The 261,498-nt window shown below is 43.7% G+C and overlaps 4 protein-coding genes across 13 annotated transcripts; 3 read left to right on the top strand and 1 right to left on the bottom strand.

Annotated features, from left to right (window-relative positions):
* Positions 1 to 22,778: 22,778 nt before the first annotated feature.
* ACE2 (angiotensin converting enzyme 2) lies at positions 22,779 to 64,629 on the top strand. 3 transcript variants are annotated; one of them, XM_058712788.1, is made up of 20 exons: positions 22,779 to 22,996; positions 23,895 to 24,183; positions 30,076 to 30,234; positions 33,995 to 34,088; positions 34,523 to 34,666; positions 36,854 to 36,966; positions 38,592 to 38,697; positions 41,170 to 41,267; positions 43,986 to 44,155; positions 46,497 to 46,723; positions 49,067 to 49,211; positions 51,343 to 51,441; positions 52,146 to 52,268; positions 52,662 to 52,834; positions 54,298 to 54,356; positions 58,510 to 58,610; positions 59,841 to 59,957; positions 61,752 to 61,946; positions 63,687 to 63,816; positions 64,166 to 64,629. In XM_058712788.1, exons 2-19 carry the CDS (start codon positions 23,998 to 24,000, stop codon positions 63,793 to 63,795), a joined length of 2,418 nt encoding a protein of 805 aa, XP_058568771.1. In that variant the 5' UTR covers positions 22,779 to 22,996; positions 23,895 to 23,997; the 3' UTR covers positions 63,796 to 63,816; positions 64,166 to 64,629. The 3 variants fall into 3 exon arrangements, with proteins under 3 accessions (XP_058568771.1, XP_058568770.1, XP_058568772.1); XM_058712787.1 differs by having other exon boundaries at positions 22,780 to 22,996; positions 63,687 to 64,629; XM_058712789.1 differs by lacking the exon at positions 23,895 to 24,183 and having other exon boundaries at positions 22,780 to 22,996; positions 63,687 to 64,629.
* A 2,168-nt stretch (positions 64,630 to 66,797) lies between these two features.
* Positions 66,798 to 119,558, bottom strand: BMX (BMX non-receptor tyrosine kinase). Of its 4 annotated transcripts, none has more exons than XM_058713449.1 (19): positions 119,405 to 119,557; positions 113,548 to 113,694; positions 112,598 to 112,702; positions 110,370 to 110,451; positions 105,517 to 105,636; positions 103,167 to 103,231; positions 99,577 to 99,752; positions 96,620 to 96,691; positions 95,903 to 95,956; positions 91,995 to 92,049; positions 90,439 to 90,518; positions 87,864 to 87,991; positions 84,663 to 84,737; positions 83,483 to 83,654; positions 80,036 to 80,252; positions 79,110 to 79,174; positions 74,047 to 74,165; positions 70,861 to 71,018; positions 66,798 to 67,264 (listed from the first exon to the last, which is right to left on the bottom strand). In XM_058713449.1, the coding sequence occupies exons 1-19, from the start codon at positions 119,405 to 119,407 to the stop codon at positions 67,190 to 67,192; spliced, it is 1,968 nt and encodes a 655-aa protein (XP_058569432.1). In that variant the 5' UTR covers positions 119,408 to 119,557; the 3' UTR covers positions 66,798 to 67,189. The 4 variants fall into 4 exon arrangements, with proteins under 4 accessions (XP_058569432.1, XP_058569433.1, XP_058569434.1 ...); XM_058713450.1 differs by having other exon boundaries at positions 96,620 to 96,688; XM_058713451.1 differs by lacking the exon at positions 119,405 to 119,557 and adding an exon at positions 114,538 to 115,331.
* A 3,380-nt stretch (positions 119,559 to 122,938) lies between these two features.
* On the top strand, positions 122,939 to 220,918 carry PIR (pirin). 4 transcript variants are annotated; one of them, XM_058713461.1, is made up of 10 exons: positions 122,939 to 123,088; positions 124,381 to 124,509; positions 131,104 to 131,196; positions 146,984 to 147,067; positions 150,318 to 150,524; positions 177,724 to 177,808; positions 194,071 to 194,115; positions 201,294 to 201,376; positions 208,200 to 208,266; positions 220,601 to 220,918. In XM_058713461.1, exons 2-10 carry the CDS (start codon positions 124,414 to 124,416, stop codon positions 220,711 to 220,713), a joined length of 873 nt encoding a protein of 290 aa, XP_058569444.1. In that variant the 5' UTR covers positions 122,939 to 123,088; positions 124,381 to 124,413; the 3' UTR covers positions 220,714 to 220,918. The 4 variants fall into 4 exon arrangements, with proteins under 4 accessions (XP_058569444.1, XP_058569445.1, XP_058569443.1 ...); XM_058713459.1 differs by lacking the exon at positions 122,939 to 123,088 and adding an exon at positions 123,435 to 124,073; XM_058713462.1 differs by lacking the exons at positions 122,939 to 123,088; positions 208,200 to 208,266 and adding an exon at positions 123,427 to 124,073.
* A 102-nt stretch (positions 220,919 to 221,020) lies between these two features.
* VEGFD (vascular endothelial growth factor D) lies at positions 221,021 to 256,680 on the top strand. 2 transcript variants are annotated; one of them, XM_058713458.1, is made up of 8 exons: positions 221,021 to 221,425; positions 221,656 to 221,841; positions 239,805 to 240,015; positions 244,877 to 245,067; positions 248,432 to 248,580; positions 250,014 to 250,114; positions 255,199 to 255,394; positions 255,992 to 256,680. In XM_058713458.1, the coding sequence occupies exons 2-8, from the start codon at positions 221,752 to 221,754 to the stop codon at positions 256,116 to 256,118; spliced, it is 1,065 nt and encodes a 354-aa protein (XP_058569441.1). In that variant the 5' UTR covers positions 221,021 to 221,425; positions 221,656 to 221,751; the 3' UTR covers positions 256,119 to 256,680. The 2 variants fall into 2 exon arrangements, with proteins under 2 accessions (XP_058569441.1, XP_058569440.1); XM_058713457.1 differs by having other exon boundaries at positions 221,022 to 221,841.
* The last annotated feature ends 4,818 nt before the right edge of the window (positions 256,681 to 261,498 follow it).

Here is a 261,498-nt window from a genome sequence, read left to right as displayed (position 1 = left end):
AATCCTTCAAGGAGCTTAGGAGCTGAGGTTGTCCCTGATTCAGATAAGGTGGCTGGGCCTTTGTATCTCCACATTAGCCAGTCATGGCCATGGGTGCTCTCTGGGAGAGGATCTGCTGTTGGGAAAGGCAATTCCCCGTGGCTGGGGGCAATTCCCATTGAAGGGATCAGCTATGAGCCTTCAAAAGCCAATGTTTCCAGAAGCTGGGGATGGGAAGGTGAGCCTTGAAGAGAGGGCCTGGTGAACCCCCAGAATATCCACCACACCCTCTCCAGTCCATTGGCTGTAATGTAGCTTGAATTAATCCCCAAAATGCAAAACTGATCCTGTTGGTTCCTGACATAGATGCTTTTAAATGGCTTTTTATTATCCTTAGGATAAAGCCAGACTCTTTATTATTTATTTTTATTTATTTTTAAGTGTATTTATTTATTTTGAGAGAGAGAGAGAGAGAGGGAGAGAATCCTAAGGAGGCTTTACCCTGTCAGCACAGAGCCCAATGAGGGACTCAAAGCCATGAAATGTGAGACTATGACCAGAGCCGAAGTCATATGCTTACTTGACTGAGCCACCCAGGCGCCCCAAAGCCAGATTCTTTAAACACAGGACCTTCTGTGGTTTGACCTCCACCTTCCTCTCATCTCTTACCCTGGTCTTCTTTCTGTCTCTCTAACTCTCTCATCCAATCATAGCAAATCTCTCACTTCCAGGACTTTGAACAAGCTGTTCTCTCTACACTGTTCCCTGTCTCTCAGCCACTCTTCTAGCTTGTCCTTAGCCTTTCTGTCACTTAAACATCTTACTCCTCCTGGAGGTCTTTGCTGGACCCCCAAGCTATATGCTCCTAGATTGCCCAGATGATTATACTTATCTTGTTGTTCTACAGTTACGTTATATTTAAATGTGTTTTTGTGGAGAAAGGAGACCATAAAGGCAAGAGTACCCTAGGGCCAACAAAAGTCCTAATATAGCCTTGTCCCCATGAACATTTTCATAACCCTCTTCACTTTCCTCCCACTTCTAACCAGATAGAATTAACCACTGCTCTGTAACCTTACCATAGCTATGTATCTTTTTAATTAAAATCGTTATAATATTTTACTTTATTTGTTTTTACATACCTGTATCTTCACACTAAATATAATGTTCTTGGAGGCAGTGTTCAAATCACCTAGCATAGTTCCTTGTCTTCCTCTTTCCTTTATTCTACAGTGGTGAGCAAAATCGAACACAATCCCTATCCTCATGGAGCTGAAAGTCTCCATAGTCAGAGCTCAATCAACATGTGCTACTAAATAAGTAACCGAGGGGTGCCTGGGTGGCTCAGTTGGTTAAGCGTCCGACTTCAGCTCGGGTTTGTGAGCTCACGGTGTGTGAGCTCACGTGATCTCATGGTTTGTGAGCTCGAGCCCCGCATTGGACTCTGTGCTGACAGCTCAGAGCCTGGAGCCTGCTTCATATTCTGTGTCTCCCTCTCTCTGCCCCTCCTCCACTCGCACTCTGTCTCTCTATCTCAAAAATAAATAAAAACATCCAAAAAAAAAGCTAAATAAGTAAATGAGATGGTGGCTCTTGCAAGCTCATCATCTCCTTTCTGAGAACAAAGGCTGCCCCTCTGCCTGTACATGGAGGAGTTTGAATTTGTGGGTGTGAGATTTTTGATTTGGACACGATTTTGACTTGGGAACCATATGCTCTTTAATATTATTAGGCCTTCCTCATTTTTAGTAGAGGAAGATTTGCTCTCTCAGTTGACAATATATGATTTACTAAAGAACCATTTTCTGTCTTACATTTTCTTGAGCTCCATTCTCCAGAATAGGGTAGCTTTGCATATAGAATTGGTGAAACGTCATCAGAATTCAGTGTGCACTAGCAAACATAATCCAAGACATGTATTCTCAAGATGGTGGAAATTGGTCTTAGTGGGAAGAACAAAAAGTTTAGATGTTACAATGGTTTATAGTCCTCCAAAGGACCACTGCACATAAACAGATAAAAAGTGTATCTATAGTATTAACATTTTCTGGATAAGCTATTAGGAAAAGATGTCTAAAAAGTCTCAGTAATGGGGAAAAAACAGACTGAGAAACACTGATCTCAGATAGGCTTCTTATTTTGAAGGCATGGGATGAACCAGTTTGATCACTAGATCATTTTCTTCACTGTCGGTTTATTCTGATGCTGAGGGGATTTATTCCACTTGCAAAGGTCTGCTCCACTAAATATCCTTGTTGGGGAAGTTTTCTATGCTAGCAGAAATGTGCTATAAACTTGACAGTCAATATAACAGCAAAATGGGGTTTATGTCTTCTGCCTACTGCCTTTGACAAACACTCTGGGTAATTAGAGAGCAGTCAGTCATCAACCACACCTTTCATTTTTAATTTAATGATCCTGTAATGTGTCACAAGGGAGCACATTGTGAGGTGATATGTACTGGAAATAAAATGGTGTAAAGCAAGTGGAAATACAGCTGTCATTCTACTCTCCAAGTCCTTAACAAAAACTGCGATGAAACTGGAAAGACAGAAGCGTCTGAAATCCAGGTCACTTAAAGAAAAAATGAGGTGGGGTGGTGATATCTGGATTTGTTTCATAGAAGAAATGTAAATGCAGGTAACTTTTGTGGGTTTTTTTTTTTTTTTTGGTGTGGTTTCACCTTCCATGTTTTCCACAAGGACTAACCAATACAAAGATGACTATATTAAAGAATGCAGCGAGTTCTTGCACTTCGGACGATCCATGATCAGATTCGAGATGTGAATGTCACCAATTGAAATATGCACATTTATCATTCCTGAATAAGGAATAAAGAATGAGAGAGAACCCAGCTTGAAAACCAAAAAAGAGTAAAAAATGCTTCAGAGCCCAAATTCCCAGTCCTTATTTCAAATTCATGGGGCCCCTTTATATAATATTTTATTTCCCATTTTACATCCTGTTTTCCTTCATAAAGAAATACTGCATATCTAGTTAACTCGATTACATAAACAAATGCATGGAAGATTTCCCCCCTTCTTTCCTACTATCTTTCCTTTGCTCCTTCCTTCCTTTCTGCCTCAAGAGTTTATTGAATGTCCACTCTATGTAAGATATCATGCTAGGTTCAGGAAATGTAAACAGAGGAATAATATTTTAGAAGGGACCCATTCATTATTTATGACAAGATTAAGTTTGTTACCAAGAATACCATTCTATTTTAGGGAATGTGGGGTTGAATGAATGAATGAATGAATGAACAGATGATTTCTAGCTGTTATTTACTGGGTTATTTTGCTTTTTATTTTTATAGCATTGTTTGAAAAAGAATTTTACATCAGTTATGGGTACAGATTAAGAACCAATTTATAAAGCACAGCATTAACCTCTTTCTTAGAGCACCGTGGTGGCAGTAGCAGGGTACAAATTGTTGGTGCCAGTCTACTGGGCAGTAGGGGAGAGCTTTGCCAATAATGAAATGACAACTGTGTCCCTAGATGTAATTTTTCCAGAGTTACTCCTTGATGTCATTTATATTTTTTGAAAATTAGTTATTATATGACAATAATATGGATGTGGGGTGTTGGATGAAGGGAGATATTTAATCAGATCCAAAGAGAGTGATCCTAGTTTTTTTCCGAGTGTCTGATGTCTTTTGACCCAGTCTTAAAGTAGGTTCCCAGAAAAACAGGACGAGATCACATCCAAGACCATTGAAAAGGGTGGAACATGAGCTCCTGGGCATGGCATAGAACAAATGTGAACACTAACCTCCATGGGCAGGCAGGCCTAGAAGTGCCACTGTCAGGTGCCTTGGTATAGTGAACAAGTGGCCCTTATTTGGAAAATTTAGCAGAAGTCCAATTGGGACTAATGTCTTAGTCAATCCCTGGACTCCATTTGTCATCCTAAACCATTAATTCATAGCCCACCATAATTAGTAAACAATGAAGTATTGTGGCAGCATTTAGTTTGTATCAAGGTTGCATTTGAAAACTTATAAGGTTGAATCGGATAAACTTCCTGCTATGCAATCATTTTTTAAAAATATTTTATTTATTTTTAAGGCAGAGAGAGACAGAGCATGAGTGGGGATGGGGCAGAGAGAGAGGGAGACACAGAATTGGAAGCAGGCTCCAGGCTCTGAGCTGTGAGCACAGAGCCCGACGTGGGGCTCGAACTCACAAACCGTGAGATCATGACCCGAGCAGAAGTCAGACGCTCAACCAATTGAGCCACCCAGGCGCCCCTATGCAATCATTTTTGATCTACAAAAATGGCAATTTCCTATGGCCCAAGCTATTAGTTTTCTAGTCAGTTCCTTGGAATTTAGGAAAGATGTTCCCCATATAAATATGTCATACATGGTAGGACAGCCTTCAGGGCAGCTCACAGGAGCATATTAACCCATGACATAGCTTAAATATTGTACATTTATTATATAAAATATTAGAAGACAAACTGTTATAAATGCTAGCAATGTAATGAAAACAGGTGATTTCATAAGAACTAGCTGTGATTGTATTGTATTGTCAGTGTTTGAGGAAAAGCAGGTGTTTCTCCCAGTTTTTAGATTTTAATTTAAATTTTAGTTAGTTAACATATGGTGCAATATTGGTTTCCAGAGTAGAATTCAGTGATTCATCACTTACAGACATCACCCAATGCTCATCACAAGTGCCTTCCTTAATACCCATCACCCATCTAGCCCATCCCCCACCCACCTCCCTCCATCAACCCTCAGTTTGTTCTCTATCATTAAGAGTCTCCTGTGGTATGTTTCCCTCTCTTCTCTTCCTCCCCCCTTCCCATATGTTCATCTGTTTTGTTTCTTAAATTCCACATATGAGTGAAATCATATGGTATTTGTCTTTCTTTAACTTATTTAACGTAGCATAATAACTCCATCCATGTTGTTGCAAATGGCAAGATTTCATTCTTTTTGATGTATACACACACACACACACACACACACACACACACACACCACATCTTCTTTATTCATCAGCCAATGGACATTTGGGCTCTCTCATAGTTTGGCCATTGTTGATAATGCTGTAAACATTGGTGTGCATGTACCCCTTAAAATATGTATTTTTATATACATTGGGTAAATACCTAATAGTTAAATTGCTAGATCATAGGGTAGTTCTATTTCAGTTTTTTGAGGAACCTCCACACTGTTTTCCAGAGTGGCTGCACCAGTCTGCATTCCACCAATAGCATTAGAAGGTTCCATTTCTCTGCATCCTTAGCAACACCTGTTATTTCTTGTGTTATTAATGTTAGCCATTCTGACAGGTGTGAGGTGGTGTCTCATCATGGTTTTGATTTGTATTTCCCTGATGATGAGTGATGTTGAGCATCTTTTCATGTGTCTGTTACCCATCTGGATGTCTTCTTCGGAAAAGTGTCTATTCATGTCTTCTGCCCATTTCTTAACTGGGTTATTTGTTTTTTGGGTGTTGAGTTTGATAAGCTCTTTATAGATTTTGGATATTAACCCTTTATCAGATATGTCATTTGCAAATATCTTCTCCTATTGTATAGGCTGACTTTTAGTTTTGTTGATTACTTCCTTTGCCATGCAGAAACTTTTTATTTTGATAAAGTCCCAATAGTTTCTCATGTTTGCTTTTGTTTCCCTTGCCTTTGGCAACGCGTCTAGTAAGAAGTTGCTCTGGCCGAGATCAGAGAGGTTGCTGCCTGTGTTCTTCTCTAGGATTTTGATGGTTTCCTGTCTCACATTTAGGTCTTTCATCCATTTTGAATGTGTTTTTGGATACGGTGTAAGAAAGTGGTCCAGTTTCATTCTTCTGAATGTCACTGTCCAGTTTTCCCAGCACCATTTGTTGAAGAGACTATCTTTTTTCCATTGGATATTCTTCCCTGCTTTGACCATATAGTTCTGGGCCTGAGGAAAAGCAAGTTTTAATGGAAGAATAAGAAAGTACATGGAACTAGTACAGACAATTCATAGAGACTCTGAAGATCTTTAAAGGACATTGATCCTGGCTCACTAAACATTAGGTCTATATTCACTGCCTTAGCTTTACCACCATCCACTTGTTTCCCAATTCTTTGCATTCTGGCATCCATTCCCATAACCTGGAGGAAACTGTTCCCTCAAAGGTCACTGGTGAATTTCCAGTTATCAAGGTCACAGCTTCCTGGTCCTCACCCTCCTGAATCTCTTGGATGCATTTTACAGTGTAGGGCACCCTGCCCTCTCTGCCACACTCTTTCTTCTTGACTTCCCTGTGATATGGTCTCATCCTTTTATTCCTCCTCCTCTCTCTCTGGCTGTTCTGAAGGTAGCCAGAGAAGTTGAGAGAGAGGGAAATAAGCAGGTAAAAAATGGAATGATTTTGTATAGTGTAGTTGAGCTCCTAGTAGTGAAAGAAGGAAGAGAATTCAATCTTGTGCATAATGAAGTTGATGGAGAAAATGCTTGGGTTTAATGGTTCTCTCTGCTGACCACCAATAGATTGGTTTGCTATCTAGAAAAGCCTTGGAGTAAGGGGGAAAGGTGTGCAAGTAGTCATTGTATATTAATGATTAGTTGCTTCACATAGTGGCAGAGAGCACGAAGGCTAGAGGAATACATAACCACAGTCCCTTATCTGCAACTCCCAAATCCCAAGCCCCCTAAAAACCATTTGGCAGCAATACCTGACCTGAACAGATACAGTGCTCTTTATGACCTTTATTTATGGTATTTAATAATGTTGGATGTGGAAATATTCAAGTGTTTGGCGATTAGATGCTGCCTCAGATCCCAATGAGAGTAGTTTAGTATTGGTGTATGCACAGTATTACCCGTACTGCCTGGGATCTAATCCTGACACCACCATTAACTAACTGCGTGGCCCTAGGTGTGCAGGGATTCGTAAGAGTGGAGAGAAGGCAATCCAGTGAAATAAGTTGTCTCCATTTAGTGTAAATAGACTAGTTTTAAAAAGGAACTAATACCTGCCCTATCTGTCCAAAAGGTTATTGGGAGAACAGAATGAGATAAATAATAAAACCCGGCAAAACGAATAAAGAAAATGTGCTCTGTGAATGAAGTTTTTATTTATTAAAATTGATATTGAGACTCCTCAGCTTGAGGCCAGAAAGAGGAATAAAAGGGTTTAAGGGAAATATTTTGCCCTATGAACATATATTTATATTTACAATGGCTGAATATCAGAAATAGATAACCCACCCATCCAAAAAAACACACCACACATACATCTGATAGGGAGACAGCTGGTTGGAATATAGATCAAGGATGTGTTTGAATTTTCAACACAAAAAAAATTAAAAAAAAAAACCTGCAGAAACTCTGCTAGTGTACAGTTGCCCCTGGAACAACACAGCTTTGAACTGCGTGGGTCCATTTATATATGGATTTTTTACAGTACAAGATTGTAAGTGTATTTTCTCTTAGAAAGAAAGAAAGAAAGAAAGAAGGAAAGAAAGAAAGAAAGAAAGAAAATTTGCACCCTTTCAAGAGAGGGTGCAAATGAACGAAGGGTAGAGGGAGAGAGAGGAAGAGAGAGAGAGAGAGAAGAGAGAGAGAAGCGGGGCTCACCTGGGGCTCATGTTTAACCCAAAGTGGGGCTTGAGTTCACCCGATGTGGGGCTTAAACTCACGAACTGTGAAATCACGACCTGAGCCGAAATCAGATGCTCAACTACTGAGCCACCCACATGCCCTCTTATGATTTTCTTAATAACCTTTTCTTTTTTCTAGCTCAGTTTACTGTAAGAATATAGTATATAATACATATAACATGCAAAATATGTGTGAATTGACTGTTTATCTTATTGGTAAGGCTTCCAATCAACAGCAGACTATTAGTAAAGGTTTTGGAGAGTCAAAAGTTATACCTGGATTTTCTACTACACAGGAAGCTGGTGCCTTTAACCCCCAAATTGTTCAAAGGTCAACTGTAATTGCAAAGAAAATGCTTCCAAGTACACATTACTTCTAGCCCCAACCTATACCTTCATTTTCCCCCAGAGGATATAATTCCATACAATCCCTGAAGACAGAAAAAGACAGAAATGTAGAGAAACTTGTGTAACTCAGCTAACTATCCCAATATTAAGTTCAACTCAGTTAGGTAATGATCCTGTTTTTAAATGATTACTCTATATTTTTATTCTTTTACTCTATGACTATCATTGACCCAGTTGACACTTATTGAATCAACTGGATTTCCAATCAATTCAGTTAAAAAATTCCATCTCACTGGATGGATAGGCTGTTTTGTTGAAATAACTACTCAGCCTGGTAGAACTTTGTGCACCTGGTCAAATTCTAATGATACTTAGACTCTTTTACATGGAGGATTGGTGCCTGTGATTTGTCTACCGGGTATGTAGATATGAGTCACTCATCCAATTTTTTCATTGCTCGGGGCTGTTATAAGCAAAGCAAAGGTCCTTGGGCCACAAGCCAGCCATGGAACAATTCATTCATATGATAAGCTTTTGGGGTCTTATTTAGCATAATTCCAGGTAGTCTAATCTGCTCTTTGAAGAGCTAAAGAAAATTTATTTATTTTATTTTTTTTTTTTAGAGCTAAAGAAAATTTAAATCAATGAACATAAGAACTAAAATCTGCTTGCTCAGAAGTGACACAGGTTTGCCAATGTTAGTATCTGCCGTCATTCCAAGAGTGACCGAGGCTGTTATTAGATTCCCATCACATATTATAGTATTCGCTTGCTAGATTATCATCTGCTTAACTATAAAGGGTAAGACGAAGGTTCATTTCGGTAGTACAATGACTGCAGAGGCCTCAGGTCACAGTTTCAAATGTAGTGCTTTGACACAGCACATTCCAATAGAGCGGCAAATAAAATGCCATTTACAAAACCTCCCCAAGGATTATACTGGAGTCCTTTGAAGGAATGAGGGTGTTTTGGGGGCTAGAAACCAGTGTACTTGGAAGTTTTTCTCAGAGTTGCATAGTTCTTTCTTTGTGCAGAGAATCCAAATAGATGCCTTACATATCTCTATATTCCCTCTCACTACCTCCCTGCCAGATCTGTATTTCTCTCCAGAGACATAGGTTATCTTACTTCTAAGATTTGGTCATTGTGTATATGAATACTTATCCATATTGTAAAATATTTTCCCTAAGTAAATTTTTCTTTTCTTTTCTTTTCTTTTCTTTGTGAATACAAGTTGAGTTTTTTCAATATCACTTCTTATAAGGAATGTAAAAGTTTTTTTCACAGGATTCATTTTATTAACTAATTTTTACTACTTTTCATTACTCACTCAATAACAAGTGTTACTAATCCTACTTCACAAAGGAAGAAATGGAGGCTAAGTGAATTTAAATATATTGCCCCAAATCATACAGCAATTTAAAATGTTCATATGTTATTAGAGGATTTCTAGCAACTGATTCTTTGAGTTTCCATATTTTTATTATTGTTCTACTTTTTGTGTATTTATAAGGCACTTTGTCATCAACTCATCTTCCTGGAATAATTTGAATGGGTCATCTACGCCATGCTAGGTGTGTACTCGATGGAGGACGAGAACTGGGATTGGGGTGCCTGAAACCCCATGACTGAATAACATGCAGGGTGGTTGCCAGGATTATTTTTGGTCCAAACCGAATACTGTACCATGGGCAGTGGCATAGAGAGAAATCAAAATCTTAAATAGATTGGATGCATTTCATAACTAGAAAATTTTAAAGATGAGGTTAATATTTCTGCTTCAGCATTTATATAGTACTTTGGACAATGGTTGGCCATTCCTGTGTTATACTTGATTTAGGTCATTTGCTATTTATGCTTTGTTTGTGGGTAATGCAGGGCACATTTTAGAGGCTCTGGTAAAACTACAACCGGAATTGCAACTTTCCTTATTCTGTACCGAGTCGGATTTAAATGGAGGAAGGAAACCATGACATAGCCCATTAAAACAGAATCTCAGACCCCATCATTCCCTTACTCAAACCCCTCTGTGCCTACCCATCTCTTTCAGGGTAGAACCCCAAATCTCTAAGTGGTAATAGGGCCCTACATAATCTGCCCTCAACCTCTGCAAGCCCCCTACTACTTTTTTATTATAACAGTGTCATACATAAAGAAAGTTGGAAGAATAGTACAATGAAAACCCATCTATCTACCACCTGGATCTAACCATTCAAAATGGAAATTATAAGGAGCCAGGAAAGATGGGGTCCTGAGAGGGTTGGAAATGAAAGGAGAGAACCAATCAAATCAGGTTGTTAGAGATGTAATGGAGGGAAGACTAGGCTGCCTATTAAACCCATTTCCTTATACAGTGAGTGGGAGTTGGGGTGGGGGCTGGGAAGAGGCCACAGTTGGGCTGTGGTTGGGATTCGTTCCCAGAACAGTATTTGGTTTTGTTTGTTTTCCACATTTATGGAGATATGATTGACACATCACTTTGTGTAAGCGTAAGGTGTACAGTGTAATAATTTGGTTTATGCATACTTTGCAAAGTGGTTACCATGCTAAGGTTAGTTAACACATCCATCACTTCACGGAGTTAGTTTTTCTTTTTGCGGTGAGAATTTATAAAGCCTACTCTCTTAGCCAATGTTCAAATATACAGTACAGTATGGATAACTCTGGTCACCATACTGTACATTACATTCTCAGAACTAATACCACATCTTTTTTATCCATTCATCCAGTGACACTTAGGTTGTCTCCATATCCTGTCTATTGTGAATGATGCTGCAATGAACATGGGAGTGGTGATATCTCTTTGAGATCCTATTCTCATTTTCTTTGGATATATACCCAGAAATGGGATTGCTGGATCATATGGTAGTTCTATTTTCTTTTTTTTAATTTTAATTAAGTTTAATTTTTTAATTTTAATTTTTAAATTTTAAGTTTAATTTATTTTGAGAGAGAGAGAGAGAGAGAGAGAGAGAGAGAGAGAGAGAAAACACAAGTGGGGGAGGGTCAGAGAGGAGAGACAAAATCCCAAGCAGGCTCTGCACCATCAGCACAGAGCCTGATGCAGGCCTCGGATCCACGAACCATGAGATCATGACCTGAGCCGAGATCAAGAGTCAGACACCTAACCAACTGTGCCACCCAGGTGCCCTGGTAGTTCTATTTTCAACTTTTTTGAGGGACCTCCATATTGATTTCCATGGTGGCTTTACCAGTTTTCATTCCCAGAAACAGTGAACAAGGGTTCTCTTTTCTCTACATCCTCACCAACATGTGTTATCTCTTGTCTTTTTTATCATAGCCATTCTGACAGGTATGAGGTGATATCTCATTGTGGTTTTGATTTGCATCTTATGATGAGTGATGTTGAGCAGTTTGCACGTATTGTACCTATTGGCCATTTGTATGTCTTCTTCTTTAGAAAATGTCTTTTAAAAGATATTGGTATGTTTTGTTTCCATTTTCATTTGTTTCAAGATATTTTTTGATTTCCCCATTTGATTTCTTCTTTGACTTACTGGTTCTTCAGTAGTGTGTTGCTTAATTTCCACATCTTTGTCAATTTTCCAGCTTTTCTTCTGTTATTTATTTCTAGTTTCATACCATTGTGGTTGGAAAAGATATTTGGTATAATTTCAACCTTATAAAATTTGCAAAGGCTTATTTTGGGACCTGTCATATCATCTATTCCAGAGAATATTTCATGTGTGCTTGAGAAGAATGTGTATTCTGCTTCTGTTGGATGGGATGTTCTATATATGTCTATTATCCATTTGACCCAAAGTATGGTTCAATTCAATGTGTTTTTTGGTTGATTTTCTGTCAGAGGATCCATCTATTGTTGAAATTGGGGGGGCATTAAACCCCCCTACTTTATTATATTGTTACCTATTTCTTCCTTCAGATCTGTATTTGCTTAAAATACTCAGGTGCTCCAATGTTGGATGCATATGTATTTATAATTGTCATGTCTTATTGATGAATTGATCTCTTTACCATTATATAATGACCTTCTTAGTCTCTCATTACCACTTTTTTGGCTTAAAGTCTATTTTGTCTCATATAAGTATAGCTACCCATGGTCTCTTGGTTTTCATTTGCAAGAATTATCTTGTCCATCCCTTTATTTTGAACCTATATGTGTCCTTAAAGCTGAAGTGAAGTGTGTGTAGCAGATAGTCGGATCTTGGTTTTTAGCCACTCTGTCTTTTGATTAGAGAATTTAATCTATTGACACTTAGAGTAATTATCGATAGGTTAAGGAATTTCTAATGCCATCTTGTTTATTGTTTTCTGGCTGTTTTGTATTCCCCTTTTCCTTTCTTTCCCTTTTACTGCCTTCCTTTATGAATTGATGATTTTCCATAGTGGTATGCTTTGATTCCCTTCTTTTTACCTTTTGTGAATCTACTGTAGGTATTTGCTTTGTGGTTACCATGAGGATTACATAAAACATCTTACATGCTGATAACAACTTAACTTCAGATTTAAAAAAAAAATGTTTATTTATGAGGAACCTCCACACTGTTTTCCAGAGAGGCTGCACCAGTTTGCATTCCCACCAACAGTGCAAGAGGGTTCCCATTTCTCCACAACCTCACCACCACCTATAGTCTCCTGATTCGTTCATTTTATCCCCTCTGACCAGCGTGAGGTGGTTTCTCAGTGTGGTTTTGATTTGTATTTCCCTAATGAGGAGTGATGTTGAGCATCTTTTCAAGTGTCTGTTGGCCATCTGGATGTCTTCTTTAGAAAAGTGTCCATTCATGTCTTCTGCCCATTTCTTCACTGGATTATTTGTTTTTTGAGTGTGGAGTTTGGTGAGTTCTTTATAGATTTTGGATACTAGTCCTTTATCTGATATGTCATTTGCAAGTATCTTTTCCCATTCAGTCGGTTGCCTTTTAGTTTTGTTGATTGTTTCCTTTGCAGTGCAGAAGCTTTTTATCTTGATGAGGTCTCAATAGTTCATTTTTGCTTTTAATTCCCTTGCCTTTGAGGATGTGTCGAGTAAGAAATTGCTGCAGCTGGGGCACCTGGGTGGCGCAGTCGGTTAAGCGTCCGACTTCAGCCAGGTCACGATCTCGCGGTCTGTGAGTTCGAGCCCCGCGTCAGGCTCTGGGCTGATGGCTCGGAGCCTGGAGCCTGTTTCCGATTCTGTGTCTCCCTCTCTCTCTGCCCCTCCCCCGTTCATGCTCTGTCTCTCTCTGTCCCAAAAATAAATAAAAAACGTTGGAAAAAAAAAAAAAAGAAATTGCTGCAGCTGAGGTCAGAGAGGTTTTTTCCTGCTTTGTCCTCCAGGGTTTTGATGGTTTCCTGTCTCACATTCAGGTCCTTCATCCATTTTGAGCTTATTTTTGTGAATGGTGTAAGAAAGTGGTCTAGTTTCATTCTTCTGCATGTTGCTGTCCAGTTCTCCCAGCACCATTTGTTAAAGAGACTGTCTTTTCTCCAGTGTGGAGGTTCCTCAAAAAATTAAAAACAGATCTACCCTATGACCCAGCAATAGCACTGCTAGGAATTTACCCAAGGGATACAGGAGTGCTGATGCATACAGGCACTTGTACCCCAATGTTTATGGCAGCACTTTCAACAACAGCCATATTATGGAAAGAGCCTAAATGTCCATCAACTGACGAATGGATAAAGAAGATGTGGTTTACATGTACAATGGAATACTGCTTGGCAATGAGAAAGAATGAAATCTGGCCATTTGTAGCAACGTGGATGGAACTGGAGAGTATTATGCTAAGTGAAATAAGTCAGGCAGAGAAAGACAGATGCCATATGTTTTCACTCATATGTGGATCCTGAGAAATTTAACAGAAGACCATGGGGGCGGGGAAGGGGGGAAAAAGTTACAGAGAGGGAAGGAGGCAGACCATAAGAGACTCTTAAATACTGAGAACAAACTGAGGGTTGATGGGGGTGGGGGAGAGGGGAAACTGGGTGATGAGCATTGAGGAGGGCACCTGTTGGGATGAGCACTGGGTGTTGTATGGAAACCAGTTTGACAATAAATTGTATTTAATATAAAAAATGTTATTTTTGAGAGAGAGAGAGAGAGAGAGAGAGAGAGAGAGAGAGCAGGGAAGAGTCAGAGAGAAAGGGAGACAGAATCTGAAGCAGGCTCCAAGCTCTGAGTTGTCAGCACAGAGCCCAATGTGGGGCTTGAACTCACGAACCACAAGATCATGACCTGAGCCGAAGTCAGATGCTTAACTGACTGAGCCACCCAGGTGCCCCATTAGCTTCAACTGCATACAGAAACTCTACCCTTTTGCTCTCCCCATTCTATGTTTTTGATGTCTGAATTTGCATCTTGTTATATTATGTGTCCATTAGTGAATTATTGTAACTGTAGCCATTTTTAATATTTTTGTCCTTTAACCTTTATACTAGCTAAGGTTAAGTGGTTAACATCCCACCATATTACAGTATTTGAGTATTCTACATCTGGCTATATACTTGCTTTTACCTGTATGCTGTCTATTTTTGTATGTTTTCATGTGACTAATCCGATTCCTTACATTTTGGCTTCAAGAACTCTTCTCAACACTTTCTGTAAGGCAGGTCTAGGGCAGATGAGCTCCCTCAGCTTTGGTTTCTTAGGGAAGGTCTTTATCTCACCTTCATTACTGAAGGACAACCTTGTTGAGGAAACCATTTATGTTTCAGCACTTTGAATACATCATCTCATTCTCTCCTGACCTGCAAGGTTTCTGGTGAGAAATACGCTTATAGCCTTATGGGGATTCCCTTGTATGAGAGAATTGTTTTTTTCTCTTGCTATTTTGAAAATTCCCCTTTGTCTTTGATTTTGGACAGTTTTATTATAATGTGGCTTGGAGAAGATCATTTTAGACTGAAATGTTGGGGTGACCTATTAGCTTCAGGAACTTGGATGTCTAAATCTGTCTCCAGGTTTGGGAGTTTCTCAGCCATTATTTCTTTAAATAAGCTTTCTACCTCTTTCTCTCCCTCTTCTCCTTCTGGGACTCCAATGATGCATCGTTTTTTCTCTCACTGGTATTCCATAAGTCCTGTCGGCTTTATTTATTCCTTTTCATTTTTTTCCCCCAGAACAGCATTTTACTGGAGCTCTGGTGAGCCATGTCCTCTCCCTCAGTCAAGGCCACGTTTAAACCTTCCTCAGCCTATGAAACCTTCCAGAGATGTAGATTACCCAACACTCTTCAGTGGTCTGTGTCAGTGTTTACAACTGTCAAATGATTCTCCCTTAGGACTAAACATGAGCTTTTGACATGTTCTTTCAGTCAATTTCTTCCCATTCTTTTAGGTAGAGAGGGAACTGTCTGGATAATATGTCCTACATGTTGACATCGACAAACTTCAAGGCAGAAGTATGACATCATTTTGATCTGTTTTTAAAAATCATAATTATTTTCTTCAACAGTCTTACTAGTTCTTTTGAGCTTTTACCACATCCATGGGAAGAGTCAGGAATCAAAATAAAAAACACACTGACAGGTTAAACCCCCCGTTCTCTTATGGGGTGACATGGAGCTAGTTACTAATCTTGCTGAGGATTTGAAAAGTAACAACTTCCACAAGGGTGGTGGCAAACACTCAGCAATGTGATAGACATTGGTGCCCTGCACACACAGTAAATACCTTACGTGTTAGTTCTCGCCCCTGTGATGTTCAAATCAGAGCTAAGTATTTGGACTGATATTTTCTATCTTATTTATTCTTGCTTTCTCCTATTTGCTATGGAGACCAGTGCATATATGCACGTATATATACATCTAAACAGGATTAGATACTTTGTGCTTTCATCGCTACTTACTATTCTGCTTGGCCCTGATTGAGATGTGGGGAGGTGCAACCATGTACACACGTTAGTTCTTGAGAGAATGACGTTCATGGCATTATCTAGATCAGGGTCCCTTGACCTTGGCGCTTGACATCTGGGGCCAAATAATTCTTGTTTGTGAGGAGATGTCTTGTGCACTGTGCAATGTTTAGCAGCATCCCTGACCTCTACCCACCCTCCCCAAGTGGTGACAATCAAAAATATCTCCAGACATTGCCAGTTGTCTCCTAGGAGGCAAAAATCACTCTGTTTGAGACCCACTGCTTTATATCACCGATAAAGATTCACTTTGAAAAGAACAAAATTACTGCCGTGCCATCTGAAGTTGTCATCTGTGAATCTATTGTCTCTAATTATTCTCTATCCCCGAATATACTCATCCTACTGAGAAAAACCCAGCTTTTTGCCAAGATAGCCTGAGCACCCATGGTCTCCTCTTAGTCATGAAGGAGTCATGAAGATCAATGCTGTATAAGAGTGCAGGGAGAAATGTTTGTAACTAATGCAAGTCTGATATCATCCTGGGGCCGTTTTTTTGAGCAGTCCAGCCGGACCTTTTATGCTTCTTCATACCTTGACTGTCCCTCTTTTCCAAGCCTGTGATAAGAACTCTTTCAAAAGCCCTTTCTGATCACAGAGTTTGATCTTGAAACCAGACTGCTGAGGTTCGAATCCCAGTTCCCATTGCTTTTGAGCTTTGTGATCTTAATTCCATGCCTCAGTTTCCTCATCTAGGAAATGAGAATGCTGCAATTACTTACCTCATAGGGTTGTTGTGAGGATTAAATGAGGGAGCACATGTAAAGCAATTAAACTCTGAGTGGCACATAATAAGCACTCAGCAAAGTTTAGATATTAGTATTGTTACTATTATTAGTATCAATGATTACCTATGATTCAGAGTATCATCTCCTTCGGAAAGCATACCTGATGCCTCCTTGGGCCCACTCTGACCTCCTGTTTCTCTGAGATCATGAAAAGTTTTATAATCTTACAAATTAGAGTTTATTCACATCATCTTTTATCTGTGTCATCTGAGTAAAATTTCTCAACAATGCAGAGTGTACGAGACAGAACTTATATGCTCTACGTGATTTTCATTCTCTCATTCATCTCTTTTATTGAAGAAATAGTTAACACTGTTGTGGGGGGGGGTCTATACCCCTGGAAAAGTTGGGGTAGTGGTTTGGATAGATATCTTTGCTGTCCCATCAGGACTTTCTCCTCTTATCCACTCTTATCTGGTTATATCATATATAGTCATATCACATATATATCATATCATATCATATCATATCATATCATATCATATATAATTATCTCATGTATAGTCAGTGGGTAGGGGAGAAATGTGATATTGATACTGAGGTGGAAACTCCTTCCAGACCAAGACATCATTCAGGAAGATTTTGCAAGCTCTGTCTTGTGTGCCTGAAATTCATAAGAACCCAAATTCATGGTTGGAATGAAATATCTATGGAAAATGTCCCCAGAAATAGCCCCTTCTGCAGTAGATGGACGAAGCACTATGTATATTACCTATGTGAAAGACATTCCCTCCTACTTCCGTAAGGCAGAGCCAAGTTTAGTTGGATGTCTACCATTCTCCAACACAAATCAGATGCAAATGTTGACTAGCCTAAGCCAATTATCCTAGTCCCCTGGGGGTGGAGTCGGTAAGGAGCCCTACTAATGGCCCAGATCAGACAAATCCCTTAGAAGATGAGGAGGGAAGGGAACATTGTCTCCAAGGTGAGTCTGCTAGGCCTCAAGAAGACAACAACTATTGGACGTTTCTAGCTGGATTAGAAAACGTGACTTTTATACTCAATCGGGAGACTGAGGTAGAGCCCAAAAGGGATGTAGGTCTATTCTAAGATATTTAGAGCCAATTAGGAAGTATTAGCCAGAGTGTAAAAGTCCTCAGTCACTCTCAGACTCTAGCTGAGAGGCAGGAGCTAACTCCAGAAGGAGTCTTCTATGGTTTGAATGCGCATCGCTCAGCCTTGACCTGGCCTGGGTCTAAACCACTTAACTTCGACCCTCTCTCGTGTCAGCTGCCTTCTCTGAACCTGCACCTTACTTCAACTCAACCACCCTGTGCTCCTGAGATGTGTCTCCTTTGCTAGGAACCAGTGAGAAAATGTGATGCCCTGGCCAAGTTCCTGAAATTCCCTTTTATCATTTCTTTGTTCAGTACACAGATGGTTCCTTTGGGGTTGGGGGAGGGGTTGTTTCAAGTAACTTTTCCCCTTATTTATCCATCCTTTTTCCCTCCTGAGACCTGAAATAAGTAATGCTTTCCAGCACACTGGGTTTCTGAAGTAAAATCTTTTCTTTTGGTCTTAACTGAAAAGACACATTTGACTAACCATCTCTAGAGGATAACATTCAAGTTTATATCTTCATCCCTGACCTCTCTGTCAAACTGAAGACTTGTATATCTAGTAGTCTTCTCAACATCTTCACTTGAATTTCTATTAGATATCACAAACTTGACTGGACTCCCAGGCTTCCTTCCAAACTGTTTTACCCGCAACCTTCCCCATGTCAGTTGATGTCACCCTTCTTCTCCCAGTTGCACAATCCCCAAACCCTGGAGTGATCCTTGACTATCTTTCTTTAACAGCCTACACCCAATTCGTCAGCAAATCCTGTTCGCTTTACTTTCAAAATGTATTCAAATTCCAGCTGCCTTCTCATGAACTCTGTTACTGCCACCAACCCACCATCATATCTCACCTGGATTATTGCAATAACTTTCTCAGTGGTCTCTCTCTGTCTGTATCTCACCCCTGTGCATTCTCTTCTCCACACGGCAGCCAGGGCTGCTTCTTCTCAAATGAAGGTGAGATCATGTGACCTCTGTTCCAACTCTGCCGTGGATTCCCATCTCGCTGAGGATAAAGGCTCACGTTTGGAGCCTAAGGCCCTAGATGTAAGTTTACACCAGTAAACTCTAGCTCTAGTACTGCCTGCTGTTCTGTTCAGTCTGGGTGTAGAAATAAATTTGGGCGACAGGACAGGCACCATAGAATTATAAATTCAGACCTGTAATAATTAGTACAACTCTCCTGGAATCCACAGCTTGTCCTCACAAATTTGAACTCTGTCTGTTGAAAATATTTGTCAATTTTGTTCATGGAGATTATCTTTGCTCTATCTGTAGGATAAGGGACTGCTATGCAACTAGAAATGTAAACAGGAAAAAGCTTTAGCTTTTCCTTTGGGCTCAAAAGTCAACTTGTTATTTATTTTCTGCAAAGTACTTATAAGTCCACTTCGATAAGTATGTGGTCGAAACCATTTGGGCCAGATGCAAGTCATTTTTGGCCATGTGGAGTTTTAAATGTCCCTATGCTTTATGTTCCTGATATCCTTCCTTATTTCTGTTGGAAGCATTACTCTATCAATTTTAAGACAAGAAATTGCGCAAAACATCTTTTTTTCCCCCCTCCGAAATTGACCAAATTTTGCTCTCAGCTTGGGGAACCGGAAGAAGCTTCTGCCATAGCTATTTGGCAACCTCACCATTTGTGACTCAGTTGGAAGTGTATAAAAGGTAGAGCAGTAAGGGAAATATGGATCTCAAAGTCTATGCACTTTGCTCCAGCAGGGTGAAGACACGCCCTCAGGTCTGAGCCTATGAAGAAGGGGCTTTCTGATTGAATTCCACGGTTATCTGGTTTCCATTTAGCTTTTAGCAGACAGCAGATCAGAAACAGGGAGGAGATTTGTAGTGGGCAGGGCTACTAGAAGTAGATTCTTCAAGAAGTGACAGCTAATTCAGAACCTGCAGAGACAGCACAGTTAATAGCAATAAAGCTGTTCGGAACCATTAATGTAAAGCCCTAAAGACATTGTCACGTTATAGCCTAGTCAGTAAACAATATTCAAGGTGATGACACTGAGTCATCTGGGAAAAAAAAAAAGACACATAAAATAATGCTTAAGGCAACATCCTAACGAGGATGGAATATATGTTAGAAACAAATTCTATCTTCAACGGTTTAAAAATGCACAACTGGTATAATCAACGCAGTACATTTTCATTTTGCTTATGTGGGCCTACTCATTCTTAGAATATGATGGGTTTCCTATAGATAAAACTTGGACTATGGACAATTCTCCCATTTCCCTTACTTCTCAAAGTGACCAAATTATCACACAACCCCTCTCATTTGGGGTGGCTTTTATTACTAGGTTCCCAGAATTCTTTTCTGTGTTCTCATGTATTAACTCATACAATACTTACGATTTCCTATGAGATGCATATAATATTATCATTGGCTTTGAAATAAGGAAACGAGGTGTGGGGAGACTATGGCCTGTTTAAAGTCACACAGCTAACAAGTGGCAAAGTGAATCCATTATGCTACCTGTCTTCTCCTCTGTGTCTGAACTGTGCTTCAAATTATATTATTTTAGACCATCTACTCTTTTGTTTGTTTTTCTCCGGATCCTCTCCTGTGACTCTCTAAACTTGTGTTCCTCCGCAATGACCTTGATTCTCTAAATTATTTTGCATCTAATACTTCTATTCACAAAGTCTTAAATAGTCTAAGATGAATTTTCCTTTTCTTGGGCAGTCAAATTGGATTTACAGCTCCTATTAGGTTTTTATTCAACCAGGTTGTCTGGGCTGCTGCGGTAGTCCCCTGGCTGGTCTCCCTGCTTCCAACCTTACCCCTTTGGTGTCTCTTCTCTACTCAGTAATGAGAGTGAATCACTTCTCTGCCTGAAGCCCTCCAATGTCTTCCCACGTTACTCAGAATAAAAGCCAAAGTTCTACAATCATGTGTCCAGCCCTCCTGGTGGGGCCCTGAGCTTCCTCTCCATCTTCACCTCCTTCCACTTTCCTGTATGCATTGGGCTCCAGACACAAAGGTCTCCGATGTTCTTGAGACCCGCCTACACCCTTTGCACCTGCTGCCCCTCCCCTTGGGACAGTCTTTCCCGAATATCCACGTGGCTTTCATCCGTTCCTTCAGGTCTTTGCTCAGAGATCACCCTCTCAGCTCCACCCCAAGGGATTGGGCTCACCACCCTCCTTTCCTGCTTGTTGTAAAGTCATACCATTTATCATCAGCTATTTGTTTCTTCGCTCTACCGCACATCATATAAGATGATATCCACAGGAACTTTTCCTGTCTTATTCATTAGTATATATCCAGTAACTAATTGTTGAATCAAGATTCTTATCGTTTTGGACATGAACCGTCATTAATCAAGGACTGCTCAACCAGAGTCACGTGGTTGTTTGGGGGGACATTAAAATCTAGTTGTATAACCTTACATTTTGTTAAATCCCTTATCGCAATAGAAGATACATTGTATGTTTGTATTTTCTTTTACTATTATATTGTTTTAGCAGAAAGGAAATGAGGCAGTTAGCATGTGACTTGTTCTTCACGAATCCCTAGATAATGTATTTAGGACCAGAGATCTATATATTTTCCAAGAGGAAACCGTAGCCTAAAAGTCACATTTTATAGTTTTGTCAGGTGCCAAGATCAAACTCTTCCCTCTACCACTTAGGAAATTCACACTCCAACCCTTTTTGAAAAGTAGAACAGGTTTCCTACATGTCCAGTTTTCTTAATTTTTCTGGTTCTCTGTTCTGTCTCAAAGGCAATCCATTCCTTTGGGCCCATTGCCTTTCTGGGTCCCATCCCCTGGGTCTTTAGTGGAGTCCTTCCATTCTCAGTGTGGGTTTGGGGAGAACACTGCTGGGTAGTCGGCAGAACAGCAGCAGCATCTCATTGGAGGGGAGCACAAATTCTCAGAATGCAGTCTCTGCCTGCAGCTGGCCATGACGAGCTAGTTCTACAGAATTATTGTGGCAAGCCTTCTATTTCGGACTTTTCAAAGTTTCTTGGCTTCCAGGGTGTTCTTGCCTCAGTGTGATCTCAGTCTCCTTGTCCGTCTATTTTTAGCTCTCAGATTCCATATCCTGCTTTCTCCATTTCAGTTCGATCACGTTAATCTTATTTTCTGCCTCAGTGAATTGAAGTTGGACGGCTTCCTTTTTTTTTTCCTAAAGCTAACAGCTTCATTCAGGAAGTGACCTGAGTGGAGTTTTGTTTCAGCTTTTATTAAAGTAACATTCCAACTCTTTGTTCAAAGCCTCACGTGCTGCTCCCCTTTCTCGGAACTGGTTTTTCTCCTAATGCCTGTATGAAGTGAGTGGATCTCAGCTTCCTCGAATGTGGGAAGTGCCGTGATGAAACTTCACTGATTTCTCCCCTACTTTCATTTAACATTTATCATAATTGCTTAAATTTGTCAACTAACTTATTTCTTAGAAGGATCACGTGTTTTGATTTACATTAAGGATAGGAAGAATCTACCTCTTTTTTTTTAATGTTTCTTTATTAATTTCGAAAGAGAGAGAGTGGGGAAGGACAGAGAGAGAGAGAGAGAGAGAGAGAGAGAGAGAGAGAGGGAGGGAGAGAATCTCAAGCAGGCTCTGCTTGGGGGCAAGCCCGCATGGGGCTTGATCTCATAAATTCTTCAGATCGTGACCTGAGCCGAAATCAAGATTCAGACACTTAACTGACTGAGCCACCCAGGCGCCTTGAATCCACCTCTTTTTGATGTGGCAAAACGAAATCTGTCGTCTTCACGGAAAGTGGAAAGGGGTCTGTACTCTAGAATCAAATGGCATTCCTGGCTGAATGAGGTGTGGTAATTTATTTAAGTTCTCTGAGCCTCAGTTTCATAATCTGTGCAACATCGATAAAAATTATTCACCTCTAGATTTGTTGTAACGCTTCAATGAACTATTATAATGCAAAGCACTTTGAGCAGTTACTTATAATTATTTTTCCCTGTCCTATAATAATACGTACAACTTTGGAATAAGGAAAAGTAGTGAATACTTTTTTTTAAAGGCTTGGTTACTGCCAGGTCACCTGGACCTGGAAGACTTGTTTTTCTGGGTGAAGAAATATTTTCCCTGCGTGAAGGTTTCATAATCACAGTCGAGCCGGCCCAGGAGCCCTGCCATTTACAGTGGCTCCTCTATTTATCTCTGACATACCCGCTCTCTGGGAATGAGGACATTGATCCAGCTCTGGAGATTCTACAGGATAACCACTGGAGTCCCTCTGGATTCTCTGTTGCCATGATCCCATGGTTTTGGATGACCACGGACAGGGACACTCTTTGAATTTCATACCATGCAGAGTCATTTTTATTTCCCTGGGTCCTTGACTGACTTTAGAACAGGTAAGTGAAAGGGGAGGAGGCATACAGTGAAGTCAGCCATACAATAGGTGGTTAACATGGTCATCTGAGAGATAGAAAGTGAGCCGGATCAGGAATGTTAACCTGCGGAGTGGAGGGTAGTCTTATACTTTTATTTTTATTTTTTAAAGGGTTATTTATCTTTGAGAGAGAGTGCGTGTGAGCGAGGAAGGGGCAGAGAGAGGGGGAGACAGCAGATCCAAAGCCGGCTCTGTGCTGACAGCAGCGAGCCCGATGTGGGGCTCTAACTCACGAGTTGGGAGATCATGACCTGAGCCAAAGTTGGGTGCTCAACCAACTGAGCCACCCAGATGCCCCTAGTCTCGTACTTTTAAAAATGGCCATGGAAATTAAAATTAAAATCAGAAAAAAAAAAAGAATTCCAAAAAGACAAGGGCAAAGTAGTTTATTTAGGAAGGGAAAATGTTACCCTAGTAGAGACTTTCTGTGAATAGAGCTTGACATGAAAAGAAAGGAGAGATAACTGACTTTTAATGGAATTGTCTGGAAAACATATAAGTACCAACAACCCCCCGTGATCCCTAATTCTAGCCTTCTTTGGTCCCTGTAAAATTATAACACCTTCAGTGTATCTTTAACAGCTTTTTAGGAACATATTAACCAAATGTTCAAGTTCTGATCTGGCCATAAAATACTAGGAGGGCTATGATTCTCTAGGATTAATGAATAACATTTGTTTATTTGATTTACTTTAAAAAAATCATTCTAAAATCTGTTTACATATCTGTCCTCTTCAGGATGAACTTTATATTGGTTCAGCAGACTGTTTACTGTTTCTTCTTCTTCTTCTTCTTCTTCTTCTTCTTCTTCTTCTTCTTCTTCTTTTCTTTTTTTTTTTTTTTTCATCTTCCCTGCTCAGTGCCCAACCCAAGTTCAAAGGCTGATGAGCAAGAAAAACTCATGAAGAGGTTTTACTCTAGGGAAAGTTGTTCAGTGGATGGGATCTTGGTGCATAGGGAAAGATGTCAGGCTCTTTCTGGCTCCTTCTCAGCTTTGCTGCTTTAACTGCTGCTCAATCCACCACTGAAGAACTGGCCAAGACATTTTTGGAGAAGTTTAACCATGAAGCCGAAGAGCTGTCTTATCAAAGTTCACTTGCTTCCTGGAATTATAACACCAATATCACAGACGAGAATGTCCAAAAAATGGTGAGTTCTCATGGCTACATAGGGGTGTTTGCTGCTTCTTAAAGATTAGATTACTGCCCATGCAACTGAAAAGGGAAATCAAAGAAATGCTCTGAGTTGTGAAGTTGGATGTTTGCCTCGATCTTTTGGATTCTGGAGTCCCAGATGCCTAAACTTAAATGACCTTGGGGCTCATTTGAAAACGGTTACAAAATAATTCACTGGTCTCGGTCCAGATTCTTGGAAACCAGTGAACATGCTTTATGAAGCTGCTACCATAATTCTCATCATAATCAGGGTTTCAAAGCATTTCATGGAAATGCCATAAGTTATTGAGTTAATAATTTTCCCAAGCCTACAGTGTCAACAGGAATATCTAAAGACTCTCTAAAATGATAGATTAACTGCAAAATGCAAGTGGAGGCTTAGTGAAAAAGCTAGCTAGTAATTAAACTAACCATGGGTCCAGAAGCTGGAATTGGGAATTCCTTCCTTCATTGTCGTGGAGCTCTGAGGGACTTCCAAAGGTCACAGAATCCATCCAGAGCCCTCCCAGAAAAACCATAACTAAACCAATTCTGACAAATCTCAGAATGCTCTGGGAAAGCAAGATGCTTTGACAAGTGCAAGGACTCAGGAATTTCTTCTCTCACAGGTCCCGAAGCAGTATCCTTACACGTCTTTCCTAGAAGTCAAGTGACATTATTTGAGAAAAGATTTTGTGACACTTAAAAAATAAAAGATTTTCTGACACTTGTATAGCGATACATTCCTTCAAAAATGTAGTTCAGAAGCTTATTTTTTTTTTTCAAATGGTTAGTAGGTCGCATGTTTAAATTACTGCCATTCATGGGACAGATGAAACCCGAGACCTACTGCCTCATTTGAAATTCCCAAAGAGAAGCTTTTTCATTTTTCTAAAGCTCAAAGAAATCCTGGAGATTTTGACAGCCTGATGTGGTCATAGGAGATCATCTGTTTCTTGGCTCATATTTTGGTCTTACCTCTCTTCATCTCTTTATTGTTGCTCTGGCCTCACTTTTTATTTGATCTCTGTTGGAGGTGACTATAGTGTACTGTTCGTTTGTTTTCATGCCCCGCTGAATGGGCCCGTAGGTGCTGGTGAAGGTGTTACTTACCAGCATCGTGCCTAAGAGCTCCGGATCCGGACTGGCGAGGTTCAGATCCTGGCTCCACCACTTTCCAGCTGGGTGAGCTTAAGCTGCTGAATTAACCTCTCTGCGCCTTCATTATCTCACCTGTGAAAAAGAACGTCCCACTCATATCTGCCTTGTAGGGTCGTTGTGAAGCCTTAGTTCATACCCCAAACCACCAGAATAGGGCTCGATGCCCATGAGCTTGGGAGAACGACACGATATTGTTGCTACGAGTGCGGGAGTTGTACTTGCCGAAGAGACATGTAACAGTCCTGCTGAGTGCCCTTTGCTGAGAAGCCATGTTCCAGAATGAGATGTAGCGATGTTTGTCGAAATCATGTCTGGATCACTGAGTGTTATTACTTTTGAATTGCAGCTGTTGATTAGAGCAAAAGCCAGAGAGGAGAGGGCATAAATCACCAAGTGTGGCCAAACCGCAGAAAGCATGGACCTTTTAAAGGAAAGTGAAAATATTAAAATGCAGAGAGGAAGCAGGTGGCCACCAGCTACATGCAGGGAGGGCAGTCTGGTGGTGAGGAATGGCTTCTGCTTCTGCGCGTGTGCCGGGTAACTGGCTAAAAGAGCAGTGAATATATTTTGGCTAACTCCTTCGGTTTAGAGCAGTTTTGTGGGTGTTTCAGACTTAGTGATAGGACCTAGGGAATAAGGTACGGGTTTTGTCCTTTCCTTTTACTCTAGAGAGCTTTTAACGACAGCTTTATTGAAATACAATTTATGCACCATAAAATCCACCAATTGAAAGTACACGATTCGATGCTTTTTAGTATATTTACAGAACTATACAACTTTCGCCAGCATCTAACTGCAGAACATTTTCGTCTCTCCAGCAAGAAACCACATGTCCGTTAGTCATCGCCCTTCCTCCCAGCCCCCAGCCCCAGGCAACCACTAATCTACTTTCTGTCTCTAAAGATTTGCCTCCTTTGAACATTTCATATCAATGGACTCGTAGGAAATGTGGTCTCTCGTGTCTGGCTGCTTTCACTTCGCATGTTGTGGCACGTAGCGTTCCTTCCTTCCTTTCTGTTGCCAAATAGTATTCCATGGTATGATTTTTCTTTACTTTTCATCATAAAAATGTTCAAACATGTATAAAAGAAGAGAGACTGGTCTATTGAATCTCCTCGTACCCATCACCTGATTTTACAAATTATTAACACTTTGGCCAATCTTGTTTTATTTTTCTACCCAACCCCTCATTTATTGGATTATTTTGAAAGAAATCCAAAACATGATCTGGTTGGATGCATAAATATTTCACCTTGTAGCTCTCAAAGTAAGAATTTTTAAAAGAACCTCAATAACACTACCAACCGCTTGATGAGAACTCCTCGGTTTTGTCAAATATCTATCAGTATTCAAATGCACCCTACCATCTCATTTTTTTAAAAATTTCAGCTCTTTTGTGTGAATCAAGGTCTAACCGGGTCCTCTCCTTCCAATCATTTTGAAGGATGTTCTTTAGTTCTCTTTTAGTCTACAGAATTCCTCCCTCACTTTTTTAACAATTTATTTGCTGAAGAATTAAATTTCTGGTTCTATAGAAATTCCCACTATTCTGGATTTGCCGATCATGCCCTGTAAATGTTGCTTAACATGCTCTTTTGTCCCCTATATTTCCTGTAAATGTCTAGATCTAGGGCAGAGGTCAGAACACTTTTTCTGAAAAAGGCCAGATAGTAAATATTTCAGGCTTTGTGGGCCCCATGGCCTCTGTTCAACTCTGCCACTGTAGTGCAAAAGCAGCCATAGATGACACAAAAATGAGCGTGACTATGTTCCAATAAAACTTTATTTACAAGAATAGATGGTGGGCAGAGTCCTGATCTAGAGACTTGATCAGACTCAGGTTTCACCTGTGGGTTATTTAATAGGTGTGGAAATGGGATTTCCACTACTAGCATGGTACAGGAATATTGAGCCAAGAAATTAACAAAAAGCTAGTTTAGGTCCCTAGAGCTCTGGAAAAAAAGACTAGCTTGGGAAGGAACAGTATGTCCTTAGTGGGCAAAATTCAAGGCAACATCATGCATTTTTTTGTCTTACGATTTAAAGTATGACACTTACAGTATGGTAGTGATAAATAGAACAGATATCTTCAAAGTTCCTATATCAGTATAATTTAAAAAATGTTCTGAGACCGAGCCCTTTTGGGGATCGTGAGTTGTTTCCAGAAGAAATTGAGAATAATATTATTCCTATAATTTGGTATCAAAGTTTTACCAGAAATTTTGCTTGACAGTAAATCATCCTGGATTGGGTGAAGAAGGGTAGAGGTTTCGAGGTAGCTGGTGGGTTGCGTAGATGAGTCTGTACCAGAGACCAAACTCTTCTTTCCATAGTCCACTCCTTCCCACTCATGCGTGTTACAGACAAGACTAGAATGTGTTGAATACAATCAATGGTCACTGGTTAAGAGCGTTAGCTTTGGAGGTAAACATCTGGGTTAACACTCTGGTTCTTTTAATTACTAGCTGCGTGTCCTAGGGAAAGCTACTTCCCAGCTCTGTGCCTCAGTTTCCTCATTTGTGAAGTAGAGATAATCACAACTACCTCAAAAGATTGTTTGTGAAGATTAATTGGGAAGTGGTTCCTGAGGGGTTGTGTGTACTCAATAAAGAGAGAAATCATTTCCCGTTTTTACTGCCACTATTCTACTCATCTCTTTCTTGTCTGAGCCGTTGTTATGTCCACACACCATTTCCATCACGTCACAAGCCTGCTTGGAGCCCCTGAGTGATTCCCTAGTATTCAAAGAATAAAAGTAAAATTCCTTGCCTGGAAAACCCAATCATGCCTGAAGTCCCGCGTTGGGATTGTTACTAATTATCTATTGTGTTAAAAATGACCATAAGCTTAGCAATTTAAAACACTACACATTTATTATCCCACAGCTTCTGTGGGTCAGGAATCCAGGCATTTTCTAGTTGCATCTTCCGTTTCTGAGCCTTATGAAGTTGTAATCGAGGTCCTGGCTAGCGCTATGGTCTCATCTGAGGCCTGACGGGATGAATCCACTTCGAAGCTAATGTGGTTAGTGGTAAGCATTCAGATCCTTGTGTGCTGCTGGACTGAGGACCTTAGTTTCTTGCATGATATCACCCAGAGCCCATCCTCCATTCCTCGACGTGTGGCCCTTTCCACAGGGTGGCTCACAACATGGCATCTCGCTGCATCAGAGTCAGCAAGGGAGACAGAGTTTTAGCAAGATAAAAATTATAATCTTATATAACATAAATATGTACATCCTGTCACCTTTGGTATATGCTGCTGGTTAGATGTGAATCATGGGTTCTGCTCACACTCAAGGTGGAGGCGATCACTCAAGTGTGTACCACCCAGACAGAGGGATCATGGGAGCCATCTTAGCGTTTCTCTACCACAGGATCCAGGACCCAGATGCTGTCAGTTGATTGCTATATTCACTATTTATATCTCTCAGCCCCTTTATGCACATATGAATAACGGAGACACAATGATTTTCTATCTCATGAGATTAAGAAGATCAAATGAGGTGAATTATTCTGCAAAGTACTCTACATCCATCCAACTCCTACCTACTTTAAGGTCTTCTCCATGAGAGCTTGGCCAAATCTAGTTGCCTGCATGAGTCTTTCTTTTCCTATAGCAGAAACTGCTTGGCCCACTCAAAGCTTATACTTTATCATATGCTCTTATATTTCATTAATGAAACATTCACGCTGCATACCTTATCTGTCTGATAACACTGTAAGCAACTTAAGGGCAAAGAGTTTTTTTCTATAAATTATAAAATAGCTAACTTTTTTGAATGTTTAGGATGTACCAGATACTGTGATAAACTTTTTGTTATTTGTCAATTCTTCTCATCGTTACAACAACCCTTTGAGGTAAGTCCTATTATTACTCACGTTTTACAGATAAGGTGACTGGCTCAGAGAAGGTAAGTAATTTGCCTAAAGTTGCACGGCTAGTCACAGGTGTCTGACTCCAAGAATGGAGTTCTTACTTGTCTCATAGGCTACCTCTTTTATACAGTCTGGAGAAGTACAATGTACAAAGTAATTGCTTATTTCAGTCTGTGATAGATGGAAATGAATTTGTACATTGAGAAAAGACTGTGCTAGAAGAGTCTGGAGAAGTCCACTTGCCTATACTGATGTTCAAGATGGGGGCCAAGTGAGTCCTGGCATCATCACCTGCTCGTTGGTTTCTTTGACTGTTAGAAAATCGCCATGGCTACCAAAGGGCCATGTTCTGGGCTACCTTCTTGGGGGAACATAATTTAAGATCAGAATCTCTGGTAAGTCATGGCACTGTGGGGCTTACTGCAAACTGATTCTCATTTCTTGCGGTTCCCAGTGTCATGAGGGGCTGTATTCCCATTAAGTTTGTTCTGAGCTTTACTGGGCTCTCCCCTTAGAGCATTCATCCTCGAATCCTGGATCAGCTCACCCACGTCACAGTGCTAAGGCCATAAATTCCAGGGCCCCACGATGTGAATTATCTGTGAGAATGCACTTCCAGTTCTGGGGACAGGACCCTGGGGAAAACTAGGCACTGGGCCAGAAAGAGAGAGTGACCAAGAATGGCCTGCTAACTCATAACCTAAGCTTTGACCTTCAGCAAAGTAGAGAACTAAAACTACTCAGGAAATATTAGATGTTCCACCAGATGTTTTTTTGGACAGTATCTCCTGTTTTATCCGTTCAAGCGGTGCCATTCTGACTTCAACTTTATTTTTTTGTCATTTCAGAATGAGGCCGGGGCCAAATGGTCTGCCTTTTATGAAGAACAGTCCAAGCTTGCCGAAACTTACCCGCTAGCAGAAATTCACAATACCACCGTCAAACGTCAATTGCAGGCCCTTCAGCAGAGTGGGTCATCAGTGCTCTCAGCAGACAAGAGCCAACGAGTATGTGAACATTCTAGCGCTGACCTCAAGAGTTGAAATATTGGGGAAACATTAAATGTTAATATCCCCATGGCTGCTTCCTTTATCTGCAGAGATAGTAATGCTGACATTAGAGAGAGCTCTGTGCCTAGGTAGGGTGACCACATAATTTGTCATCCAAACTGGAATCCTTCTGCAAGTGAAAGAAGACACTGGTAATAATTATGTTAGGACACAAAGTCAAACTGGTGTGGTCTGGGCCCTGTGTTGTATATGGGCACCCTATACCGAAGTCACCTCCCTGAGGACCAGGTGGCCTGAAGAATATACTTAGTCTATGTCATTCATTCTCAACTAGGGGTGCCCCCCAGTGACATTTGATGATGTCTGGAAACATTTTTGGTTGTCATAAGTGGGGAAGGGGCAGGGATGCCGCTAAACATTCCACAATGCATGAGACAGACCCCAATGACAAAGAATAATTTGGTCCACAACATTAATAGTGCCAAGCTTGAGAAGTCCTGTATGTGGTCCAATTCTTTCCCCTTTTTCATTCTTAACTCTTTTCTACGTCTTTAACGAGTGGCTAAGAACCTCAGCTCAAACTGCTTTAGGGGTGGGTGAGCCATCTCTTTCCAAGACATCCATTCCATCTGTGGGCCCCTTTAATTGATAGAGATACTCCCTCCATTGAGCATTAAGTGCTTTACCACCATTTTGTTCTGCCTTCTGGATCCAAATTGCTCTTTCCTACAAAGGTTTTTAAATAAATGAAGGCAGCTATTTTTTTAAACTAGTTGACCCCTGTTTTTAAAGTTTATTTATTTATTTTGAGAGAGAGCGAGAGAGAGCACGAGCATAGGAAGGGCAAAAAGAGAGAAGAGAGAGAGAATCCCAAGCAGGCTCTACGTTGTCAGGGGGGAGCCTGACACAGGGCCAGAACTTACTAACTGCGAGATGATGACCTGAGCTGAAACCAAGAGTTGGACACTTAGCTGATGGAGCTACCCAGGCGCCCCAAGTCCTTTTTGTTTTTTGAACCTAAGATATCATCTTTCGCTCCGTCAGTTTTCGTCTCTACGATAGTTTCAAGTTTCCTAACCAGTCCTAATTGCTGTCTTCATTTTCGGTAACCTTGAACTAGACATGGCACTCTGCGTTGGTTCTGATGCATGAAGGTGATCAGGAATAGGACATTGTACACCCTTTGCCCTACATCTATGAAGACAGTCTAGGACTGTATTAGGTTTTTGTTTGTTTGGTTTGTTTGTTTTTTGACAACCAAATCCCATGTTGGCTCATATCAGCATCACTGTCCAGGAAGTTTCCAAGTCTCTTCCACCAATGTTGCTCTAAAATGATAGCTTTCAAAATTCTATTCTTAAGTAGGTAGTTTGCTCAAATTCAAGAAAGCCTGTATTCACCCTATTAAAATAACATCTCTCATCCCATCTCTCTAGCCTAGGAGTCAGCACACTTTATTCTGTAAAAGGAAAGATAGTAAATATTTTAGGTTTTGTGGGCCATCTAGTCTCTGTCACAATGAGTCAACTCTGCTGTTGTGTCAGAAAATCAGCCATAGCTAATACATAAGCAAATGAGTGTGGCTGTGTTCTGCTAAAACTTTACAAAAACAGGCAGCAGACAGCATTTGGTCTGCAGATCATAGTTTACAGACCCCTGATCTAACCTACTGAAATATTTTTATCTAAAATATTTGGCTATTTAACATCAAAGTCTTCTTTCTCAGTTGCTTGTCCTCTGGAATTCTGTGTTGTAATCTACATCTATAAAAAGAAAAAATTCACGATAAGGACAAAGATAAAACCATGTGACACATATCTTCCTACAAGTTGATATTTATTATTCCACATTCTTTGGATCCAATTATCCAACTAGCTATTAATCCACTTTATCTTATCCATTCCGTGCTTCCCATCTTTTTCTCAAAGACACCATGTGAAACTTGGCCCATTGGTCTTTGAGAGTCTAGACAGCCTGATCTATCCTGGGTGGAACGTGGACACTATATTTTTATAAGATTCTGGGTAGTTCTAATGTGCAGCCCAAACTGAAAAACACAGAAATGCATGTAAAATATTGAACTGTTTGGGAAGAGAGGAGACTCAAGAATGCATGAATACAATGGAGAGGGAGGAGGGGAGATTGAAAAAGCAGGTACACAAAGAGACCATGAGGAGTTTTGTGCCATGGTAAGGAATTTGGATTGATGCCTTTGGACTATGGGATCTTATTGAAGTTTTAATCATGGGATCTATTTCATGTTTTAGGATAATGACTTTTGTGGCAGAGTGAAAGAATAATGGAAGGGGGAAATAGGAGAAGAGAAACAGAGCCTTTCATGTGGTGCTTCTTAAATCAAATGTAGGGGAGAACCAGTTCCTTCTTTCCTCTCCTATCTTTCCTTTCCTTTCCTTTCCTTTCCTTTCCTTTCCTTTCCTTTCCTTTCCTTCCTGCTTTTCTTCCTCCCTCTCTCCCTCCTTTTCTCCCTCTCTTCTTCCCTTTCTTCTTTTATTACCAATCTATTACAGATCAGTACTTGGCTAAATCCATTGACATGCTGAGATGTCATGGAAATATCAAATGGTTTTTTAAAGTTTATAAACATTCATTCTCTTTTTTTAAAAAAAATATTCTCTTGATTCCTGTACTTGTCACAGAATAGAAACAAAGAATTTGCTGTTTTGTACTGGTCCATGAACCATACTTTGAGTAGCACTGCTTAACTCTATTACCTTTACTCTCCTTTACCTACAAGATAAAGTTAGGGGCGCCTGGGTGGCGCAGTCGGTTAAGCGTCCGACTTCAGCCAGGTCACGATCTCGCGGTCCGTGAGTTCGAGCCCCGCGTCAGGCTCTGGGCTGATGGCTCGGAGCCTGGAGCCTGTTTCCGATTCTGTGTCTCCCTCTCTCTCTGCCCCTCCCCCGTTCATGCTCTGTCTCTCTCTGTCCCAAAAATAAATTAAAAAAAAAAAAACGTTGAAGAAAAAAGATAAAGTTAAAACTCTTTGGTGTGGCATAGATGGCCGACCCCTCGTGACAAAGCCCCTGCTTACCTCTCCAGTGTCACTACTCCAGTTTCCTTCAACGTGTCATCACTTCTGGAAAATTGCTGCTCTTCCCCAACCTCCATCCATCTTTTAGGCTCTGCCTTCTATTCCCTTTTTCTACTTGACCAATTCCTACTTCTCTTCCAAGTCATGGCACTGATGTCCCTTCCTCTTTGAAGCCATTCCTGAATCTCCAAGTTCTTCATTTATCCACCTCCTGCCAGACTGCCACATCACTTTTTCATGACAGTTCTACCACTTGTCCCTCGATTATGTAATTATTGATTTCATGGCTGCCTCCTCGTCCCATGGCCGTGGGGTTCCTTGAGGATCCACGGCTTGTTCATGTCAGAGTTATCAGAGTGTCGGACAAAGTAGATGTTCAGTGAATGTGTTCTCGGTGAATGCTGAATGAACAGCAAATGCACTTCTCTGTGTACCTGGGAAACATCCTTGGGATTTTGGTGGATCCATTTATTTCAGTCATTCCACATATATTTATTATGTATTTCTAAGGCTCTGTGCCAGTTGATAGTGGGGGAAATTTAACAGAGATATTCCTACCCTACATAAAGGAGGGTGCTTGGCAAAGATGGGAATTGCTGTATTTTGAGGCACAAAAAATCACATGGTTAAAAGGACATCCTTACCTTAGCGTTCTATATAGCACATCTCCCACATTGAACATTGTTTATTATGCTTAATTTGCAGTTGAACACAATCTTAAATGCAATGAGCACGATCTACAGTACTGGAAAAGCTTGTAACCCAAATAATCCACAGGAGTGCTTATTACTTGAACCAGGTAGGCTATTAATTTTGAGCAGTCATTATGAAATTTAAGTTTTTACTCTAAGTTTTAAAACTGAGATTGACACTGGATGATGAAACTGTGCCTTTCAAGTGGATAATCCAAAGATGATAAGATTCCAAATAGGTGTTTCAGTACATAGGTGAACTGTTAACTTATCACAAAACTTCATTGTAAACTCTGTCACATTCTAAGTAATTTAACTAAGTAGTTAAATGATTTCAACGGTTTATTTTTTCTGCAGAAATATTTTGGAACTATAACAAGGATGAAGAAATCGAGAAATCATGAGATTTCACTTAATAACTTTATGGCCTCGATGCCTGCCAGCCTTACTTTTAATTTTATAAAGTTCATACAATTGTTTACAAATAAAAATTTTACAAATGCATGGTTTTTTTTCCCTATTGGGTGCTTTGCAATGACAGGCTTGGATGACATAATGGAAAACAGCAAAGACTACAATGAGAGGCTCTGGGCTTGGGAAGGCTGGAGGGCTGAGGTCGGCAAGCAGCTGAGGCCATTATATGAAGAGTATGTGGCCCTGAAAAATGAGATGGCAAGAGCAAACAGTAAGTTCGCTGGTCTATAGAGATCCTGATGCTCTCTGTGGGGGCCGTGGGCTATTTCTCATGAATTACCAAGCCTGCCCTTTGACAGAAGTGGTATCCATAAATTAGTGATCATCTCCTGAACAAATTCAGGTGATGTGTCTCAAAGAAGAAACTACAAGGGGATAAGGAAAGATGCGCTGACATTCTACAGTTTAAGGAGCTCAGCAATGAGGCTGAACGACAGGACGTCAAACAAATCAGTCGTCTGGGAAGGTATCAGGAACCCAAGCCTTCCTGAGGTAGCCTGGGGATTGAGTAGGGATTCTATTGCTCTGACAGGATGGGAGACAGAGACGCTGTCTCTCACCTAAACTCCTATCTGGCTACAGTTGATTCTTAAAGGTCATTTGTGTGTTTAACTCAGGGTGGTGTCCCAGAAAGAAAAAAAAAATCAGATTAATTTAGGCTGGAAACCCATTATGTTCTGCAGTTGTAATTATAACTCAAATCATGTGGTCATAAAAATCTTAACATGGGGCTTAAATTTCCATATCTCCTAACTTATTCTCCTGCCTGAATAATGAGCTGAAGCTATGGCATTACGAGTAACTTTATGCTTTGGTGATTCACTGCCTCCTGGGGTTGAGTAAGGAAGAATTTTTTTCATCTGTTGTTTCTCAGTGCCTTTCACTGCCACTTAAACTTGTATTCTTAAGCCACAGGCAAGCTGGGACAGCAGCTCATCACCATATCTTTCCATCCAAATATTTCTCTCTCTCCTCTTCCTGATCATCCATTGCCAATGTGCATGTGAAAATAAGAATTTTTGAAATACATTTGCAAACTGTATTGGCTAATATCCTAATGCAAGCCTGTGTTTCCAGATGACGAGATACTACATGATGCACGCAGAGATGTTCTGTGTATACAGATAATCTGCAAACAAACACAGGCCCGCTGTGGCAATGTCTAAGATGAGTTGATTTACATTTGAAAATAGAAGGCCCTGAACAAGAAGAGAATTTAAAAACTCAAATCCAGTCACATGTTTTATTTTATTTTATTTTTTTCAATATATGAAGTTTATTGTCAAATTGGTTTCCATGCAACACCCAGTGCTCATCCCAAAAGGTGCCCTCCTCAATACCCATCCCCCACCCTCCCCTCCCTCCCACCCCCCATCAACCCTCAGTTTGTTCTCAGTTTTTAACAGTCTCTTATGCTTTGGCTCTCTCCCACTCTAACCTCTTTTTTTTTTTTTCCTTCCCTTCCCCCATGGGTTTCTGTTAAGTTTCTCAGGATCCACATAAGAGTGAAACCATATGGTATCTGTCTTTCTCTGTATGGCTTATTTCACTTAGCATTACACTCTCCAGTTCCATCCACGTTGCTACAAAGGGCCATATTTCGTTCTTTCTCATTGCCATGTAGTACTCCATTGTGTATATAAACCACAATTTCTTTATCCATTCATCAGTTGATGGACATTGAGGCTCTTTCCATCATTTGGCTATTGTTGAGAGTGCTGCTATAAACATTGGGGTACAAGAGATCCTGTGCATCAGTACTCCTGTGTCCCTTGGGTAAATTCCTAGCAGTGCTATTGCTGGGTCATAGGGTAGGTCTATTTTTAATTTTCTGAGGAACCTCCACACTGCTTTCCGGAGCGGCTGCACCAATTTGCATTCCCACCAACAGTGCAAGAGGTTCCCGTTTCTCCACATCCTCTCCAGCATCTATAGTCTCCTGATTTCTTCATTTTGGCCACTCTGTCCAGTCACATGTTTTAAAGCCAAAGATAGAAACTGAAGTATGGAGACAGTAGAGACCAAGGGTTAGAAGACTCGGTGGGTGCTTTTGCCTCTTCCCAGTCGTGTGACGCTGGACAAACGATTCCACCGTCCAGGAACAGGGTGCTAATCTGCATGGTGGGGATTTTAATAATGTCAATCTTGCAGAGTTTCTGTGCTTCTTAGAGGAGATGATGCATTGAAGAGAGAGCAAAGAGAGAGCAGAGAGCAAGCGCTTGACAGACACCAGCTAGTGTTAGTATTCATTTCATCCCTTTGAGTTGACATTTAGGAGGACAATAAAAATGTGACAGATCTTTGGATTTTTTAACCTCCCACCAAGGCTGATCTATGTATACCGTGCTTTATCTCCTTCTTTCCCTTATGTTCTCTTCCTTCTCCTTTTAAAAAACAGATTATGAGGACTATGGAGATTATTGGAGAGGAGATTATGAAGAGGAGTGGACAGATGGCTATAACTATAGCCGCAGCCAGTTGATTAAAGATGTGGAACATACCTTCACACAGGTAACCAAGGAAGCATACACAGAGACAGATGTAGGGCAGTGCGCGGGAAGAAGGGACGATGACCAAAGGCATTCTGGCTTGTTCCTAATGCACTAGTTAGCCATTCCCAGGCCTCAGAGTTATGGAATATTAGAGCTTGAAAAGATTTGAAAGAGTAATAGGACAGGCCCCATAGATGAGCAGAGTTACTCTGCTTTCCTCTCCTTTTCAGCCACTGAGTGGCCCAGCAATTACCAATAGCAAGGTTATAAGAAGGAGAGATTATCGGATGGAATGGTCTTCGTGAACTACCTGGGACCCACCCTGTCTTACTTTGTTAGCAGCTGTAGGCTTTGCTTCCTTCCTCAGGACAATTGATAGTATTGTTTCCTTACCTTTGACTGAGGGAGCCTTTATATGGAAGGCAGAGTATCTCATGGACACTTCTCAATGTCTCCCTCTTCCTTCCTTTTGCCCCCCACCCCTCCCCCTTACCCCTGTGCCTTCAAACTTCTTATGCAAACCTACTGTGTCATAGCCATCGTTAGGCAAAGCAATCAAAAATGGAAGTTGGGGCAACAACTCCTCAGAAAAGAAATGGGCAAAAGATTTGAGCAAGTACATCCTCAAGGAGATTATATAAATGACAGATAAGCAAGTAAAAAGTTATTAGGGAAATGCAAATTAAAACCATGTTTAAAAACCACCACACACCCATCGGAATGGCTACGGTTAAAAAAGACAGGCTTAGCAGGTGCTGGTGTGGGTGTGGAGACGCTGCTGATAGAAATGCAGAATGGTGCAGCGGCTGCAGAAAGTGGTTTGGCAGTTCTTAAGAAGTTGAACACACACTTACCATCCGACTAAGGTGTTCCACTCTTAGGTATCTATATGAGAGAAATGAAAATATAGATCCATACGAAGATTCATACATGAACGTTCATAGAAGCATCATTCACAGTAGCCCCAAACTGGAGACAACCTAGTTGTCCTTCAGCTGCCAAATTGTATCCAAGAGATACTAAATGAAGCAAACTCTGACGTAATCATACAGTGACATGCTACTCAGTAATAAAAAGAATGAACTACTGATACACGCTGTAACATGGATGAACCTAAAAATCATGCTGAGTGAAAGAAGCCAGATGCAAAAGATTACATATCACATGACTTCATCTATATGAAATTTCCAGAACAGACAAAACTATAGAGACAGAAATCAGTTCAGTGATTACCCCCTGGGGCTGGGGACGGGAGTGGAATTGACTGCACATAGGCACAAGAAAACGTTTTGGGGTAATGGAAATATTCTAAAACTGGGTAACAGTGATGTTGTCCAACAGCATAAATGTACTAAAACTCATGAAACTGCACATTTAAAAGTAGGTGAACTTTGTGGGATGTAAACGATACTTCAACTTAAAAACAAAGGAAGTAGGTAACATATTAAAAATGAATATTTCTTTGCATCTGGTTTCATTTTGGGACCTGTATTCCTCCAGATGTGTTTGTTGGTTTATGCAGTGAAGTTAGTCATCATCCGTATCTGGGAAGACATGTCTGAAGAGATTCCTATTTTTGGTGGTAGGGATTGGAAATTGGAAAAGGCTACTCTTGGTCTTAAACTTTCTTCCTGGGCTTTTCAGATTAAGCCACTGTACCAACATCTTCATGCTTACGTGAGGGCAAAGTTGATGGATTCCTACCCTTCCCGTATCAGCCCAACTGGATGCCTCCCTGCCCATTTGCTTGGTAAGAAACTCCAGGAACTCTTTGTGTACTTTGTTCTTTGTTATTTCCACCACTAAAGTTGTTTTTTGGAATGAGGCCCAACATAAAACTTTTGGGAAATGTTGCGAATGAAGTTAGTAGCATTGTAGAAATCACATTTTGACAGCACTTTATTCAACATAATTATATAACATAAATTGTTCTTTATTGCATCACTTTATTTTACACATGAACGAAAATTATGTTGGCCACGACTCAAAGGATAAAGGGATTATTTAACATAACTAGAGAGAGAATTTCAAGTTCAAATGAGAGTGGAAATGGGGAAAATAAGTTTTTCAATTTAAGTTGATTGGCTAAGCTCTTGAGGTAGAATTTGAGATTTTAGTATTATGTTGTCAGAGGAAAGAAGCTTGGTAGGCTGTGGTTGGCCAGGGGTGAAAGAAAGGCTTTTGAAAATTAAGGTATAGCTTGAGTGAAAGCTTCGTAAGTTTATTCTAAACTGCACCAATTACTTTTGCTGCAAAGTACGTGGTTTGGAATCATATGGGTTATGAATGAAGTCTTTGCCATGAAGAAAGATGCCTAACTTAGGAAGAGACTCAATCTTCCAAGAACTTTCTATCCTGCCACAGAGGTTTCATAGACCATGAAAGACCTGGGGCCTTTTATTGAACCTCCTAATTCCCTTCCATAGAGTAGCCATCCTTCCTTCCCCTCTACCACTCCCTAGAAGCCAAGGCCAAATAAAATATTTGTGCTTGAAAAGTTCATGTCATGGATACATAGCATTCCTACCAAGCTAAGTTTCTGCTAGCTAATTCTTCTCAACAGCCTTTAAAGCTCTCTCTTAGCAGGAGAGAATATGGACAAAGGACCTGTGGAGACTTTTTATTCTAAGGCAATATATAAATGCTCTCTACAATGTCTTTGGTAGGCATCCTTCAGTAATTCAGTTTCTGCCTAAACCTATCTAGTGTGATGTGACTCTTCTTTCCAAGGTAGACTAATCTAGTGCTATGTGGCACCAATTATAAGCAAGTTCTGCCTTATGTGGGACTGAATCAACACCCCTCTAATGTCTTCCATTCATTACATCTAATTCCATGATATGAGGTTATCCAGAATGTGTTCATTCTTCTTCTACAAGATGGCCTTCTGGATATTTTAAACAACCATCATAAAAGGCACAGCATAGTACCTGGCACAAGAGTATGTAATCAATATATTTTAGTGATATTATTGTTACCATCATCTGCTTCTTTCCAGTTAAATATCCTATAGAGATTTTTAGCCATTCTTTAAAACTCAATTTTCTAATTGTTCTCCCTGGGACAAGCTGTCCTTTGTTGATATCTCTCTTTAAATATCATGCTCAGAACTGAACAGTTACTCCAGATGAGGTTTGGCCAGTATTGAGTAAATATGGTATCATGACTTCCTTTGTTCTAGACACTATAATTCTGTTTATTTATCTTGAGATCACATTTGTGTTTTGGAAGCCATGTTATACTGTTTGTTGGGTCTCTTTTGGTCTTTTACATGTTGATTATGTCTCAGCCTGAAGTCACATATTACATATTTTTATAGTGGATACATTTTCCTTTAAGATTTAAGCATTGAACCTTACATTTATTTCTACTGAATTTTATTGCTTAAAACATGAGTTCATTGAAATATTCTTCATGTTGTTATATTGCCCCATTACTTTGTTGCCAGCATTCTGGTCTTGCTGTTAGATTGACTTTTTCTTTTTTTTTTAATGTTTATTTACTTTTGAGGGATAGAGAGAGAGAGAGAGAGAGAGAGGCAAAGAGAGAGAGGGACAGAGGATCTGAAGCAGGCTTTGCACTACTACCCATGAACTGCAAGATTACGACCTGAGCCAAAGTCAGATGCTCAACTGACTGAGCCACCCAGGTGCCCTTAGATTGATTTTTTTCCAGATCCATCTTGCCTTTTAGGGTCTCTGGCCTTGGGATCCAATTTAACATTTGTTTGTGGTGTTTGAAAAATTACCCAATTAAATGTATTACTGTAGTATAGTGATAAAGGTAGAACTTTGTTACTAGTTCGTAGAGTTTCCTGAATGATGATCCTACATGATCTCTCTTGAGTCCGATATTAGGAATTACTAGTGGTTTAATTTGCAATATTTTGTCCCATAGATGGTGGATATTATCTTTTTCTAATCTATAGTAGCTTTGATGTTCCATACATTTAATACATTGTGCCCTTGAATTGTAATTCGAAATGGGAGAAATAGGGATAATTTCCTGTCATTTTATCCTTTTAGAGGAGATAGAAAAAAGAAGGGAGTGTTGAAAATTTTAAATAGGAGTACGGAAAAAGAGGTAAATGAAGAGAAACTAGATGAAATCTAGAATACTATATGGCCTGTTTGCCAATCCTAAGTTATGCACTGTGTAAAATCAGGTCTATACTTCTGCTGTCTTTGCTATGTATTAACAAAACTTTTTTTTTAAAAAATAGGCGATATGTGGGGTCGATTTTGGACAAATCTGTACCCTTTGACAGTCCCCTTTGGACAGAAACCAAACATAGATGTTACTGATGCAATGGTGAATCAGGTAGGAAGAAGAGGCCTTAAAAACCAAATCCAAATCCTCAACTTCATTTCTTTTTCTGCCATTTTTCTCTTCTTGTCTTTTGCATGTGAAATCATGTAAATAAAAAAATTTTGGGGCGCCTGGGTGGCGCAGTCGGTTAAGCGTCCGACTTCAGCCAGGTCACGATCTCGCGGTCCGTGAGTTCGAGCCCCGCGTCAGGCTCTGGGCTGATGGCTCAGAGCCTGGAGCCTGTTTCCGATTCTGTGTCTCCCTCTCTCTCTGCCCCTCCCCCGTTCATGCTCTGTCTCTCTGTCCCAAAAATAAATTAAAAACGTTGAAAAAAAAATTAAAAAAAAAAAAAAATTTTAAGCTAACTTAAATATATTTCTTATGTAGCTTCATGGAAAAGTAATTTACAGTGCCAATGACGTCAAATACCTTGAATGATAAATACGGTATTGATCTTGCTGAGAGGTATTAAAAATGGAGACGACCTGGGTTTTCCATTAAGCAGTAAGATGTGGAATTATCAACTGGTTGGCATTACTCTTTCTAGAGTTAGTCACTGCTAAGTAATCAGTCCGTAATCTCCACGAATAGAAAAAATGGTATGATGAGAAGATTTTCGCATATTTAAAAAATCATTATTGTTAGAAATATTACAAGAGTCTTTAAAATAATTTTTATTTTATTTTTTTTTTTTAAATTTTTTTTTTTCAACGTTTTTTATTTATTTTTGGGACAGAGAGAGACAGAGCATGAACGGGGGAGGGGCAGAGAGAGAGGGAGGCACAGAAGCGGAAACAGGCTCCAGGCTCTGAGCCATCAGCCCAGAGCCTGACGCGGGGCTCGAACTCACGGACCGCGAGATCGTGACCTGGCTGAAGTCGGACGCTTAACCGACTGCGCCACCCAGGCGCCCCTAAAATAATTTTTAAATTACTTTTTTGTTACCATCTTGGCAGAATTGTTTAAGTTCTCTGTGTTTCCTGCCATTGGTGAAGTCATATTATAATGATATTTTTCTTTATTCAGCCAATAGTCTACCTTTTGGGGAAAGAATTTATGATCATACTCCCATTGGCTGTCTAAAATTTCTTCAGAGAGTTGCACCATAATTTCCTTTACTATTTACACATTGCCAGATTTTCCTTTGTAAACAGTTTCAAATCTGTAAGCAACCGTGCAGCAAACATTTTCACATACACAACATGATCCTGGGAAAAAGCCACGACAAAGTAAGAACGCGAAGCGGCAAGGCCTCCCATCTCCTGCAGCTGTGCTAGGTCCGTTTTGCAGTTGAACAACAGCACAGGCTCATCTTTATGTAGCTCTTTAGCCCATCTACGGGGTTTGTACACCCACCATCTCTCCTAAGGTCATCTTTACAACAAACCTATGAGACTATCAGGACAGGTATTTTGATAGATCCATGTTGCAGGCGAGGAAACTGAGGCCTGGGGAAATGACTGGCTCAAAGTCACAAAGACAATCAGTGGCAACTAAGGCTTGAACTCAAAACTCCTAATATTTCCAGTTCCATTTTCCATTCTCTCATTGTTCATTTAACAGACGCTAACTGTGCTTACTAGTCTACACTGTTTTAGTATACGTACATCCATTCTGCTTAAGAATGCCGTACCTGTTAATACCAATATTGCCTTTAAAGGTCAATAGTGAAAAACATCCGTAGTGTCACATCCTGTTTAAATCCCCAAGGCTGATAGAAGAGAAAAACCAGACTTGACTGGTCTTTGAGATCAGAGGAAGTTTTCTGTGTCACCAAAAGCAATTCAGGAATTATCCGCCAGTTACACAAACTTTGTTTGCCTGATATGGGCCTTATCTCCAAAGAAGTCCTGGTCAGTTCCCAGAAGAGTTTACTGGATGGCAGACGCTTACTGTTGCCCCTCTCCATTTCCAGAACATTCTGAAAGTTCAGATTCCCATACAAGCTGTGCAGCAAGGCCCGGCTACTTATTGGCTACTTGGTCGCATGCAGGCCTTTTTGGTTCCAAAAGTCCATGACTCCGTGTGCATCTGTTTGTGTCCTCCACTGAGCCCAACACTAGGCCCTCACTCCTTGAAGGAGCTCAGTCAATGATTGTTGGCTTTAGTTGAATAGATTTCTTAGCAAAGAGAAGGTCATTGTTGTTTGTTTATGCTTGGAATATAAAGAATAAAGACAAAAAATATCACACATAATATATAATATTTGTATTTAAATTTAATATTTGTATTTTCACATTAATATCACTTTAGATCAGTGGTTTATATATTCTACTTTTTCCCTAAGATTAACTTATAAAAAATCAGTAAAAATTCTTTATAAATTGAATTTATTTAGGTTTTCCATCCCATGAAGACATCATTATTTATTCAACCATTCTGGTGGTGGTTTCCACCATTTTCTTTATTAAAAATCATTTTCCATGTTGTATACCTTAAATTTACACAATGTTATGTGTCATACATATTTCAACTTTAAAAAACAATAAACAAAAAACCCATTTTAAATGTCATTCTTTGACCTAATTTCTGATAATTTCCTAGGTTAGTTTCCTAGAGACAGGATTACTGAGACAGGGTATAAACACTTTGAAAGCTTGACGTGTCCATACATGTTGCCAAATTGCCTTCCAGAAAGGCTATGCCTCTGTACATAGCCAAAAGAAAGAATGCTGTTATTTTAATGCTAGAATTAAATGCTGTTCTTTTTTTTTTTTTTTTCCTTTCCAGAGCTGGGATGCAAGGAGGATATTCAAGGAAGCTGAGAAATTCTTTGTGTCTGTTGGCCTTCCCAACATGACTCAAGGATTCTGGGAAAACTCCATGCTAACCGAGCCAGGCGACAGCCAGAAAGTGGTCTGCCACCCCACAGCTTGGGACCTAGGGAAGGGTGACTTCAGGTAGTGAGGACGATCTGTACACAGCTGATACTAAACTGGGAGATGGTGGAGGCAGGGATGACGACGATTCTGGATTTCTTCTCTGCTTGTCTGAGCACAGAAGAGATGTGTGAACTCTCCTTAAACGAGGGCTCAGAAGTCCATGAGAACACATCTGGACTTTTCCAAGGAAAAGGGGATTGTCAGCAGGCCCTAACTTGAGCTTTAGACAGTTTGCCTCACTTGAAATAATATGCACCCGTTAGAGTTGCATGGTCGTGAGTATGGTGTTGTCCCCGTTAGAAAGATTCGGTGCCAAGATTTACGGAAGATGGACGTGTGAATCAGGCATTATTCCTCCCCTCCACGTTTCCCTCTTGTGAGCGAGACAGGACAGGTGAATCAATACGCCGGGATAAAAGAGAGAAAGGCTCTGGGTGATGTGGCAGAATGTGCCATTGGAGCACGGGCACTCGAATCTGAGCTGTGTCACTTAGTGACGAGGCGGCCTTGGGCAAGGCATTCAACCTTCTTGGGTTTCAGTCTCCTTATCTATAAAGTGGAATGGTAACGCCCAGGTAGCAGGTTGGCGAGTGTCTTAGGCTGGGTTCCCCAGCTTGAGATGAAGGTTCTTGTCCGGGTGCTTCACCGAAGGACAGCCATGAGGCAAAGGGGAGTGAGGGAAGCAGGGGGGAGGGGGAAAGAGTTAAGTAAGGATGTGGTCTCTGCTGGACACTTGGCCTCAGCCTGATCCCACGGGGCTCTCCGCACCCTGATTTGTACCGCGGTCGGTCACTCGTTGAGAAAAGAGGACTGGCCTTTTGTACCCCCACATTAGTCAGTCACTGGCTGAGGACTCCCCCGGAGCGTGGGAAGACCTCGTCTCCTGGCTGAGGCACCTCTCATTCAGCCAAAGGCAGCGCAGGAGGAAGCAGCTGCTGGCTTTTCGCAGATATGACTCAGGCAAAACGGGAGATGGGTGGGTCTGCCTGGTCGAGCTGGTCCGGGAGGGCCCCAGCGGCATCCCCCAGAGTCAGGTTTGGCAAGGCTTTTCTATAAAGGGTCACGTGGTAAATAGTGTAGGCTCTGCAGGTCTCTGTTGCGACTACTTGGTTCTGCCCTTGTGGCATCAAAGCAGCCATAGATAACACATAAACAAACGGCCGTGGCTGTGTTCCAGTAAAGCCTTATTTATCAAACCGGTTTACTGACTCCAGGACTAGAGTGAGGCTTAAAAATGCCTGAGTATATGCGCGTTTCCCAGCACACGCTCTTAGGTACTGAAGACGTTAGGTATATAGCAGCTATTCTCACGGTTGTTTCACAAGAGAATAGAGGAAAAGCCGGGTTAGAAAAGCAGGTCACAGTGGGCTGTATTAAGGAGTTTGGGTTTATTCTTGACCAGTGGGGGGGGGGACTTAAAGGGTATTTATCAGGAGGCTGACATGGTCAGAGTGGTAAGAAAATTAATTTGGGAACCTACGGAAGCATGCCCCCTGCATCCCCCCGAATGAGACTGCTCTTGCCGAGTTGGGCAGCACCACTACCTAATTGCCAGATGCAGTCCTGATTTCACTGGGCCGCTGCAGCCATAGGCAATGTCTACAGGTTGTGTTTGAAATGCTGTTCTACGTTGGCTTCTGCACTGTCATCCGGAAGGGGACTCCCCGCTCTGTCTTCTCTGAATCAGCTTCCTCTCTCTGCTCTGTATGCACAGGGACCTCCTAGGGCTTGGTTTTTGGCCCTCTTTCCTTGCCGTTCTATACCTGCTTCATGGGCCATTCCATTATGCCCTGTCTTATGTGCTAATAACTCCCAGTTATCAGTTTCCAGCCCCTTCTCCTACTCTTTCTCTATCTTGGCTCTACCAAACTGCTTGCGGTGCCCTGAATGCTACGCTCTTTTCTCAAGGCTTTCTCACTGAGCACTTCCAGGAGTATCAACCTCTTGTCCCTCCCTGCCGTTTGTCTACCTGGCAAACTTCTGCATGTTAATCAAGGTCCAGGTTGCTCACTGCATCCTCAGTTATGACCTTCTTGGTGCTTCTAGGAGACCATGCCTGCATTCACTTATTGCTATGCCCAAGGCTATGCCTTGCTTAGAGTATTTGCCTGAGAGTTTTTGTACCAGAAGTCTCCGCTTATCTTTCTATTAGTCTGTGAGCAACAGGATTCAGCCCTGCTCATGACTTTATATTAAACACCTTGTTCAGTTTCTAGGACACCAGAGGTAGGTCCTCAAGGCTCATTGGTGAACAAACCTTGGAAGGATGAACCATGCTACCCAAATCCTCTACTGCTCTACTGTGCTGATTAAATTAAATTCATTGAGATTCATTTTAATCTTGCCCATTTTTGTGCAGGATCAAGATGTGCACAAAGGTGACGATGGATGACTTCCTGACAGCCCATCACGAGATGGGACACATCCAGTATGACATGGCGTATGCCGTGCAACCCTTCCTGCTAAGAAATGGAGCTAATGAGGGGTTCCACGAAGCTGTCGGGGAGATCATGTCACTTTCTGTGGCTACACCCAACCATCTGAAAACCATTGGTCTTCTGTCACCTGGTTTTTCTGAAGACAGTGGTATGGACAGTCTTTTCATGGCTTGTTTCGGGGATTCCTTTGTCTGATGTAGGCAAAGGTATTTATTATCGTATGTGACATATGTTTAGTTTTTGCCACATGAAGTATATGATATATATGGGTAACTGGGAATTGCTACTGGTAAAAACATTTTTTAAAGTGTATGTCACAATAAGCCAGCTTGTGGTTTTAGATCTTTGAGAACGGCATAAGGGAGGTAACTGAATAAATGGTCTTGGGACTCTAAGAAGCATCTAACAGGGGGAAAAAAGATGCTAAAACAGGCCCACAGAACTGAAATGGCTTAGCCAAGGTCACACAACTTATTAGTGTCAGAGTTCTGACTAGATCCCTCTGCTTCTAGGTAAATACTTCTCAAAATGTGAGAGCTGGAACATTCTGAAAACCATTTTGCAGAGGCAGCAAACTGAAGACAAGAGAGGGAAAGTAACTAGCCCAAGGTCAAAAAGCAATATAGTGGAACCAGAACCAGAGCCCTAATCTAAAGCTTTTCCCATAATACTCTACAAAACAGAGTGTGACCTGAAATTTGAGAGCTCTTAGAGAACAGGTGGTGGCATATCGAGATTGGGGGGACTGAAAAGTTTTGTTTCTCTAGCTGAGCATGAATCTGTCCCTGCAACATCCTCTCAGATCCACGCTATCCTTTGACATCTTTGCCCAAGGCAGCCTGTTTCTCTATGGATGGGTGGGACTTGATGGCACATGACGAATGTTCGTGAGATCCAGATTCTCCAGTAAAGATGCCAGGGCTTTCGATCCTTCCTCGTAAAAGGAGGATACTTAGAGCCAAATACATTCTCTTCTGTAGATTTCTCTGCCCTCATGTTAGCTATTTGGTTCACAACATCAGCTCCACTGGCTGGAACGTTTGGTCAGTGAGGTCAAGGTCCTGAGCTCCATCCTTGTGGGGGCAATTCACTGTGCCTTGGTTTCTGGCTCCAGACTTTGGTGATCTCATGAGGGCTTGGGCGGTCAGTGTAAAGCCATCATCGTGTCTGAAAAAATTACTGTAAGCACCGACCCAGTGGGTAATAGACAAGTAGCAGCATCCTCCCATGAGGGGAGGAAGTTCACGGCAACCACACCTGTTGCCTAATTTTAAAATAGAATTAGTAAGTCAATTAACAGGCAATTATTTGTTTTTATCATTTTTAAAATATTCTCTGACAGCAGGCGAAGACGACTGAATCACTAAGATTTGTACTAGATACAGTTAAGCCACTGGCTTGAAAAACTCTTCCTTCCTTTGGCTCTGCCCCTGATCTGCGAATGATGTTAAATAAATTCCTTCATTACTTTTCTCCCTCCGTCCTTCTCTTTTTCTCACCTCCTTTCTTCTTCCAAAAATATTTACTGAGTATACCATGTGCAAGGCATTTTTCTCAACACTAGAGATACAGCGGTGTGCCAAGTAGATACTATCCCCCTGCTTGCATTTCACTGAGCTTCATTTGTACACTAGGGACGAGCTCTACTGCTTTTTTTACATCACTGAATAAAGGATAAATGAGATCACATAATTTGTGAAAGCATTTTGAACTGAGGTAAAGAAGATGTCAGTGCATTTAATGTGTACTGTACTTCTGATTATCGAGTGGATAGTTTCTTCTAGGGAGGTTCTTTTTTGTTTGCTTTTTTCTCCCCTGGTTTACTGGCTTTTGGCCACATCTGTTTAATATTTGTTTATTTAACAAAGACTCAGAGAGGGTATCATGTAGGAGACACTAGGCTAGGGATACAGTCTTGAATGAGACATTAACAGTCACTGCCTTCATGGAGCTTAGATGACAGTAGATGAAATAGCCCTACTTAGCTCTGATAAGAGGTATTTAAGGGAGGCAATTGACACTAATGAAAAAATGAGGATTACAGGTTGCTTGCGGATTCTTCTTACCTGTTCTGTCCAAGTCTTCACCCTCTTCCAAGTCCCTTAGCTGAGAAAATGAATGTAGGGGCCCCTGGGTGGCTCAGTCAGTTAAGCGTCTGACCTTGGCTCAGGTCATGATCTCACAGTTTATGGGTTCGAGCCTTGTATTGGGCTCTGTGCCGACAGCTCAGAGCCTGGAGCCTGCTTCGGATTCTGTGTCTCCCTCTCTCTCTCTGCCTCTCCCCCACTTACTCTCTCTCTCTCTCTGTCAAAACTAAACATTAAAAAAAGAAAGTGAATATACACATATTATCATGTCCACTGTCAATATTTCTCACATCATCCTTACTGTAAGTATATCTTGAGGAATAATATCTTGAGACTGGGAAATTAACACAAAACACCACTGTCGTCCTCATGTTAATATTTATCCTTTTCCATTTTACTTTCAGAAACAGAAATAAACTTCCTACTCAAACAAGCACTTACAATTGTTGGAACGCTACCGTTTACTTATATGTTAGAAAAGTGGAGGTGGATGGTCTTTAAGGGTGAAATTCCCAAGGAGCAGTGGATGCAAAAGTGGTGGGAGATGAAGTAAGTCAATGAATATGGAATCGTAAGATGGTTTCTCATGAGTTTGCCACTTATCTAAAAGCATTTGACTGGTCTGTATACACACACACACACACACACACACATACTGCCTCCTTTTTATTTTTTATTTTTAAATGTTTATTATTTTTGAGAGAGAGAGCGTGAGTGAGTGGGGAGGGGCAGAGAGAGGGGCAGGGGGACAGAGGATCCGAAGTGGGCTCTGCGCTGACAGCAGCCAGCCCAATGAGGGGCTCAAACTCACAAAATGTGAGATTAATACCTGAGCCAAAGTTGGACGTTCAACCAACTGAGCCACCCAGGAGCCCCTCCTTTTTATTTTTTAAGTCACCATTTGGGTGCTTTCTCCTCAGATAACATTTCCTTGGCTCTGCCCTCCCCCAAGCAGGATCAGGTGACACAACTTCTCATCCTGTATCTTCTTAAGTGCTGGGTCACCCATTAAACTGTGCTATTTTAGGCAAAGCACTGGAGATCCAATGCTGATCATTTCACATGTTCTCCTTGACTTCAGAGAACTTTTTTTTACTCTATAGAGGGATGTGGAAAATGAAACCATGGCAACATGGGTGTAGGGGGATCCATGAGCATCCAAGGCAAGATCCAGAGGCCAATCTGGTGGGTCAGATGGGGAGAGGCATCCAAGTTGAGCTTTGAAAAGGAGGCGAGAGTTAACCAGGTGTGTGTGGAAGGAACAGAGAGAATTCCAGGCCAGCAAGAGCCTGGCACTTTTGGGCAACAGATAGTGGTCCCTTTTCAATAGTTTTAGCACTACATTCTTCATCACTGTAGCCCAAGTCCCTTGCACAGTGCCTGGGACACACAGGTATGAGCTAATGGGTTTGGGATGAAAGAATGACAAAAGAGGACAGATGCCAAGGAAGGAAGGAAGCAAGCAAGGAAGAAGGAAGGAAGGGAAAGAGTCTTCTCCCCAGTCTCTATTAGTCAGACTCCTGTCCATTATTTTGCTTTGTTTTCTTTGTCTTTAAAACAATATTTTAAAGCAATCTCTACTCCCAATGTGGGGCTCAAACTCATGACCCCAAAGTCAAGAGTCAGATGCTGTACCAACTGAGCCATCCAGATGCCCCCTTATTTTTCCTTCTTGCGGTGAAGATCTACCTATACAACACTCAGTCCCATACCCGTAAGATTCAGTCAGTGGCACTCTTCTGCCAAGATTCTCTGTGAACATAAATCCTACTTGGGAGGAAAGGAGGCAGCAGTGATAATAACTGTTTCTAGCATTTGGGTGTTACCGAAATTGTGTCTGTAATCATCCCACAATCAAAAAGGACAAATGTATTAAGATTAAATAATGCCAAACACATGGTTTCCCTACCTTTTTCCTGATTGAATTGCTTTTGATCCCTCTTAAAGGTTTATTTTGAAAGATAAATGGAACCAGAACCTTAAACTCCTTCATTATGCATTAATTACTCCACTAATTCAACAAATATACACGCACTTTTTCCTTAGCATTAGGCACCGTGTTTGACACTGGAGCCAGAATAGATAACTGAGACAGCCCCGCGCTCTAGGAGCTCAAGTCTCTAGGGCAACAAGGAGCTGTATGTGAATAATGATAAAACAGAGAGTGAAATGTCAAAGGAGCACAGCTAGGGAAGGCTAAGGGAGCTGGAGGGGGCTCACTGTGCTGGCAGGTGGGTGTGATCAGGAGCAGGCGTTCGAGCTAGAAGAAGAGGGGGCGTTCGAGCTAGAAGAAGAGGGGGCGTTCGAGCTAGCCTTGAAGAATAACTAAGATGTCAATTTTACAAAATTCTGTTTCCCAAGGACACATAAAATGTGGTGCCAAAGAGGGATTATTAAGACTTTCGCTGTACATTTTCGGCCATGCAATGCACTTTACTAAATTGGTGTTTTGAAGATGCAGATCTTTTCCAATGGTATACCCTGGATGGATGGATTAAAAAAAAGGAAGAAATAACCACATAAGGGCTTTATTCTGTAATTTTTTAGATTGTTTCCGTTTCACCTGACAACAAATTCCAGTATAAATACTACTGGCTGCTGAAATCACACTGACTGCATCCAACTGTACCTTCTCGTGATGAGTGACCCACGGCTAATCTATCTGTTTTTTACCCCAAAGGCGAGAGATAGTCGGGGTGGTGGAGCCTGTGCCCCATGATGAAACATACTGTGATCCTGCATCTCTGTTCCATGTTGCTAATGATTACTCATTCATCAGGTAAATGACAGTTTTCTTCTGACTGTTTAACTTCCAGGGTTTGTGGACAGCTGTGCTAATGGCAAAGAAACAGGGACCTCTGAAGTATGACTCTTTCTACCTACCTTCCCCCTAGAACCTCAAAACAGATCATCAATTTCAATTCAATTTAATGCAATATGATTTATTGGGTCCAATAAAACTTGTGTGAGATCTTTTCTCCACCATGAAGGAATTTATAGTATCCTTGGGGAAAATAAAATTATCTTTGTCTGTCTTCTTGTTGCTGGCAGTGTTCAGGGTGATTGCAATAGAGTATTTTTAATGTGAAGTCTAAAAACCTATGTTCTTCACCTATAAGCCCCAGATCTTGAATTTGCTGAACGTCAGTTTCTTCATTTGGAAGGTGGAAATAATATTATTGACTTGCCATAAGGATTGCTTGGCATTATTTATATGAAAGGGCCATCAATATGTAAAACACGATACAAATGTGAGCTGACATTTAACAAAATAATACTGCCTTTTAAATCAGCTGATACCTAAATACAGGTAGGTTATGATGAGTCTGTAGGGCTCATATTTGAGTCTTTCTGGAGAAAGAGGTTGGACCAGTATCTCTTTGGTTAATAGAGCCTCAGAATTTAAATATATGCCCTGATCTATGAATCTAGCGAAGGGACTAAACACAGGACTGCTCTCTTGTGTCTTTGTCTACTTTACAGATACTACACAAGGACCATTTATCAATTCCAGTTTCAAGAAGCCCTTTGTCGAATAGCTAAACATGAAGGTCCCCTGCACAAATGTGATATCTCAAATTCCAGTGAAGCCGGGAAGAAGCTGCTGTAAGAAATACTGCAAAATGCTCCCCAATATTACTCACTTTCATGCCTATATTTGAATTTGATTTCCTTGTTCTAAAAAGAAAATGTTTGGCCTCAAAATGTCCTCATCCACAAATTAAATGTTTCTTTTATGGTCACACAGGAACCTAGGCCTTGTGATGGTTGGACAGTCTACCTCCTCTCTCCACATCATACCTCCAGAGCCCCCTTTGTATTAATTGGAAGGAAAGACATTGAAGGATGAATACATCCGTTAACCCACCTTATTTTCTTACCAGCCAGGAGCAAACTTGGCCAAGCCAAAGAGGAGAAATGATAGATCATAGTGTAAATATGTGTACATCTGAAATCCCTCTAAAATCCCTGAGCCCACCCTCTTCTTTTTTCATGTAGCCAAATGCTGACCCTTGGAAAATCAAAGCCCTGGACCTTAGCATTGGAACATGTTGTAGGAGAAAAGAATATGAATGTAACACCACTGCTCAAGTACTTTGAGCCCTTGTTTACCTGGCTGAAAGAGCAGAACAGGAATTCTTTTGTGGGATGGAACACTGACTGGCGTCCATGTGAGTACATCGAGTTGACGCATTGCAAATGACTCCCTTTCTGCTTCCCCTAGTCTCCTCTGGCCCATCTCATGGGGCTACGACACAGCTGAGTATGTCTTCCCTCTGTGTAGACCCTGCTTCTGACCGTGCTGTGGTGGCAGCTGCCATTTTATTGGGGAGGAAACACATTTGTTCAGCACCTACTATGTATGTGGCATGATGAAAACTACACACGCCGTGCACACACACACACACACACACACACACACACATTTTCTCTCTTTCTCTTTTTTTATACTATTCTTCCTTTCTGATCTTATACTCTAATAAATTTTGCCTCCTGCTCATTTTGTGTCCACTGTTCATTCTTCGAAGCAGCGAGACAATGATCCTGGGTATTGTAAAAAATCCTGCAGCAGCAAGATGGGCTAGGTCTTGGGAATAGTTTTTCCACTGGAAAGTTACTTCTCTCTCTTTCTCTTTCAAGTCTGCTTCATTAGCCCCATATTTAAAATAAAAGAGTATGACTGTCCCCAACCCACTGCAGTTGAATCCTGCTCTTAAAAGGCAAATATTTTTAAAATCAATTTTAATGTTATTATCTCTTCTTTCTGGCAGTTACTTTCATATTTCTGAACCTTTTGTTTATATTATTTCTTCACTGGTCAGTTTTAGATGTGCCCTTCTGCCTGCTCTTCACCCCCCTTCCTCATTTTCCCAGTAAAAGTTTTAATAATGGTTTCACAAGAAACTCTCAGTATTTGTATCATAACGCCCGAAGAACCAAGTAATACGCTATTTTAAATCCTGTCTTAGGTGACTTTTTGTTTGTCCTGGAGGTTCTACCGCCTTATTTGCTTCATGTCTAATTTGCTATCAACGTTGCATTTCTCTTTTCCAGGGAGTCCAACATGCCCGTTCTGTTCAGTCCCATTGGTTCCCTCAAGACTCTCCTCTCAGAGTCCTACGTTCTTCTCTCTCAGTCGGGACCACGGTTTCACCCCGAGTCATCCGTCTTTTCGCTGCTTTCGTGGGTTGAATCCACTGCTTCCTGGATTCCATGTCTTCTTTCTTGGATCTCCTCTTGTTGGGCTGCAGCAAGAGCTTCCAAGTGACTTTCTAAGCAAGAGCACATGGGCTGGGACGATCCGCTGTGCCCCAACGTGGCTTTAACCGTGTCTCCGCTTCCATTGCCCTTGTTTTCAGTCTGATCTCTTGTTCCCACCCCTGAGCCTCTCCGGGATTCTCTGGGACTTTGTGGCTCTGTACTGCCTCTGCGTACACATTAGGCCCTGGCTTCCTGACCCTTGAGAAAGCACTTAACACTCCTCCATGACTTCTCATTTTCCAAAAGTGTATTTACACCTGTTAAAAAAATTCCCTTACTGTCACTTTAGTGGAATCTTGGGAGGGGAAGGAAATAAATGCACGTGGTCAGTCTGTCATCTGTAACCAACTGTCTATGATTTCGCTTTAATCAGATGCTGACCAAAGCATTAAAGTGAGGATAAGCCTAAAATCAGCTCTTGGAGACCAAGCAGTGAGTATTCTGGACAGTGTGTCCATTACTTCTTAACGGACTCCTTTAAATGGGGCCAATAAGTCCCTTCCCTGTGGTCTAAAAGAAGACAGGCCACATGTTTCTCTTAAAAACTATAAGCTCCAGTTTCTGGATTTCGGCTCTCGGTGTTGTTTTTTGTTTTTGTTGTTGTTTTAGTAACACAGTCCTTATTGGATTGATCATGTCTACTTTTTCCTGGTTATTTTCAAGGTGTTATGAAGATCAATGAGAAAACATCCAATCTTAAATATCAAATGTCCACCCTCTTAATTCACTCTTATCACCATTACTTGTATTTGAGGAAGAGGACAAGGTTATATTTTAAGAGATTGTTTTTAGAAGTAGTGTACATAGTTTTGCTTTGTTCTGTTTTAGTTAATCATCCATATTCTGGAAGCTTGTTAATAATGCAGAATCTGGGGCACCTGGGTGGCTCAGTTGGTTAAGCGTCCGACTCTTGATTTCAGTTCAGGTCATGATCTCACAGGTCAGGCCCTGTGCTGACAGTGTGGAGACTCCTTGGGGTTCTCTCTCTCCGCCCCTCCCTGCTCCCGCACTCTGCCTCTCTCTCCCTCTCCCTCTGCCACTCCCCTGCTCATGCGTGCGCTCTCTCTCTTTCTCTCTCAAAATAAGTAAATAAACATTTTTTAAAAATGCAGAATCTTAGGCTCAAACCCTGGACCTTCTTAATCCAAATCTGCATTTTCACAAGCCCCCACATGGTTTGTATACATAAGACTGGGACGCACTGATTTATAACACAGTTTCTCAAACCCGGCTGCACACTGGAGTCATACAGGATGTTCAAAAAATATTAAAGCTCGAGTCCCACTCCCAGAGACTCTGACTTAATGGTTCTGGGGCGTAGCATCAAGGGGTGGACATCAAGCATTTTAAAAGCCCCCGAAGTGATTCTAATTACAGCCAAAGTTGAGAACAAGTGATGCAGAGCTGCATTTGGGGACAAGCGAGATGTTTCACGGAAAGCCAAATTACTTATGCCTGCGCGCACATTCCTTTCAGCGGCTCTTGCTCGGCTGAGCACCTGTCTCAGAGCCAGTCTGAGGAAGCGGTGGCTTTGACTGGGAAAAAGGAGAGGAGAGGGTAGTCCCAGGTGGATGGGGAGCACGGGAGGCCGTGCAGGATGAGGGGATGGCCGGGGACTGCTGGATGGAGCAGTCCAGGGCGCTGTAGAAAACTGTGACTTGCATTGGACATATCTCATAGAGATTGCATTTCTACCCCCCTTACTTTGCCTGACAAATTAAATACTGCCCAAGGCTCCCCGGTAGTTGCAGGGTAATTTTCATGGATAAACAAGACATCTAAATACAAATAACATAGGAGTAAAAAATCAATCTTTAAGAAAGAATCAAAATAGAGGTGCACCACTTCCCAAACTTTAAATGTTCAAATTCCTATTCCTTAGCCATTGTTGACTATCAATGGGATTATTTCTCTGTCACCTTTTTAGTAGCTCTTCCTTGGCCTAATACATTTTGATTACTTATCTTTTTAATATGTTTGGTTTTTTAAAAAAATTTTTTGAGAGAAAGAGGGTGTAATTGAGCAAGGGGCAGGGGGGGCAGAGGGAGAGAAGTGGGGCTCACCTGAAGCAGGGCTCCAGCTCACCCAAAGTGGGGCTTGAGCTCACAAACCACGAGATCATGACCTAAGCCGAAGTCAGATGCTTAACCGACTGAGCCACCCAGGCACCCTAATAACTTGAAAGGATCCAGGAAATCAGAATCCTTTTCAGTTACCGTATCTTCTTGGCGTTTTTCCCCATGTTCTCTTTCCATGCAGTGAGGGATTGGTAAATGATCTTCAGAGGGGTTGATGGTGTGATGTTCTGAGGCCGGTTCACTGAGAACCAGGCTGCTTTGATGAACCCAGCCTCACACTTGAGCACACCTGCATATCAGGGCCGGAATATCAGCCCAGTTCAAGTGGCTGCAAGGACAAGTCCAACTGGATCCTTGGCATTGAGAACTCAGCCTTTAATTTTTTTTTAATATGGAAATAGTAACCAGAATACTAATTATTCTGTACCGCTATAATAATGCTGATAACATCATCATTACTTTCTTTTAATGTCTATTTACGTTTGAGGGAGAGACACACACAGTGAGAGCAGGGGAGGGGCAGAGAGAGAGGGAGACACACAATCTGAGGCAGGCTCCAGGCCCTGAGCCATGGGCACAGAGCCTGATGCGGGGCTCGAACTCACACACCATGAGATCATGACCTGAGCTGAAGTCAGACGCTTAACCGACCGAACCACCCAGGCGCCCCACATTATTATTACTATTAAAGCAGCTTTTCTACCTGAGTGGTATGAAGCTGAAGTTAATGTAACAGTTCTTTTGTGAAAGTTGTCATTGTTTTTTTCTAAAAGGGAAGGAAAAGAGGCAAAATTTGTGCCATTCATTGATCTCTACTGCCAGCTACTGGAGGAAAGAGTGAATGCTTTTTTTTTTTCTTTTTCTCAGCAAATTTTCGTGGACTATGTAAATACACCAGCTCTTTGTTTGGCAGTGAAAAACAAGAACAAATTACCTTGTGTGCAAGAGTAATTTTTTTCCTTTAAATTTCAAGTTTCTTTTTCTTTTATACTTGTGCATATCCGAGAACTTACTATAAAAATAGTAAAAGCTCTGCATATTTTCCGGCAATACGTGGGCATTTTTTCTTTTTCCTTTTTTAAAGTGTTTATTTATTTATTTTGAGAGAGGGAGGGAGGAAGAGAGAGAGAGAGAGAGAGAGAGAGAGAGAGAGAGAGAGAGAGAATCCCAGGCAGACTCCATGCTTCACAGAGCCCAACACAGGGTTTGATCCCACGAACCCTGGGATCATGACCTGAGCCAAAATCAAGATTTGGACGCTTAACCAACTGAGCCACCCAGGTGCCCAACATTTTTTCTCTTTTAAATTTATTTTTTTATTTCTTTAAAAAAACTCTAAAAAATTTTTAAGTTTATTTATTTTGAGAGAGCACGAGGAGGGGAGGGGCAGAGAGAGAGGGAGGGAGAGAGAATCCCAAGCAGGCTCGGCAGCTGTTAGCGTAGATCATGGGTTGGGGCTGGGCCCACGAACCACGCGATCATGACCTGAGCTGAAGTTAAGAGTCAGACGCTTAACCGACTGTGCCATCCAGGCGCCCCAAATTTATTTTTTTTTTTTAATTTTTTTTTTCAACGGTTTTTATTTATTTTTGGGACAGAGAGAGACAGAGCATGAACGGGGAAGGGGCAGAGAGAGAGGGAGACACACAGAATTGGAAACAGGCTCCAGGCTCCGAGCCATCAGCCCAGAGCCCGACGCGGGGCTCGAACTCACAGACCGCGAGATCGTGACCTGGCTGAAGTCGGACGCTTAACCGACTGCGCCACCCAGGCGCCCCCCCAAATTTATTTTTTATTTCAGGTATAATTAACATACAGTGTTATATTAGTTTCAGGTGTACAATACATGGATCTTTATCAAAGCCCACAACTCTCATGACTCCCATCTATAAACCTGCCCTCAGGATGTTTATTTCAGCTTCTATCAAACTGAAGTAAAAGGATCCATGAACGTAGTCCTTGAAGCACGCGGGCACCAGACCAGCAACATTAGCAGAACCTGGGAGCTTGTTAGAGATGCAAATTCGTGGGTCTCCTCCCAGACTTTCTGAAGTAGAAACCCAGAGGGCAGGGCCCACTATTCGGTGGTTTAAGTAGTTTTCAGTGGTTTCACAAGCCTTCTAGGTGGTGCCGGTGCGCACACAAGTTCGAGGTCACTGGCTTAATGAATAGCAAGATTCTCTGGAGTGGTAGAAAATTTAAAAATAATGCTTTTGGGGGTGCCTGGGTGGCTTAGTCGTTTAAGCGTCTGACTTGGCTCGGTTCATGATCTCGCGGTTCGTGAGGTCGAGCCCCGCATCGGGCTCTGTGCTGACAGCTCAGAGCCTGGATGGAGCCTGCTTTGGATTCTGTGTCTCCCTCTCTCTCCTCTCCTCCCCCACTCACGTTCTGTCTCTCAAAAATAAATAAACATTTAAAAAAATCTTAAAAATAATGCTTCTGGAATGTCAAGTTTTGAATGTATCCTATGATCCCTACTGAGCAGTGTTTTTCTTTTGAATTTGCAGTATGAATGGAATGACAATGAAATGTACTTGTTCCGGTCATCTGTTGCATACGCCATGAGAGAATATTTTTCCAAAGTCAAAAACCAGACGATTCCTTTTGTGTGAGTTGATTTGCTGTGCTCTCAAGTTATTACAGTACTTGTCTTTCTCTTGGGTCTGAGAAGATATTATGCTTAAACCTTCATTCAAGTAAAATTAATAACTAACAACTTTGCAACTTCTCCGATATCCTGGAATTTGGGCCACTCTATTCAGGGATGATTGTGACTTACTTGACTTACAGATCGCAAGTGCACTGTTCTCTTTCCTCCTCCCCTCCCTTGCTCTCTCCACCTTTCCTTTCCCTTTCCGTTCACCAAATGGTCCCTCCACCCTCAGCACTGAAAGAAAGGTGGACATCTCTACTTTCATTGAACTTGGATTCTAATGCTTATGTTTTCTGTGTGTGTTAAACAATCAGCAAAACATGTAAGTGAAATATAGCACACTTAGACGGTGACAAGCTCCAGGGAGAAAACTACAACACACCGGGGGCTAGGGAGTGCTGGTGTGTGTGTGTGTCTAGAGTTCAGCTTTACCTGCAATGGTCAGAAAAGGCCTGGTTACTAATTGAGCGAACACCTACGGCAAAGAGAGCACCTGCGATGCAGACAATGGTGAAAATAGCGGGTGGAAAGATTCTGAGGAACGAATATCCTCGTCTGTTGAAGGAACAGCAAGGAGGCCAGTGGGGCTGGGGCAGTGAGCTAATAGAAGACCAGTCAAAGGTGCGGCCAGGGCAGGAGCGGGCACAGGGAAAGGGAGAAGAAAGTTCACGTAGGCCTCATAGGCCATTCCAAGGACTTTGGCTTTTTTCTGAGTGAGAAGGGCTCAGAGCCACAAGATCTGCCTTAGGCTTTGCCGGGATCACCATGGCAGCCGGGGGGGGTGGTGCACAGTCTTGTCATGCTGTACTATAAAGCCCAGTCCTTCCCCCCAGCGGTTTGTGTAGTGGGAGAGGTTTTGCTGCGAGGAGCAGGCCAGAGGACACGGACACACCGCCTCCGTTCACGGTGCTGAGCCATCGCTGTTCACCACGGTGTCTATCACAGGCCCAGGTTGCCCGTCCGTCCAGACTGGCTCACCTGCCGTTTTTCAGCTTGAACGTTTTCTATCATTGAAAGAAAATTCAGCTCAGGGATGGTGTCAGAATAGTGCCTAGACTGTGTCGTCACAACTTATGTCATGGAGTTCATGTGCTTTGGGCAGTGTTCACCAGCAGGAGAAGCCCCCATTGTCTGTATTGTGTCCTCTGGGCCACAAGGGAAGATGTTTCTTTTGTTTCTCCGCAGGGAGGATAACGTGTGGGTGAGCAATTTGAAACCAAGGATCTCCTTCAACTTCTTTGTCACTGCATCAAAAAATGTGTCTGACGTCATTCCTAGAAGTGAAGTCGAAGAGGCCATCAGGTGACTTTACTTGCCGACAAACTACCTGAGGGCGAGGGGCTAACAAGTGTGAGCACAACAATAGCGAGTGGGTTAGTGTGCTCTTACTGTGTGCCAGGCACTGCTCTGACTCATGTTGAGCTTCAAATCTTGGGGGTTAATTCCAGAAGGATCGCACAGCTAGGGACTTCTCTTGATGGGGGCCCTTTAGCAGCATTTGCGTGTAACTAGTTTATTTGGGAGGTGACCTCCGGAAGCTCTGAGAAAGAAGCATGCACAGGTAACAGAGCAGGGAAGGAAAAGAATAAATGACATGTTATTGAGCAAGTGGCCACTGTGGGCAGCTCGAGCTCCATTCTGCTGGGGAATTCTGGGAGACCGAGCAGAGTGTACACCTGAATCGTCCCACCAGCGCTGGGGGTATTTATTTACCACCTTCCCCCGGTCGTTGGTTGAGAGAATTGCTTACAGGTGACATGACTCTCCAGCATTTCTGGCCTGCGGGCCGGGCAGCACGTTGTGGCCTGAGAATGCTCTCGGGCAAAGGCCGCAGGTACTGGCTGAAGAAAGTCTGGCCTGCATGCATGGAACATGGTGAAGTGCAGAAGGGACACAGACACATATTGCCATCACTTGCTATAGGGACTTGGATGAAGGAATCATTTAAGTAAGCCGAGTCTGAAAGAAGGTAGGCAAGGATAAGATTCCCTAGGCATCGGTTAGCCTCCACACTAGGAGACGGACTTGCTATGGGCGCTGAGCGTCTAGAAGGAACGATATGCCCCATGTGCCTCATCTGTGTCACTAAAAAAAGGCTAAGGTACCTACTTCCGTGGGGGAGCTCGCTAGGTGGCCCCCTTGAGCTGCTGCTCATCTTTGGAAGCAACTCCAAGACCTGCTGGGCAGAGTGTGCCTGGAAAATCTGGCCTAGCTGGGGTGTACGGCCCAACCACGCCCAGAGACTTCACGGCCTGCCTCCGAATGACTTGTTTCTGTCTTGGGGAAAAGTGCCAGCTGAGGTCATCCTGAGAGCCCAGCCCTCCTTGTGAGCTGTAGGGGACCTCAAATTTCCTAATTCCAGAATGACTTGAGACACTTTCAGGCTGAGGTTGCCAGGGGTTACACGGCTCATTCTGCTTTGACCGCTCTCCCTCTCACCTCCTGACCTGCACTGCACCCAAGGGTAGGAGGACGGGCTGCCAGACACTTTGGTTTTCAATCCAGAAAATTCTCAAGTTCACTAGTTTTGGTTTTTAAAATAATTCTTCATCCTTTTTTGCTCTATGAAACTTAGCCATATCCCATCCCAGTGCTGGAGAAATTGGCGAAGGCCCCTTTCCTGTGTTCCTCCCCTGCCTCCAAAGTTCAACACCTTTAATTTGGAAAACACAACAGTCGAGACTTGGGTATAGGACCCGACTGATTTGTAGAAGAGATGCGCCCAATTGTCCTTTTCCATTATTTGATATAAAGTCGTCGTAGACATACTCTGACAGAAGGGAAATTCTCGCCAAATATGTTGACTCTGCTTTTACAACACAGCAGTAACAAATCAACAAATGCCAGCCAGTTGCACGTTTCCACACTCACAACCCAAGGAAGCTGTTGCCAGACCTAATGTAGGCTGCAAGATAGGAAAGGTGCATGATTGTCAGATCTCTTATCTGTCGTTGGACCCGGTTATCTGCTTTGATTTCATCACTCTTCTAGGTGTACATTCTTAGGGTAAGCCTATCAAATCCTTTCAGGAAAAATGATATAAGAAGTAAACAATTGCAATTTTGTTTTGCCTAAGTGTTTTGCTTTTGGGAATAGGATGTCCCGGAGCCGTATCAATGATGCTTTCCGCCTGGATGACAACAGCCTGGAGTTTCTGGGTATTCAGCCAACTCTGTCACCCCCTTACCAGCCACCTGTCACCATATGGCTGATTGTTTTTGGGGTCGTGATGGGTGTGGTAGTGGTTGGTATTGTCCTGCTCATCGTCTCCGGGATCAGAAATCGAAGGAAGTAAGTGACCTTTCCTAGACTTACCTATCTTAAAACAGAAAGGTTTAGGGAAAACTAACGGGAAAATGTGCAGTAAGTGGTAGGTTGTACAAGCCAATTGCTTATTTGGACCATTTTGCGCCTAAATATTCTGATGCATCCCCTAGAAATTTACCAGATTTCATCACCACTTGGCCTTCCTAGCAAGCACCGGCATGCAGGTGGTGTTCATTCTGGGGTTTCCTAGCATGGCCTGGTAAACTCCATCCTGGTCACAGCCTCGTCTCCTTACTGCCAAGAGGCCCTGCAGACTCAGCGGGGCTGGGCAGGCTCAGGGAATTATTCTCTCTCATAGTCTTCCTTGGTCTAGAAGTGACCTCAGAGACTGACTCAGTGATGGTTTGAATGGTGAAATCATTCAAGAATGAGCTGTGAGATGTGCTTCAAACTCCCACCCTTTAATCCCTTAGTCCATGGGCCACGCACCTTCTAATTTGTTCCTGAGTTGAAGATCCAAGTTCATTGAGGATTCAAACTGTTAAAGACCCAATTTATAGTCTTGTTCTGCCACTAGATGTTTTTTTCTGATGTTGAGAAATCACTTCCGTTGGGCTTATGTAATTAAGGTTAATAATACTTTATAGCACCTAACAAAACTCTGTGCACACTTCAGGCTGCTGACACATGCTCATGACAGAATTTTTACATGCATTGGTCTGTTTTGCTCAATTCTTCTCTGTAGAGAATTTAGTTCCCTAAAATAGCTTCAGTTAAAAAAAATTAAGCATCAAATAGAATACATTCATGTGGTTAGAATTTTAAAAATACGGAAGGATACACAGAATCTTCCTGTCACCTTTTGCCTTCAAGTTCCCTTCCCAAAGCCAACGACAATTATCGGTTTCTAGGAGACCTGCTGTGGGAAGAATCTGCATTTTTAGTAAGACCTCCCCCTAGGTGATTTGTATGCACGTTATGGTTTGAGAAGCATTCTTTGCATGTGAGATGCTATTCCAAAGTTAATTCATTAAATCAAGTATTTGGGGACCCTCCTTCATGCCATGTGCTGTGTTACTAGAAGGTATCCTGAAAAATAGGACTGGTTACCCTGCTCAGTACTCTTCATGCATTAATATTCTCAGCAAATGTAGGACGTAAATATGTAATTATCTAATTATCTTCATGTACATATCAAACTGGGATTCAGAGAGACCAAGTAATTCAAATCTACACGGTTAGTCAGTAACACATTAGGATATACACCCAGTTTCCAAAGCTGTTTGTTGGGCCACAGAGCTGCCCTCCGATTTGGAAGTTGATAATTTAGTAGGGAAGCCATTTAAAATGAGGCAATTGGCTAAACAACCACTTTGTAAAAATAATAATAATGGTTTCTATTTGTTGAGGACTGTATGCCAGGTACTGTGGGCGCTGTGCTAGCCCTACTTTGTTGACTTGCCTGCTTGCCATCATTTTCTAAGTAGGCAAACTGAGGTACGGAGGCTCATTCTCTGTGACTCCAGAGCACGAACCCTCAGTGGTCTCCCACGCTCTGCCAGCCATCATGCCAACCGATCGTGGGGCAAAGGGAATGAATCTAATGCTCTCTAGGTGTTCACAGCCCGTCAGGAGGGGACTGATTCACCAATGAGCCATTCGATGTTGAAGTGTCAAAGATGCCTGGGTGCAGTGGGGTCCAAGGGAGGCGGTGTCATTCCAACATCACTATACTAAGGTGACTGACTACACTTTATTTAACAGTAACAATCAAGCAAGAAGTGAAGAAAATCCTTACGCCTCCGTGGACTTGAGTAAAGGAGAAAATAATCCAGGATTCCAACATGCTGATGATGTTCAGACTTCATTTTAGGAAAATCTATTTCCTCTTGAGGTGATTTCATTGTATGTAAATGTTAATTTTACGGCACTGACAATATGAGATTATAAAGATGTCATTAAATATCAAAACCATGGCTCTGTTCAGGAAAGGTTGTCCCAAGGAGACAGGCCTGAAGAGAGAGCATCTTCTCTTGCTTTCAGTATTTATTTCTGCCTCAGGATTTGACTTCTGTTTATATTTGAGAGTAAGAGAAAAAAGGGGTCTTTGGCCTCGGTGGCTGTTTGGGGGTAATGGATGTGGGAATGTCTGTTGCACGGCTGGAATTTCTGCACGGGGGGTGCTGTACGGGGGGAAGCAAGTGTTGGGGCCTTGTATGGAATCTGGATGGATCGCTTTTCAGGATAGTGTCCGCGAACTGGCAGAGCGGCAGGGATCCAGAACGGCACACACTGCTCACTTTATTTCAAGTATAAAGGCTGACACGCTCTTTTCACGTTAACTTAATCTAAGTACTGTAGTGATTTGTCCACAGTGATGATTGGACTGGATCACGTGTTCTTCGGGTTGCCATGTCTAAAGAAGAGAAGAATCCGGCTGTTTACACATGTTGCCTTCTCACTTCCAAGAGGCTTGCTCATCTCCCTGACAACAGAAAACTAGCCCCAGGGGCCTCCAGGAACCCCCCCCCCCCCAGAGCACACCTGATAGAAACTCACTTCTGTCGTTCTTGTGGAGTGACTAGACATCTCAGGTGAATGTCACCCTCTGAAGTGGGTACCCAACGTCTTCAATCTTACATTCACCCAGTGTCTGAGTGGTACTGAGCACAAAGCAGACAATCAATAAATACTTACTAGATCCACACTCCTGTAGTCTGACGTGTCCATATGTGCTGGGGCTTCTGTGGATTTGGTCTGCTTCTCATTTCCATGGACAAAGTTGCTGTCTGACTCCCTGGGAAGCCTTGACCTCTCAAATGTCTCGGGATGTGTCCCAGTTTCTTAAATTGCTTTATTGTACAAACCAGCTATCAGATCGGTCTAGAAAGAGGCATGTTAAGATGGTTTACACCATCAGGTTAGGAACCAAGCCTACCACTCCTTTTCTTTATCTCAGAGCCCAGCCCCATTCTGAGCACACCATCCTCTACATACCTGAAGACTGATTCAAAAGAGATTAAAATATCCAAACTCTACCCATCACCTCACTGCCTGTGGTGGCCGGCATAATGTTAGAGTAACTTTTTATTTAACAAATTCTATGGAGATAACGGTTAGAGTGCGTCAGTGAGCCAAGTCAAGGGGGGATGACCTTTTCTTCACTTCCAAGAGCATGTAGGCAGTCCCCTGGTTTAAAACACCAACAGTAAATGCTAGCTATCACCACTAAACACGGTTAAATAGCATTTTCAAGATGATGTATGTTTTCTGGGGTATGAGTATTCTTCCTCTACTTGGCCCCTTCTAGCATCACTGGGGTTATTTTCTTATAAACCTCTACTGGTATCTCCATATCTTGCTTCCCTTGGTTTTTGGACCCAGGCTTCTGAGCAAGGCTTTGGCTCTTTTCATGGTAGATGGTTCTGTATTGTTTGAATTTTTGCAATAAGCATATATTACTTTTGTTATAAAAAAGATTGTTTTTAAAAACCCAAACACATAAACATAAGGAGAAGAAAGGAAAACAGCCCTCAAGAGGGCCCGTTGAGGAACATGGATGGTGTTACTTGTTCCTTCTTTTCCCTTGAGCAGGAAAGAATCTGTCACTCGGTACCTGCTAAAGAAATGTTCGCTGAATGTATAAATGCCCTAGTGGTTATTTTTAAAGTTCCATCTCATTATAAATTGAGATTTGTGCACCTCTGTGAAATAATAGAAAGCGGCTATCAAAAGTCGATTCTTCTGAAAATACAGGAAGCAGTATTTACATGCGAAGAGACAACCAAGAGGGATCATTAGAAGGAGCTGGGAGGTGATGGAGTCAGTGGGATGAGAAAGAATATGAGTGTCTCTTAAGGGAGATGGTTAATCTACATCTGGAGAATAGTAGCAGGGTTTAATTAGGGTGTCTTTTCATCGTAATTGTGCCTCCACATAACCCTCCTTGACGTTACAGAAAAGACAGTGACATAGTTCAAGAGAGATGAAAACCTATGGGTTCAGCAGGAAGCCTTGAAGGAGGGGAGTCCCAGGAATAGTTTTATTTATTTATCTGTTTATTTATTTTGAGAGACAGAGAGAGAGCAAGTGGGCGAGGGGGCAGAGAAAGAGGTAGACAGAATCCCAAGCAGGCTCCATGCTGTCAGTGAAGAGCCCGATGCAGGGCTTGAACTCACGAACCATGAGATCATGACCTGAGCCGAAATCAAGAGTCGGACGCTTAACTGACTGAGCCAACCAGGCGCCCCCCCTTCCCTCCATCCAGAATAGTTTTAAAGCAGAAGTACCTTTTGGCAATTGCCATGAGAAACTGAAATAGTATTTCTGTTCCTTTGTGTCAAGATAGGAGACTGAAATAGACATTTCAGTTACCAAACTAGCCAGAAGCCCCAGAGCCCCAAATCCAAGGATTTAAAATTATTAGAAGGCAACATTTACTTCTAGAAATGAGACCATGGTTACAGGGAATCAAAATCGATAAGGATTAAGGTTAAGGAAAAAGGCATCATATTTACCTTAGCACCTTTTAAAATTTGCTCTTCGTGGAAATGCATTTAATGTATTCTTGAATATATTATTTTAGTTTTATATTTGCATGGCATATATACATGACACAAGGAATCAGTGATCTAATCTGGAAATCAGAGGAGGGTTGGGTCACTTGGGTTGAATTATGGACCACCTAATGATGCCCCACTGCACAGGAACGTCCGCAAGGTTGTTAACAATACAAATTCTTAGGCTGCTCTCAGAGTTGCTCTACCAGAATCCCTGCGGTAGTTCCTAAGGAATCTGTGTTTTAATAAACCGTTCATTTGATTCTCAGACATGCTAAAGTTTGACAGCATTGAAACATGAAGGCAAATGTCCACATTTTGGTACTCATTAGTAACATTTAATTATGACAGTGACAATATAAGGAAAAGAACAAATATCCAACAAAGAATTTGTCAATTCTGTTCCATCTTTACACATGGTCCGCACTGTCTATATCACGATCAGAAAATGTGCTTCGGCTATAGTCTGGGAAGTGTAATATTAAGATCAGCATACACAAAATTACTAATTTGACCTAAATTTCAAGGAAATCTTTTGTTTTTTTTTTTACCTTGTTCATTTCTACATAATATAACAAACAGCATGCAGAAGACTATTAAGAAGAACTAGCTAAATTCCATTGTCTGTGCCTTGCTACTTTCCTTAAAAAGAATGAAGATGTTGGCCAGCGTTTACATTCATTCTCATGAGATCTCCCGATTTCTTCTTCAAGGCTTGTCTTTTTCCCGCAGTGGTTCAATGGAAGATAGGAGTTGCTGAAATGTGGGGCGCTTTTCTGGAAGCTAAATAAAAGAAAACCCCAATGGCTTAGTTTATAAAAGTTATGATTAAAAATAAAATATATAAGGGGCGCCTAAGTGGCTCAGTCAGTTAAGTGTCCGACTCTTGATATCAGCTCAGGTCATGATCTCACAGTTCGTGAGATCGAGCCCGGCATTGGCCCTGCATGGACAGCATGGGGCCTGCTTGGGATTCTGTCTGTCTCTCTGTCTCTCTCAAAATAAGTAAATAAACATTAATATATATAAGATATGAATATCTCAGTCCTAAAGCTAGTGACTTTTTTAAGTGTTTATTTTATTATTTTTGAGAGAGAGAAAGAGACCGAACGTGAGCGGGGGAGGGGCAGAGAGTGAGAGGGAGACACAGAATCTGAAACAGGCTCCAGACTGTGCTGACAGCTCAGAGCCCGATGCGGGGCTCGAAGTCACAAATGTGAGATCATGACCTGAGCCGAAGTCAGACACTTAATCGACTAAGCCACCCAGGCACCCTGTAAAGCTAGTGACTTTTTAATTGTGGAAACGCTATGGACATTTCTCCTAAAGACAAAATAACTAGAGCCCTAAGAATTGAAAAAGAAACAGTAAAAATATCTTCATTTGCATAAGATACAATTGTATGCCTGGAAAAGCCAAGAGAATCAATCATCGAACCAACTCAAATGAAAGGAATTCAGGAGAGCAGTATGTAAAATTAACATACAAAATCAATCGCCTTCACGTACAAAGACAGGAACCAGTCAGAAGACACAATGGAAGAAACACTCCACTTATAACAGCAACAACACCAAAATAAAATACAGACAAAAATGTACCCCCCCAAATGAGGAAAACTTTAAACACTGCTGAAAAACACAAATGTGGACCTGAGCACATAGAAAAATGTTGCTTGCTCTCGAGGAGGACAAATCGGTATCACGGAGATGTCAAATTTCCCTAGTTAAAAATATAAACTGAATACCATCTCCTCCAAAATATGAACAAGCGTGTTTCAAGCTGGACAAATTCATTCTCTAGTTCATAGAGTTTTAAAGTGTGGAAAAAGAACACCTGAAACTAATGTAGCTAGTGTGCGGTAGCTACACTGGAATTAAAGTTAAAAAAATTAAAAAAATTAAACGAAATTTAAAAGCTATGCAAAAATAGCTAGGAAAGGTATTTAAAAAGATCAGCAACGACAGCGTGGTAGCCTACCTAGGAGTAAAACATATTATAAAGTCTCTATAATTAAAACAATGTGGTGGTAGCACATCAATAGAGACCGGAGAACAGAAGAGAAAGTCCCCAAATAACCCCAAATACATACAGAGATTTCCTATGTTAGGGGATATTTGGACACGATTAGATGGTCTTATCCCTGGGATGACACGGTCCTGTAATAAATGGTGTGCAGCAAGCAGGTGGTCATTTTGAAAACAAGATCTTTGCAGCCATACTTTATACCATACACTGTAACAAACACCAACTAGATCAGAGATCCAAATGTAAAAAAATGAAACCACAAAATACTAGAGGAAAATCTGAGTGAATGCCATTATGACCAGGGTGTGGGGAAACCTATGTAACTTTAACTCAGTTTCCAGAAGCAAGAAAAGCAAATACTGATACAATTAACTATATTTAAAGAAAAAAAAGTTTGCATGACAAAACCACCATAAATTAAATCAAAAGGTAAGTGACAGAGTGGGAGAAAACATTTACAACTATCACAGATGAAGTACTCATCTCTTTCATTTATAAAGGGGTCTTTAAAATCAAGATGAGGGAAACTAAAAGCTTAACAGAACAAAGGGAAAAGATAGGACATAATTCTCAGAAAGATATACCAATGCCCTTAAAAATGTACCTCCCTTGTAATGAAAGATGTACATCTATAAGCTGCACTATATGCCATTTCTCCTCTATCAGATTGGCAGATCCAGAATGGTCTGTGTTGGTGAAATGGTGGGGAAATAGACACATGGATAGAGGGGTAACACCTGCGGAGGGAATTTGCTCCTTTTTTTGTAAGAAAGAAAGGGAAACACACACACACACACACGTACATTCTCATTTTTGTGCAAAGAAATATGGAGAAGATAAATTGGAATCTAATGAAAATTGTGAACCTTCTTCTAAAAATTGTGAAATAAAGCATGTAAAAAGTTGGGGACCAAAATGCACAAAGCGATCACCATATGTAGAACGTGCAACTGGAAAGTGTCTGGGTGCAAACCCCTCTCCACGGACTCTGCCACAATTTATACTTTCACGGACCAACTGGGAGAAGAAGGCATTTCAGTCCTTCTCAGGGCTCCCTGTCCATCCGATGGTGTGGCCAATTCCCAGGAGCTAGAGTGGGAAGGGCCAGACAGGTTCGGGGCTTCAATTCAAAAACCCCGTCTGCTAACTCTATTCTGACCCCACCTGATCCTCTCATGCTGCCTGAGGCTCTCAACACCAAAAACACCACCTTGGGGCTGAGGGGTGGGACAGCTTCATCGCAAGTGCCATAGGGTGGAAAATCAGGAAGCGCCCACATCCCAGGAGAGAATGTTAGGCTAAGTGAGAAAATATTAGTACGTGATACTGACAGCAACTCTTCCCATGTGGGACTCTAGGCTCCAACACAAGAAATGAGGAAATCTGTGCAATTTATTCCTAGCACCAAGTATAGTGCTTGGTGCACAGGGGTTCTGTGAATACACAACAGAACAGACACTGTTCTAAGGACTTCACAATATTAACTCGTTCAATCCACACAATAATCCTAGGTGTTAAGTGCTATTTTATAGTGAAGCACAGAGATGGTAGGAGGCTTATACAAGGTCACACAGCTAGTATTCAACCAGACATTCCGACTCCAGAGTCCACATGCTTGACCATGATACCAATCTGCCTTTTACCAGTGAATAGATGAATAAATGAATGGATGAATACACGAATGCAGCATTTGCTCCCTCTGCCAATAGGCAGTTCCAGATAATGGCTACAAACTATTTTTAGATTACCATTCTTAGAAGTCCCCTATTATTATGCACTCTCAAAAGTCTTCACTGGCTCTCCATTGCCTATAAAAAGCAAAACTCACACTCCTCCCTGTTGTTCAGTCTGCAGGATCTGACTCCGACCTATTCTTCTAACTAACTCCCAGCCCTTCCAACACGGTGTAGCCAAGCATGCCATGTCCTTCTGGCCGCCTCTCTCCGTGAGGAGAGACCCCATGGTGTTGTGGTTAAGAACAGGGACTCTGACGCTAACCGGCCTGCTTCTTACTAGCTAGGTGACCTCGAGCAAGTCACTTAACCTCTCTGGGTCTCTGTTTCCGCTTCCCTTAGTTTTGGACGTGGTAGTGCTTACTTCATAGCGTGTTGGCTGATTAATAAATGAGTTAATATTTACGAACAGTGCTGGATAGAAGTTGTTAAATCGTTGGCACCTGCATTGCTACGTTCCTCGTTTTAAATTACAAACACTTGTGGAAAGGGCCCCGGGGCCATTGCACCTGCTCTGCGGCAGGTGTTCTCCCTCAAAAATGCCTTGCCCGGTTGGTGTCCCAGGCCGCCGCTCGGGGTGCACCTGACACGCCTTCCTTCTCCCCCACGTGGTGCACTTGCCTCGTGCCAGCAGCTGTACATGATCTGGTAGATGGTGTCCGACGCCAGTTGGGGACGGTAGAGTCTGTGGCCCTGGGAGACCTTCACAACCACCTGGGAGTTGTCATACAAGTCGTAGGGCTGCTTCCCCAGGCTGAACACTTCCCACATCAGGATCCCTGCATCGCACGAAGGGCGACCAGCGGACAAAAAGGAAAGAGGGCCGATGTCAGAAGGTACAGTTTGCCGAACGGGCCTCACACACCGGGTCAGGAGGGCCACAGGTCAGAGCGAGGGATCCCTGGGAAACGGGACAGGGTATGGAGGGTGGGACTGTGCCATCACTTCTGGAGCCCAAGGTGCCTTCTCCGGGTTCCCTGACACCCAGGCGCCTGTTCTTGCCGGTAAATGGGTCAATGGCAAGGGCAGCTGCAGCGGGAGTTACTCGGGCCAGGATTCTGGGACCGCTTCAGGGAGGCGGCTGGGGCCTCCTTGTCCCCTCCTCACCGTGACAACACCCCTCTCCCTGCCCGCTCCAACCAGAAGGAGCGATCGAAGTCCCCACCCTCTCTCTCTGCCTTGGCCAAGTTGTGTGCGACGGTTTCATTGCGCAAATTACCTTCCCGTGGAAATTCGCAGGTAAACTCAGGGACAAAATTCCTCCTTTTTGCCTTGATGGTTCCTAAGATTTTGGGGGTCAGGTGTCCTTTTAAGAATCTGATAAAAACCATTGGTTCTCTCTTGGGAAGGTGAGCGCACAGCATTCTTTTCAACGTTTTTTTTTTTTTTTTTAATTTATTTTTGGGACAGAGAGAGACAGAGCATGAACGGGGGAGGGGCAGAGAGAGAGGGAGACACAGAATCGGAAACAGGCTCCAGGCTCCCAGCCATCGGCCCAGAGCCTGACGCGGGGCTCGAACTCACGGACCGCGAGATCGTGACCTGGCTGAAGTCGGAGGCTTAACCGACTGCGCCACCCAGGCGCCCCAGCATTCTTGTGTTCAGTTTCTGGGTGTCCACATTGTACTGAAGCCCATCCAAGGGCATTGCAGACCCCAGATTAAAACACCGGCTTCTGGTCATGGTGGTTGAGGGTGGCGTTTGGGTCCGTTAGATGTGGCCTGTGGGGCTCAATTCTGCCGTTTATAGGCCAGGCAAGTTTCTTAACCATTCTCAGATCAGGTTCCCTGTCTATAATATGTGGGTATTTGTACATCACAGAGTTGCTGTAAGCATGACATAGGATAAAAAATGCAGAGCACAGGGGCACCTGGGTGGCTCAGTTGGTTGGGCGTCCGACTTCGGCTCAGGTCATGATCTGAGTTCAAGCCCCGCTTCGGGCTCTGTGCTGACAGCTCGGAGCCTGGATCCTGCTTCATATTCTGTGTCTCCCTCTCTCTCTGACCCTCCCCCGCTCAAGCTCTGTCTCTCTCTGTCTCAAAAATAAACAAAAACATTCAAAAAAATTTTTTTTAAATAAGTAAATGCAGAGCACATAGAGTGCACCAGGATGCTTTAAATGCTCCCTGAATGGTGGCCAGGGTGCTGTCGCCCCGATCAAACCAGAGAATTTCAGCAGCCAGCCAGCTTCAAAACCTTGGCAAGCCCGAAATACAGAAGAAGGAAGAAAATTATTCTAGAACCGTAACCACAGTACTAACTTCAAAGTTTCTTTCACTTTTAGGGCTATGGATTTTATGTAGAATGTTTACAATAAGGCGATGTCACAAGTTGCCGTGGCTGTTATTTTTTTTAACTAACCTTCTAACACAACCATCCAAAGGTGTACTGCTCTTGACAGTTCTGTCTTTGGGAGGCTAGTCACTTATACCGTTGCTTCAAATATCTGTGGGACCCCTTCTTTGGGAATTGCTTTCAGAGGCCCTGGTTCATTTTGAATATCCTCACTGGGGGCAAATTACTTAAGAAGGGATTTAGTTTTGGGAAACAGCCAGAAAATATCTGGAGCCAACTTGTATTGCCCAGGGTGAATCATCAGCTGTAATTACTGAGTAAGGATACCGATTTTTAAAAGCATCTTTCATAAGGCATATTGACACAAAGAGATTGAAACTAATTTTTACAAGGTAGTCAGCCCCAAAGGATATCAAGTATTCACCAAAACACTATCTTTGTGGTTTTTCTTTTTTCTGTGTACATTGGATTACTTTTTTTAAGTGAACGATACTACTTTTACAAAAGTAATAGTTATTTTAAAAATTTGTGGCACATGGAAAAATAAATGGCTAACGAAATTTTCTGTTATTCATGCAGTCTTTTGGATGTCATATAAAAAGTCAGATTATGCCTATGGACTGAGCCAGACATGAAACAGGGCTCAGTTGCATTTAATACACCCATAAATAACTTTATGATCGTTTGGATTATTTATCCTGGATCCATCTGACAATGATTGTAAACAGGCCTGACACTCCCAACAAGGCGGAAAGATACCAGAAAATCTACCAAATCACAACTTAAGAACTGTTTCAGTTTTCTAATTACCTTTACTAAATTTCAGTATAGATCTTTTACTAAAATAAGGGTCAGCAAATCTTTTCTGTCAAGGGTCACAGAGCAAGTACAAACCCAGAGACAATACGGGAACGGATGGGCGTGGCTTGCTCCGGTGAAAGTCCATCTACGGAAACAGGCCGCCAGATTTGGTCCTGGGCCGTGGTTTGCTGACCCTCGATCTAAGGATGAATTTTAACGAGGACCCTAGTTGAAATTAGCAAAGGCCAAAGAAAGCACCGAGTCATGTTTGGTGTTTGCCCCCGCGCATGCCCAAAGAGTAGGCGGATGCAGTAGGGAACGGCCGGCATGGCCGCTTTCACGCGGAAAGTCGATGGCTACATTTCAAGCCCTTCCACGTTTTGGACTCCATGCAAACCTGGTTTTAGTTTTCAATGGCTCCTCTTTAAGAACTGTTAGAAATCATCAGTGGAAGAGCTTTTATCTCCTATGATTTGATACAAAGGTGCTAGCGGGATGGAGATTTTTCTACGATACGGGGCAGACATCCTGACCCCGGCCCAAGGAGAAAGGTCTCGATCACCTTCGATCTCTTGCTTATCTCAGGTCGTACAGGTAATTTCGCAAGTGCTGGGGCTTTTTGCTAAAAATGGATGTTGCTGCGCTTGCGGTTTCCTGTTGTGGAAGCCAGTTTACGAAATGGGGCTGGGGCCTGTGTGGCCACATTCTTACCGAAGGCCCACACGTCTGACTTGCTGCTGTACTTGAAGTAGTGGAACACCTCTGGGGCTGACCACTTGACCGGAAATTTTGTTCCTACGGAACTGACGTACTGGTCGTCCAGAACATACCTGTGGGGGAGGCGGGGGGGGGGGGGGGGGAATCAACACAGACCTTAAGTCGCTGGGCTGTGCAAAATGAGCAGACCCCTGTTGGCCGCCATGGCCTCTGGGACAGTACAGGCTGATTAAGGTCACAGAGCCCCCACAGTCTCAGCGGAATGCCTCGGTTCTCTAGTTCTTTTGCTTCCTTCCAATGTGTAGCATAGCTAAAGGCTGCTTATGACTTGGAAGCTTTAAAAAATTATATCTAACTTTGCAGATACCAACATCGGCATGCAAAACATTTGGTCAGTATAGAAAAACACAAAAACGTAAACGTTAAGTTACTCAGAATCTCACCCCGAAGATATTGTAAATCTACCATTCAAGATACATTTTTGCTTATACTTTCCAATCTTTTGTTCTATATATCATTTGAACAAAATTGGCTTTCTGTTGTACTGAGGTTTGCTTTTTCCTTCAACGGCATATCAAGAATATTTTCCCCACGTGGTCACATTTTCTTCTGGGGCATCGTGTTTGATGACTGAATAGTATTGCCTCTATGGATTAACGTTGTATGGTTTAGCCTTGTAAGTTGCTTCTAATCTCCTGTGATAAACAATGATGGATGATAATCTATGGAGATATCGAGACCATAAAAATATATATTCAAGGGTATGCGCTATATAATAGTGATAAAAATAGAAGCATCCTCAACGTCCACACGTCGAAAAGCAATTAAATATCATATGGTCCAGGGTCGCCTGGGGGGCTTAGTCGGTTAAGCATCTGACTCTTGATTTCAGGTCAGGTCATGATCTCACAGATCGTGAGTTTGAGCCCTGTATCTGAACTGAAGCATGAAGCCTACTTGGGATTCCCTCTCTATCCCTCTCTCTCTACCCCTCCCCCACTCATTCTCTCTCTCTCTCTCTCTCTCTCTCTCTCTCTCTCACACACACACACACACACACACACACAAAATAAATAAATTTTAAAAATATGGTATGATACATTAATTCAGTAAGACAGTATACAGCCATTTAAACAACAAGATATCGGGATGAGCACTGGGTGTTGTATGTAAGCCAATTTGACAATACACTATATGAAAAAAACAAAACAAAAAACACGAGATAGTTCTATATTTACCAAAAAATAAAAAAAGTGAAAAATGCCCATGGAAAATGGGGCCGTGCAAAAGCAGGTATATATAATGTAACTCCGTTAAAAAACTTTTAATTCCACTGTAGTTAACATGCAGTGTTACATTAGTTTGAGGTGTACAATATAGTGATTTAACAATTCCATGTATTACTCAGGGCTCCTCCAGATAAGCGTACTCTTAATCCCCTTCACCTATTTCAGTACTGTTGTGGGAACAAACAATAAATGCACATATTTATGCACGTGACCGGGTATACGTAGGATTAGTTATGGAAGGGCATCTACCAAATGTGTTGGCCGTAGTTACTCCTAGTGCTGAAAATGAGGTGAAGGGGTGGGGGACAGATTCTACTTCTCCCTTTTGCCACTGTTGCCCTACTTCTTACAATAAGCATATATTATTTATATAACTAATAGAGGGGAGCCCTCTATGTTTGCCTAGAAAAAAGCAAATGAATAATGACTCTTAACAAAAAAGGAAAAGAAAAATTATGGGAGCTGAAATTTTGGATATACTTTACGGGAAAACTGTACACATCAAAGGTGTGTTAGAGATGTGTATTGTAATTTAAAATGTCAGGAAAAGCTGGTTTTGAAAATCATTCTTGGAAATATTAATGATGTTAATGTTTATATCACGTTAGTAATATATTTAACATATGAGTATATTAGTAGACTAGAATAGAGATATTAATAGTAGTAACAAATAACACTTTCATAGGATTACACAAAACACCTTCCATACTTCTTTCCTCAGGCCCCCTCAGCTTCTCTAGACACCACAAGACATCCAGAAACTGCTGGCACTGGGTTCCACCTGTGGCTTAGACCTTCCTTCGGATCATGAGGACCAAGGTAAGGCACAGGCTTCTGAGCTAGAAAGAACTTGACGGTATATTCCCCGGATGCTGCCATAACGGCCAATACTCCCGCCTTGAGAACAAGGTGGGGATCAGTCCCCCTGTCCTGGGAGCTTCTCCTCACCCGATGAGGCTGCGAGCTCAGAGAGCTACACATTTGGGGTATCGGTGTAGGAGACTCAGCGTGTGGGTGGTTGGAGTGTTGGTAAGGAGTACACAGCCCAAGGGACACCTTGACAATGTTGAGGGTCCCAGAAAAGGAGCACTTCCTAATATTGAATTGTGGAGAAGACTTAAAAGCAGATCCTCCTGGGGCACCTGGCTGGCTCAGTTGGTAGAGCATGTGACTCTTGATCTTGGGTTCGTGAGTTTGAGCCTCACATTATGGGTAGAGATGACTAAAAAAAAAAAAAAGACAACTTTAAAACAAAACTCAGATGGTCCTATGGTGTTTTAGGGCTATGTTTTGCTAAATATAAAGCTAGCCTTGGTGAACTCTGCAGACCTCCTTGAAATTGTATTCCTCCTCAGAATTATGTGAGTTTATGTCGAATTGACACAACTTTATTTTTTTTTTTTTTTTTTTTTTTATTTTTGGACAGAGAGAGACAGAGCATGAACGGGGGAGGGGCAGAGAGAGAGGGAGACACAGAATCGGAAACAGGCTCCAGGCTCGGAGCCATCAGCCCAGAGCCTGACGCGGGGCTCGAACTCACGGACCGCGAGATCGTGACCTGGCTGAAGTCGGACGCTTAACCGACTGCGCCACCCAGGCGCCCCTTGACACAACTTTATAGCTGCATTTTGTCTCAGTTTTGAAATCTACTTGCTCTCGGGACTAAGATGACCATTTTGAGGGCAGGTACTATCCCATTTATGTCAGTATCTCCTACAAGGCCTTGGCATTTAGCAGGCACTCAATAAACGCTTGCTGAATGGAAAGGCCAACATGTACATATTCGTTTCCTATGTAAACCCATGAAACTGGCTCTGAGGCTCACATAGTCTGAAGATTCAGAATAAAGAAAATGGAAGACTCTTTTAAACTGCTATCATAAGGTAATTAATTCCCAAATGAACTCATGGCACTTCCTCAACATAAAAAACTTCTGCACAGGGAAGGAAACAACAAAATGGAAAGGCAACCTATGGAATGGGAGAAGGTATTTGCAAATGACATATCAGATAAAGGGTTAGAATCCAAAATCTATAAAGAACTTATCAAACTTGACATCAAAAACTAATAATAATCCAGTTTTAAAAAATGGGCAGAAGACACGAATAGACATTTTCCAAAGAAGATACCCAGATGGCTAACAGACACATGAAAAGATGCCCAACATCACTTATCGTCAGGGAAATACAAATCAAAACTACAACGAGATATCACCCCACACCAGTCAGAAAGGGTAAAATTAACACAGGAAACAGTGGGTATTGGCAAAGATGCAGAGAAAGGGAAACCCTCTTGCACCTTTGGTAGGAATTCAAACTGGTGTAGCCACGGTGGAAAAAAGTATGGATGTTCCTCGAGAAGTTAAAAAAAAAATAGAACTACCCTATGACCCAGTCAGTGATTGCACTGCTAGGTATTTACCCAAAGGATACAAAAATGATGATTCGAAGGGGCTCAGGCACCCTGATGTTTCTAGCAACACTGTCAACAATAGCCAAACTGTGGAAAGAGCCCAAATGGCCATCAATTGATGAATGGATACAGAGGATGTGGTATATATACACAATGGAATGTTACGCGGCCGTGAAAAAGAATGAAATCTTGCCACTTGCCACGACAGGGATGGAACTAGAGGGTATCATGTTAAGCGAAGTAAGTCAGACAAAGACAAGCACCATATGATTTCACTCATATGTGGAATTTAAAAAACAAATAGATGAACATATGGGAAGGAAAAAAAAAGAGGGAAGCAAACCATAAGAGACTCCTAACTACAGAAAACAAACAGGGTTTTTGGGGGGAGGTGGGTGGGGGCATGGGCTAAATGGGTGATGGGGATTAAGGAGGGCACTTGTGATGAGCACGGGTTTTGTATGTAAGTGATGAATCACCAAATTCTACACCTGAAACCAATTTTACCACATATGTTAAATAGAATTTAAATAGAAACTTGAAGAAAAAAAAGTAATTTATCTGAATCATAAAGCGGTGATAGAATGCCAACCAAGAGAATCTCAGAGTCTACTTTCGTGCCTTACTTGATAATACAGAAAATTTAATGACACGCCAACAAAAATTTTCCTGGTGTTAATGCTATGCCTGTTTGTGTTTTTTAAAATTTTTTAAATGTTTATTTATTTTTGAGAGGGAGATAGAGTGTGAGCAGAGGAGGGGCAGAGAGACAGGGAGACACAGAATCTGAAGCAGGCTCTAGGCTCCGAGCTGTCAGCACAGAGCCCGACGTGGGCCTTGAACTCATGAACCTCGAGATCATGACCTGAGCTGAAGGTAGATGCTTAACCGACTGAGCCACCCAGGCGCCCCTATGCTATGCCAATTTGAATGAATATTAAGAGAAAATCAGAAAGGCCTAAAGGAGCTTTGATTGAGTTAAAAAATATAATATATACATAATATATACACGTATACATGTATATACATCCCAATAATCTGGCTATACCATGTTATATTAGAATATTTAGGACCTTTCATGGAATATTTTTAGAAGTTAAAAAATATTTATCAGAGTTTTGAAAGAATGAAAAGGGACTTTGGGTAATTTCTGAAGAACAACTATATCTTCCTAGTGAAGAAATGAGGTGAGACATGTTTCATAGGTGGTCAGAGGCAGTATGGGGAAGAGATCCAGGTTTCTAACCCCCCAATTCAGAGCACGTTCCATTTCACCACAATGCCTTCAATTCTGATGGCATTTAGGTGTGAATGGAGACCCCTCTTTCATTGCTTGCCCCTTTGGAACTGGCTTACCTCGTCATCCCAAAGTCAGACACTTTCACGGAGAGATCACTGTCAACCAAGCAGTTCCGAGCCGCCTTTGGAGAAAACACAAAATTACCAAATAGTTAAAGTGGCCAAGAATCTCCCGACATCAGGATCCAACACTTTCCTTCTCTTTGGCAGAGTTCTCACCCAATCTAAGATTGCCTATCAAAACCCCAAATGTTGAGACGCTGTCTTTGTGTCCTTGGCAATTTTTCACAATGAAAACGTGCGCCCCTAAGTATTTTCACGCAAGCAGCCATCCTTTTCAAACGGCATGAAAGGTATCGCACGTCAAACACAGAACCACAGCTCGTCCGCGAGAAGGGAAAAATTATTTCTAGGGGTTCCTTCTCCACCACAGGGGTACCATGCATCAACAGGCGCTTTGAAGGCGTAGATGCTGTACCGGCCTAGTGTGCGTGGCGGGTTTGCTGTTCAGAGCAAGCGGAGCTCTAAAGATAAATACCAGTGCCTACCAAGCAAAACGTCCCCCAACCCACCCTGACCCAAAGACACACACAGATTTCACTTCCTTCTGGTTTTGTATTTCTCAGTTATGGTCTTAATTGACTGCTTTGGCCCTGAGCCCTCCCGGGAGTAAAGGTCAACTTGGATTTAATTGGTTCAGAGAAACACGAAATTGACCAAACTCTTTCCTTTGTATCCATCTTCCTCCACACCACCACACAGCTACATAAATCCTGATGGCTTCTTTTAGTCTTTCTGTACTGCAAATATTTTATTTAGAAATTGTGGCTTTTATTACAAAAGCGTCATGTGCTTGAGCAAGTCACAGGTGAGCCAAGTGAACGTGAGGATGCCCTCCTTGTCACCCTTCCCAATGGCCCCATCACTGGAGGCGGGGACCGTGGATTGCTTTCTTTCTCTGAGCGTCCAGTGGCTCTGCTTACCAAGTCCCTGTGTATGAACTGGTGGCTCTCCAAGAAGGCCATGCCTTCACACACATCATAGCACATTTCTAAGAGCTGAGAGGTTTCAAGTCCTTTTCCGTGACTCTTCAGGTAATTAAGCAGGCAGCCATTAGTTATATATTCAGTCACTATGTATATAGGGTATCGCTTTGAACACACTCCGTAGAATTTCACCAGCTTGGGGTGGCTGAGTTTCCTGGAAACAACAGATTTTCAAAAGTTCAGTACTGAATTTCCACACTCCATGTTGCAGATGTCCTGAAAAAGAATCCCTCTCAGGTTTTTGTTTGTTTTAATGTCTCCCCTTCTACTTGAACAGAGAAAGAGAGGGAAACGTTTTGGATTTTGTTCTGGGAGCATTAGCCTTTGAAGGCAAGGAAAAAAGCCGCCTCCTGTTGGATCTTGACAACCCCAACAGCAGTTTAGCGGTTGTGGGAGCTGTGCTCGCCTTTCTTACAGAGAATCAGGGAAGCAATGGCCTGCTGTGCCAGATATCCCATTTGGTCTCCTGGCATCTGGAGACTTCCATGGCTGATTTGGAGAAAGCTCCACACTGTAACGGCCATCGCTTCCAGTTCAAAGCATCTAACTAAGTTTTGAAGTCCAAACCTTTCATTCTAAAAAAAAATTATAGCAGAACATGAAGGGTGTAGGAGAAAGGAAAATAGTTGCCATGTTAGGGAAGTGCGATTAGGCATGATTTTTTCTTTCTTTTTCAAAAAAATCCATTTTATATTCTCATTACATTATCTTTCAATAGTCAATTTAGAAAATAGTAACTACATGACATAGCCCTTCTGGCAGGTCATGACAGATGGATAACCTGCTGTTACGGTGTTCATCCCCTTGTCCATGTAATTGATCAGTTTGCAGGCTGATTCCTTAATGTTCACATGTGTAAAGTAAATCTAATGTCGATTTTAGAATTTTTAAGTAAATAAGCATTTATTAAGTAGTTATTTTCTTCCTTCTTTTTTTATGTTTATTTATTTTTGAGAGACAGAGAGTGAGCGGGGGGAGGGACAGAGAGACAGGGAGACACAGAATCCGAAGCAGGCTCCAGGCTCTGAGCTGTCAGCACAGAGCCCGACACGGGGCCCGAACCCACGAACCGTGAGGTCATGACCTGAGCCAAAGTCAGACGCCTAACCGACTGAGCCACCCAGGCGCCCCTATTTTCTTCCTTCTTAGCATAACTATAGGGACATGCCTTTGGAGGTTATTCAAGGTCATGAGCTCGGATATGCCTCTTTCAGCTATTTTAGACAATGGCATGGAACCCGGTATTGCTTCCTTCAAACAGAAGGCTAGTGGTGGGACACAAGTCCATCGCCCAATAAAAGCTGTTCCTGGAGCAAATTCAGTCACTGACCATGGGGCACGTGATGGGAACACCATGTCAACTGATACTGCCCACATGACAGGCCTCAATTTGACCATCACATCTGGGATATAACATTTTCCCTTTAGGATACAGTTTGATTTCTTTCTTTATGACCAGGTGATTTGTCGATGGCTTTTTATGATTCTGTGTGATGACCAGCCATCTAATTGCAAAAAAAATGTGTTTAAGTGGATACCATGACACAGGGTTTACACCACGAGCCTAGGGGAGTTTCTGCTAGATTTTTCTTTGCTACAAAAGGAGGACACTGAGGGCCTCCTCCCCAGTTTTGAGGGTATAACTGCCAAAAGCAGGACAGGCTACATAATTTGTAGGGACCAGTACAAAACGAAAATGCAGGGACCCTTACTTAAGAATGATTAAGAATTTCAAGATGGTGACCTCACAGCAGGAAGCCAAGCGCAGAGCCCTTCTAAGTGGGCCCCCCCACCCCAGGCTGTGCAGGCTGCATGCCCGTGAAGCCAGCCCTGGGCAGAGGCTTGTGTGCACATACTATTTCTGCTTCCAAACCATCCTGCATTTGTGGTCAAAGTGGTTGTTCTGACTCTCCTGGTGCCTTTGGTCTTCATGAAAGAATGACTAAGGAAATGGACTCTGGAATGTCTGCCTGGGTTTGCATCTCTGCTTTGCCACTTTGACCAGCTTTGGTGACCTTGGGCCCATTATTTAACATTTCTGTGCGTCAGTTTCCTAGAAAACAAAGACAACAACGGTACATCCGTCCTAGGCTTCTTACGAGGATTGAATACATTAAGATTTATAAAGTGCTCAAGGAAATGCCTGTAAATACCATGCAAGTGTTGAAGTAAAAAAAATTAAAAGTGTTATTACTCTGCAGCAGGCCAGGATTTGTGATTTTGACTATCTTTGACCAAAATCCTGCTGTGACATTGTTTGTGTTGATCCATTCCCTAAAGGCAGGATGACCAGCTGTCCCACTTTGCCTGGGACTAAGGGGTTTCCTGGATCACAGGGCTTTCAGGGCTAAAGGAGGAAAGTCTCGGGCAAACCCGGATGGTTGGTTCCTTTTCAAAGTCTGGTTCGCCATGTTTACAAGAAGAGGTAGAATCATTAAAATAATTCTTTGTATTTACATTGATGAGAGAGAGAGAAGGGAGGAAGGGAGGGAGAGAGAGACAGAGAGAAAGCGAGCTTAGAAAGAAAAAAAAAAACCCCACATCTGCATTGTGGGCTGTTTTGGGAGCCAAGGCCCATTAGGAAGGTATCTTCATTTACCAGATGAGGAAAGAAGGAGGGCGAGAAAGCAGTTTTGTCAAACTGTACTGAAGGTACCAGAAAGGAAAAGGATATTGCCCGTAGGGCATTAGTTTTCAGTATTGCTTTAGCTCTGGCCACTAGAGGCTCCTACCCTTGGGCTTGTGCTTTACAGGGCCCCATTCTGTTCCTCATCCCACCATGCACCTCCCCAAAGGACAAGGAAGCTCAGAACCCATGCTTCCCTTTTTCTCGATCACCCTTGGGGTACCAAGACTCTGGAATCCCCCATCCACATAGTCCTGAGGCCTCTTCCAGGACCTGTGTAGACTCTTCCTGGGCCAGTCATGCTAAGAGTGAACCATGCTATTGGTGTGCCTTACCCCTAACCAAGATCATTTGCTGATGGATAGTTGTTTGTGGGAGACACAGAGGGAGCCCGGATGTACTGAATGCTATGTCTACACCTAAGTACTGAGTACAGTGCAGGACAGAGCTGGGGGTGGGAGGAGAAAGGAGAGGGGTAGAGTTGGGAGCAGTGGTATGGGCCAGAGGCCAGTTTCTCTAAAGAGTCTTGAGAATTCTAAACTTGAATATGGCCTCTCAGATTGTTATGAAGGTATACTTGTCAGAGGAGCGTAGAACCGATTTCATTTAAAGGTGCGTCAGCTTGATTTATAACTTCTAAATATACCTATGATGTGTGGAGTCTTGCTCGAGGCCTTGCAAATGTTAGGGACAGACCTGTTAGCATGAATGTCCTCCCATGGTAAGGGCCAAACTGCCATTCCTCAGAAGAAACTTACATCATGGTCTGGGCCTCCTGGAAGAATTCATCTTCTGACATGGAGCCCTCCTTGATCATCTTAATGGCAACGTCATACTGTCCCTTCCATTTGCCCAGGTGGACCACTCCAAACTGACCACTTCCTAGTTCCTTCAGGAGGGCAATCTCTTCTCTTTTCAGTTCCCATATTCCTAGTAAGGCAAGACAGACACTCTTTAGGATGAAAGTAGAAGGCTTTGGGGCTGACAGCTTCCCAAGTGGTTTCTTCTCCAACGAGTTTCACATTGGCAACATAGAACAGTAAGACTTTTTAAGTTGATCACTTAAAAAAAAAACAAAAAACAAAAAACCAAAAAAACAAAACCCGGGGCGCCTGGGTGGCGCAGTCGGTTAAGCGTCCGACTTCAGCCAGGTCACGATCTCGCGGTCTGTGAGTTCGAGCCCCGCGTCAGGCTCTGGGCTGATGGCTCGGAGCCTGGAGCCTGTTTCCGATTCTGTGTCTCCCTCTCTCTCTGCCCCTCCCCCGTTCATGCTCTGTCTCTCTCTGTCCCAAAAATAAATAAAAAATGTTGAAAAAAAAAATTAAAAAAAAAAAAAACCCTTAGAGGTGTGGTCTTATGACCTATGAGACCACACGATAATGCCACCAGGACAATACTGTTCATGAAGCAGCTACAGTTATTGACAAAAAGGCTTAGAACACTTTGCCAACTGGAGGCATCTTGGAAACACCCAGTGTCAAAACGTGCTCGATGCTCTTAGCTTGGTAAAAAATATCCTTACATTCTCTTAAACGGCAAACTAAACTGTGATGTGGGTGGATGTCCTTATCCTTAAATACACAAGGTTGAACACTGGCTCCCCTGAACGGGCCCAGAATCCCGGAAGAAGAAAGGACAGGCGATGGGGTTCTAGAGGCTGGTGATTGGGTCTAATAACAGGACAACTTTGACAGTCTTTTTGGTAAGGCTGAGGAGATTACAGAGTTAGTTTCAGAGTACAGAAAAGTTGTGGGGTTTTTGTTTTTGGTTTTTTTCTGGAAAATGGTCAAACATATTAGAACTGAAGCCCTCCCTGGCACAACCTGAACACAGACCTCCTTCTGGCCTTCCTTCTTTTCTTTTTAGTAAATACATATATACTTTTTTAACCAGAAATGGTAGGAAATGGAGTTTAAGAGCTCAAGTGTGTGTCCATACCACTTCCCAAGGACACGGAGATGGGAACCTTGTTGGCCTTGGTCGACACAGGGTGGCGGAGTCGTGTGATCATGCCTGCAATGGAATCAGCACCGTATCATCACATCACATCACATCACATCACATCACATCACATCACATCACACCAGTTCACACCTCTGCTTGTGCTCTCTCCAGAGTAGCTGGAAAAGCACAGAGTTCAGGATGTCATGATGGAGAGGGAGGATCCATTCTGACCGTATTCATCCTGCGTTGGGTTGATTTGCTTGACTTGACTAAGTAGCTCAATGTAAAAGCAAAAATTAAAAGAGTAAAACAACTTTAGGTAATTTTTAAAAATCCCATAGAGTTGGTTCCTTGATGGGATCTTCCATTTAAAAAAATTTCCCATTTTTACTCTGCTTTTTATAGTCCTATATTTAAATACCTGTACACGTGGCACATGCATTTGGTTTACAAACTCCAAACAGTACAGAAGGGCACAAAATAAAAAGCAAACCACTTGATTTTTAAAAATGGAACCTATTACTAAGTTGCATTAAATGGTCAAGTCATTTTAATGGCTTACATCAAGCAATGATAAAGCTGGGTTAAAGTAATCACAGTATTTATAGTGTTTTGAAAGAACTCATTCAAAAAAATGTTTCTTGCTTAAACGTGTGATATTTTCCAAGTCCTGGGAGCTGTCACGGATGTCCTTTTCCTCTCCTTCCTTTTTCTACATATTTATTTACTTTTTATATGTGTGTGTGGTCTCCGAATGTTTTAAGTCCCAAACCTTTAATCGGCAAAAAGATGAGCGCACTCCTGCAAAATATGTACATACAACGGCTGCTGTGTTGACACATGATGTGATTCACTAAATACACTCACGATAGAAAACTTAAGAGAATGAGATTCTTAGAAATAGCTAAAGAAACATTTTAATGTTTTCTTTCTATACCCTGTGGAGTTTCTTGCGCATCTTCTGGAGTGAAATCGTTCTACTTGGAGATGTCTGTTCATACAATACCTTTTCCAAAGGGCACTTTCTAGGTGTTAGAGGTTAAATATACAGTCGAGGAAACTGGGACAAAGGAAAAATACAAGAGCCAAAATCAAAGCCAGGAGTAAGGCTAGGTCACCTACACGCATGTAATCTAGTCAGACTTGCACACATTTGACGCTGAGCCCACAGCTTATTTTTACTCACTGATGGAAGTACATCCAGTCACTGCCCATAAGTGGCACTAGTCGAGAAAAGACAGTTAGAGGAGACTTCCTTTGTTTTTAGTTTCTTCTTTGCTAAGCTTATTGAGATGTTGTCGGCATATGTAACTTTAAGGTATGCAACATGATGATCTGACGTGTGTATATACTGTGAAACGATTACCCCTCGGGGTGAGTTAACACTGCCACTAGAAGGGATTTCTATACATATACTCGCTGGTCGCTTAGCCAAAATCTAAAAAGTAATAGTACCCAGTGTTGGCGAGGATGAAGGAAATTACGGTTGGTGGAAGTGTACATCTCTGAAAAGCATTGGAAAATGTCTAAATTTTGAATGTTCTTAACCATTATCTTAGACATCTCACTTCTAGGGAATTTGGCTACAGAAACACTAATACAGATACACAGAGCTATGTGTACAGGACTGTGCATTGAAACCACCAATTATAACGTGAAAATACTGTATGTATCAACATAGGTTTAGGTGAATAAATTATGGAGTGATTCTACAATAGAATCCTATGAGTGGTTAAATAGAACAAAGTGAGCTATATGCATGTGGATGGAAAGACCACTAAGACGTGTAGAGTAAAGAAAGCAAACTGATTGGGGCGCCTGGGTGGCTCAGTCGGTTAAGCATCTGACTTCGGCTCAGGTCATGATCTCACAGTTTGTGAGTTCCAGCCCCACGTCGGGCTCTGTGCTGACAGCTCGGAGCCTGGAGCCTGCTTTGGATTCTGTGTCTCCCTCTCTCTTTCTCCCCTCCTCTGCTCATTCTCTCTCTCTCTCTCTCTCTCTCTCTCTCTCTCTCAAAAAAAAAAAAACAAAAAAAAAACATTTTTTTTTTTCCTGGGTGGTTCAGTTGGTTAGGTGTCCACCTTCAGCTCAGGTCATGATCTCATGGTTCGTGGGTTCAAGCTCCGTGTCAGGCTCTGTGCTGACAGCTCAGAGCCTGGAGCCTGCTTTGGATTCTGTGTCTCCCTCTTTCTCTGCCCCTCCTCCACTCATGCTCGTGCACACTCTCTCTCAAAAATAAAATTGAAACATTAAAAATTTTTTTTAAAAAGCAAGCTGAAAAGTAGTTTGTGTGGAATGATCTCACCTTTGTAAAATATAATGTGTATACATATACATATATAATTTATTTATATATGTAATAAATAATAGGGGCACCTGGGTGGCTCAGTTGGTTAAACATCCGACTTCGGTTCAGGTCACGGTCTCACAGTTCGTGAGTTTGAGCCCCTCATCAGGCTCTTTGCTGACAACTCAGAGTCCGGAGCCTGCTTCAGATTCTGTGTCTCCCTGTCTCTCTGCCTCTCCCCTGCTTGCACTCTGTCTCTCTCTCAAAAACCAACGTTAAAAAAATGTTATAATAAATGATAAGTGTTAGTATCAGCATAGAAAAAAATTCTGTCAGAATAGACAACAACTTGTCCATGGAGGTTCTCGCTCCAATGTAAATATTTTTATAATGTTTGAAGTTTGTAATCAACTTATTCCTATAAGCAGAACAAGACTGCAAATATTTTTGTAAAGAGAATCTCTAACTACTTTTTTTTAATGTTATTCATTTCTGAGAGAGGGAGAGAGAGCAAGCAGAGGAGGGGCAAAGACAAAGGGAGACACAGAATCCCAAGCAGCCTCTGCACTGTCAGCACAGAGCCCAGTCTCATGAACCATGAGATTCTTACCTGAGCAGAGATCAAGCATCAGATACTTAACCAACTGAGCCACCCAGGCGCCCCAAGGATCTCTACTTCTCAGTCACTCAACTCACACAACTTCATTTTTCTGGCATTTTAGAGTGTATGATGTGATATTCCAGGAAACATAGGCTAAAAATCACAGCAGGCATATGGCTTGAGAGCATTTTTGTTCCTCCTTTTCGTGGTTCCCGATATGATTAAGAATGTTAGGAGGATCCATAGTACCCAAGAAAATTGGTATTTATCAACAAGGACCCGTAAAAGAACAACTGAAATAAATTACCTGCCGAATTGTGTTGATGATAGTGAATAAGCTTTGGAATGGAATCAAAACAGTAGTTTTCTGCCAGGTACAGTTTGTTCTCGGCATTTGTGTGCACATGGTAATGCTTGACAGTTCCTTTTTTATCACTGGTAGGGAAGAAAGAATGTTAGAATGTTTTTCATTCTCGATTGAAGCCTGATTAAATCAGGGTTAAATAATTACTTCAGATGGCATTCACAAACTTTGGAGAGGGAAGTCAGAGGGGAAGTCTCAGTCTTGACATCTCTTGGTTTTCTAGAGCCATCCATGACAATCGGTAATTATGCAAGAGAGCTCCTCTCTCAACTCAGTGCATCTTTTGTGCCATAGAGAATCCGTGTACTATAAAATTCCAACTTTCGGCACTGTTCCTCCCTTAGGAAGTCTAAGACTGGAAGCTTCCTTTGATGATTGAGAGCCCTGCAGGGTTTCAGGATCATTATTCTGAACACCAATTCTCTTTGAGGATAATAATGAAGATTAAAATGTGAGAGACAAGGGTGGTTAGGCTGAGGGTGCTCTCATCCAGGCCTGGGCGGGAGGCTCTTTGGGAATGGAACATGCAAGATGAAATGGTGGGGGTGCCTTTACTTCCTCATATGAACTTGTACCTTTGCCACATAAAACACGTTTTTCCTTTCACTCTACCTTTGGAACACAGTGGTGAGTTGAGGCACGCTGATTTAGGCTAATCGGGAATAATATGTCCGTCTTGGGTTTTAGAGTATGGCCTAGCAGTCAAGAGTTGGGCTTTTCGTCCAGTTCTCCTGCTCGCTAGATACCTCATCTGGTTGTTATAAAGATTGGTTGTTATAAAGATTTTATATAAGGCAATTTGCACTATGCTTGGTCATAAGAAACTGCTGATAAATTGTTGTTGCTGTAGTGCCAGCCTAGTCAAAATTGCACCCGTAAAAAGGAAAAACGGTGGTTTGTTGTTGCAAATGGCCACTTTGCTCTTGGTCTCAGCGTGAAATTCATTCAAGCCCATTTATGATGTTTCGTAAACGAAGGCTTCCATATTCACTAATTGGGATTATTTCCATTTGAGTCCTCATCTGTCTGCTGTGTCTTCTACCTGGCCACCTTCAGAAATAAATCTGGGGTCAAGGATCTTGACTAGGAGGACTCCTGATGTGAGGTTCGGCTGAAACTGCAGGGCCGGCGGGTCAAGAGCTCTTAATACTCAGTGAACCAAATCTTTTCCCAGTTCCTACTGGGCTGGCTTTGGCCAGCCTCTAGGTGTGCAGCTTCCTCCATGAGATGGACCCAGGATGGCCTCCTGCATTGGAAAATGCTGTGTGACTGCTTAGGGTACATTCTGGCCTCTCAATTTGGAGATGCATACTCCATTAAAAAATGTATCAAAATAAAATTACCTCTTAATCCCTTAGCTATTACCCACAAAACCCCATGTAGGTACCAAGGGTAGGTACGGTATGTGGAGACAGCCCCAAGGGAAAGGGTGATGTGATCCAACCATCAAAAGAAATATTTTTATTAGGAATAGTTTTTCAAGCGATCCTAATCTAGATTCGGCCAGATTCTTATCTCCGAACACTGGGGTTCTCAATGTAGACACAGGCGTATAGTCAAAAGAACACGAACTCTGCTGTCGAAGGCCTGACTTCAAGTGGGTCACGTATGAATTTTGTGGTGCGTCTTCATGAGTGCTCTTGGAACCTCAGACCTCTCATCTGTAAAATGGCACAAAACCAGCTTTCCCCAGTGCTTCACAGGATGATTAGAAGGAACAAAAGAGCTAGCAGCCGATGGGAAAGTGGCCTGTGAATCTCTGGCAGGGGATCCCGATGTGGGTGGCGGTGACTATGGGTGCCTTATATGCTCCTTCACGAGAACAACAACTGTGATGGTAACTGCCACTCGTTTATTAAGTGCTTACTCTGTGCCAGGCACTGCTGTGCTCCAATACGTGAATTAACTTCCTTCATCCAGAGAACTTAATAGTCAGTGTTATTTTTTTCCTTTTCAAACAGGGAAGCTGAGGCACGGAGGTTAAGAAACTTGCTCGGTGTCATACAGCCTTGACATGATAGAGTCAGGAGTTGGCCCCCGAGGTGCGGCTTCAAAGCAGAACTCGTAACCATGCAAAGAGGACAGCACCCCAGAAGGAAACTGTCCCGGGAACACAGATACACCGATTCAACTTTCTGCCAGCTTTGCCCCCCCACTGGGAAGACTTACTGAAGACCAGACGCTGGGGTCGGTTTCTCAGGTCAGCAGGTGGCTGGGGCCGAGAGTGTTCACAGGCTCCATTGCTGTTTTTCTCTCTTAGGCTTAGGGCCAAGTCGAGGGGAGTAACCCAAGATTCCTTTACCAAGCGTTGACTGGCGTTGTTCTAGAGAACAACCTCTCAAAGTGGGGGTGCGGGGGGTGAGACAGGCAATGACAAATGGTCGCATTCAATAGAAATACTTTGATCCAAAACTCCAGGGTTTAAAGGCGGTGTCTCATCCCAAAACGTGACTAAATGGCCAGCGTATTCAAAGGACATACACAAAAGATAAAAGAAATAAATCCCTGTTGTACTTACTTCATAGCCTTGCTAAATAAGGACACTGTGTACATTCCCACCTGGCGGGAATTTCTAACCATAAATGCGCCTTCTTTTCCCTGCAAAGGAAGCAAAGTGTGGAAGGAACAGAGAACATTTTTGTTATTCTTGAAAACTATAGGTGGTAGGAAGATCGATCTTTTAGGTCCGTGTTAAAGGTCACTGACGGTATAGGTCATCCAACAGCTGGCGCAGAGGGGCCCCACAGCTGACCTTTCGTCCTCTCACTTGGCTCTGAGACCTACCCTGTGTGCTCTGACTCTCCCTCTCCTCTTAGTTTCTAACCCCCACTGGTAATTTTCTCTCTCTCTCTCTTTTTAATGTTTATTTATTTTTGAGAGAGAGAGAGGGAGAGAAAGATAGAGTGCGAGCAGGGGAGGGGCAGAGAGAGAAGGAGACAGAATCTGAAGCAGGCTCCAGGCTCCGAGCTGGCAGCACAGAGCCCGACGCGGGGCTTGAACTCGTGGACTGCGAGATCATGACCTGAGCCGAAGTCGGATGGTTAACTGCCTGAGCCACCCAGGTGCCCCAGTTTTCTCCATCACAGCCTGACGTTTCAATCTTTCAGAAATAAAATTTAAAACCACATATCACCGTATCATGCCCTTAGAAGGTATTAGAAAACCAGAGATGCAGAACAAATCGTTTGTTAAAGCCCCATGCTCCACTGGTCTTTCTTAATGACTTGTGCTAATTCTAAGCAGATCCGGATTCAGAAAGAGCAGATAATAGCCTGTGAATGTGACAGGATCCCGAGTTAGGCGGTGAGGCCACCACATTCTCGCTAGTCCCCCTCAGAGACATCATTGGTGTGCTTTATTAGGTTGAACTGTATCAAGGCGTCATTTGTGCAGGGCAAGAGTTTGCTCCTGGTGATTTCATGCCTTGAGTAACAAAACCAGGGAGATTTATTCCCTATTACATCTGTTGTACTCTGGTTTAGGTGCTAATGAGCAGGGTCGGCGTTGGGCCAGCCGGTTGCAGAGATGGCCCCCCAGTAAATCATGCCCCCGACTGTGGCCCTGTGTACCCCCTCCCGCAGGGAGGCTGGGGCCGGGCCACGTGACCTGCTCTGGCTAGCAGGGCATTCGCAAGCGTGCCCAAAGCACAAACTCAGCAAGTGCTTGTGGTGAACTACGGGGCCCTCCTCTCCTGCCACCTCCTTGAGGTCACCATGCTGTGAGGAAGCCCACATTAGCCACGCGGAGCAGGACTGTGGCACCCCGTTGACCGCCCCCTCCCCGTCCATCCACCGGCTACATGCGGGTAGCTGAGCGGCCCCAAGCCAGACCTGCCTCAGGACTGCGGGCCTCACGGAAGGCTGAGAAATGGCCAATCTGGTTTCAAACCACCGATACTGGAAGCAGAGGAAGCGGCTAAATGGCAAGGGCCCGGTACCCCAGGGGGCGGACCTCATGATGACGTGACTGTATGGTTAGCCCCTCGCTTTCTATGAGAAGCGGGCTTCCCCCCCCCCCCCCCCGGGCCCAGCGGGAGAGAGTCTTAGAGGCTACTGTAAAAACTCGACTGTTTACCTTTTGTCTCAGTAACTGCTCAGACTGTGACCTGGAGATGTTACCTGCAAACCAGCTGCAACGAGAAAGAATTGCGTATTTGAGAGTCAGTGGTTTTTGACTGCATCGCTGATGACCCCACCTTCTGGCGGGTCAAAGGAGGTGTCGGCCTCCCTCGGGGACTTCCCAACGTGACTGCTCCAGAGAATCACCTGAGGAGCTTTTCAAAAATACAGATTCCGGAGTCTCCACCACCTAACGATGCTTGTGGGGTGGGGCCCGCATGTCTGTATTTTCACACGGGCTGGCGCTGACGAACCGTTGGCCTCCTAGCTGGTCCCTAAGTTCTGTGTTTCGCTGTTTTGAGCGAGAGCCAGAGATTAGACCGATGAAGAATATCCCACTGGGAAAGCTGGGGTTGCCAAAGATGAAAGTTCCTGTCTTTGAACTGTATGTTTTTCTTTTACATTTTTAAAAATATTTATTTATTTTGAGAGAGAGAGCGAGAGAGAGCACACAACTGAGTGGAGGAGGGGCAGAGAGAGAGGAGACAGAGAATCCCAAGCAGGCTCTGCGCTGTCAGTGCAGAGTCCAACATGGGGCTCGATCCCGGGAACCGTGAGGTCGTGATCTGGGCCGAAACGAAGAGTCAGATGCTTAACCAACTGAGCTACGCAGGCAGCCCCTCAACCCTATATTTTTCTTGTAATAATCTGATAGAGGCACCCTTTATAGCATCCACTTTCAAAGCAAATGCTTTTCTCACAAATCTTTTTTATTTGCAGGATAGCAATACATAAGCCCCTGTGGTTATATTAAGACAGTAAGAGTTATAGCCACCCGAGAAAAAGATGATGTGGGATAGCCGGGTGTAATCTTTAAATACTGCCTGTTTCACTGAGTTAGCCAAGAGCATCACGTCTTACTTTGTGTGGAGAGCTCAACAGTCCACAGAGTTGTTTCTCACGTGGGATCAATGATGTCTGTAGTCTTTTGGCCTTGGCAACAATGTCATACTAAGGAAGCGACCAGGGTGTGAGGTGGGAGGGGGCATGGGTTTGGGGCTCACAAGGACCCTCTGGCTAGAAGATAATACCCGAGGAGGGAAGAAATACCTGAGGGTGAGGGTGTGCTGTGGGGGGCAGGGGACGGAAGTGTCAGCTGGTGGGCAGGCTAATGAAGTGGCAAGAGCCATCAGCCAGCTTGGAGTTCTGGGTTCTAGACGTAACTTCCTAATAAGTAGTTGTACGGCTTTGGACAAGCCACTTAGCCTTTCTTGACCTTGGAATTACCCATTTGTAAGATCAGGACGAGGGTTGAATTTGAGAAGTTTAAAAGTCTCTTCTGAAAAACAAGGCTCTTCTAATTCTACCTTTATAGATACTATATAATTAAAACTTGAGATATTAACCGATCATTTTATTACTCAATATTTTAAGCTAATCATAGCTAACCAAGAGACTCCTCAGGGAACATGACTGAGGATACATCCCCATGGGAGATAGAAGACAGAGATGGTCAGGAAGAAGGAGAGAAGCCTGGAGAAGCAAGGTAACATTGTGAATAAGCCCCTCCCCCCCATACGCGCATGTACACTCTGCCTGTGTCGTCATTTTGGTGGGGTCTGACTCTGTTTTTAAAAAAGATTTCAGTATGTCAGTGTCAGAGCAGCAGAGGCTTAGGCCTTGCCCTGAGGTGTGATATTCCATTTAAACCTCAGTGACTCAGCCTTCAGTAGAACAGAATAAAATTGCTCATGAAGTTCTGGCCACAAAACAAATGCTTCAGGGCCACTGATAGAGGGAGAAGCTGGGGGCACCAAGCACAGTGCAAGGGGCTGAGCCCCAGATCACACAGCCCTCTGGATCTGATTTCCCTGCGGCGTGTCTTTGACTTTGAAGAGGGCAGGTCTTTCCTGATGGATTCCCCAATGCACACCTCTCATGCACCATTTGAATTTAGAAATGATGCAGATAGAGACTCTGTTTATGGTCAGATCAGGACTTTCCAAAGCAAAGGAAGACTTCCAATTCATCGAAATGCTAACGACTAAAACCCACAATTAGAAGGTCACTCCCTTTGGTTGTCATCTGTCAAAGTGCTATTATCTTTGTATATTTTTTTTGTTGTTGTTTGTTTGTTTTTCAACTGACTAAGAAAGCCAGGGGCCCCCCGGGTCTCTTTTTTTTTATTTAATTTTTTTTAATTTACATCCAAATTAGTTAGCATATAGTGCAACAATGATTTCAGGAGTAGATTCCTTAATGCCGCTTACCCGTTTAGCCCATCCCCCCCCACAACCCCTCCAGTAACCCTCAGTTTGTTCTCCATGAGTCTCTTCTGTTTTGTCCCCCTTCCTGTTTTTATATTATTTTTATTTCCCTTCCCTTATGTTCATCTGTTTTGTCTCTTAAAGTCCTCATATGAGTGAAGTCCTAGGATTTTTGTCTTTCTCTGACTAATTTCACTTAGCATAATGCCCTCCAGTTCCATCCACATAGTTGCAAATGGCAAGGTTTCATTCTTTTTGATCACTGAGTAATATTCCATTGTGTATATATACCACATCTTCTTTATCCATTCATCCATCGATGGACATTTGGGCTCTTTCCATACTTTGGCTATTGCTGATAGTGCTGCTAGAAACATGGGGGTGCATGTGTCCCTTCGAAACAGCACCCCTGTATCCCATGGATACATGCCTAGTAGTGCCATTGCTGGGTCGTAGGGTAGTTCTATTTTTAATTTTTTGAGGAACCTCCCTACTGTTTTCCAAAGTGGCTGCACCAGCTTGCATTCCCATCTTTGGATAATTTTTGTGCTGGTGTTTCTCACTTAGTTTGAATTGTTCCATCAGAGGCTTTCCTGAGGGTGGATGTCGGGGAAGAAGGTGGAGATAAAGGGGAGCCAGAAGGTGGTAAAAAGGCCACGCTGTGGAGGTTTAAGGCATACAGCCTGTCTTCCCTGATGTGGCACGGATGGCTAGGGCCAGGCTGGGTTGGAGGTAAGACAAAGAGTCGAAACAGTGACGTGTACTTCATAAAACCTCTCACTGTACCTAGAGGCAATACATCAGTGACAGCACTCATACAAAGACAGAACTAAAAACAGTATAATCCTGGTGTTCGAGCAACTTAGCCGCCATTGGGTAGTAGGTGTCTAAGAGACGCAGTCTGTCCTATCACTCCTGCCTCTCCTTAATGCCACTTTTAAATAAAGTTCAGGGGACTTATTTGTCCCTATTTGTAGAAGGATTCAGTCTTAGATGTTGGAAAGGATCCTAACGGCCCCTCAGGCCAACCTGTCTCAGTATAGTTGGGGTGATCACACATTTGTATTTGCCCAGAAGAGTCTGGTTTGTGCCTGATGTCCAGGTGCAATACTTTTTTTAATGTTTATTTATTTTTCAGAGAGAGAGAGCATGAGCCGGGGAGGGGCAGAAAGAGGGGGAGACACAGAATCTGAAACAGGCTCCAGGCTCTGCGCTGTCAGCACAGAGCCTGACACAGGGCTCAAACCCACGAACCGGAGATCATGACCTGAGCTGAAGTCAGATGCTTATACAACTGAGCCACCCAGGCGCCCCAGGTACAATGTTCAATAGTGCACTGTTTCTCTGTCTAAATGTCATATCTTGTATCTACGAAGACAAAGTGAAATGAAGGGAACTCCAGGTATACGATAAATCCGATGAATATGTATAGCTAGGTTAGATGATCCAGATTGAGGAAAAATATTTCCCTTAGTAACAATCTAGCTCATTATCACCTGTCATCCAGATAAATGGCCCAGAACCTCACATGAGTTTACCCCTGTAAATACAGCCTCCTGAGCAAGTCCCAGCCATCTGCTTTAACGCCTTTGGGGAAGAATAGAATAGAAACATCTATGTTAGTTTTAGAGGAATACAGAAGACTTTCAAAACTCACTCATAGTCATCCAGGTTTTCCTCTTCTTCAGATGAACTTGACTCGGGGAATCCCCTTAGGAAGAGAGGAAACAACATGAATGCAAAAAACCCACCAAGAAATAATGCAATCACCTAGCAGTGCAATATCAAATCCCTCCCTGCTTTCACCCCGTAAATAAAATTTAGACCCTTAGGGTTCCCTCTTTGTACCTGGGGAGGTATCTGCAAAGCGAAGAGAGAACCACTCAAAAGTTGAGCTCATGCCCAGTTTAATGAGAAAATGGCTCTTTGATACGGGAGGCCCCCAGGAATGTGGGTTTGTTTGACTCTTTTGAAGAGCAGGCTCATGAAATAGATGAATGCCTTCAGTGACAGCTGTAGTATAACATTAAAAAAAGCATCTGGGTTGTGTGGAGAGCAATTCTTAGAGAAGAGTTACTCAACTCTAGGTGGTTTTTCCTCCTAGAGATGCCCAAGCCACGTATTCCACTGTTCATGCTAACACCAGTGGATATCACGACCAACGGACAGGACATATCAGTGCGAGGAGAAGTGTAACCCATGAGCCATCGGCTCAGACCAACTTAAGGTTTCAGAGGGGCAAATTATGTGAATTTTTTTGGTTTGCATTTACCTTAAACATGAAGTCTAGCTGCAAAATGATTGCAAATGTGCTTAGTTTTCCTGCAAATGGAAGCAAATCCTAGGTGTAAAGGAATATCTGAATTTGGTTTACCATGACATCTTTGAGGTGCTGTGATTTACGACAGTCCTTTCCCTCTGGTTGCCACATGCGAAATCTTCACTGCTACGACAAAAGATACGTTTCGTAAATTTATGTTTATTTATAAATGTTAAATGACACAAATAGTTGTGTTAGATATCTTCTAGCTTCATTTAACATTTTGGCCTGTCCATTTCACTTGGTTTGGGAATTTAAGCTAATGAGTCATTTTCACATTTTTGTCCTTGCGGGGACCCCAGTAACCAGCAGTAGTTTGACAGTGTTCCTAAACGAAAGAGAACTGTTAGTAGAAAAGTTGGATTAATAAATCATCTTGGGTGGGTTTGCCCTGGTTTTCTTACAGATATGCAAGCATTCGGTCCCTTATATATTTTAAAATGTAATTTTCCTCTTGGCTGTTGCGATTGCAATTAAAAGCCTTGAAAATACTCAACTTCTAACTCCACGTGGACACACGTGCTCCCGCAGGATCTTCATCACCCTCTGCCCTGTGCATCATTTTCCCTCTTCGTCTTGGGCGTTAAGCGGAGCATGAGGAAGTGCCTACCTCTCCAAGTCTAGAGGCTGGTTTGTTTGGAATGTGGGACCTATTTCCTGCTTGCCTTCAGATCTCAGGCTCTTTTTCAAAACCACAACACTGGAATGCCTCCCTCTCTGCCTTCCAAAGAGCTTTGCTCACTAGCGTGGCTTTTTTACTTCCATCTCTTCATAAGACAACTCTTATTTTACTTTATTATTTTTTAAGTAGGCTCCGTGCCCAATGTGGGACTTAATTCACAACTCTGAGATCAAGAGTCATGTGCTCTACTGACTCAGCCAAGCAGGTGCCCCACAAAGCTTATTTTAAAGCGCTAAGCAATTTATTTAGCTTTGATGTTGTTTTTAAGAACACGCGGAGAATGTCCATTGATAGTGTATCTCTTAGGTTTATCTGTATAATGGAACACTACATAGACATTCAAAATAATCGGGTAGGTTGCACAACAGTGAGAATGTACCTAGCGCCTCTGAACTGCACACTTAAAAATGACCAAGATGGTAAAATGTAGGTTATGTTTTATCACCATTCAATATTTTTTTCAAATTAAGACTTAAGTATATCCTCATGTATTTAAATAGGAAAAAATGTCCAAGATCTGAAGTAATTCTCTATACACAGTAACATGTTCCTACGGAACATTCTAGAGCAATGTATGCTGGATATTCTGCAATTCATGAAAGCATGCATTATGTTACTACTCAGAAAAAATTAAAAAGCACTTCAAGCGAGGATAATTGATAAAAAGTATTATCTACTTACATGAGCTGAGAATCATGGCTGCATTTTAAAAATTCAATCTCCATGAAGACCTTTTAGCAACTATCATCATTCACTCACCGATGTAATGCTACTCACACAAAGAAGTGATTAATCAATTCTTTGTTCAGATAACTAGCTTTCTCAAGTTCTAGGGAAAAATCCAAGGTCAGGACTAAATCTTGGGGGGTGTCAGAAAAACTCAGCAGTCAAGATAAATTGTGTTTTCATGAAATATTTTTTAAATAAAAATTCATGCAAAAAAATCCATGCTGAATGACATGTCGATATTTTCAATAAAGGTAGGATCTGGCCATCCAGGGGTTGGGGGCCCTGCCAAGCTCCTGTGACTCAGTGGCGCTGACTGCTCATTTGAATACTGATCACTTTCGCCGCACACCTTCCTCGGCAAATCCCTGGGGCTTCCGGCAGCGAGGGGACCTGGCACAAAGTTGACGTGACACCCACTCTGCTAGGATCTGCGTCTATGGATGGTCTCCTTCCACAGGAACACTGGGTTGCGGGCAAATAAATGTAACACATCCCCTCAGGCAGCTGGTGTAGATTAACACACCGGGATTCTAGCTCCACTTTGAAACGAGAGGTACCACAACTTGTTAAACCGAAAGCAACTACAGGAATTCCCTCACATTCTTCCAAGTTCTCTGTGGCCCAGGACTGTATCGTGGGTACAGTGAGGCATTTGCTTTAGATAAAAATGATGAGGATGGAAAGAATAAAAGAATCAGAGCCCGAGGGAGAAAACAAAGAAAGGAGAGGCCCGGGGAGTCAGAGAGATGTTGTGCTCCTTGACCCGTTCTCTGTTGTCTTGTGATTCAATTCGGTCTTTACTGAGCAGCACGGATGGGGCTGCTTTGGTCCCTGGCGGGATGCAGTTTAGGTGCTGCCTTCGAGGCAGTTTTAATTCTGCCTTTAGGCGGCATCTTTTGGCTTAAAAATGTGAGAAGACCTGGGGCACCTGGGTGGCTCAGTCAGCTAAGCGTCCGACTCTTGATTTCGGCTCAGGTCATGATCTCAGGGTCATGAGATCGAGCCCCTCATGGGGCTCTGTGCTGACAGCACGGAGCCTGCTTAGGATTCTCTCTCTCTCTCTCTCTCTCTCTCTCTGCACCTCCCCTGTTCCCACGCATGTACGTTCTCTCTCTCAAAATGTGAAAAATTTAAAAAAAAACCAAAACCCAAAAACATGAGAAGGCCAGTCCTGTCAGGAGAGGTGGTGGTGTACATCTTGAGAGGGCAGCCGAAGCCTCGCCGGGAGTGTTACTTGTCATTTGTAAGCACATTACAAAAGTTAGCCCACCCTACACGGTCTCACGTAAAGGATATATTTTAAAGATTCCGAGTTCTGGCACATAAGGTTATCGGGGAAAGGGGGAGAGAAAGAGGTGGGAACAAAACGCACAAGTGTTGCTTAGCTCACAGTTGAGATCATCTAAATGGAAAGTCTATGCTGTTCTGTCCCAGTGGGGCTGCCGCTGGCCCAGGCTCCCAGTTCAAGCACTGAGCGTTTCCTGAGAGGACAGCCCTAGCACAGCCAAGGCCTACATGGACAGCTTTGAGGCTGGGGTCCAAGGCAGCGAGGTAACCTCTATCCTACATGCGGGCAGCTGCACGAAAAGCTTAAGTTTACCTTTTCAGTTTTCTTACTTGCCACCAGTCAGGGCAGTCTTCTCTTGGAATATGCTGCAAATTGACGTTTAGCTGGGAGCCATAGTTTTTCTTGGAGTCACTGTCATACTGGGCGACAGTGGTACTTGAAGATGCTTCATTCATTTTGAAAATAGGAACCGCTCGAGGAATCTTCAGCTTTGGAGGAGAAGAGATTTTAATATATCAGAGTGAGGCACTGATTTGTGCACTGGGAACTAACAGGCCAAGTATATCAGCTCTTAAAAAGGCTAGAAGGAGGGCAAGAAAGAAAAGAAAGGAAACTATGAAAGGAAGGAAGGAAAGAAGGAAGAAGGAAGGAAAGAATAAGAAAGAAAAGGAAAGAAAAGGAAAAGAAAAGAAAAAAAGAGAAAAGAAAGAAAAGGCCGATACTGAGAATTGGCAAAGATAAGGACAGAGCAACCGGAATGCTCACGCTTTGCTGGTTGGGGTGCATAACCACACTGAAGAGCTGTCTGCAAGATCGAAAGCTGGGTGTGCACATACCCTATGATCCAGAAAGTCTATATGCACACCCAACATTGAAATTAAAAGACCTGTAAAAGAATGTTCACAGCAGAATTATCCCAATTAGATAAAACCTGGAAAGAACCGAAATGCCCATTAAAAGGGTAAAAGAATAAACATATTTTATACTAAGCAGAAGATGCTACCCTTCTGGCCCTGAAGATGGAGGAGAGGGCCAGAAACCGAGAATGTAGGTCGCCTCTAGAAGCTGGAAAAGAAGCTGGAAAAGGCAAGGAGATACATTTTTTCCTCCTAAAGCCTCTAGAAGGAATACAGCCGTGTGGGCCCATTTTATTTTAGACTTCTGACCTTCGGCACTTCAAGAGAATACATTCGTGTTGCTTTAAGTCACAAAATTTGGGGTAATTTGTTACAGCAGCAATGAAACTACCACGGTGGTGTCCTCACACAGTAGAATTGTATACAGCAACGAAAATTGACTACAACCATACCCTAAAGTCATAAGACAGATAATAAATGGCTCTATGCTTTCAGATTCCATTTATATAAAGGTCAAAACCAAGCAAGTAATCTATGAAGTTATAAGTCAAGCTAGTGATTACTCTCGGGGGGATGGAGTGACCAAAAAGGAACATGATGGCACCCCTGGGGTTCTGTGACGTGCTGTTCCTTAATTTGAGTGAGAGTTACGCAGATGGGTTCCGTTTGTGAAAAGGCATCAAGCTAAACACGTAGGACTTGTATACTTTTCTAAGTGCATGTTATATTTCAGTTAAAACTTCACAGAACAATGTATAAGCTCTCAATTTAATTTTTCATACTTGTATTTTTACTTTTTTTTTTTTTTTCAGGGATCGACATCCTGGAAATTTTAGTTATGCAGGACACTGCTGTTTATGAGCTATGCCGTGGTTCTGCCCAGAGATAAATGCAGTGGAAAGTTCCCTAAACGGAAATCTGAACAGACGGGCTAGAAGGTGGATTTTTAATTTCCTCAGCTCCGCAAAGTAAGTTCTCTCCTGAATGTTCTGATAAAAACGAAACAAAGGAAAACATGCTTTTCACGATACTCGCTCTGATCCCTGATCCCTTAGGGCAACTTACAATCAAAACAGACTTAGAAACCCTTGACCACTGATGTGCCGGCCTGATAATCTTCAGCACATTTCCCAAACAATTCCTGGCCAGAGATTAGATGCAGTGGTTTCTGGCTCCTAAATTATCCCCAGCTCTTAGATTTGTTTGAAATAAATTGTATTGGATTAGAATTTGCATACCATAAAATTTACCTTTTATCAGGGTAGAATTCAGTGACTTTCAGTAAATTTGTCAAGTCGGGCAACCACCACCACAATCCGGTCCAAGCACCTTGCTGGCACTCCTGTGGGGCCCCTGTGCACATTAGCGGCCTCTCCCCATTTCCATCCCGGCCCCACTCCTCTCAACCTCTTGTCCCTGTAGGTTTGCTTATTCTGGACATTGCTGTTAGGTGTTTTACAAGGCCATAAATTCCAAGCTTCAGGACTAGAGCATGGACGCAAACCAAAATAGCAATGTTGCCGATAACAATAAAACCCTCAAGCCTTCATAACTGTATTAGTTTCCTTAGGCTGCCATAACAGATCGGTACGCATCTAGTGGATTAAAACAACGGAAATTTGTTCTCTCACAGTTCTGGATGCCGGGGGTCCACCACCAAGGCTTCAGCATGGCTGTGCTTCCTTTAGAAGCAATTGACACGATTTAACCTACTCCAGTAGTGGATTTCTTTTTGTCCCGCATGTTGGTTCACAAAAATTATATGGTTTTGACTTGGAAAGGGAGAAGTGTGTGTGAATGTGTACCGCTGAAAATAAGTACCCAAGACACCAGAGAGGTGATGGATGGGTAGAGACCCTCCTTTACTTTGAGGACGGCTTCCAGAGGATCATTGGGAGGCCACTTTATGTGTCCTCTGGCATGCGAGGAGGCTGACACCTGCCTGGGAAGCCGAAAAGCAGGAGCGAAGGCTACAAACCCAGGAAGGCAGAGCAAAAGCAGAGCAGCAGCCTGTCGTGTGAGGCACAGTGAGCCACAGACTGTGGTCCTAACCAGAGAAGTCCAGGTTTTGTTTGTTTTCCTGGAGGCCAAGTCCACGCTGGGGAGAGGGTTGGCTGGGAGCCATCTTGAAAGGAACTCTTCCTCAGATGGGTGAATTGGCTCAGCAAAATGCGAGGACCAGAAACCCAAGAGCTAAAGGTGAAGACATTCCCTCTGTCATAAAACTACATTTGGATCTGCGCTCTCGCGGCAAACCCACACAAGTTGCCCAGAGGCTAAAGAATCAGCACTGGAAAACTGTCTCACCCAGAAGCCACCCCTGCTGAGTCATGATGGGATCAGCCACGTATAACTGTTTTTCATTAGCCCCCCTCTTCCTGGGGCCCAACTGTGAAAGAGTCAGAAATTTCAGCTTCTTCATGACCCTCACCCGAAGCAGGCTTCCATCTGAGCCATGTGAAGGGGAGGAGTTGTCACTCAGAGTGATGTTTGGAGTGGTAGGATTATAACATCGGATGGGACAATTTAGAGGTTCTTCCCATGACTACGAGTCATTGGGAAATTTTATTTCAAAGGAGAGTGACCAGAAAACTGGGGCATCTCCTGGAGATTCTGTTGAGAGACAGAGAACAAAAGCACACCAAGTGGCTTTGAAGGGATAATGGAGGGAAAGACTTAGGTTAGTTTCTGCTTGTGCCCATTCCTTCTCTAGAATATTCACATGAGGCCGACTTGGCCATGCTGGTGCTGGGGGAGGCATGGCGGTAAGTAACAGCTGCCTGTTACATGTGATGCCATCTTAAGGACTTCTCCTGCTTGCACCCATTGTTTGGTGACTCTTACGTGCTTATAGGTTAGAAAAGGCATTAACTACAACAGTATCATTCGATACTGCCATTGCTCTTGGTGATAACTCACGGTTTCCCTCTCTTTGCTGAGCAGTCTGAATGAGGCCCATATTTTCCACTCTTGAATCCGGCAACTCATGGTTTATGTAATATATCCTGACTATGCAAACATTTTTTTTTTTTAATATTGACTTACCACTCTGTCTGGGAAGGTGGGAGCTCTGTGTTTCTCTTCATGGGTTGTGACGTGCAGATCAGCATCTGAAAAGCAAAGCCAAGTCGTATCAGAAGGAACTTTAAACAAAGCAAGCACCCAGTGTCATGAATGAAAAGAATGAACTAGCTTATGTGATCAGTGCTTCAGATGAAATGAATTCAGACGCACCCTTTGGAGTGATGTTGTTACTTTCCCGTGTAACACCCAACTTGAACACCACTCCTCCGCCTCTGGTGATCAGTATTCTCCCCAAACAGATAAAAAATTCAAATTCCTCTCAATCCTTTAAACTGTTAATTTATATCTCATTTCCACCATGTATTTGAAGTACAGATGTCTAATCTCGTTGGGTGATACCTATGAGGCTTGGGGTCAGAATCCATGTCTGATTCCTCTTGGAGTAACGCATACAAGATGCTTGTAAGTAGCTGATTTATGAGTGAACAAACCTATCCTATGCTTTTTTTTTTTTTTTCCATTTCTTATGGTAGTTGTTGGTTTCTCTTTCCACTTGTGCCTGTGGGTAGATGCCCAGCCATGAGGGTGAAGCCGTCAGGTGCCTTGTAAGTACAGTGGCCGTGTGGTGTACTAACCACGCTGGAACATTCCTTACAGGGATCGGTAGCTTTTAATAATTACGCCAGGTCCCCAGCTGCAGAAGGAGACTGATGCAAACAAACTGGGGCGCATGGTAAACTTACTTATAGGCCATGTGTCCCAGAAAAGGAGTGGTCTAGGGCATTTTGGAGACAGAAGGAAGCAAAGACTCTCAACTGTTTCCTTCCAAGTAACTGTACCCAGGGGCTACCCTGTAACTCAGCAGAGAAGGCCAAGGCAGGAAGTTCTACTTGGGCAAATAGACAATATCATAGCTGCTCATGGGCCACAGCACCTGCAAATTCTGTAGTTTTCTTCAGAGGCTGGCAAAGAGCCTGTTGCACCCAGAATGCATGGCAGATGCCATCCAGGCAGAGCCTAGGAAGATAATCCCGAGGCAGTGCTCTCTCTGCCCTTTTTCCCCCGCTTCTTCCCAGGGAGTTAGGGTGGTAAGGTCAGAGCTAGAATCTGGCCTGCTGGGTAATGATGCCAGATCTTGAACAGAATAAGTGCGGGAGATAATTAATGCTGTAAGGAAACATTATTCCTTAGTCCCTTACAGTGGAGGGAGGATCCATAGACAACAATTTCTATATAGTTCATTAAATCACTATAATTGGTGAGTATAAAGGGCAATGTGGTATACTTAAGATTAATAAGTATTCATTGTGTAGTCTAATTAAGATAGAAAACACAATGAACATTTATTCATTGATTTTGTTGCCAAATTACTAGTAACGCCATCAATGTGACTGTCAGGGGTGAATACCGTGATGGAGTGAAGTTGAATAATAGCTCATGTCCCTGTGTGTCTTACAGTTCATGAAGTGGGATCACACCGCTGATCTCATTCAATTCGTTAAAGATGGAATCCTCGCATATTTTGCCCAGGCTGGTAAAACCGCTCCCAGAATAAGTTCTCCTTTTTAATTTATTTGCAACTTAATATTGCGAAACAGTGATACATGTCTAAAATACGTGGGACTGCCTCACGTAAGTATCCTGGAGATGGAAGGGGACCCCATAGGGCACAAGCAGAAAACAACCTAATTCCTTCCCTCTGTTAACCCTTTAAAGCCACTGGGTGGGCTTTCTTTTCTGTCCCCAGATAAAGTCTCAGGCAGATTTTTTTAGGAATATAACTCTGGACAGAATCTGATTGCACTTAAGGCAAACCCTTCACTACCTTCTGTGACGTTATTAAGAAACCAATAAACACGTACAGAAATGGCAAATCCTTTAAATATGCCTTTTAAAATTAGGTCGTCCGTCACTTTGGTATCTATGGTGATTAAAAGTGTTAGTTACATTTTATCCTTTGACATATTTTTTTACAGAATGGTGGTTTTTCTGATTTATTATTTTAGGGTTATGAACCATGGTGATATGTTCACCACATTCTACCCATTTGGTGTTTATGTTAAACCAGGAAGAATTATGGGAGGAAATAAACAGCTTGATTGATTCATGATTCCAATTAAAAAAAAAAAACCTTTCTCATGAAAGAATGCCGGATGTTAATATTGTTATTATTTTAGTGAACATGACTCAATCGACTCTAGAACTGGGCTTCATCTGCCCGCTAGCATTTTTTGAGGCTGGATTTTCATGATGTCAACCAATCTGGCACATCTTGTTTTCCCGAACTTGGTGAGCTATTATGGAATTTGGCAGGTTTGCCTAACGGGGCAGCGTCCACCCCGGGTCCAGCCCAACAAAAGGGTCACATTACATGCTTCCCAGAGGGTACATCCTGGGGCCGCTTTGCAGCTCTGCTGGCAGCACAGGAACTTTCCATCCACGAAGAACCCACTGTGGTACTTGATCAGCAGGTGGGGGTTGCCCCTTATCTCTGGGGAACAGGCAGGAAGAAAACACAGCATGAGCAAACGTTGGCCCAAGAGAAGAAACATGTTCAGTAAGTGCTGTTATCACAGAACAATGAAAACCTTATTTAATGGTTCCCGAAGGATATGTCTTTCACTCAGAAGTTAATAAGCCAAAAAAAAACCAAGAAACCAAAAACAAAACGTTGAACCTGGCATATAGTGAGAATGACACAATAACTTGTATCAGCCTTACCCAAAAAACTAGAAAATGTATATGCGGATCAACTCGGTGATCTAGGGTGTTAGAAATACATCTGTAAAGATAGCAAAGGGGTTATGGTACATGGTGTTCTCTTGTAGGAGGCTGGAGGATAGGACTAAATCTTAGCAAGAGGGAAAGAAGGTTCTCAGGAACATGTACTTCCCTCCACTCTTCATTTTGAAACATTTCAAACATACCGATGAGTTTGAAGACTGGTACAACAGACGTCCATATACCCTTCACCCAGATTCGTCAATTTTTAACTGTTTGCCACATTTGCTTTATCTTTCTCTTTGTGCATACATATGATTATTATTAAAAATTTTTAAGTTGTTATGTTTTCTTAACCATTTGAGAGTACGTTGCAGATATCATGACCTAGAAAATATCACCCATAAATACTTCAGCACATAACTTCTGTTAGCAGCGACAGTCCCTTACACAACCGCAATACCATTATCAAATTCAGGAAACTTAACATGATACAATAGTCTTCCTGAATATTTTATATTCAATATTGTTCCAACTGTTTCAATAATACCCTTTATAATTATTCACTGTTTCTGATTGGAGATCCAATCCAGAATCACATATGGCATTTAGTTTTCTAGTTTCCCTTGATCTGGAACCATCCCTCATCCCTGCTTTGTCTTTCATGGCTTTGACTGGTTTACACTAAAGAACGAATGGTCTGTGGGGCTCCTTTTCTAGGAATATGTGCATATTTAAAAATATATATACGGGAGTAGGGCAATGTTTAATCCAGAGAAATGAAATTCTAATACTGGAGTAGAATCCCATGTCTACACCAAATTAGCCTCTCTCAAAATACAGCAGAGAAACCCACGAGGTCTTAGTAGAGATCAGTTCAAGAAGGTTTTCTAGGTGGGGAGGGCTGGTTCTATATGTGACTTCAATTCTTTTCTTCTTGATTTTATATTCATCTTAAGGACTCCTTATATTAGTCCCAGGAGAGTTCTGCTCTGATTCAAGGAAGTGTTTGGAGATAAGAACTGCTTGGCTGGGTCAGTGGATCATATCCAGTCTTTATGTATGTAAAGCATCCAGCGTAGAGTTTGGCTCAGAGCAGGTGTTCAGTGAACAGTAGGTTTTAGTGTTATCATTCCCTTAGTTTAGCTCAGCTCAGCTTAGCTGAAAGTGCTAGCATTAAAAAAAAAACTTTACTAAATATTAATGGGAACTAAAGGGAAATTATTCCAGAAGTAACAAAAAGCAAATGGGGTTAAGAATACAATACACTAGGGGCATCTGGGTGGCTCAGTCAGTTAAACATCAGGCTCTTGATTTCGGCTCAGTTCATGATCTCACGGTCATGAGATCGAGCCCTGGGTCGGGCTCTGCACTGAGGATGGAGCCTGCTTGGGATTCCGTGTCTCCCTCTCTCCCTGCCCCTCCCCCACTTGCTTGTGTGCGCACATGCTCTCTCTCTCTTTCTCAAAATAAATAAACATTAAAAAATAAGATTGCAACACACTAGTTTCTGACCTTGGTCCCCAAATGGCCATTGCAATTCCTTGGGCATATTACTTGCCTTCCTACTCTCCGGGCTCCTACTGCGCCCCACCCCTACCCCACCAGGCCAGGATTCCTGTTATTTCCTACTGCACGAATGAATTTCAATTCCTGGGTGAGTAACTCTTTTCCAACCGAGTCCAAAAGTCCACGTTGTGACACTCCCACCATTTAATAATGACAAGAAGAGGAACTCATGTCTGTTAACATGTACATAGGAGTTTCCATATTTCCCCTCACATGTATCGTCTCGTTGAATCTACTCAACAGCCTTGCAGGCATCTGTTCCTGTCACGGCACTTACAGAGCTAGGTCAGCCGAGGGGCAGGGAGGTGCTGTAGCTTGCTCAAGGTCATAGACCTAGCCAGTAGCACTTCTGAGACTCAGCCCCAAGCTGTTTCTACTCGAGTCCAATGCACAGATGCCAGCTTCCCTGTCAACCCCCCTTCCGTTTTCATTTTTGGAAAGGACACGCTTTGTCCACATCTGGTCAGCTGAATTCAGAACCACGGTGGCTGACACTCCCTGAGTCCTCACTCAGTCAGCCCAAACCTCCCGACTATAGGTTACTATCTGGAAAGTTTTATGTCTCCAGCGCCACCTCGGTTTATAATACCTGAGCTAAACAACGGACAAAAAGTCTTCATAGGGGAGAGGATTTAAGTGAGGAAACTTCTTTGTTTTCCTGTGGCAGGTTGGCCAGCCTGACAGCTGATACCATGCTCCTCTTTTGTTTCCTTCAACCTGACAGCCGATCTCACCCCCCTTCTCTCTTCCTGTTTTCCAGCATGAAGGCTGGAAACCCCAGAAACCGTCTTCCAGCCTCCCCTGCACGTAGAAATGGCCGTGGGATACAGTTCTGGCCAGTATGACACGTGCACAAGTTTGCAGGTTACGCTTGTGAAGAAGCTCAGAGCCTTTCCCAGAGCCTCCCAGAGCCTTTCCCAGATGGCAGAGCAGAAGGTTAGGAGGAGCCTGGGTCTTTACCCGACTTCACTGGGCTGCTGCATTGGCCCTGGGCCATCTCCCTCTGGACTTGCTAACCGTGAGAGGGGAACAAATGTACATTTGTTTCAGCCAGCATCCGGTGTCGTTTTGGTTTTTTTTTTAAGTTTGTTTATTTTGAGAGAAAGACAGAGGGAAGGAGGGAGGGAGGGGGAGACACACACACACACACACACACACACACACACAGAAAATCTCAAAGGCTCCATGCTGCACAGAGCCAGATGCGGGGCTTGAACCCACGAATTGTGAGATCACCACCTGAGCCAAAGTCAAGAGTTGGAGGCTTGACCGGCTGAGCCACCCAGGTGCCCCTGTTTAGTGTCTTTTTACCTGCACCCCCAAGCATTACTAACTGATACAGATGGCTTACTGTGCATGTGGCGGCTTACTGTGCATGTGGTGATAGGGCCTCTCTGAAGTTTTATGAGGGGCTAGGAGATTCACCTTTGCTTCTCTGTCCCTGCCTTGCTTTGTTTCCCATCTGCCTTTACCCGAGCTTCCCAGGGCCAAACCCAAAGCTTCCTGCCGTATATAGTTCCAGAAGGACCCACGAAGGACTCTAGGGAATGACTGATAGCTGCACACAGGAGGTGTCTACATAGCAACTACTCCTACGAAGCTCCCCCACCCCGCCAAAGGGAGACTGAGTGGGGAGCATCTCAAACCCCTCCTGGAGGCCCCACTATAACCACAGGGGCTCACGTGGGTGTGGAGGATACTTTAGTGTATATGTGCGTCATTTGTGTGTGGCTCATGATCACTCGAGGGAAAAAGAAATGTGATCTCCCATTTCACAGGTTGGGAAACTGAGATCCAGAGACATGAGATGGTTTTATTAGGTGACACAGCAAAGCAGGACTTGGACGCGGATTTGTCTGTCTCTAAGAGGGATGCCCTTCTCATTTCACCCTGCTGGTAGCGGGTAGAGGGAAGCTACTCCCCTCACCGGACCACTCAACCTACAGAATAGGCGGCTAAACCCTTTCGTGAAAAGGGAAGATGAAGTCCTGCGTGTGGAACAAGAAAAAAAGGATGTATTTGCACCAAAGTCGGTCATCGTCTACAGTGGTATAATTTGAAGTATACGGAGAAAGAACCCGCATCTAAAACTTAAATGAATTAAAACAAAACCGTACCCTGCCTGGGGGCTTAGTACCTGAAATCACACCAATAGAGTCATTCATTTGAGTCATATACTGTCCTCACACTCTGACCTACCTTTAAAATAAAAACATCCCAGGGAAAAATATCATAGCACGAAATTACTAACCATTTTGTCTCTTCTGCCAAAGGTTGTCACCAGAGCAGCCTAAGAATCCCTGAGTAGAAGCTTCATTAAATCCCCAGTTTTGCCTAGCATTTCTACTGCCCTGGTTCAAAAGCTGGGTTTGGGCCACCGAGTTACGAGTTCTCCATTATTAGGTATGCGACACCGGCCACGTCTCTTTAATTCCACTCATCTGAGAAAAGGAGAATAATATTACCCCCTTCCATAGAGCTGTCGAGAGGATTACTTAAGAAAATATTTTACAGCGTACTTGCCACAGTAGTTGGCAGATAGTGAGTACTTGGTAAGTATTAGATAGAACTTTCTGTAAACATCCAAAGTCCAGTAGCCACAGGCCCCACGAGAACCTAGACTTTGCCCTGGTAAAGGCACAGCGGGTGGAGAGCAGGTGGTCTGGCCCCCCCCCCCCCCCCCGCGCTGCTGGGAGGACACAATAGCTGCTCTGTGCGGGTGGGGAGAGGGGAGGAAGGGAATCGGATCCACAGGCTCGCCCCGTGTAACAATGAGAATGCAAAATGAGAATGAGCATGACCCATTCTCTGAGGTTCCTAGGAAAAGCAGTGGATTCTCCCTTGGCAGAGGGCCCTTTTACTGCCATATCTTTCCTCCACGGAGCCTCAACAGAACTCAATTGGTGGCTATCTTTTATGAATTTTCCAAATTACCTTTTTGTAATGCTTTCAACCACTGACTTCGGCTCTCTTCGTTTGATGCGTAGACATAGAGAAGCCCGTCTTTATAGACAACCTGGAAAGGAAGAGATTGGGTTCATTGAGATATAATTGCATCCATGGTTCATTCCGGGGCAACTACACGTTTTCTGGGATCCAAAAGAAAAGTTGAGTTTGCTTATGAAATATGCAATACCTTTGGAATTAGATTAAAAAAATCTAGTTCTTTTTATCCTCCAACCCACCCCCCCCCCCAGTTTGTTTTCTCCCAGACACTTCTACATTTGGGAAAATCATGGCAATGAGGCATCTGACATTCGTGAACACTGAGGTCCCAGAGGTCCCAGCATACATGCCCTGGACCATGGAGAATTATGAAAGTACAAAATGTTAGCTATGACAGATGTCTTAGGAATGTTCTGGTCCATCCATCAACCCAGTGCATGACTCTCTTTATACCCCATTGGAAAATGTTTACCTGTTCTATCCTTAAAAATATCTTCAGGGATGAAATGTCCTTTACCTTTGCTATACCACCCTTGGCAATTTCCATATATTCTGATCATTATATAGTTCCTGCTTATATTGAGTAAAAATCTGTCTCCCTGTTACTTTGTTTCCTTGGGTCATGTCCCACCCTGGGAATCCCCAGCATAAATCATTTTCTCTTCTTTAAGATGCTTGTTTAAATGTTGGAACATTATAATGTCTTCCCCAGATCGTTCTCTAGTTTATTGCATTTTCGTGGGTAAATGTTACAGACCACTTATTAAATATCTACTACTGTCTGGAATCTTTCCTAGATACTTTAAGATTTTAATCCAATTTCAACGGTATGAAATATATACGATTATACCCACTTTGTAAATGAAGAAACCAACTCAGAGGGTTGAATGTGTTGTCTATGGTAAATAGACAAATATAAGCAGTGGAGTTAGGAGCTCTGTGCGCCTCCAAAGCCTGTGTTCTTTTGAGTGTTCCATGCTTCTGTGATAAGAATATGAAGCATCTTCCGTGAGCACACATTCCCCTGGTTTCTTCCAATTGAGCAATGTTTGCTTTTAAAATAGGAAGTATGGGGGCGCCTGGGTGGCTCAGTCGGTTGAGTGTCTGACTTCAGCTCAGGTCATGATCTCACGGTCTGTGAGTTCGAGCCCCGCATCGGGCTCTGTGCTGACAGCTCAGAGCCTGGAGCCTGCTTCGGATTCTGTGTCTCCCTCTCTCTCTGCCCCTCCCCCGCTATGCTCTATCTCTCTCTGTCAAAAATAAATAAAATATTAAAAAAAATTTTTTTAAATAGGAAGTATGGCCTGTTCACCAACCAGATGATTTTATTTCATTTTTGGCCACAGTTCCCTCGAGTCACTACCCCTGGGTAGTCTGACCATCAGAAGGACAGTTGGTCCGTCTGCCTTTAGATCGGAAAGATAAGTATTAATGATGTAAGAAAACTAGGGCACGATGCAGATCAAGCCACTTCCAAAGGGTACTGTAGGCACACTTTCTACACCATACCATTGCATAAAATACTTCAGGGTAAAATGCAAACTCCTTAGTATGCTGTGCGAAGTCTTTCATGATATGGCCGTGCCCACCTTTCCAGGCTCATCATGTCCTTCACTTGCTCACAAGGCTGGCGTTATTCCTACTTCACCTACAGGACCTTGACATCTGCTGTTTCTTTTGTTTCACTGCCCTTCCTGTTTTTGCTGGGCTAACCACTGGTCTTTCTTAACCCGAGGGTCACTTCCAATAGATAGATCATCTCCCTGACCTTTGGGAGTGAGGACTGAGCTTCCGCTTCCTGGGTCACCATGGCTCCTCTGCAGACCTTCATCTTAACACTCACCCTCACTGCCTTATAATGATCTGGAAATGCCTTGGGGACAAGGATGGCATTTGATTCCTTATAGTGTGTCTAGTACCTTGTAGCTCCTTGGAAATGCTTAGCAGTGTTTGATGATAGAATGTGAGGCCCCAGGGCAAGTCAGGCCACTGTGGCTACTTGCTCATCCTTTCTTTTCTCCCTCCAAGCGAAGCAGATCGGTAGGTAGAATTTCAGCAAAATGCCCAGCTCCCATCTGGGGACGTGTCAAGCCTTGTCACTGTCTTCATCGTTTCGCAACACCTTTGGTTATCGGCCATATGTTGAGTTCACAATCGAAAATATTAAAACAAAAGCCATCCGCCCGATAGAACGTTGTCCCTGTCCCGCCCCTTACCTGAAACGGATACTGTCTTTCCACAGGGGTCTGCTCCTCAAGGTTTACTTTCTCCACGCATCTGATTTTCTTAATCTCAATTGATCCTTTTCTGCTGCCTCTTTTCTGAATTAAAAACCAAAATATTAGATGCCTCATGCAATGCACAATGGCACACAAGGAAAAGCATAAAGTGAAGGTTATCCTAGGAGGGAGATTGAGAGGTGGGACGGCTATGTGAGGATTCTTCCAATTATTCCATCGTGGTCAAAATCCAATGGCAACAGAATATGTTTTCGAGTGTGGACACAAGCTCGTATATACGCCTCCAAAAGCAAGTCTTCAAGCAGTACTTAATTTTGTTTGATAATCTTGAAACATATTTCCAATCACCTGTCACGTGCTTGCTTAATCCACTTGGGAAAATCAAAATTTAACTCCAGGAAGCATCTTAATTTTGTTCCAATTTTAAGACAGTCTTTCAGTATTTCTGCTCTGATAGAATTCTCAGCTTTATAGAAATAGTCTTATTTCCAGCAGAGTGTTAAGGCAGTGTTTCTTATCTTCAGCACTCTTTGGGGCCAGATCGTTCTCTGTTGTGGGGGCTGTTCTGCATGTTATAGGATGTTTGGCAGTAACTCTGGCCTCTACCCACTAGATGCCAGTAGCACACCTCCCCCCCCCCCATCATGATAACCAAAAATGTCCCCTGGGGGGGCCAAATCCCCCTCAGTTGAGGACCACTGTTCTAAAGGGTACAATTTGCCTCAGTAAAGTTAGCCAGTATTTTAAAGCCCTTTATCTTGAATTACTCATACCTTGGTTAAGAAAAGACCATGTGATAAGTGAGGGCAAGTTGATCTTTACTGTGTAAGCTAAGAAGCGTGACATTGTTCCATTATAATTAAGCACTTTGTGGAGACTCAAGAAAAATAAACAGTACAAAAACAATGGAATAAGTAGGGTCTCACCATTTTGTCATATTCATAGTAGGAGAGATTTGTTTTGGTTAAAACAAAAAGCCTCTCTTTGTAATTACTTGGCGACATTTTCTTTTTTTGCTGTGACCTTTTGAGAAGAAGTTCTTCTAGAATGGATTTTGTGTCCATATCGTCGTCCTAAATAAAATAAAATAATGAAAATGAGTGTGTGTAGCACCCAGCTACGTTCTCTTTTAGCCTTCAGAATTTTTAGCCAACTCTTTGTCAGCCAGGGATAATATAAATAATATAATTTCTACAACTTATATTTAGGACTAGAGAAAAAAATTTAACTAAGCAGTCTCTTAAATACACATGTGCCTGCCCTTCATTCCTAGTGCTTTGGCTCTGACTGGTATAAAGATGTTGATTTGTTGGATTTGCTCAAACTTTGAAATATTTGGACTCCAGACAGCTCACCATGTCTGAAGTGATTGGCCAACAAATTTCTCTCTGTCAATGTGACTCCTCTTTGACCACATCATCCAAACCACTGTGAGACCCTGATAGCATTGTAAGTGCTACCCACAGTTCCTGATCATAATCAGAGCTTTAACATAAAGGGCACGGATATGATTTTCAGGATTTCTGAGAACAAAACATTTAAAAAACGCTACCCAAATCAATTTTTAAGAAACTGAAAAAAAAAAAATGGTACCTTACAAACTAAAAACAGTCTTGCTTTTCCTTCCCAAACTGTGTTGCCGTGAAAGTTTAAGGTATTTCTAAAAAATAAATACATTAACTTTCTGGTGCTACTAAGACTGTTGCTTCACCCTCAAGTCTGATATCAGATCTGGTAACGCAAAGTAATGTTTTGTTTTGTTTTGTTTTAAAGTAATGTTAAGTAGTGGGCCGCAAAAGGTAAACTTTCGTAAGTTCTTTGTTTTGTGAAATCTCAGGATTATTAGCAGTCAGAGGTTCAATAATTTCTGTCGTTCTTTGTCTACTGATAATCTGCGTATCGTTAACTTTACTCACCTTACATTTGATCAGCTCGGGTGTGCTTGTGGGTCCTTAACTTCGAGTCAACTCTCGAGGTCTAAGCAAAAAGTTACTGTCCTGAGGCACAGGTGCTCATATTCCCTCTGGCTATGCCAAGATCATGGATTACAAAGAACATATTTGCATCCTATTTATCACTCTCTATCAGGAAGCACCCACAGAGGCACTGCTCTGTGTGGATGGGAGAGGATGCCAAGTGAACCTGTCCAATCGTTAAAGGCCACTTCTCACTGGCCCAGAGCGTGATGGGCCCACTATGGCAGGGAAGCGGGAAGGAAGGGAGACACATTGAATAAACCACCATCAGGTCCAGCCAGCTTCCCTCCTGACATAGACCACACCACTGTAGAAATGGGAATCAAAAAGTCAGTGTATGTTCATTATTTATACAGATGAAGTGACTATTAATCCCTCAAATGTTCTCCAAGGGCATCAATTGCTTTAGAGGCAGAAGTAATGGAAATCTTATCCAATACAAATCTTATCCATCGGTCACGTTTTGTTTTGAATATCGTTTTATCTGGAAAGAAAATCATAATTCTTTTGGGAAAGTAGAATGGGTTTCTTTTGACCACAGTGGGTGCTATTTGTCATGGTCACTGGTTTCTTGGCCCCTGGACTCAAAGATGGGGCAGAGGTCAGGGGTAGTAAACCCAGCAGGACCTGGGAAGACAGGTACACCTACTTTTCACCTTTGCCTTCGTTAGAAACTCTACACATATGCCTGGTCAGATAAGATTTCTTTTCTTTTCTTTTCTTTTCTTTTCTTTTCTTTTCTTTTCTTTTCTTTTCTTGGGGGGGGGGTGCGGAGAGGCACAAGCAGTGCAGAGGCAGAGAGAGGAGAGACAGAATCCCAACCAGGTTCCACACCCAGTGTGGAGCCCGACACAGGGCTCAAACCCACGACCCTGAGATCATGATCTGAGCCAAAATCAAGAGTTGGATGCTCAACTGACTGAGCCACCCAGGCGTTCCCAGATAAGATTATTTCCTATACCCAGAGTCAATGGCCGGAAGAGAGATTTGCTTGAAGGGTTACTGAAACTGTTCAGGGTCTAGTGTTTTTGAGTTAATTCCCCTCTTGGGGAGCCATACCACACACTGGGTATAGTTTTAGGGCACTTTTGCCTTTTATATTCCTGCAATTAAAAGTTTTACTAAGAAAGCATAAAAAAAAAACTGTGAAAACTTTTGTCAAACGTCTGTTGTCTCCACAGCTAGAACATGACTCCTCAAAGCAGAATGCAAGTTAAATAGATCTGATTAGTTGAATAGAAAGTTTACTTTTCAAAATAAGAGAGAAAGTTTACTTTTCAAAACTTTTTCAGATACTGAATGGACTTGTCACACTAAGAGCACTGTTTTAAAAATGCAAACGGCAATGTCAATGTATAAGCAGCCTTTCCTAGTACACATGCTTTTCTGTTTATAGAACTTTTACATTCATTACATTAAAATTTGGGGGAGGGAAATTTTATCTAAAAAATCAGTATGGTGAGTCGCAGAAATCACCGAGAAATGAAATTCACAAAGTTGCTTTTGTATCTTGAGGGGAAGAAGAAAATGGGCTCAAAAGGACCGTTCCAAGTCCTTGGACACACTTTCTGATATATCTCCAAGGCTTTATGCATGTTGTTGCACCTGATGCCAAATAATTTGTCAAATGGCAACAAATTTGTTCATTCCAAAGTCCTGCCTTTTGTGAATTTTTTTGGCTTTCATTTCTAAAATCAGATGTGATGTACGTTTATTCTACAAAATGAAGAACTACAAATAAGCAAAGGAAAAAAAAAAACCCTGTTAACATCTTGGTGAACACACGTCTAGATTCTTTTGAGTACATACGTGCACGTATTTATTTTCACAAAAATGAGTTCGCACTCTGTGCAGATAGGTCTGCAATCTGTCGTTCTCGTGTAACACACGTCTGGAGCCACATGTCTTTGGAGACCTTCAGAGTTCAACTCTGTCAGCGGGCCCCCGAGCTTCCTAACACCCTTGAAGAGCCCCATTTTGATTAGTCATGCTTTTCGTCTCATCCAGATCAGTTTCTTCTAAGACCATATCTGGCTCTTGCTCAGGTTTGGACCTGCCTTTCTACTTCTATTTGCTTCTATCTCTTCCTCGTACTTCTCTCTTCTCCTAGATTAGCCTAGATTCCAAATGGAAGGCATTTTTATGGTCTCCCTTGGTATAGGAAGAGATAACCAGTGGTGATGACTCATTTTTAGCAATGCAACGTTTCCTCCCTGTGTTAGGACAATAAGTCACCAGGCTCAGGTACCACTGTTGACTCAAATGCCTGTCCGACAACTGGCAAATCTGGCTCTGTGTACCCATATTTAAGGGAAATTCAATTGGGAAGGCTCAGAAGACTTTCAAAATGAAACAAGATCCTAAAGCTAGTTAGTATTAGCCAGAAATCGATTTCCATAGGGGAGCCGGTGGAATGCGGCGGGTGTCTCATATTACCACCTACATGGTATAGACACATCAATTTGCCTACCAAATAGCCCAGGCTGCCTATTTCCATAAGCGCGTGAAACTAGAAAGAGATTAAAGTGCAGGGGACGCAAAAACAAGAACCAGCACCCAAAACACTGGCAGAAATCGACATAGTATTTTCTCTTAGGAAGCCAGCAACCATTATGTCACTTCCACACTGAAGGTGCCTGCTGAGTGACCATGACTTGGAAGCGCCATGCTTATTTAACATTTGTGAGGAACCATTAACAGGAGAGTAAGGAGGTCACTCTGCAGGTCTCTCCAGCACACTCGATTTCGAGCCTGCAGCGGGCCGGACATCAAGCGAGTGGTTCCCCAAATGAGGACCAGCCCTCCACTGCCCGAGAGATCAGGAGCAGACTTGAGAGATAGGTTTCATAACTGATTAGTGTGCCGGGCGGCGGAGGGTGGTGGACTGAGAAGGCACGGAGGAGCCTATAGGGCTGTCATTTGTGCGCTGTGTCACCCTGACCAAGGCCCTACCCTGTCCTAAGCTTCAGCTTTCTGACCTGTAAGATGAGATGGGTCACGCCTCTGTCGTTTTCTGTGGCTTGAATGAGAAAGCTACGGGAAAGTTCTGGGCACATTAGGGGCACTGAACCATGGTTAAGAAAGCAAAGGGTAGAGGGGCGCCTGGGTGGCTCAGTCGGTTGAGTGTCCGACTTCAGCTCAGGTCAGGATCTCACGTTTCTTGAGTTCGAGCCCCGCATCAGGCTCTCTGCTGTCAGCACAGCCCCTCTCTCTGCCCCTCTCCTGCTGGCGCGCGCTCTCTCTCAGAAATAAATAAATGTTAAAAAAAAAAAAAAAGAAAAACAGAAAGGTGGAAAGAAATGACTCAAGTGCTAGAGCAGAGTCCAGGATCTCTTTGCCCTGAAAGGCCTGAGGAAGGAAAGTCATTTCTTAAGGTAGTCAAGAAAGACATTATGGAAGGGAGGCATTAGAACCAGACCTTGAAGGATATGAGCGATCGAATCCTAGCTCACATTTAAGGAGGGTGTGCCTTACGCCAGGCACTGTTTAAGGCAGCTTAAAAATTTGCATTTGTTTACCCTGTAGAATAGGCCAGACTCCCCCTGTCCTATGGGGTATGTCCTAATTCATGGGGTGGTTAGGAAAAAAGCAAAAAGTGATAAATCCTTGTCCTAATACCTTATGCTGAATTAGTAGCCCATAACACTGCTTAGGTGATACAGGTTGGCGTGGGCAAAAGCACCATGCTGGCAGGTTCAAATCCCTGCTCTGTCTCTGTGCAACCTGGCCTGTTACTTAACCCTGCTAAACCCCAGCTTCCCCATCTGTAAAGGGACTAAAACAATAACCACGTCAAAGGTTTATGAGGATCAAGAGAAAATGGCGGTATGATGCCTAGCAGGCTAGTAGATATTCCTAGACTCCGTACCCCTTCCCCTCATCACTCCATATGTAAAAATAAAAAAAAAAAAAAAAAGACCACAGGAAAGGTTATAGACACTGATGACACTGAAATGACCCTCAGTGATAAAATTTCAGTTCTCATCTCCCTTCACCAGATCCTGGGAATAGGGGATCGTGAGAGGCAGGAATATACCTCAGGGATTCTCTGGTCAGCAAGCACCTGACCTATGCGTCTGTTACAAGCTTTTGGCCCTGGGACTGGTCACCTTAGAATCAGGTTGAACCAGCCCCTTCCTGACTGTGTATTTGTGCCACTGGGTTTCTCACAAACCAATACGTGGATGTTATTCCAAGCGTGGTCCATGGGCCGGCAGTATCAGCGTCAGCCTGTGCTCGTGAGAGTTTGGAAAGCACTGAGCTAGACCACGTTACAGTTGCGCTACTCTTTAAATCCAGTGAAATTCTCATGGTCCACAAGAACTTGCAAAATTGTATGGCTGTGGTGCAACTGAAAGGTTCACCTCCCCCATCCTTCCATCTCCATCTAAGACACCCCCAAGCCCCAGATTTTGGAAGACTTCGGGAACCTGCGAGCAAATATTTGTAGTTAAAATAACATCATAAAAACACAGATAAGTGAAAGAAGGTATGACTAACATTGCTCTGTCTCTTCGGAAGCAGTTAGGAAGCCGGTATGCAAAGGCACGGAAGGGCAATGCGTACAGAACTCTACGGAGAAAGCCACAGAGCTAGCTGGAGCCGACGGTGAAATACACACAACCCGACGGCTTCCCCGAACGAGATTCTGAACGCGGGGGGAATTTACAGCAAATCCACAGCAGGCCTCCAAATTGCACGGTCTCATCCAAAGTCCCTGGAGGAGCCCCGGCAATTTCACATTCATCGTCCTGAGCCTATTTGCCTGTAGGATATGACATCGTGTAGGCACCTGCACGAAACGCACCATTTTGGCTGGGTCCGCCGCCGGGGTCCGCCGCGGTGAGGTTGGTCTGCTCTTGCAGGAACACGGCCCCCGCTGCCCTCCTTCCAGCGGCAGCAAATTGTCTCACATTTTCCCGGCTGCTGGGTCAGAAATGGCTACATTACTCAGTGCCCCCAAAACGTTTATTGTCCTGCAAGGGCCTTGCACAATCCCACAGGAAACCACGCTCAGCACTTAGCCAACACTTGTTGATCTGATTGAACGCAACAAAAACGGAGACAAAAGCATTTTTCATAAAGGTTCCAATTTTGATAACTACAGCTCCCGCTTTTCCCAGGCAGCTGCCAGGTACATGTGATAACCCTGCCTTTGTTTATAGAGCTCTGTGCTGGAAAGGACAAGAAAATATCTCGGCACAACCCCGCTCCTGACGCTGACTTCTCTCAAGAATCAGGAAACCGTGAGGTAACGCCAAAGTGCACAGAGAGAAAGCAATGAACACTCCAAGTGGACCCTGGGCGAGGGGAGGCTGGAGAATATGCGACAGATAAAGACAGTTAATATGACCCAAAAGGGGCACATTTCCCCACCTTAGGGTACTAAGAAATCCAGAAGCAGAAAAGAGATCAGTTTGGCCAATGCACCAAGATTGCAATGAAAAGCGTGATTGTCGCTGGACATCATTCTGACAACATCACCGCTTTCGGCTTTCCTCATTCCACCCTTTTCTCTGGTGCACGCTGACCGGTAACGTGAAATACATCTAATGAGTTCTTTTAGGCTCTACTATCAACGGCCGAAAACCACAGCCAGCCTTTTGGCATTGCGTTGACAACTGTATTAACTTATACACGCTTGGCTACTCAGACTTATTTGGAAACCTCCACGGTGTGATGAAATCTTGGGGTGGCAGACGAGAGTGAAGCTACTGACTTGCAAAGAGTATTCCTTTGGGTGGACGCGGGATTCGCATCATGGCTGTTCACTCATCATCCGGTCGGGTCTTAGTGAGAACCTGCCGTGGGCCAAGCAGAGACAGGAGTAAACAGAACAGAGGCAGCCCACAGTTTCAGGGGCCTTATGTCTTGAGGAGGCAGAACCCCCAAGTGAAGGTTTAAGTCCAGTACTGGAAACACCTGGGCACAATCTCTTAGGATCCCCATCCCTTCTTGGGCCTTGAAACTCTCCGGGGCAGTCGTGGGGAGTGGTTTCCTCTGAGTCAAATGTCGTAGATTTATTGACTTCTTCTATTCATTCGCTTCCTCTGCCACGTCTCCCGAACCTTTCTTTGGCTTTGTATTTGGCACGTCTTTACTTTAATTCCAACTTGTTGTGGCAACCTGCTGTTGCGATTACGTGATTTAATCTGTTCAAATTATCCTCTGCGCTGGCACCCGTACCCAGTGACACCCTCGAGAACGTTCTCTAAGGCACGAGCGAGCTTCTTCTGGCTTCTGGCTGACCTCTATTGTTTTTTTCCCCCCACTTTAAAAAATTCATTTGTGCCATAGCTTTAAACACCATCTACCTGCTTCTGATTCCAAATTTCAGCATTCGGTGGTTTCCTCTGCTTGGCAAACTGCCACAGACATCTGCCTGGTTCATGTCCTCATCTCGGGGCTCTGCTTCAAGTGGCATCTTCCTAATGAGCCCTACCTGGACCACCTTGTTTAGTACTACAATCTCACTCCACCCAGCGCTGAGGATCTCCCTCTCTCTGCTCCGCTTCGTCTCTTTCCACAGCATTTGACACCTGCTGCACGATTTATTTATTACCTTTAATGTCTGTCTCTCTTTGCTAAAGAGTAAGCCTCCAAGGGCTCCAGTAGGGTCTCTCTACAGCCTGAGCTTTTGCCCTGGAATCTCTTCAGTGGGGGTATCGCCCCACCACCTCCTGCATTTACTCCTCTGGTGCTAAAATGATCTACATGGAGGTTGGGATCCGATGTGAATGGTTTACACCTACGATGTGAATGGTTTGCACCTACTAGGATGGAAGATTAAATGTATCCCCTTTCCTAGAGATGCTTGCCTATTAAATCTCGGCCTCGGTGGTGGAACGGATAACCTCGGTCCTGATGAGATGGGCGAGTGGGGGGTGGAGGGTGGACGTGATTAACAGAGATTCCTCTTTACCTAGAGACTGACGTGCATAGCACGGCAACCTTTGTTTTCCAAACATCTCCTCTCACCTTCCGCAAATGGTCTTCTTCCCTTTGTGTCCCCACACCCCCATCCCTGTCCTGAGCTCCGGATGCCAGAAAGCCTCATGTTGCCTCACTGTCTTTGGAATTTCACAGCTCTGCGAATTCCCCATACTCACAGAATTAAATTCGATTTTCTCCTGTTAATCTGTCTCACGTCGACTCGATTCTCAGTCCAGCTACAAGGACCTTGAAGGGCAGAGGAAATCCTCCCTCCCCAACAGGAGCCATAATTGAAGTTTTATTGAAACAGCCGCACCCGTTTACTTCCATGTTGTCTATGGCTGATTTGTTGCTACAGAGGCCAACCTTGGAACGGTCTTCACAGAGAACATATGTGGCCTACAGAGTTGAAAACATTTACCATCCGGCCCTTTACAAAGTTTTCTGGTCCCCGCTTTGGAAGTGCCACTTTCTTTCCTTTCTCTAAACCACACAACAAGCTTTTCTGGTGTTTGGAGGACAGAAGCTGGCGGCCTTGCCCGTCCTCCTGGTTAACAACCCCAGCAGGGAGCTGGACGCGCTCACCGGCGCTGCGACTGTGCACTGCCCTGGGAAAACTCTCCAATGCCTGTCCACAAGCACGCCCACGACAAGCGCGCTCTTACCCAACTGTCGCCCGGGGCGAGCCTGTCTCTTCTTCAGGCAAAAGAGTGTCGGCGTCTCCATTCCTGCCCTCACCTCCACCGCTCCCCCCACCCCCCCACCCCCCCTTCTAAGGGCCAAACAGCAGGCGACATATTTATGCAACAAACAATTGTGTCGTGCTTAGGACACACCAAGTTCACTTAATTCTCATTACCAGGCTGGTTCCATTATCCCCACCCCCGTTTTGCAGTGGAGGAGCTGGAGGCACAGAGACGCTGAGCCAGCTGCCCCAAGTCGCACAGCTAACAAGTGCCGGAGGCACGATTGGAACCTGCAGCCCCGCTCTGAGGGACGCGCGACCAGCGACTCCAGTGAACGACGGGCCTCCTAACGAGGTGGGGGCGGGTCCTTGACGGGCCGGGAGCACCCGCCCGGCCCAGCGAGCGCCCGGACGCCCGCGGGGGCGCGCCTCTCCGGGGCGGGAGGGGCGCAGAGGTCGCTGGGTCGCCGAGCAGGCAGGGGAGGGGCGGAAGGGGGCGCGGGAGGAGCCCGGCGGCCTGGAGAGACGGGAGCGCACCCTCGCCCGCCCCCGCCCCCCCGAGCCCCGCAGACTCCCGCCTCCCGCCCGGCTGCGGCCGCGGGCGGCGAAACGCTGAGTCACGGTGAGGCGCCCTCGCGCCCCGCGCCGCCGCCGCCCGGGCTCCAGCCGCCGCCGCGTGGGGGCCGCGCGCCCGCGGGGGCGGCGGGGGCGGGGGCGGCGGTGCCGGGAGCGCCGCGCGGGGCCCCGCCCTCCCCGGCCCGCCGTAGACTCCCGGCCCAGGCTCCCGGGAGCTGCCGGCGGACGCTTAAGTAGGACCCTGACGTTTGGCGAAGGTGGGAGGCGGCTTTCCTGGCAGCAAAGCACTGCGATCCGGTAAGCGCCGCGTCCGTGGTTTGGGTGCCTCGGATTTCCGGGCGGGGAGTCCGGAAGGACCTCGAAGTAGTGCAGAGAGGTAGGGGCGAGACCCTTCCTGCTTGCTTGTACGTGTGTGATGACAGTTCTGGACGGCTTTGAGGATTAAGCTCATTTCGGAACCCCCCTGTCCAGCACCCAGGAAGTATTTACCGATTGCCTGCTCCCGGGAGGACGCGTGGTGACTGACTAGGGGGGCGTGGCCGAGTGGAGGGCTCTGAGTGACAGCAGCTAACACTCTTAGAGCGCCGACCACACCCCGTTGAGGTTGGCAGGCTTCTTACCCCTATTTCACAAATGGAAAAACTGAGGAACACAGAGGCTTAGCAGGTGGCCTCAGGTCGCACAGCTGGGACCGGGTGAAGCCCGGATGCAAACCCAGGCTCTCCGGCTCTGGAGTCTCTGCTTCTTGCTAAAGCGACTCTCTAGGTCTGAGTTGGGATCTTTGAAGGAGTGGATTGTGTTTCGCTTGAAGAAGAGTTTTAGGGATTTGGTGGCACTGCTGTCTGCAAGCATTTGAAGTGAAAAAGGGATTGATCATTACTGGTTCTGTGATACTCCAGTCGGCAGAACTTAGGCCCCGCCGAGAGAAAACGCTTTTGAATACTAAAGGCGGGGTGTAGATTGGTCCTGAAATACAGGATGCATTGGCAGGGACACCTGGGGGTTTCCCGTGCTCCTGAAGACTTCCTGACAAAGCTCAAAGATTTCTTGCCACTGAAGTTGCCCGTGAACTGCGGGGAAAAATGTGTCTTTGAATTTGGTGACCCTCGAAGATCCTTTCAGTGCCAAAATCTTTGGCGTGTTCCGGTGAGAGTCACAGACCTCACGGATTTCCTTCGTGTTCCGTGTGTCACCACATAAATCTTTCTACCTCATGGTGGCACCTCCCTGGCGGGACTTGAGAGATTGCAATGAGATAAAACGGATACAGCGCTCATTAGAGGTTAGTAAGTGCCCGGCCGAACTGTTCTTGCTAAACCTGGTAAGTGATGGCTGTAGGATTGCATGAGGTAACGATTGCAAATAATTAGTGGGGTGCTGGGAACCTAGTTAGTACCATACATGGTCCCCAACATTATTTTAGATGACCTAACCCAGGTCTTGTACGGAGGAAATAGTCCATATACTGTAGCTGTTAATATTTGGGGCAGGTCTGAATTTAGTACCCTTTATTTCGTAGTCCTTGGATGTGCCCTCCTTTGTGATTTGTCTTTTATTTTGTTCCCCCTCTGGCCCTCTCTCCTCTACAGCTCAGCATCGGAACACTCTTTTTAGACTTGGACATGGCCTCCTCCAAGAAGGTTACCCTGTCCATGCTCAGCCGGGAGCAGTCGGAAGGGGTCGGGGCGAGGGTCCGAAGAAGCATTGGCAGACCCGAGGTATGCTGGTTGGGTGGCTATTTGTGTTTTTGGCAGAAGGCACTGGTGGGACAGTGAGGGTTAACTTGGGAAGAGAGGGCCCGGGACAATCATGACCTGCCTTGTGGGGGTGCCAGAGCGTCCAGCTCTAAACTTAGTGATTAGGGTCCCCCCTGGACCAGCCCCGCCCCAAAGTGGGTCCCTCTAACATGGGTACAGAGGTCCTGCACAGAAGGTGCAACGGAGGCGTCCGTGCCCCTACTCTGCATTCCCTTGTGCTGTCCTGGGTTGATCTACCTGCCTCAGTGTGCACGCCGCCAAATGGGCCCACCTTATAGCCCCAAGTTCACAGCCCCAGGGAGTAGCTGTAGGGCTCACTTCCAAATTCCCAGGGGAGAGAATCTGATTGGCTCGCCTGGGTCATGTGTCCACCGTTGGCCAGTCAGCCAGTGCCAGGGATTTGGGTTCTTGGAAAAAACCACCGGGACCCAACTCTGTGGGCCTCTCGTGGTGGAGGGGGTGCGTGGAGGCTTCTTTCATATGAGGTGATTTTAGGTCAGGTAGACCTCTTTCAACACGAGAGAGTGGCTTTATTTGAAAATTACCGGGGGCATGGTGACTTGCGGAAAAGAAAATCTTATTGGCACAGAAAGGTAGCAAATGGTGGTTATAGCCCAAGGAACACAGCGCTGCGCAGCATACCGGGTTCCAGAAAGATTGTTTTTCATTGAGATATTATTGACATACGACATCGTACTCGTTTCAGGTGGCCAACATAATGATTTGGTATTTGCTTGTCTTGCAAAATGATCACGACAATAAGTGTAGTTAATGTTGATCACCGTACATAGTTACAGAACTTATTTTTCTTGTGATGAGAACCGTTAAGATTTTCTCTCTTAGCAACTTTCCAATATGTAACACAGTAATACTAATTATAGTCACCATGTTGCGCATCACATCCCCAGGACTTACTTATTTTCTAACTGGAAGTTTGTACTTTTTGAACACCTTGACATATTTCGCCCACCCCCACCTCTGGCAACAGCCACTAATCTGTTTTCTGTGTCTGTGAGCTCGGTTGATGTATTTATTGTTTGATTTCACACATAAGTGAGATCATATGGTATTTGCCTTTCTCTGTCTGACTTCTTTCACTTAGCATAATGCCCTCAAGATCTACCCATGTTGTTGCACATGACAAGATCTCCTTTTTCATGGCTGAATAATATTTCATAGTGTATGTGTGTTTACACACACACACACACACACACATTTTCTTTATCCGTTCAGTGGATGCTTCGGTTGTTTCCATGTCTTGACTATTGTGAATAATGCTTCAGTGAACACGGGGGTGCAGATCTCTTTTCACGTTTGTGTTTTCGTTTTCTTTGGGTGAACACCCAGGAGTGGGATCACTGGATCATGTGGTATTCCTAGTTTTAATGTTTTGAGGAACCTCCATACTGTTTTCCAGAGTGGCTTCACCAATTTACATTCCCACCAACAGTCCACAAGGGCTCCCTTTTCTCCACACCCCCCCATACTTGTTATTTCTTGTCTTTTTGATAATAGTCATTCTGACAGGTGTGAGGTGATATCTTATTGTGGTTTTGGTTTGCATTTCCCTGATGATTAGTGATGCTGGACATCTTCCCCCTCCCCAAATATTTTTGAATAAAGGAAGCAGTATATTAGGGAAATGGATTCTTTTTAAAAAATGAGGTTGGTTGGTTCCCCTTCTTAGATTCTGCTCTGATATTCCCATACTCTTTCTGCCATTAGCTTCCTCTTCACCTGTGAATGTGTTTTGGGGTCCATCAGACATTGTTTTCCAACAGGATATATGCAAACAGGATTATTGTAAGGGCTGAATGCGTGGTGGGTGTTGGGGAGATGCCAGATGGGTGTGGTATCCAATTCTACCAGACCTCATCACGGACAGAACAATTGTTGGAACTCGGACACCCATTGTGTTGGGGGTAGCTAATACTTTAATTACCCCATCTGTCAGAACACATCTGCTGAGCGTTTCTTAATTTCTTTTTGTCTTGTCAACCCCTGGGGGGGGGCTGGTGTAACCTACAAGTTCTTTCTCAGAATAATATTTTTTATACACATGAAACAAAATACATAGGATTACAAAGGAAAACATATTGAAATATGGTTAGCACATTATTACAAAGCAGATTTGCAATCTAGTAATTTTGCATTAAATAATCAATAAGACCTGGTGGCAGTTCATAGAACTCCCTAATTGCAAAGCTGTGAGGCACATGAACAATGATAGTTCAGTACACCTGCAACCACTGTCATGTGCTATGAAAAGAGCTTTGATTTCTGGAGTCACAGGTCCTGGTCATTTACTGTGATTCTTTGTCTTCATGATTAAAGCATTTCAGCCTGGAGATGGCTGCCGGTGACTCTTGCCTACCAATGTGAATGTACTTAATGACACTGAACCGTATACTTAAAAAGAGTTAAGATGGCAAATTTTGTTATATACGTTTTACTAGAAAAAAATTCAGAAGAGAAATTTTCAGTTAGAGGTTAGTGAAAATAAAGATGTAATTTTTTTCCCCAGCCAAGTATATAGCCACCCTGAATTCTATCCATGGTACCCAGTTAAGAGTCCCTCGCTGAAGACTTATGCTTTAAAGATGCCCCCATTCTGGGGCACCTGGATGGCTCAGACGGTTAGGCGTCCGACTTCAGCTCAGGTCATGATCTCGCAGTTTGTGAGTTTGAGCCCCTCGTTGGGCTCTGTGCTGACAGCTCGGAGCCTGGAGCCTGCTTCACATTCTGTGTCTCCCTCTCTCTCTGCTCCTCCCCTATTTGTGTTCCGTCTCTCTCAAAAATAATTAAACACCAAAACAATGTTAAAGATACCCACATTCTACTAATTCAGAGGGTCTGCTGTGTATGCCTCTACCCTAAGAAAAAAGTAAGTGGAGGGGCGCCTGGGTGGCGCAGTCGGTTAAGCGTCCGACTTCAGCCAGGTCACGATCTCGCGGTCCGTGAGTTCGAGCCCCGCGTCAGGCTCTGGGCCGATGGCTCGGAGCCTGGAGCCTGTTTCCGATTCTGTGTCTCCCTCTCTCTCTGCCCCTCCCCCGTTCATGCTCTGTCTCTCTCCCAAAAATAAATAAAAAAACGTTGAAAAAAAAAATTTAAAAAAAAAAAAAAAAAAAAAAAGTAAGTGGATAGGAATCACTTCTAATGCCATCACCCTGGTTTAATTACTGTTAAGACAGAGGGTGTTTCCTTTTGTGTCCATGTAGTTGTATATTTTACATCATGGGGATTATACAAAATAAACAATTTTGTGTCCTTGGTTTTTCGTTGAACACAGTAATGTACGCACTTGCCACGTTGTTATCAGTTCTTCATGACCATCATTGAAATAGCTATGACCTGCTCCAGTGTATGGCATACCACTGTTGTCTTCCTCCTGGACCTACTTCTGGCCATTTAGATTGTCACCATAGTTTTCAGTACCCTGCAACCCCTAATTCTCCAGTCAGCAGAGAAGGAAAGCACCAATCTAGCTTCAAGGTAGTTACTTTTCAAACTTTTTGCACCCGGACTTTGTCTCTGAAGAAACATCTCACACACTTTGGAGCACAAAGCTATTTTAGTGTAGAATTTACAAGTGTTTCGTATTAGTGGCCCTAAGTGACATGTTCCCTATGGCGGTAAACGTGGAGGCAGAGGAATTTACAAAGCTCTCACTGAGCCTTTTGGCGATGAACAGTAAAGAAGGAGTGGGGTCAGCTCACGCCTTTCATCATGATTAAATGTGGGCCAAGCTGGAATTTGAATGATTGCACAGCATGGTATTAGTGGCTTGCTTTCTGTTGGGAAACAGGGAAGCCCGTCACTCATTTGCACTTGCCTCAATGCTCCTCCTTGGTGGAGTGTGATTTTCCTTGGACCACTCTTACACGTATTTTTTTATTATGAAGAATTTCTAAAATAGGAAAGAAGAGAAGATAGTATAATGAATCTCCATGTACCCAACATCCACAGTGATCAACTCATGGGCATTCTTGTTTCCTCTGTGTCCCCCAACCATTTCTTCACTCAAAGTATTTTAAAAGTGAATCATTTTTATTGTACTTATAAATATTTCAGTTGGTATCTGTAAAAGATAATAGCTTTAAGAAATGAAACTATAATCCCATTACACACTTAAAAATGCTAAGAGTTCCTTAATATCATTAAATAACCTTGACTAATCTTGGTCCTGATTGGTATAGCCTCTGTAGATGGCATTCTCCATTATCAGGATCTCTACGTGTAGAGTCATGGTGGGGAGCATAGAGTCGTAGCTCAAGTCCATTCAAGGCCAAATCTAGATCTCAGTTTGAACTGCATGCTGGCAATTTCCCTCTACTTTTTCATCGTTACCCCCCAGCCCTGTCTAGAGGTTGAGTAGGTCCGGGAGGTAGTCTGAGCTATTGGAGTTTATCTTTGACAGGACCTCTCCCTTCTGCTGCCTCCATATTGCCTTGATATAGGCTGGCATTTCATTGAGTTTTGGGAAAGTGGGGTCTCAGCTGGTTCTGGGCTGCTGCCACAGGCATTACTACCCTTATATCAGGATTAGGTTCAACTGTGTAACAGAAGGCAGCCTCTAAAACCAATGGTTTGCATACGTACGGATTTGTGTTTCTCTTTTGAAAACCCAAGAGTAGGCAGTGTAGGGTGGGCCTGAAGGCTCCCCACTTATTAGAGACCTATGCTCATTCTATATTAGTTCATCATTTTAGTGCTCTTAGTGCATCACCTTATGGCCCGAGACAGCTGTTGAGGCAACAGTAACCATTCACCCTTGGGCACAGAGAGGAGGAAGAAGGGAAAGGGCAAAAGGATCAGTGCCAGCTGTCCATCCCTTTTTTTTAAATAAACAATTTCCCTAAAAGGCCCACCCAGCCTATTTTAAAAGTCTACCTCAAAGACAACAGGTCCAGATGATCTTACAGACAAATTTCACCCAATATTGAAACTATAGATAACTCCAGTAACACAAACTCTCCACCTCCAGATGGAGGTGGTCTCCAGGGAGACCTCACATCGCTTTAGGAAACTACGTTGCCTTGCAGTCAAGACCAGACAAGGACAGCAAAGTGAAAGGATAATTGCATGGCATTTATAAACATTTTTGCAAGAATCATAAGCAAAATATTAACTACGCAAATATAGCAACATATAAAAAAGATAATATATCACAACAAGGTTTGGATTGTCTGAACACAGCAAATTTGGTTTAATGTTGGAAAATCTGTTTATGTAATTTACCAACATTAAGACATTAAAGGAGAGAAAAATTATCTCGATCAGTGCAGAAAAAGCATTCGATAAAATTCAACACCTGTGTAGGTTTAAGAAATTAGTAAACTAGAAACGGAAGGGGAATTCTTTCACCTTGTGGAGGGAGTCTGCAGAAAACCTGTATTAAACAACCTGCATGCCGATGAATCTTGAAAAAGCAATCTATGTAAAATCAGGGAAAAGCAAGGACGTCTACTTACCAGCGTTTCTACTCAGCATTGTTGTAGATGCGCTAGCTTGCAAAAAGGGAAAAGAAATAGAAAGTGTAAGGATTGAAAACGAAGGGGAAAGGACCCCTGTTATTTGCTGATGGGTGTTGGTTGGAATACTACTCCCAAATATTCACTGCCCCCCATAATGGGATTACACACTCCAAACCCACTTTTAGGTGCATTCCCCGTGAGTCCCATAGGCAGGGTTTAAGTGCCCTCCTCGTGCCTTGGGCTTGGCCATGTCACGTGCTGTGACCTGGGACGTGTTAATGTGATTGTGCACTATTGACTTGGCTCCCATTTGCTCCTGCCCTTGGTGATGAGAACAGCATGTCCTAGATAGTGGCCACTGTTTCAGCTTGGGATGGAAAATAAGCCATGTAGAGAGACCAGCCAAGCCTAGCAGACCCCACAAAAACTGCAGCCTGCCACAGCTTTAATCTAATGCAACCAAAAAATTTGTGAACTGCTGGGCAAAAGCTTATTGGTAAATACACTGGCAATCTGAATGTCTGCAAAGAAAACCCAAAAGAAGCTACAGATAGATTATTATAATTACTATAGCTTAGCAGTGTTCTCTGCTCTTTTACTTGGAATGTTCTTCCTTCTCCCCCCTTCTACTTCATTAACTCCTACATGACTTCAGGACCTAGCTCAGGTGCCACCTCCCTGAAAGTACCTTCCCTGATCCTTCCCCTTCCCTTGTATGTGTTAAATTGCCTTCCTCCAGAGCATGTATGCTATCATGGATTTTTGAATCTGCTTAGGATACAGACTGTATCTTGTTTGTGCTTGACCGTTTAGATCTTCGATGATCATGAAATGTTTATCTCCTCTTTGTACCTTTTATAAAATAGGCTCTTTAACGTACTTACAGTCCATGTGTGTGTGCGTGCACGCGTGTGCATGTGGACGTGTATAAGGCATTCTTTCCTGAAAGTGATTTTCATTTCAAGATTCTCATCAGCTACGTTGTTTTCAGTGAGTTTTGCTAGATCTGTCCATGAAGATAGCCCCCAGTAGTGTGGTTTAAAAGGCATGTCTAATCTGTTGGATTTAATTTTTATTTCAGTTGAAAAATCTGGACCCATTTTTACTGTTTGACGAATTTAAAGGAGGTAGACCAGGTGGATTTCCTGATCACCCACATCGAGGTTTTGAGACAGTAAGTAAAATAATTTGACTGCAAAAGTGTGTATTTTTAAATTTGCTTCCGTAATTAAATTGAATGATCACTTCTAATAGAAAATTCAGAGTTAGAAACAATGAATAATAGTTAAATTAATTCTGAAGGTCTTAGCTATGGACTGGCTACTCTGGGAAGCCATATACTTTACATGAAGTATATTCAGATTTAAATATTTGCTGTTTTTAATGTTCTTTGAATTTGTGCCACTGGAGACATTTTTATTTGTGCAGTTAATAAAGAGCAAGGATTGGCTTCTTCAAATATTTATGTAATTAAAATAATTTGTGAGAGAAGAAACAATTTAAGGTGTGATTTAAATAATTTTATGTAGAAAACTTGTTTTTCTTCAAGAAAATTCAGAAATGTTTAATCTCATGTAATATTTAAAACTCCAAAGACAATCCAAGAACACTATTAGTATTTCAATTCAGTTCTAAGGAATTCTAGAATCAAAGGGCTGAAATACAGCATAGCCTAAAAATTAGAATTTTAAGGTCATACCTGTACATTTAAAAATTTAACTCTAAGATTTACAGAGATTCTGCTGAACACTTGTTTTCAGTTTTAGTTAGATAAAGAGACAAAAATGTATGATGCAATGTGGTGGCACTTTAAAAGATTCTCATTCTCTACATGTACGTATACGTATGTTCTGGGAAAATGCAGGGACAGTTACCAAGAAAATGTAGCCATCTGCTCCGTGAGAAGAACCTGTATTAGGAAGAAGACCAGGGCTCACTTGTGTTTGTCAAAGCCAATTACCGAATGAGTAAATACTTGCTAAAGACTGGTGACATGCCGACATTGGTGTTGGGCAATCCTTTGTAGGTTAGATGTGTGTGTGTGTTGTGTTGGGGAGTGGGTGGTGGGCAGAGGGACAGAGGCTAAGGAAGCAGGAGCCTTGGTCCCCTGCTTGCTTCCAGTTTGCATTCTGGTTAAGGAGGTGAAAGATGGACTGCTAAAGAGTTAACCACTGCCATGTAAAGGTTGAGTTAACCAAGAAGATTCTGGAAACAATATGAAGGCTCAAGGTGGTTGGACCGGTTTCCGTTCCCCACTTAGTCATTGGCCGTCCAGTTCTCCGTTAGCACTTTGGGGGCATTGTGTCTTGCCTTACAGCAGTAATGGAAGCCATTCCTTTCCCTTATCCTACACCCATGCTGGATTCTGACCCGGTTTCCAGAACACATGTCCCCACTATTCTCCTCTGCTTCTGGTACCAGGATATTCTCATCACTCCCATCGCACAGCTCCAGTTACCATTGTACCAGTCCCTCAAGGTCTTTTTAGATGCCACTCTCTCCACCATCTTTTATAAGACAGTCCCAAGAGAGTACACTCTCTCCTTCATTTGGTCCCCATAGTATTCTATTTTTACTAGTCTCATGCACGTTAGACCTCTATGGTGGCCTCGATCACATTCTGTCTGTTGTGTATTGGAGTTAGGAATTGGCCTCAACCTCCCCGCCCGTGGCGAAGAGGACTGTAAATTGCTTCAGCTGACATAATCCCACACATCACCATGTTCTGCAGGTGGGGATGCTCAGTAACTACTGGCTGAATTTAATTGGATAATAGAGTTTTTGCTAACACAGTGAATGTATTAAATAAAATGAATCATGACACGCATTGCTTTCCTTTCTGTTATGGAAAGGAAACTTAATTTCCTTTATAAATTGCAATTTATAAATTTTAAGGTGCTCAACTTTCACCTGCAAAGGTGTTCAGCTGTTGAATATTGGGATTTGGCCCTTTACTTTTGAGTAAGAATTTTCCCTAAAAGCAGAGTTATAATTGCAGCCATTACTCATTATTTGTGAATCCTGTATTCACGAATTCACCTACTCGTGAGATGTCTTTAAACAGAAGCACACATAAAACAAGGTTCTATGTTGATCGGTTGATGAAAATGTGGTTAGAGGCTCAAAGGGACTAGACCCTGTATTTCCCCAAGAGCAGCGGTTCACTGTTTGTGAATCCGATGGTCATGGCAACTTTATAGAACATAACTACCTGGAATACCCAGAATCAACTGTATCAGTTTTTCCCAGGCGTGTAGGCAAGGCAAGCATTCTTCTGTCTCTTAATGTGGACGTTAAAAGTCTGCAGTTCAGAACCAGGCCCCCTGATAGGCTCTCATCATCTCCTCCCTGGTGCATTTTCTATAGGCTTGGTATAAATTTTGAAAAGGCTAATTAGTATAAAGAACAGAACTAGAAGGGTGCTTGGGTGACTCAGTCGGTTGAGTGTCTGACTCTTGATTTCAGCGTAGGTCATGGGATCGGGCCCCACATTGGGCTCCATGCTGAGCGTGGAGCCTGCTTGGGATTCTCTCTCTCCCCCTCTGCCCTTCTCTCTCTCTGTCTCCCTCTCTGTCTCTCATAAAACTAAACAAAAACAACAACAACAACAACAAAACCAATCATTTGTTATGTTGTCTTACCATCCAGAAATATATATCGTTATTGTTTGGATGAATTTCCTTCTAGTATATTTTTTCTGGTATTGTGCTGTTTTCTTTCTTTTTTTTTTTTTTTCATTTACCATTATAAGGTTAGCATTTTCCCAGTATTCAGACAACGACTCTTGAATGGCTTCATCAGGCACCTGCCACGGAGGTTGTACCAATCAACATTAGCACAGCAGTGTGTGGGGGTGCCAGGCTTCCCTCAGCAACACCAACATCACAGGCTGATCCCGCTGTTCCAGCTCTTTGCCGTTTTGATAAATGAAAGAGAATACTTCAGCGTGGTTTTAAGTTTCCCTTTTCCTAGCTGAGCGAGGTTATGGTTTTGTTTTCATTTTTAAGTATTTGTTTACCTTACATATTTATATCCTTGGCCTATTTTTTTCTGTTGGGTTGCTGGGATCCTTACTGTGTTAGAGAAGCTTCTTGTCTATCAAGGAAATCCGGCTGTTTTCAGGGATAGGAGTTGCAGTAGTGTTAAGAAGGATTAGGCTTATTTTGCATGCCCTCAAAGGTAAACCTTTGGATGCGAAGCATAGATACAAACCAATAGAAGGAAGACCTTTGTAATAACATGTTATATATATATACATATATATGTTTATTATATGTGTTATAATATACATATAAAACATAGAATAGGCTTCCTGAATCAGAGTGATTTTCTTATGCCTGGAGAAATACAAGCATTCGCTGAATGCTAACATAATGGGTGCGTTTTCAGGATCAGTGGTCCTCAAAATAGGCTGTGTGCCACATGAGTCAGTGCTGTGCCGGTTTCCACTTATTTGTTAAAATCAAAATGAAATTACGTTGTACTATCCCGGGAATACACAACCTAATTAGATATATGCATTATGAGTGCATGCTCACATTTTTTTTTTTTGTAGCTAATAGCGATACGTGATCAAAGAAATGTGGAGAATATTATCCTAGAAAATTCCGATCACCTGAAGTGGGACCCACGCAGCCAGCAGCGTATTTCAGCAACAGCCCCGAGGGGTTGGCGAGCACATTAAGATGATCTAGATGATCTTCCAAACCGGAAGTACTATAATTCTACCAGATGGGAAAGAGCGAGGACCCATTTATAGCGGTTGTTGTTGTTTTCTACTTAATGGTTTGGAGAACTGTGTATTTTCCGTGGAAAATTTGCCTGAGAATTGAGGGAGCAGGAATGCCCTGGAGAAGGAGGTACAGCTGGAGGTCACAAGACGAAGGGGAAAATGCAGTCAGTGTTTCCTGCCAGGAGTTAGGCCTCTGGGGAGCATTGTTTTCAAAAGGCCTGGGTGGTAAAGTGTGGAAACTTTTTGTATTTACCTATTTCTGGTCAGGCCTAATAGCTTGAGTTGCTTAGGGCAACCCTGGTTTCTGGGAAACAGAACCAACTGAAGAACCCGTGCCCTGCCAAAGTTGAGTTGAGCTCGAAAAAGAAGCCCTTCAAGTTCAGCACGCTGTTGATGAACTCGTCTCTTCGCCTGTTCTGAGAAGAAGCGTGTTGTATGCCTTTCAAAATCATCGTTTAAATTATAGCTTTGGGACTTTCCTGGTTTTAGCACCAAAAGTCCCCGGTCACTCCTGCTTGGTTACATTTAAGAACAGTTAGGAGTAAATCATCATGTGTCAGGGACGTTTAAGGATGATGGTGTCTATTATGCTCTTAGTTGGGCTCAGAAGTGTTTTTTTCCCCCAGGTTTTTCACTACAAGCCTCAGCAGGTTCTCTGACTTTGTTCAGGAGAACAAACCCGTCCTGTTTCCAAGGGTGTGCCCATCAGAAAAGCCACACTCCAATTTCCTGGACGGCGGCCAGCAGCCTTTGCATGCGCTGCCTGCACCATATCCTGGAGAGGGAGGGAAGGGTGCTGGTGATTCACACCGAAAACTCAGCTGGAATCAAACCCCTGTCTCCCACACAGCCTGTTTTTCCTACCTTGCTGTGTACTCTCAAAACCACACTATCCCATTGTTGAATCAAAGCTGGGGGTAAAAAGGAAGCCCGATCGAAATCAAATGCATGGGGCACCTGGGTGGCTCAGTCGGTTAAGCCTCCGACTCTTGATCTTGGCTCAGGTCATGATCTCACAATTCATGAGTTCGAGCCCCGAGTCGGGCTTTGTCCGTGCTGACAGTGTGGAGCCTGCTTGGGATTCTCTCTCTCCCCCTTTCTCTCTGCCCCTCCCCTGCTTGCTTCCGCACATGTGCTCTCTCTCTCTTTCTCTCTCAAAACAAATAAAAAAATCAAAACCCATTTTGGAAAGAAAAAAATACTCTAGGAAAACTGGGAAAGAGGGATACTTTCTCAGTATCATGAAGACTATTGTTCGGTGAACTTCCCATGTCACATCTAACACTGAGATATTAGACATAATCCTGTTAATTTGAGGGAACAAAAAGACAAGAATGTCTACCAGCGCCATTATGATTTAATATCACCCCGGAAACTTCGAAGCTACTAATATGAGTTACAGCTGTTGGAGAGGAGGAGGAAAAATTATTTCTTTGTGGGACTATGCTAACAAAAGCAAGCCCCACAGTGGCTGCATCCAGCTCTGGGTGGTGGTGAGACCGGAGGAGGAGGGAGGGCACGGGACGTTTCCAAAGCTGGGCTTATGGCGCAGACTTGGAGGTTGTAGCTTGTATGTTTGGCATGGTTTGCAGTTGAGGCGCAACAGATTATAGAAAGCCATCCTCACCCCCAAGACCCCTTTGGCACCACTGTGCTAAGAGTATCAACCAAAACTTCTTAGTAACTTGCTGAATTTAAAATAAATATGCAAAAATCACCCACTTTCCTGCAGGAAAGCAATAACCAGATAGAATGGAGGAAATATCCCCTTCATCGTAGCAACGGGAGCCCCATGTACCTCAGAGGAAAAAGGCATTTCCCCTTTAACCCATTTAACCTACTTCTAGAAATCTCAATACTTTTCTGGAGAAAAAAAAAAAGAAACCAAAGTAAGAATAAAGGCTCACTATACAAATGTTTATTCCATTTTTAAATTTTTTTAAAAGAATTTTTAAAATATCTATTTTTGAGAGACAGGGAAAAAGAGCGCGAGTGGGGAAGGGGCCGAGAGAGAGGGAGGCACAGAATCCGAAGCAGGTTCCAGGCTCTGAGCTGTCAGCACAGAGCCCGATGCGGGGCTCGAAATCACGAACTGTGAGATATGACCTGAGCTGAAGTCGGACGCCCAACCGACTGAGCCACCCAGGTGCCCCTGTTTATTCCACTTTTTAAAAGTTGAGCCAATTTCTCAACCTGGGCATTATTAACATTTTGGGAGGAGAATTCTTTCCGGTGGGGTGGTCCTGTGCACTGTAGGATGTGAAGCAGCTTTCCTGTCCTCTACTCACTAGATGCTAGTAGCGCCCCCTACCGCCAGGGGTGACAACAAAAAGTGTCTCCAGATATTGCCAACCGTCTGCTTTGGGGGACAAGGGCTACCAAATGACCCCCAGTAGAGAACTAGTGGTTTAAACACACGCATCCATACAATGATACTACACAGCTGTTAAGAAGAATGCCACAGCTTGATATGTTCTAATATAGAATAATCTCCACGACAGTTGGAGAGTGACAGAATTATTATGGCATAGTGTAGGATTTGTATACAAAGCAAAGGCTATACCTTTATTCTTAAAAAAAAAAAGTTTATTTTCAGTTGTACTGTGGGGAAAGATGGGCTATTTTACTGAGTGATTACTTCTACATACTACATTGATGCAGAGAAAATTCCAGAATTCACATCACACCGTCCAAAAGACGGTGCTTAGAAAACAAGCACATAATGGCAGATACAAATACATATTCACAAAGTTTTTAAAAAATATTTGGTGGTTTCTAGTATTTTCACAATATTGTGCAACTGTCACCTCTGATTCCAGAACAGTTTCATCAACCCCAAAAGAGAGCCCATACTTACTCAAAGTCACTCCCCATCTTCTTCTTCCCCCAGGCTCTGGCAACCATACTGTCTCTGGGGATTTGCCTATTCTGAACATTTCATATAAAAGGAATCCTGTGTTGGTCTTTTGTGTCTGGTTCCTTTCACTTAGCAAAAGTTCTCAGGGCTCGTCCAAGTTGTAACATGTCAGAACTTCATTCCTTTTAATGGCTGAATAATTGTCCATCATATGGATATGCCACATTTTGTTTATCCAGTTGTCTGTCGATGGGCATTTGGGGTGTTCTTACTTATGCCTTGATTCTAGGGTATGCCTAAATGATCTCAATGGGGCGCCTGGCTGGCTCAGTCAGTTGAGCGGCCGACTTCAGCTCAGGTCATGATCTCTCAGTTTGAGAGTTCGAGCCCTGCGTCGGGCTCTGTGCTGACAGCTTGGAGCCTGGAGCCTGCTTCGGACTCTCTGTCTCCCTCTGTCTGCCCCTCCTCCTCTTGCACTCTGTCTCTCGCTCTGTCTCAAAAATAAATAAACGTTTAAAAAAAAAAGTCTGGATTTTAGAGTGTCTATGCCAGTGGTTCTCATCTGGGGGTGCCTTTGCCTACAGGGGGTCAGTGTGGCAATTTCTGGAGACCTCTCTGATCATACCATCTGGAGGGCGCTAGTGCCATCTAGTGAGTAGAGGCCAGGGTTGCAGCTGAGCGTCCTGCAGCTCAGAGGACGGTCCCCACAGCAGAGAATTCAACCCGGGTCCATGTCAGGAAGCATAAGTCACACGAAGGAAAGTAGCAGTTAACTGTTTTTCAAAAGTTTTCCAAATAAATTCCCAGCAGACTTCCCCCTCTGTCCCACTCCTACCCTATGACGATTATAGGCAGAGAACATTCCTAGAATTCTCCTCCTTGGAGGAGGGGGTGTGATAAAGAGTGTAAACCAGTCATTAAATGTCCTTTTATGTCGCCAAATAACGCTTTTTAAGTGAGACTAAAATTAAGTCCAGAGTAAACGAACATAGGCCATGACGTGACAAAAAGCTTCTCGCAAAAATCTTCACTATTAGCAAAGCTGCTTCAGAGTTCTGCCTCAGTAGACAGTAGACACTCTTAAATTGAAATGCCTGACCCTATAGGACTAAACCCAAAGGAAATTTGCCATGCCGCATCGGCTACCAGTTTTATGAGAAGTTTCCCGTGCCTTTCTTAACCGACTGAGCTACCCAGGCACCCCTAGTTTCACATGCCTTCTATACATTACTTGTAAGCTTCACAGCAATCCTGAAAAGTGGGAATTGTCAGCTCCCCCATTTTACAGATGAGGAAACAGAGGCTCAGGGAAGCGGTGACCCATCAAGGTCACACAGCCCACGTAGGGCAGGATTGGGCAGGCCCATCTGATCCCGGGCCCACATGTGTCCAGTCTTCCACGCCACCATGACACCCCCTGTGACACAGGTCTCCAGCTGTGGACACCTCACGGTCTTTCTGTTCCTGTGGGGCCCAATGCTTTCGTGGTTCAGGGATCCGAATCTCCCAGCTGTAAGTGCGAAGTAATGCTCTTCTCTCTCTGAACATCGGTGCAATGAGGAAATGGATTAGGTTGGTTAACTGCCTGCATGTTTAAGGACAATCATTTAACTTCTTGTAGCCACAAGACCACTCATGATCTAGTCATAATGTGATAATTAACAAAATCCTGCTTTCATTGCTCATGGCCTTTTAGTACAACCCACAAAATTCTTTTCCTCCTTCTCTACCTTTTTACCCACCCACCCCAGCTTTCCCCCAGTAATGAGACATTTTAAAACCATTGGGGGGCTGCCTCCTCCATGAGTGATGCCCCCATTCCTTCGGATTCTTGCTCATCAGAATGAATCCTCTGTGTTTCCTTGGGGACTAATTGTACTTCTTTTTAGTACTCACTTCTCTTACCTGCATGTTTTAGTAGTGTTTCCCCTGCTAGAGTGGTGGCTCCCTGAAGGTAGGGAAGTATGTTCCTTCTGGAGGATTTCTAACTTCCTGTTTATGAGTTTCTGATGACATTTTCCCTTGTGCAAGCTGCAATGAAAGCAAAAAAAAAAAAAAAAGAGAGAGAGAGATTTAAAATTACCCCCAAATGAAAAGTTTATTTAAAAAGACAAAAGATAGGGGCGCCTGGGTGGCTCAGTCGGTTGAGCGTCCGACTTCGGCTCAGGTCGTGATCTCATAGGGGCGCCTGGGTGGCTCAGTCGGTTAAGCTTCCGACTTCGGCTCAGGTCATGATCTCACAGTTTGTGAGTTCGAGCCCCGCGTTGGGCTCTGTGCTGACAGCTCAGAGCCTGGAGCCTGCTTCGGATTCTGTGTCTCCCTCTCTCTCTGCCCCTCCCCTGCTCACACTCTGTGTCTCTCTCAAAAATAAATATACATTAAAAAAAATTAAAAAAGACAAAAGATAAAAAATGACATCCCTATATCAGACCCCCTTATTATAAAATGTTTTATTGCTTCTTGAAGTCCAGAACCTGTGGCCCAAAAACCTCAAGCACAATGAACACGTTAGCCAAAAATTTGAGAAGTTAAATCCTTGCAATGAATTGAATCAGAATAAGAGTAATGCACCCAACAAAAGATGTCAGCTGCTTAATTAAATTCAACGTAATGAAATCTTAACAAAATAGTAAACCAAGAGGTACATCTCTTAAGCCTAACTTGGCAAGAGTTCTGTGAGCGCCAAACCTTCATTGTTAGCTGTCTGTCTTGACAGCTTTCGACTAGAGACCGTGTGAGCACAAAAACTTCCCTCTACACCACAACACAGCTGGTCCCTTGACGTCTAGATGGCAGCCTGCCCAGGGACACACGGTCCTGAAGCAGAGACCCCATGCACGTGCTAGAAGACATGCGTGGTTCTCAGTGGCTCTGTTAGAGAGCCCCCTCCCTGTTCTGGTGAGGTCTGGTAGGACAAAGTGTGCACACATCGTTAGGATCAGCAGAGGGCACTCTTAAGCAGCAATACTTCCAACTACCCACTTTCGCCCCGGCTGCAGACACTAGGCTTTTGCATGTGGGAAATTTGGGTGATCATAGAAGTCGGCAAACCATTCCCTGGAGGCCCCTTCAATATGACACAGGAAGTAAAACGAACGACGTGAACACCTTGACCACAGTTTTTTCTTCTTAATTTTTTAAATGCTTATTTATTTTTGAGAGTGAGAGAGAGACAGAGTGTGAGTGGGGGAGGGGCAGAGAGAGAGAGGGAGACACAGAATCCGAAGCAGGCTCCAGGCTCTGAGCTGTCTGCACAGAGCCCAATGCGGGCTCGAACCCACGAACCATGAGATGGTAACCTGAGCGGAAGTGGGACACTTAACCAACTGAGCCACCCAGGCACCCTGCTTGACCACAGTTTTAAGAGATGTAGGTGGTGTTAGCCTGATGATTACACGAGGAGCCAGCGGTAGTTTGACTGAAGAGACTCCACGAAAGGTTGAATCCTGAGTGGGGTTTGAAGAGAAAGGGCATTCCTGGCCCTGGGGTCCTAGAAGCAGCTGGAAGGTTCTGAGGAAGTCTGCAATTCAGCTCACCTGAGTAGTTAGATTCAGGAAATGATTGTTAAAGAACCTGGATGTGCGCGTCAGAAATTTTACTCCTAGGGAAAGGAAAATGAGTGGATTTTGGAGACTTTTGAGAATGGGAGCAACAGAAAAATATAAAAGGAAAATTGCCTTTAAATCAGTTCTTTTCGCTGTAGTTAGCCATTGTTGGGTGGAACTCTCCCACGTCCACACCAAGGAAGGACCCTGGGAGCATGTCCTGTCAGGAACCTGTGGCTGCCTGTCCCCTGCCCCGCCCCCCACCTCTTCTCCACCTCACCCAGGAACCACGAGGCCCGTTGTCATCTTTGCGTACAGCAGCAAAGACCCTCTTCTTTGCCAGAGGTGGCCAGTTCGCCTGAAGTCCTCACAGCTGGCAGTCCTGGCCGTTTTTGCAACTCCCGTCAGACCTCACAACACGTCTGTTGCCGCCAAGATGGCAGGGAGGTTACCCTTTCTTAGGGAAGGCAATGAACAACTAAGTAATTCTATATTGTAGGGTCCCTCTGGGAAGAAGCTAGGGAGAAGGAACAAATCAGCAGAGGATAAAGAATAGACCGACCAATGTGATGGGCTGGTGGCGGGTGTCCCCTCTTAGGCAGTGATGTTTGAACAGAGGCCTGAACAAATGGAGGAAACGAGCCACGAGACTATCGGGAGAAATACATTCCAGGAAGCAAGAGGGAAGACCCCCGAGTGGGATCTCTGCCCGTGGAAGTGTGGCAGGAGTGCCAGTTCTAGAACTTAACCGAACACTTGATATGTGCCAGGCACTTTTGCACTCATTACCTCGTTGAGAACTCACCACGCTTGGTGAGCTCATCTCCTCTGTCCACATTGTACTTGAGGAAACTGGGCCTCCTGAAGTTAAAGGACTTGCCCCACATTTCACACCTAGTAAGTGACAAACCCGAGACTCCCTCGGGGGAGCCTGAGTGGTTCCCAGAGGCTGGGCCACGCCTTCAGGGCCAGAGCGCCCCCTTCCCCCCCCCCCCCCCCCCCCCGCCTCCATCATTGGCCCCCAGGCAGGGTTGTGGCAGGAAATGGCAAGGCAGGCCCCAGGAGAGCCTTTAAAATATTTGGCCAAATACCCAAAAACCATGTTGGTTATCTTTTCCTTTTTTGTTCAAGCTGCCTTCTGGCACCAAGGTGTTTGTGTGGGGTCGGGATTGGATGAGCGTATTTAGTGCGGTGATATTTGAGATTTCTCAGTGATTTACGCAACTAATTAAAACATTTTTGTAAAATAACTTGGGTCTTTAACTGCATGGATTCAAACATTACCGTTTCTATCCTTGAAGAATCCTTGAAGACCCACTAGCCGCTTCTGTTATGCAATACGTTCCTTGCTGGCCTCTGGCAACAGCCATGACCTCAATTCATGTTTGTGTTTTGTTTTTCTCTTTTTCCTACTCAGCTACCAATAGAAAAACAGCCACCATTTGGGGCACATGGAAATTAAAAGAAAACATAGTTTTACCTATAATGTCAACTTTTTGCTTTAAAGAAAAAGTCTCCCATCTAGAAACATTGGATGAGGTCAGCACACTCCTCCTCCTTAAATACCAGAAAGAAACAACAAACTTTATGGTATCTTGTGCTGTGATTCTGCAGGATTAATTTATAGCTCTTGGAGGTACACCTCGCTTCAATTTCACATCGCAAGTGCCACTTTTCTTTCGTTCCTGCTTTGGCTTTGTGTTTCTCTCCTTCCAAATATACAAACACATGAAGAGGTAAGAACCGACGAGGAAGCAGAGGTGTTCGGTGAAGACCCATGGAAAGTGGAGGACGAAGAAGGAGGAAAGGACGAAGGAGGAAAGGAAGGAGCCGGATCAGGCAGCATGGACCCTCTTGCAGAAAACACCTGTCTCTGATTACAGATTTCTTAATTAGACACACGCAACTCTTGAGTTTAAACATAACGCGCCCAATTCCGTCAGCCACCCACGGCCGTTCCCCAGGTGTTTGCGATTATGTGACGTCCTAAAAAATCATCTGGATTGTGTCGACTCTCAGAGCACTGCTTGCGTTTAGAAAAATCCCGCGCAGGAATTCATTTAAACTTGAGATCTCAGTGTGGCATTTACAGCACTTAGGACAAAGAAATAAATCAAAGATAATCATAAATAAAGGGTCCTTGGTTTCCGATTTTTCTTTCCTTCCAATGGCAAAAAGTATGATTTTTTGCTTTAAGAAGTAAAAGGTAGGCATTATGGGCTCAGTAAAGCCTCATTAACCAGACTTCTCTAATTCAGATTTTATAGTACTTAGAATGGGAGAAATGATGTTTACTTTTGTATTACCAGAGAATGGGGTAAAGTGGGTGGTGGGGATAACCACCTTCTCAGTCTTTGAGAAACAATGTTGGCATCGCTTTCTAAAATAAAACTTGCAACACACACACACACACACACACCCCTCTCTTGGGGTCCACATAAATTTTCATCTTTAAATGAGTCATGCTCACTACAATTTACTTTTTAAAGTTGCGTGACGTATTTTTAGATGATTAACAACTTGAAAGTCCCTAGGCTTGTATAATTGAAAAATCTTTGGGGATGGAAACAATACGATTTGAAAGAGACTCCTTTGAGAACCCAGAGCTTGAGGCCAAACAGAATGAGAATTGCCTTTGTTATGCAGTTATTTTAATTAAAAATGTATGCATAACAGGAAAAGGAAAGCAATTCTAGACACTGTTTCTTCTAGTTTGGTTGTTTGAGATTTGGAAGCTTTTTATTTCTCTTCATCGATGCTTTTTTTAAGTTTATTTTTCAGAGAGACAGAGCGAGCGCGAGCACAGGCAGGGGAGGGGCAGAGAGAGGGACAGGATAGAGGATCTGAAGCAGGCTCCGTGGTGACAGCAGAGAGCCCCATGTGGGGCTCTCAAACTCATGACCTGAGATCGTGGCCTGAGCTGAAGTCTGACGCTTAACTGAGTGAGCCACCCAGGCACCCCTCCCTTTGTTAATGTTTAAGCTTTGTATGAGGTCCTAAGTCCTTCATTCCTGTTTTGGCCTCTATAGGAGTCCCAGGTCTTTTCTGCGGGGTAACATATGAAAGTCAGAACTAGCTACATTGTTCTCTTCCATAGGATGGCGCTATTCTTCTGATTCTCTGTTTTCCCTTCTGTCTCACTGCCTTCTTGGCCAGCCCCGGTTCGCCCAAAGAGGGAACAAATAGTCACCAGCTTCTCTGCAGAATAAAGCATATCACTTCTTTTTGTTCACTGATCAGTGGTAATATCTTTATATTTTCGTAAAATAAAAAAGTGTTTTCCATTATAAAAAAGTAAACGACTCATTGTGGAAAACCCAAACTGTCAGGAAAGTGGGAAGGGGATAATAAAATGTGTTTGCAATTCCACCATCTGGAGATGACCTCTGTCCATGTTTTGGTGTGTTCATCCGGGCATCTCCAGGTGCGTCCTAACATGATGGGGTACGATTTTATTTAAATGAACCCATTTAAACTCATCATTGCATGTGACCCTTTAAGTAAAATACCTGTTCAGTAACCTACTTGTTTTGATTAAATAGTATCTCATTTTTCTGTGTCGGTGAATAGACATCTCCATCACTTTTTAACAGTTGCAGAATGTTTTCCTGTCTTTTTGCTATTATAATAAACGTTCCAAAGATAGGTTTGTGCTGACATTTTGTATTCTTGTTGTCTCCTTAGATTTAAATCTCAGAAGCCTATTTTTAACATTTAAATCTTTGTCCATTTGGAACATGTTTCCATATGTGGGGGCGGGGCTTACTCTCTTTTCTCATATGGTCAGTCCTTTGTTCCAATACTGTTTATTGAAAAATGCGCCCCTGCTCCCCTGATTTGGAATTGCTGTCATCATATAAATTCTCCATGCAAATGGGCCTCTTCTCGTCCCGTGCCAATGTTGCACTGTTGCCATTTAGTATAGCAAGTTGCCCTGTGGGGGTTTGAGAGTAGGAATCTAGTCAGGGTTCTCCAGAGAAACCACTAGGATGTATAGAGATATACAAGAGGGGGTTTATTATAGGAGCTGGCTCACGCGGTTATGCAGGTGGAGAAGTCTCATAATCTGCCCTCTGCAAACTGGAGAGCTAGGAAAGCTGGTAGTATAATTTAGTCTGAGGCCCAAGTCTGAGAACTGGGGGCAGGGCCCGGGGCGGGGAACAGGGGAATGGCAGATGGGACAGGGGTTGCTGCTGGCGTGAAGTCTCAGAGTCCCAAGGCCAAGAAGCAGGAGCTCTGATGTCTGAGGACAGAAGACGGATGTTCCAGCTGAAGAAGAGAGAAGAAGAATTCACCCTTCTTTTGTTCTCTTTGGGCCCCCAGCAAATTGGATGACGCCCACCCACACTGGGGACGGCAATGTTCCTCACTCGGGCTACCAATTCCCATGCTAATCTCTTCCAGAAACACCTTCACAGATGCACCCAGAAGTGATATTTTACTATGTATCTGGGCGTCTCTTAGCCCAGTCACGTTGACCATCACAACCTAGAACCTCCAATTTCTGTAGCCATCTGCCTGTCACCTGCTGAGGCCATTCTGTATGCAGTGTACCTCATTGTCATCGCTCGGCAGGATGACATGTGGAGAGTCCTCATGTCAACCAGCCCTGATTTCTATTGTCGTTGAGTGCCCAATAAGTCTTTAGTTTCAGGAAGTGGCGTCCAACGAAGCTGGTTCCAGAAGAAGGGGGTTTATTGTAAGGCTACACTATAAGATTTCAACAGCTTCACAGTATCAGGTCTTTAATTGCCCTTAGTTTGGGGTATGAGGAGGCTAATAAACGATGGCCTGTTTTCCCAGCATGAATTCTGAGCCATTTGAGAAGATGAAAGAGAAAGGTGGCAGACGCACGAAAACCACTTTGTTTCCGAGATAGCTGATATTGGAGAGTGTGGCTTCTCTCTACATGCAGCTGGGCTTCCAAATACTGTATGCAAAACTTAGGCAGACTTTATTCAGATCTCACTGGCTGTGCTGGACCCCTGAAGGCCACTGCCATGGGGGCTGGCCCCTCCCAGAGGCACTTGCTTTCTGTGGGCAGGCTGATTACCAAAAACGAAGGGGAGAGGCAGGGATTTGGCCTTGAAGTGTGGCTAGTACAACTGAGGAGCTGAATTTTTTTTTTTAATTTTTGTTTCATCTGTATTTATTTTTGAGAGAAACAGTGTGTGAGCAGGGAAGGAGCAGAGCGAGAGGGAGACACAGAATCGGAAGCAGGCTGTAGGCCCCGAGCTGTCAGCACAGAGCCCGACACGGGGCTCGAACTCACGAACTGTGAGATCGTGACCTGAGCCGAGGTCTGACACTCAACCGACTGAGCCACCCAGGCGGCCCATGAATTTTTAATTTTCGTTCACTTTAATTGATTTAAATTTCAACGGCCACACGTGGCTAGTGGCTAATGGCTACTCTGTTGAACAATACAGAATTTCTTTCCGTTCTTAGCATGGACATGCCCCTAGAAAAGTTGACTTTAACGTATATGAATTTGGGGCACCTGGGTGGCTCGGTCAGTTAAGCGTCCAACTCTTGATTTCGGCTCAGGCCGTGATCTCACAAACCGTGAGATCGAGCCTGGTGTCGGGCTCTGCACCGACAGTGTGGAGCCTGCTCGGGATTCTCTCTCCCTTTCTCCCTCCCTCCCCCCTCTCTCAAAGGCGTCGTATGGGCTAGCACGGCCCTTTCACTGAGATTCGTTCCCTCAGCTTGCCCTACTGTCTTCGTTGCTCCTCACACTTTCCTCACCACATTTTCTGTGGAAAAAGTGAACAGTTCTTCACAGCTGGCCAAACACCTACTTTTTCTTCTGCTTGTTTTCTCAAAGGTATCTTACCTCCTGGAAGGGGGCAGCATGGCCCATGAAGACTTCTGTGGACATGTTGGTCAGATGAACCCAGGAGACCTGCAGGTATGGCCAAGGACATGGAACTGCTGGTGGTTTAATCATCTGTGGGTGTACATGCTTCGTCTCACCCACTTCTAGTACATTCATGCTTTCTTCCCCGTCTCTTGTGTATTTTTGACCTCTTCCTTTCTGTGGATCCTTCCACTTAGCCTAGAAACCTGCACGGGTGTCTTGTATTCTTCTCTCAAGCTTTCCTTGACCCCCCTCAATCACTTTTTAGCTCCTAACTAGTCCTTCTCTTAAGTTTCTCCAAAGCATAATCAAGAATGATTATCTTAACCTCCTCATCCATTTTATCCTTCACTCACTGAAATCAGTGCTGGCCTCACAACCTGCACCCAGACCCCTGCCGAAGCTGTTCAGACAGTGGTCATGCATGACGTCCGCATTGCCAAAGTCAGCATACCAGTTTCAGTTGTCATCTTTTTAGACCTTTCTGCTGCATTTGCAACATTGCACTGTTTATCTGCCAACTTGTTCGCAGGGGTCGGTGGTGTCACTTAAGACGATGGCCCAAACCTTGCCGCCATCCTGGGCTTGTTTGAGACACGTTTCAATCTCCAGGGAATGCTTGGGTGTTCTTTGCTGGGTTTGTAAGTCTGAACTCTGTGTCAGGAACTTTCTGGGGTTATTTACATATCTCGTGGAGTGATAACTGCAGATATTTGCATCGTGGTGTTTCATGAACATGAAATTGAAAGCAGTTTCATACACATAATCTAAGGTAAGTATTCTTTTTACCTCCTTTTTAAAATGAGAGAGTGGGGATTTACTGGTGTTAAAAAAAAAGATGCCCATGGCATCAGAGCTAGTAAATGGTGAGGTTGAAAAGAGGAATCTGGGGGTGCCTCGGTGGCTCAGTCAGTTAAGTGTCTGACTCTTGATTTCAGCTCAGGTCATGATCTCATGGTTCGTGAGATCGAGCCCACACCAGGCTCTGTGCTGACAGCGTGGAGCCTGTTCGGAACTCTCTCTCTGCCCCTCCTCTGCATGTGCCTGTGCTCGCTCTCTTGCGCTCTCTCAAAATAAATAAAAAAGAAAGAGGGAAATCTGTTCTCCCCCCCTCCAAATCCGATAGGTGGGCCATATTAAGAAAGTTGCTGCCAAACTAGGTTGTGCCTAAAAAAGGATGAAGAAGGTGCGAAAAGTAGATCGAAAATATGGAGAGCTGAGCTATAAACGAAACAGGAAAGCAAACGGGAAGACACATCCCTGAGGACCAGCACCGGCTGCCGTCAGATGGAAGCCGTGCGGCACGGAAGGGCACGGAGATCTCCCTCACTGCCTTAGAGCGGGGGGCAGCAGCTGCTTTCTCTGATGACCAGGTGGCCATGTTTTAGGCTTTGTGGTCATAGTGCCCGACGTGCGGCAGCTCAACTCTGCCTTCACGGCACAAAAGCAGACAGGCAGCACGTCCGTGAGCAGGCACGTCTGTGCGCCAGGAAAACTGAACGTACAGAACCAAGTGGCCCGCTGGGTTTGGCCCCTGCGCTGTAGTCTGCAGACCCCTGGGCTAGGTTTAATCGGTCTTCTCAAATGGAAGATGGAAATCAATCTAGATGTGTCCCGGCCTGCTTGCAGGTTGGGGCTGATCCTGCTCCTTCTTGCCTCAGAGCCTTTCTGCCTGCCGTTCCCCTTGTGTGGAATACCTCCCTCTCCCCCTAACCCTGGTCACTTCTCACTCCCTGTCCGGGTCTCGGCCTGAAGCTTGCACCCTCCGGCGAGCTGCCTGGAACAGGCAGGCCATTCCACGTGCTCTCACACACACCTGCCGTGCCCCCCAGCGCCCCAAGTGCAAGCATATGCCGGCGATTATTTGATTGTGTATGGAGTTCTGTCCCCCACCGTGGGCGTCTGGAAGACGCTGTCGGCGGCCTGCGTCCTCGCAGTCTGGCCCGCCTGAGGCCAGGTGGCAACAGTCCCCATGAGTGTGCGTGGCCGCCCGTCTCCCGTGCCGCTGCTCTGCCTGAGGGCTTTCTCGGCAGCCGGGCGTGCTGGGCATTAAACACCCCCCCGAGGAACTGTTGTCCAAGAGGGTCGGGAGTTGGGGGGTAGACGGCTCGCCTCCCCTACCCCTGTGTGCACCCGTCTGCCCCGCTCGCGGTGGGGGCGAGCCCCAGGTGCCCACAGATGTCCCCTGCTCATTCACACCCTTCTCTCCTGCCTAGCTCGCTGTTTCCCACGTCACCTGTGCTTCCTGCAGCAACCCCCCCCCCCCCCCCCAATAAATACTTGGCCTTAAGGCCTTTTGTCAGGATTTCTGTGGCCGGACGCAAGCTAAAACAGGCAGGAAACCTGTCGGCCACGTTCCATCCCTTCATCCCCAGATGCCCAGGTTGGCGTCTCGGGTTGGCCCCTGACGTGCTCTCAGTAAAGAAACGGACAAACGAAACGGACAAACGCTCGAAGACTCTGCACGACAGCGGAGGCGACGGGCGTCTCTCCACGCCGCGAGGGCTCCCTGACCGGAACCGAGCGGGCAGCCGCGAGCCACCTGCCGCGGCGCAGCGCATGCCGGGAGCCTCCGCGCGTCGCGGCAGGCCCCCTCGCCCCCCCCCACGCAGCCGTCGGCCCCCACGCACGCGGCGGCGGGCCCACGCGAGTGGCCTCCCGCTGCCGCGAGCACTGGCGTGACGGCTGCCAGCTGCAGCCCGTGCCAGGCACTGCCCTCAGCCGCAGGAAGCGCCTCTCCCCGGGCGCTTCTCCCCCGGAGGGAGGGTGGCCCCCTCACGGTCTGCCGGCGTGGGGACAGCAAAGCCCGCTTGCCTCTTCTGGGTTTGGGACGATTGTGCAGGCTCCCCCAGTGCCGGCGCTCCGTGTCGGACCGGCCGGGGCCTCCGCCGTAACCGCAGCGCCGCTTGGCCTCTCCCGCAGCCCGATGGGGTCTTGTTTTTCACTTAAGGTGTGTCTACCCAGAGTGCACCCCGGTGGGCCCTCTGCCTGCAGCTCCTCCCCATCCCAGAGCTCAGTCGAAGACTCGGGGATCCCAAAGAGAAGATTCTTCCATTTGTGTGAATTTCAGAGCTGACGCTTTGAATTTAAGTGAGGAAGGTTGGGAAGCTTTTGGAATCCCGGAAAAGGCTTCAGCAATGGTCGCTGTCGCCTGGTTACTCCTCACGACGCCCAGGGACTCCGAAAGCAGCACCTGTAAGGTGCCTTGCGACGTCCCCATGACCTAACTGCCCCCCCCCCCCCCCCGCAGGCTCCTTAGAGGCCGGGTGACATTTCCTTCTTGTGGGTCTCCCCTTTGCAGTGGATGACCACGGGCCGGGGCATTCTGCACGCGGAGATGCCTTGCTCGGAGGAGCCAGCCCACGGCCTACAGCTGTGGGTTAATTTGAGAAGCTCGGAGAAGATGGTGGAACCTCAGTACCAGGAACTGAAAAGTAAAGAAATCCCTAAACCCAGTAAGGATGGCGTGACAGTTGCTGTCATTTCTGGAGAAGCCCTGGGAATAAAGGTGAGCCGCGCTGTCACGTGTCTGTGGAAGCTCAGGTGTGCGGTGACGGGAGGCCGGCCCCATCCGGGTCACCGCATCCCCCTGGGTTGATCACGGTTCACATCCCACAGGCTGGGCTTGCTTCACAGGTGTCAGAATAAGTGCAACCCAAGGGAACCCACACGTTTTTTGCCACGTGCAAACCCACAGAGTGAGGGAAATTACAAGAAAGTAAGCTCATGGAAAAAATCTGGTCAGAAAGCAACTTTGGGGGTGCCCGGTTGAGCATCCGACTTCAGTTCAGGTCATGATCTCGAGGTTGGTGAGTTTGAGCCCCGCATCAGGCTTGCGGCTGTCAGTACAGAGCCCGCTTCAGATCCTCTGTCCCCCACCCCCCCCCAGCCCCACCCCTTCTTGTGCTCTCTCAAAAAATTACATTTTTTTCTTTATAAAAAGCTTTCAAGGTCTATCTTAACACATGTGCGAGTTCTCGCCTTTCACCTCTAGTAGGGTTTTATAGCTCTTCGGTACTGCAAGTCTGTGACCTTTGAGAGACAAACTCCACTCTCCACAGATTTATTTAAAGCACTTATGCCCAGCTTCGTGAGGGAAACACACTACTGCATCATGGGAAGGTTTTTTTTTTTTTAATGTAACATTTATTTAACCCAAACGTGCCATGCCCTATACCTTCTTCTCAACTGAGACTGTATAATATTTAGGTTTAGGGCCCCACCCCTTCAATCAAATAAGATCAATTTAGGCTAAAGATTCTGGACACACTTGTGGTAGGAAAAGGGTGTGGCAGATACTGTGTTAATTAACTGCACGCCAGAGCCACCACTGGGGAGGCCACGTGATTCACGGTGACGGCCAGCTGGGTAGTGAGCTGGGTGGTGTGGTCTCTTAGGTGGCGTTTCCCAGAGGCAGACCCTGAGATGGGAATTCATGTGCAAGTGATTATAAACAAAGTGTCCCTAGGAGAACAGAAGAAGGAACCAGGACGGGGAAGGGAGCCAAGCAAGAGTCAGGCAAAGTCCCAAAGAGGACAGGGACTCTGGAAGGTTCAGTCTGCCTCCAAGTTGTCCTGACCCACCCTGGGCAAGGGAGCTGGGCTTTCATGTTCTCTTACTCAAAGGCATTACTTAATGGCCATTGAGTTTGGGCCCGGGAGCGGCTGGAAATGGTTCACAGGGTTCCTGGGGGATCTGAAGGTTCTGACATCTGGTTCCACAAATGCCACCATATTGGGAACCACTTTGCCATTCTCCCTGTGGGCGGTCAGCGCTTAAAACTACCTTAAATACTACCTTACCTACATTTCAGTTTTGTTTATATGCGCCCACAAGGATAATGGCTCGGCAGTGGTGACTAGCCAGCCACTCGGGGATCCGTGTTGTGGTGAACAGGTTGGTCAGGATTGTCGGTTGCGTCACTTTGATTTGTGTTTCCAGGGCAGACAGAAGTAACCGAAGAACAAAAATCAAAATTTGCTCTCCATTGAGCATATATATATATCTGACTGTTTATACCCCTAGCACGCCTGTGGCTTACTTTGTGGTTGGAAATGTGACCCTTCCTTGTGTTTCTGTGACCCATTTCTGTTTTGCCGAACGCTGGACAGTGCCCTGTTCAAATGTGCGTCAAGACTTTTCTTCCCTTCAGCTCCACAGCAGAATTCAGATGCTGTGCAGTCTTCCCGGTAGAAGGCAAACGACGTCGTCGTGTGTAGGGTCAGGCGGGGAGGCCTAAGGAGAGCTGGATTAGGGCACATGCTAAGTGGCTCCTTCTGATGCCTGTGGCAGTTTTCATTCTGCGTGTCCGGGACTCTAGAGTTCTAGGGACACGCCTTCAGGGGACGCCGAGGTGGAGGGTGGAGGTCGAGATCATTTTCCCTCTTCACTCTCGCCAAAGCACAAGGTCTTGTGTGGTCACGTATATTGGAATCGTCCTTAAGATTTCATTTAGAAAAAGAGCTGTCTGCAGCTAAAAAAGAGAAATTAGACCACAGATTTAATAGATAAGCAAAGCCGGCAATATCACGAATCCTTAGAGTTCACAACCGCTTCTCATTTATGGCAAACACGATGCAGTTTTAATGTTGGAGCCGGTTCCAATCACAGGCAGAAGGACGTTTTAAAGTACTTCCGTGCAGCAGACCGCCTGGTCTTGCAATCACCACCAAGAATGAGAGACCAGAGGTAATGTTTTAGCTTTGTAAAATCGCGTCTTCGTAGCGCTGCCGGCCTCCCTCTTTTCCGTTTTGTCGAGTAAGGCCTCGGAAGTGAACTACATTCTCCTAAGTAAGAGATCAGTCTTTATCATGAGAGCGTCTTAATAAGGGACTCTTGAAACCTTGGGCAGCATTAATTTGAATCTTGAGAGGCAGCGTGGTGCTCTGGTCACCAGCATGGCCTCTGGAGACAGCCTGAATTCGAATCAGCACCATGAATTAGCTGTGTGGCTTTGGGCAAGCTGCTTAACCTCTCTGCGTCGCTGTACTCCTCCGTAACATAGGGTTGCTGTGAAGATTCAGTGAGCTTTTGATCTATTTAATCTATGATGACAGCACCAGACACATCGTAAGCACCATGTAAGTGGTAGCTGTTACTATTTGATTACTTCATGTTAACTGGGGCAGGAGCTGGGCTGAGATTTATGTTTGCTGTCTGTGCTAAAGAGGCTTGCTGGGATTCGGGAAAGACCATCAGCCCGCTCTGAAGAAAAGATACCACCATGAGTCATTGTAAAGATGGTGGGACTATTGGCCATTTCTTTTTGGGTCTCCTAAGAAACATAGTTTTGTACATCTGCAGCCTTAATATCGGCTCACCAAGGAAAGACTGAGCCTTAAAAAGCCTACACGTACCTTAAATCAAACTGCAGATTGTTTTGCATCGGGAAGATAATTTTAAGCTCAGTTACAAGGTGAGGCTGGGAAAATACCTTTCAAGAGATTGATGTGTTTCTAGTCAACAACAGCTCCTCTCCTGTAACTACGATATCTAGAAAACGGAATTAGTGACCGTCCCAGCCCCTTTCCAACTTTATTCATATGGATTACCTGATTCAGCAGGTGTGGGTGAGGCCCGAGTCTTCATTGTGAACCAGCTCCCAGATGATGCCAATGCTGTGGTCTAGGGACCACCATTTGTAATACCTGTAATGACTGTGGGACCCAAGACGCAGGAGTTGACTCATCAGGAAGAACAGGTTGATTATGTGCCTAGAGAAGATACTAAGGTTCAGCTCTGTGGCTTTTGGCAAACGTTACTAAACCTTTCTGGACTTGGGTTGTGACACCCATGAAAAAGGTGAGGGAGTTTTGTGCAGGATGCTATAAGCTTTTGCAAGCAGCGCAACTGTCTTTTTTTTTTTTTTTTTTTTTTTAGTTTGAAAGGTAGACGTGTCCCTATTCCCAGGTTGTATGTGTCTCTGCACTTAGGGTTGGGAGGCCACTGCCAGTTTTGAGCCAAATTCTGCCAGGACATCACCATCTAAAGTGAAGGCTGAAGAAATGAGGAAAAGATAAAAATGGGATACTTTGAATAGTTTGTCACTTCTGGAAGGTCAAAATCACATGTTTATTTTCATGACCGTATGAAATTCTCCAAAGCCCATTCCATCCTTATCAGGATGAGCCATGAGCCGTGTTTATTGGAATATAATTTCTGCCACAAATGCCTCTACTTGCCTCCTGCTGTTGTAAATTCCATTGTGTGGAAAGCAGACCTTAAGGAGGCCTCAGCCTCACTGGGGTCAGAAAAATGGCAATCAGGAGCCAGACTGCCTGTGGTCAAGGCCAGCTCCACTACTGCGTAACTTTAGAAACGTCACTTAGGCTTGCTGGGCCCAAGTGTTCTCAACTGTAAAATGGCTCGAGAGGATTAAATTGGTTAATATATGTCAAGAACTTAGAACAATACCCGGTGCAGAATAAGCTCTAAGTGGTTACGGCTCTTACTTGCCAAGGCTTTGTACTGTGTTCATGTGGCCTACAGACATGACAGAAAGGATCTTCTTTTTTATTTAAAAAATATTTTTAAGTTTATTTATTTTAGAGACATTGCACAAGCAGGGGAGGGGCAGAGAGAGAGGGAGACATAGAATCAGAAGCAGGCTCTACGTTCTGAGCTGTCAGCACAGAGCCCTACCTACTCTGGGCTCGAACCCAGGAACTGTGAGATCATGATCTGAACCAGTGTCGGATGCTTAATCGACTGAACCACCCAGGTGCCCCAAGGATCTTCCTTTTGATGGACATTTTGTATATGCATGTGTTGGACGTTGAGCAAAATTTTCAAAATTCACTTTCCAAAAAGAGTTGACCGAGCATGTCCTGTAATTTGCTGAGATCTTACCACTGTGCCCCAACACCTGACACGCTGCCTGATACATACGAGACAATAAACATTTTCTGGGTGCGTAAGTGAAATCATTAGAATGTAAATGAATGCTGGAATATGAGAAATGGGTGAAGTAGTAAGAAGGTGGAAAATTAGGGATTAAGAATGATTGCAATAAACTTAATATGAGCTAACTAAAAAGTTGAGACAACAGTAAAAATAGCTAAATTGTATTTTTAAACTAAGGGATTAGGAAGTAGGGAAAGAAAAAAGTATATGTTTTTTCTTTAAATGTGAATACTAGGCTGTTTTGCAAGACCAACATTGTTCCCTGCAGGTCTCTTAAATTCGAGCAGTGACAACAATGATGAGCAGAGGTGTGGAGGCTTAGGGGTCCACAGGCACGTGTCTTCTTGCTTTAGCATCTTTCCTGTGGGTTTTCAAGGTGCGGCTTAATCTCTAGTAGGGAGACATACTTCCCAGATTTCACTGTAACCCTGTTGTGATATCTGCCCCCCTTTTTGGCTTTAGTTTTGCCCCGGCAGGCATTGGAAGATCCCGTGTCCCTTGGGCAAGTCTCTCCACAAAAGAGCAACCTGCCCACTAATCAGCCTGTGTTGGTTGTGGCTTGGCATATGATTTATAACCAAGTCTGATTCTTACCTCCAATGCAGAGAGCCGATGGGGGTTTTTAGGCTGTGTACCCAGCCACTGATGCACACACACACTTCTTCCGACACCAGAGCTAGAAAGAGCCGCCCACCACATTTGCCAGCTTTGGTTTTCATCTGGGAAACTTTAAGGGCCTAATGTCATTTGAAATACTTCATCACCAGTATACAATTTTGTTAGTATCCCTTCTACCTTAGTTTGATTAAAAAAGTGTGTGTGTGTGTGTGTGTGTGTGTGTGTGTATGTATGTGTGTGTGTGTGTGTGTAGTTTACGTGGCTTTCAGGGAAGTACTGTGATAGCACATCCAAACAGGTGTGGGTTTTGGGCAATCATAATACTGGATAGTAAACTTAGAACATTTTTTCGTTGTACCTCTATTTATCTATTTCAGGGATAATTTGAACTCTCTGATTACATCTGGCACATTTCAATGGATCCTGCTGACTTTATGGTTGACCCCCCTCCCCCAGGTCTCCACTCCCCCTGCCCCTCTTCTCTTCTGAGTTTGCTTCGGTTCACTTTGTGATGTGGGGAGAGCTGGCCTCTCCTTCCTTCCTCAGCTCAGAACGGCTTCTCAAAGTAGCATTTAAAACACTATTAAATCATGGAAACAGGTGGCACGGGCCCACTTTTTTCTTTTCTTTTTTCTTTTCTTTTCTTTTCTTTTCTTTTCTTTTCTTTTCTTTTCTTTTCTTTTTCTTTTTTTGCCTTTGAAGTATTCCACCAGGTTCATGGGTGCAGATGGAAAAAGAATGACGAATATTCTCCTGATCGCAGAGGTGGTGCGTGGCATGGTGTGTTTCTGACGAAGGGAACGCGAGAGAACAGGCTTTAGCTGCCCCAGAGAGTGAGCAGACGGAAAAGACACTTGCCCAGAAAGGATTCGTCCCTTCCGAAGCCTTCTCTGTTCACTCATTTGATCTATAAGTCAGAGCGCTCTGTGATCGGCTTGAAAACTGGATACTTAAAAACCATTCCTTTTGGGATGGGGCTGGGGGGTAAGGACGGACCTGACCCTTCTCTCCATATGTCTTTTTCTTTTCAGTTTTGAAAGCTGTATATGATCACACATTTAAAATAACCAGTCAAACCAGAAAAGGAAAACAAAACCCACATCTTAAAATCAAAACTGAACAGAAACAGATGAGGACCTTAAAATTTGTGTAAAGATACCAGCAACATAACCACACAGAGAAAGTATTTACTTTAAGGGCTTTTAACCATAGGTCTCTGATACATTTTTAGTGGAATGTACTTTCTAAAGACAAAAAAAGGGACAAAGATTTTAAACTTGACTCCATAGTTTATTGTTAGTGTTGGCATTATAATTTAAAATTTTTCGTGTATATTGAAATAAAACAAATGAGTTAACTTGATAATATTTTGAGGAGTCAAGGTTCTCACTGTAAGAAAAAAATAGGGATAGATATAAAAGAAAGAGCTAAGAAAAATACTGTAATGTTCAACATTACATTGAACACTAAGTGGACATGTAAAAAAAAATGGATGGCCATTATGTCTATGAAGCAGTTTCTGGAAACCTAATATGATTTGACCATTTTAGGAATCTGAAGCTTTTTAATCATGTAATTTTATGTTCCTTTCTGATAAAGGTCTTTATTTTCCTCTAGTTTTTGTTTTTTATTATTGTCCACGTTTAATTAGATGCTATAAGGGAGGCTAAATTAAAGTTCCACCTAAGAAAACCACAATCACCCAAATGAATCATGGCTGAATTTCCCTTTTGAGACCTTAAATAAATAGTGGATGGGTATAGGGAGAGAGGAAACGAAATACCAGCATAAGGCAGCCTTCTGGTCTCCTTTGACATAGCATGAGGGAAACACCATTTGCGGGGAAAGGATATGGTGAAGTACAGTCCTGTAGAAACGTGAACTTGAGGATTTCACCACCTCTGCCTCCTTGCTGCCGTTCGCCAAGGTCCAGCCTATGTCCCCTCTCTTCAGTGAAGCCTTCTCAGCTGCCCTAGATCTACACAACCATCTACCTTCAATCCCAGGGGATTTGGAGACTGACAGTTATTTAATCCATGTGTCCCATTTGTCTGTGAGCTCTGTTCATTTAGTCGTTAGGCACTAGCTGTGTGCCCATCGTGCAGTGCCCTGGTGATACGATGTGAATGAGGAATGTCCACCGTTCTCAAATAAGGTCAAGGTCTAACTGGGGAGGGAAACTGACACACGTTGACAGTATAATGTGGTACGTGAGAGGCTAAACCAGCAGTGTGCAAAACTTCCATGGCAGTTGGAGGAGGGACAATTGATTTTGCTTGTGTGCATAAAGCGAGGGAAAGAAAGAAAAGAGAGGGCGACAGAGGTCATGTCATAGAATGGCCGGTATTAAAGGCATGGATGGTAGGCGTGCAATAACTCTTTGGGGATCCTGATGTCAGGATGCATGGACGACCAGATCCTGGTGGGGTTGTGACGGGGCAGAAGGAAATGGTGCAGGGTACTGGGCTGGAGGGGAACCCAAGACCAAGTCTGTCTACTCCTGGATTTTGCCTATGGCTGATGTTGGCTGTATGTGTTCCGGTATCCCTCTCTCCCAGGGTTGTCAGTAGCGTGGTTTGAGGATAAGGTAGGGTGGAGCGCTGCGTGCAGTCTGCTGTCCTGTCGAATTTCACAAGGCAGTTCGTTCTGTAGGAGCGGCTGCCCCACAAGGACCATGTAGCCCGACCAGATGATCTGCATCATTCCACACACAAGAACAAAACTTGGTTCTGATTCAGTGTTGAGAATAGGCACAATTCGGTCTGTTGGTCTTGTTTAGTAACGAGGAGGACACCAAAGAAATGCATCCAGCAACTTCAAAGACAGGCACTTCATTTGTAGTGAGGAATGTTCAAATAAACAGTGGTCAGGATTTGCTCAAATCAGCTGTACGAAAGGTTGCTCTTGCCCAGGGCGGTCCACTCACCCCAGAAATAGCATTCTTGGTGTGCACAAAGGGTGCCAGATGTTATTATTCCTTCACGATGTCCTTGCGGACCTAGGAAGTACATTCCAGTGGTGGTAACAAGCCCTTTTCTGGCAATACATGAAGAATGGATAGGTGTGCTTTTAAACCAGATGTTACATCCCGTGCCATTCTTACATTGTTGGCCTTGGTAATCAGGAGTACAGATTAGCAAGGAAATTTAGAATCAGAGTATAATGAAAGCCATAAAAAAAACCAAGGCGTCGCCTTCAATAAAAGTGAGTGGACACTTTATAACTCATTGTAATCACTCGGTCAACTGTCAAGGCTTGCACTTTTAGGATGTAAGAAGTCTTTCCCCAGGAACACATGACATATGTTTCTCTAACCAGAGTGAAAGCTACAGGACTGCTTCAGGTAGCTTCGGAGGCTCTTGGACGTTGCATTGGAAGATAAGCTCTTGTGGATATAAATGAGGTAAACGGCAGTATTTTAAAGACTGCTATTGGTGTCTATAAAGCCATGCTGCTGCGAGCTGCAAACACAGCTGTTTATTTCGACCAAAGCACAGACGCTTAGGATCACGTAGCTTATAAACAGCTGGACCAAACTCAGACTAAAACGTGATGAGAAAATATGGTGTCAGATGTAATTTTGATTACTTGAAGCTTTAAGAATTCTGCTCCTGTGGCTAGGTGTAAGTCCTCTCAGGCAAGAATTTTTAAATTTCAACTCACGTGGGCTCTAAATCATTGATAGGGTTTACTCTATTAAAGGAAGAGCATGTTGTGGTCTTAAAACCACAGGGGGATCCTTTTTATCGTCCCTTGCGTGCCCTTGGGCTGTTTGGTTTTCCTTTGGCTCAGTAAAATGAGATGAGGAAGCATTCTGATCCTCCCTTTCCTGGAGGGACTTCCATACTGGCCACGGAGAATTGGAAGGATTTCCCAGAAAGGTATCTATGCCTTTATAGTTTGGTTGAGCTCAGCAAATAGGTATTGAGACCAACCGCGTGCAAGACACTGTGAAGGTATGAGGGGAAAAGATGAAAGGAATCAGGGAGCTGGAAGGGCACGGTCAAAGGAAGGGACAGGCATGTCAACTACTAACACTAGTATACTGTGTGGTGAGTCACCAGGCTTGTGAACATGGTGGCTTTAGCGGAAGGCAGAATAGAGAGGAGGCTCAACACAATCAGAAGGTTCAAGAGAAGCAGGCCCGTGTCTCAAGGAGCCAGCTGATAGGACAAAGATCTTTTTAACTTTTCAATTTCCTTTTCTTTTTTTAAAAATGTTTACATTGAGAGAGAGTGGGGAGGGGCAGAGAGAGAGGGGGAGAGAGAATCCTAAGCAGGCTCCATGCTGTCAGCACAGAGCCTGACGTGGGGCTTAATCTCATGAACTGTGAGATCAGGATCTGAACTGAAACCAAGAGCCGGACGCTCAACTGACTGAGACACCCGGGCGCCGCTCAATTTCATTTTCTTTTGTCTTTAGAACTGTCTTGAATATGCCAATAGTGTTTCACCTGGAATAACTGCTCTTCTGTCTTCTCTGCCTTTTTTCTCCCTCTGAGTGAGCAAAATTAAAATAGTACAAAATTCCAAAGGTGCAATGCTTTTGTATCATTATGGGAGTCCTCCATGTTGAGAATAGAGCTGTTCCATTTGGAACATGACATGAACTGGTTCAGATCCAGCTCGTCCAGGTTCATGGAAGAATAAAATAATGGTAATTTGCCTCTGTCTTAATGAAATTTTTTTTTTTTTATTTTTTTTTATTTTTGGGACAGAGAGAGACAGAGCATGAACGGGGGAGGAGCAGAGAGAGAGGGAGACACAGAATCGGAAACAGGCTCCAGGCTCCGAGCCATCAGCCCAGAGCCCGACGCGGGGCTCGAACCCACGGACCGCGAGATCGTGACCTGGCTGAAGTCGGACGCTCAACCGACTGCGCCACCCAGGCGCCCCTGTCTTAATGAAATTTTAAAGCCCCCTGGTTCTCTTTGCTTCCATAGAGGTGGGTCATTTTTAAAAATTTTTTTTTTCTTTAATGTTTATTATTTGAGAAAGAGAGAGCAAGCAGGGGAGGGGCAGAGAGAGAGGGAGACACAGAATCCGAAGCAGGCTCCAGGCTCCGAGCTGCCAGCACAGAGCCCGACACGGGGCTCGAGCCCAGAGACTGCGAGATCATAACCTGAGCTGAAGTCGGCCGCCTAACCGACTGAGCCACCCAGGCGCCCCTCATTTTTAACATTATGGAAGGAAAGCACGATGACCAAAATTTTTCTTTTTTTTTTTTTTTTTTTTTTTTTTTTTTTTTTTTTTTTTTAAATTTTTTTTTTCAACATTTTTTTATTTATTTTTGGGACAGAGAGAGACAGAGCATGAACGGGGAGGGGCAGAGAGAGAGGGAGACACAGAATCGGAAACAGGCTCCAGGCTCCGAGCCATCAGCCCAGAGCCTGACGCGGGGCTCGAACTCACGGACCGCGAGATCGTGACCTGGCTGAAGTCGGACGCTTAACCGACTGCGCCACCCAGGCGCCCCCAAAATTTTTCTTTATCAGTCCAACTGTAGGTAGCAATTGGAGAAGTTTAAATGCATCCTTCTGGAGGAAATCATTTTGAAGTCCAGACCACAAGACTCTTCTTTCCCACCACCTTCAGACAACCACCTATGGTCAGTTTCCCTCTCATCCCTAGTCTCTGAGAACAATGCTGGCTTCCCTTCCCTTCCCCACCTGCTCTTCTTTGATGACAAGAAGGAATCCACAAGAGAAGGAGAGCTGGGCTATGAAAAGGAGGAAGATAAAGACCCTGACATCTTTTCCACTCCATCCCAGTTCCTTTAGCATTGATTTTTGTGCCTTTCCGTCCTCTCCACTAGAGTGCTTTCTCATAAACCCGCCTGCCTCGCACCACCCCATCACCACCACCTATTAGAGGTTCTGCCAGTTGAGTCCTCCCGGCCAGATTCCTTTTTCGGTAGTGTCCATGCTGGGCTGTGGCAGCTCTGCTTGTCAGGGGTCCGTACCCACTTACGTCTTTGTGTGCCTTGGGGACTTTGAGTGTCTCTGAGGAGCTCTTGAAGCTTGGCCGGTCGATTTTCCCTGACATCAGATCCCGATTCAAAGCCATCTGTTACTGATCGGTGCAAGTTTCGAGTAAGAGTTCCTGGTGACTGTGATGAGATGTTGTCGTAGGTTTTAAGTGAGAGTCTGTCCACCAGACAAAAGCAGAAGAGGACTTCGAATTGGGTACAAGTCGCATGTAGGGAGTTGAGGTAGAGAGAAGACCAAGAGGTAATTATCATTTCTTCCCCTCCCAAGTCAGGATGAACTGACATGTAGACTTTGAGGAGTTAGCCAGATGGGGATCCAAATATCATCTTTATTACAGTAAAATCTGGATAAGGACACATGACCGGTCTCTTGAGATCCTGTGAGCTTTTTAATAGTTTCTCTACTTCATTAAGCATGTCCAGGCAGAGTTTACAGTTATAGGCATCCTTCTCAGAGGCTGGCCTCTTACCTCATGGGAGAGGGACTAGCCCAGCTGAGCAGGCTCAGTTCCTTGAATGGCCCTCACCAACTGGATCCCATCCTTCCCTCTCTCCTCCGCCCCCAGGAATGGATGAGGAAGGCTGAGAGCAGCTGGATGTTGCCTTATGGGAACATTAAAGAGGGGTCTGGAGGGGCGCCTGGGTGGCGCAGTCGGTTAAGCGTCTGACTTCGGCCAGGTCACGATCTCGCGGTCCGTGAGTTCGAGCCCCGCGTCAGGCTCTGGGCTGATGGCTCGGAGCCTGGAGCCTGTTTCCGATTCTGTGTCTCCCTCTCTCTCTGCCCCTCCCCCGTTCATGCTCTGTCTCTCTCTGTCCCAAAAATAAATTAAAAAAAAACGTTGAAAAAAAAAATTAAAAAAAAAAAAAGAGGGGTCTGGAGGCTCCCCCAATATTCCCCAGCATTTTGTTTTGTTAATCTATTGGATTGGACACTCAGCTACTTAGCAGTGACTGCCTCCCCCCCACCCCCCGCACCAACCTCAGGGAAGGAGAGAAGTTTGTCATTGTGGACCTCCTTTCACCGAAACTAACGTCAACTCTCTGGGATAAATTTTACCCGCAGAAGGGTCTGAAATGAATATAGAGAGTTATTTTCATTAAATAATTACCAAGGCACATCCTATTCTATGCTGCACATTTACTCCCTATCCTAGTTCCCTGTTGAATTATTCCCAGCCATGTCGAGAGGTGTGTGAGAAGCCCAAGTAGTAGCATCAAAATTACCTAAATATTAAAATGTCCTAGTCTTCACTCATATGAGGACTTTAAGAGACAAAACAGATGAACATAAGGGAAGGGAAACAAAAATAATATAAAAACAGGGAGGGGGACAAAACAGAAGAGACACATAAATATGGAGAACAAACTGAGGGTTGCTGGAGGGGGTGTGGGAAGGGGGATGGGCTAAATGGGTCAGGGGCACTAAGGAATCTACTCCTGAAATCACTGTTGCACTAGATGCTAACTAATTTGGGCGTAGATTTTAAAAGATAAAAAATAAAATTAAAAAAAAGAAACACTAAAAAAAAATTAAAATGTCATAGTCTTGAACACACATCTCCTTCATCATCAAATTTCTAAGAAGAAATCCAAGCTCCTGATCTAAACCCCCTTGCTTTTATAAACCAAATCAACAGAAATTATAATTTCTAAGTACATTCTAAATGAAGTCCCAAAGCATCCTTACCCAACTTTAACTCTGCTTTGCTTGGGTGCGGTACAGACTCTCTTCTTCATAAGCACCGCAGCCTGGCTTTTCCCCGGGCTGGATGTGGCTCCATCAGGACTTCCCAACTTGAATTCATTGTACACCAGTTCTCCTTCATCTCACTTTGAAAGTAGATCCGGAAGGTAGTAAGAGACACATTTATTGGAATACCAGCCCTAGTTCCATGAGATTTCATTACACAACCAAATCTCCAAGCCCTAGAGCAGTTATAGCTGCAGAAAACTGATAGATGTGGTCAGTCCAGGGCATTAACATAGCTGGGAGAACAAAGCCATGTCTCTGTAGTGCCTCTGCCCTTTGGAGTGAAACATTCCTGTCTTCTTGTGAAAAGATGCTTGTGTCGGTGGCAACTCCAGGCACTAGGTCTTAAGAAAATCCTCCACCCAACTATTGAAGGCTGATAAGAATACGAAGAGATGTTCTTCTAGCCAACACGCGGAGAAATGTAAATTCAAATAATACGCTGCCACCGAGCACCCGTCAGGTTGGCCAAAGTTAGAAAGTTGGGTATTGGCAAATGCCGGCAAGGATGGAAAGAAATAGAGGCTTCATGTGTGGCACGCGAGTATAGCTATTCGTTGTGGAGAGTGAACTGGCATTGCTTACTGAAGGGAACACTGAATATGGAGTGTGCCCCAGTAATTCTACTCCTGGATATTTACTCCAGCGAAACTTCACCAAGTAGACACAGCAATGATCATCTCAGCGTCCTGGGTGGTAGAAAGGAGTCAGAGATGATGTCGGTGTTCGCCACTTCAGGAATGGATAAGTCAGATATGGTGGTTACGTATAATGGAGTGTGATGTAGCTGCCAGAAGCAATAGACTGTATTTAATTCTATCCATATTATTAGATTTCAGGAAATAATGTGGCATAAGTCAGAACAGGAAAGCATTTATGCCACAATATCACTTATTTTTCAAGGACACCTATATATTTGAATAAACATATGAAGGGTATATTGAGAGGAATTTCATTACGGATGCCCAACCAAGAACCAGTGGGAGAATGGGATTGAAATTAGGGATAATGGGGAAAAATACAAAACAAGGCGGGGCCTCTCATGGATGTACGATGACCATGTGATGTGGACTGTGATGTATGATCAATTGAATTCCATTCCATGCACCCAATTCTTGCACCCAAGGCCAGAGAGAGGGGATGGGGTAAATATTGATTGATTTGTGTTCAGCAGTAGCTTTTAACTTGGTTAGTGTAGTTGACCTCCTATTAAGTGATTTAAGGGAATTTTGGGAAGCCCTAACATATGTCAAAAAGCCTCCATTATCAAAACCATACCGTACCATTAGAGCCAATGCTTGGACAGTATGATAGATCAAAAAACAAACAAACAAAAAAAAAAAGCATGAACTGTGGAGTTAAGCTGACCTGGGTCCAGTTTTCAGCTATGTTGTCTAATACCTCTGTTGCCTTGGGAAAACTATTTTTGAGCCCTTATTTCCTTATCCGCCAAGCGGGGATAATAACGAATAGTTTTCAAGTTATTTGTGTGATACATAATGTGTCTAGTGACATTAAGCATACTTAATACATATTCGCCCCCTTTTCCCTATCTGTCTCCCTTTCTATTCCCACATTCCTTTTTATCATCAGGCTTTATTGACAGCAAATGTCTAGAACTTCTTGGGAATGGAAATGAAAATGGTAACATCTTTCGTGGACTTGTGAGGTACTAAATTCTAGGGGCTGTCCAGTAAAAACATAATGGAAGCAACATCTAATTCAAAATATTCAGTAGTCACATTTTTAAAAAAGTAAAAAGAAACAGATGAAGTTAATTTTAATCACATATCTGAGTCCAATTATCCAAAATATTGTCATTTCAACATATAATCAATGTAAGTTCATAATCAGCTATTTTACATCATTTGGACCAAGTCTGGGAAATGTCGTGTGTCTCTTACACTCATGGCACGTCTCCGTTCGCCTCATATGGTTGGTGGTAACCGTACTGGGCAGTGAAGTTCGAATGCTTTATGCGTTTTCTTCCTCCCAATTTAACTTGAGTTCTCTGGAAGACAGAGCCTAAGGCAGGACTTCTGTACAATCCCGGGGCAGCGAGTGTGAGGGAGAAGGGAAATGAGGCAGATGCTTGGAGGCACAGGATGCCTGATGGAAAACTGTACCTCGGGACTTTGTAACGGAGAAAGAGAGACGAATTTTCCTGTCATTCCACATCTTCCTTCCATCCCTCTTCCGCCAAAGTTGGCCCCACTGAGGCTAATGCCCTTCCTTTCTGGATTGTGTCACCCAGCCACTTCGGGCAGCCTCTCTGAGGAGGGCACATACCACATCCAGTGGCTTGGATCCTCATTCCAGTCTGGGCTTGGATCCAGAGCTTCCATGGGTCTGTCAGGTCAAGCCCAGGAGCTCTGGAGCTGCTGCAGCTCCCACCATTCAGAACTTGGCAGTCAGTGTGGTGGGGGCGGGGGGGGGCAAGGGCTCAGGAGCTAGCGAGGCTGAGAGACTCTGAGGAGGCATATTATGTGGTTTAACTTGGGTTCTCACAAATGCTCACAGCAACATAATGAGAGAAGGAAGGGAGGCTAGTGAGACTAGCTGTGCATCTAGTGAGTGACAGAGCTGGCATTCCAACTAGGTAGGTGTCTGGCTCCAGTTTGGGCTCTTAGCCACACGCTCATAGGTCCTTACCAGTTTGGCACAAGCCAACATAAATCAGACTTTCTGACGAGAGCATGTTTTTATCTGTGGAAACTTTTTTTTTCTCTTTTTTAAATTTATTTATTTTGAGAGAGAGAGAGAGAGAGAGAGAGAGGAGAGAGAGCACGAGTGAGGAGGGGTAGAGAAAGAGAGAGAGAGAATCACAAGCAGGTTCCACACTGTCGGCACAGGGCCTGATGCGGGGCTCGATCTCACGAACCGTGAGATCATGACCTGTGCCGAAATCAAGAGTCAGACGCTTAACTGACTGAGCCACCCAGGTGCCCCTATCTGTGGACACTTTAAAGACAGGGAGGTCTAAGAGGAGAGATGGATTATTGAAGGGTTCAGAGGAAGTTCTTGACCGATCAGTAATTTTCCTAAGGAGCCGACCACTGCTTACTCGCCCGCGTGGGAGGTAAGTACTGACCCCTTCCATAGGTCTCAGCCCTTTAGTTGATTTGGTCAACTCTTCAATTCTGTGGAGCTGTTGCTGAATAGTAGGGAACCTCCTTTTTTGTTTGTGGGTAGAGGGGAGGCCATATTTAATACTTTGGGAGCCTGCTTGTATACTTACTTCATTTAGAAGGGTTGGTGTAGTAAGTTTGGAAATTTGAAAGTTGATTAAGGAAGAGACAGGTGTGAGAGAGGCCGTGACACCCAAGCTTTATTTGGGTGGTGTGTCGACAAGCTTGCGTGAGAAAGTAAGTCCCTCACGGCTGGAGACCTTCTGGAGACAGTGACACGATAAGGGGAATAGGGCAAGGGACCTCCCGGGGGAGTAGGGGAAATCAGGGAAGGCGCTTTACCTGTCTAGGTGATGTCACTCAGCAACAAGGTAGAGGGTCTCTGGGTCAGAGGGCTCCAAACGCTAGCAGCAGGTGGAGGACTTTTCTAGCTGCAGGGTGTTGCTTACTGCTAGCAGATGGTGGGTACAATTTCGCAGGGCATGTGTGGGGTAGGCAGGCTCTAAATGGCTCAGAATGTGTTTATTTGGAATATATTTAACGCAACCGGATGTATGAGAATTCGAGTTGGCTTCATCAGGCTTTGGACTAAACAACATAGGGTCCGTCTGCGGCCTATTTATGTAGCAGGTGGACAGGAAGTTTCCCATTCATTTACCTCTTCCATTGTTGTAATGGGGTATTAGGCTATGAGTGAAGTTCTTAGGGCAGCAAGAGTTTAGAGTTCCTGATGCGATGAGAAGCTCTGCAGAGCCAACCAAAACCTACTCTTCCTTTTTCTTCTGTTGGGGTCAGAATGGCAGGCAGCAACAGACATGAGAGATCAGCCCACCTAGGTGAAGGCCTTCTCCAAGGTCACACAGCTCATTGTGGAAGGAACCTAGGCCCAGACTCAGGTTTCCTGAATTTTGCCTCCTTTCATTTGTGCAGTACCTTTGCCATCGGCCCTCGTGCAGAAACTTACTAAGTGTGTCTCTTCCCACTCTGGGAATGCCTTGTTTCTTTTTCCTGGAAGGAAGCTTCTGAGTGAACCTCCCTCTCTCTCTTTAGACACCAAAAAGGTACCTTCAGGTATATGTCTGTACAAGCAGATACCCCTCACTGTATCAGATTGTCCTTCAAATGATCACGTAGGAGAAGCCCTGTGCCATAATAAATTCCCCCTTTATCATATCTGCACAGAGGTATCCGTTCCAGTTCTCTGTGAAGTCTTATCTTTGCCAAACAGCTTCCCATCTTGATGCATTTTCTTTTCTTTTTAATTTTTTCAAATGTTTGTTTACTTTTGAGAGAGAGAGAAAGAACACGAATAGGGGAGGTGCAGAGAGAGAGGGAGACACAGATTCCAAAGCAGGCTCCAGGCTGAGCTGTCAGCACAGAGCCCAACGTGGGGCTCGAACTCATGAGCTGAGCCGTGAGATCATGACCTGAGCCAAAGTCAGATGCTTAACCGATTGAGTCACCCAGACACCCTATTCATGCACTTTCTTGCAAGAACCCTTAAAAGCATCTTAGTAAATACCAAATGTAACTAATAGCGATGAAAAAATATTAAAAAGCCCTGTGAGGAATATTCTAGCATCTGTTAATAGATTTGCTGACTCAACCTTGGAACATATTACCCATGGGTAGGAGACAAGGGATAGAAAGGTTCCCTGTTGGCATATTTGGAGGTCATTGTGGTTTTATTGTACTGTTGCCTTTGTAAAATTATGGATGGGTTACTCATATAAAGGATGGGTATTTGTTCTTCGTCTGGTTTTAATTTTCCAAAACGTTAGAACATCTGTAACCCAACTTCAGGCGAGAATGCTGACTCAAAGAGTGAAGGAGTCCGGGACCAGTTTCACAGTCAACATGCCTCCGGTTAAATGTCAGGCCTGCGAGCCCTGTCAGCACCTTTATTCCCTTCCCCGTTTGCTCTTCTCTCCTCACTACCCCTCTCCTAAACAGAAGGTGAGGAGAGGGCTGAGAATGTTACTATGGACAACAGGGCTGCTCGAGGAAAGTCGAGGAAAGGACTAGAGAATAATTTGACTATGTCCGGATTCTTGGTCAGCTGGACAGCTTGATGCTTGAGATTTCCCACAATTCTTTATGTTTGATAGAAGTTAAAAATGTTGTCTGGTCCTCTCTCTCACCCCATAAGAGTTGTTGGCGGTTTGCCCAAGTGTTCCTTGTCGTTTCTTTGTGTAGCACTTCATGTATATGTCAAACTACGATTATAAGGTTTTAAGCCCCCCATGATAACCTTTGGCACTGAGGATGGAAACTCATCTTTCCCACCCCTTATCAGAATATTTTAGAATAATCAAGAACTCAGAAATCCGAGTGCTTTGGATTAGAGACAGAAGCCTTACCATTTCAGCCTGTTCTGAGCAACGAGAATTAGAAGTTTGCTTTAAATAGTGCGGTAAATGTACTTTTCACTTCCTCAAAGATTTAGGATCTCCAGGGGACAGAGGAAGGTATGGTTCTCCACACAGGGGCCAAAGGTTCTGGCAGTGAGTTTCTCGAGTGTGTGTGTGTGAAGGTGTTCGTGGTAGAGAAAAGGGGTCTGTGCTGATGGGTTTTCTCCCCCATGCAGAGCCCAGCAGACCATGAGAGCAGGGAAGTAGCGGAAGGACAAGGAGATTGGGAGGCCCAGTGGGAAGTGTACTAGATCATGACAAGAACTCCTTATGGAGTAGATCTTCGTTGATTAGTTTGGACTCTTGAGCTACTTGTGAAGTTGTCTGCATTAAGGCTCTTCCTTGTGATGGGCAGAAAGGGAACCTACCTGCAAAAGACTCCAGAAGACTATCATCAGTTGAGGAAAAGACGAGAATATGTCAGCTGGGACAAGTGATTCACCATTCAATATAAAAGGACACCAGTTTAGCTCATGATCTCATACCTCATAGCAAAATAAATTCAACAGAGATCAAAGAATTAAATGTTAAAATGTAGAACTAGAAAAATGTAGGAAGACATTTATGTGATCTTTGGGTGGGGAAAGACTTTCTAAGTTTAAAAGCATCAGAAGGAAAAGACTGATAGATCTGACCCATGTTAAAACTGCTGTAAATGAGATTAAAGTCAGAAACAAAGTGGGAGATTTTTACAGCAACTGTTATTAAAGACTAGCAGCCTTAATATATATTAAAAAAAACCAGCACCTTTCAGGAGCACCTGGGTGGCTCAGTCAGTTAACCTTCCGACTCCTGATTTCAGCGCAGGTCATGATCTCACGGTTGGTGGGTTGGAGCCCTGAGTTGGGCTCTGTGCTGACAGCATGGAGCCTATTTGGGATTCTCTCTCTCCTTCTCTATGCCCCTCCACCGCTTGTGCACGCTCTTTATCTCTTTCTCAAAATAAACATTAAAAAAAAAAAGCCCACCTTTCGGGACGCCTGGGTGGCTCAGTCGGTTAAGCATCCGACTTCGGCTCAGGTCATGATCTCGTGGCTTGTGAGTTCGAGCCCTGCATTGGGTTCTGTGTTGACAGCTCAGAGCCTGAAGCCTGCTTCGGATTCTGTGTCTCCCTCTCTCTCTCTCCCTCCACTGCTCGTGCTCTGTCATCTCTCTCTCTCTCAAAAATGAATAAACATTAAAAAAAAAACCCTTTCGTGTAAATTGATAAGCGAAGCACCGAACTCTGTTGACACCCACCCCCATTCTCGGCTCCCTCTTCATAGTCACAGAAGATTTGTCTGCACATGTTGTGTCCACTCCCCCACCTTCCTGATGCTCTCAGCCTGGCATCCACCCCCATCAGTGCCTAGAGTCACCACTGGCTTCCCTGTGGCCCAACTCAGAAGTCATTTTTTTCTTTTCACATTAACTCTTCCTTACATGGTTTGACTACTTCCTCCTTCTCGTCACCCTCTCTCTTTTCTTTGGTCTCCGAGATGGTGGGTTCTTGCATCTCTGGGTGCTCCTTGCTCCTTCAGTTTCCTTTCTCAGGTAAGTCCCTTGTCCTCTACCAGACCCCTACACACACGAGTTCTCTGGACCTCAGCCGAGTCTTCTCTCGTAGAATATCATCTTCCAGGGTGGTCTTGTCCATCCCATGAACATAGAGGCCATTTATAGTCCTACAAGTCCCACTCTGATATTCACAGCACACGCCTCACCTCTGAGTTCTGTGGACTCATTCAGGCACCTCCTTTCTCGTGTTCCCAGGCCTGTCACGTTTAAAACGTTGGGGGCGCCTGGGTGGCTCAGTCGGTAAAGCTTCCGACTTCGGCCCAGGACATGATCTCACAGTTCGTGGGTTCGAGCCCCGCGTCAGGCTCTGTGCTGCCAGCTCGGAGCCTGGAGCTTGCTTCGGATTCTGTGTCTCCCTCTCTCTCTCTGCACCTCCCCAGCTCATGCTCGCACTCTGTCAAAAATAAATAAAAACTTAAAAGAAATTTTTAAAAAGAAATTAAACAGCAGAAGTTGAAGTCTTGTTCCCCCTATTCCCACGTGTCTTGACAACAAACAAATGAGAACTCCTTTCTCTTCCAGTCTTTTCCATCTTAATGAATGGCATGTGCTGCTCAAAGAAGAAACACGGTGGTCACCGTTATTCCTTTTCCTCCCCCACCCGCATCCAGTCTGTCAGCAAAACCTTTCTATTTCTGAAATCTATCTGAAATGTATCTACCTCACTCCTGTCCCCTGCCCAATCCCAGCCAGCCCACTGCAGCAGCCTCTTCAGGGGGCTGCTCTCTACTCCCTTCCAGTTCTCCAGATAGTGGCTCAAGACATCGAAGATAAAAATTGGATCAGCATGTTCCTGTTGTACTTTATTATTTTTTATTTTTTACTTAATTTTTTAAGTGTTTATGTTTGAGAGAGAGAAAGAGACAGAGGGCGAGCAGGGGAGGGGCAGAGAGAGAGGGAGATACAGAACCTGAAGCGGGCTCCAGGCTCTGAGCTGTCAGCACAGAGCCCGATGCGGGGTTCAAACCCACAAACCACGAGATCATGACCTGAGCTGAAGTTGGACGCTTTACCAACTGAGCCACCCAGACACGCCATTCCTGTTGTACTTTTAAGGAAATCTCAGATACTTTACAGTGGCCTGCACTTGACCAGGTCTTTTCTGACTCTCTGAACTCATCTTGTGCCATTTTCTCCAGCCACCTCTGGGTCTGCACATCACTCTCTTCTTACTGCCTTAAGGCCTTTGCAATGCCATACTCCTGTCCTGCCTGGAAACCACTTACCCCCAACTCTGTTCATTTGGGGCCATCTATTACTCTCCTCATTTTCTCTCTCTGTACCCTATTTACTTCTTTTATAGCATGTGTAATTTTGTATTTACTTTGTTACATTGTCTTCCTCACGAGAAAGTAAACTCCATAAAGGCTTAGCAGATCTGTTATTCACTCACCAATATGCATATCCAGTGACTAACACACTACATGCTCTCAATCAGTATATCTTGAGTGAGGGAACTAAGTAATGAGTGAAAACTTAAATGGGTAATGAGCAGTATTTCATAAAAAGTGATGTACAGGTGTCCTAATTAATACATAACCCCTCAAATAGTTCCTAGTACATATGAAGCCCTTACATACTTAGCTATTGTTATTCTTATAGTAATCATACTTAATAGTATTTATTAAGTTAATAGTAATATCACCCAAACTAATAGCAAAATTAAAAGAGCAAGGAGATAACAATTTCTGCTTCTTAAATTAGCTAAGATTAAAAAAATATGATGGTGGGCACCTGGGTGGCTCAGTCGGTTAAGTGTCCAACTCTTAATTTCAGCTCAGGTCATGGTCTCACCATTCACGGGTTCTCGAGCCCCATGTTGGGCTCTGTACTGACAGCCCAGAGCCTGCCTGGGATTCTCTCTCTTCCTCTCTTTCTGCCCTCCCCAAATTAAGTAAATAAAAATATATAATATGGTCAACATTTTGATGAAATAGGCACTTTGTACAGGCAGTTATGAAGCGATTTGACAATTTGGATGAAAGCAATTCAGTTAGTATAAGAATTTGTCAAAATGATTTTTTGTTCAAAAACAAATGCTGCCAGACCCTGGCTGTCCAAATGTCAGTGTTTGTACTATGGAGGCCATGCCTTTAAACTTTTTTGTAGGTTAGGCTTTTTTTCCTACTTTTTCTTTTTGTCTATTTTTCCCAAGAGTTTCAGATTTTTTTTCTTTTCCTTTCCTTTCCCTCCCTTCCAGAAATTAATCCTTCCCTTCTGTGTTTGTGACAAGGACGCATTGGGGAAAAAATCTAAATGTGCAACAATAGGTGATTTGTTGGAATGAGTTAACTTTCTAATAATAGGGGGTTAAATGGGGGGGGGAACCAATATTTAGAGCATGTAGAGTTGAAAAACTGCTCTGTGGTATAGCAAAATTACGAAGACTAGAACAACCAATGACTAACAGTAGGCATGTTCAGCAAAATTGCTGTTTAATCACTTGATTGTGTTGACCAGTTTGCTTTTGGCCACATCACATTTAGCCATAAACCTACAGATACACCAAGAGCCCTTAACATGTCTAGACCTTCAGGCCCCAAATTTCACCTTGAAGGGAAAAAAAGAGAAATGTGGTCAGAGATTTGTGTGCAAAGATATTTATCAAAAGTTAGCAATGATGCAAAAAAGAAGGCCCAAACAAACCATAAAACATGATCTCTGACAGTAGGGAGATTATCCAACACGAGGGTGAGGGTCCAGGAATAGGTAGAAAGAAAATACTGTTTCTTTCTCTTCTCGGATATTGAGGATTTACACTCGGTACAATTACTTAGAGGAGTCTGCTTAAGCAACGTATAGTAAGATTGAGGATTTGAGTGCATTTCCTGAGAAATCACCAAATCATAAAAGGATTTTGAAATCATGCCCAAAAAGAAACGGGCATTCATTTCTGACAGCTCTGCCATGTGACACATTGCTGTCACTTGCTTTTAGGGAAGGCCAGAACCGTGGCAAAATGAGCAGCATTCAGGGATAGATGGGTTCCGATTACCTGTGAAAGGAGCAGAGGCAAAATGAGAGAGATGCCCTTTGCCACGCTCACACAGCACAGCCAGAACAGTGTGCTCTTTTCTCTTTCTTGGGAAGACTTTTTGAGCCATATGGCTTCCATGTGGAAGTGATTTCATCTCCTTAATTAAGATCACATTTACGAATAAACGTACAGGCAGGAAGCCAGCTTGACAAGGGTATCATGCTAAAAGCCCGGGCAAGCAGGAAGTCTTTGAAGGATAGAAGATGAAGGTAGCTGGGGTTCGGAAGGAAGTGATTTCGGAGATCTTGTTTGGTCTTGGGTGTTTGGTGGTCATTATTGGAGCGGTATGTTAGGTTCGTTAAAGGTTTGACTCTGACATATTTCTAGAGGAAGAGAGACCAGGTTGTCTGGATTGGGGAGCCACCCCTGTTGGTCTAGGCTAGCCAGAATTTACCCTTAACCTTTTCTGAAGAGTTTTCTGTTCCCTTCCCTGCATATTTGAAATCTAACATTTTTAAGACATTTGATTTTTCAAATGCAGACTAAAACCTTCAAAGATAAGTTTCCTAAATACTTTTAATCTATGAAATGAGAAGAAAGACTAAAGAGGAATAGCCTTGGATTTTAGTCCCTGCACAGGCACTATTGATCAGGACCAAAACAGAGAAAAGGAAAAAGAAAACAATTTCACTGATGGACTTGAAATGCATTAGTTCTGTTCATGCTGAAACAGATTTGTGGAATAATGTTTTATTTTAGGTTGTCATGGACCGATTTATTTTAATAGATACACATTATAGCTAAGTTTTAACCAAAAAAAGAATGATTTGTTTAATTAAATTCTCATTCTGTTTTTGAGGACCATATTAATAGTTTAACACTATACATAACAATAAACAAAACAGAACACAGTTAAGAATGTCCTAGGTTTGCTCAAAGTGCATTCGAGGCTAGCATTATCCTTGTGTTAAATGAACATAATTTACATTTGCTATTTCAACAGTTACCACGGACGGTCAAAATTAAAAACCTATCTGCTTTTCAAAAACTATGCATATATATAACGCATGATATGTGTGTCTATATATATGTACATGTATATATACGTGTATACACCTATACCCCCACTCATGGGGACAGCTTCCAAATTGATTTTATCTCATTGTGGATTAATTGAAATAGAACAGTGTACATTTATGTTTCGGGTATTGGTTATTCAAGATGTGTTATACTGAAACCTTTAACGTTCCCATTTTCAGTACAGAAAAGGATATTAGAATTGGAATTCTGTTTTAGGCTATAGATGTGGAAGACACTTAAAAATGAGTAAAAAAATCCCCTTTAGCCCTTTTCACACTTGTAAGATGGTAGGTTTTATCTGTGGCTTTATAGTGTCTCTCGTTGGTTTCTGTTTAAATTTTTGTAAATGAGTACATAAATACAGAAGTCTGTGTGTGTATGCACACATGTGTGTCTGTGTCGTTGCAGTCTTAGAGAGGTGACTGGTATTTGGACAGTATGGATCAGGTTGAGAAGCTAGAGGCAGGAAGGATGGCAAAAGAGCTAGCCAGGGGAGCAAGACTGATGACTGAGTTTGAGGGCAAGAGTAGAGCCCGTTAACCAGTGGCCCCCTTCTTACTTAACACAGTTCTAGTTGTCCTTCCTTGCCCCCAGCCACATTCTCCCTTCTCGACAGCTCTAGTCTGAGAAGTCAAAAGGGAATGTTCAAAATTAAAATGTGGGGGAAAACAGTAATTTTCTGACTCAGGATTTTAGAACCAGCAATGAATTTAAATGTCAGTGAGTCCTATCATGGGATTTTCTGATGAGTGAACTAAGCCCAGAAGAAGATAAGTGCTTTGCTAGTCAGCAGGAAAAGCCATGCTAGCATTAAAGCCTCCAGGTTTCCAGCTCAAGAGTATTATGACTACATTCTGGGAGAATTCTAGTGAAAATTAAACCAAGAGACTCTCTGTGATTAATCTCTTGGCTGGAGGCAGGGATACTGCATCAGCCACTGAAGCAGAGGTTAGGAAAGACACTTAAACCAAACAGGGATTCTTTTTCTAGAAGAGAGCCAAATATTGCCTGGGCAGGGGAGTCATCGATATTAGATGAAGTTTACCCTTGATCTTTTTATTAAAAAAATTTTTTTTTAAGTAATCTCTACTCTTAACGTGGGGCTCAAACTCATGACCCTGAGATGAAGAGTCGCATGCTCCACTGATGGAGCCAGCCAGGCACCCCTACGCTTGATCTTTTTAGAGGTAATTTTAGAAGTCCTCATCAGACAAAACCAGATCCTTTCCAGATGGTGCCATATACATCTCAGGGTCGTAGAGAATTTGATCCTGTGTCCCATGGGCGCTGCCCTTGTTTTATGTGTTTCAAGGTCTTCAGATTGATTGTGAGTCTTTGGCCTGAGGTTGTACTTGATGCCATAGGTCTCTCTGGTTTCATTTATGTGTGCACAGGGGCATTTGCTTTTGTAGTCTTTGAAGCTGTATTGATGCAGCGTGGCCTTCTAAGCCACATAAATCCACCTGCCAGAACTTTTAAAGCCCGAAGCTTTAATACATGAGACATTCATAGGAAAGGAAACAGTCTTCTGATAGCATTATCTACAGTTCTGTAATTCCAAAATTTAATGTACAGACATACAATTTAACCATACCAAATCACCTGTCCTGAAGAGAGGCATTTTGCTACAGGTAGGTAAAGATACTGATGAATACCTTATGTATACTGTAAATAAATTTATTATTCATGGGATTTTCCATTATGAAAGTCAGCCAATAACTATTTATTGAAGACCTACTATGTGATAGGCAGCATGGGTTGGCCCTGGGTGAAAAAGGCAGCCATGTTCCTGTCCTCATAGCATTTACATAATTATTCTCTGCAAAATGATGCATTTATCAAGGGTAGTGAATAATTGTGGGCTCTGGATTCTCTCTTTTGGTCTATTTACACAGTCTATTTACAGCTCTTTATTAAAATATAATATAGACACAGAAAAGTATACAAATCAAGTGTATAACTCAGAAAATTTTCACCAAGTGAACACGCCCATGGAAGCAGAAGCTAGGTCAAGAGGCAGAAATTGTTCATCCCCAGGAGTCCCCTTTTTAACACCTTCTAGTTACTAAGCTTCCCAAGGTAACCACTTTTCTGACTTCTGACATCATAGATTAGTTTTGCCTCATTTGGAACTTTATAGAAATGGAATCATATGGTATATGATCGTCTGCCTTCATTTGCTCAGTATTATGATCGTGAAATTCATCCAAGTCGTTGCATATAGTTGGGTTCACTGTCCTTGCGGTATAGTATTTCATTGTGTAAGTAGATTACAATTCATTTATCCCTTCTATCGTTAAAGACATCTGGAATATTTCCAGGTTTGGGCTGTTACTGACAGTATCACTATGAAGATTCATATACTTGTCTTTAGGTGAACATTTCTTTTGAGGGTCCACATATGAATGGAATGCTGGGTCATAGGTCATGCATATACATTCACGTGTACCGTGTACTGCCAAGCAGCTTTCTACCGCGTTTATACAAAGTTCTAGTCCCACCGGGAGTGTATGAAAAGCTGCATTTTTTCCACATCCTTGCCACATTTGGTGTTACGTGCTTTTTCATTTTTGTGTGTGTTTTCAGTTTCTAAAAAGTCAAACAGAACCACCAGGGCTTTGTGATAAACAGTGAGACACATCATAAAGTTCATAGCAACAGCGATAATCCCTTGGATTTTGGTCTGTGCCAGTGATTCAAAACATGGTATCCTATCAGCTCACAACCTCTGCTTAACTGTTGATGGAATCGAAGCCACTGTTTACAGTGGAAAATCTTGCAGAAGTTGGCCTTTCTTGCATTTGAAGTCGTGGCTTTTTCAAGCCAGTGGTGGCGGATGACCTTTTTTCGCCTGAGGGCAGAGTTAGAACAAATACAAATATTTACTGGCCATTTAAAAAAAATTTTTTTAATGGACATGGCTTCATCGAGACCTGGGGAAAAAACACACACTGGGACATGAGCTACCCTGCTATTATCAAGTGGAAGGCTGGAGGCAAGCCTTGGCCAATAAACTATTAACCTGGGACCCTATTTGAGAAATGGTTAGAGGGAGATAGCTGTCGTCCTGAAATTAGTTTGTCAACCATATTGTAAAGCTAGGAGGGCTAACTTTTAGATGAAGACCCTTCAGAGGGGCCTGTATGGTAGCTCATCCCCTTGCTTTAACAGCACTTGCCAAGGAGGAGTTGTTAATATAGTCATCCAGGCCCCAGGCCCATCAGAGAAGCGCCCAGCTGAAGTGAAGAAGAACTTTATTTTTGGAAAGATTCTGATGGTTTCCTTTTCCTTTTCAGTCTAAGATTTATACTCGCACACCGACCTTATATTTGGACTTCAAACTGGACCACGGAGCAAAGCATTCCCAGCCTATTCCTAAAGGTATGGTGGCTTCTGGGGTTTAGTGATCAGAAAAAAGGGACCACTTTCTCTGAAATGTGCTCATTTTTGAATCTGTAATTACACTTAAATTAACAAATATTCCTGGGGCTTTTCAAGCAAAGAATCTCAGGAAGAATTCATAGAGTGTTAGGGCCGGACTGTGCGGGCCCTGTTTTTTTCCACCCCCGTTTTATGGGTGGAAACACTAAGATCCAACAGATGAGCTACTTGCTCACGTCCTCGTAAAGACTTGCTGGACAAGCCAGGACTTTCACCCGCATCTTCTGATTTCCTAGCCACTGATGACTCAGAGTGTTCCTGCAGGCGCATTCCAACCTTGTGACTTATGAACAGGTGTATTCCTGAATGAGATACTGGTATCTGTTGATAAAGGTACTGTTATGGAGGGCTTACCCTTAAGTGGACTTCTAAGTTCAAAAGCATACTTAGAAAACTCCCAAGTGTATAAGGCCAATTTCATTTTTAAAAATGGTTGCATGAGATCATTAGGCAGAAACCTTGGAGCCATTATTTTCTTCTTTGGGTTTTTGTTCTGGCTATTTTTGAGTATAGAAAAACTCTTCAGATTAATTCTCTGAAACATATGCCTACCCTTATACATAATTTTTATAACAATAAGTGTGAAAGTGTTAAAGCCCATATGTTTTAACCTTGAGTGCAGTGCTTTTTTCTTCTGCTTTTGAGTTTGCTTCCCTCCAGTTCCTTCCAGTACCTTCCCTATACATCGCAGCTCTAGGATATAGCCGACACAGATCCTCAAATTAGATCTTGCTGTGTTTTTCTCCACACTCACTTTTCTACACTGACATATATATGCATGGAAATGCACCCTTATACAGGATTGTTTTGTCATTGTTTTACTAAAATGGAACCATATTATAAATGCATTTTTGCATCTTTTTTGATCAAACAGCTCCTCATGGGAATCCTTCCCAATCTACTTATAGGGGCTCTCTTTGTTTATTTAAGTAATTAAAAAAATTTTTGAAGTTTATTTTTTTGAGAGAGAGAGAGCATGCGTGTACACACGCAAGTGGGAGAGGGATGAGAGAGAGAGAGAGAGAGAGAGAGAGAGAGAGAGAGAGAGAGAGAGAGAGAGGAGAGAATATCCCAAGCAGGCTCTGTGCTGTCAGCGCAGAGCCCAATGTGTGGCTCAGTCTCACAAACTATGAGATCGTGACCTGAGCTGCGATCAAGAGTCGGACGCTCAACCAACTGAGCCACCCAGGCACCCTGACATTTAAAAATTTTTAATTGAAGTATAGTTGACATCTCAGTTTCAGCTGTACCGCATAGTGGTTCGACAACGGTGTACGTTGCGGTATACTCACTGTGGTACGTCTGCCTACCGTCTGTGACCACACGGCGTCGTTGTAGTGTTAGTGACTGCCTTCCCTATGCTGTACTTTTCATCCCCGTGCCTTATTTTATAACTGCAAGATGGTACGTCTTAATCCCCTTCGCCTACCTCCCCGTCCTCCTTCCCTTTGGCAACCACTGGTTTGTTCTCTGTATTTGAGTCTGTTTCTCTCGGTGGTGGTGGTAGTAATGGCGGTATGCCGTGCCGTGGGTGGACTGTGATGCATTTACCTACTGCCTGTCAGCAGGCACTCCGTTTGTTCCTAGAGCTCGGCCACTGCACACTGGTCTGCAGTGAACATCCTTATACACGTGTCCTTCCCTATGGCACTTATTTTGATGCAGTAGATTTCCAGTGATGGTCACAAGGTATATGCATGTTTGATTTTAAAACAAACACGTCAGGGTGATTGGTTGGCTCGGTCAGTTGAGTGACTTCAGCTCAGGTCGTGATCTTGCGCTTTGTGCGTTCGAGCTCCGTGTTGGGCTCTGTGCCGACAGCCCGGAGCCTGCTTCGGATTCTGTGTGTCCTCTCTCTCCCCAGCTCACACTCTGTCTCTCTCTCTCTCTCTCTCTCAAAAATAAATAAACATTAAAAAAACTAAGTAAAACACACTGTCAGGCTGCAATCCCGAAACACAATTATACTTTTTCCATCAGCAGTATCTGAGAGTGCCAGTTTCTCCATGACCCCACTGACATTAAGTGTATGGTTCATGTTAGATTCTGTTCTACCCTTAGCACCACTCTATGTTACCTAATGAGAGAATGCGTATATGTCACTTTGAAAGGCTGTACTTCTGGCGTGACTCAGTTGGTTGAGCGTCTGACTTCAGCTCAGGTCGTGAACTTGCAGTTCATGAGTTTGAGCCCCGTGTCGGGCTCTGCGCTGACAGCTCGGAGCCCGGAGCCTGCTCCGGATTCTGTGTCTCCCTCTCCCTCTGTTCCTTCCCTGCTCAAACTTTGTCTCTCTCTCGAAAATAAATAAAGATTTAAAACAATTTTAAAAAGGCTATACTTCTGTTCTACTTTGTCCTTATAAATTCTAAACTTGAGATTTGTTTTCAAAAATGTTTTTGGAGGGATAGAAAAGCCAGTAGCTTAGAAATGCATGTGCATCATCGAGTCAATATAAACCCATTTGGAAAAAGTCTCTTATAAACCCAGCAACGAAGCGTCCTCTCTCTTCTTCTCAGTGTCACTGTCTCTCTGTCACACGTGCGCACGCGCACACACACGCACACACACACACCCATGTTCACGTTACATTAAGTGACAAATCCAAAGTTTGGGGCATCTCTGTCCAGTACCAGACAAACAGTTTAATTCAGGTATTATAAAGTACTTACTGCCTACAGACTTGATAGTTTTGGCTGTCTGTAATCAGCCATATTGGCTGGTGAAATTATGCTGCATAAATTTTATTATCAAGTCATTTAAGTCAAGGTGACCCTTTGTCTTTTTTTTTAAAACCACCTTTCCAGGTCAAATTCCATTATAAACCCGAAGGACTGTTTAAATTCATTTTATTTGGGTGCTTTGCTGCATCAGATATTTTTTGAAATGCTTTTGTCACTGGCAGGGTCCTAGACATGTTTCATTTACAATATTTTGATGGTTTTGTTACTCACGGTAAGGGGATTTGACATGGACGTCTGGGTTATGTTTGGCTTTTGGCATAAGCTTTGCGATCTCACTAATTTAATGTCGACATGATTGTATCATTACCGGAGTAGAGGGATACTCTCATCCCTGATAGCAGGAAAATACATGTTTCTCAAGGGACATCCAGTTAAGGGAGATTGGAAAGCTTTCTCGTGAATCAGACTCGGTTTCATCTGAGTTCTTTCCCCTAAATAGTTACTAGAATTGATTTTTACCATCTCTCTCTTTCCTTTGGTTAAGGCCCATTTCTGTGGAGTTGGGCTAACCTTGCAGAAGACAGATGTTTCATGCCGTGGCGATTGGGAAGGCAGCTGATACCAGGAATTGAGCTGGACAGTGCGTCGCTTACAAAGAATCCAATCTGTCAGGTCTCTGACAGCACCACATTCCTTTCCCATTGGCCGCACATTTTTCATGTTAGCTCTTGGCTAAACCAGGAATAAGTAGTTGTGTTGGGTTTGGGTTTGTGGTTTTTTGTTTTTTTGGTTTGTTTTTTTTTTGCAGTGACTTTTACCATCTCTTACAAAGCAATCTGATTTTCCTTGCTGCAAACTGACATACGGATAACACTGGTATCATTCATTCAGAAGGACATAAACCTGTATTTCTAGGAAAATATCAGTCTTGCCCAAGAAACTTGCGCCTCTGGTCCTCACGTCCCCTTTGTCTTCTGACTGCATCACAGTTTGGCCCTCAACAGCCACTCTGTTGCTCCCCATCTTCCTTCACAGTGTCTCTGCTAGTAGGTATTTTAAAGTATCATCTGGAACGTTAAAAACGGAGGATGGTTCTGGTATGGAAAAACTTCACCTAAAAATTTTTTTTTAAATGTTTATTTTTGAGAGAGAGAGAGAGAGAGAGAGAGTGAGTGAGATGGGAAGGGGCAGAGAGAAAAGGAGACAGAGAATCTGAAGCAGGATCCAGGCTCTGAGCTGTCAGCAGAGAGCCTGTCGTGGAACTCAGACTCATAGACCACGAGATCATGACATGAGCTGAAGTCAGACACTTAACCAACTGAGCCACCCAGGTGCCCCTGGAAAAACTTAATTTTGTAAGTTTTTTCTTTTCACTTCCCCCAACCTTTTAGTTTTCTTTACAGTATATATACGTCAATCCAAACAATTTCTTTGCAGAACATAGGGCCTACCCCACTGTGGTAAGCTGAAGAGTAGGCCCACGGAATGTCCACACTCAGGGTGCCTGAGTGGCTCAGTCTGTTGAGCATCCGACTCCTGATTTCAGCTCAGGTCATGATCTCAACAGTTCGTGGGATAGAGCCCCACGTTGGGCTCTGTGCTGACAGCGTGGAGCCTGCTTGGGATTCTGTCTCTCTCCCTCTCTCTGCCCCTCCTTGGCATGTTCTCACTCTCTCTCTCTCAAAAAAAAAAAATCAAAAAAGTTATATAAAAAACCAAACATGTCTACACTGTAATCCTTGGAACCTGTGAATATGTTACTTTCCATGGTGAAGGGGATGTTGCAGGTATGATTAAGTTAAGGATCTCGAGATGGGGAGAGTAGCCCAAATAGTCCAGGTGGGCCCAATATAATTGCAAGGGTCTGGGTACGTGAAGGGGGCAAGAGTCGGAGTGAACGAAGTGACAGTGGAAACACAGGTCCAGGTGATGCACCTGCTGGCTTTGAAAATGGAGGTGGGGGGTGCCTATGTGGCAAGTGGCTCAGTCTGTTGAGCGTCCCACTCTTGATTCCGGTTCAGGTCATGATCCCAGGGCTGTGGGATTGAGCCCCGCTTCGGGCTCCGCACTAAGCATGGAGGCTGCTTGTGATTCTCTCTCTCTTTCTGCCTCTGCCTCTCTACCCTGCTTGTGTGGTCTCTTTCTCTCTAAAATTAAAAAGGGCGGGGGAGTGCCTGGGTGGCTCAGTCGGTTAAGCATCTGACTGGCTCAGGTCATGATCTCGTGGTCCATGAGTTCAAGCCCCATGTCAGGCGCTGTGCTGACAGCTCGGAGCCTAGAACCTGCTTCAGATTCTGTGTCTCCCGCTCTCTCTGCCCCTCCCCTGCTCACACTCTGTCTCTCTTTCTCTCTGAAAAATAAACATTTAAAAAAATTAAAAGAAAATGAAAGGGGGCCTCGAGCCAAAAAATAGGGGCACCCTCTAAAAGGTAGAAAAGGCAAGGAAATGAATTTTCCTCTAGAGCCTCCAGAAAGAAGGCCACCCTGATACCTTGATTTTAAACTGTTGAGACCCATTTTGGGACTCCAGACCTCCAGAACTGATAGGTAACAAGTCTGTGGTGTTTAAAGCCACAAAGTGTGGTAATTTCTTATAGCAGCCATAGGAAAAATACATTCTCTTATTGTCAATGTATTTTTGCTTTCATGGGAGGAAAAAACAGAAAGGAGCCCTGTCAATTACATCTCAATAAAATTGGGGGGGGGAATAGAAATCACTGCTTCCAAACACTTTTTTAAACAGTAGATTCTAATGCTGTATGTACGGTAGCTACTCAGTAAATCCTGGTAGGTATCAATGTCACTGTATGACTTATCTATATTGTGGCATAACAAATTACTCCCAAATGTAGTGGCTGAAGATAACATTTGTTATCTCACAGTGTCACTGTGGTCTTTGGCTCAGGGACTCTTATAAGGCTGCGGTGGACACATCAGCAGGGCTGTGGCAATCCCAGGGCTCAACGCGGAAGGATGCGCTTCGAAGCCCACACCCTTGTGGCTGGTGACAGGCGTTCAGTTTCTTGAAGGTTGTTGGCTGCAGTCCGCTGTCACCTCCTTGCCACGTGGGCCTCTCCGTAGGGCAGCTCATGCACAGCACGGCCTCTAGCTTCATCAGAGCCTACGAGGCAGAGAGTAAGAAGGAATGAGCAAGTGGAAGCCAGAGTCTTCATGTAACCCGGTCTCAGAAGTGACATCCCGGTACTTGTGCAGATTCTGCCAGTTAGAGCCACACCACTAGGTGCAGCCCACACTCAGAGAAGAGCTTACAGAGGGCGTAAATACCAGGAGGCAGAGGGCGTCTCGGAGTCAACTTGCCAAGCCTATGATCTTGGTTCACAGTGCCATACGTTTCCCCCTATGGTCAGTGACTCGAAAAGTACTATTTCTCTTGTTGTTATTTTTTTGAAAATGGAAGGCACGGTGAATTCTCAAGAGTTCCTGCCTAAATGTCTTTTCACTGACATTATCTACGTTTTAAGGGAGAATGCCCCAAACATGAATGATTCATGTGGAATTTTAGATTCTCAGGTGGTTTCATAGAACAAAGGCTGGCTGATTTTGTCCACTATACAGACTCCATGATTTAATTCATGCTCTCTACTTACCAGCAGTACCTTAAAGTAGTCAGTCACCATGCCCCCCCTACTTAGAATGTGCTCGTAATGGTTATGGATGTCAATCAATAAGTCCTCAGAGCACTGATGAACATGAACCAGAGCCTGAACAAATTATCCAGTGGAAAGCTTCATATCATTTTCCTTTGGGTGGGTTGTCTGTCTTTTTTAATACTGATTTGTAGGGGCTCATTACGCATTCTGAATGCTCCTCATTGTCAGTTACTTGTGATGCAAATATCTTCCCCCTTTTGCCTTGTTTTTCGCTCATATTTTTCTATACGTTAATAAATACAAATTTCTTAAATGCATTGCTCTGTTCCTTAATGGTTAGTGTGTGCTTTCTGTGGCTTCTTTAATAATCTCTCCCAGCTCCAGATCATGAAAATGTTCAATTATAGATGCTTTGTTGTTTGCCTTTTGTAGCAAAAACCCTTAATAGGGAATCTTATGAACATTTTTGGGAGCTCACAGTTCACTGAATCATCCTGTAGTAATAATAGTTACTATAGCTAACATTTAGTAAATGCCCTATTATGTATTTAGACACTGCTCTGAGAACTCCCTCTGTATCAACTCCTGCACTCCTCATGAGTCTATGAAGTAAGGTCTGTGATTACTCCATTTTTCAGGTGAGGAAACTGAGGTGCAAAGTGACTTACTTAAACTTACTCAAGGTCGACTAGCCAGGGAGTGTTGGGGATGCGATTCTACCTTACACAGTTGGACTTTCACTATGACTCCTAACCACTAAGGTCCAGACATGTTAATGGGCCAATACCCTATTGATAGTGCTTTGGGAATATTGGCAAATAAACCCAAGGCATTGCAGATAGGTTTAAAAAAATAACAATTTTTAAAAAAATTTTTTAATGTTTGTTTATTTTTGAGGGGATGGGAGGGGCAGAGAGAGAGGGGGACAGAGGATCTGAAGTGGGCTCTGTGCTGAAAGCAGAGGGCCCGATGTGGGGCTCGCACTCACAAACCATGAGATCATGACCTGAGCTGAAGTCAGACGTGTTATAAACTGAAACACCAAGGTGCCCCCAATTTGTGAAACTTTTTAAGTGAATCTCCCCAGTTTGAAAATTATATTGTTTTTGTAATCATTTTTAAGAGAGAACAGATTAAATTAATAATCAATGCAAAGTAAGAAACCATTCTAAGAATTCAGACACATTTCAGTTTCAACAAGGGTTTATTTTTTCCCATAGTTGCAGGTCCTGCTGAAGAATCTCGTTCTCTTGATGCGCCTGGGTGGCTCAGTCAGTTGAGCGTCTGACTTCGGCTCAGGTCATGATCGCGTGGTTCATGAGATGGAGCCCTGCATCGGGCTCTGTGCTGGCAGCTCCGAGCCTGGAGCCTGCTTCGGATTCTGTGTCTCCCTCTCTCTCTGCCCCTCCCCCACTTGCACTCTATCTCTCAAAAATAAATAAACATTAGAAAAAAATCTTGTTCTCTTAAAAACAGTCAGGTGCCAAGGGGCACCTGGGTGGCTCATCAGTTAGGTCTGATTCTTGATTTTGGCTCAGGTCATGATCTCGCGGTTCGTGAGTTCGAGCCCCTCATTGGGCTCTGTGCTGACAGTACAGAGCCTGTTTGGGATTCTCTCTCTCCCTCTCTCTCTGCCCTTCCCCTGCTCACCCTCTCTCTCTGTCTCTAAAAATAAATAAAATAAAACTTAAAAAAAAGTCAGGTGCCAAAATATGCGCATTATGACATTCTCTGCTTATTTCAGGTTCTGTGGTTTTCCGAACCTTTGTTTAATCCTCAAAGTGGTGTGTATTTTGGTTCTTAATTGTCTTGGCCTTAGTCTAAGTTCTGATGCCTAAAGCCATTTCTACTTTATAGCCTTCAGTATAATTTTATGATTATAACCACATATTTGAATTATTTCCTGATTTTTTCTGAACAATTAAAACCCAATTGTGAGCACTGCATAATTGAAGATGAGAAAAAAGTCTGTTCAAATAAAGCTAAGTAATAATAGTAACATGTATTATTTTAGTGAAAAATTACCACATTAAATGTCTCAGTGGTGGGAAAACTTCAGTGTAGATTTAGCCTGTAATGATCAGGAAGCTTCCAGGGGATTCGAATGCATTTTTCTTCTTGCTGTTTTATTAGCAAGAAAGTAATCAGCAGAACTTGTCCTCCAGAGGGCTAGGCTCCATTCTGGGCACACACAAGCCTGTCTTCTGAGAGTTTCCATTCCAGAGACTTTGTGTTGCTAATACATTTATCATTCAAAATGTTAAATTTTGTTCATTTCTTAGTTTTTCTGTTAGTCACTGGTGCAGTGAACGGATGTTCAGTATTATCGATGGTGGACCAAACCATAGGGGAAGGTTTTCTTATAGGTTGCAATTCTTCTCGTTAAGATGTAGTATCTTTAAGGGTGCCTGGGTGGCTCAGTCGGTTAAACATTCAACTCTTCGTTTTAGCTCAGGTCATGATCTCATGGTTCATGGGTTCAAGCCCCGCGTCGGGCTCCATGCTGACAGCATGGAACCTGCCTGGCATTTTCTCTCTCCCTTTCTCTCTGCCCCTCCTCTGCTCTGTCTCTCAAAATAAACTTAAAAACTTTTAAAAAAGATATAGTATATTTAGAATGGCCCTTAATGTTACATGCCTATGGCTTATAAACATAGACTGTAGTATGATCATTCTGGAATATAGGAAACATGTTCTGAGTATATCTTGCTCTGGAAAGCCAGTCGTCTCAAGTGTCTTTGTGTTGGTAACATTCTATGCAATATCGTTGGGCATTTTATTACTGATGTCACTCACCAAATTTGGTAAAATGGGCATTCTCTTTTCTTTTACTGGAATTCCTACAAGGTCATGTGGTATCCTACCTCTTTTCCTACCCCTTTTGCAGGGCTGCGACATTGACACCTCATTTGCTGTTTGTGTTTAGTTGTGAGATGGGGGTTAAATGCCTGTGCTCGTAGGCCTGGCGAGCTGTCAGCTGCTGGCTGATCAGAAAGCCCACCTTATGCTGCTAGTTCTAGACTGCAGTGTTCAGCGGGACACAGCCCGCATCCTAAGTGCCACAGCGTTCTTGATGAGGACAGCAAGGATCCATTGTCTCCGTTTTGGAGTTGAGGGCGGTGCTTCCAAGAGCGTGGGGCCATCTCTGTGACAGTGACCCTTCTGTGGGCTGGGCCACAGCTTATCGGAAGCATAGATAGCAGTCACTGCAACCCCCTGACCTGTATAAAGTCAGAGGAAAGTGGAAAAAGAAGGAAGGAGCAGGAAAGGGAACGGGCATCTGTGAAATGCCTACTGAGGGCATTGTGTAGATAAGGCGAAAAACATCGAGCGCATGCATATATACGTAGATATGTAAATGTGTACGTACCAGCTACACAGTGTCACTTGATCAGCACAACAGCCCTGTGTGGTACATATTATTTCCTTATTTTACAAACCAGGAAACTGCCTCAAAGAGGCTAGCAATCTGGTCCTAGTCCCCCCTGAGTGTCTCTTGCTGATTTTTAAACCTGTATTTTCTGCCTGTGATTATGTACCTTCGGTTTTTGTTGCTCTTTTATAGTTACAGGTGCTTTGTTTTCCATGGCACCACAAGGCCCCTGTAAGGTTTGCCAGTGTCCTCTGCTTCCTCCTCCCCCGGAGGGGTTTGCTGGGTTAGAACTAACTAGAGAGGTGGGACAAGCAGAGGGCCCACAATGCTGGAGAAGGGTATGCATGTCAGGGTCAGGAGTCTGGGCTTGTCCTGGGAGAACAGGGAGCCATTGAAGGGTTTTAAGTGGAAGGCCCCATTCATTGTGTGTAGGAAAAGGACTGAAGGCAATCAGGGGACATTTCTATCACCTATAAGATTTCATCTGTAGGGGCGCCTGGCTTGCTCAGTCTGTTGAACGTCTGACTTTGGCTCAGGTCATGATCTCATGGCCCACAGTCCATGGGTTTGGACCCCGCATCGGGCTCCATGCTGACAGCTCGGAGCCTGGAGCCTGCTTTGGATTCTGTGTGTGTGTCTCTCTCTCTCTGCCCCTCCCCCACTCATGCTCGCTCTCTCTCTCTCTCTCTCTCTCTTGCTCTCTCTTGCTCTCTCAAAATAATAAATAAACATTAAATTTTTTTTTAAAGATTTCATGTGTAAGAGAGAAGAAAGATAGGAAATACAGCAACATGGACATTCATTATTTCCTCCTTTGCACCCTTCTGAATTAAAAAAAAAATTAAAGCATGGAAAATAAGTAAACTCTTCTCTAAAGCTGAGGGATTAAACAAATTTGGTCTGATGATGAGGAAACATCAGACAAATCCCAACTTAGGAACATTCTACAAAATAACTGGTTTGTGCTTTTAATGGAAAAGACTGAGGAAGTGTTTCCCATGGAAGGACATTCCATGTGAGAACTAAATGCAGCCTGTGAACAGGGTTAGAGCCCAGCCTCCGCTTTTGTTTTGGGGTTTGTTTGGGTTCTTTTTCTTTTTCTTTTTCTTTTCCTTTCCTCTTTCTTTCTTTCTGCCATAAGAAGCATTACTGAGGCAATTGGCACACTTTGGATATCCACATATAGGTAATAGTGTTGTATTTTCTCATTGGTATTGTATCAATTTCAGAATTTTTATCAATACCCTATATTCATGTAGGAAACTATCATTGTTTTTAGGAAACATATACTGTCAAAGAACAAAAGTTGAAGCGAGTTAAGTCTGAAGATCTATTTGGCTCTATTCCACAATTCATGATTCAGGCAGCATCCCATGGAGTAAGTAGACAGGGGCTCCTAGGAGTTGTACCAAATGGAAGATTTTTATAGGCAGAAGAAGGATGGGGTAAGATATTAGCAAAGGAAAAGAAAGGATTGTTTCAGCCCGTGACGTCTTCTTTTTGCGAGGAAGGGAGCCGGCAGGGTTTTCTTCAGGCAGATGACCTCACCAGTGGTGCTCAGGCCATTTCAGGTTGACTCTTAAAAGGTCACGTTCCTGGGGGAAGTTAAAGCTTGTGATTACGTCTTGGCTTCTCATGGGGGAAAAATGATTCCATTTTGGACTTCTTTTTTAACGATACTGAATTATTTTGACGTTAAGGGACATCATATCTATAAATCTCAAATATTTCATAAGAAAATAGAGACCTATTTCTAGAGATAATGATAAAGCATATTGTGATAACACATTAGCTCTTGGAGAATCTGGGTGAGTGGTATATGGTAATTATTATTTTTGTAACTTTTCTGCTTGTCTGAAATTATTTCCAAACAAAAATCAAAAACATAATTTTTGAATGAGGAGAGGGAGGAGGGGACCAGGCAGCTCTGCCTCCCGTCCCCGATCGCCAGGCATGAAGTCCCTGGTGAGGGAGCTACCTGCCCAAGATGAGCGTAGGGGCATAGAGGGGTCGGGGAGGTGTCACGAGCTCACCGTGAAGGCACACGCACGAGTTGGGTCTTTGCGCAGCACCAGCTGTGCTCAGTCCTAAAGCAAGGTGAACGTAATGAGAAAGCGGGTTCGGGATTCCAGACCCAGTGACATTGGAGCCCGTGATTAACTTGGCCTCTTCCTCGCACACGGCGCAGGACCTAGGACGAGGCACGCGACGATCGAGATAACACGGGCGGTAGGAAGTGAACGAGGCCGCCGCCAAGTCCGTGTGCGGGCGCGCAGCTGAGAGGAGGCCCCGGGCCCGGGTCTGCGCTCGGCCCTCCCGCTCCTTCTGTTCAAGCGGTGGAGGCTCTCCGTTCTCTTTGGCCGGAGCCTTCGGCGGCAGCTGCCTTTTCAGGCGCTCAGACGCAGAGGGTCACGTCTGTGGGGCCCGACCACTGCAAAAGCCCTCCCCCTTTTAAAGGGATTTGGTCAGTCCTGGGCACCTGCACCCCTCCCCTGCTTCTGCTGCTGATCGGTTCTGGGGTGTCGTCAGCCGGTGCCGGTCTCGGGGAGAGCTCATCGTTGTTAGTACCCTCAGCCGCTCCTATCATTGCTCGATGCAGGCCCCTGCCGGACAGGAGTGACCCTGTCTTGCTCTCTACAGGAGCCTTTTAGAGCCAGTGTTGCTTTGGGATCTGGCAACCGGTGTGACCCAGAGTTTGGGGAGAGGCTCATTCTTTCCTTAGCCCTATTCCCTCTCTCCTTCCCTCCCCGGAGTGGACTTTTGTCAAAGACTTGCTCTGTCAGCAGTTTCTCTTTTTCAACTTTCTCTACACATACATAGATAAGGAGTAGTTGTGAAGTTCATCGTTAGGGTGAACTCTACAGACAAAGCAGGAGGAAAATGAGCTGGGTTAAGGCAAGGAATGGAGGCCAAGAAAAGCTCTCACTAGGGACATTTATAAGAATTGGGAGCCTCCCTGAAAATGAGAGCAGAAGCCACAGAAAGTGATTTACATATTTAAAAGTCTTACATTTTTGATGTTTGACTGAAGGAGGTCTGACTTAAATGTGTTGCTGATTAAACCATCCCGCAGGGCCAGAGGTAAAACGTGACCTCCATCCCAACTTATTTTGTCATTGCCTGAGGGACGGGAAGAGCTTCCCAGCTGCAAAGAGCTAGTAGCTTGGAGACCTCGGTTGTGGAAAAAGGGCAACCATAGGGCCTGTGACCTTGGAGCAGTAAAAATGGGGGGATGGTATCCATTACTGGTGCAGGACACAAGAGCGGGAGGAGGGGTGGGACATGAGGGCAGGAGGAGGAAGGATCTGCAAATCTCCGCGAAGAGCTCTTTGCTGATGCAATCCTGCTCTTCGCAGAGAAGGAATCCTAATAAAATGTAGCAGTTCTTAAACATATAGAAAATGTTCACACCACTCGGCTCTTGTTTTACTGTAGTTTTAAGAAGCAATGCTTAATGCTGTTAAAAACAATTCAACTGGCTAATTTGAAGTTTGAATCGGCTTTATTAAATGATTCATGAATGGTACAAAATGGAAGCTTCTTGTAGGAAGGAGGAGGGGGAAGAAAGTTACTGGCAAAAGAAAAAGATGGTTCCAGACAAGGTCACCTTCCCAGGGAAGGTGGGGTGGGAAGAGCAAGGGGTCTTATTATGCAGATCATCTCCTCTTCCTTTGGGGGATGGAGGGAACCCCTCTGGGGATGACCTCAGTGGTGCTGACTGGAAAAGTTCTGACTGACCCAGTTAAGACTGTGTTTCTGGAGGAGGTTGAAACTACAGTTCAGTTGGGTATCAAGCCCCTGTTTGGGGACTTGGCCTAGCATTGGTGACTCCATCTTGGGTCTGTGGTTTTCTTGTTAATGGTGGAAATTAAACAAGGTGTGTAGCTGGTGCGCAAGGAGCACCGGGTTTGGCCACTCGTCGCTGACAAAATCCAAAGGTAGAAAAACAAGTAGTGATGAAACAAAAATGCAGTTTGTTTCAGTGAGACCACCGCTGGGAGTGCAGCAGACCAGCATCGCAAAGACTTGTCTCCAAAGTACTGAAAATGCATCCGGGTTTACAGAAGGAAAATGTGGGGCAAAGGCGGGTGGATCCGTGCAGGTGGCCTGTGAAGGCCAAATCAGTCAGGGTCTTGGGATCAATCACGGGTAGGGTCTTGCTGGCTCAGAGCGGACCTTACTGCTGGAGGCGCTGGTTTTAGGGCCCATCGGGGGGCGCTCCGCCCTCAGCATCTTCCACCTGAGCCAAGAGACTAGCTGAAAAGAAGAACTTAATCAATTACAAAGTCTGAGGTCAAAATGGAGGTAGCTGGAAGTCTCAGTTTTAACAGAGCAAGTGCAGTTGGACGATGTGTTAAAAAGAAGGGGGGAAAAGGCAATTTTCCCATTTTTAGTCCATTCCCTATAATGCTTTGTGCTTTCCAACCAGAAACATGAATTTTATTATTACTGGTGAGGATGGGCTCACTAATAGAAGCTGCTAATAGAAGATTTTTACAAGGGGCACTTAATACGTTGGCTTGGCCATCTTTGAGCACAGGTTTGGTCGTTCTGGATCCTGTACAAAGATAAAACAGAAAAGAAAACAAGGCATGGCAAGTATGTATGGACTAGTTTTCTGTTTGCAGGGTGAGCAGGAATGAACCAAAGAGGGTGGAGGAGAAATGAGATTAGAACAAGCGAAATTGTCCTGAATAAAAACCCGGTTGAGCAATCGAGAGCTTTGAGGTTTTGTCAAACTCACAAGCCGTTAATTTTTTAGTGCCTTTCAAGCATGAAGAAGGGATTGGTTACGTAAATCGTGACGTGTCCTCACGATGGACCACTCTGCAGGCTTTCCCGAGGATGAGTTACTTCTCTGTTTTGACATGGAATAGAACATTGAGTCTGTTCTGGTTTTTTAGCCAATGATATATAGTACACAAAACAAAAAAGAAACCGAAAGCATAAATGGCAAATTGCTGGCAATATTTATGTCAGGCCAAGAATGAAGACTGCAGAAAGATTTTTAGTTTAGGGGTTACACACTTCCACGGTCTCAAAATATGTCTTCAATGTATGTGTATTAGCTTTTTATAATCAGAAAAACACAGTGAAGACATTGGCACTTTGAAAAATCAATTTAGACAGCGTTCAATGGCGATGTTTTGTCTTAAAGCAGCAAAGAAAGGGGTTTTGTTACAGAGTCTCATTACAAGTCAGGCCAACTAGGACCAGGGAGGCTGAGCATCTGTGAGCAAGCAGAGCCGGTCCGCCCGGATAAGACACGTGGAATTGGGCTGTGGATTGCTGGCCTGTTTTCAGCATCCCAAACCTCCCTCCCCAAAATTGCACAACTTGTGCAGCCCGGCTGGGCCTTCTTCCTCCCAGTCTCCGCCCACAGGGCATGCAGGGGAGGGAGTGATGTTCACCAGCTGATGGCAAAGCGAGCCTGTGGGGCACCAAGGGAGGACGAATATGAGCGAGCTGTCAGCAAGCAGAATTACTTCCAGAGGCCTTAAACTTGGTCTGGTAAAACCTCTGAGAGGAGCAGTTGGGGTATGGGAGGGTGACGAAATATCCTCTGCCATCCACCCAAGTGGCTTGCTTTGTTCCGCCAGCCTTCGGATTTTCTTCCCCAGACCCCGTTGATGTTGATGGTTGTCAGTTACATCTTTTCTCTTGTGCCTTTCGTGTGTGTTTCAGCCCACCTGGAATCCCAGCTGCATCCCCAGAGTGCATTTTTGTCTCCCGTGATCCTCCACACCTGCCCTTGTTTGGTTCACTGTGTCACCACATTGACTCTCAAAGACGCCCCAGGGTGGACCCTGCCCTTCTACCTCGAACTCTACCGTGTGTTCCTTTCCCACATCTTCTCCTTTTCCACCTAAGGCACACAAGTGATGTCCCTGTTCTGTTTTGAGCTGGCCGTTTCTGGAGTCAGGTCTCCCAGTGGCCCCGCGGCGTCCCTTCTGGGCTGTGGGTACAGACACCCATGGAAGTCACCGGGAGAGCAAGTGGCAGGTTGTCTGTGGTCCTGAGCTCTTGGGCCCGTGCGTCACAGTAGGAATCTGGTGAACGCTGTGTACTCATATCTTCACAGAGAAGTGTACGCGCTTGGAAAATTGTGTACGCAACTCCGGGGAGCGCACGGACCAGCTGAACCCCATTCATACCCCCAAAGATGATGCATGCTCCACGTCCCTGGAATTGGTGCTCTATTTTAGGAGAGATGAAAAGGAGTGAGCTCAGTGGCAACTAGAGCCAAATGGCTCTAGGGCATTTGGGACCAAGTCATTTAGGGTTAGGGGAATGTGTGTACATGTGTCCATACGTGTGTGCGTGTGGAAGTGACAGCGTGTGTTTTAAATGGCTCGTGGAAGTTAAACGTTTAAATATGTATCTAAGAGAAAATAAGGGATTTTGTCTCATCTTTTGTGTCTGTTATATAAATTTATGTACAGCATTTATATTTCAGAGATATTTGTTAAACATATTATTTTTGTTCCTTTTGGCATTATGGACACTAACCTTTTAACGTTGCTGGTCCTTTTTCAGGGTGGACAAGCTTCATTTATACCATATCTGGAAATGTGTATATTGGTGAGTGATGACTGTTTGCTTTGGGTTCAATTGCACTATCATTTAAATGACTGAGGGGGAGGAAAAGCAAGATGAAACCTTTCATGCAGTCACATACTCTGCCGCCTTCTGTCTGGCACCAGCCCTCTCTCCATCCTCGTACATCCTGGTACACCCAGGACAGGGCACCTCTCAGCTTGCTCACCATGCTCAGTGAGGGAGGAGAATATGAACACCAGTCACGACAGCAGCCATTTTACTGTGGCCTCTGTGCAGATGTAAGATCTGGGCACGTTCCTGTGGGTTGACATCTTGGGGAGACGTTGGCGACCTCCATGCTGATAAAGGGACGTAGCTCTAACGGGTGCAGGGGAGCAGGGATCTGTCTCCTGGGAGCTGGAAGGAGGGGCATTTGCCATCTCCCAGGCGCCTCTGAGAAATCTCAAAGTTGGTTTTCCCTTATTTTAAGGCTTGTATAAGCGTCTCTTGTTGAGTGGGCTCCGGGAGGGATGTTGAAGACCCCACTGTCATTTTACGCATGAGGAAAGTAAAGTCTAAAGAAAGTTAGTTAACTTGCCAGGATTGTGCCTCGGTAAGCCTGGGACCAGAACCGAGGACTGCCCGCTCCCGTTGCCGTGACGTACTGCGTCACCTCTGTACGACGACAACACAGCAACCGCGCCGTCCGCCCCGTCTTTTTCTGGCCTGCGCTCCACAGCCAGGCCGCAGCAAGGAGCCGGCCGGGTGGCGGAGTGGATCCCGCAGAGCGGGCGGGCTCTGGCCGCGTCTGCTGCCGCCCTGCCTGTCCTCCTGGAAGCGGCACGGGCGTCGGGCCGGTCTCTCTGTGGCACTGCCGGACGGACGAGTGCTGGGGCGGATTCTGAGTGTGCCCTGCCCACGCCTCGGACGCCTTAGCTCCGCAGGCCTGCCGACCGCCTTCCACCCTGCCAGTGGCGTCTGCGTGTCGCAGCCCGAGGCTTTCTCTGAACCGGGGAACGCTGCTCCGCCCTGGTCAGGGCAGGGCGAGAGTGCTGGCGACTGGACATGCCCAGAGGCCACGTCACCCCTCCGGTGGGCTAAGTGACGCCTGCCTGTGAGGCCTTTTCCTAGCGGTGCCCCGTGGGATTCCGTCCAAGCCGCCCACAGTGGGCACATGCCTGATGACACTCTGGTGTGTCCTGTCTCCCTTACCTGACTTGGTTCCTGGCCTGTTGTTTCCTGTGTCCACCTGCCAGATAAACTCCTCGTACTTCAACATCTCGGGCTGTGCTTCTGGGACAATGTAAAGTAAGGGAACGAGCCTCCTCTTGGCTCGTCCCTGCCCCTCGTGACAGCGATGGGTGGTGGGGTGGGGGTGGGGCAGGCCAACACTGTCATTTCGGACACCTTCTGGGCTTGGGTGCCCTCCACCCCGTCTCCCGCAGGCTAGCGGCCTCAGCCGTCAGTGGTCTTCCTGTGACCCTGACGTGGCCACCTCCGTGGGTGATACACTGCCAGCCCCAGACAGCTGCTTTATTGATGACATCTGCTCTAGACTTGAAGGTGATACCCAGAACTGCTTAAACCATTCTTTGTAATCTCCAAAAGGGGGCTTCAGTTGCCTCAAATTATTTTTCTGGAAAATAGTGGTAACACGAACCCATGTATTTTGATTTTATAACAGTAAAAATGGCCTTAGTTCCTCTTTCACTGAATAGCATTTCAGTGATGGGCCAGAAGCAAAATTCATTTATTTTAGCATCTGAAAAAGGATGGAAAAAATGTAGTGGTATCACAAGGATCACACGTAAACTATGTTCACCATCTGGAAGAGATGAAGCATCATTTGTCTTATGATCTTTTGAAAATCTTGAGTGTCACAAAGAACTTTATACAAATGGAGAGTAAAAACCATTTTTATGGACGTAGCACCATTGACTTGTGGTTTCAAGAGCAACAAAATAATCTGCACAAATGGAAAGTAATAAAGCATGTGAATTCTGAGGTGATAAGGATACCAGAAATGACTGTGTAGAAGGAGAAAGGGCAGGGGCAGCGAACTTGTTACAAAGGGCCAGATAATAAATATTATTGTCTTCGTGGACCATACAGTTTTAGTTGCGACGAATCATTCTTGCCCTTGTAGCACAAAAGTGGCCACAGTGATATGTGAGCTGTTGGGGTGGCTATTCTAATAAAACTTGATGGCCACGGAAATGTGAAGTTCATAGATTTTTCACGGGTCATGCAATGCCTTTGTTTTGATATTTTTCAACCACTTAAGAATGTAAAAACCTTTCTTAGCTTCTGGACTCTACGACAGGTCATATTTTATTTTGGTTTAAATGGTGGTGTGGAGGATGAAACGGAGAAAAATGAACAAATCATCTTTGAAACCTGTTTTCATTAAATTGAGGTATGGTTGCCACACAATGTTACGTTAGTTTCAGGTGGATAGCAGTGATTTGCCTGGTCTGCAGGTGATACTGTGCTCGCCACACCTGTACCTGCCGTCTGTCACCATTGTGCCACCACTGACTGTATTTCCTGTGCCGTGCCTTCCATCCTTGTGACTGATTCATTCCATAACTGGAAGCCTGTACCTCCCCCTCCCCTTCACTCATTTTGCCCATCCCCCCCCCCACTACCTCCTCCCCTCTGGCATTCAAAACCTGTTTTAGTCAGTAGTTTCAGCCTTGTTTCCTGACAGACCTTCAGTCCAAGAATTAAACAAGTGAAAAGCTCAGCAATTGGAGGGATAAGAATGACCGGTACATCCACTTGTTTTTCTTGAGGTGAGGCAGGAGTTTCCGGAGTCGTTTCTATTCACTGGCCTGGTCACCTCTCATGACCATGGGCCACAAGTGCAAAACATCTGGCAGGAAATGGGGTCACGGTCTGTAGCGTTGGAACGAACTTGCATCTGTCCAGGGTAAACTGGACCGTGGAGAGAATCTAGCTCGCATAACTGGCCTCTTGGGACTCGGCTGTAGCCAATGAGTGACTGGCCAAATGACCTCAATTGAATTTTATCTCCTTCTTTTCCTCCTAACCACCCCCCTAATAGAGATGTTCATGAGAAAAACAAAAGGGCAAGAACAAATCATCAAAGGAAAAAAGACAAAGCAGAGATGGTTATTAAGTATGTACTGACGTATAAAACCTGTAAGAGAGAATCTAGAAAACACTTTCTGATTTAACTGCCTCAGTTTAATCTTGCGTTTAAAGCCAGGATGGCACCAGCCGGCCACAGATGGCAGGAACTGATAAGCAAGTAATTGTCTTTTCCAAAATGTCCCGTACCTCCGTTCTGTTGGAATCGATGTTATAAATGTGCATGGGGCTGGAATAAATAGACTGCAGTTTGGGTTGAGAAAGTAATCTGGGGAGATTCCATAAAATGGAGATGTAGGAGGACTCAAAGAATATTAATTGATGCAGGAAGTTCTTAAAAGACGGACACTGGTAGATTGTGAAAAAGGACAGGTGGAGGCTTTAACGTTAGAGATGGCCGGAGATCTTCGACGACAATCTTTTACAGAGTTAACAGGTCCTTTGCCCAGCCCTCAGCTGAAATATGTGCAGTATATGATTTTTAAAACTCAGAAACTAAAAACCGCATAGGCAGAAAGCCAATAAATCCCCAGGATACTAACACCGAGTCCCTTGCCTGCAGCCGAGATGAGAATGACGTTACACATTGACACAGATATCAAAGGGGAGAGCAACTCATATCCTATATCCCTACGGCTTGGATGTCAGCCTCCTAGAGGGGCCAGTATCAGGTATACTGTTTGGGCCTAGAAAATTGATTTAGAGGAGTGCCTGAGTGGCTCAGTTGGTTAAGTGTCCGACTTGAGCTCAGGTCAGGATCTCATGGTTTGTGGGTTCGAGCCCCACATTGGGCTCTGTGCTGACAGCTTGGAGCATGGAGCCTGCTTCGGATTCTGTGTCTCCCTCTCTCTCTGTCCCTCCCCCACTCACACTCTGTCTCTCTCTCTCTCTCTCTCACTCTCGCTCAAAAATAAACTTAATATATTTAGAAATCTAAAAATATTTGTGGGTATTGAAATGACACCTAACTGGCTTATGCGGGTAGTGAGATGTTTCAGACTTATTTAAATAAGTAATTATTCATGCTTAGTATGTGCTCAGCCCTTTGCTTCTGGTTCTGGGGAGTATTAAGTTTGACACAGCCCCCGGATCTCAGTAGAGGTGCAGAAACACCAGAAGCCCTCCGAATTGACCTACGCTTGCCTAGAATGAACCGGACTAAGCAATGTGCTCATTTCACAGAAACATGTGGCGTGAGGTTCTTGGACACCCAGGGTGATCAGCAACCCTGGTCTGCCAGCCCATCGCTACTCCTTCAGGCCAGATTCAAGTGCACTTCAAGGCAGCTGTGCTTGTTCTCAGATCTGTTAGGCCAGTTGCAGTAATAATTGCAATTATGTGGTTCACTGAAACCACATGTAAATTAATGAAGTAAGCATTAAAAAAGTTGGTATTTCTAGGACCACTAAGTCAAATGCTTTGTAAAAGTGAATTGCTAACGTATGGGGAAGATGACCGAAAAAGACTGGGGGAAACAAATCATCTAGAAGGATTTCAGTGGTTATAGTCATTATGGTTCTGCTTTAGAAAGACAGTGCTTCAATCTAATCAGCGAACTAACTTTCACTGTATTTCTAAATATTGGCAAATGTATGCACGTTTACACTTTAATTTAAAATGTGGAGGGGCACCTGGGTGGCTCAGTTGGTTAAACGTCTGACTCTAGATTTCGGCTCAGGTCGTGGTCTCATGGTTCATGGGATCGAGCCCTGCATCGTGGGATCAAGCCCCGTGTCAGGCTGGACACTGACAGTGTAGAACCTCCTTGGGCTTCTCTCTCTCCCTCTCTCCCTGCTCCTCCCCTGCACACACTTTCTCTCTCTCTCTCTCTCTCTCTCTCTCTCTCTCTCTCAAAATAAATAAACATTTTAAAAATTTAATTTAAAATGTTGGAGGCAGTTGATTGTCTTTTTCAGTTAATGACCCTGATTGCATCAGATAAGAGAGCTTTGTACCTATAAAATCGATGATATCAGACTCTACTGGAAGTGCCAGAATGTCTGAAATGGCTAGCCCTGTGGCAGCACTTCTTATAAAGAGAAGAGAAAGGCAATCTGGCATATGGGGGAGAGTTGCCCCGCGATTAATCACACACTGAAGCTGCAGCACTAACTCGAAAATATGTTTAAAGTATTTTGCCCTTTGAGGACTGTTTAGGCAAACAAAAATATTTGCAATTCAATTGTTTTCAGTTAAATCTTCCTTAACTGCGCTATTAGATTTAACATTCTTGGCGAAGCTTCTCAATGGAAACTATTTATTATCTGATTTGGCTCCGTTTATAATTGAAAGTAGGCAGAAACAATAAAGTGTCTTTTCTTTGAGACTTATTTTAGGTTCTGGAGATAACCAGGTGGGTGAAATGACATAGAAATGATATGAATATAAAAGCAGTCTTTGTTTTCGGGGATCCTGTTTTTTTTTTTTTTTAATTTTTTTTTTAAGGTTTTATTTATTTTTGAGACAGAGAGAGACAGAGCATGAACGGGGGAGGGGCAGAGAGAGAGAGGGAGACACAGAATCAGAAGCAGGCTCCAGGCTCTGAGCCATCAGCCCAGAGCCCGACGCGGGGCTCGAACTCATGGACCGTGAGATCGTGACCTGAGCTGAAGTCGGACACTTAACCGACTGAGCCACCCAGGCGCCCCTCGGGGATCCTGTTTTAAACATTTCGTAAAATGGGGGCACCTGGGTGGCTCAGTCGGTGAAACATCCAGCTCTTGATTTTGTCTCAGGTCATGATCTCAGGTCATGATTCAGTTCCTGAGATCAAGCTCTGAGTTGGCCTGGGATTCTCTCTTTCTGCCCCTCCCGTGCTCATGTGCGCATGCTTGTGTTTCTCTCTCTCTCTCTCTCTCTCTCTCTCTCTCTCTCTCTCTCTCTCTCAAAAATAAACATTAAAAAAACCATTTCATAAAATAATACAGAAGCAAGTTACACTTACAATGACAGACCTGGAAACCTGACCCTAGTGTCTATAAAAACCGTCTGCCTAGGCTGAGACATATCATATGGCCTCTTCAGAATCAGCCTTGTGGTTCCTCTCCTAGAACAGCAAAGAGTGGGGGCAGAAATCGGGCTCCGCGTAAAGTTAGGATTGACGCTGTTAGAAAAACATGAACCCCTGATATCTAAATCCAGAATTGCTCCCAGACTGGTGAACACGACAGTCAAGCAAGCTCTCCTGCTTGGAGGTACAGAGGATCTCAATTCAGCCTTATTTGAGAACTACCTTTTGCCAGCTCCCTCCGTAAAGGCAGTGAAGGGGCTTTATAAGTTGTTTTGGCTTATGTATGATGGAACATCTGCATGACAAAAGAGGGGCCAGGAGTAGACCGTGTGGATAATGTACATGGGTGTTGTGTATGAACGAGTCGAAGATAAAAGACACGATCCGTTGCTCCCAGGGAATCCCTGTAAAGCACACTTAATAAAATGCTTCTCCATATCACAGTTAAAGATATTACCGAGATCTAAATGAGATTATTCTTAGACTGCCAGACCTCTGTTTCATTGCCAGGCCCGTGCATGAGTAGAAAGTCAGTGGAGTTCTATTGTTTACTTCTGTTGACCTGAATTTTCAGTACAGAAGGAACCTTTAGGGGTGCACTGGGGCCGGCTGTTGCCGGCTCGCGGGAGCCGATTGCGCACCTCTTCCCTGGCCTCAAGTCGGTAGCTTGAAATTGGCCGCAGTGGGAGCATTTCCACCACGGAAATGAGCACACACCGAAAATTGGCCTCATTCTCCCACTTCTCTCCCAAAGCCATTTTTAAACGTTGACCGGCATGCCACCGCTTCCGGGACGGAGGTCCTTCATCTTTTTTGTGCCATGAACCCTTTGTCATATGCCAAGCCCCCACCTCTGAAGAATGTTGTTGTTTTTTAATTCAGTGAAGTCATTAAAATGTTAAAAGGAGAAGTTTATGGTGCAGTTATACGTGTGTTTCCCTAATGACATTTGAAACCATACCATCCCAAGATTCCTAAGTCTCTTATTTCTGAGGTTGAAACTAAAATTATGGCGCTATCTAGTTAACCAAATTTGTAACCATATGATAAACGTCCTATAAAGAACATTCAGTTTCGTGGCTCATCTCTTTTGTAGGGCCTGATGATGCACAACAAAAAATAGAACCTCATCACACGGCAGTGCTGGGGGAGGGTGACAGTGTCCAGGTGCAGAACAGGGTAAGTATTAAAAATCTTTTGTTTTCTTAAATTGCACTTTCTACCAGTTTACAGGTAAATGCCTACTACCTCTTCTGTGTGGCTGGAAAATGTTCTGTCTTCCTTAGGCAAAGAAACTATGCCCCAAATTTGTCAACACCTTTCATTAACATCTATTGTTTCTATTGGTTTATTTTAAGGTTTTATCAATGCCGATCCCTCATCGTCAGGAATCGCCTGAAGTCTCTATTGTTTATCCCTAGAAATTTGAATCTGGAGGCAACATGTGCTTCTTTGTCTCTTAATTTTCTTACTTTATACAATTGATTTATTTGTGTCATCAGTGAAAATGGATCAACCATCTAGGAGTATAAATACAGATCTCCATGCTCACAACGAGCCCTTTGCAAGTCGAACTGAGAGGAGCATATGATGCGTTTCATAGTCCCTTGGTGTTGAACCCCTGCTTCTTAGGTAGAGTTTCTGATATTTCTATTTCATTCCCTTAAGTGATTATCTCACTCTCTTGTGAGCCTGCTAAGCCAGTCTGATGGCTTTGTGTCATTCTAATCAAGAGGATTGAAGAGACGGTTGTGCAAAAGCTCCTGACAAGATGAATTTTGAAAAGTAGGGGTGCAAACAACTTCGGTGTGCAGGTGACTGGCAGAGAGGCGATCTGCCTGCCTCGGTCCGCTCTGATCCCGGTGTTGTGGAATGCAGTGGATTTGAAGAATTATGGCATCTTCGCCCGCTTTTGTGGCAGCTCACCTATGGAGTAAATAGAAGGGAAACCTCATGAGCACCAGAGAAAATGTGCATATCGGGGTCCATTCACCTCGATTATTAGGTTGAACTGTTTGAAACTGCCACTTTGGACCCACAGAAATGGTTTCGGGCCAGTGCAGGAAGGAGGCCCAGAAGCTGCACACAGACCAGAGCCAGCTGGTTGTGGATTTGTTTGTCACATTATTGGGTTTAACTTGACACCTTGATTCTTCCTGTGATCTAGCAGAGGGCACATTGCAGATGACAAGGATTTGGAAACTGGAATGAACCACCAGAAAAGAGTTGCTGAGGGGAGCCAGAAAGGCGGCGGGCCGGTGAGGGGGGGGGGGGGGGAAGAGGGGGCAGCCTGGGATAGCAAAGAGTTGGCTAAAGCGTCAGTTCAGTGGCTCCAGGGACACCACTCTGTTGTGTAGACTTCTGTAATTATTGCTGGGTATGAACATAGCCAGAGCCATTCAGGCATTAGAAAGATTTCTATGAGAAAATTATTGTTAAAAATTAGTATTTCAACGGGTGTGTGATGCTTCTATCCACGAAGAAATAGTTAGTCCCCCTTAGATTACAACGGGAAGGAGATCGTGAAGGTGTGAATCTTGGTCTTGCCATTTGTTAGCTGTGTGACTTTGGAGATGTTTTTCAACCTCTCTGAGATTCAGTTTCGTTGTCTACAAAATCAAAATAATGATGCCCCCTGCATAGAGTTGCTAGAAAGAATATGTGAGATTACGTATGTCAAGAGTCCACTCCAGGTCTAGCACAGGGATTGGTAAATTATGTCCAGTAGGTCAAATTCAAATCTGGTTTTGTAAATAAAGTTTTGTCGGATCACAGCCACGCCCATTCCTTTCTGTTTGTGGATGCTTTCACACCACAACGGTACAGTTGAGTGCTTGCAGCAGAGACTAGATGACCCACAAAGCCTAGAATACTTATTCTCTGGCTCTTTACAAGGAAAAGTGTGTTAACCCCTGGTCTAGTATGTAATGGGTGCCCAATAATGGTAGCCAGAAGGTTCACTGATCTAAACACCTAATTTAACAGATAGTCATGTCAGATACATGTTACCTAATGAGGATTTATACTTTAGGCCGTAAGGTTCAGGGCACATAGCAGTTTCTACAGCTAGAAAAAGCCTCTTAAGTGTTCTGATTCACTCCAGGCCCCAGGCAAGGGTTATCTTCACGTGGAGCTAAAGCCTGAGGATTAGAGAAGGAAGATATGACTTCCTAATGTTCCCCTTAATCCCATTTGCACTGAGTTGTGGTCAAGAATAAGGATTTGGGGGCCACTTGGATAGCTCAGTAGGTTGAGCGTCTGACTTCGGCTCAGATCACGATCTCACAGTTTGTGAGTTCGAGGCCCGCATCGGGCTCTCTGCTGTCAGTGCAGAGCCCACTTCAGATCCTCTGACCCCCTCTCTCTGCCCCCCCCCCAAATAATAAACATAAAGAATAAGAAGAAGGATTTGGTATACTCCCTGGCTCCTAGGACTTTCGCTACTCCTTACTTCTGAGTCTTCCGCAATCATGCCTGTCTTCCCGGTTAACCACATATGGGTGGTTTCCTCTAGAGTAACCAACCCGCTGGGGTGGGAGAGGAGGTCACGCAAGGGTTGATGTCATTCACGTCATTTCTGTCCCCAGGTTTCCTGCTCCATCTTAGCATTTGATTTGTCTTACGTCAGCACATTTTAGGCTTCAGGGACCCCTGTCTTCTTTCCAAGGGTGGATTGTCTTCTGTGACCCTTACTCTGAAGTCTTCCGTGGCAGATGGCAACTACATGGGGCTTGGTTTATGCTAGATTTAAGAGTCTTTAGGCCAGACCCTCTGACTTCTTGGAGGAAGCCCAGACTCCCAACAATGGCCTCAAAATAGTCTTAGCTTTTTCAGAGTTCTTAGAGATTAGGATCAGCTCCATGCTTCTCTGGGTATTTAATCCTGGACGGTTCTGGTCACCCTAGAACAGACTCTGTTTCAGGGCCTAAGGGTCCCTGTGCTGCTCTGGCCCATAGTTGGTGCTCTTGTGACCAGCATCGCTCCCTGATCAGGAGCACATAGGTTTGATAGGAAAGGCTCGATGTCACCTTTAGATGTATGTTTATATTGATGTCCTGCTGAGGAAACCCTTAGCCTCATGGATTAGCAAATTCACTTGTAGTTTGTCAAGGTAGACAATTAATTCTTCATTAGCTGCCCTCAAAACAGTACTTGAGAGTCATGGTACTCTTTAACTGGCACCATTCATGGGGACCTTGCTAAAATTAATACAGATCGACATTTGGTTAAACTAAAGATTGAAAGACAGAAATAAAACACCCTATGAAAACCAGAGACAACTTTTTTGCTTATGTGTAATAATTCATGACCATTAATTTGTAAAAACTGACAATAGTTCATTGGTTTATGTTTCAATTGGCCTAAGAAGCGTAGACAGTGAAATCGAATAAGAATGACTGCATGCAGTTAAGTCATGCGAAAACTCAGTTTCTCTCTGGTAGTTGTTTTCAGGTAATGTATCACTAGAATAAGTGTCCTTAAACCTAAAGCATGCTCTCAGATTCATCCTCAGAGTCCTCCTGCCATCTCCAGCTTCAGAATCAATCCAACTATGAGGACATCCTCAAGACTAGTAGAAGTTATCAGCACCTTAAATTAATCATAGGGCCTTCAGCTGGGTGTTGATCGTTTATTGTCAGTATCAGTGAAACTCAAGGCATGTCTTGGTGATAATATTTATGAGATAACGAGCAATTTGTAAACGTAAGTTATTCAGTAAACCCAGAAGGGTCTAACTCTGAACTAAGGAGTCTGAGAAGATTCACCAAAGTAAAAGACATGGTCTGGGCCCTAAAAGATCATGACCTTCCATTGGGGTAATTAGACATGAAGCCATAAGTGGGCCTCTGTCATCTTTCTATGGGGTCTTTTCATCAAACCCCAAAAGGCATTTACTTAGGTCCTCACAAGGACTCATGTCTGAAGCAGCTGTTCATTCTCCTTCCTTGTGCATGATCTTCATCATTTGACCCTCCACACAAGGTCACTGTAGACGAGGACTTTTCAAGATAGGGGCTTGTAACCACATTGGCACTCTACTGAATATCCAGAAAGACTATAAGCTTTCACGAAAGAGGGCTAGGTAAGGACAGAAAAAAAGATACATTTAGGAAACAAGAAAAGGACATCAAACATCTGGTTTAGCATAGAGGAGAAGGGGCTACTGAGAGGTTAATTTTGTGGAAAAGGCATTAAAGAAAGCTTGGACCATCCTTAAGGTTTCTGAAATGGAAAAGCAAAGTGCTGAACTCCTCAACACCCTGCAGTGAAACCATTTTTCATTTCAGATCAAATGCCAGGGCCCTTTTATTTTACTGTCCAAATTATACATGGAAAGTCATCATTTTATCTGAATAATATCAAAAGAAGCAACACTTTTATTTTTAAACTTTTATCACCATCCTATATGTGTAAACTGTGGGATATTCTGCCATCCACAACAGAAGCGTTGTCTGAATTAAGAAACTTACATTCTTAAGAAAGAAAGAAAGAGAGAGAGAGAAGGAAGAGAAAGAAACATTCTGAGGAGTCGGTGCATGCATGGCACACTAGGTCGGCCTTTCCTGTCCCCCTTTCCCTAACCCCCAACCCTTTCCCCTCTGCCTCCTGACCCTAAAACTCAAGCGTGTCTTCTCTGAAAAAGCACTTCAAAACACTATGCAGTGATGTCTTTCCGATTAAATTATACATGGTATAGTCCAGAGGATCAGAACTATTTTTCTAACTTTTCCTTCAAATGTCCGTTGATTTCACACTAAAGTTTCACCACTCCAGAGCTCTTCGGAAATAAATCTTTGTTGATGACTGCATTTTTTTAAGTTGAATTTTTAGTCATTTAAACAGGATATTGAAGAAAAAGAAATCACTTCAGATAGAAACCCTACCCTTTCCTTGGATCATCAGCGTGTGTATTATTGTCTTGAGCTGTAAAGTATGATGATGTCTTTAGAGCCTGCTGGCTTCTACAGTAAGTGGTCCTAGACTAAGTTCTAAGCTTCTGTGCCTGTTTTCCATAGTTGTTTTTTTTTTTTTTCCATTTCCATCATGGACGTTAAGCTATTTTCTTGTATTCCTCTATAGTAGCACTCTTCTGTCTTCCAGCTCTAACTTAGAGACCTGATAACCGCAAAGCATCCCCTGGGTGGATGTACTAAATGACACCAGCCCTGGGATTGTAGGGAGTAAGTTAAGACTTCTGCAGAAATCATTGTACCCAAATTGCCTTTTAATATTTTAAAGTTGGAGGCAGAAGGAGAAACCAATGTGAGTCCTGTATAATAGGAGTTTGTGTGTGTGGGTTTACTACATGGAAGTTTTCAAGAATTCATTATTTTTATTGAATCCAGTGATAAGTTTTCTGGTACTAGTAACATTACAATGATTTCCAATTAAAGAGCTTTGTATTAGAGGGGCACCTGGGTGGCTCAGTCGGTTAAGCGTCCGACTCTTGATTTTGGCTCAGGTCATGATCTCAAGGTTCAAGCCCCACATTGGGTTCCACACTGACAGTGCAGAGTCTGCTTGAGATTCTCTCTCTCTCCCTCTCTCTTTCACTCTGTCCCTCTCCCACTTGCGCACACACACGCTCTCAAAAGTTAAAAAAATTAAAACTTAAAAAAAATATTAATTTTCTAAAAAGGGCTTTGTATTAGAAGCATATAAATGTAATATGTACTATACTATATCATACATTTAGAAATATGCTATATTATTAGGATAAGGTGAAGTTTTAAACCATTTTTGAAGGCTTTATTTTAAAGTACCTGATCATTATTGCTTTATTTATGATTTTATTCTAAATGAGATTAACCTAAGAGGTGCCTGAAAAGAATTACATACTGTTCAGTTGTCTATTAGTGGTTAACAAATCACCCTAAACCCTGATGGCTTACAACAGTTACTATTTCTCACAAGTGTGGTGGGGGAGGGGTCTTCTGCTGGTTTCTCTGGCATTACTGGGTCAGAGGACATCAGTGATACTGGGGGCTTGGAGTCATATTTTCAGAGTGTTCTCTGGAAGGATTGATGTGTCAATTAAAAATCTGCCAAAGATATAAACGTGTATCTTCCCCTGCATCCACACTCGCACTGGATATTATAATTACTACTTTTTTCAGTTTCAGGGAAAAACACCTAATCTTAATTCTAAAGAAAAACTTTTTTTAAGTTTATTTATTTATATTTTGGGGGAGACAGAGACAGCGTGAGTTGAGGAGGGGCGGAGAGAGAGAGAGAGAGAGAGACAGAGAGAGAGAGAGAGACAGAGAGAGACAGAGAGAGAGAGAATCCCAAGCAGGCTCTGAGCCCGATGCAGGGCTCGAGCCCACGAAACTGTGAGATCATGACCTGAACCAAAACCAAGAGTCAGATGCTTAACCGACAGAGCCACCCAGGCTCCCCTCTAAAGAAAAACTTTTGGAGACTTTAATATAACAGGACTCTTTGGGAGAGAAATTTACCTGAGCAGATGCCACTTGGATGTTTTTATAAGGTTCCGTTTAGTGCAACATTTCTGGGGCACGTTTTACATGAAGAAATGTCAAAAGTAATAAAATCTTACTTTTGGATTTACATAATCCTCCCTTTTAAAAATTGTTAATGGGAGGTTATAAACCCTGTAATAAGATAAGTAAATTATGTAGTTTGTCTTATAGGTGTTCCCGGTTGAAGAAAATCTTAATTTGCATTCTCCTTTATCTGAGAAGGTTAACCTTTTGGTGGTTGGGCTTAGTCTTGAGTGCTGATTGCTACCAATCATCTTAAGGAATAAGTGTTTCCAGGGCATCTGGCCAGCTCTGTCGGAGGAGCATGTGACTCTTGATCTCAGGGTTCTGAGTTCGAGCCCCACGAGGGCTGCAGAGCTTACTTAAGTAAATAAAACTTAAAAAAGAGGAATTAGGAACTTTGTCCATTTGGCCAGCATGTCGGCTTCAAATTGTTTCTAATTTGACATTCAAAAGTATGCATGTTTATTGTTTGATGTTTTCTTCCTTGACTTGAGGATCCTGAGAGAAACCACTTCATCCTGATTGCTGGGGAGCCATTAGGAGAACCAGTCATCCAGCATGGTAAGCCCCAAATGATGGCAATTTTCCTGGGTGATTTTCTCCTTTGAAAGTAGTGTACCAATATAGTATTATTACTGGGAAGAGTAGCTGTATTTTCCTCTTGTCTCTTTATCTGCAAAGATTTTGTAGGAGGAAAATACATACATGGTACTTATTTCTACATTCATTCTCTGTTTCTTGTAAAGAGACATTCGCTGAGTACCTATCATGTGGACGACATTGAACTTAGAACTATGGGGAAAACAAAAACGGTGTTTTGCATTGCGTCATAGGGAACTTGAACTTAAAGAAATGTTTTGGGGGCGCCTGGGTGGCGCAGTCGGCTAAGCGTCCGACTTCAGCCAGGTCACGATCTCGCGGTCCGTGAGTTCGAGCCCCGCGTCAGGCTCTGGGCTGATGGCTCGGAGCCTGGAGCCTGTTTCCAATTCTGTGTCTCCCTCTCTCTCTGCCCCTCCCCCGTTCATGCTCTGTCTCTCTCTGTCCCAAAAATAAATAAAAAACGTTGAAAAAAAAATTAAAAAAAAAAAAGAAATGTTTTGTGGCCTGCTGCTTGAATATCATTTTTATTTTTACTAAAAACAACAGTGATTTCAATACCATTTGTAGTCTATTGCATTTTTTGTGAAAAATAGGGACCACTTAAAAATATTCCTTTGGAAGTATGTGAATTATTTGAATCAGTATTAAAAAAAAAAAACAAAACAGGGGCGCCTGGGTGGCGCAGTCGGTTAAGCGTCCGACTTCAGCCAGGTCACGATCTCACGGTCCGTGAGTTCGAGCCCCACGTCAGGCTCTGGGCTGATGGCTCGGAGCCTGGAGCCTGTTTCCAATTCTGTGTCTCCCTCTCTCTCTGCCCCTCCCCCGTTCATGCTCTGTCTCTCTCTGTCCCAAAAATAAATAAAAAACGTTGAAAAAAAAATTAAAAAAAAAAAAGAAATGTTTTGTGGCCTGCTGCTTGAATATCATTTTTATTTTTACTAAAAACAACAGTGATTTCAATACCATTTGTAGTCTATTGCATTTTTTGTGAAAAATAGGGACCACTTAAAAATATTCCTTTGGAAGTATGTGAATTATTTGAATCAGTATTAAAAAAAAAAAACAAAACAGGGGCGCCTGGGTGGCGCAGTCGGTTAAGCGTCCGACTTCAGCCAGGTCACGATCTCACGGTCCGTGAGTTCGAGCCCCACGTCAGGCTCTGGGCTGATGGCTCGGAGCCTGGAGCCTGTTTCCGATTCTGTGTCTCCCTCTCTCTCTGCCCCTCCCCCGTTCATGCTCTGTCTTTCTCTGTCCCAAAAAATAAAATAAACGTTGAAAAAAAAAAACAAAACAAAACAGAGGCAGAAAATCCTGGAATAAGTATCCAGTCACCTCACTTCTTTGCCTTAACTTCCTCATAATATTGTTGTTTTATTAAATGAGAAAGGATGTAGACTCCAGCATATTATTAGTTCATTTTTATTAAAAAATGTTTTTGCTGGGGCTCCTAGGTGGCTCAGTCAGTTAAGCGTCTGACTTCGTCTCAGGTCATGGGTTCGAGCCCTGTGTCAGGCTCTGTGCTGACAGCTTGGAGCCTGGAGCCTGCTTCCGATTCTGTGTCTCCCTCTCTCTCTGCCCCTCCCGCACTCATGCTGGCTCTCTCTCTCCCTCTCTCATAAATAAACATTAAAAAATTTAAAAAAGATTTTGCCAACTTATTTAGATAAATGCCTATAAAACATATATTATTAAATTTAGCATGCATTAAAATCCCATTATATTGCCTTGCATGAATTCCCACACATAAACCATGATTTCAGAAAAAAAAAACCCAGCTGGACATACATTTAAAGAACACTGATAGTTTACAAACTATTCTTCTGTGGAGTGCCTGGCTGGCTCAGGCAGCCAAATGTGCGACTCTTGATCTCAGGGTTGTGAATTCGAGCCCCACACTGGGTGTAGAGATTATTTAAAAATATAAAAAAAAATTTTTAATATTCTTTCTTGTTCGATTAATGACTTACAGGAAAAACATTAAATTGTACTCCACTAAGCATGTAGCATCTGACCTCCATTTTGCATGCTTCAGTTTCCACTCCAAAGGCTCGTGGTTCTTGCTTCCTTTTATCTTGCTGGAAGAGGGCCGAAATAGTTTGTTCTTCTGGAGAAAGCCTGAAGACAGATTGAGAGGAGTCACGATGTTTATTAACAGCAACTAGAATTTAGGTGCACAAAGGATGTGTGGGATCTGAGGCTTTTGAGTTTAATGATATCCTCTGCACCAATGAGGAAAACCCAGAGTCTGACCAAACTCAGTGACGGACCAAAGCGCTGGGACTGCTCGGAGCCGTCCTCCATTTGTGTTAGGCGACGCCTGTCTCAGAGGCTTGGATCTCAGGAACACTGCATGTGCCATACGTTCAAACTCCGAGTAACCAGACCAGATAGATACATCCCTTGACATCTCTGTTAATGAGAGGCAAAGCATCTTGTTTGGCTGGCTAGTTCTCTTTTATAACTCTTTAAACCTCATAAAGTTTTTCTTCTACCTGTGCACATTTAAAGACAGCCACAACCATCTTCCAGCTGTTTGGGAACCAGTACCAGTGTCATGAACTAGCTAAGGACCTTTAAGCATGGAATGTCGTCGAATGTTGGAATAGGAAATGTCCTCAGCATCAATGTAGTCCTGGCCTTTTTTATAAGTGAGGGAAACAAAATCAGTATACTTAATTTATTTACCTAACAGATACTTGGGTAGCATGTCTCATTTACTAGGATTGGTCCAAGTGCTTGCTGCAAATTCACCTACTTTTCAGGGCAACCTTAGGAGGTTGGGTTGCCCGTCGCTCTGCCCTGTGGCTTCCCTGATGGGAAACGATGATTAGTAGTGGAGCTGGGATTCGAACCCTGGTCTTCTGACCCCATGTTTTGTGCTGTCCGCCACACCTAGGTTCTACATAACGAGAGATTGAACTCACACCATTTTTATTACTCGGGAGGCAGTGTAAAGGTTTAACTAGAGAAAAGATGAAAACTGTAGTTTGAAAGAGTATTTATGAGATTATTGATAACTATCAAATAATTTGCACATCTATAACCCATAGAGTTGATCAATTGAAAAGCATGCTTTCTGGGGGATGGAATGTACAGCCTGGCAGCTACAATTAATCATACTATAGTGCATGTTAGAAAGTTGCTAAGGGAACAGGCCTTAAAAGTTCTCATCACAAGAAATGAAATCTGCAACTGTGTGTGCTGATGGATATTAACTAGATTTATTGTGATTGTTTCACAATATCTGCAAATATCGAATCATTACGTCGTCCGTCTTGAGAGCAATACAAGGTATATCAATTATACCTCGACTTAAAAAAATAAGAAACTTAGTGATACAGTATGCAAAAAACGAAAGGAAAAGAAAAACAAAAACCTGCTCTCTGGTTCTAGTTTTCTTCTCCTTCTTAAGGATTTGAGGAGACAAGCTCCCTCAGCTCGGTGTTGGAGGGCTCCAAGCTTGCTTCCCGCGTTTCTCCCAGTGTGGTCCATGAACCAACAGTATGCGCATCACTAGAAAGTTAGTGAGAAATGCAGTCTCAGACCCCACTCTAGACCTCCTGAATCAGAATATGCATTTTAATAAGATTCCCGGGTGATTCACGTGCACATTCTGAATTGAGAAGCACGGCAGAATACCCCAGGGGAGTGTCAAAATGGAAGCCCAGAAGTGCACCATTTTTACAGAAAAATAATTGGGAGACAGGAGAGATGCTCCACGAGTCCAAACTGTCGTGAAGTTATGTTGTGCGAGAAATTGGTCCTTGGCCCAGGATCTGCTCTCATTTTCTTTTTTTTTTTTTTTTTTTTTTTTTTAATTTTTTTTTTTTATTTATTTTTTAATATATGAAATTTACTGTCAAATTGGTTTCCATACAACACCCAGTGCTCATCCCAAAAGGTGCCCTCCTCAATACCCATCACCCACCCTGCCCTCCCTCCCACCCCCCATCAACCCTCAGTTTGTTCTCAGTTTTTAACAGTCTCTTATGCTTTGGCTCTCTCCCACTCTAACCTCTTTTTTTTTTTTTTTTTCCCTTCCCTTCCCCCATGGGTTTCTGTTACGTTTCTCAGGATCCACATAAGAGTGAAACCATATGGTATCTGTCTTTCTCTGTATGGCTTATTTCACTTAGCATCACACTCTCCAGTTCCATCCACGTTGCTACAAAAGGCCATATTTCATTCTTTCTCATTGCCACGTAGTATTCCATTGTGTATATAAACCACAATTTCTTTATCCATTCATCAGTTGATGGACATTTAGGCTCTTTCCATAATTTGGCGATTGTTGAGAGTGCTGCTATAAACATTGGGGTACAAGTGCCCCTATGCATCAGTACTCCTGTATCCCTTGGATAAATTCCTAGCAGTGCTATTGCTGGGTCATAGGGTAGGTCTATTTTTAATTTTCTGAGGAACCTCCACACTGCTTTCCAGAGCGGCTGCACCAATTTGCATTCCCACCAACAGTGCAAGAGGGTTCCCGTCTCTCCACATCCTCTCCAGCATCTATAGTCTCCTGATTTCTTCATTTTGGCCACTCTGACTGGCGTGAGGTGGTATCTGAGTGTGGTTTTGATTTGTATTTCCCTGATGAGGAACGACGTTGAACATCTTTTCATGTGCCTGTTGGCCATCCGGATGTCTTCTTTAGAGAAGTGTCTATTCATGTTTTCTGCCCATTTCTTCACTGGGTTATTTGTTTTTCGGGTGTGGAGTTTGATGAGCTCTTTATAGATTTTGGATACTAGCCCTTTGTCCGATGTGTCATTTGCAAATATCTTTTCCCATTCCGTTGGTTGCCTTTTAGTTTTGTTGGTTGTTTCCTTTGCTGTGCAGAAGCTTTTTATCTTCATAAGGTCCCAGTAATTCACTTTTGCTTTTAATTCCCTTGCCTTTGGGGATGTGCCGAGTAAGAGATTGCTACGGCTGAGGTCAGAGAGGTCTTTTCCTGCTTTCTCCTCTAAGGTTTTGATGGTTTCCTGTCTCACATTCAGGTCCTTTATCCATTTTGAGTTTATTTTTGTGAATGGTGTGAGAAAGTGGTCTAGTTTCAACCTTCTGCATGTTGCTGTCCAGTTCTCCCAGCACCATTTGTTAAAGAGACTGTCTTTTTTCCATTGGATGTTCTTTCCTGCTTTGTCAAAAATGAGTTGGCCATACGTTTGTGGGTCTAGTTCTGGGGTTTCTATTCGATTCCATTGGTCTATGTGTCTGTTTTTATGCCAATACCATGCTGTCTTGATGATGACAGCTTTGTAGTAGAGGCTAAAGTCTGGGATTGTGATGCCTCCTGCTTTGGTCTTCTTCTTCAAAATTACTTTGGCTATTCGGGGCCTTTTGTGGTTCCATATGAATTTTAGGATTGCTTGTTCTAGTTTCGAGAAGAATGCTGGTGCAATTTTGATTGGGATTGCATTGAATGTGTAGATAGCTTTGGGTAGTATTGACATTTTGACAATATTTATTCTTCCAATCCATGAGCAGGGAATGTCTTTCCATTTCTTTATATCTTCTTCAATTACCTGCATAAGCTTTCTATAGTTTTCAGCATACAGATCTTTTACATCTTTGGTTAGATTTATTCCTAGGTATTTTATGCTTCTTGGTGCAATTGTGAATGGGATCAGTTTCTTTATTTGTCTTTCTGTTGCTTCATTGTTAGTGTATAAGAATGCAACTGATTTCTGTACATTGATTTTGTATCCGGCAACTTTGCTGAATTCATGTATCAGTTCTAGCAGACTTTTGGTGGAGTCTATCGGATTTTCCATGTATAATATCATGTCATCTGCAAAAAGCGAAAGCTTGACTTCATCTTTGCCAATTTGGATGCCTTTGATTTCCTTTTGTTGTCTGATTGCTGATGCTAGAACTTCCAGCACTATATTAAACAGCAGCGGTGAGAGTGGGCATCCCTGTCGTGTTCCTGATCTCAGGGAAAAAGCTCTCAGTTTTTCCCCATTGAGGATGATGTTAGCTGTGGGCTTTTCATAAATGGCTTTTATGATCTTTAAGTATGTTCCTTCTATCCCGACTTTCTCCAGGGTTTTTATTAAGAAAGGGTGCTGGATTTTGTCAAAGGCCTTTTCTGCATCGATTGACAGGATCATATGGTTCTTCTCTTTTTTTTTGTTAATGTGATGTATCACGTTGATCGATTTGCGAATGTTGAACCAGCCCTGCATCCCAGGAATGAATCCCACTTGATCATGGTGAATAATTCTTTTTATATGCTGTTGAATTCGATTTGCTAGTATCTTATTGAGAATTTTTGCATCCATATTCATCAGGGATATTGGCCTGTAGTTCTCTTTTTTTACTGGGTCTCTGTCTGGTTTAGGAATCAAAGTAATACTGGCTTCATAGAATGAGTCTGGAAGTTTTCCTTCCCTTTCTATTTCTTGGAATAGCTTGAGAAGGATAGGTATTATCTCTGCTTTAAACGTCTGGTAGAACTCCCCTGGGAAGCCATCTGGTCCTGGACTCTTATTTGTTGGGAGATTTTTGATAACCGATTCAATTTCTTCGCTGGTTATGGGTCTGTTCAAGCTTTCTATTTCCTCCTGATTGAGTTTTGGAAGAGTGTGGGTGTTTAGGAATTTGTCCATTTCTTCAAGGTTGTCCAATTTGTTGGCATATAATTTTTCATAGTATTCCCTGATAATTGTTTGTATCTCTGAGGGATTGGTTGTAATCATTCCATTTTCATTCATGATTTTATCTATTTGGGTCATCTCCCTTTTCTTTTTGAGAAGCCTGGCTAGAGGTTTGTCAATTTTGTTTATTTTTTCAAAAAACCAACTCTTGGTTTCGTTGATCTGCTCTACAGTTTTTTTAGATTCTATATTGTTTATTTCTGCTCTGATCTTTATGATTTCTCTTCTTCTGCTGGGTTTAGGCTGCCTTTGCTGTTCTGCTTCTATTTCCTTTAGGTGTGCTGTTAGATTTTGTATTTGGGATTTTTCTTGTTTCTTGAGATAGGCCTGGATTGCAATGTATTTCCCTCTCAGGACTGCCTTCGCTGCGTCCCAAAGCGTTTGGATTGTTGTATTTTCATTTTCGTTTGTTTCCATATATTTTTTAATTTCTTCTCTAATTGCCTGGTTGACCCACTCATTCGTTAGTAGGGTGTTCTTTAACCTCCATGCTTTTGGAGGTTTTCCAGACTTTTTCCTGTGGTTGATTTCAAGCTTCATAGCATTGTGGTCTGAAAGTATGCATGGTATAATTTCAATTCTTGTAAACTTATGAAGGGCTGTTTTGTGACCCAGTATATGATCTATCTTGGAGAATGTTCCATGTGCACTCGAGAAGAAAGTATATTCTGTTGCTTTGGGATGCAGAGTTCTAAATATATCTGTCAAGTCCATCTGATCCAATGTATCATTCAGGGCCCTTGTTTCTTTATTGACTGTGTGTCTAGATGATCTATCCATTTCTGTAAGTGGTGTGTTAAAGTCCCCTGCAATGACCACATTCTTATCAATAAGGTTGCTTATGTTTATGAGTAACTGTTTTATATATCTGGGGGCTCCGGTATTTGGCGCATAGACATTTATAATTGTTAGCTCTTCCTGATGGATAGACCCTGTAATTATTATATAATGCCCTTCTTCATCTCTTGTTACAGCCTTTAATTTAAAGTCTAGTTTGTCTGATATAAGTATGGCTACTCCAGCTTTCTTTTGGCTTCCAGTAGCATGATAAATAGTTCTCCATCCCCTCACTCTCAATCTAAAGGTGTCCTCAGATCTCAAATGAGTCTCTTGTAGACAGCAAATAGATGGGTCTTGTTTTTTTATCCATTCTGATACCCTATGTCTTTTGGTTGGCGCATTTAATCCATTTACATTCAGTGTTATTATAGAAAGATACGGGTTTAGAGTCATTGTGATGTCTGTATGTTTTATGCTTGTAGTGATGTCTCTGGTACTTTGTCTCACAGGATCCCCCTTAGGATCTCTTGTAGGGCTGGTTTCATGGTGACAAATTCCTTCAGTTTTTGTTTGTTTGGGAAGACCTTTATCTCTCCTTCTATTCTAAATGACAGACTTGCTGGATAAAGGATTCTCGGCTGCATATTTTTTCTGTTTAGCACACTGAAGATATCGTGCCAAGCCTTTCTGGCCTGCCAAGTTTCAAAGGAGAGATCAGTCACGAGTCTTATAGGTCTCCCTTTATATGTGAGGGCACGTTTATCCCTTGCTGCTTTCAGAATTTTCTCTTTATCCTTGTATTTTGCCAGTTTCACTATGATATGTCGTGCAGAAGATCGATTCAAGTTACGTCTGAAGGGAGTTCTCTGTGCCTCTTGGATTTCAATGCCTTTTTCCTTCCCCAGTTCAGGGAAGTTCTCAGCTATAATTTCTTCAAGTACCCCTTCAGCACCTTTCCCTCTCTCTTCCTCCTCTGGGATACCAATTATGCGTATATTATTTCTTTTTAGTGTATCACTTAGTTCTCTAATTTTCCCCTCATACTCCTGGATTTTTTTATCTCTCTTTCTTTCAGCTTCCTCTTTCTCCATAACTTTATCTTCTAGTTCACCTATTCTCTCCTCTGCCTCTTCAATCCGAGCCGTCGTGGTTTCCATTTTGTTTTGCATTTCGTTTAAAGCGTTTTTCAGCTCCTCGTGACTGTTCCTTAGTCCCTTGATCTCTGTAGCAAGAGATTCTCTGCTGTCCTGTATACTGTTTTCAAGCCCAGCGATTAATTTTATGACTATTATTCTAAATTCACTTTCTGTTATATTATTTAAATCCTTTTTGATCAGTTCATTAGCTGTTGTTATTTCCTGGAGATTCTTCTGAGGGGAATTCTTCCGTTTGGTCATTTTGGACAGTCCCTGGAGTGGTGAGGACCCGCAGGGCACTTCCCCCGTGCTGTGGTGTATAACTGGAGTTGGTGGGCGGGGCCGCAGTCCGACCTGATGTCTGCCCCCAGCCCACCGCTGGGGCCACAGTCAGACTGGTGTGTGCCTTCTCTTCCCCTCTCCTAGGGGCGGGATTCACTGTGGGGTGGCGTGGCCCGTCTGGTCTACTTGCACACTGCCAGGCTTGTGGTGCTGGGGAGCTGGCGTATTAGCTGGGGTGGGTAGGCAAGGTGCACGGGGGCGGGAGGGGCAGGCTTAGCTCGCTTCTCCTTAGGTGATCCACTTCAGGAGGGGCCCTGTGGCAGCGGGAGGGAGTCAGATCCGCTGCCGGAGGTTTGGCTCCGCAGAAGCACAGAGTTGGGTGTTTGCGCGGAGCGAGCAAGTTCCCTGGCAGGAACTGGTTCTCTTTGGGATTTTGGCTGGGGGATGGGCGGGGGAGATGGCGCTGGCGAGCGCCTTTGTTCCCCGCCAAGCTGAGCTCTGCCGTCCGGGGGCTCAGCAGCTCTCCCTCCCTTTGTCCTCCAGCCTTCCTTCTTTCTGAGCAGAGCTGTTAACTTCTGACCTCCCAGACGCTAAGTCGCGCTTGCTGTCGGAACACAGTCCGTCCGGCCCCTCCGCTTTTGCCAGCCAGACTCGGGGGCTCTGCTTGGCCGGCGAGCCGCCCCTCCGCCCCGGCTCCCTCCCGCCAGTCCCTGGAGCGCGCACCGCCTCGCCGCCCTTCCTACCCTCTTCCGTGGGCCTCTCGTCTGCGCTTGGCTCCGGAGACTCCGTTCTGCTAATCCTCTGGCGGTTTTCTGGGTTCTTTAGGCAGGTGTAGGTGGAATCTAAGTGATCAGCAGGACGCGCGGTGAGCCCAGCGTCCTCCTACGCCGCCATCTTCCGGAACTCCGTCCTTTCTGTCACCCTTCTTCCCCTATTCAAGCCCACCTTCTTCATGTCTCCCTACTGGTAAGGTTTTTCAAACACAAAACTATAGTGCCCTCCCTTCCCATTTAAAACATTTCAGTGGTTTCTAAGTTTTCCAAAATAACATGTAAATTACTTATTTAGCTAACCTATTAGCTACATCATCTTCTTCCTTCTGCTCTCATTTTCTGAGTTCCATCTCCCTTTCTTCTGTGTGTCTTTTAAAAGTTGGCTTTTCCAAGCAGTGTGGAGGTTCCTCAGAAAATTAAAAATAGACCTACCCTATGACCCAGCAATAACACTGCTAGGAATTTACCCAAGGGATACAGGAGTACTGATGCATAGGGGCACTTGTACCCCAATGTTTATAGCAGCACTCTCAACAATAGCCAAATTATGGAAAGAGCCTAAATGTCCATCAACTGATGAATGGATAAAGAAATTGTGGTTTATATACACAATGGAATACTACGTGGCAATGAGAAAAAATGAAATATGGCCTTTTGTAGCAACGTGGATGGAACTGGAGAGTGTGATGCTAAGTGAAATAAGCCATACAGAGAAAGACAGATACCATATGGTTTCACTCTTATGTGGATCCTGAGAAACGTAACAGAAACCCATGGGGGAGGGGAAGGAAAAAAAAAAAGAGGTTAGAGTGGGAGAGAGCCAAAGCATAAGAGACTGTTAAAAACTGAGAACAAACTGAGGGTTGATGGGGGGTGGGAGGGAGGGCAGGGTGGGTGATGGGTATTGAAGAGGGCACCTTTTGGGATGAGCACTGGGTGTTGTATGGAAACCAATTTGACAGTAAATTTCATATATTAAAAAAAATAAATAAATAAATAAAAGGGAGTCTACTCTCTTAAAAAAAATAAAAAATAAAAAAAATAAATAAAAGTTGGCTTTTCCAGGGTGCCCTCTTGGACTGATTATTTATTTTGCACATCAGGGCTCCCTCATTCTTTCCTATCCGATATAGGCCAAGTGTCTGTTTCCAGATGAAATTTCTCTCCTGAGCCCCAGATCCATGTTTCTGACAATATATCAAGTCCCTCTGCCAGGAAGCCATTCCGTTGTCTCCAGTACCTTCATGTCACAGTATCCAGAGCCGAACGCCTTGCTGTACCCACAGCCTCCTGTGTCCTGTATCCCAGCTGCCCTTAGCAGTTCCACCACCAAAACTCAGCCTCTTAGGCCACACACTGTCTCTACCCTGATGCCAAAATCTTTAAAAACTGCAAATCAGATGACGTTACTATCTGCTTAACCCTCGGGTGACCCCTGATCACCTGCAGAATTACCCCCACAGTTCTTCCCGTAGAAGGCATCCAAAGCCTACTGGAGTCTGCCCTCTTCCTGCCTGTCAGGCGCCTCATTCTTTTCCCCCTTCGATCCCTCCTTCTAGCACTGTACCCCCATCCTCCAAACCTAGGAATTAGACAAAGGTGCCAACAAACTGCATGTTTTTGTAAATAAAGTTTTATTGGAACACATCCATCTCTATTCACTTTCCTATTGTCTGTGGCTACTTTTGCACTTCAACGGAAGAGCTGAGTAGTTGAGACAGGCACTGTTTGACCCACAAAATCTAAAATACGTACTGTTTGGCCCTTTACAGAAAAAGTTTGCCAGCCCCCCTGACTTGTAATTTTTATAACCTCCTATTTACTGTCAGTGAGTTGCTGCAAATGTTCAAAGATGACTTAAACTCCTCATGTAAGTATGCAGCCTTGTATACTGCATAGACCCCCAAAACCATGATGAAATTTGTCAGTTCCTTGCATCAGATCGGTTCAATTCTTGACATCAGCTAATGCTATAAAACTAACAACTCCAGTAAAGCTCCAAAGTTCCTACCACAAGAAAAAATAATTTTATAACCGTGTGTGGTGATGGATGTTAACTAGACTTACTGTGGTGATCATTTCACAACATACACGAATATTGAATCATTACGTTGTCCACCTGAAACTAATGTTGTTTGTCAGTTACACCTCAATAAAAAAAAAAAAAGAAGAAGAAGAAAAACTAACAACTATAAAAATGATTTTGATAGGACCAAACCCAGGGGTGAGTGGATGATGCAATTGCATTTGTGTATCTGGAGTTTGGTCTTTATAGTCGTACACAGTCCTGGTCAAGAAACTTGTATTCTAGTTCTCAGGGATTGGATGCTGCAAAATAACCTTTTACTCTTTAGATATGCCTGGGTCAGTTTCAGATTAAGAACTCTAGGAATACAGGGGCGCCTGGGTGGCTCAGTTGGATAAGTGTCCGACTTCGGCTCAGATCATGATCTCGAGGTTCGTGAGTTCGAGCCCCACATTGGGTTCCCTCTGTCTCCCTCTCCCTGCCCTTCCCTTGCTCGTGCTCACTCACTCTCTCTCTCTCAAAAATAAACATTAAAATTTTTTTTAAAAAAGAACTCTAGAAATATATACCATTTATAGTGATAGAAGAAAATATTATCGTCACCCAGAACTTACTGAATGTCTCTTTTTCCCCTAGGTCCATTTGTGATGAACACCAATGAAGAGATTTCTCAGGCCATCCTTGATTTCAGAAATGCAAAAAATGGGTTTGAACGAGCCAAAACCTGGAAATCAAAGATTGGAAACTAGTGAAGAGCACAAAAGCAGATCTCAGTACTTTCTAGAATTTTGCCACTTGTGGCATCCATCCATTCAGCATATTCTGTTTCCAAAGCTGACTTAGCCAGTGCTTCTAAAGAATTGCACACTAAAGTGATAACACGGTTTTGATAGCAATGCACGTGAGGTATTTCCCGGTACCTGCAAATAAACCTAATTGTTGCTTCTTTAAAAATCAGTGTTCTTAATTTGACCTAACTTATTAAGCTTCTGTTAAAAAAAAGTCATTTTGTGCATGTTTGGCTTTTCATGTGCTTTTTTTGTGCACAGGTAAGTTTTTTAAGCATATTTGATTGCTTTCTGCGTGTCCCTGGCAGTAGATGTGTGAGCATCTGAGGTCCCTTCCTGAACAATGCATTGTGGTGCAACATTGACGCCTGTGTGCCGAGGTTTCACGTTACAGGTTATCTGCGTTAAAGGAACAGCAGTCCTGAGGGTTTGAGTCAGTTTTGAAAACTGCCCTGCTATTGGTAGGGACGCGACAGGATTACAGCCAAGACTTCCCTGCATTTTCTGCCAAAATCTGTCAGATTTAGGACACATACTTCTGCAACCTTCCATGAGGGTTGTGAAAAAAAAAAAGTTTGAATCCAGAATTGGGTTCCAGGCTTCTTGTAGCTAACATCGGTGGCTGCACCACCTCCTTACAAAGCAACTAGAACCCGGGGCATAGGGTGGAGAGGTTTGTTTGTTTGTTTAATTTGCTGGACGTGACATGAATTTGGAGTGCTTTTTCATGTCCAGTGGAAGTCATGTCCACCTTCTGATTATTTTTGGAGCATGAGAGCATTTAAAATCTTTTTCATCTCTCTCCCCCCATAAGATTGTGCAGAAACGTTCCTTGACTAATTGAAGTCATTTCATTGGATTTTGATCACAACTGATGATTTGTTTTTCCATGTGAACTCTTAGGGTTTCCTTTCCTCCCGGAGAATGCCTTTTGAAACAGTTTTCTCTAGCTGCCTGATGTCAACTACTTGGTAATCAGTGGATATTAAAATCTTCAAAATGTACAGACAGTGGGCCGTGGTGAATATTTTCATGATGTCTTATCTGCACCTGGCACAGGGCTCCGGTTATGAACATGGAACGGTGAAGGTAGGTGGCATCATTTTAATGTGATGCAGCTTTTTTTTTTTTATTGGCTTGTACAGAGGACTTTCTTTGCCCCTCATTTTCTAGAAAATATAAAAGCGCAGAACGCTCCTTGTAGTGGACAGGATAGATCTTGCATTGCTAATGAGTATTCTGGATCTTAGGCTTACTAAGATTCTTGCCATGCATATTTGAAAATGCTGTTTTTTGTTTTTGGTTTTTTTTCTGGAGATGTGATAGAACATGAATGAGTTTTCGGGACTCTTTGGTTGGGTAAGTTTCTCCTCATATATGCAGATGGCAGAGTGAATTTCTAATGAAGCACTGATTTGTTTTTATGACCCAGATAACTGTGTGAGTCATTTATTCAGGTTGGTGGGAGCAGCAAACATTAGTCAGTTTAGTTAATTTCATTTGTAAATCGCAAAACTACAGTGCTTTCTACCGATGACTTTTATCTGGTTTTCTAGAATTACCCATTGCCACCGTCTAGAAAAATATTTTCTTGGAAGTCGTTTGGTTATTTGCTTTTTGAAATGGGTAAGACTCAACAGTAATTGAATCCTTAGTTCTACAGGCAAGTCTCAGAGCCTGGGAATTGAGAGTAACACAAAAGAATTAACTGGAATGTTACTGACTGAGCAGTATTTCGCCCAGTCTTATGTATTTTGTAGATTACATTGTTTTCTTCAGCTTTTTATTTTGAAAATGATTTGGATTTGTTTGGACTGAAATAGTGCTAAATTATTATGGATTTAGGAATTCCTGGCTGTGAACAGTCGAACATGAGCTTGAGTTTCTGTAGCTGTTGTTAGGACGTGCATCTTCAGCAGGTGTGATATCGCCCCCAACCGGGGAAAATTGGTCCTTGGGTAAAAAAGTCTTAGTATCAGTCCCATCAAGCGCAGATGTCCGTACAGTGACTGAACACACCTATGGTATGTCTGTAACAAAGACTGAACGCTGGGCTCAGGGGCGGCCACCTGGTGTAGCAGTCTACTAATGTCTTTCTAAAGCAAGAAAGTCTCTCTAGCTTTCCAAGAAAAAAAAAATCTTTCTAGCTTTCTGAACTCCAAATGCACTCAGGAGAGTTCCCAGCCATTCAGCCCCACCTCACTGACCGCAGCCCGCCCTCCGTATTTCCCTGCCAGATGGTAAGTAGAAACGAATCCGCTTCTGAGCCCAGGTGACGGCGAAAATTGGACTTGTTTCAAGCAAATAAGACTTTTCAAGGCTGATCACCTTTTTTAAGTCCATAAAACTCAGGAGTCCTTTAGATGTGTTGGGCCTCTGGAAGCTTCTCCCCCTGCCCCCAACGCCAGTGTTACTCCACGGATTTTAAAAATGTTTTCATTTTACTTTGAACCGTCACTATATTTGATAGTTACAAGAGGAGATTTGGGATTGTTGGAAAGAAGTCATATTCTTTAGGTTGTTCAGCTCTTTAAAAAATTTTTTTTTCAACGTTTTTTATTTATTTTTTGGGACAGAGAGAGACAGAGCATGAACAGGGGAGGGGCAGAGAGAGAGGGAGACACAGAATCAGAAACAGGCTCCAGGCTCCGAGCCATCAGCCCAGAGCCTGACGCGGGGCTCGAACTCACGGACCGCGAGATCGTGACCTGGCTGAAGTCGGACGCTTAACCGACTGCGCCACCCAGGCGCCCCTGTTCAGCTCTTTTAAAGAGCTTGCACACCAAGAATTCTTCAGGTGTCCCAGGGATGGTGGGGTTTTAAAACGTTCAAATTTACTGGTAACACATGAACCTAATTAGTGGGGCAGCGGAGGAAACTGTTTGAATTTGCAGGTGACAGAAGATATGTCCTTGCAAATGGAAGAGGCAGCATTATATGTAACACCATTAGCAATTTTTTCATATAGATCTGAGTTTCTTGTAAAAAGGGAAGGTATGGGGGGCACCTGGATGGCCCAGCTGGTTAAGCGTCTGACTTCAGCTCAGGTCATGATCTCACGGTCTGTGGGTTCGAGCCCTGCGTTGGGCTCTGTGCTGACATCTAGGAGCCTGGAGCCTGCTTTGGATTCTGTGTCTCCCTCTCTCTCCGCCCCTTCCCCACTCACGTTCTGTCTCTTTCTCTCTCAAAAATAAACATTAAAAATTTTTCTTAAAAAACTGAAGTTACATATATTGTGCTCAAACCCACCCAACCCCTCGCTAAATTAAATGTTTCCGATGTGAAGGAAAGCCCCGCCTAGAGTAAACAAGTTTTGGCATAGATGTGACTGGGTAGTATGAGGGATAAGGAGGTGTATCATGTTGGTTATTAGACTTTTCCTTTACCCCCTTTTTCTTCAGAGAAAATCTAAGAAGAATATATTTCTTAATGTTAATGCTCTTCTTATTTAAATTAAAATTCAGTACGGGGGGTGCCTGGGTGGCTCAGTAAGTCAAGTGTCTGACTTCGGCTCAGGTCATGATCTCACATTTCACGAGTTCGAGCCCTGTGTTGGGCTCTGTGCTGACAACTCAGAGCCTGGGGCCTGCTTCGGATCCTGTGTCTCCCTTTCTCTCTGCCCCTAACCCACTCGCATTCTGTCTCTGTCTCTCTCAAAAACAAACATTAAAAACAATTTTTTAATTATATAATAAATAAATAAAAATCCCGATTTGGACTTGTGGATAAACCTTTACTATAGGACCCTAAGAAAAAAAATAACAGTAATGGTGAATGTTGAACAAGTTCCATTATGGAACCCCTTTTAGGAACCAGCTGATAAAGACATTTTGTGGGACGAAAATACAGTATTTGGACGCATGAATGCTTCCATATAGAGCTTGACATAATAAGATCCCGAGCTGCCAGGCACATTGGCTGGAGGTCCTAGAGAAGTAGGGACACAAATGACAGTGACCTTGTTTCTGAGGACATTAAAAAAAAATTTTTTTTAATGTTTATTCATCTTTGAAAGACAGAGAGCACAAGCAGGGGTAGGGCAGAGAGAGAGGGGGACACGGAATCTGAAGCAGGCTCCAGGCACTGAGCCGTCAGCACAGAGCCCAACGTGGGGCTTGAACCCACGAACGGTGAGATCATGACCTGAGCCAAAGCCAGACACTCAACTGACTGAGCCACCCAGGTGCCCCTGTTTCTGAGGACATTTTTAAGCATAACTCTTCCTACCACTTGGATGTGACTGAAAGGAGATGAAACGAGACATTTCTTTTGTGGCTTCTATGGTTAGTCCAGTTTTTTCTCTCTCTTGCCACTAGTTCTTATAATCTCTACCAAGATACTAGGACATGATAAACAAGACACCTTGAGGCCTCCCCCGCATCAGGAAAGCTTTGAGCAGTTTGTAATGTCCCAGTTGGTAAAGGATCTCCCTTGCCTCCCGTTACAATGTAACTGTGTTTGACAATTCATTTACTTCGTTGCTGCGAGCCTACTATGTCTGGGCACTGATCTCAGTGCTGGAAATGCAACAGGAAAGAAGACCGTGTTTTGACTCTCGTGAACTTCTGTTCCAAGCGTGGCGGGGAGAGGCAGGCAATAGCAAATCTCTAACATGTCAGGGGTAGTGCTGTGGAGAAAATCAAGCAGGAGGAGAGACAGAATGATGGGCGGGGGAGACTTCTCTGATTCGATGTCACTTGTGCAGACCCCTGAAGGAAGTCAGGCAGGCAAAGGCAACCATTGGGCACTGACCATGGGGGAGGACAGGGAGGTGGCTTGGGTGTTTGGGTATCAGCCAGGGGACCGGTGTGGCTGCAGTAGGGGGAGTGGGGGCCACAGCCACAGGTGTTGTTGAGGTTGGAGAAGTAGCCGGGGCGGATCATAGAGGGTGTGGCTGTGTTCCAATAAAACTTTGTGGACACTGAAATTTGAATTGTATATCATTTCCATGCATCATGAAATCATCTTTTCATTCGTTTCAACCATTTAAAATTGTAAAAAAGAATTCTTAGTTCACGGGCTATAGTAAAACAGGGTACAGGCTGGATTTGGCCCACAGGTCATAGTCTGTCAACCCTGATCTGTATCATTACATGATTTTATTGTCTGCATAGTCTGTGTTGGTACCTGACATTTTTTTCGGACTGTTTATTTTGAGAGAGAGAGAGAGACAGTACAAGCAGGGAGGGGCAGAGAGAGAATCCCAAGCAGGCCCCGTGCCGTCAACACTGAGCCCGATGTCTGGCTCGATCTCATGAACCGTGAGATCACAACCTGAGCCGAAACCAAGCGTCAGACACTTAACCGACTGAGCCCCCCAGGCGGCCTGGTACCTGACATTTTTCGTTTGTTTGCATATACGTTTATTACTTTGTCATCTTCCACTAGAAGGAAAGCTTTTTGAGAACAAGAACTTTTCTTTTTTTCTTTCTCTCTTCCTTTTGTTTTGTTTTGTTTTGTTTTGTTTTAAGGAGTTGCTTGCGCTCCCTGGTGTTGGCCCCGCACTGCTGCTCCAGCCCCAGCTAGAGTCCCTCTCCCACTATGGCAGCCACTTGGACGCGGAGCACAGGGCGGCCAGCGGGGGGGCAGCAGCTCACCGGCCTCTCCAGTCCTGCCTGTGGGGCACCCTGCGAACAGGAACTTTGCATGGTCTACTTCAGTGTCCCAGTCACCTAGCACAAAGGCTGTAATAGAGTAGATACCAGAAAAAGTATGGACTGACTGATGGACAAGGCCTGTAGGATCTTGAGATACCCAGGTGGGAGTATCTCACCCAGGTGGGAGATACCCAGGTTATAAATTGTTGCATGAAGCAGTCTCCAACATCTGCTCTCACTGTGGCTTGTCTGATTTCAGTTTTTTACAATCTGAAGCGTGTTTGTTTGTTTGTTTGTCTGTTTGTTTTTGGTAGTCTCCATGCCCCACATGGGGCTTAAACTCACGACCCTGAGATTAAGAGTTGCCAGGAGTGCCTGGGTGGCTCAGTTAGTTGAGCGTCCGACTCTTGATCTTGGTTCAGGTCATGATCTTGCGGTTTGTGAGATTGAGCCCCATGTCGGGCTCTGCACTGATAGCTCAGAGCCTACTTGGGATTCTCTGTCTTCCTCTCTCTGTCCCTCTCCTGCTCACTCGCTTGCTCCGTCTCTCTCCCTCTCAAAATAAATAAATAAACTTTTAAAAAAGGTTGCATGCTGGGGAGCCGGAGTGGCTCGGTTGGTTAAGCGTCCAACTTCAGGTCATGATCTCAGCGTTCGTGGGTTTGAGCCCAGTGTCAGTGTAGAGCCTGCTTGGGATTCTGTCTCTCTCTCTCTCTCTCTCTGCCCCTCCCCTGCTCATGCTCTCTGTCTGCCCCTCCCCTGCTTGTGCTTGCTTGCACTCTCTCAAATAAAAAGTAAACTTTAAAAAAAAGTCATGAGCTCTACTGATTGAGCCAGCCAGGCATCCCCTGAAGCATTTTTGATAAGACAGTATATTCACCCTGTGCTGTTTTCCTCGGGGTGAGAGAGGGTTCACGTGTTGCTAGGAAAGAATCCTGCAGTGTCCTTTTAGCCACAAGCCCTTCTATAAGGTGCTCACTCCTAGGAGCCAGTTATAGAAGACGTCACCTCCGCCCATATTCTAGCCTGCTGGTCACAGAAAGGGAGATGGGCAAAGCAGTGTGGGGCCACATGGGTAAAACATGGACGCCGTGATGATTTCCTTCATCTTTGAGATCCCGGAGAAGTGCTGTCTGTGTTTTCATCTGGTGATTTGTGGTTTGTGAACACGTGCTAGACTATGGCAAAGTACTCCGGTCAGATACTTTTCAGTCAGCCTAGGCCATGCTGTGCCGCAGTAACAAGCAACCCCCAGATTTTGGTGGCTCATAAACAACTGAGACTTACTTATGGCTCATACCACACGGCCGTCCCAGCTAGTTCAGGGTCAGCTCCACTTCGGGATGAAGCTGGCTGAGCATCCACATCTTGAATGTCATTAATCACTGAGACAGAGGGCCAGGGAGCCCCAGAGAGTCTTGTCCTGGCAATTAAATGCTCTGGCCAGGAAGTGACCTGTTACCACTTCTGGTCACAGCCTCCCGACCCACTGTTCCATCCAACCACAGGGGAGCAGGAGATGCCATCCTTCCATGTGCTCGGCAGATAGAAGGCTGGAAATATTTGGCGAAGGGTATTAATGACTAACATGCCTGTGATTGCTTCTCAATGTTTCTGAACTTATCTGTGAGGTGGGAGACAACCATGGTTGGGTACTGGGGTAGAATCGGGGAAGGAAGGCCCTTAAGTTTATTTCTGCTATTCAGGAGTAGGCTCCTTTTCCCTGGAAAAAGGAAGGCTATCCACGCAGCTCAGTAGATACTTGTGGAATGTCTACCACGTGCCAGGTACATGAGTGGAAATGATATTTTTATAAAATAAAGATGTCTTAGTTATTTTCAAGTCTTACCAACAGCCAAGAGGTTCATTTTGGCCTGTGGGAAGGATCATTTTAACACCTGGAGCTTTAATAATGTAAATTGTCATGTAAATTTTGGTCATTCATTGTTACCTAAATAACTATAACAATCACGTGTTGGAGAAAAGTACTGCTTTCCTGAAATCTAGGTTTGGCCAAAGTTGATTCTGGAGAGAGATCATGACATTTGTGGAATATTGGCAGGGCGAATATTTTGTTGTTGCTTATGGTTCCATTCTGGAGAGAGTTAAGAAGGGTGTAATTTTGACTGAATGAATGCCCTGAATTCTTTCTAAATTAAGATCTCCTCAAAAAGAACAGAGTGGGATGAAAAAGTAAAAGCAGCCTTTGCCATGGTGTGCTTGGTTCACAATTACACCATCACCGCAAGACTGGGGATCCTTGGGCATCTTAGTGCAGAGGATATTGGCGAGGAAGAGAAGGAGAGCCATGGAATGTTGATATGGGACCGCTGCATCTTTGGAAGAAAGGAAAAGGGGCATACTGGGCTGACTGCCAGCAGTACGGTGGGGCCGCCTGGCCAAAAGGACACGAGGTTTTGCATAAAGATCTTGTGCCCGTCCGATGGATTGTGTCACACTTAGGCTGAAATAGGGCTCTAGCAGTTAACTGTCACTGCCATAATGCTGTGTAACAGACCAAATTACTGGCTTTAAACGTCAGTAACCTATTCTCACTCATGTTGCTGTGGGTCAGCTGGGAGTCACAATCAAGGCTCAAGCCATCAGTTGAATATGGGTCTGCCCCACATGCATCTCATCCTCCTTGGATCAGCGGGTTAGCAGAAGCAGGTAGTTGTAATGGCAGAAATGTAGCAGAGTGCCCTCCTGAGTACATTTCAGTACTCTGTGTCATGTCTCGTAATATCCCATTGGCCAAAGTAAGTCTCATGGCCCAATATCAATAGGACTTAGAAAGGTATTCCCCCCTTTTGGGGGGCAGCTGTGGAATTGTTTTTAGCCAATGACCTAATTACCATGAAGGCTTTGAGTTGTTTCCTCATGCACTGGGCCCTTGAGCTTTGAGATCAGTCATAAAGAAATTATAACAGGAATATATACTCTTGGGATTATTCAGAGCACCCTTTGAGTTTTGCCATCTAAGCCCATCCCACACGCATCTGCCTCACGTTTCCTCATCACAGATGTATCAGATGGGAGCAGAGGCATTTGATTAGAGCGTGGATTTAAAACATATGAAGGGGGCATAAACATCTCCCCAAATGCTAAACCATTTGGCTGGGGAGAAAACCACCAACAGTAGGCATCAAATTGGAGAATGTGGAGGTCCCAGGCATCTTAGCCCTCCAGTATCCCCTTAAAATACCCAAATGGCTATGTACACACACAGAAATGCATGCTCGCATGTGCGTGCACGTGAGCGCACACGCACACACGATTTCCTTGCATTTGCAATTCCTTTCCTTAGTCAAGTTTAATTAAACACCCTAGGTTTCTCATATATATGCATTTCAATACAGAACTGTGTAAGCGAGAGAGCCACTGGGAGCATGAGGCCCCCAGATGGCCAGGTTCCTCGATTTCAGAGAAGCAGGACCAGGCCCTTGGCCGGCTCCCTCTGAGAAACCCCAGCAGTAATTATTAGCAAGCATGCATTCTCCTCCCTGCCCTCAGTTGATGCGCCCCATTCTAGTAGGTACCATCTGTTTCGGGTAAGGCCAGACCATCATAACAGAATGCAAAGGGTTAAGAAGTGGGTTGTTTCTCATCTGTCTATAAAGACATATGTAAAGCCTGAACAGATTACTTTGAAATTGGCCTTTCATCTGAAAATATCTTCAAGAAGTGTTAGGAAGAAGAAGGAGAAGGAGAAGAAGGAGAGGAAGGGGGAGGAGGAGGAGGAGAAGGAGGAGGAGGGGGAAGAGGGGGAGGAGGAGGAGGAGGAGGAGGAGGAGAAGGAGAAGGAGAAGAAGAAGAAGTTTGTCCTTGATTTACCCTGGAAAGGTTTTTCTCTTTTAAATTTTTATTTACTATGATTGAAGTTTCCCCGTCTTGTTCTTTTCAAACTCCCCTCTCTGGTTATTCAGGGAAATCAAAGCCATAAAACACAGACCCCTGCACTACAGCACAGGACCTGATGCCCCACCCCTGAGAAAAGAAAGAAAAGAAGTTAACTTTACTGAGTGCCGACTCCATGCCTGACCCTTTCCCACATATGACCTTGTGTGATCTCCACATCAGCTCTCTGAGTTGAGCACGATTAGCCTTGCCATCTATAAACGAGGAAGCCAAGCCTTAGAGAAGGAATAATTGACCCTCAGTCAAATAGCTAAAAAGGAGCAGTGCCTTGATTCAAAGGCAGCCTACTTTATTTTTTAAAGTATTTTTCCCTTTTGGTGTGCTGTTCTATGAATTTTAACACATGTATAGATTTGTGTAACCCCCCACCATACTCGGGATAGGGAAACATTCATTTAGGCTATCCTTTTATAGTCATACCCTCCCCCCAACCTCTGATCTTTCCTCCATGACTATCATTTTGGTTTTTTGAGAACATCATAAATGGAGTCCTTCAGTAACTAACCTTCTGAGATTGGCTTCTTCCACTGCTGATGCCCTACAGATCCATCCAAGGTGCTGCATGGACCAGATCATTGTGTTTTCTTGCTAAGTGGTATTTCACAGGATGGATGGAACCATTTGTTTAACCACTAACCCATTGAAAGACTTATGGGTTCTTTCCAGTTTGGGGATTCTTTTTTTTTTTTTAACTTTTAAAAATATTTATTTATTTTTGAGAGAGACAGAGCACCAGTGGGGGAGGAACAGAGAGAGAGGGGGAGACACAGAATCTGAAACAGGCTCCAGGCTCTGAGCTGTCAGCACAGAGCCGACACGGGGCTCGAACTCACCAACCATGAGATCACAACCTGACCTGAAGTCGGACATTCAACCGACTGAGCCACCCAGGCGCCCCTCTAGCTTGGGGACTGCTATGAAGAGAGCTATTATAAACATTAGTGTAAAGAGTTGTATGTGAACCCTAAGTCCTCCTTTATCAAGAGCAAATTCCCAGGAGTGTGACTGCTCAATCATATGGTGAGTGTATGTTGAACTTTGTCAGAAATGGCCAACACGTTTTCCAGAGTGCTCTCCCATTCAAAACCGGTCTCGAACAATTCACATCCATGTGGTCCCCTCTCCAGTTAGCTGTGGTCTATGATGTCAGGCAAAGCTTCCTGTCAGGGGATGTTCTTTTCACTTGGGAGCTAGGGGAAGCAGAGTCGGAAAACTTCATTTGGACTCAGTCTAACATGGCCTGGGTAGATTCCTTGACACATGGGAGAGCGAGAACAGGGATTGAGGGGGCAGGGGAAACAATATTTGTGGAGGACAGCTGGGAATATGACTGTGCAGCACAGAACCCAAACCAGGAAAATTCTGGGGGTTTTGGCTAAGCCTTAAACATTTCGTTAGAGATGAAATGCAAAATGCTCTCGCAGCAAAACAGAAGTTCCTAAGCGGTGGAGGGAGCACAGAATTATTTGCATTGCAACCTGACCCACTTCCCCAAACCTACTGCAGAGGGAAGGTGCTGACAGCTGTGATGCCCCTGAACTCCAGTTCTATTACTGTGGCCCCAGGCAACACTTGTAAATCCCTAAGCAAAGTCTTGTGAAATGTGTTCTCTGCATAGCTCACCCAGAAGCTTCTGGATTTTCCCAAGATATAAATCCTATCCACTCTACCTCCTTATTACCACACTTCCTGAACACATTGCCAACATGGTGGACAAAATAGCATCAACAGTTTTTAAAAGGCTGGGAATCGTAGACTCAACGCTGTCAAGAGGTCCAGAGAGGAATTTTGCAGAGCTGGTCTGTTTCCATATCTATAACAGGATTCTTAATAGCATGGGACTGGATGGCCTAAGAAAAGCTTTTCACGGCTCTTTGAGGCAAGCAGTCAAGGGCTCCACTCCGAAATTCCTCACTGAACGTCTGAGAGCTCAGAGATAGGATCTGAGCCTGGCTGTGCACCCCAAGCCATATTCCTCCCACCTAGGCATCCATGTTTCTACTCCTCATTGATATTTTCTTTCAAATACTTTTATGGACCACCTTGTGAAAAGATTACAATTTACACCTCCCTGTTGAATTCCAGTAAGTTAAAGCACTACCTATTATTTTTTATTCTGTTTTGAGAAATGGGTTGTTTTGAGTCCTTGGGAATTTGAGAAGCAATTTACTATGTCATTTAGGATGGTCTCAGGCAGGAAAGGCAGCTGACTGCACGCTCTTTTGTCTGGAAAAGGTTATCATTGGTCTTCAATCTTGAAAAAGTCATACAGGTCGGGGGCTGGTAGACCATCAGATGACTTAAGAAAGGCTTTGGAAATCCAGTTAATCAAGATACTTACGTGCAAATAATTTGAGTCCAAGGTGTAACCCAGAAGAGCTTAAAGAGTAGGATTATTTCTCAGCACGCATCTACCATTTATTCCCTACTGCATGGACTTGTACTTACTTACCTCAGGCACTAACCAGAGTCCTTGGACTTAAACCAGCCCAGCCCGCACCATCCTCCAAATGAGTGGTTCTCATTAAAATCACTTGGGAAGATTTTTTAAATAAATTTTATTTTCAACTACTTGGAGATTTACAGAAAAGTTTCAACGATAGTAAAGACAGTTCCTAGGTACTCCCACCCAGCTTCCCCTAAGACTAGCAAACCCTCAGGAAGTTTTCTTTAAAAAAATTCCTGATGGCAAAGCTGCGGCCCAGACCCATAAAATGAGAATCTCTGAGGATGGGATCCCAAAGCATCAGTATTTCTTTGAAGCTTCTTCCCAGGTAGGTTCAAGGCGAAGCCGAGGTTGAGAACCTCTGTTCCCAACCCTTACTTCTCCAAGTGTGGTCAGCCAACCAACGGTATCGCCATCACCCCGGAGCTTGTTAGAAATGCAGCATCCTAGGGGTGCCTGGGTGGCTCAGTCAGTTAAGCGTCTGACTTTGGCTCAGGTCATGATCTCACGGGTTGTGAACTTGAGCCCAACATGAGGCTCTCCGCATTCAGTGCAGAGCCTCCTTCCTGCTTTGGATCCTGTCTCCCTCTCTCTCTGCCCCTCCCCCGCTCATGTGTGTGCTCTCTCTCAAAAATAAACAAACATTAAAAAAGCCTCCTAGGTTTCACCCCAAACCTCCTGCATCAGAATCTGCATTCTAACCAGAGGGCCAGGTGATTCATGCACACATCGTTTTGAGAAGCACTACTCTATACAAAACATTAAACAGACCACACAAGCCTAGGCCGAATTGCTATTTGTCAAAGGCATGTGTGTATTTATTACTCGTAAATTTCCTCATCAGATATGTGCTAAGTGCTTATTATGTAAAAAGGATGAAGCAGACGTGTTCTACCCTCAAAGAGATCACATTCTCGTAAGGGAAATGCAATGTGTTCCTAAATGATATCGTTTAACTTAGGCACATCATAGCTTGATTGAACAAGCGGCACTGGCTTTGGACTTGCAGAGAGGACACCCAGAGGAAGACACTTATAGGTGAGGTAGTTTGAACAAGTGAACAATCTCTGGGTTAGATTTTCTATGGCGTGCAATGAATCATTTTTTTCCACTTATTTAATACCTTTGTATGTAGCTCTTACCATTGCTATATAAATAAGACCCATCATCACTGCTGCCCTTACAATCCAGTGAGGAAGACCAACACTAAGCAAGTAAGGACACAAATGATTCATTAGTGTCGGTGGTGGTAGGTGCTGGGAAGGAGAAAAATGGGGTGCTGTGAATCCATGCGACCTAGGGACGGGACCCAGGCAGGGGTGGGAGCTGTGGGGGAGCCTCTTTTCCCTGAGTAGGTAACATCTGGCCAAGAAGGGTTCCACTGGACAGGGAGGGAGGGCGCCAACCGGGGGGGGGGGGGGCATGGACCACGGCGAGAGCAAGAACAAACCCGCGGAAGGGATGCTTACTAATACTCGGCTCTCTGGTGTTTCCCACTGCCTCCTGAACTGGTACAAGTAGCCTGGCCTTCGAGCTTCCAGTCCTTCCTCTTTTTGGTTTTAAATAATTATAGCGATACACAATCTACATACCATAAAAGTTACTCACGCACCTGTTTTAAGTCATTTGATGATTTTTAGCAACTTACTGAGTTGAGCAGCCATCATCTACGTAAGATCCCTTGTGCCCCCTTTTACCGTTAACCCTCGTTTCCATCCCAGCCCCAGGTGGCCAGTCATCTACTTTCTGTCTCTTGGGAACGACCTAGGAGTGCGATGGGTTGGTCATATGGTAAATTTATGTTTCACTTTTTAAAGAACTGCTGAATCCTATCAACAGCGTAAGAGGGTTCCCACTGCTCCGCCTCCCCAACAACACTTGGTGTATTGTCAGTCTTTTTGACTGTAGCCATCCTCATGGATGTGACGTGGTACCTCATTGTACCAACCTCTCCCTCATCTTATGTGCCAGTCTTCCCACTCTTAAACTTGGCTCTGTGCCCACGGTGGCCCTCCCACTGATCTTCGCACTGTGGCACCTTGATATCCCCCAATCATGCCTTTGTTTACTCTTTGAGTATGTTCCTTGACTAGATATTTTTGAGGAGGAGAGGGGACAGAGATTTAGAATTTAACTTAGTAGGCGTCCACGAGGCCTTTGATTTCCCCACAACGTGGACTCTTCCAAGTTCCTCCTACAAACCCAGCCGCCATACTTTTCCGAACATCTTGCCTGCCATTTCAGTTACCCTTGGCCCAGGTTACTGACCACGCCTGAGCTGTGGAGATGCTCATGCTTCCTCATGGCAGAGTGCCATGTGAACTTGGGGGTTAACAAGAGGAGAAATGGCTACCCTTCCTATTGTAGTGCAGAAAACAGTGTACATTCAAGTAAGAGTAAAATCTTGTTACAAAGACTTTAAGTCTCACATCTTCGAAACTGGCTTGTGGTGGCCAGGACATCAGAGAATGATTTGTTATCTAGGAGTGAAATTGCTAATAGTATTGGATTAATTATCACACACACAAAACGGTGCTACTGTAACAAACAGCAGAGATCTGGTAACCTTGTTTCACTTCCTTCCTCTTGCTGAGTACTTTCTAATTATTTTAGTTTTGATTAGGGGTTCCACTAGAAAAGAGGGAAAAATCATGATTAACGTACTTGGCAAATGTTTGGTACTTAAAACCACTGAAACCAATGGCTTATATATACATTTGGGATTATATTCACACCTTGTGATTTTAATTTTTGTCTTACCCAAGCAGATAACAACGTTAATTACACAAAAATCAACTAGTGCAGAAAGTCTATTGGAAACCAACAGCCAGCCAGCCATTTTTGACCCTTTGTAGATGTATCCCCCGATGAATTGTCAGGTGTCTGCTTATGTTGAGTTGTATTTATGTATAGTATTTCCGCTTGCAATAGCAAAATGACTGTCTGCAATATCTCAGCTATTTCAAACTAGATTTTAAATTATGAGGCTTGAAGTATGCTTAAATAACTCTGAGTACTTGAGTAAACACTGCATGTTTTATGATGAGGCAAGTCCTATGAGCCGTTTCAGTGCCTTTAATTCAATCCAGAGATTTGATATTTTCTCCTGAGTTCTCAGTTGGATAGTTTAAAAAGATTTCTGAGATTGAATTGAAATCTGTAAGAACTGTGAAAACGTACATCTTTCTATGTTCATGGATGGTATTGAATGAAACTTGCCTCAATAAATAAAAATTCTTTCAATATAGTACAATTTTTAAAACCGATAAAAAGCTATTGGATTGGTTTCATTATTTTCATGCGGAAGCAATGATGTAACAAAATTGTATTTCAGAGATTAAACTGTGAAGAGGCAATGAATAATCAGGAAATGGGAGGCCATTGACAAATGGGCCCTGATGGAGAATCAATGAATTTCAGAGTTGCTTCAAGACATGAGCAATTATTCAGTTTCATCCCCAGATTTCCTAGATGAAGAGGCTGTGGCGTGCTGCTTAAATTTGATGCCGGTTCCACAAACCCTATCTTTGTTCTTCAAGCTTCCTCTTCCCCTCACTCCCAGAAAATTGCCCTGATTTAAATTTCACGGACAAGTGAGAAATCCTAGATCCCAGGCAGTCTCGCTGTGCATAAACCCATGTCATTCTCTATGAGCCTATTTCAGAAGGGGACCCTCTCATCCATTCATCCATTTATCTCTGCAACTTAGGTCAAACCAGCACCTCTGCTTTCTCTCTCCTGCATGTGTGTTCGGTGTCTTCCTCTCTGTTGCCTCTTTTCCTCAAGCTTATAAACATGTTCAAGATTCTCCCCTTTTGTTAAACACACACACGTTCATATCTAAACTTCTGAGCAAGATGACCTTCCCAATTCATGGTTTGAGGTCTTTTAGACTCCATAGCAATTATAGGTAAAATATAAAATTGATCAAATGATCATAAACATCGGCAGATGGCAAACATGTGCAGAAATGGTACCAAAACGTGAAGCTGAAAAGATCAACACATCGTACACCTTAAACTTACACCATGCCGTGTGTCAGTTGCATCTCAGTCCAAATAAACTTTTAAAAAACATGAAGCCGAAGCTGCCAAACTGATGCACTCTGGGTCTGGAAGGTGGAGGCCACCAAGAATTCAACCTCAGCGGGTAATGGGTTCCATGAGTGCACTCCATCAGTTCCATGGAAGCGGAAGGAAGTTACTGCTCTTTGCTGCCTGGAGCCGTGTCTTCTATGAAACTGCTTAACTAGGGGCAACAGAAGCACATACTTCCTTGAGACCAGGACTTGAACCAGGCTGGTCCCTGAGTCATACTCAATAAGATTCTGGATTCAGGGCCCTGGGAGTCAGGGGTTGCAACCACAGAACTTCTAAATGAAGAAAGGATAGGGAGGAAAAAAAAATGAACTCCCAATGAAGATGAAACTACTAAACAAAATTCCAAATCACAGAGGTAATTATTGCTAAGAAAGCCAATAAAATTAATAATCAGGATATAAATCATATATATGAAGTTAAAATAAGACAATTTGAAGAAATAAGTGTATTTAGGAATGAGATAAAGAGATTAAAGGAATGATATTCATAAAATGACAAGTTCGAAGAAACATACAGAAATAAAAAGGAAGGAGAATGAAGTGGAAATATTTGAAATTAGGAATATGGTGATTGAAATTAAAAACTTACTAAACTCACAATTGGAGAATTGGTGATTGGGAAGATGAACCAATTAATTTCACACATTGAAGAGAGATGAAGGGAGGAAAAAAATAGATAAATATGAAAGTACACTTAAGAGACATGTACGATCATTAAAGCGCTCCAATATATATCTGGTCGATATTTCAAAACTCGAATTGAAACAACACATGGAATAATGAAAAACATAATGCCTGAAAAGATAAAGAATTGAAATTTGAAAGGACGTTGGCCTCAAGATTGAATCTGCTGTGAAGGTCTCTTTTGCAACTTCTCAACCCTGCCATTATGGACAATATGTAAAATGAATGGGCATGGTTGTGTGCCAATAAACCTTTATTCATAAAACAGGCAGGCAGCAGGCTGAATTAGGCCAGGGGGCTGTAGTTTGATAGTCCCTGATGTAGAATAGGAATCAGTGTTTATATTTTCATATATACCCCTCCAGGTAGTATATATATTATATATATATTATATATATTATATATATATATATAATTTTACATATATATAATTTTACATGTGTGATTAATTAACAATGATTGTTTATGTATACATACATACACGAAGGACATTATACACAAATTATTTTATTTTTTAATGTTTATTTTGAGAGAGCGCACACACACAAGTGGGGGATGGGCAGGCAAAGAGAGAAAGAGAGAGAGAATCCCAAGCAGAGCCCGACACAGGGCTCTATCCCACAAACCTCGAGATCATGACCTGAACCAAAATCAAGAGTCGGTTGCTTAACCGACTGAGCCACCCAGGCGCCCTCACACACAAACAATTTTAAAATATATAAAAACCGAATCATACATGACTTGACCACACTTGCTCTTCTGAGCACCCCGCTTTTGGACAACACTCTGTATCTACCATCATATCTAAAAACAAAAAGTCCTCCTAAAACTTTGATTTATTGATGCAGATTTTAACTAAAGTTTTTCAGGCACAGTGGAGGAGGGTGTACATCACACCACTTGACGCAAGGCTTCCTGAAGGTTCCATTTGCTCAGCTGTCCTTCCCCACCGTTCCTTCCCCTGTGGCAGGCAGCGGACACCCATCTCTCCGTCCACCCTCTTCAGCACCACCCTGCAGCTGTCCTGGTCCCTTGGCTCCCCCCTCACCCAGCTCTAAAAATCCCCTCGGCCCGCATATCCCAGCTGCCCAGGAAAACAAAGATTCAGGAACAACAGGCTCAGCAGGTGAAAATCTGGGTCCCTGACGATAGACTGCTGTATCGTTTCTCCAGCACATTCCAGGGAGGAGCTCAATTCATTCTGTCCCAATGTATGTCTACATCACTGGTTTTGATGACCACATGGTATTTCATTGTATGTATGTATCATATTTGTATAACCAAGCCCCTTGTTTTGAACAATTTACCGTATTGGTGGAGTCTCACACATCCGTGCGTTGTATCAGCCAATACGGTCCGTGTAGTTGCGCAGAAAGCAAATTTTCAACATAAACTTTGGAAGTGTATTTTATCAGAAAAAAAAAAGATGCCTTCGAAATAGTGAACGGGAATAGTGAAAGGCTCAGAGGGTTAGAAGTTAGAAAATTCAGGTTATCAAGGTCTTAAAACCTTTCTTTCCTGTGGGACTATAGGCAGGGTCCCCAGGACTTTGTGGGCCAGCTTCTCAGATAACAGAGATGAAAGCAATGGTCATCGGCTCCTGTCACAAAAACAGTGTGATTTTAAAATCCTTACTAGTTTTCGGTGGCTGTTGTACCAAACAACTGCAAAATTGGTGGCTTCAAACAATAGAACTCTATTCTCTCAGCGTTCTGGAATCCAGAAACGTGAAATCAAGGTGTAAGCGGGGCTGTGCTCCTTCCAAAGACTCTTGGAGAGAATCCTTCCTTGCCTCGTCCAGCTCTTGGCGGCCCCGGGCCATTCCTGGTTTGTGGCTGCATTACTTTAACTTTTGCCGCCGCCTTCACAAAACCTCATCTGTGTCCATGTCTTTCCCTCGCTCTTAAGAGGACGCTTGTCTTTGTATTTGGGTCCACCTGGATAATCCAGGATGATCTCATCTCATGATCAGTAATTACCTCTGCAAAGATCCTTGGCCCCAGTAAAGTCACGCTCCCAGGTTCTGGGATATAGCATTTCGAAGTCCACCATTCCGGCCACTATGGTACTGTTTTTAAATGTCCCGAGAACCCAGGGGAATCATTTTTTTTGATTCAATCATCAATGAGCAGCATGTGAATCAAAAATACTCACTAGTAGTTTTCCTAGGTACCGGTGTACATTTGAACGATCTCTCTAATTTCTTTTCAGCTCCATTTACGTCTTTAAGGGTCAGCAATGAGGGCCGTCAGGACACACTAAAACTTTAGTAACTGGCTTTGAAACCAGTATTTTTGTCTGTTGACAGCGGGCGTCTCGGTCAACCTTAGAACGGTCTGAACAGCAGATCAGGGCGGCCTCCGGTTTGGAGGAGCTGCTGCGAATCACACACTTCGAGGACTGGAAGCTGTGGAGATGCCGACTGAAGCTCCCGAGTTTGACCGGCACAGACTCCCGCTCGGCTTCCCATCGGGCCACCAGGTTTGCGGCCACTTTCTACGACCTTGAAACCCTAAAAGGTAGGCGCGCGCACGCGTACGCACGCGTGGCCAGAAGCCAGTTCTGCAGTGTGTCAGATACTAACACGTGCACCAGCTTCTTCCAAGGGTCTGAGGAGGGCAGGCGCGGGTCCGGGAGAAGAAACGGGGTGCCTGATTTCATAGCCTCGGCGTTAGCAGAGAACCCTTGTTTCCTACGTTGATTCTGCAGAGAAATATATTCAACATGATTTTGAGATCGAAAACCGATGCAAGAGAACACTTTAAAATTCACAACTATATTTTAACTCAGAGATGCCAGGGCAAAACAAACCTAGAAAGACCATTCTTCATAGAGAAAAAACCACATCTACATCGACTAAAGATGAGGAAATTAGGTTTCACTTCTTTTATGTCTTCAAAATTCTGGGTTTTTTTTTTTTTTTTTTTTTTTTTTTTTTTTTTAGCAAACATGAAAAGTAGAAGTTGGAAGCTGAGTTGTCATAATGCATATCAGTATTACTAGATGACAGAGGCAGAGAATCCTCTCAACAAAAGAATCCAAACTCCAGACTAGGAACTAACCTAATTTGAAATAAAGGGGGTGATTGTTCCCTAGTAAGATATGGAGGTTCTTTTTAAGAAAACCATTGTCTGTATATGTACTATGCCATAATGAATGAAGCTTGCCCAACACTGTCACGGGGCCTCTGGTTAGGCATTGGACTTTTTGGATAACGTAGCAAAACAACACAAGCCACTGGGGCATTGTTGATCTAGCATTTTAGATTTGATGAACCTAGGATTACCTAGTGATGGGTTACACCTATCACATAACTCAAATTAACCACCAGGCCAAAATTATTCTTTTCTCTTTTTCTAGAATTATCTTTCTTTGTTTCCATATGTAAAAAGATGACGAGGTTGCACAGGCCGCTGTTGTCAGCTGTGGGGAAGGCCGTGTGTCGGGGGATAAATCTCTTGGCAGCGCTGCGGGCATGGGTGCGAAGAGGGTTCTTTGTGCTCTTGTGTATGACCGTGTGTCTGAGTTGAGACAGTTGGAACCCTGGCCTAGAACCCACTTAAGCCAGAGGTTTGAAGCTCTACTTGTTTCTATGTGGCCAATTAGCATGGACTTCATGGAAACAGAGGGATCCGACCTCACCTGAAGATCCAAGGCCTTAGCCAGATTACCTGTCTGAAGGCCTGGGGTGAACCTGGAGATACTCCATGAAAATGGAGGGAGACAAGCATTTACCAGACAACCAAGACTAGGTGATAAAAAAAAAAAGAAGTCAGTGACATTGACAGTTTTTTTTTAATAATGTTTTTATTTATTTTTGAGAGAGTGCAAGCAAGGGAGGAACAGAGAGATGGGGGAGAGGGAACAGAGGATCTGAAGAGGGCTCTGTGCTGATAGCAGAGAGCCCAACGCGGGCGGGGCTTGAACTCACAAACCGTGAGATCATCATGACCTGAGCCGAAGTTGGACCCTTAACCGACTGAGCCACCCAGGCGTCTTGACGTTTTCTGAGGCGGAAACCATAAAACAAAACAAAACAAAAACAAAAACAAAACAACTGTATTTTAAAAAACATAAAAATCTGGAATTTGCCAGCTCTAGAATGTCTCTTATTACATGGGAATCATCAGAAGCTATTTGCTCAGTTAGAAGCAATAAATGATAAAATCAATGTGTTACACCACTTCTCATTTGTTGTCAACTCTTCCTCACAGATTTGGGGGTCATTCCCTGAGGCACAGCAGTCCTGCTTGGCAGGACTTTGCTAGGAAAGAACAGTAAACTTATGAAGCTTTTAAGCAGTGGCATTACTCATAGTTCCACACAATTTTGATTAAAATCTCATACCACTCCAACTTTCAAAACTTAGTCTTACAAAAAGCAGATGGAAAGCAACATTTAAGTAGAATTTTAAACAAAGCATATTCTTGTAAGTCAACTACTTGCTTTTCCCAGGACTCATGATTAATAATAGTGACTTAAACAATACTCATATTAAGACCAAATTTGGTAATTTCTCTCTCATGGTTATAGCCTTTAGGCTCTTTATATAAGCATTCATAATCAGAAATTAAAAGGGTCTTGGGTTGAAAGATTTTATTATGAAAAAACAAAGTTAAGGCAGATTGCATAGCATATGCAAGGTTTCTCAGGTGGCCAAATATCTTGTTTTTGTGACTGACTGAAGAAGCCACGTATGAGGAATATTAAGATTAAGGGGAAGGGGGAGGAATAAAGATATGGAAAAGGTGTTTTGAAGGAATAATTCAGAGCCTAGGGTCAGATCTCCAACAATAATGTTATATCTGTACACTTCGAGCAGTTGTTTGTCCCTTCTGGCAGAAACATGTTCGCATCTATGGGAATCCAGAATGACGTGGAGAAAGACCCACATAAACTTTGGAAGATGGGGTAAAAAGGGAGGAGAGTTTATTGCTGTGTAACACATTACCCCCAAACTTAGCTGCTTATACATATTTTATCTCACAGTTTCTGTGGATCAGAAATATAGACATGGCCTAGCTGGGTGTCTCTCCTTCAGGATCTCTCCAGAGGCTGCAGTCTAGGTGTCATCTTGGGCTGTGGGCAGCATCTCAAGGTTTAATTGGGGCAGGATGTGCTTCCAAGTTCACTCAGAGATTGTTGGTAGGACTCAGTTCCTCACAAGCTGCTGAACTGAGGGTCCCTGCTCCTCACTGGCTGTTGGCCAGAGTCTGCCCTCAGTTCCTTGCCATGTGGACCTTTCCAACGTGGCGGTTTGCTTCATCAGAGCCTACAAGTTGAAAAGGCAAAAGAGAGAGGGTGCCAGCAAGATCCAGAGACTGCTAGCAAGACAGAAGTCACAGTCTTTTTAAACCTAATCATGGAAGTGAGATTCCCATCACTTTTGCTGTATTCTCTTCATAAGAATCAAGTCCCCGGGCCCAGCCCCCACAGAGGAGGGGATTGTAAACGGGCGTGAACATCAGGAGGTGGGCCTCACCGGGGGTCGTTTTAGAAGCTTCCTACCACAGGAGGGTGTTCACCACCACCTCCAACACATACTAAACTCTACAGTTGTATGGCAAGCTCAAGGAAAGTCTTTAAAGTTGTCTTTATCCTAAAATTGAGTCATTTCCCCAAAACACCCGTGGAAAGGCTGTACAAGTATCAAAGTGTCAGAGTCTAATTTTTTTTTTAATTTTGCCTTTTATTTTCTTTCAATATATGAAGTTTATTGTCAAATTGGTTTCCATACAACACCCAGTGCTCATCCCAAAAGGTGCCCTCCTCAATACCCATCACCCACCCTGCCCTCCCTCCCACTCCCCATCAACCCTCAGTTTGTTCTCAGTTTTTAAAAGTCTCTTATGCTTTGGCTCTCTTCCACTCTAACCTCTTTTTTTTTTTCCTTCCCCTCCCCCATGGGTTTCTGTTAAGTTTCTCAGGATCCACATAAGAGTGAAACCATATGGTATCTGTCTTTCTCTGTATGGCTTATTTCACTTAGCATCACACTCTCCAGTTCCATCCACGTTGCTACAAAAGGCCAGATTTCATTCTTTCTCATTGCCACGTAGTACTCCATTGTGTATATAAACCACAATTTCTTTATCCATTCCATCAGTTGATGGACATTTGGCGCTTTCCATAATTTGGCTATTGTTGAGAGTGCTGCTATAAACATTGGGGTACAAGTGCCCCTTGCATGAGCACTCCTGTATCCCTTGGGTAAATTCCTAGCAGTGCTATTGCTGGGTCATAGGGTAGGTCTATTTTTAACTTTTTGAGGAACCTCCACACTGTTTTCCAGAGCGGCTGCACCAATTTGCATTCCCACCAACAGTGCAAGAGGGTTCCCGTTTCTCCACATCCTCTCCAGCATCTATAGTCTCCTGATTTGTTCATTTTGGCCACTCTGACCGGCGTGAGGTGATATCTGAGTGTGGTTTTGATTTGTATTTCCCTGATGAGGAGCGACGTTGAGCATCTTTTCATGTGCCTGTTGGCCATCCGGATGTCTTCTTTAGAGAAGTGTCTATTCATGTTTTCTACCCATTTCTTCACTGGGTTGTTTTTCGGCTGTGGAGTTTGGTGAGCTCTTTATAGATTTTGGATACTAGCCCTTTGTCCGATATGTCATTTGCAAATATCTTTTCCCATTCTGTTGGTTGCCTTTTAGTTTTGTTGGTTATTTCCTTTGCTGTGCAGAAGAGTCTAATTTTTAAAAGTAAACTAGGAGAGAAAAAGCAAGTACTGTTTTACAGGGAAGTATGTAATCTTTTTATTCCCAGAGGCTTGTGTCTTTTTCCGGTTTCCTTCAAATTAGCTAGAATGGCCAGAAGATGACCTGGCTAATTTCAAAATGACCTGGCTCATTTCATTATTTTACATAAACACCGGCATGGGGCACTCGCAAATGAAGGAAACCCTCGCTTGAGGAAAGATCAGTCCCACTTAAATTTCCATTCATGTGGTTTGCCGGGTTTGAATCCTCCTACAGCTACTTTAGCAGCCAACGGACACACATCGCCTGATGGTGCTAGGACCCACCCGCACCTGACTTCAAGTGGAAGAAATGCTGTCCAGCTGTGTCCCGAAATTGCTTAACAAATAACACTAATAGGTTATTTCTTCACGTGCTTCCATTTGCTTCCTTATCAGCCAGCTCTCCCAGGGGTACCCGGGGAGTTCCAATACCAGACATGGTGCTCTTCGCCAAAGAAGGTATTCGATCAGTGGGAAGGGACACAGATTGTGGTTTTAATTTTTCCGAAAACAGTCTTTGGTTAGAGGGCCGCCCCCCACCCCACCCCCCCAATCGCAGACGTGAAAATGACTGTGCTCGGTGGCACCCTGGCCCCCGCTGGCCTGGCCGCCCCAACGGCTTCCTCTCCGCAGTTATCGACGAGGAATGGCAGAGAACCCAGTGCAGCCCCAGAGAGACATGCGTGGAGGTGGCCAGCGAGCTGGGGAGGAGCACCGACACGTTCTTCAAGCCGCCCTGTGTGAACGTGTTCCGGTGTGGGGGCTGCTGCAACGAGGAGAGCCGAGTCTGCATGAACACGAGCACCTCCTACATTTCCAAACAGGTAAGGGGACATCCGCCCGCGGCCCCCTCCGAAGCCCCGGGGGACAGGCGTGCCGCTGAGCCCAATGCCAATGGGCACCGTCTCATTTCATCCCTGAAACAAATCAAGAGGGTATCTTATTATAGATGAGGAGACTGAGGCTCAGAGAGCTGAGCCGTGGCCGAGCTGGGATTCAGATCCAGGTCTGTGGGACTCCAGAGCCTGAAGTCCCTCTGGCTTTAGAGCAGATTGCCTGGGCTCAAATCCCCACTCTTCCACTCAATAGTTGTGTGGCCTTAGGCAAGATATAGAACCTCTCTGTACATCTGCTTCCTCCCCTGTAGAGTGGGGGGTGGCTAAATACAAACTTCACCGTGTAACGCGTGATGTCGTTCTAGCCTCTCTGATGCTCTGATGTCGAGAATCTGCACTGTCTTGTGGATTCGTTGGGTTCTGTGCTGTGCGAGTGGAGTGACTGAGAAGAGTTGGACGGGTGGGGCTGTGGGAAGGAGGAAGAGCTGGCGAGATGCCCTGAGCTAGCAAAAATGGGGAGTTGTTCTCACCCTTGGCCTGAAGAGGCTAGGGGCTCGAGCCGTTTCAGGAACCCAGAGAGAACGGGGAGAAGCGGGCTGCGGGTCCGGTTGGAGGGGTGGGGGCAAAAAGTCGGGGGCAGAGGGTGGAGGATGCGAGGACCTGTAGATGCAGCCATGGAGGCCAGCGTCTCGAGACACCGAGCCCAGTGGGGAAGGAAGGAGAGAGGATGGCATCTCGGGAGGGGCAAATGGAGCGTATCTGGCACAAAAGATCTTTGAGAAGAATTCTCTCGTCCCCATGAAAGAAATAATTCTTCCCTCTCCATCTTGTAAAATCTCTTTCGCCCCGTAGATAAGTTTTTCTTTCTATCACTGCTACTATATTGTTGTGAAATGTAATAGATGTGGCATCGAAGAGCAGTGATAGCAAACTTAAAACATGTTCAAAGGCTGTCAGTCCGACTACATTCCTTTTGGTTCTCCGTTGCAGATTCCTCGCACGTGTTGTTATATTTGTCACATTTGCCTCTGCAAAATGTGTACATTTTGCTCATGATTGTGTACAGAGGTAGTACAATAAAATTACATATGTACACGAAAATATCCATGGTGGGTAATGTTCTTAATTGGATGGAAAGAATGGAATGCCGATTTGTTTGGTAATAAGTTAATTTATGCTTCATTTTGTTTCCCCTACCCCCTAAAATTGCCCACAAGCTGTAGAGTTTCTTTCTCTAAATTCTTTTAGAGAATCTTGCAACTTGTAAAAACTCTGACCTCTTACTATTTGACAATTGGCGGGGGGTAGTGGGAAATGACCACATTATTCCCTAAAAAATTCCTGAAAAATTTCGCAAGAAGTTGAAGTTTATGCAGAGTAAGCACTCTAAAAACTTTCTCTTAGTTAGACTCATAGAACTTCTATTACATATCAAAAGGTCAGAATAAACACAACTTTAATGGATTGTTTCCACTTAATAGAGAGTTGAGTACTTTATTTTGACTGCTGTACTCAACAAATGATTAGTTTTAAAGAATGTACTTAAGGGTAAGTGTACAGGAGTTTTTCTTGCCAAATATGCATTCTTGAACATTTGCACAGTGGTTTAAAAAAAACTACCTCTCACCCCAAAGTTATGGACTATTTGATGACCTACATCTTAGAAACAAAGTGAATAAATGAATGCTGTGTGTAGTAAAGACTACTTGGAATGGGGATTGAATAAACAGAACACTAAAATCAAGTTCAATTTTGTCCATACGCCATAGAGCCACTCTAGAAACAAAGTAATTGTCATGTCTCTGAATTCTACTTGTCAAGATCCCACCTTGCTTCTTCTGAAATTTTGCTTCACAGAAATTTTGTTCCAAAAAGTTAATAAGGCATATTCTTAAGAGTATCACCTCTGGCTCTAGAGCAGATTGCCTGGGTTCAAATCCTCACTCTTCCAATCAAGTTGTGTGGCCTTAGGCAAGTTATAGAACCTCTCTGTACATCTGTTTCTTCACCTGTAGAGTTGGTGGTGGATAAATAAAAACCTACCATGTAATGTCGTTATAAGGGATAAATGAATTAACATAAAACAGGGCATATAGAAGCAGAATGAGGAACTCCTGGGTGGCTCAGTCGGTTAGGCATCTGACTTCGGCTCAGGTCATGATCTCACGGTTCATGGGTTCGAGCCCCATATCGGGTTCTGTGCTGATGGCTCAGGGCCTGGAGCCTGCTTCGGATTCTATGTCTCCCTCTCTCTGCCCCTTCCCTGCTCATGCTCTGTCTCTCTAAAAAATAAATAAACATTAAAAAAATTTTTTTTTAATTTAGAAACGGAATGATATTCATGTTACCTATAATTATTTGGTTGGGTGCGATGATCTTGTATCAGTCAGTTACTACTGTGTCGTGCTGCATAATAAACACCCTAAATTCTTACCCATGTATGTAAGATTCAGTTGGTTTAGAGTGGGCTCAGTCGGGCTTGACTCCAAGCTACAGATTGAGTGCAGGTCTGTCCCCCGGGTGTCTCGTCCCTTGGCCCAGCACGCCTGTCAGATCATGCTCTTCTCATGGCTACAGTGTACACAGGAGAAAACAAGCCCACAAAGCACACACAGTTCAAGTTTGCCGTTGTGTCATGTCTGCTAACATCCTGTTTGCCAAAGCAAGTCACATAGCCAAGTCCAAAGTCAAGGAACAGGAAACTATATTCCTTCGATGGAGATGGTATGAGAAGGGATAAGTAAATAGTCTCAAACAATAATCTGTTTGCCACGGTCTCAAAGAAACTTCGTAGCTAGAATTTCACTTAGTCCTTATAATTTACACTCAAAATGAAAACGGGAGGAAGGACCAACAGTGCCATTTTCAGGGATACCAGTGACACTAAGTGTTAAGAGATTTGGTCTTAAATATTTGGTAAAGTTGCATAAGCCCCCAGTCTCCTGACTCCCAGGCCAGTATCCTTTCCATCATGCCAGCCTTTATCCTCATTAGTTCGATTTTTTTAAAACAATTTTTTTAAATGTTTATTTCTTTTTGAGAGAGAGACCGAGTGTGAATGGGGGAGGGGCAGAGAGAGAGGGAAACACAGACTCCAAAGCAGGCTCCAGGCTCTGAGCTGTCAGCAAAGGGCCCGACGCAGGGCTCGAACCCACGAACCACAAGACCATAACCTGAGCCGAAGTCGGACACTCAACCGACTGGGCCAGTTAGGCACCCCTCATTAGTTCTTTTCTTAATGGACGGCTTTCCAAAAGTGAGTACCATAAAGGACAAAGGCAAAAATGCAGACTGTAGAGATTATTATCACCTAAAAATATGTATGTGTTACGGTTCTCTTTCTCTCCTCTAGCTCTTTCAGATATCAGTGCCTTTGACTTCAGTACCTGAATTAGTGCCTGTTAAAGTTGCCAACCATACAGGTTGTAAATGTCTGCCAACAGCTCCCCACCATCCATACTCCATTATCAGAAGATCCATCCAGGTCCCTGAAGAAGATCAGTAAGCATTTCTTGTATTCAGTTACGCTTGTTCTTGCCTTTGCTAAAGCTGTGTGTGGAGAATACTTCATTAATTATACAGTCATCGCTTTCAAGTTCATCATCTTTAAGCTTCTAATCCAGATCTACTGGTAATAACTGTTTGGCAAATAATGTTTTTTATTAGGTGTCAGATGTATATTGTAGAGGGACCAATAACTCGGTGGCTAGGAACTCACCACGTCTACTTGTAGACACCTTTGTTCTTAACGTGCATAGTCCGGTGCAGCCGTAACACTCCACACCAGTCTCAAATTTGGCACATGTTCCCTTCGCCCAGAACAAGCGTTACATGAAACTCATTTCTGGGGGCGCCTGGGTGGCGCAGTCGGTTAAGCGTCCGACTTCAGCCAGGTCACGATCTCGCGGTCCGTGAGTTCGAGCCCCGCGTCGGGCTCTGGGCTGATGGCTCGGAGCCTGGAGCCTGTTTCCGATTCTGTGTCTCCCTCTCTCTCTGCCCCTCCCCCGTTCATGCTATGTCTCTCTCTGTCCCAAAAATAAATAAAAAACGTTGAAAAAAAAAAAAAAAAAAAAAAAAAAAAAAAGAAACTCATTTCTGGCTCTTTATACTTCCAAGCCCCCAAATTGGGGAGGGAAAACGGTTCCCCAAGTCCCCCGGGGAGCGGCAAAACTATCCGCATCTGAGTTTGGTGATTTTTCTGAACTTCCTCTTAAGATTACCAAATGGAAAATTCTTATTTTAAATTAAAATGGCTTAAAATTAATTTGACTTTGACATTTCTTCAGAGCATTCTGTGGCTCTTTGTGAGACAAATCACGACACCCTGAAGTGTCCTGAAATGAAAGGTACGAATCATTGATTTGGGAAAAAGATTTTCATATAGAGAAACACAAGGGCAAATTACAAACACTGAATGAAAACATTAACTGAGTGAGAGACTTAGATCTTGCAAAAGTAAGCAGTAAATGTATTGGGTGACTGGCAAGTGGAGTGAGCTGGTGCTTATGTTCGTCATTACTGAGCCAAGAAGACACCTGTACCTCTCTCACGGGGACAGAGGCTCCTATAAAAGGAACGTGTGTCTTCAGCTTGTTCCTGCCGGCCCGGCCAGTGTTCTCTCCGTTTTAAAGGCTCTGTTAGGACAATGTTTACTTTTGCTAAATAGGCTCTGTTGACAGCTAATTTGCACAGTTTTAACAGCAATCTTCTTAAAAAGATGCTAACTGTCCAAAATTACAGTTTCATTTCCAAATAGAACATTTGTGATTACAGAATTACTACCTAATACCATGCAGTTCATAAATATGAATTAAGCTCCTTAAAAGTCGTAACGCTCCTCCACTCAGAAATTTATTCCGCATTAAAGAAGATGTTCCAAAGGTATGATTGCCCTTGAAAGCTTTTAAATCTGGTTTCTCGTTCTCTTCTCCTAGCTGTTCCCATTCCAAGAAACTCTGTCCTATTGACATGCTATGGGACAGCAACAAATGTAAATGTGTTTTACGGGAGGAGAATCCACTCGTTGGAATGGAAGGTAATGATAACAGTAAGGAAATACTAGTAGTAATCATAAAAATAACAACTGCAACTAACTCAATAGATACTGAGTGCTTACTATGACTAGGCAATGTTGTGAGCCTTTTATATGTACCTATCAACTCATTCAATCCCCAAAGCAAGCCTCTAATGTACTATTATTATCCCTTTTTTTAACAATCACAATGGGAACACACCAAGAAGTCTAGTTATTTTCTCCAGATCGCACAGCTAAGAGCGAAAGAAGCAGAGCCCTGTGAGCTCTCCTTATATAGTAAGTCTACCAATGCATAGCTCTGCTTTTTAATCTCAAAGAAAAGCCCAGTGATTAGAGCATCCAACGACATTGGATTTGAAAGGCAGTGGTAGCCTTTCGTGCAAACCACTTTAGAGCTAAACACTAGTTGACCACATTTTACTAACTTATTTGTATGAAAGTCTCACAGGAACAGAAACTAAGTTTGGACTGGTTGGTTTCTTTCAACTGTGCCATGTGAAGACATGCCAATTATTTGAGAAAAAAATGGGACATAGGAGAAAACTTTTTCTGGAACTAGGGCAAGGTAAAAGCAGACCATGGCTAGCTATTGGGCTAAGAGGAGTGGGGAGCCGAATGTTGTCGTCGCTGCTCAGAACTCATAATGCTGTGATTTTGGGTGATGATCATTTGGCTGAAAATGAATGCACTGTTAAAATTTATTTCCCAGAGAACATGACACTATTCCACTGAAAAAGATCACAAGGAGTCATGCACTTTGAACCTTGCTTGTTTTAAACTCTGATCTATAAGCAAGACTTTGTAAGGACTAAGCTGTATGGAGTACTGTCCCAGAAAACAGGGCTGCCTCTGTGGGTGGCAGGTTTTCCCCATGATTGATGTATATTCTAGCAGACGATGTCTGAATACCCGGTGGTTAGGATGTAAATAGCGTTCAAGACCTGGGCACACTCTTGTTGTTAGTAAATTATACTGAACCTTAGATCTCTCTCTCCAGAACAGAACTGTTCAATGGGATTATGGTGAGAGTCATATGTAACTTACATTTTGTAGTACTCACATTAAGAAGGTCAAAAGAGGGGCGCCTGGGTGGCTCAGTCGGTTGTGGCCGACTTCAGCTCAGGTCATGATCTCACAGTTTGTGGGTTCAAGCCCTGCATCGGGCTCTGTGCTAACAGCTCAGAGCCTGGAGCCTGCCTCGGATTCTGTGTCTCCCTCTGTCTCTGCCCCTCCTCTCTCTCTCTCTCTCTCTCAAAAAGTAATAAACATTTAAAATTTTTTTTAAAAAGTCAAAAGAAACAAGTACAATTAATTTTTATATATTTCATTTAATCTGACATATCAAAATAGTACCATTTTAACATGCAATCCATATACAATTTATTAATGGGATATCCTGGGGATACCACAGCTGGTGCACATGTGCACGGAGGGTGTGAAGAGTGGGAGGAAGGAGAGAAGTGCTCTGAGCAGGGTAAACCCGAGTGCTGAGGACTGAAAGTGAGATAAGGTAGCATGCCAGGGTACTGGAGAAAGTTCAGCATGGTGGGAACATAATGGGAAGGGGCCGGGTACATGTGAGAAAGGAAGCTGGAGAGGTTCACAGGGGACCTTGGGCAGCTGGTCCCAGACACTGGACATGATGCTAAGGGCAAAGGGAAACCACTCAGCTGGTTCAAGCAGGACAGTGACAGCACCAATTAGAATTTTAACACAATCCACCAGTGACAGGGTAGAGGAGGAGGTGTTGGACCAGGGCAGGAAAGGAGGCAGGGGACCTTGGGGGACGTTGCAGCAGTGATGGAAGTGAGAGGCATGGGGTAGCTAGATCACGGTCACTTCTCCAGTGGCCCCATCAAACTGAGGACATATACTGAGCGTACTGTTCCCTACGCACCCTTTTCACACATGCCGCTGTTAAGCCAACTGCCTTTTCTACAATGACAGCTCTTCCCTGAGTGAGCACATTTGGGGTAGTGAATCCAAGACCAATCTAATTTCATCTCGTTGGATTCAGATCATTGCTTTAAACCGTGCAAACAAACAATACCGAAGAAGAAAAAAAGAAAAATTGGGGAGTCCTGATTCTATATTTTAAATTCCTCAAGACAGCCACAACTTCAAGAATTGGGGGAAAAAAAACCCATGAGCTTACTGCTGGATGAATGAAGCAAGGCTGAGAGCAGAGCTCATGGTATCCCACCGTCACCCTCCCTAAGACTGAAATCGGTATAGCATACGTCAGGGTATCACCCTTAGCTAGTTGCTGCTTTGCTCAGGTCTCCTACACCCGGTCTCTGTTACTTTTCTTTTCTTTTTTTTTCTTTTTTTTAACTAATCTCTACACCAAAGTGGGGCTCGAACTCATGACCCTGAGATCAAGAGTCGTATGCTCTACCTACCTGAGCCAGCAAGGCGCCCCAGTCTCTGTTACTTTTAATTAATGGCTATAAGGATTGAGGCCAGCCTCTGCCAACTACCTTGGTGAAGTTCAGCATCAAACACCCAGTGGACTGTGTTTCCTTAAACCACCTAAGGGCATTGGTTCTACCTGAAGTGGCCTCATTGAATCTCTACCGCCACCTAGTGATTCATGCAAGTCTTTTAAGAGCTACTTGACTATTCTTCAACAACGTATTCATTTTGTTTTGTTTTTAGTTTTTAGTTTAATTTCAATATGGTTAACATACACTGTTATAGGAAGTTTCAGGTGCACCATATAGTGATTCAACAATTCCATACGTCACCTGGTGCTCATTACAACACATGCACTCCTTCCTCCCCATCACCTATTTAACCCACCACCCTCCTTCCCCTCCAGTAACGATCAGTTTGTTCTCTATAGGTAAGAGTCTATTTCTTGGTATGTCTCTCTCCCTCTTTGTTTCCCTTTGCTTGTTTTGTTTCTTCAATTCTACATATGAGTGAAATCATATGGTATTTGTCTTTCTCTGACTGACTTATTTCACTTAGCATTATGCTCTCTAACTCCATCCCTGTCATGGCAAATGGCAAGGTTTCATTCTTCTTTATGGCTGAATAATATTCCACTATGTGTGTGTATGTATGTATATATATACACATATATACATTTATGTGTGTGTGTGTGTGTGTGTATACACACACACACACACACATACATACACACACACCACATCTTCTTTGTTCATCAATCAATGGACAATTCTGGGCTTCAAGTTATATTACAAAGCTGTAGTCATCAAAACAGTATGGTACAGGCATAAAAATAGACACATAGATCAATGGAACAGAATAGAAAACCCACAAATGAATCCACAGTTATATGGTGAATTAGTCTTTGACAAATCAGGAAAGAATATCCAATGGGAATAATATATTCTCCTCTTGCCCCAAAGTGGCATATGCCTTATTGGCATATGGCTTACAAAGCTCACTTTTCTCCTCTTTTTGCAATTCCAAGAATCTCCCCAGATTTAGCCTTCCAACACCCTTTCCACACAGGTGGAATATCATCAAATATCAATCACAGAGCCGTTAAAACTAGAAGATTAGACAACATGAGATCGCCATTTTGGTATATTGTCAGTAGTCAGATATTGACAAAAACATACGGTTTAACCCAATGTCTTGGAACGATGGATGGGATTCTTCAGAGTCTTCATACAGCGGCCTGTTTCGGACCCTTTTATTATACCAAATGCACTCAGCGTTTATCAAGTGCTCATTTCATGTCAGAATGATGAGATCTGGTTCCCATAACCTTCAGCATTTTTTAATTCGTGGAAGAAATAGACACATGTAAGCAAGGCAAGAAAGGACAGGATGAAAATATGCACGGGGTAAGGGCACTTAGCTAAAATTGTAGAAGTTGGGAAAGATATCTGGGAGGAAAGATAACTGGCAGGGAGAAGGGCAAGGCCAAAAGCATGGGGCTTAGAGACCCTGGCATATCAGGGGAATAAAAGGTAGTATAATTTGGTATGGGTGGAACATAAGATATTTATGAGAGGGGGGAGTGGGAGAGGGAGAGAGAAGAGTCTGGAAGGTTCTAGTTCAGAAGGTCTAGTTCATGGAGGGTCTCATACGTCTTGGTGGGAAAATGCTCTTTTATTGTAAGAGAGGGGAACCTCTTAAGGAACTTAAAGCTGTAGAATGATGTGATTAGATTTGCATTTGATAATACTGTGGAAAATGGATTGAAGGGATAAAACGTGTGACGGCAAGATCTGTGACGGCCATCTACACACAAAAGTATAAGGCACTGACTGAATTGAGGTGGTAGCAGTGATGATGGGAATGACAGAACAAACTTAGGGCGACAGAACTGGGTGGACAAAGTGATAAGACCCAAAATGGCAGGTGAGTCCGGAGTGATGGCCCCATTCCCTAAAGGAGGCAACTTGGGAGAGAAGCAGGTTTGGGGAAGAAACTAGACATGTACTTGCCTCCAAAACCTTCAAGAATGCTAAAGTGTCATAGTCAAGTTCTTCCAAAGTTTCTGTCTCATCCATTTTCTCCACTGAATTTCAACTTGATCAGAACTGCGCACGGAGTAGTAGTTATCCAATTGTCGTGTACGCTTTCTAGAAGAAATAGCTGTCAACTAAGTGTGTCAAAAACTTCTGAGACCCTCCTCTCAGCTGAACGCGTTCTGTGGAATCAAAGTTTATCATCACTGTTGTATCTTTTATAACAGCGTTGTGATCTGTGGTGAGGAAATACATCACTGTTTCTATCCAGTCTGGAAGGCCTGAGGTATATTTCTGTATTTCTATACTGCTGATACTTCTGTTCCTCTCTCCTTTTACTCTTCATCTAAAAACTAGGAAGTCACCAACCTAAAGTTCTCTTTAAAAAAATCTTAGTTAAAAAAAATAACATCTTTATCCCAAATTTAAGAGAACACATGAATTCAGTATTGGTATCATGAAATCAGAGGTGAATCTCCTTCACCCTGTGAAAAGGTTAGGGGCAAAAATCTACAGGAATGGAGACTAGGAGAATCCAAGTTATTTTAGAATAATGTGAAATATACAACCAACGCTGACGCCACATTATCCGTGCTACAGCCATTCAACCAACACTTTTCTGTTTCCACTTAGAGCACTCTCATCTCCAGGAACTCGCTGTCTGTGGGCCACACATGAAGTTTGACGAAGATCGTTGTGAGTGTGTGTGTAAAACCCCGTGTCCCAGAGATCTCATCCAGCACCCGGAAAACTGCAGTTGCATTGAGTGCAGAGAAAGCCTGGAGAGCTGCTGCCAGAAGCACAAGATATTTCACCCAGACACCTGCAGGTGAAAGGCATTTCACTTTCACCTTAATTTCATTCGTTGACATTTACTGTAAATGCCATTTCCATTTGGTGAGATTCCTTCCAAAAGCATGTTTTGCCAATTCCCAGCCCCCCTCCCCCTTTTTTGATAGTAAAGCAGAGGTTTGGCAACTAAGGAATAAGTGAGAGTATATAGAGTGATGATTGATTTGTGAAAACAAGAAAATCCTGCCTGTTATTGTTGGCTTATGGATCTTAAGCAAAGACTTAATTGATGAGATTTGAACAATTATTTGGGGGGTCGATTTCAGATCCGCAGACTCTTGGGTTCATTCTCTCAATATATGTCCACATATGTCGGTTTGTTTTCTCATCGAGGAAGGGGATGGCGCTGGATTTATATAGCAAGAAGTTCATCGATAAAGGACACTTACAGGCTGCCGTCTGGGCTTTCATAGATTTTGTATCCGTGCGGAATACCCGTTCAGGATTTTATATTGACATTTTACATACATATCTGGAAAATTTACTTTGAAAACTTAATCAAATCAGAACAGAGTTATTCCTTTGGATTTAGTCCTTGATTCTGAATTCTCATGTTTATTTTCTTTTGCAACAGCTGTGAGGACAGATGTCCCTTTCACACCAGAACATGTGCAAATGGAAAACCAGCATGTGCAAAGCATTGCCGCTTTCCAAAGGAGAAAAGGGCTGCCCATGGGCTCCACGGTCAAGAAAACCCTTGACTCCGCTTTTCCCCAAGGTCTCCATCCCTGACATTTTAAATGGCACGCTGCTTTGCCAAGTTGCTGTCACTGTGGTTTTTTTCCCCAGGTACTAGGGAAAAAAAAACCCCTCTATTTTATCTGATACCGCAGTGTATCCAGACCACCCTTCCATTGCACACCAGCTGGGATTTCCTGGTTCACTGACAGATATCTTCCACCTGAAGATATCCCTGCACAGCAAGGAATGGAAAGGAGGGGACCTGTGTAACCTTTGTTTTGTTTTTGTTTTTTGGTTTTTTTGTTTTTGTTTTTTTTGTGAATGAGAAAGGTTTGATCATCATACAGTCACAGGTGCCATATTGATTATTCCATGCTGATGAGGCAATTTAATAGTCTCCAAGTCCTCCACTAATGCAAACTCTCTTGTGAATTATTCTGACTCTTTATTATGCAGATTTTGATTTGTAGGATCAGCACCGATTTTCTGATTACTGTCCAGCTTGTAGTTTCGAGTTTACTGAACTACTGTCTGTTGTTTCATATTTAAGTGTATTTAAAGAAAATAAACACCATTATTCAAGCTATAGAATTTTGTGTTATTTAATATGGTCCCGCTCTAAATTTTATGCTGAAGGAAAAAATATGGGTTTTTTAAATGTATTTTTTTAGGTTTACTTATTTATTTTGAGAGAAAGGGAGAGAGGGAGGGCGAGAGGGAGGGCGAGAGTGAGAGAAAGCGTGTGCACGAGTGGGAGAGAGGAAGAAAGAGGGAGACAGAATCCCAAGCAGGCTCCACGCTGTCAGTGTGGAGCCTGACATGGGACTCGAGCTCACGAACCGTGAGATCATGACCTGAGCCAAAACCAAGAGTTGGATGCTTAACCAACTGAATCACCCAGGCACCCCAAAAATATGTTTCAAAGAGACAAAGGAATTTAGAAGGCGGTGTGGGGAGGGACATGGACACAACAAAACTTGGTGGCACTTTGGGGCGGCCCAGGGAGTAACTCTCAGAAAGTTTAAGATTCTAAAGGAGGTTAAGCAAATGTAACCCAAGAATCAGCTTGAAATCTGTCTTTCCTTTGAGATTCAATGTAAAAGTAACTTGACCTGTGTCTCATGATGGAGGAGAGCCCACCGATAGCCCTTGACATCTTTGAGAGCTTGTGTCTTCTGGCCACCTCCAGCTGTGCACTCCTTCTCTGGTCGTGCACATCCCACTTCTCTTGGCCAAGGGGTTCTTCTCTCGGTCCCACGGCCACCCAGGAAGGGGGCACAAGCCCTTTCCCTTGCTTTTTCTCTAAAACACTCCCACAAATACTCTTTTGATAGTGTAGACTTTACTGAAAGTTTGATAAAATGGAGGGAATTATATAGCATTAATAGAATTAAGGCAGCATGAGGAGGATTACGTTTTTAGCAAATTGCAAAGTTAATGAACAGAATTAAGTTATTTAGCAAATAACTTAAAAATGGATGCCCTCCCCAGCATCTTGCAGAAATAGAAAGATAGATACACAATCTATTACAACACTTACTCAAAACTTTTGTAAATAGTTGTGTTCGTGTGTACCTCTCCATTTCTGTGACCTCCTTACCATTAGAAATTGTCCTGGTCAAATTTGTGTGACCCGAGTTTCTCAGGCCAGACCACATGGAGCTATACAATAACAAGGAGGAAGGTAGCGGTAAACACAGCAAAATGGTTTTGTTTCTCCTGATGCCACGTGTAGAATTGCTGGATCCTGACCCAAGCCCCTGTCCTTCCTCTCTTGGTTCCTAAGCAGTTCTTGAATTCTCCTCTCCTTCACCCAAGTCCTCTGTGGCCTGTGGCTCTGGGCCCCTGCTCCTTTCCTGGCTTTAGCTCTCAGTCCCTGCCCTGGGGACACTGCTGATCTGGACCTGGCCTGGGACCAGTCCGCATCGTGCTGCCGTTATCATTGCTGTCATTTACTGGCATTGGCCCAGTCATTTCTCTCCTGTCACTGTTCCTCTTACCCCCGCTTTATGACCTTGATGCCATAGGGCCTTCTTTCTTCTGGTTTCGCTGTTTGATTCCCAGCCTTCTGAAAGGGCTTGCACATAGTGCATTAGCATTCAACTCTGAGCTTTGTTCCTTCATTCAGTTCCTGCCATGTTGTCCTCCTCTGTAGTTCTTGGTCAAATTCCCTTGAGAACAGGGGTAGCGGACAGCCCAAGGGACACCACACAAAGGAGTCACTTTGCTCATCTCATTATGAGGCTGAGCAGCCTCATGGAGCCTCAGTTTCCCCACCTGCCAAATGTGGGTGACCATCTCCTCTCCTTGCTCTCAGAGTTGCTAACTTCACTTGAATTACCATAAGTGAAAACAATTTGAAAAATACAAAGTAATTTACAAATTAAAGGGATCATCCTGAAAGAAGCGAGACGGTGAGCAAAGTTTTTAGCTTATACTGGGTTCCTGGATCTTCCCTAAAGCCAACTCAAACCATGTTTTGCTTAGTGGCTCTGGCTTCCTAACTGCCACTGAGATGGAGATATCATAGACAGTTCTGGGCTAGGACAACGCATTTGCCATCCGCCTTTGTACTTCTAACCCTCCGTAACGACCAAGAGGTTTGCACTTGGATCCCTGAGGCTGTGTCTGACCTGGGCTGGAGCTGGCCCTCAGTGTGGAGGTGGGATAGCTGGCCTAAGGCCTTATTAGAATGTACTGTTCACTGCACAGAAGCATTTATCATAGTAATAGCTTTGGAATGTGGGCTGAAAATTCTCAACTTGTTGCAAAACAAAAATATGTGAGAAGTCCCAACAGATTAAAGCAAATACGGCAAGTGCCAGTGATGCATGCTGTCCCTGATTATCTAAGCCACCAGGCTGGAGAATGTATTAATATGGCAGTACAGATCACAAAGCTGTGACTAAAGGAGGCAGTGGTGGGAGCCCCATTAGCACTGGAAACAGATTCGACAGCATAATGGTCAGAGTTGGAGGAGATTAAAATACTGAGATGCTTGATAAAGGAGATGATGCAAAGCATCCATTGTAAGGCTTTTTTTTTTTCTTTTTTTAAGTGAACTCTACCCCCAATGTGGGGCTCAAATTCATGACTCCGAGATCAACAGTCACACTCCCTACTGACTGAGCCAGCCAGGGACCCCTATTTTAAGGTTTTTAAGGAAAGTAATTTGGTGAAAATTGTGACCTTCATGGATTTGGTCATTTGGTCAATGAAGAGCTGGACTTTGTCTAATCCACCCATAATCCTCAGTGTGAAACAATGGCTTGCATTTAGTAGGTACCTAACAAACAGTACTCTAATAAATAAATAAAGAAGCAGTATTGCATTGATTTTGTGACCAGTGAATGGGAACTCCTCTGCCGCTGGAAGCCCAAGACGAAATTTCACTCTCCAGGGCCTCTCTTCAGGTGGCCCTTCATCATTTAGTATCTTGCCTGAGCTTCTTTGCAGCATAGCCATTGGCGATCAAGAGGAAAGTTTCCAATAGGACTTCCCTCAGAGCATTTTAAGTTTATGTATTTATTTAGAGAGAGGCAGACAGTGTGAGTAGGGGAGGGGCAGAGAGAGAGGGAGAGAGAGAATCCCAAGAAGGCTCCGCACTGTCAGTGCACAGCTCGATGCGGGGCTCGAACTCATGAAACCGTGAGATCATGACCTGAGCCGAAACTTGCAAAGAGCTGGATTTCAAGGGAAGGCGATATCCACATTTATTTTATACCTTCTCCATTTATAGATCATTTTATACTACAGCTGGTACTGACTGCCCTCATATTTTACTAGGTGTAATCAGAATACACTGCATGTAAGTATTCTACTTTAACTTTAGTAATTTCTAAGAAAATTCTCTAAAGGTATATCTTGATTCCATACATTTAGGCAGAATACCATAATTAGAATTATTCTCAGATTTATAGCTTAGCCCTGATGCTACAACTTTCTTTTGACTTTTAGAAGATAGCCTTAAATTTACACTGGCTATAAACGGAGTCTCATACCCACATGAGATTGTGAGCCAGGTGCAGAATTATGATTTATTTGCCTTTAATGCTCAGTGCCTAGGTCAGAGACTGGGATGTGATGAATGAATTTCAATGTTTTCAGACTGCCAGAACCCATACACCTGCTCATTGGAACAGCCTGCAAGTTTTCTCAACCCTCTCCCCCTCCAACAGAGACTCAGCAACAGTGTGCCTTTATTAGCTATTTATAAAGGTCAGCCTATGCTACAGTATTTAAAACACAAAGAACCCTTCAAGAAAGGTGGATTGCTTGTTACTATTGGCAAAAAGTGTGTAAAAGCTACAAAGGATAAAAAATAATTTTTAACACATAGGGACTATGTTTAATGTTCCTTGTATTCTCCACAAAGCCTTCTACAGGTAGGAACGTAGGAACTCGGTAAATGGTGATAATGGTAGGAAACACTGTTTTGAAAAGGATCACAAGTCATTTGAAGGAATAGTGGCATCAGGATCTTAGAATTTCGAATGTGCATTGTGATTAGAACTATGGCATTGGCAAACCAGGGGCTCAACACATGGGCTTAACGCTCATTGATACTTTCCAGTTTCTCTACCCACTCCCTTTGTCTTAAAACCTACTGCAAAAATGAACAGGAGTCCAAAGCAATGCTGTAACATCCTTGAACTTTCATCATCGTCTTTATTCTCTGATGCTTCAATATCAACCCAGTGCAGGGTATCCATTCCCACTTGAGTTAAACAGCATTAGCTCATTAAAGTTAACTCATTAGTAACACTTCAAATCCTACAACCAAAATGCTCCTTGAATGATATCATTGCACTGTAATATTTATATGGTACACTCCATAAAATATTGTCAATACATTTTATTGGGTATAAGTGTTTGTACTGGGACTGCACCGGTATTGGATACAGAAATCCATTAATACAATTAAGACTTAGTCACTGTCTATTACTAGGAACAAACCTTGCCTCAGCTTACTATCTGGCCAAGAAGGCAGACATTTAACAAGCAAACGCAATCATTTTCAGAACGAGTCCGTATGAGATCCAAACACCACCCGCCTTCCAGGATCAGGTGAAGGAGGAAGGGGGCTGTCAGTCAGGCAAACAACTTGAATATCACCTGATAACTACCAGACCAGCATAAGGCCAAAATACTATCAAACACAAAAGAGGGAGGATTGAGTTCCCTCTGTAGGCCTGGGGAGGGCATCAGAAAGGAGCTGAAATCTTCAGAGGATGAATAGGTTTTCTACAAGCTTAAAAGGGGCGCTAGAGGTAGTGCTCAGGAAGGCAACTGTTCTGGAAAGTGTATGCATGGTGGAGCTGGGGGAACTCCAGGCACTAAATGGAAGGGGATGATGGCCATCAGACCATTTCCACCGATTCATGAGCCTCCTGGCCAAGC

Source organism: Neofelis nebulosa, chromosome X (genome assembly GCF_028018385.1).
Source record: "Neofelis nebulosa isolate mNeoNeb1 chromosome X, mNeoNeb1.pri, whole genome shotgun sequence".
Classification (NCBI taxonomy): domain Eukaryota; kingdom Metazoa; phylum Chordata; class Mammalia; order Carnivora; family Felidae; genus Neofelis; species Neofelis nebulosa.
This window is presented reverse-complemented; position numbering and strand designations above follow the sequence as displayed.

What these genes read in the sequence shown, in the direction of transcription:
- ACE2 (XM_058712788.1), top strand. Translation starts at nt 23,998, where the DNA reads ATGTCAGGCTCTTTCTGGCTCCTTCTCAGCTTTGCTGCTTTAACTGCT. An exon ending in CAGCAGACAAGAGCCAACGA is followed by an intron (nt 30,235 to 33,994) that starts GTATGTGAACAT and finishes CTTAATTTGCAG; the next exon opens with TTGAACACAATCTTAAATGC. An exon ending in AACCAGACGATTCCTTTTGT is followed by an intron (nt 58,611 to 59,840) that starts GTGAGTTGATTT and finishes GTTTCTCCGCAG; the next exon opens with GGAGGATAACGTGTGGGTGA.
- BMX (XM_058713449.1), bottom strand. An exon ending in ACTATGAATATGACAAAATG is followed by an intron (nt 112,703 to 113,547) that starts GTGAGACCCTAC and finishes TTTTTAATTCAG; the next exon opens with AAAAGAGGCAGCAGAAAAGG. An exon ending in AGCACCTCAAAGATGTCATG is followed by an intron (nt 95,957 to 96,619) that starts GTAAACCAAATT and finishes TCTCTTCCTAAG; the next exon opens with GGGATTCCCCGAGTCAAGTT.
- PIR (XM_058713459.1), top strand. Translation starts at nt 124,005, where the DNA reads ATGGTGGCACCTCCCTGGCGGGACTTGAGAGATTGCAATGAGATAAAA. An exon ending in GGATACAGCGCTCATTAGAG is followed by an intron (nt 124,074 to 124,380) that starts GTTAGTAAGTGC and finishes TCTCCTCTACAG; the next exon opens with CTCAGCATCGGAACACTCTT. An exon ending in GAGAAGCCCTGGGAATAAAG is followed by an intron (nt 150,525 to 177,723) that starts GTGAGCCGCGCT and finishes TTTCCTTTTCAG; the next exon opens with TCTAAGATTTATACTCGCAC.
- VEGFD (XM_058713458.1), top strand. Translation starts at nt 221,752, where the DNA reads ATGTACAGACAGTGGGCCGTGGTGAATATTTTCATGATGTCTTATCTG. An exon ending in TCCACTCGTTGGAATGGAAG is followed by an intron (nt 250,115 to 255,198) that starts GTAATGATAACA and finishes GTTTCCACTTAG; the next exon opens with AGCACTCTCATCTCCAGGAA. An exon ending in TTTCACCCAGACACCTGCAG is followed by an intron (nt 255,395 to 255,991) that starts GTGAAAGGCATT and finishes CTTTTGCAACAG; the next exon opens with CTGTGAGGACAGATGTCCCT.